Here is a 288,358-nt window from a genome sequence, read left to right as displayed (position 1 = left end):
TGAATCGTTTTGAATTTGTCCGCACCTGTGTTAAATCTGTCAATCATGTCTCAGTGCTAACTGTGTCAATCCTCAGCCTGCTGATTCCAAGGGGGCCAGTTTATAAGCCAACTACTACAAATCGCTCCGAGCAGCACTCGCTCTCATGATCCCTGCATTACTGGTCTGCAGCCGATTACACTAATTAGACCAAGCTCTTAATTGGCGTCTTAGCCCAGTTTGTTGGGGTTGTAGAGGTCAAATAGAAATTGGTGATAGGATGATGTTGAGAGCGTTCAAAGGTTGCCACACTCTTTCCTGACACACAGAATAAATAGGTCACATAATATGCCATATGATACTGTAAATCAATGTGCTCATCCATTACTTTTTACGTTCTGTCTTTATAATGATCTTAATTTAATTATATTTTATATTTACAGTGAACACACTGTTAATGCTTGCACCAAACTGTACTGATGTTAAAGTAGATTGCATAATATAAATAGTCAACTTACATTTTTTTTAGTTAGATTGTTATTTGTACTGCAACTTATTTGTACAGATGAAGTTGATATTATCCTTTATTTTAAGAATGTGTGTGTTTGTTTCCTCCTCCAGTCTTCTTCTGTAAGGTCGGACGCTGCGTTGGCGAGTCCTAGTCCAGTGACCCCGTCCAGGAAGTCAGCTGCTCCTTTTTACCCTTTCACTGCAGCCAATCCTAGAAGACGTCCTATACAAGATCCTCCGCCCGTCGGTCAGTGCCATCAATGATTTTTTTTTTAATTAATCAGAATCCAACTGAATACTCCTCGTTGGTGACACAGTTTCACTCCAGTCTTAAACCTAAACTAAAGTATGAAAGGTATGATTATTTTAGATATTAATGAAAAAGGTATAACAATATGTTTGCAGTTATATGTTAGCAAGTAGACAATCTTTCTATTGTCTTTTTACCAAGTGCCACTCTGGATTGAGTTTATACTGTGGCATTTACAATTGATATCTGAAGTTGTAATTTTCTTTTTAAAGGTTCAATGTGTAAGATATGCCAGAATTTAAACTTAAAACAGTAAAACAATGAACTAACATTATCAACAGAATGTGACGAGGTAACAGTGTTGACGTTATGTCAAAGACGTCTATGTGTTGTGTTGCAGAGATATCTACTAATATTAGCACGCTAACTGACAGCGCCGCTCCGTCCAGTCTGTAATACCACTTTATTCCTCTGGAGGTGATAGTGAGTCACTGTAGCTCCAGTCTGCCCTCAGTACAGAGGGAGAAGAAGTACAGCTGCCAGACTTGTAAATATTACAGCCATGTCTGTTTTATAGTTTGTTTATTGGATTACATTCAAAGTGGCAGAAACTAGAAAAAACCACCCGCACCACCTCGCTTCGTCCTCACAGCTTCCATGAGGCTGTTTTGCCGAGTGTTTAGCTGTCGGCAGCACCGGGAAACAGCGTAGCTTCAGTTAGCAGTTAGCTCGAGTTCAGCCACAGCACCGGGCAACTCCCTGTTGCTGTCGTTACACAGGCAGCCCGTTGTTGCTGCCGACGCTGGGGATCGTTCTGGCTGAGCTCAAGTCTCTTCGGCTGCTGACTGGGGCTCCGTCTGACGTAGGCGGCTGACGAGTGCCGGCTCGGCCGACCTCCCTCCTCCCCGCAGCGGGCTGCTCTCCTGGCTGTCACACAAATAGGTTTTCTAGTTTCTGCCACTTTGGATTTAGTCCAATAAACAAACTAACATAACGTTACACGGACTACAGCCCCGGTTAGCATTAGTGCCCCAGTAAACACAGATGGATCAGCCCCACGTGAAGATTATAAAACAGCACAGTTTTCTGACCGGCTCTCAGAGTTTAAGCAGCTTATTCTTGGAGTTAAAAAATAAAGAATGAATTAGAATACAATAAATATGCCAAACTACTACAACTAAAATATAAAAATCAAATATTGAATAGACCCAGTTTAGAGGTGAAATACTGCCCCCTATTTCTTTGGAGCAGGTAGATCGGAATTACATATTGAACCTTTAAAGGTTTATGGGAAATCACGATTTAATCAGAAATAAGTATCTGTATTGTTATAGAGCACAATACCAAAGTAGATTTTTTGATAGAAAACTATGGCTTCATGGTGGCCTTTTTATTTTGCCTGCAAATGACTAGATGTGCTTTCATCTCTCCACAGATCCTCAACAAACAAAAAAGGTTCGGAAGGTCCCTCCTGGCCTGCCTTCATCTGTGAGTGGAAGATCATCTACCTCTCATATAAATAGATTTCACAGTGAGCTTACTTAAGCACACACACACACACACACACACACACACACACACACACACACACACACACACACACACACACACACACACACACACACACACACACACACACTCTGTGCTACTCACACACCCTCCCTCTCAACACTTGCGCTCTTGACATCACAACCACACTTCATGGATGGGAGTTGTTTTTGTGGCTCAGCAGTGACACCAGTGGTGCCTGTTCATTTAAGTTCTGACTCTTCATGTTTGTTGTTTACATGCTTGTTGTTAAATATTAGTATGTACACGTCTCTGTAGGGAACATCTTTCTGTACCTTTTGTGTGTGTGTGTGTGTGTGTGTGTGTGTGTGTGTGTGTGTGTGTGTGTGTGTGCGTGTGTGCATACACACGTGCGCCTCGAGGTGATTGATTTTCAGTGCTGCCCTGTCACAGTCTAGCCTCCTCACAGCCTCTCCTGGGAGAAAGAGAGGCTGTCAGTGTGGATCCCCAGCTCTGCTCTTTTGATGTTTAATTAGTCATTACGTAGCCGAACAGGAGGACAGACAGAGATTAATAGCACAGAATATCTGAAATTTCTATTGGTAATGATCCCGGTGGAGCAGAAACCATTAGGATGCAGAGAAGTGTGGAGCTCAGCTTGCGTTCGCTTAGACAGGGGGTGTTGAAGTTCATTAATATGCATAAATCAGTAAGTCAGATGTTCATTGTTAAAACCCTGGTGGATTTGCAAAGGTTTTATTAAGCCTTGCTTTAAATTCCTAGTACTGGTATAAGACAATTATTTTTTCTTTTCTTTTTAATAAGAAGCAACTGGTTTACTGAAATCCCCCCTATTCTTTCCTTAAACAATGAAAGGGTTTTCTTTTCTTAGTTTTTTTTTGGTGAGGGAGTCTGAGACTGGATTTGCCTTTCTGAGCTTTGATAATCGTCACCTCTGCTGCTGTTACTCTGAAATCAAATATGGAACAGGCCGTGCAACATAAAAGGCTGGCATGTGTTTTGTTTCTGGATTTGTATTTGAAAAGAAGTTTGTCAGAGCGTAAGGGAGAGAAGCAGCTTCTGACAGCAGCAGGAACGTGTGCTGCCTTCCTCTTAAGTAAGTGATATATTTGTGGTCTTGTCAGACGGAGGGAGGGAGCCAAAGAATGGTTGCCTCGCGGGTTACATCTCTTTGTTGTGTAAATGGACGCTGGGCTTTTATTTGTTAGTACTTAAAACATAGGGCGCAGGTGCGTTCTGTGACTCATAAGAGTACAATCAAACAGTACAATGCTAGATGGGGAAAACAGTGACATAGCATGGGATAAAATACAGCTTCTTCTTGTCACTCAGTGCTGCTCAGAAGGTAAAGCCTGCAGCTCGGAGGAATTATCCCAGTTAGTCTTTGATCCCATTTGAAAGAATAAAGATGGGAGTGTTGAATAAAGGGCTATAGGTCTCTTTTAACCTGCTGACAGAGATATAGGTGATATATGTGGAAAATATTTGAGTGGGAGGTTGTCTGGCAGCTTTTAGGAGGTGTAAGGATATTGGTATTGGAGGCATAGGTGAACTATGGTGGCCTCAATTAGTTGATGGTGTAAAGAGCTACATGTGGTTCTTCAAAATGTATAAAGTGATTGTTGCAGATTGCTGTATGTCTAAAGATGGTTATCAACCAAGACCCATGTTTGTGTCGCTGGCGCCAACACTGGAAGCACTGAGGGCGGTGTTGAAGAAGTGCAGAGGGGAAGGCGCACCTGGAGTCAGAGCTGCTCTGCCAGAGGCAGCTGTGTGAAGAGCCTGCAGCGTACCTGTAAAGCATGAATGCAGCTGCAGATGCCCCTGAAAGCTTTTGCTTGTGTAAGCAAGCATGAGATCCTCACCAGAGACCTGAATAGCTGCTTGATTTATAAAAAATAAAAAATATCAACACAGTGCTTCCTATCATTATGTCTACTGCTGGGAATTTTCTTATTTATTTATTTAATTCTCAAATCCCCTTTTTCCTCCAGCTTGAATTCTCGCTTCTCAGTCTAAAAATACATTTCGGAGTTTTGAATCAGATATGCAATGTAAGTTGCAAGCCCGTGGTGTGTGCGTGTGTGCGTGTGCGTGTGTGTATGTGTGTGTGTGTGTGTGTGTGTGTGTGTGTGTGTGTGTATACACTACATGATGGAGCTGAATCAAAATATTTACGGGAGCACATCCTCTGTGCATTTAGGCTTTGACACTGCAGTGCACCAGGATGTGAAGGCTATCTAGACAGGCCAGCTGGCTGATTGCAAACATTTAAATGTTTCTTCGTCTTATATACAGACACTCTACTCCCTTTAGCCACACGCATACTTTCCTCTGTGGTCTGCTAGATGTGTGCTTGCAGCCATAGGATACTGCAGATGTGGTTGTAATTGTGTGATGCATTTGCCTAACAAATCCTTCATTATCCTCCATTATTCTAACGATAGTTTTTTCAGCCTTGCCATACATGGAATTGGAGTTTCGGGCTTCCGGTGGAATCGCAATGCATGCTGGGGTGGCGAGCCTAGAAAAGTGAGCACCAACTCTACAAGGGCCGCCATATTGGATTTCTTCTCTACGTGTTTACATTGTATTTAGCTTAGCTTTAGCTTAGCTCAAGCGTGTTTTTACTTTTGGGGTTTGATTTGTAAACAAACCTACTACTCTACAATAAGTTCTGAGTTTCTTATGATGAGGTTCAGATGTGGAAAGTCGAAGCTTTGAAAGTATTTTGCGGCAAGCGGAATTTAAAGGTTTCAGGAACAAAACTGGAGCTTATTGCCAGGGTGTTTGCTGCATCAGAGACGGGCATTGAGGAGCAACCAACAGCTAACGAAAGACTTTCAATCACAGAAAAAGAAAAGACTAAGCTTTTGGTTATGCCGAGTGGCGTTTCAGTGCCTGATCCCTTGACATTGCAGGATGGCTGGGTCAATGAAAACAACAGCATGACTTATTGGCTGCTGATATACCTCAGCGATATAACATTATTTTTAATGTCTGACCACCCAGGGAACCATGTCGAACGAATACAAAGAAGGCAAAGCATTTAGACTGTTTGACTCTGGCTGGTTGAAACAAATATCTTTCAATCCTCTCGCAGATTCTGAGTATTGCTTTTTGAAAGCAAAATGTACTCATTCAATGAAAACTTCCCATACGCCACATTGGGCATGGATCTTCGCAGTCAAGAAAACTGGCGATATCATAAGTGCTTATTGCAGTTGTGTTGCAGGGTAAGCTATTATAAATATATACCTAACTTGTGTTTGTTAATTATTATAAAACTCAATATATAGAAAGTACATTTGTCAATATATAAATCAAGTAGATAGACTACATACCCCAGGTCGAGGGGTCTTGCAGGCCCATTTATTTATTTGAACATCCTTTCACCACACAATTTCGGTGTCCAAATCCCATAACTAGAAGAGCGATGATTACACACTAAAAACTAGCCAAATACAATGTAAACACGCTTGAAGAATAAGCTAAATACAATGTAAACACGCAGAGAAGAAATCCAATATGGCGGCCCTTGTAGAGTTGGTGCTCACTTTTCTAGGCTCGCCACACCAGCATGCATTGCGATTCCACCGGAAGCCCAAAACTCCGATTCCATGTATATGCAGGAATGTTTGTTTGTTTATTTACACATATGAGAAAATTGAAAAGATACAATATATAATTTGCAAGGCAATGTACAGGAGAATTGTCTAAAATAAAAAATGTCCAGGGACTTGACAAGTGTCATTCTCCAGGCAGCATCTCACAGGAAATAGTTACACTAATGTAAAAAACACAATTTGCACATCTATTAATAATTTTAGACATAGTTAAAACAGATACATAGTGTAAGGTACTTGATAACAATGCATCCCATAAACACCAAGTACACACACACACACACACACACACACACACACACACACACACACACACACACACACACACACACACACACAGAAGAAAACTTCATAATACATGCAAGCATACACAGACGCTATCATTTACAGACTAAGAGCATGCACTCATGTGATATGGCTTTTCATAAGACAAGGAAGATAAATAAACAGAAAAAGGGAACATCATTTATTTTACCGACTTGTGTGACAGATAAAAATCTTTAAAGTGCTCAAGCATTAAAGCTTCCCCTTTTTTATTTGTGTTACAGTAGACACCTTGGCTATAATTGGCTCCCTGCATTATTTGACTGTATAAACTGAGCGCTGAGGACGGAACATGTTGTCATTGGACAGACAGGCTGCTACGCTGAGGGATGCTGATGGGCAGCTGCGTGGGCACCTGTCTGACAGGAGGACTGAAGATGGGGAGAGCGGGAGGGAGAGGGAGAGAGAGAGAGGGTTTTGTGGCTCGTGGGGGAAAGTTGCATCTTGTAGGATATTTATAGGAAGCTGCAAGGGCATGGTATGTATGTGTGTGTGTGTGTCAGTTTGTTTGTGTAAATAGTGTTCCCCCCTCCCTACAAACACTTGTCAGAGGCACAGCGGCTTGATGTGACACTTCCTCCCTGGCTTTGGTGACGATATAGCTGCAGGATAAGGGAAAGAAAGTGGTGGGCTGAGATTCAGCTTCCCCTCAGGGACTTTTGCAAGCGAGAACCCTGAGTGTGGATGACAAAATAGATTGACATTTGCTTTTGACAGATCACTCAGACACCCTTGTTTCTGAGAGATTTGTACTGTGTGAGCTGTAAGAAAAGTAGTATACTCTAGGCTCTAAATCTTAAGACCCAGAGATGTTCCTTGCAGTGCTGTCTGGTGCGTGACATTCAAAAGATATATCCATCCGTCTTGAACAGCTCAAAGACAAGAGATCATAATATTGTACTACAACAGTAGCCTAATGTTCCTGTTGCTGAGAAAGTAGCGCCTTTTTGTTACTCTCCTTTGAACCAGAGCAGGTCAGGGCTTGGTGAATACACTGTGGATGAAATGCATTAGTGAAACCACATGTAAACAGGCAGCATCACCCCCAGGCCTACATAAGTCTCTAGGCAAAATGGCAGAATAGTGTAAAGCTGCACAGGCACAACAAATGCATTTAACACAGATGCTGGGAGGTTTAAAGAATAGAAATAAATGTCCATGCATTCATTTTCCATTACATCCTGGAAAGTCCCCCTGATTTTCCAAAAAAGTGGATTTATATTAGCTAATGAGACACTAGGCAGAGCCATTGCTCCAGTCCAGTGTCATTCTTTCATGATGAAGCAAAGCAAGTTATGAGAGGAAAACAAAACAATGCAGTGTTTGTGACTTCAAGGAAGTCAAACTTTCCAAACTGTTTTGAACCAGCAGTGTATGTTCAGTTCTGCATGTCATTAGTCGAGCCAGAAGAATGATTGTTCAGTTTTTATGCTTGTTAAAACTTACTTAAAAAATACTTTGGTTATATATCATCATAAGCGCCTGGAAAATGATCATTTATGATTTTATATCAGTGTCTTTTTGATAATAAAATAACATTATGTGTCAGTGTTTTAACATACTTTTGGTAAACGTTGAACAAATGTCCAAAAATGACAACGATTGTTGCAGCACAGTTTCTAACCAGCCAAAGTTAGTTATTAAAAAAAACACATTTTTGTGCATTCATTTGAGAAATACATTTAAATAAATTTAGTTTAGGCAAATCAGTTTATCTACGCTGTTACAATTTTCCACAAATGTAAACTGGTATTTTCTAGCAAATTAATCTGAATTAATTTCCCCAAAATATATTTTCTAGATATGCACACTTGTTTTTATTATCAATACAAGTGCAGAGGACTCATTAGTGTACATCATTAGGATTCATTAGTACTTAATTTGATCTAAACATATAGAGAAATCTGCAAATCAGTTAAATGAAACTTAAACATTGAGAATGAGACGAATGCTCTTTGTACAAATGATATTTGGACATGTTGTGTAGTTTGCCTGCTAATATCAGTGCCAAAGTAACCAGATATTAACATTGAAACTAAAGTACTGTGAACGGGCTGCTCATGCTGCTTAACCTACTGAAAGTCTCTGCAGCTCTAAGCAGCTTTCACCTGCATTTGAATAAAGGTTTTGGTTCTCTGGTCCACACATACACTGTATGGTTGAGTCTCGCTACTCTCATTGAGCCCACCTATATAAAACCATAGGCAGAGAACAAGCTCAGACAAGCCACGTACGTATACGCGACCTGCAGTACAAGAAGTCACACTAGACCTTTATGGTAAGTGAATGCTGTGCTGTCTGTCATCAGGTGGAAACTTCACTGGGATACCCGTCTTTGTGTTTTTTCTTCTGTATGTGTAAGTAGGCAGGAAGACCTCAGATAATGTACGTAAGCTTCCACATAGTTCAGCGCTTGTACACGGTGGCTGTTGTGCAGACCAAGTGAGTCAATTTGCTTTTTTATTGAAACTTTACCTTCTGCAATGATGCTTTTCATGATTTGGAATTTCTTTTAGGTGCATGTTGAACTTCAGAGACGTGTTGGCTGATCTATATACAGTTTACAGAATAAATAGGTTATTTATTCTAAATGTAATCTTCTACGTGGGTTATTTATGCAGTAGAAACTTGATTTAATGGGACTTCAATGTGTACTACAAAGTGTATAATGTATATAATGTGTATTCTACATGTATTTTACATGTTAGGCAGGGACAGTATTTCAGGCTCCGACCCGACCCCAGTCAGTGAGCTCCCCAGAGATGGCCTCATCAGATGGCTGATTAGATAGACACCCTTGGTTTGACAGGGATGATGCTGAACAGTCGGCCACCTCTGGGACCCTGGCTTTGTGTTTATCTTTATTTGCGTTGCTGAAATTTACCACTGACATTAGAGGGAGCAGATAATGGAACAGGCAAACAAGCCAGAGGCCTGACCCCTTTCATCTGTGAAAAGAACGAGGAGTTAAAAGGACAAAGAGCACGAAAATAATGCACAGATTAAAGTCATTACTCACATTCTGGCCTGTTGTAAATTATTCGTGTGGGGCTTGCGTGAGTTTACAGCATTAATGCAATCCTTGATTTCAGATCGCTGGCAGGCTCAAGAACACAGCATGTCAACAATCGGGAGAGTGTTTGTTGTTTAGAGACCATCTGAGCCAGGCTGCTCTGACCTGGAGAGTACATTATTGAACCACATGAGGCGCTGGTTCTTAACTCCAGGAAGGGTGTGTGTGTGTGTGTGTGTGGGTGTGTGTGTGGGTGTGGGTGTGTGTGTGCGTGTGCGTGTGTGTGTGTGTGTGTGAGGGTAAATCACACTAGTCCAATGTATTGGCCTCATCAGATAAAGCATTTAGAGCATTATCTTGCAGTTCACGTCTTAATAGTTTCTTAACAGTGTTTCTGATTTAACTATTCATAATTCGCAAATAAATGACGCAGACATTTTTACAATATAACGAGGTGTACATTTACATTTTTGTCCCACTGTGCTTGTAATTACAGTACATGTACAGACAAGCCTAACAAGAGTACTTGTTGTCTAAAAGAGGTTGTTACCGTTTTGTAAAGGCCATGGAAGTGATGAAGGAAGAGGTTTAATTCACTTCAACCGCTTGAGAGACTTCAGATATTTGTTTTAGAGAATACTGGAGCACACGGATTTAAGGCAACAAACCTTATTAGAGGAGATAAGTTTCCACACCAGGTGCGTCTTCATCAGAGTCAAACAGTACAGAGACTCACATTCTCTTGATATCCTCCCTTAATATAAAAAAATGATATAGTCCTGTCCTTTCTGGAGTAACCATCCTTTTTCTGCCAAACATAACAATCACTGAAATCATCTTGAATTAATACAACTCACTCTCCCACCACTGAATCTCTCTCTTTACATCTCTCTCATGCACTTCTGATTATTAGTGTTACATTTATTCTACAATGTGAAGCAATAATAACCTGTTTGTGTTAACGTGAGAATATAAATAAAGTGAGCTGTTTGTCAGGAAAACTAATGTTTTCAGTTCTCAGGGTTTTTGGCTTTTCCAACAAATGGTTTCGGACAGATGTCCAACAAATGTAGTGAGTTTTATTTCTGCTATCTTAGGGAATGGATATAGTTACTAACATTTACTGCCGTCAGACTTTTAGAGCAGGTTTAAATAGCCGTTTGTTTGAAGGCTGCTGTGCCCAATTATTAATCTGTGTATCGCCTTCATGCAGCCTTGTAAGCATGATTGAAAACAGAAATGCATGCAATGTACACACCAAAGCAAAAGTTATAATGGGCAGGAATGGTAAAACTTTGCTGCTTAATGAATACCACCATCTGTACTATAATTAGATTTCTAGGACTTTATTTTCCACAGCGTGGACATTTTGTACCAAAGCTTGTCCACTGTGTTTTAAAACTACAATTCTCAAAACAAGCTACGTCGCAAAACTCATAAAAAATAAAACACATGCACATATGTATGTGTTTCTTGTTTAAAGATTAAAGTTACTGCTGAATGATTAAAATACAATCATGTAAAACAAATGAAGTGCCTGGAAATTGGTTAGATTGATTGGTTAAATCTGTCTAGAACATTCAGTTTTATCTTTCTCCTTCCGCCTGTTATTAAGTTTACTATGTAAATTCAAACATTGGCCATACATCCCAGAATATTCCTGTTTTTCTGCGGGGCATAACTGTGGGGGGATAAACTGATGGGCTGGGTCTGCAGTGGAATTTAAAGAGGATGTTGTGTTTAACAGCTGACAGTCTCAGAATCTCAAGAAGGTGGCAGTCAGTAGAGTTCAGTAACATGTCAGGTTTATTAAAGTTTATAATGTCTTTTCACTTATTGTATGTGGATCCAAACAGCCTCAGCATTCTCCTTCAGGAGCTTCTATTACAGGGGAAGAGGTTTTCCACCTTTCAGGGAACTCGTCCACAACCACCGTCAAGAGTTTAGTAGCAACGACTTTAATGTTTACAGCTGGGACACAACTCGTCCCTGTTGTAATACAGTGTTGAGGCCAGTCTGGTGTAGCTAAGGGGTTCATGGTTTGCATCTCTCTTCTGTGTTTCCGCTCAATTTCCGTCTGAAATAATGACTTAAAAATACTTTTTTGTGTAAAATAAACGAGGCCAGTCGGCTCAGTTCAGCTCTCATTGCTTGACATTTGCAGCAGCAAACAAATGAAACTCTTTCTTTCTTTCTTTTTTACTCTGAAGATTAGGTTTCATGTGTAAAATGCTTGTTGTCATTAACCGCTCTCACACATAATTGTGACTCGGCTGCATCAATCCTGAACCTTTCCACGGATTATTGACTCTTATTGATTTGTGTTAACAATGTGAGGCACATTTGAACATTGTTTAGGGTTTATAAAAAAAAAACATTTCATCATTATTTTTAAAATCTTATTGTTGTAAAAGGATGAGGAACTGAGTTATCCAGGCTCACTGTGCTTACAGTAAGGAGTTGAACAACACTGCCAGCTCACTGTCTGGTTCGATACATGACACCGCGGCTTGCAGTTCAATATACTCACAATATTTCTAACAAAGCTGGAATGGGAAACAATCTGTAAAAAGCGTCTTCGAGCATAAAGTATACAAAGACTGATTTCAGGGGTTTAGAATTATCGCTTTTTAAAATAGTCGTATAGGTTTTCGTTAAATGTGCAAAAAGAGAAATACAAAAATGCAATTATTATTTAGCACTTTACATATGTTTATGACATTTATGAAATCCTTATTAACTGATTAAACAACCTACATATTGCAAGACTTAAATGAACATTAACTTTTAATTGGTTAATCCATATATGTATTTTCAGCTTCTTTTTTAAGCTTACTGAAAAAAGGTGATTTAATAATAATATTTCTATGCTACATCGTTACCACACTTTTCCATCATACTTTTACACTTTGACAGTGAAAGCAGTATTAAATTGAACTCTATTTGATATTAAGAAAGTCTTACATTTAACTTGATCCCTGCAAAACCCCTGAATTATTATTGTCTTGAAATCATACATTCATGATACAGTCAGGAGTTTGTGAGGGTGGGGGTTTGAATACCCTGTGTAGCCCCCCCCCCCCCCCCCCCCCCCCCCCACTCTCTGAGTCAGCCTTCTCTAATTAGAACCAGAGCTTCTTACAGGAAACAATCTTCCTGTCTGATGACATCATTGCTAAATCCATGCGTGAGATGGGGGTGACCTCAGCCTATGGATTTACTCTGTGTTTTTCAACACCCAAACAAATCCCAAGAAAAGCATCTTGCGATGACTCGAGTGTCTTTAGAGAGAGCAGTGAGGGTGGTGTCAACAGGCGGGCGGAGCTGAGCCTTCATCTCAGGGACAAGGGGTTTTTAAACCTTGAGGCAACTGTGTTTGAATAAGCTGTTAGCAGTACCTGTTTGGACCCATGGATGTCCGGACAACTATCACTGGATTACTTTGATACTGAATAAAATAATTCTTAGCAGTTCTGGAGTTATTAGTTTGCTTTTCCCGTAGGATTTCTAAGTGGATTATTGTATTTGTGATTGACTTCAGAGATATTGATATCCTCGAAAAGTTAAAGTCATAAAAATGTGTGTATCATGTCTGTGTGTTCAGATTTGAGATATGACTCTCAGAACTAGTGTACATTTTGGTTTTAAAACACTGCTTCTCTGAGCTGTGTGTCCCAGCTTCAACTGCTGCCCGTGTTGGTAAACAGGACAAATCAGTGGACCAAACTACAATAACTCACTTCCTGTTTTTACAAACGCGGCATGCGCCTGTGCCTTTAACCTCACGCACTATCTTTGCCTCACTTCTCTCCCTCCACGCCTCCCTTTAACTCTTGTCTGAAAAAAAAAAAATGTTTCCTGTAATATCAAGTCTGTGACCTGTGTTGTGATGTTTGTTTGATTAAATAAAACATTACTGCTACTTGACATGCATAGACTTTCTCACCGTGATCCTGCAGAGTGAAAGAAGTGAGCTGAGTCCTGAGCCAGTGCTGATATAATATGTGTGCCTCATTTCCCAAATGAATGCCCAGCTCCTCTTGCTTTCATGTGTCTTCTTCACAAAACACTGTGCTGCGTGTCTGGACTTGTTTTAAACCCCTTCAAACACTTCTATCGTGACCATTTCCCTTAAAACATCAATTTGAAACAGCGCCAGATATAAAGCAGTAACCGCATGTAGAGCCAGTGTTTTGGATGAGTTTAAAAGAGGCCTAAAGAAGAAAGGGGGATAAATAATAACAGTACTAAAAGGAAAAAGCATAATAAAGGCCTAGTTTTCATAGGGAAGTGGACGCTTTCATCTCTCTATAACAATAATGTTCTCAATGAGTCTACAGGCCTATGTTTAGTCCAGGAAGCTTCGAGTGGCAGACATGAAAGGCTCCAGTGAGGCCAGGCTCTCACTGGAAAAGGGTATCTATCCTCTCCTCCTCTCCTTTCTTCTCCTCTCCTTTGCTCTCCCCTCCTCCCACATGATAAAGGTAACGGGGAGCAATGTGGCTTGCAGTGACAGTAAATCATGGTAAAATGGCTGTCGATGTTCTTTCTGCCCCTCGGTGCTCCCCCCCCCCCCCCCCCCCCCATTAAGGCCCCCAGGGTTTAGGAAATGAAACATTATTTTCATGTTCCGACGTCACGAGCCAGTCTCCTTTGCAGCTGTTGCATGCTTTACAACTGTGTGTTTACGGGCACTTCACAGCTAAAGGTCTCACTCTGCCAACACCAACACTGGCATATTTCACATTTCATAAATACATTCTTGTTTTCTCATTACCTGGATTTTCATTCATGTATTCCTTTTGCCTTAAACATAGAGCCTTCACTTTCTCTCACTAATGACTTCTGTTTTTGTGTGTGAGCCATGTGTGGGAAAAGGTCAAATGTGTTGCCAGATGCTTGCGTTCTTACAAAAAGACATATTTAACCTCCCTGCCTGCAGACTTTGTAATCATCACTAAAACAAAAAGACTCTGGATTAAAATGTGTCAAAAAAAGTAGATAACACTTATTCGTGCACTCATCTGGACACCTTTTAATTCCACATATTAGTCAAATCCTGCTTAGAATTAAATTATTGTAGTTCCAGTTTGATGGGGTTCCCCTGCAAAAATCTACATTTTTTTATGCTTGGAATTAATTCCCCCCCCACCCCCCCTGTTCTTCATTCTAAATCTGCTCACACATTTGTTTTCCGTCCCGCCCAGTTCGCTTTATCTTTTCTACACCCACCTCCCTATCGCCTTCCCTCCCCCTCGCCCTTTTCCTCTTTGCCTCAGCACTCAGAGGCTTAAGAGAGGGATGTACCACATGAGCCACTCCCTTCTGACAGCCACCCCTTCCCACAGTGTGGAATGGCACAATCCTGCTTTGCATAAGTTTCCTCTGAGTGGGCCGTGTGTGGAGGCCAGTACTGGGAGAATTATCAGACCCTTTTGAACGGCTTGGATGTATGTCCAGAGAGAGAGAGCTAGTGTGCTGCTGTAGTTTATCTGTATCACTTAAACTGTTAAAGCTAAAATGTATTGCGCCTACCCTGTCCCAGGAATGGGCAGTAACTCTCTAATGTATTACTACAACGGGAAATCGGTGAGTAGTCTCTTTGGGGAATATGTGTGTATTAGACAGAGAAGAGCTGCAAGAAGTGTGTGTGAGTGTGACTGTCGGTCTCAGTCTGCATCTGACTGTCCTTGTGTCTAACATAAAAGCACTGTGTTCCTGTGTGTGTGTGTGTGTGTGTGTGTGTGTGTGTGTGTGTGTGTGTGTGTGTGTGTGTGTGCGTGTGTGTGTGTGTGAATGCATACGCCTGAGGCTCCTCTCTCTGATTTTCCATTACATCAGTTAAAGCTGTGTGACAGTACAATTTATTAATTCAAGTGTCTTAACCTTGTTTTAGCACACTTTTTATGCTGCTTCATACCCCAGCTGTTTACAAGCAAGTTCATATTTTAGGCAATACATAAAAAGAAAGTTATGCCATTTAAAAAACTTTTTCTACACAAAAAATGAAACATTTTGGCAAGAAAAAGTTTTTTTGCAGCCTTGAATTTATTTTTACTGGCTGGTTGTTTGAGCTCCGAGACTGGGTTGAAATAATAACAAGTGGGAGTCTGGGAATGATTAAGGGAAAGAGTCTGCCTGTTGAGGTTAGACTTTCCTGTTTGCAGATTGAGCACTAAGCACCACTGTTGCTGTTATTCCATCTGTTTTTAATCACATTGGCATTCTTGACGCCACACGGAGCCTAATGTGATTTCTAAACTTCTCTGTAATGACCTCTTTGATTTTTGTTAGTCTGAAAATGGTTTCTAGGTGAAAATCCTTGTTTGTGTGTGTGTGTGTGTGTGTGTGTGTGTGTGTGTGTGTGTGTGTGTGTGTGTGTCGCTGCACTTGATGGAACTTTCAATGAAACTTAAGTTATTGATATAACGATAGGTTATTTGTGTTATGCAGTACGAAATAAATCCTCCTGTTTTTTATGGGAAATGTAATTTGTAAAAAACAATCCAGTGGGCTTATGAATCTGCTCAAGGACACAGTTCTGACAATGGCTGAATGAGCTCTGTAGTGAATTTCAGTAATCCTTAAGTGATGATCCTGTCATAAGCAAATTACACAGGCAGATTTCCACCTGTCATTGCCTGTGCTATTTTTGCTATTACATAAAGGGCACATGAAGGAAAAATAAAGAGGATTTTTTTTTTACGATATTGTTTTGAAAGGTCATCTTACTCATGCTTGTGTTTCCAATTTTTCCTTATAACCTGTTGCAGCATTTCCTCTTTGTTCCCACTGCACAAAAGATGGCTTTGATCTTTTTCATATTAAGTATTAACAGGCTTGTGTTATAGTTGGTGATGCGGAGAAAATTGATAGCATGTGGACAGAACGGGCAAACTTTATGATCAAAAGCACTTCTTAAATAACTCTTTTTTTTTATGTTTTCCCTGCAAGGAAAAAAGAAAGGTGGTGCTCATTCTTTGCATCAATTTGATCCACATTAATTTGTTATAATGCAGAGTTGCATAGCAGGCTCACCATCTGGAGCACTGGGAGAATTCACAGTGGGCCATTGGCTTGTGAGCTAGTGGCACAAAACCAATACAGATGGAGGAGCTCACTGATCTTTTTTTCCATTGCCCATTAGTGAAAAAGGAAAAATTGAAATGAAAGCCCTGCAGTGATTGTTAGAGCCTCCCCCCCCCCCCCCTTTAAACAGGAGGCTTCCCCTGCACAAGGGTAATGTCATAAAATGAGATCCAAAAATAATTAAAAACTGAAAAGAGACAACATGTGTTTTTTAAGGTGCCTGTTGTTTTGTAGTGCAACAGGTTAGACCATGCTTTGTGAAGAGCGAATCCTTACATGTGTTGCACATGCATTGAAGCATGCACGCTTTTGTGCACGTGCAACAGAAAAAACACAGTGGGGGTTGTGTGTGTGTGTGTGTGTGTGTGTATGGTTGTGGGTGTGTGTGCGTGTGCGTGTGTGTGTGTTGGTCACACTCTATACTGTATGTACACGTCACACACGTTGTGAGTAGTTAATGAGGTTGCATTGATGCCAAAACCTTTTGTTTGTTTTGTGTTATTAGGACTGTACGGGGTTATTCGGCAGTATGGTTGCTCTATTTTTAGAGAACCTGCGGCAGCAGACTGCTGTCATATTTTACTGCTTTGCTAAAAAAAGAAGAAAACCAAACATGCTGGATCTTCAATTCCTCTGCTTGAATTATAAGACCCGTAAAGTTGTACATCCAAATGCATATTTATGTGCTTTGACTGGTTAGTAAGATTTATTATATATCTTTATATAGTTTTCTATAATATATGATTCTATTCTGTTCTAGTTATGGGATGTTTTACCCCTGTAGTTGAATGTTTAATTGTGTGTTTAGAACTCTAAAGTATTCAGTGTTCATTTAAATGTGAAAGCATATTTTTATATTCTAGTTCCATGTAAGTAAATTAAACTAAATTAAAGTCTTTTGAAATTTAAAATAATTGTAATTTCAAGAGCTCTATAGGATTATGTAAAGTATTACCTTTCCCTACATATTTCCCTGACAAGATTTTTTTAAAAGGGTTTTTAAAACTCAAATGAATAAGTGTGAAATGTTCCTGTCGAGTTCATACTGTAGAATTGGCAACGTCTACATCTCGCTAAACACATTTCTGATGTCAAACTAACTTCTATCAACACGTCTCACCAGTGAAAGTTGCTCTTTCTCGAGACTTTAGTTTTAATGTGACAGTTTTAGGCATGAAAATGCTGAGACTGTTATTTTCCAAAAAGTGTTGGCAAGTATCACGCACAAATGTTGAATGACGCCCTTCCAGGCAGGCTGAGCGGAGCAGTTGTTTGAGGAGGCATTGTGTCTGTCGTGCATACTAAGCCTTGTAAGTGTGTTAGATTTGGACTTGAAACAAAATGCCCCAGAGGTATGGTTAATTTCCAAATAAAGACATCCAGAAAAAAAACAGGACACGTGTTTGAACTTCTTCTCTTTGAGCCATTGGCCTGATTTTTTCCTTTTTTTTTTTATTGTTTCAATATTTTATTTTCCCCTTTATTACTATTATAGTTAGTTATACATAGCTGTCAGTTTATTACTTTTTGTGTGGATGCATAAATAGAAGCTAAAGTAATGCATCTTTGGTGTCTGATGTTTTTGTTGTGCATCTGGAGTTGTGTAATACGAGGACTCTTTTAATGCTCAGTTTAAGATATGTGACAGAAAGGGTACAGAAGGGAATTTATTTTGTAATAAAAAAATACCCGCTGATGCTCAAACAACTGGTGTAGGCCTGTGTTGGTGTGCTGATCTCTGTGAGTGACGGCTTTTAATTATTGGCCTTGTAAAAGGAAACCCAGGTGGGCCCTCTCTTCCATAGGCCGGCGGAATGAGGCACCCAGTGTTTGGGGATGGTTTATTAATGCCTTTGACTGGTTAGCCCAGGGTAAAAAGGACAATTAGCATTATCCGCTGCCATATGCTTCCCATTGAGACAAAAGCTCCTGAATGAGGCTAACCTGAGATCTCCATGGAACTACGATCCACCCTGGGCCCATGTGTAAACCAGAAGACCCATGAGGGCTTCACCCCTCCCAGAGCACTTTAATTACACAGCCAGACAACAACACACTGCTCACTCAGCAAACCCCAACAGCGCCGCCTCTCACTTCAGCTGTACTCTCTATTGATATTATATTCACATGTGTGCTGTGTGTGCGAGCGAGTGATTGAATTTCTATACTTTGGTTTGTGTGGCATATATCCCATCGGCGCTCGTTGTGTCATTAAGCGAGTAAACAACCTCTGTGGCCGTCATCACATCCGCAGGCATTAGAAACCAACCTTTGAGCATCGGCTGCCAACATCTGTGTGCGACGTAAGGCCATTAAAGGAGGGATTCATCTTGCAGAGTTTGGGACACAGGCTGAAAATGTGCAGGTGGAATCGAGCTGGCAGGTCTGACTCTGATTAGTGTTACACCATGGTGGGGTCATCCAGTCCTGTCTGTGGGAGGGATAATTTGTTCAAACCTTTTCCCTCACCCTCTCTCCATCCATCTGGAGTGGATGAAGTCAGGGACCACATCACTGGTGTTTGGCCTCCAGTCTCTTTGATCCTCCCACCTAGCTTGGCACACACACAGCTGTACAACAGCACACCCATTGTGCCTCTCCTTTCACTGTACCGCCACCAGCTTGCAGGTACACATATAAAGAAACCCACATATTTCTCACAGAGTTCTGCCTCTCCTGGAATGCTGTAATTTGCCAGGCCTTTAGTCTACACATGTAAGCCGGAATCATTATACTTCCATTACAAGTTGAGTTGATCTGAAATGCAAATACCCCTGATAACACACTCCCCCCCCCCCCTCACAAGCTTGATTACTTGCTAGTCATTAAAGTGTGTTTGTGGTTTTAGGGTCATATCTGCAGTGCATCTGTATTAAATCGTGCGGTGTGACATCACATGTATGTACCCAAAATTGAATTGGGATACTTCAGAAGAGTTGAGATTTGAAAGCTGACATTTTTTATAGGTTTCAGCGTCAGCATACTTGACAGCACTATGTGTTACAGTATGGTATTACTGTGTGGTGGGATGTAGGCTTTCTTACTAATAACATTTATTTTCTCTTGGCAGGTGTACGCACCATCTCCAAACTCAGAAGACTACAACAGAGATTCCCCTTCTTACTCTTCTCCTAAACCCTCCAGCAGTATGTTTCCAAGCACTTTCTATGGTAAGTTCAAAAGAGAGTTCCCATAGTTACACTGCAGAATCGGATTATCGGAGATACATCTATCCGACTCTGACACCACACGTTTCTGTTTGGTATTTAGTAAAATTAGGCCTGTGTTCAGTATTTATTGCTGCGTGACAGAAGAGCAGACTTGTTCGTCGGTTGTTTATCTTTGTGTTGTTTCAGCTGTGTTCAGGACGAGGATAATGTTTCAGTTCGAAGAGCAAAAGGACCCTGAGTTTTAAGAGTAGGGTCGTAGGTTAGCCGCTGTCTGGCACTGTGTCAAAACTAAAGTGTTCTAAATTGTATGCAATAATATACTGAAATTATTCATGTATTATCTTTAGATGGTACCCACAGTTCGTCTGACCCTTGGAATTCGTCCAATGGGATCAGCCAGCCCAGCTATGGGGGAATGTTGGCTGGAACTTCATCTCACATGCCACAGTCTGGAAACTACATCAACCTGCACGCACATGACCGTTTGGTAAGCGGCACCTCTCAGCTGGCGATACCTTATAACCTATATATACCTTTTATATCATATCAGAAAGCCAAACCCTAGGGCCAATCAAAAGTGTGGAAGGTAAAATTAACACATGAAACACATGATGCAAAGAGAGAGAAGACAAATGATGATCAAAGATAAAACATTTTTAAATGTCAATAACATAAATACAGAGTGCTAACTTTATTTTGCATCACGCTTACATAAGAGATCCAACGTGTATTGTAAAGGGACATACAGCACGTAAATCATTTTGCAGCCCTCCACCCGCTCACAGTTAGAGTGGGTGTGTGCGTCTTAAGTTGTTGTCTGGTTATTATCAGTGAAGACACTGCTGACCCTTTTTGTCAATGTTTGATCTCTGCCTGCCTGCCTCAGCTGGCAGTGCATCACAGGGAGCCTGCAGATGCTGCCAGCCCTCTCTTTATCTCTGTTCCTCCCCCCAGTAACGTTTGCTTCATCGCAGCCAGGGATATGTCAAGTATAATATAGAATTCAGAGAATAAATAAGTTATTTCTTTCTCACATACACATTTGTGACTGAAAACTAAGCGTTTCTGTTTTTTCTTTTTATCTTACAGAATTACCCTGCACACTCAGTCTCTCCAGACATCAATGCCAGTCTTCCTCCCATGTCCAGCTTCCACCGAAGCAACAACAGCACTTCACCATTCGTCACCGCAGCGCATACCCCGTCCGTCAACACAGCCGATGGGGTCATGGGTACGTTCTCCCGTTAACAGTTCAGCTACCTGCTCAGAATGACTAATTCAATGGCCCCGATGTAATCATCACTGAACATCCTTTCTGTTAAAGTAGTGAGTCAAGCCATTGGACAGCTGCTTTGTATACCGTGACGGCTCGTCATTGGTCTGAGTTTGCTGTTACAAAGCCTCCCTCTGTGTTTTCTTTAGCTGTTGCAAATCGGGGGAACACCACTGGAGGCACACAGACTGGAGATGCGTTGGGCAAGGCTTTAGCCTCGGTGAGTTACAGCCCCACATTTAACTTGGACTTAATTTTACCTTTCATTCGTAGCATCAATAAGTGTGTTTCCAAGCGCTCTAGTATCCTGGTTTTGGATCTTTCTTGTGGTTTGGGATGTGAGAAACATGAGAAACATGAGAAACCTGGTCATTCATATCCCTGTGGACATGACTCCTCACAGTATCACAGTTTCTGATAATCTGTGTGCAGATGTTTCTGGATTTCTCACCTTTTCAGTCAACATGCACCAACAACGAGCGTTCAGAAACCTGGAAAAGGTGTTTACACGTCACAGTGTCCTGGATTCTTTTGTAGTAGCATATTCAGGTTTCTGAAACCAGGATATTGGGTTAAAATGTGCAACACTTAACCATACTCCCAAAACCTGATCATAATCAGGAGACCTGTCACCATTTGCTATGAACCACACAGAAGTCTCTGTCTGACCTCATCTCAGGGTGTGAAGCTCACGTCTATCATCCATGCACCCGTACGCTCAAATCATTTTTGATTTCTCTGCTAAATTAAATAATGCTCCTTCTATGTTTCTAAGAAGGTGACCTTAGTAATCATGCAGGGAATTAAGTGAAATACTGACTGCTGATTAAAAAAAGCCCAGAGGACATGTTTGTGCTTGTTTTTTGGCCTAAGCCTGGATAATTGTGGGCTTAAACTAAGAGCATTCAAGAAAGGGAATTGTACATTGAACATACTCCTAAAGCCAGTGGATTACACTTCACTTTGGGAAACCAACCCTGGATATCTGTGACATTCTGTAATGTATCATAGTGAGTGTTTAATTTGCTGGAGCTCACATAATGGATGGAAATACGTCTTGCATACAGTTGGACACACATCAGGTGATGGATAGTTTTTAGCGCCCTAAAGCGCCCTAAAGCGCCCTAAAGCGCCCTAAAGCGCCCTAAAGCGCCCTAAAGCGCCCTAAAGCGCCCTAAAGCGCCATCATATCATAGATGCAGCATAAGAGAAACTATAACAATAAACTTGTTTTAAAGTATGATTGGAAAGAGCTTCACTTTGTCTTTTCGATTTTCGCCAAGAAGAACATTTGCCCATTAAATGGAAAAGGAAGTTTAAGAGAAACCATCAACTGGTTTAACATTTAACCTTGAACCTAAACATGTAGTGAACGAGCAGATGTGCTGAAGATATAAAGAGCAAGGATTAACTCTTTGAACCCAACAACATAACAATGTCTTGAATTGTATAGAAATGTAGAAAGTATCCTTAATTCAAAGTTAAACTTCTTCTCTGGAATTTGTAAATAGAGGTTTTAATTGTGAATTTCTTTTTTTCTTTTCTTTTATACCATGAGCGGAACAAATAATGAAAATGAAGTTAGCATAACATAAAGGGCATTACTCATCTTATCCCAGTTGTTCCCTTCACAGGTCCTCAAACTGTCTAATTCAAATAATATTTTTCATCTGGATTGTATAAGTATTTCTTCCTTTCCGTATACCAGATTGGGAGTTTGTTTTAAATTCTTTCTAAATCTAAACATTTAAATTTCACCAAAATGTTGCATAGAACATTTTAATTTCACACTCCCTAGCACAAGCTGTATGTTCACGAAGAATATTTCTCACTAGTGTGAAGACAAAATACGAGAGTTAAGGGATGGTAATAACAAATTAAGTCCTTTATATTTGCAGACTCAATTCTATTAGCATGACAAAGCTGGAGTGAAATGGACACGGTTGGACTGGGGTGGGGGTGGGTGGATGAAGCAGGGGGCACAGGGGAGTTTATAACTGCTGTGGCTCAACTCCACGGGCCGCCCTTTGTAGAGCTTTTGTTCTCCGCCCTTCTAAATTGGCCGTGCTTATTGGCCCCATGCCGCCTGCGGGAGCGTGACTGATGATGAGGCGGAGCTTTCATTTATTCCAGTAAAATGAGCCATGTTTCACTTTGAATGCAGCGTTAGTAGCCAGTGAGTGAAAATAATAGAAAGTCATATATTGTCGGGTCAGACGTCACGCTTATAAACCGTTTGCTTTTCAGAAACTGAGAAATATTTGGATATATTCGTGCGCTCAGAGAGTAGAAAAGCATCTCTCCTCCCTTTAGACAACAGTCCAAACCTCCATCCTGATTCTCCAAGTTGATTGAAAAACTAAAGCCCAGAGATCAAGATTGAATAAGGAGATTATTAATAATGAGTGCATTCTATCATCCCCGCACAAGTCAAACGGTTTCCTGCAAGCTCAATTTGATCCTAACTTGGAGGAGAAATCTCTGTGGATCTGCTGGGTTTTTTCTCTGCTAATTAGTGAGGATCCACCCGTAATACCCTGAGTTCTCTGAGACATGTTCCATTACGGCACAATATCCTCTTATTGCTGGAGGAAAAGTCAGGGAAGTGTTTGTGCTTTAATCCAACATTTGTCTACACAAATGAAATCTCTGTGGAAGTTCTGAAGACGTAATCTCTTCGTTCCCTTGTGATTGACATGTCATCCTCAAACTCAGTGACCTCGGTGTGACTTAGCAGAGAATGCATCGACACAATGAGGTTACTGTGAATTGTCTGTTGGAGACATACAACTGAAGCTACTTTTACTTGTGGCAAAAAACAAACATTTGCTCCAGTTGTCCTCTTCATAGAGTAGAAACAAGCAAAAATAAACAACATGTGAATCATACTAGATTTAGTTTTATGGTTCCCAATACAATATCTGGTGCAGGCTGAAATGCATCCCTTTGAGATTTGCTGTTGTTGGCTTAACGGGGTTTCCAGGTTAGGCGTCTGCACTTTTTGAAGCCACAGTGGAATAATAACCGGAGTGAAATATCTATACAAGGGAAAAACAAACTTTTTAACTAACTAATAGGATATGAGTCATTGCATTTCAAGAACAGAAAACACACTTTTTACTCCAGAGCCAGTTCAACATGACTTCTTCACTACAGCAGTGTGATGTTAACCCCCCCTGTTACACTGCATGTTAACCATTAAGTCCAGTTCTTAAAACGTTTAGATTCAAATTCCCTCATCCAGCAACATTAATTCAAATACTTAAATGTGCTATTAAGATATACAGTATTTGTCTCTTGGTGTTGATCGTCACCCACAATTGACTGACTTACAGAAGTGGATACAGAAGCAAGACGAAAGATATCAAAGAGTTTTGTGTGCGGTTTATATTGTTAAGGCCGTGCTCTGAGCACAGATGACTGTTAACGGCTCACATGGATGCACTTAGCATTTTTATGACATCCCTGGCAGTAAAATCTCCATAATTGATTATACATTTTTGGCTTGAAGGTGGTAACAGCTGTTAAAGATATGAAGAAACCGCGACCAGCGACAGAGATGCTGGTATCGTTTTCCCCTTGTGAGTCTGTGTGTGTATCATCATGGCAAAATGTGGTCAAGGAGGCACCTACTTTAGCCGGAACTACCACAAAAGAGGTTTTGAGTCCTTTGCAAGGTGTTTATAAGTCTGTCTGTCTGGATATGGACAGATTTCTTCACCACAATTGCAACTGTGGAAGATGCAGTGACGAAACTTTACAAACATGTGGTTGAGATCAAAATGAAGTACGATGTGCAGAAACCCCCATGAATTCTGATATGACCGTTCTCACAGCGGTTGCATGGCAAGGGATTGGATATGTATTGGATTCAGGACCACATATGAAAGCAGATCTGATTGAAAAAATGGTCTGTTTCCTCATATTAAATCAGATCTGTGTCACATGAGAGCAAAAAGAAAAAATCAGATGTAGGCGACTTTTGCTTGTTGGTGTTTTTTGTCGGGCTGCTGATGGTGCATTAATGATTGATGCTACTTTTCTCTCTTCATCTCCCACAGATTTACTCACCTGACCACACTAGCAGTAGTTTTCCATCCAACCCGTCGACACCTGTGGGTTCTCCTTCACCTATGACAGTCACAGCGGGTGCTGCCTCAGCAGGTACCGTGGTGACTGCTGCCGGCACCCCGTCTGGAAGGCCAGGTAGAGCACCAATGTTGGATTTTAATCTCATACACACATATTGCACCTACACCAGACGTTAACAGTAAAATAGAACATGCACTTCTCTGAAACTACTTTATACGTTTCAGTGACAGACACATCACATTCTGTTAGAATTAGGCCTCGACCTGGAAAAGCCAAACTAATTAAGAGGACTTTACAAATAGGACTTTTCCTATGGAGTGCAATAGTTTGATTAATTAAAGCCTGAGCAGAGTGAAGTATGAAGTTTCTCTAAAACTTAATGTAATACTCCTAGTCTAGCAAGTATTTAAATTCATACACTTTTTAAAAATAATGTTTATTAATGTATTTTTCTGGGACCATGTACAACACACATTAATCTCCAGCAAAGAGAAGCTTTCTACCAGATTTAGCTACTATAGCTGATTTCTCACTGCAGTCCCTGAGCTCGCAAAGTATTGGGAATTGTACAAAAAAGCATGCAATCAGTGTTACACCTGCACCTTAAAACAGTACCTGACTTGCTGGTCCAGAATCCACAACATGGGCTTTATTTATCATGGCTGAGAGCTGCTCCACATAGACTCCCGGTGACATCACAGACCGGTTTTGGCTCATGACATTTTACGAGGGTCTTTATTCATGTTCATAAATTTAGATCTAACTGACAAGTGCTTTTGGAATAACATTTAAGATTTGACTTAGACAGGACTTTGTTTTTAGATGATGGAAAAACATGTTTTTAATGACAAGCCCTGGAATGACACTGTAAATGAAAAAGACTGGGGCTGTGGCTTTTAGGATGCTTAAGGACATGAACATCTTGTAATGAAAAGTTGGTTACCAAAATTACTTTTTGGAAAAAGCTTTTCATATTTAATTCTTTTTATTGAACTGTTATCCAAGTTTTTATGCCTTATAATTGTGGTTCATGGCACTCGCCCTACTGCGTAATAATACACAATATTTGGAAGTTGTTATCGTTACATAATCCTGTTTTTCCACACAAGGGCTTGGCAGTTTGTGTTTTCATGTATTTTTGGGGATGGACAGACAAGCCTCCGTCTGAATTGTATCTATATTGTGCAACAAAGGCGAGAGAGCAAAAAATAAAAAGTAGCAGTGCATGGCCCGTCTTCCAACCCATACAGTTAGAGTATGTTTGTAATATACTGGGAGAAGAAGAAGAATTGTCAGACGTGTTGACAGAGGTGAGAGTGTAATGGAAATTGAAAGAAGGGGAGGCAGTAAGGGAAAGCCCAGTGTGTTGTTTTAGTGGACAGTTGTGTCATGTGCAGTAATGGAGAGGCGACAGCTGTCTCTACGTATGCCCCCCTCATCCTCAGCTGTTGCCCTGCCCCATGGACAGCTGTTCCCCCCAACACACGCACACGCACGCACACACACGCACACACGCACACACGCACACACGCGCACGCCGCACGCACTCACGCACGCACTCACGCACGCACACACACTCAGACCAGGCTGCAAAAGGCTTTGTTTATCTGCCAGCGGCTGTGACTCAGCTGATGATGAGGACTATGATGACTTCACGTACATAGATCTTCCCCCTAGACCTATTTACAGTACAGCAAGACACACCTGGCTGCATAACAATTTATAGTCTAGTTTATTATGTGATATGTTCAGAAATTTGAAGAGATGCTATCCTAGTATGCCAGCATGTGATGTTACTAGATGAATCAGTGTTTCTTATCTTATCAGTGTTTATGGTTTTTATTCAATGTAAGTTTATAGGTTTGTTGTTTTGATAGATAAATAGAAAGATAGGTTGATTTCCCAATTTGGGAAATTATAGTGTTACAGCAGCAAATACATCGTAAACATGAATATCAACACTACAATATAACGAATAGACTATACATATACTACTAAAATGTAAAAATACTATACACAATAGACAAGTGTGCACATTTTTTTTAAATAAGTGCAATGAGGTAGATTAGGGGTATAAAGATGTGCAAATTTGACATGTGCAAGGTTATTATAAGAGCAAAACAGAGTCGATAATGATTGAGACAGAAACTATAAAGCAGACAGTTCTCTGTTAGACAGACGTGAGGTGTTGTTTAATGTTATTAAATGAATTTATATATAAGTAACTAAACAAATGCATCTGGGGTTGTAGGAAATGGAAATCGTTTTGCTAATTATTCGCTCTCATTGCGCGTCTGGGGTTAGAATACACTTTGAAATTGGCACAAATATTTGGCTTGCTGCTGAAAGTCCATTCATCATTAAGATTACACCAATATACAGCACATTACTCAGGACTGGTTTGTTGAATTAGCCCTCTCTGGTGCACGTGGGAAGCAGAACCCCGGGTTAATTTTTCACAGTCGCCAGCCAGCAGAGGCTCATGTGGAGCTCCTGTCTCACTCACCTGGGAGAAAGTTAGGGCAGAACAGAGGGTTTTTCCATTTCCTCTTCCAAAGTCACTTTTAATAGTCTGTTAATTAAAGTCTCATTTATCCAAGGCTGCGAGAATAAAGAAACATAAAATAAAAACTCCAGCACAGAAGTTTAGTGATGCATTTCATTGGGAGGATTTAATGGAAAAACATTTGAAAGAGTTTCCTGAACCTAAGGGAGGTGGGATTTTTCTAGGGTTTGTGAAAAACATACATTAGGTGCTTACTCTTTTTCTCCGTCAGTGTCATTGCGCTTGAAAACCATGGGGTTAAGTTCAGTGGTTTATTGAGTGTTTGTTCACACCACATAGATATTAGCTTGTAAAAACACACAGTGAACAATTAGGAGGTAAAATATTGCATCAGTCTACTCACCCATGGGACTCAGAATGCCATTCTCCTCTTTGTCGCTTTTTAATTACTATTTCAATTAAGAAAGAATAAAAGTGATCCCAGTCAGCATTCCCCAGTTCCCTCTGTTATAGCTGCTTCCTCTCATCCCGGTCTGCATGTTTCATTGCCTTGATATTATAATAAGAATTAGTTTTTAGATTTACCCGACCCGATATATAACTAAAGAAAGTATCCATCTCTAAAGTTTGCTACAGTGGACTCCATTTACCATGATGTAGGCTGGGTTTGGACTCCCTCCACCATAATAGATGATAATATTTACCAGAAGAGCTCTGAGCTGGAGAGGCCCACAGACCAATCCTGTGAATAACCTGGAAAGTTTCATTATTGTCAAAGTCCATTAAGCTTATTTGATTGTATAATGCATAGCCTCCTGTTGCAGATGGCAGACAGGTTACCTAAAGGATTGTGCTTTAGAAAAAGAGAGAGAAAGGAACGTAGAACTGGAAATGTGATGAGCAGATGTGGATTCCTTTTCCTTTGCACTAATTTACACCAGATCAAATCAGCTTGATTTCCTGTACTGGCCCGTAGATTTACTTTTTGGCTTGGATACATGTACAAAATCCAATGTGAACTTCTTCTAGCCAAATGTATATTGTAATATGTAGTGCAGAGTATCTTAAGTTTCTCCATATTTAGATTACATGATTAAAATGCATGCTTTTTCATTTGGAATAAAAAGAAGAAAAGTAGATTTGACTTTATGGAGCTCAGATGTTTCCAGATGTGTATGCTATAAAATACATGAACACACACTGACTGTACTACCACTACATCACCAGTCAGATGTTTGACTGACATAAAACTAAAGAGAAAGAAATGAACTGGAAGAATTGGAAGATTATGAACTTGATTGAACTCAGATGCTTGGCATATTTCCATGAGCTGAAACACTATTCAACCACAATGCATTTTTTTAAATCACTCTAATGTGTTTTCAAGTTTCCAGGAAAGAGGGAAGTGTGAATGAAAACGAGTATTTAAAATCAAATCTCTCATATTGTGCTCTCGCCTCATGGCTTTGCTTATTCATGTGCTGATGCAGCGTGCATTCTCAGGGTGGAAGTGGGTATTAGACGTGGCTCGTCTGTCAGGATGCAGTCCAGCCATCAGGAAGTGATGCAAAAACACTGAGCCATAAAAGATCAAAAATATCCCACATAGAACAACAAAAAAACAGAAAATCAGGATGTCAGTGTGTTATGACTGCGTGTTATTGTGTGTGGCGCTTAGCTTTTGTATCGGTGCACCCAGTGGAGCAGGAAACAGCTATCAGCCATGTTGATAGGAAACGCTAACCTCGGCTACATCTCTTTCTCTCTTCATCAGGTACCAACCAGTGGCCTCGCGATGGTGGACAGACCCCCTCCTCTCCAAATTATGAGCACTCCCTTCACTCACTGGTAAGCTCCCTCTGTCTACCTCCATCTTTTATGATTAATGCTCACTTTGGATAAGTTACCCGGGAAGGACTGAGCTAGCATTACAGGGAGATTCCTGTCTGACAAATGTTTTGCTGAGGAAGGTGGGGGCAGATGGATAACCAAACTGAACAATACCTGTCCCTTGGGCTTGCCATCTGTCCCCTACTCCGTGGGCCAGGACGGGGATGACAGTTGGGGGATGGGTTTAGTTCAGGGGGCTGGTGAGGGGGTGTCAGCTGTTTGCTAAAAAACTTCTCTAGAAATTCCTTCGCTGTCGTGCGACCAGAGCTACAGATCACCTTTCATCCAGCCTACTACCGAATGCAAATGTCTTGCATTTACATTTTCCGCAGGGTTTATTATAGGTGAAAGTATTCAATTATAGAGAAGATGTAAAAACAGCTTTTCACAATAAATAGAAATGTGGCAATAAAGTATTGTATTCATAATATATTATGTAAAATATAAATTTCTCTTTACAATGAATTCTTTCATTTACCTCTAAGATCACATTAAACTTATTTTTTTATTTTGACATGGCTCAAATACTATAGACTTATAGACCTTATAGACTTTAAAACACTTTTTTTTATCCAATCAATTAAAAATACTTTTCAAAGATGTGCAGCTGCATACTTCAAATGTTAAACACATTTATTGTTTGCCTCAAAATACAGAATACAAATGTAAAGGTCAAAATCTATCATCTTATCACATAGTCCCATTCAAACAGCCAATTGGATGTGAAGAGGATTTTGAACATCACCATGTGGATGTTTCCTCCCACTCGGCCTCCTGCATTGTTTCGTCTCTTCATGGCCACCAAAGATAAGTGAGAGGACACAAGTGAAGCAACCTGAAAATGTGCTGCCGATAAAAGTAATGTGGGAACAAAATTCAATCCAAGTCCTGTTTGACATGATGTGTAACATAAACGCAGCACTGCAGTAAGGTGGCTTTTATTTATTTAATGGTGTATATTGGTGTAAACATATCTATGTTTTACTAAAAATACGTCAAAATTGGATTTAAAAATATGTATGTATATATATATATATATATATATATATATATATATATATATATAATAGTATACTGAGCAGTATATTGCTTGTTGCAAGAAGGTCCCATTCATGAAATGAACACTGTGGTGAGCATCGTTTTATTGCTGGTGGAAAACTAACGACTTTTGGATGTGTGTGGCCGTAAAAGCTGTGTGAAAATCACTTTATATTTTTCAAGTCTAAGCTGTAAAATTTTAAACTTTGAGCCTTAAGAAAGCTTAATCTTTTGCCCAATGACTCCAGAGCCATTTAGGCTCGTACGTGGTTAAATAGTGGCGATAAAAGCATTGATCACGGTTCGTTGGTAGTTGAGTCAAACACTACTTGTGAATCTGGAAAGCCCCATTAGTTCTGGGAAACAGTGATGAGCAACTGTTTAAACATGCAAGTTGAGGATTTAGATTACAGTTAAAGTTACTTAACATGTAAATTATTATGTTTTTATTAAGTTACGACTTAATAAATCTATATTAATTTCTTTAAAATACCCAGCTTTGATAATCCACTAAATATTCCAGTGGCCTGTAGCTTCATATCACTAAGTATAGTGAAAGGCTGGATGTGAAGTCATATCATGTGTTATAATTGTGTCACTCCAGGGGTGATACTGGACAGAAGGAAGCTTTTCCCTAAGATGACATTTATTTCAAGAGAAAAAAATAATCAGCAACAGTGTAAAGAAACTTTTGTGTTATGTTTTTAATAAAATGTGGAGGATGTGAACTTTGTGTAACATCCCTAACAAACCCAAAGAAAAGGAGAAAAGACCGATACTGTAGAAGGGGTTATTAAATGTGCAAACATCCTCACAAAATGAATGGTCAGCATCTGTGTGCTTCTTTCCAAATCCTGCTCTTCTTGTCTGTGTGTCTTTACAAAAACAATCTCTATCCACAGTGTGTTTCTAGTATTTATAGATACTGATCTTTTTTCATAATCCTGTCTTATTCTTATTTGACTTTGCCAGAAAAACAGAGTTCATCAGCAGTTACATGAGCATCTCCAGGATGCCATGTCTTTCTTAAAGGATGTCTGCGAGGTACTGCGAGTCTTTACTCATTACGTGTTCCATACGTCTTTGCATTGCTCTTTTTTTATTACTTGCAGTACACATACCTCACAGTGAAATGCAGTTTCATTTTTATTGCCTTTGTTGCCATATTGTCACGTTATGTGTTTGTCGTTCCAGCTTGCAGTAATCAGTTTAGGTTATGCTTAAATGTTCAATTCTAAATTAATTGTTCAAGCAATCCTGATGTGCATCTGTCCATTTTAACTGAAGGCCTTTGTTGACTTTTACAACTCAAGCTGAAACGGCTCAATTGAGCTTGCATTTGAATTGCCTTCTTTATCTTGTGTTTCAGATGTTTCTTTTCTTTTCAAGTCCACACCATGCAATCAGTGTTTTCAATTTTAGTCCTAATGTGCTTATACTAAGCTGCGCTGTCCTTCTTTTCCTCTCTTCTCCCTCTCCCTAACCCTTCACTCTTCAATCCCTGCGGTCCTCCCAGTCTCGAATGGAGGATCGTCTGGACAGACTGGATGATGCAATCCTAGTTCTGAGGAACCATGCAGTGGGCTCCACCGCCAGTCTGCCCGGCGACCTACATAGTCTGCTGGGACAGGCACAAAATGGGCCAATGGCAGCCCTTGCTGCAAACTTCCCTGCCTCTGCATTGGTGCCAAGTCGGACAGCAGCGATGGTATGAGAACTTCACATAAGTGTTTAGATCTTTCATTTGATATGTATTCGGGATACTGCATAAAGAGCGAGAAAATATTGGTGTATTCCTACATGTCAAACTTCACAACGCTGCCAAAACAACTGGACATTTTCCACACATGCACAGTTGATCCGGACATATTTTCCTTAAGCGTAATGGCTGGCCTAAGGCTCACCTTCCTCTCGAGAGCGGCTGTATACACACAGGTGAGAGAGAAATGAGAAAAACAGGCGCTATGGAGGGAAGTTGTGCTTTGGTGTAGGAAGTGTTTGTGTGTTGCAATAAGCCTCTTGAGAAACAGGAGAATGCAGTTCTCAGTATGAATCATGACGTGTTCACCCATCCTCCATCCAAAGTATTTCATTCTAAAGAGCCAAGAGATTTGTGCACATCTGCAATGGAAATTAAAATGTGGTGGCTCAACTGTAATCCAAAAGTGATTCGAAATAATAGTTTTCACAGACAATAAAAAAACAAAACGAATCTGAATGAGTTCTATAGAGTTCAGATTACTTATCTGGAAAGATATTGGATTCAAATAATGGAAGAAAAAGTCATAGAAAACACATTTCTTTATTTCACTCATGTCTGATGAAAATGATATACTCCCATGATTAACATTAAATGAGGTACTACCTAAACATTATATTAGTTTTGTTTTCATTATCAATTAATCACTTAGTTTGTAAAATCAGAAATGAGTGAAAAACTGCCTGAAATCATGTATTTAATATTTCTTGTTTTGTCCAACCAACCCCAAAATATTCAGTTCACTATCACATGAGTCAAAGAAAGGCAACACGTCCTCACAACTGGGAAACTGGAACTACAGAATATTTGCCTTTTTCACTTGTAAAGTGACTTAAAAGATTATTAAATTATCAATGTTTCCTGTTAACCCAGCCCCAGGCATTCAGCTGACATGAAATACATATTAAATACAAATATCTTCTTCTGATTCCCATTTTAAATTTAGTGCAACAATAACAAAGAGTTTTTTTTTCACCAAAAAGATTTCCCTTGTGTTGTGTTGGCATGATCATCAAAGCTGCAGTGTATTTTGGTCCAACTTCTAATCAGGATTTATATATTTACCTCTCTGGTCTCTCACATCTCCTTTGTCCACATTCATTTTATTTAAATACAGTTAAAGGGTGTTGTTTTCTGTCACTGGGTGTTTTCACTCTGAAGTTGTTGGATCTTTCAGAAGAGAACAAGAATTTTCCTGTGGTTGTCAGAAGAGCTCGGTTTGATGTATTTGTTACAGAGAGCTGTGTTGTGGCAGTGATGTTGACCGTCTGTGACTGAGACAGAACTTTCTGTGTCTGCACTAACACAGCACTTCCTGTGTGGGAAGAGGTCCCCTCAGACAGAGCTCACCAGCCTCGGCACGGCACGGCACAGCCACAGGCTTTTTACTCCAACTCACACCCCGCCCTCTACCCCCTTCCACTCCTTTTCATCACTTCTTTTTAACAACCCAGGATATCTGAATCGTTGGAAACGTGTGTCTGAACCCGCGGCCTCCACCCAAATAGAGGTCCTCAGCTGTATGGTAATCAGGCCCAGCAATGAAAATGGCAGCGTTCTTTTCTTGCCAGAGCCCCGGCCTCCCGCCTCCTCCTCCTCTAGACAAAGAGTTGTTTGGACACCTGTTGAGAGCACAGCAAAGATTAGCGTAGTGCTGAGGAAGGGGAGGGTCTGGGGGTGGCGGGGTTAACAGAGGCCAACAGTGACTGGGGATCACATTCCTTTAAGAAAAGGAGGAGACACCCTCCTCCCTCAGTGACGATTTCCCCGCCTTTCTCTGGTTCTCAGAGGGGAAATGAAATAGCTCAAGAACATGTGGTGAACCTCAGGAAGAAGTGATGGTGGGACCATTTTTATGTTATGAAATAAGAAGGATGTTCTGACTGTTGGGTGGGTTGAGCTTGACATCTTTTGTAACTGAACACAGAATGATTTGTCTCATTTTAGAGAAGCAGACGTGGTCGTAGTTGTGGTTACAGAGAGCTAAGTCTGAGAATGTCACAGCAGAAAATAAATGGGTCTTTTTTTAAGTATTGTTACAAAGTGGCTTTTATTTTGTGTTTTTCACCCTTTGTTATGCTTTCTAAAACATACTACTGTGAAGTAAACCAAAGCATCGTGTTGGGACTGACACGCGCCAATTAATTATTGGACCCTGTGAGACGCTTTCTTTGCAAAGCAAATTGCTTTTCACATGAATAGTTAAATATTTCAATATATACAGACTGACAAATGCAATCCAATTTAAATTTAAAAAACTATTAGTTCACAATATCAGATTTTCACTACACGGTTATCGGGGCCAAAGAATTCCCGATAACGATTTTATAACAATATTATTAAATGATACTAATAATGCTATCAGTCAAAATCATCTTTAGCCTTTTTATTTTCTCTTTTTCATGGAAAATGAAATACATTCATTTGTGTGTGGTGAGTTGGGGGAGGGGGACACAGCGTGAGTGGAAAGAGACAGACATTATTTAAGAGGCGCTGTATTATTTATACATATTAATGTATTATCATATGTGTATTATTACCATGATATCAATATTTAATTTCTTTAATATCACTTCAATACCGGCACCCCTACCATGCATTGTTAAAACTTTACTGTTGATTATACTATTTTATTTTATAAACATTTTATTACTTTCAACATTATAATGTTTGACAATCATTTAAAAGGTGCTATATAAATAAAATTTGATTGATTGATGTGAAAATGTAACATGTGAAAAGACCTTATTTAAAATTCTTATCCTGTGTGGATTTACCATAATACAGAAAGTTCATTCCTCCATCTTCCATTTAAAGCTCTTATGAATCGCTCTTCTCGCATCGTCTCCAGAGAATGTCTGCTTCCTTTCTTGACAATGTCCTTCCTGTCTGTGATGCAACAGGGTGGTGCCCACGCTGACGATGCTGCCAGCCTCAACAACAGCCACGGAGGCCTGCTCAGCGCCAGCTCCACATCCAGCACAGAACTCAACCACCAATTGGAAACTTTCAGAGGTCCGATTTCGTCCCTCCCCACCCCCAGTCTTATCAACTCATTATATGGCCGACACAACACGATACGGGCATGTCTCAGTTTGTGTGTAATGTCTTACCTTTTATGTTTACATTGCCTGCTGCAGGTCTTGCTTCAGCCCTGGCTGGCCAGTTGCCTGCCGCCCTGGGGCTGAAGTTGGAGAAGCTGGACAAGGACATGAACGATAACCTCTCCATCGATGACAAGTCAGATGATGAGAGCGACAGAAGAGATATGATGACACCCAGAGGAGGCACACGCACGAGGTAAGAACATGTTGATACACTAACTGATGTTTAGGTAGGTGTGAGAAACGGAAAACTGTTTAAATGAGCCCAAATCTTGAGGATGGATTCTGTGTTTTTTTGTTCAGCAATGTACTTGCTTGATGTCTTCTAAGATGTCTCACACAATGAGAGTGTAAGGCAGTAGCCTGTATATTGTCTACAATCAATGACATTGTTACATAGTTCTGAATAAAGGTAAAGTTACAATGGATCACTTTTTTTAAATGTAGATATATTCTATTCTATTTCTACTTCTATTCTTTTAGTCTCAACTATTGTTTGCTTTGTTGTTGTGTGACTTTAACTGTAAAACAGTTCTTTCTCCCACAGCATCACTGAGGACGAGGACCTGAATCCGGAGCAGAAGGCCGAGCGTGAGCGCGAGAGGAGGATGGCTAACAACGCCCGCGAACGCCTAAGGGTGCGGGACATCAACGAGGCCTTTAAAGAGCTGGGTCACATGGTCCAGGTGCACCTGAAAAGTGAGAAGCCCCAGACTAAACTGCTCATCCTCCATCAGGCTGTGGCTGTCATACTTAACCTGGAGCAGCAAGTCAGAGGTCAGTGTCCAACAGCCAGCTGCAAGGCCAAGTAGACTGTCACTAGCTTTTTAATGCACCTTTTCACTCATGCTCTTATTTATTTATGTAATTGTTTGTGTTTTAATGTAATTGTATGTGATTATGTTCATGTTGTTTGTGAGCCCCTTAAATCATTATGTGAGGGACAATAACCATTTTTTAGCTTTGGATCTTGACATCACATATAATCAATATTATTCTTTAAAATGCTTCACATAATATTTCTGCAGGCGGTAAGTGTCACATCCAAAGAGGGAACTGTAATATAGAGTTATAGGAAGGAGAACTGCAGTAAACAGGGCTAATTTATTAAGGATAAGATATTGCACTGACAGAGCTGCCAAATACAGATTAATTAAAGTAGGTAAGTCAAAAATGTTATCCCAATAATGCTTCATTCACTGAAATGCTGGATCTTCATAATCTTTTTGCACTCATGATGTGGTATGTTAAAAAGAAAAGGAACAGATCAAAGCTATCATTATTTGTGTGCAAAGGAATGAGAACGAATCAGCATTAAAAGTTTGACTCCTGTCTCTCTGAACCCACAGAGCGGAATTTGAACCCCAAAGCAGCCTGCCTTAAGAGAAGGGAGGAGGAGAAAGCGTCTGGGGGCTCCGGTGACGCCCACATGGGGCACCATCCCGGCCTGGCTGACACATCTAACCCCATGGGCCACCTCTGAGCAGCAGACAGGTACTCTCACCTCCAGGGCATCTTAGGATCTCAGCAAAGTCATTTTTACCTTATGGCGTTCTCTTAACCGATGGAATTGTTTTTAATTATTTTGTGTTTAATTTTTTTTAATGTTTTTTATGTTTAGGATTTGTTTTACTTTTAAAATGGTAAAAAAAAAAAAAAAATTAATTGGTTGTTGTTTTTTTCAATCAACAGTCAAAAACCCAAAGATATTCTGTTTACAATTACACAAATCATTAAAAGCAACAAGCTAGAGATACGTACGTTTGGCACTGTTGCACGATAAATGACTTCATTTATCGATACAATTAATTGACTAGTTGTTTCATAAATATGTGAAACAGTAGCACTATAAAATCAACCTTTTGTCATAATCTTGAACCTAAAATATATATTTTACCTTGTGTGATTATTGATCAGCGTATTTCCCCCTTCCTCTCTCCAGATCAAAGTGATCCACATCATTTCTGTCCCGTTTGAGTCGTGACCTTGCTTCTCAGTGACTGACAGGACTCACAGTTTGGGACATCAATCGAAGGAGACAGACCACTTGAAGCGAAACTACGAGACTAACACAATCCAATCCTCAAAGATTGAAGAAGATCCAAGCGAAGCGTCCAGCTCCCTGTGACCAGTTTCCATCTGCAAATTTCTCCCCACAAAGAAAAAATCTTCAGCACATATCACTGTCTGCAAGAAGTGTTGTTGCTTCTGAACAATCAGAGACTTCGCAATCTCCTCCAACCGTACGTGGAAATTGCCTTGTGCCTAAACTGAATAGACAAATGCATTGTAACAGCAAATCTTTTTTCGTTTGTCTGTTTCTTTTTTTTTCTTCTATTTATTATGTTACTGAGCTATAAAGTGTATGTCTAAAGGGAAAGTTGAGCAAATTCAAAGAGAAGTATGCAGCTTTTCAGTTGATCTATAGTTTGCCAGTGTCACCATTAAAACTGAGCTAAATCTTTGGCGAGTCCGAGATGAAGGGAAAATATTTGGGCACAGAGAAGATTAATTTATTGGCCAGTTTAGAGCGATATTTATACCCAACTGAAAATGATCATTTGCTGTTAGAAATGAAGACGCACCCGTCCCATTTAAAAAAATAATTAAAAAAGAGGATATATTATTTATATTTATATTTAATTCATACTGCCACTGACCACACGTGTAACCAAAACTACCTATGTTTGTTTCTGTGTAGTTTAGATCGGTTCCTGTGCCGCTGACCTCTGGAATAATCGGCTCGACTATGTCAGCATAAGCAATATTTTCTACAAAGGTGGCAGACGAATGGCAAACTCTAGGTTTACTGAAAGCTCAAATGTAGTTGTGTTTTTTTTTTCCTCGGTAAGGAGCAGTGAAAATACAGAGAGCAAAATATTTGCAAACCTTAGCATTCCCTGCATATTTTTAGTGTCTTAACTAAAAGAAAGGGGACTTCATTGCCCTTCCCTTTGCCATATAGTGTTAAATGTAAGCAGTGATATATTTTTGCAGATTCTTTGTCTTTGTTTAGCCTCCTGACACTTACGTGCTCCTGACGTCAGCAGAGAAGTGACTTTTCTTTGTGTCATTTCCCCGCCAGCAGCTTCTCAGAGATTGCTTGATTAATAAAAAGACGACGACCACACTTTCTCCTGGCCTGACGAACACATCCCTTCATTTTTTTAATATCTCATTTTCAAAAGCAGTTATATTTGACTAAAACATGTATGCTTATTTGTGTTGTAACAAGTCATTTCTGTAGCCTTCCAGCATTATCATGTCCAGTTTCAGTCGGCGGAGAGAACTTCTAAGTTATTTTTCAGTTCTGTTTTCATCCAATATACAATAAGCCAGACGAGATATTTCATGCATTTTGTTGAATATCATAGAACTGTAGCACAATAATGAACAACAACTCTTACCAGGATTATTTTTCTTTTATGTTTTAAGACATTATTCATGGCTTCTATTTGTTTTTCCTATCAGTGTGCATGATTTACGTTTGTCTTTTGGTCTTAAGACTTGCTTTATATTCCATTTATGTCTTTGTATCTGTTCTTCTATCATTATCTACACCTTAAACAAGACTGCCACATTCAGAATGACTAGACTGTACAAAATATAAACTAGAATAAAAGAAGCCACACTAAGAGTTTACATTAAAGATTTATGATTTAAAAACGTTGATTTTGTTAAGAAAAAACACCTATATTTTGTGTATTCTCTGCCTAAATGTGGCCCTGTTCTTCCTTTCAGTATTTATGTCGGCAGACTTTGATTGAGGGTATTACGTATGTCACTTCCAGCTCTTTTCTTTTTTAAATTTCATGTTCTTCCTATATTTGTTTGCCAAGTTAGACTTCCCAGATGCTTTCCCTTGTATAATATATGAGAAAAAAATGAAAATCAAAAAGAAAAAAAAAACATTTGGCTTATTTTTCACTGTAGTTTAGTCTTTTATACAATAATACTGTAAGAATATTTCTTGAATTCTAAATATTACTCTTTCTAGATTTTTGAAAGCAAAGGTTTTGAGTAAAAAGTTTCTTACTTTATTTTACTATATTAGATAGTAAAACGTACGGTTATTTACAATAGCCTGTCCATGATTACGATTCAAATTTACAAATGGCATCTCAAGAATGTAGTTGAATTGTTGCTCGTAGTTTAGAACTTCAAAAGGCTTCGTACGAGCTTCAGATTCCTAAAAGTGCGACCTTAATTGTCCAGTCTCTCGTGGTTGATTGATTAAAGATTTGTTCTTGTTTTAAATGAAAAGGTATTGTTGATACACATAAAAAAAAAACTGCGGCAACAAGAATTTGAATTTTCTGTCTTTTTCCACAGAAAAACACAATGTATATAACATTTATGTTGCAATAAATGTGCCATCCTTTTTTAAACTCAATTGTATGTGCATTTATTTCTCTCACTGTGCAAACACTTTTCCTTCTGTTCCCGCTCCATAATTGCATTGCCCCTCCATAAAGTTTTATTTTATGAAAAGGCACAGGAAGGAAGAAGTAAGATGAGCTCAGAAACATGGGGTTAGTTTGAAATTCTTTTTTTTTTTTTTTTTAAAGACATTTCTACAGTGGATTTAGGCCAAATGAGTGTTTTATAGTATGTAACTGATTTTTGAAAATAATGCCAGTGGACCATTGTAGTCTGTATGAAAAGTACTATGTATATATGTTTCTATTTTTAATAAAGTGTGATAGCAGCTTACTGTACATGTGCTGTAGTCCTACTTCTTTACATTTAGATTTAGGCTGGATGAAGAGATAGAGACAAGTCCTGTATGTAATCTACTCCAGCCAAAAGGGAATGCATGAACATTTATTAACTGAGGGAAATAAATGAATATTTAGAAGACACATATTTTATCTTTAGCAACTCTGGTAACATTTATTTTAATGAGTGTCAGTGTTTTGACATGCATGTGAATGCAGAAGCAAAGAAATAGATAAACTGAAACAGTGTTTTGGTGGAAGCGGCTATCAATCGACTGCAGTTTTAAATGTGCTACTTGTGCTGTGACTGAAGTTAATGAATCCCAAACGTGTTGTTCATATGCTGCTCTAAACCTGGAGGACTGTTGTGCTGTAAATCTCAGACCCCCGTACATCTGCACAGAACTATCCTCGTGCAGAGCGATGAGAGCGCTCATCACGAGGTCTGATTCCAGTTCAGCTGTCTGAAACACTTGAAAACTGCTGACTGCTGTTCTGCCTGTGGTGAGCTCAGTGATGCAACGTTAATCACGACATGTCACTTTTTAATTTTCTGTAGGGAGAAACAGAACGTGCGAGTGTGCTGGTGGGTGTGCATGTTTTCTGTAGGAGCGGGACCACCAAGTCTGAAGGCTGACATCCTGTCATGGCTGCTGGGCCAGCTGACAGAGAGTCCTTGGCTCACATCCTTGAAGCCCAACCAAAGAGCCTGCTGCTCCTGCTGCTCCCAACAGTGAGATCATCCGCCTCTCTGCTACTTTCAGGATGCAAGCTGCATTAAACATGCTTATTGTCTTCTCTCCACTGAATTAATTAATAATTTAAAATTAAACATTTCATTGGTTTAAAAAGATTTCTTCTTTGAAGGACAATCCTATTTTCCCAACAATTAGTCCAAATTACAAAGTTCTTTCCAGGGAACTTCTTGAAAGTTGTGACGTAAGTACGAGTTTGTGTGCAACTTTGGAACCAACAACAGCACCTGAGTTCTGGTTCAGCTGCAAAATGTCACTGAAACAGGCACAAAAAGACGCATCTCTTTCAGTCTGGATGTGTTGAGATAGAGGTGCCGTCTACATGTCTGTGCCCAGGGGCCCGTTGACTCATATTCTGTCCATGAAACAATTACAATGGATTTTGGACGAGAATAATAACAGCACATTGATCATTTTGGACGAAAAACGACCTCTGGGTATGTGCTGTTGCTGAACCTTTTAAAATAAAGGAGGAAGTTTGAATAATTCTCCAGACTTTTCCTTTCATGTGCTGAGGTGTTCATGCAACCTGTCCTAAAAAGAAAAAAAAACACAATCATTTTTTGTTCTCCACCTGTTGAATTTCCTGACCATTGGTGGCTTAATTCATGGAGGTCCACGACTACTTTTGTTGTTTTGGAAACATTCAGCTCCAAGTTGTTTGCTGCATGCCAGTCCACCAGGAAGAAGATTCATTTCTGTAAGCTGCCTCATTGTTAGAAATCAGACCTACTAATGCAGTATCATCACGCTATCTTGTTTAACTTAACAGACTGGGAGTGGGAAATACTATAATTTCACCACCTTGTCTTGAGTAGTAGCTTTTGCCACACATTGAAGCAGAGCCAGTTATATTCACATGAACTTACAACATTTTCTTATGTCATAAATCAACAATGTAAAAGATCAAATCGAATGAGCTAGATATGGGCCTATGTTACATCTCTGGTGCATGTCAGTGAGCTTGATTTGCTGCTGGAAAGCCTGCAGTCCTTCTTTTAATCAGGATAAGACTGAGCTGTGTACTGAGCTTGCCCAGAGGTCCCAGCTGTGACACCTTAGCGGAGAACAGAGCTTTCATTGTGTGCTGCTGTAAACCAGCACGGAGCTCAGATTAAAGGCTGCGGTGCTGCACGGTGTCTCTGCGAACACAAATATAAACAGTGGGCCACTACCACAGCACAGGGGCAACTGGGCCTCCAGTTTAATGTAGTTTATGCTTTTGTGCAAGGTTCATTAAAATAACTTTGGGTTTATAATTTCTTCAAAATCTCAGTCAGAATTAATTTTACAAATGTTGTTAGTCTGTCATTGTCAATGCTGAAAAGTACATTTACTAGTATTACATTTGTAAAGGTGCTTTACTTGAGTATTTTCATTTTATGCTACTTAGACATTTTATTCTATACTTCACTAAATTTCAGAGGGAAAAAGTGTAATTTGTACTGCACTACATTTATTTAATAATAATATAGTTACCAGTTACTTTGATGAGTTTTCATACAAAACATATGATCAACTTACTGTTTAAAATAAAATGCATCATTGCAGGTTAAACTTCCCAACAGTGTGTAAAATAGTTCAAATCTGCTCAACCAGCTACAACATTCAGATGTAGGGGTCTGTTTGAGTACATAATCACTTTTACTTTTGTTATTTCATATATATTTTGTTTGCTAATACTACTTCTGTGCTTTTACTTTGGTAAGATCTTTTAACAGCTGCTTGTAACAATGTATTTTTATTTATCTATATCTGTATTACTACAGTTTAACTGTAAATAATCTGAGTACATATCATTTGATATTATACACAAACATGGAGTCCAGAAGGTTCAGCCTGAGATTGTGAAAGGAAGCATGAAATATTATATGTGAAGTTAAAGGTACTTGTGTTGGGTCATTGTATCCAGTGTAACGTAACATTCACTGAATGAACAGAACAATTAAAAACATGTTGTTGCCAAAACGATATGAGCAGGGCTGGGTACCAGCAGCCATGCAAGAACTTACAAGAACAAGTTTACAAAAGTATTGAAATTCAATACTCTGACAGGTGTTTCTAACATTTTGTCCACCTCATATTTATACATTGAAGAGACAAAATATTAGAAACACCTTACAATGTCATGCAATTCAATTCAACACCACAATGTACAGCCTCCAAAATGACTATGGAGTTAAATCAACACCTTTCTAACAGTGTCACCTATAATAAAATGTTTTACAATATATATTAAAGGACTGCTGGATGTACATATGTTTTACAGGTTGTATTGCTTTTCTGGTAACTCAGTGTATAACTTTATTATTTATCCTTATTATTGTGACTTTTGAGATGTTGTGAAAAACTGAATGTCATCAGATATTGTTGTTATTGTTCTATGAAGATATTCATATGCAGTATACAATATATACATCTCTCTGTGCACTTACAGTATCACTGAAGGTGACTGTAATCCTACTCCTGCTACTACCTACTTATTTCCCAGGCATTATTTATCACTGCTCAGTGTTGTTTGCTTAGTCCTGCACTTCCTCTTAAAGTACACATACACTGCAGACATTTTATTTCTAAAATAATACTCTCTCTCTCTAGTATACCAAGACATTTCTTCAACATTTCTTCATCCCACTCAGCATAATACCTGCCTCCCACCATTGCAAGATGCTCACTCTGGGTATATCTAATGTCTGTATGCGTTGCATAAATGCACCAGTACCACCAGCAGCACAGGTTCTCATTAACTAACGCATTCAGGTCAGCTCACTATCCACTAGATGACGCTCTCGGTTTTTAAAGACCTGCAGCTGCAAATTGCATTTATGCAGAGTGCAGATAATTAAAACTGACATCGAGTTGAGGGGAGCACATACGTGTATAATTCTCCGAGGGCATTAAGCAAGTCGTTAACTATAGTCTGCGGGCTACATGACATTAATATCCATTTATGAACTTTAAGTGTGAAACTTATCATTGTAATCTCCCAATATTTCTGAAATATTTTAGAAGTGTGTGTTTTGCTTATTTCTCCAAAAGATATATTATATCTATGAGCCCAGCCATCTTGCCTGCTTTTTTTTTTTACATAGCAAAATAGTGATTTAAAGGCTACATTAAAACTTTTATTTGCGATATCGTTTTTATAATAATTTGTATTACTATTTCTATGTTGGCCCAGATTCTTCCACACACAAGCAAATACACTTTAATTACTTTTTCCGTCGGTATAATGGTTAATATTTAGTTTATTCAGTTTTTTTAAAAGAACATCTTTTATAATAAGTTTAAATGGAAGATAATTAACAGAGTGAGTGTCAGGGCTCAACTAAAACGTGCGGTTTTGGAAACTCTCGAGACCCCGCTGGGCTGAACCGAGCTGAGCTTGGCCGGTCCAAACTGAACCGGGCCTGAGAGAAGTCCTGGACGGCTTTACGGGGGATTGGAGATGTGAAAGCTGTTCCTGGACCAGCCGGTTAGATTTTGGGTGGGGAGGCGGGTTTGTGCGCTTGTTTCAGGAGGCGGGGCAGCCCGGAGGGTCGGACGTCATTGTGAAACTGTCCTCTCTCTCTCTCTCTCTCTCCCAGAAAACAACACATAACTAAATAAGTTAGCAAGCAGATAACTTTGCTTAACCAGTTTATCTTTTTAAAACTCATTTTAAACTAACGTTTACAGTCTGCGATAACTGGACGAGGGAGAAACCCGACGCTGGTGAGTAACTAACAGTATTCATTGTAACGTTACAAGTTGAGCCGTGAAACTTAACGACAGGCACAACAACTGGACATTGAACAGCAACAATTAAAATGAACTTGCTACAAACTTGACTTAATTGAGTGACTGAAGGACAATAAGTTTTAAAGTAAATCTCTGGCTGGTGGTGTGATTCATGCCACCTGTTGCACTCAGCAGCGATGTAACATGTCTAAAAACTGCGTCAACTCAAACTGCCGCTGTTTCTTCACTTCTTCAGTCAACTATCAAAGTCTTTACTCTAAATCTCTGTTTGTCATTTACACATACGGGGTATTCTTTTAAATGTATTTTCAGTTGCTCCTGTCCGCTCACGTTACATTTACCTGACGCTCCAGATTAGTGAACTCCCATTCATGTTACGTAATTTAATAATATTTTCCCACTGTGTTAATCCTCACTGTTTAAAGTGACTTGGTTCGCCTTTTACATTCACTCTCTCAAGGTCGGCCCTCTGCTTTAACTGATGTGTTTTCTCCATGCAGTCATGTGAGTCTCTGGAGCTACAGACTCACTGTCTGCACTCTCTGTGACACAGAAAACTAATCAGTTCACATGAGGAGATACAAATCTGCTTTGTTAAATCTTTGCAGAGTCTCCCCTCTGCACTGATCAAAGCCAGGGCCTTGACATCCAACCTGTGCTGCTGTGCTGACCTCTCTGCTCTGCAGCACAGGGGTCAGTGAAGGCAGCACTGCCTCCATGAAGGACAGCTCAGTGAGGGTCTTTCCTTCTTTTGCAGTGAAAAATACAATGGGAGGAAGACAGTTGCACACTTGTTGGAGCATACATGTGACACTAAGGATGAAAGAGTCTATTGTGTGTTGTCTTTAGCTTTAATCTCAACGGCAATCTTCCTCTTGGACAGGACACTTTACGTTGGCCTCCTTCTTCCCTCCTGTATAGAATGAAGAGTGGAAAACTGTCTGACTAATTACGCACCAGGATGGAATTTATGTAGATAAAATAAATTTCTTGTAGCGTTTAAGGCAGGCCACTTCATCTGAAACAACGACAGCCTCTGCTAACATTATATAAAATTAGAAGAATACACTTTAATGTAATAAAATGTTACCCATGAGGGGAAAACAGCAGAGGTACCATTTCATGCAGCAAATGCCATACAGTATATTTAACAAGACGTGTCAGGTGGCTTCCAGTTTTCCTGGAGAAGCCCTGAAATCTTCTATCAGAATGTCATTTTGTATAACTTGTTGCAAGAGTGTAGCATGGGCCAAGGAAGAACCCTCTACATTTGGGAGCGGATCCGAATCGAATCACAGGGCAGATACACAAATTATTTTTCAGTTTCGTTAACATTTCGAGATGGGGCATTTGGCCTGGGTGGAGGTCAGCGCTCTCAGAGTGCCTTTCTAGGTACTAAATAGGCTCAGTAGGTATCAGTTGTCCATAGATCCGTGTTCACCCATTTCATGCTAATGTGATATATCCTGCTTGAGCTTTGTTGCCAGTCTTATCTCTGTCCTTCTTCCAGGCACATCTCAGTCCGTCTTTGTATTGTAGCATCAGGTAGAATGGGATGCTATCAGCAAGTCAAACAGGAACCTGTTAAAGGCCCATTGTCCAGTAAAACACGTGTTGGCTGCTGATGGCTTTGTCTTCACTGGCTTCCCAGGCATAAATGTGTCTGAAGAACATTAAGCAGCTTACTTTAATATTTGTACACAGTTTGATATTTATTGCCATTTGTGTTCTCACGATTGTGCTACAAATCTGTCAACCCCAGACAACCCCACAATTATTATAAATGTGACAAAAGTGAGCTTTTGTTGCTCTATGTTTTTGGCATATCCCATGAGTGTGGGCTGCAAATTACAATGTCATTTACAAGGATCAATTACACTGTATACACACACACACACACACACACACACACACACGTACACACTAAAGTTGTGTGGAGATGATAGAGCTCTCACATTTCTCTCAGGTCTGACCGAGTCATGTCGTGTTATTAATCCGTCAATACTTTTCTTCTAACCTGTTTAACCTATATTCTTTGTCATGCACAGCAAACAGTCATTTTGTTAAACCATACCTGTTAGTCACAAACCGTAAGGCTTTTCTAAACAGAAAAGAATGTGGCTGATGTTGACTCATATTTTCAGAGATATTATGAGTTCTGAGATGTTATAGGCAACACAGGGAGCGTATTGTCTCATTCTTCGTTTGGTCGGAGCACATTACCCTGAGCAGTTTGACAGAATAGATCTCCATGGAGAGAAAACAGAACAATAAGGCTCATGCAAAATGGAACTGCAACGATTAGGTGATCGCCAACTATCTTGATAATCGATAAATCGTTAAAGTAATTTTTCATGCAAAAATGGCTGAAGATGCTGTTTTCAGCCTCTCAGATAAGGAGATGTCCTGCTTTTCTCATATTAAACCTAATATCTTTGGGTTTTGAGTTGACAAAATAAGACATTTAAGGACATCACCTTGGACATTTAATAGACCAAATGATGAATCAATTGATATAGAAAATAATCTGCCGATTTATTCGTTAGTTGCAACCCCTAATGCAAAACAAGAAAATCAAATGAAAGCGGACTTAATTAAATGCAGCCAGGCTTTAATGTTTCATTTAATGTACTGGTGTGGAACTGGGAAACAGTTGGTGATATTACTGAATTACTCTCATCAGTCTTAGTGTCTCCTCTCTAATTTAGTGTGAATCCTTGCTTGCAGACGTGGACCACCTGATCCAGGGAGAGGGGGTTATTTTCCTTCTGCATTCCTGATGGAGTCGTACAGAGTGACTGGCATTCCTAACAGCGGACCACAGCGGGGCCACACTCAGCTGTCCCGCCCCTCCAGGCCCCACAGTAATGGAGCTGGTACATACGGTCTCAGCATCCGTGTCCAGGGTATAGATGGACACCCCTACGTAGTTCTCAACAACCAGGACAGGGGTCCTCAATCCTTTATCGACCCTAACAGTAATGGGTACATCGACACTGAGGGTTCTTTTATTGAGAACTACCAGGAGTATGATTTCAGGGGAGGAAAGGAGCCTGAACCCAACAGCCCCTTCATGGAGTACAGGTCTCAGAAGATGAATCATTACACTGGTCCTCAAAATGGCATTGCAGATTCACAAGAAAAGAATCCATCCTCCCTTCTGAACTTTCAGAAGCACCCTGAGATACTACAGCCGTATGATCCAGAGAACAACTCCCTGAACCTTGACACCTTCCACAGTCTGCCTTCAAGGCCTCTGCCTCTGGCTGAGACTGGGAACCAACAGCAGATTTCTTCCTCCAAATCTGCTGTACATGCACCGCCCAACGGCAAGTCATCAAGCCTGGATCGGCATAAAGCTCTTGCGCAGCAAGAGAAAAGACAACTTCCATCCCAGAGCCTGAGTAAGACAACCCTTCCTCAGCCAAAGTCACAGCCCCAGTCTTTCCCTCCAACCCAGCTTGCTCAGCCTCAGGCCATGCCACAATCACAAGTAGCTCAGCCGCAGTCCAAACCTCGTCTCGCCAACCTGAATCCACCTCAGTCAAAGCCAGGCTCTAAAGCTCGGCAGCAGCCAGTTCCTCCCGCCCAGCCTCAACCCTCCACCGTGTCTAGTCCCACAAGTGAGCACAGCAAGACATCATGCAGATCTCCCACTTCTATGAGCAGCGCCAACTCCAGCCTCGAGCTTTCCCACCGTGAGCCTGATGTCCTTCCTCTACGCAGGACTGACTCTAGTGGTCCAGTTCTTCAGTCCTCATCCCGCTCCCGCCACTCCTCCTCATCTTCCACCTCTAAGGCTCCGGTGGAGGACCAGATGGACGCCCTCTACGCAGACACCATCAACCGCCACGAGAACCGCCGCTACATCCCTTTCCTCCCAGGTTCAGGCAGAGACATAGACACAGGCTCCATTCCTGCTGTCGATGAGCTCATTGAGAAGTTTGATGGCAACGATGGAGGCCATCAGCGCAGGGGCCGGACAGGACGCAGGAACAGGATCAATCCAGACGATAGGAAGCGCTCACGCAGTGTGGATAGTGCCTTTGGCCTGCGAGATGGCTCTAGCTACGTGGACGGGATTAGCAGCCAGCAAGGCACATCAATGGAGCATGTCCTGCGGCCCTCACAGCTACGGCAGAAAACAGCCGGCAGTCAGGACTCCTGGATCATGGCTGTAGATGGTAAGGGCGATTCCAGGGCTTCATCTCGTGTCACCAGCGCGCCCGGCTCGCCCCAGAGCACCATCTCTAAAGGTGTCTACGCCATACAGGGTTACAAACAGCCACGGACTCGCACCTCTTCATTATCATTCAAGAGTAAGGAGAGCGAGGACAGTGTTTCCTTAGCTGGAAAGGTTACAACAACATCGCTGTCAACATCGCTATCGAAACCTTCGACCACTTTAGACAAAAAGCCCAGCATAGAGGCAGATGTTCAGGTAAAAAGGGATCTGTAGCGTTATGATTGAATAAGACATTTGGAATCTGAAATGTCTGTTTAAACTTTTGTCTTATTTCACTTCAAATATAAGTATATTATCCAACATATGGCCATCTGTTCTGTGTTATCCAAATAAGGAACACATTTGTTTGCTTTGTTAAGATCTCTCTTATTTCATTAAGATCTCCCTCTCATTTCCTGCCATTTCCAGGCGACACCTGATCTTCTGAAAGGTCAACAAGAGCTTTCACAACAAACGCATGAAGAGACAGCAAAACAAATTTTGTTCAATTACCTTAAGGACGGGTGAGTTATCTTGACTTTTCTGTTCTTATTAATGTACTTTTTGGTTTTATTTGCTCGTATTGATAAAAAAAAGTGAAATGTTCTGGTCTTAATCCTTGGCTGTTCGTTGAATCATGAACTGAACATGTTGTTTACTCAGAATCCAACTTGTTGCTCCATAAGGCAATGCATCATGAAGGAAGAGACTGTTCTGTGTTTTTTTTTATCATAGTTTGACTGTTTGTGATGAAAGTTAAGGAATGTGCTTATTCTTACCCTCCCATCCAGGCTGTGAGAGATCCAGCTGTCTGGAGTTTGTTTTCTTGCAGAATCCCACTTTCTCTCGCTGCTCTCTCTTTGCTGCAGTGTGATCAGACACTTACTGGCTGTCAAGAAAAATGTTTAAAAGTCTGAACTGCTTTTCAGTTTTTGAGGAGCCAAATATGATGGCTTATGCATTCTTTACAGTCTTTTTTAACTTATAGAATGAAGTCCATAATTATTTTTAGAGAACGTTGAAAGTGAAACAGAAATACCAGTTAAACTGTATTCTGCAGCATTTGTGTTGGTTGTGTGTGATTTTACAGTTGTTACATGTGCTACAGATTTGTGATAGTGTAGAAAGAGAGCAGGAAACTGCTTGGGTGTGTCGGGCCACAGGTCAGGAGTCACAGGACAAAGGAAAGGAAACACAGATGGAAGTGCTGGGGCTGAAACTGAGCTACATTCCCAAAGTCTTAAAAGACAAACATTCACCAACAGGGGTTATAAAGGTTTAATGAAAATCATCTGTATGAGGAGAAGGGAGTTCTGGGGGTTTGGCTGTCTGTGTCAGCCATATTATTTATTGAAATAATATATTACTGCTGTCACGTGAAAGTGGTGTTACTCCAGTTTAGTTCATTCTCATGTTTTCACTTTAATGGAAGGATTAATAGTTATTCCGTGGATCGAGAAAATCCCCTATCTTTGGGATTTCAAACGTCTGGCGATAAACTCAGAAATGCTTGGCGTTTAATGCTTAAGACAAAGCTGCTTTTCTTAGCTCCGGATAAGTTGTTGTTAAGGTTTAGGAAGGTTTTTACTGATCAGAACAATACTGTAAATGGTTGCCACTTTAATATATTGTAAATATAGGACATACACTATGTTGCCATCAGAGAGAATGAGCCCGAGTTAGAACTTTAGTTTTTGTTTGTCACAATTAATAATATGAACAAAACCACTACTTGAATGTAAATGTTTACTATCTCATTTATATTATATTATTTGAAAGCATTATAAATGGTGATTTGTCTTAACCCCTGAATGATTGCTGACACTTCTCTGGTTCCTACTAATTCACCAGAGATGAAATGAGACAATCTAGAAATTCCCTTATACTGCCCATGCGTTTGATTCTTCTGCTCATGTGCTTCATAGTTTATTAGACGGGTGTAATGAAGCTGTTTGTGCTGTGAGGTGACACATCAAAGCAGCTTGATCCTTCTTGACCCTTTCTAAGCTGGGAATAACTTGCTCTGTTCCCAGAACAGTTTGGAATTAATTCTTGATCCACACCCAAACACTGAGTGTGTTGACATACAGTGTGGTTGTTTGTGTTTGTGTCTGCAGAAGCGTGGATAATGATGAAACGACGAAGAGAAAGGTCAACCTCGTCTTTGAGAAGATACAGACGCTGAAGTCTCGGGCCACGGCGAGCGCACAAGGCGACAACAAAGTGAGACATTGTTATATCGTTGAAGTGCATCACTAACAGTTGAAGAACCCATAAAAAGTTTTCTCTGCATTCTTTACATACCGGTATTTTTATAGTGGAATCATAAACTTGGGGTTGTAAAAGTGCAGTTTTATGTTCATGCTTTAGCTATCTACCAGTAAATGGGAGTTTGGGGTTCAGCTTCCCAAGATGAAGCCAAACTTGTTGATAAGTCGATGCATGCAAACAAACTTATTTGTGCTAATGTGGATTTCCAATGTCAATTATTCCATAACATCCTGTTTGATTCAAACCGCTGAATACAACTGTGATCTCAAAGGGATTTCATAGGACCTTTTTTTAAACTGTGTATTATCTCTCTAAAGCCTTAGCATACAGGATGTTTACTTTGCATAGCATACAGGATGTTTACTTTAAACGGTTATTGAATATCAACCCTTTATTAAATAACTGAGTGCTAATACTAATGAGTCCAAATGTTCAGTTTGTATTTCTATCCATAATGGATCAATAAGAAATAAACAACTCTAAAACGTCTGTCTTCTTCTGTCAGTCTCTGGATTTTGCCGCACAGACGAAAGCTCTGCAGGTGCAAAATAATGAACTGGGGAAGGAAATGGCCGAACTGAAGAGACAACTCGAGGACCAAACCACGGTAACAACACTCTGACTGACACAGTGCCTCTGACACCAGCATGTTTAAGTTGGCGTGTCGGTTTATTGCTGAACTTGTTGTATGAGAATATTGTTTAATCAAGGGTTTGGTTGTAAAGTAGGTTTAAGGGATTACTGTTGTTTAATTTAAAGAGATATTTTGCGACCGCTGTTTGGATGTAGACTTGGCTAAGTTTAACACAAAGGCACTTTTAGAATAAAGAGCCGATCTTGAAAACTTGTAATTCTGTAGTAAGTGGGAATTCAAAACACTTACTGAATTAGTTTAAGTTAAATAATTGGAACTGTTGAGAATGCATTTACTTTTTAGGTAATTGTTTTACAACATGCACATCTTAAATGCTATTTTTCTATATAGTTTGAATCCTTTTTTGCAATATTTGAAACGGATCCTGATAAAAAATGACCATGTCTTTGTGTTTTTATCAAATGTTATTGACACGATGAGATCAATTCAATCCAAAGGCTGAAAGCTTGGTGCAGACAAAGACTATTTGTTTGTATCTATACTAAACTGAAATGTCAACATTAATATTTGTGTGTTTCACCAACAGAAGAATCAGGCTGACAAGAGGACAGTAGCAGGTTTGAAGGAGCTGCAGCGGGAGCTGGAGCGGAGTGTAGAGGAGTGTAAGCGTCTGAAGGAAAAACTAGCCAAAACAGAGTTCGAGCTCCAGAACACAGTGGAAGAGTAAGTGGCAATTTTGGACAATGATGAGGTCAATACAGCGATCAGCGTCGATGAATTATAGCTATATTTAGCATTTACAGAATGTTGTGTCGACAGTTTGTCAATCCCAGTATATTGTTTTACTTGGCTAGAAGTGGGTTGCAAAAAAACACAAGTTCAACTCCCTTCACTGGTATCGCCATCTTGGTAGATCTCCAGTAAACAAAACTGGTAGTGTTGGGAAGCTGGTGAGGGATCATGGTCTTGTCATTGACATGTCCATGTACTGTCACAGTGAGAGCAGTGTAGGGTGTCTGTTGATGAAACCACCAGACAGTTACTGGAGTGGTTACCATGTCGGTTCCTCCGTCTTATTAAACAGCCCTATATGTCTCCTCTGGTTTGTTAGCTTTATCTTTCACCCTCTATATTAATGATTGCTTGGTGACTGATTTACTATTCATTCTGACAACTGTGCAGCTCCCTTTACATATTATACAACTGTTATTTGACTACTCAGTCTGATGTCCAGAGTGTTGCCACTATTCACAGCCTGCAGCTTTTGTTTGCTGTTCTCAATGTTGTAGATGGAAATAGTAAAATTGCTATTATATTTCTACTGTTGGGCTCTTATTTAAATTTTTCCTCTTCAAATCCAGGATCTTTCACTTAGTTTTGTTTCTCAGTTGATTATCATCTGTAGTTTCTTTCTCATGACGAATGGTCCAATTCCTACCCTCTATGTTTTACAGCAGGAATGGATGCTCTGCTTCAGTCGGCGATTTTGTTTGAGGTGCCTCGCATCACTTATCACCCTCCCCCTCGGTGTTGTCGTGTAGAGGCAGTTTAGACATTATTGGTTTGGCATCATTCAGGCATTCAATTTAACCCCTGTGCTCTGCAGGCCTCACATTAAGACCCAGCACAGGTGCAGCCATTTGTATGTGCGAATTAAGGTGCAGGTGTGCCGGTGTGTATGTGCATATACTTCACAGTATGTAGAGGGCCTGAACTGTGTTATGACATGTCGTGTGGTTTGTCAGGCTGTTCCAGGTGAAGATGGAGCGGGAGCAACACCAGACAGAGATCAGAGACCTGCAGGACCAGCTGTCAGAAATGCACGACGAGCTCGACTCAGCCAAGAAGTCAGCCGCAGATGGAGAGAAAGAGCTCATTATGGCGGTAATGCTGTGTTCATTGTTCTAGAGAAGGAGAGTTTTTTTTGTTGTTGCTCTAAGCTTGTGGAACATGCGGCTGATGGTATCTACCTCTCTCAAAAACCACCATGAAAGTTAAAAGTTTTTCACTCTGCTGCTTGAATAATAAAACCATATACATAAACCAGATTGTATAATGTAGCTTTGGAGTGAGCTAACATCAGTGTGTTTGTCACACTGAAATAACACAGAAGGCATTTTAGTTTGCTGAAAACATTTTTGTTAAACCATAGCAACTCCAAATGGAGACGGCTTTATCTGAAAGATTTCTCTCTGGAGGCGCTACAGAATAAACTAACTCAATGGGAACACAGCTGAATACAATTCTGGAACTGAATATCTAAAATGACTACATTGCTGTTATTGATTATGTCCTGTCTTAAGATCTATATTTGTAATCTATAAGCGGTTAAGTAACCAAAGGTAAGAGCAAGCTTAGGTGTCACAGTCAAACTCGTCAGCTTGATTCTGCAAATTCTGTAGTGATTCAAAAGTAACCAAACTGTCTTAATTTTCCACAGGACATGATGCAACTGAAAGTGGAGATGCAGGATATTCTCCTGGCCAAGGAAGAGCAGGAGGAAGTGCTGAGGAGGCGAGAGAGGGAGCTGACAGCTCTGAAAGGAGCCCTGAAGGAGGAAGTGGCCGCTCATGATCAGGAGGTGGACAAGATGAGGGAGCAGTATGAGAAGGAAATAGGCAGGCTGCAGACGTCTTTGGTGGAGGCCAAGCAGGTAATCAGCCTAACGTTTGTTTCCCCTCCCTCTCCTATCCTCCACTTTGACTCCCCGTGTTCCCTCCTCCTCATTTCCTTCTGCTCTCGCCCTCCCCCACTCCACAAACACACCCTGTCACAGAGGATTGTGGAGATAAGCAGCGCATCAGGGGAGCTGTAACTGTGTGTGTGTGTTTTGCATAGCAAGTTATGCCATATGTTCATCATCAGAGGTTGAGGCGCTGCTTTGACGTGACAATATTTACACCATCTATGGCACTGAGTGTCAAAATACTGAGACACTGGTTTTAAAACAGGCAGGATTGACTGTATCCGGAATAAGCTTGGAACTTTAGATTAGTGTAATCACTGTATTTCTGTGGAAAGGATTGGCAAAAAGAAGAAAGGCAGTCAAAGATCCCTTGTCTCATTGTCTCCATTGCAGTTTAAAACATTTTTGAATTCAAAATGTCAAAATACAATTTATTGTACCAGGCAAAGAAAAGGCCGGAGTAACATAATAATGTTTAATATGAAAAAACAAAGCATTTGAATTATTATCATCCAGTAACATAATTTCACAGATATTCGGTGAATAATAGTTTCTCAAGTAGCACCTCATGTCCATGCGGAAAGACAAGTTTTCAGTTAACTTTATACATTTTTATCGAGTTCCTCCCACATTTCTCTAAACCCTGTAAATTCCAGTTGTACTTGTACATGCATAGATCTCATAATGTGATAGGCAGATGTTTTTGTGCATTTCTGCTGTGTTAGTCATACATCAGTGATTCCATGATATGTTTTTGCCGGCTTGCAGTGAAACGCTGATAAAGAGCTTAAACATCCCATTTATGCAGTGAACTCTCACTGCATAAACAAAGTAGTTTCAACACACGGATCAGCATAGCATAGCATATCCACCTACAGCAGTGGGGGAGCTGTACCTTTTCTCAAATGACGCAAGTGGAAATTAAGCTCAGCATACTTAAACTGCGTCAACAGAGCAAACTGATAATAAAAAAAACGAAATATTCTGTACCTGTTAAATGTAGCCCGTCATCATTTTTCATGGGAAGTCTTTCTCGCCAGTCAAGTGTGGAGGTTTTTTTCTCATCACAGCTTGTTCTTTTAGGGAGGAACCGTTATCTGTATATGACATATTTAGGAGTTGCCTTACTGGCAAGGTCACTATTGAAGCTTAGTAGCAAGTCTAAATTAAATACGCTGATATACTCTGAAACAGATTCGCTCACACTTCTGTTTTTACTACATTGACAAGAAATACACTTCTGAAAACCTGCGTATCATATTTTATAAACCTCCCTGAAACAGCCATTATTTAAAAGAGAAGCACATTTTCTTTAGAGCAGAGAGGGTTTGTCAACTGTTGAGATGAGCAGCAGTGCATGTCAGAAGACTGAAAAGACTGACGACACATTGTTTTCAGTTGGTCGCTGTGTGACTCACGTGTGTCCTGTTTGTCTCAAAGAGTGGAAATTGTCCTTGTTCTTGGCTTCCTGCAGGACTGGTGGGGGTCCACAGCAGCGCTCTGCAGCAACAGTATATGAGAACATTTCCTTTTGTCGATCAGAGGTACTGCTCCCCTGAGGGAGTATGTCATCAGGGGTTTACCCTCAGTGCTTTGTAAACACTTGGCAAGATGAAGCGATTGTTTTGTTTCTCTTTTAAGGTATGAATGAGTTCTCACTTGTTGGAGACTTTGAATTTTGTCCTTGAATTTATTGTTTGTCCTCAGATTAGACTTTGTGAGCCAGTTATAGAGTAGCCTGTTAATTATTATGTAAAAACGTTAAATCAAATTCATCTATACAGTGGCACATTTATTATTTTCTTTATATATGCTGTTTATGGCGGCCAATGTGCAAACAGATGATAAGATCATTGTATAGTCATATCTCCAATATTAGCGTATATACAATACAGAATACACGGTTATAGGCTCAAATACCAAAACAGATCTTGCAAAATGGTACACTAAGCATATTCATGAAACCCAAAGCCTTTTTGAAGTTCAAATGCTCACAGCATGTGGCCAGTAGTCTGAGTAGTATGAGAAAGCTTGACATTAAAAGGGAAAACTGTATTATCTCATGTACGCTTCTGCTTTGTATGAGGGTGTCAGACAGAGGGAAAAGAGAGACAGCGTGAACTTTGCATCTTTTTTTAATTTCCATGCCCCGTCTCTAACCAAAGTGCTGCTCTGAGTGGTTCTGACGTTTGGGTCGAACAGAGCGGCCCATGCGAAGAAGAATGCTGGAAACTGGAGCACCGAGTTTGTCTGTATAGTTAATTGCGGTGGCAAGGCATCACTAATCTAATGAGCTGCCGTTCCTGGGTTGCGTCGTGTCCCCTCTTCTTTCTGTGCCCTGAAAGAGTGGGGGTAATTGCGGACCTCAGTCGATGATGAATGATGAGTTTGTTTCACACAATAATAGCAGCGGGGGTTGGGACATGCTGAATAAGTGGGTCAGTGTGCTGTAGAAAAGGGGATGCGTGGCTGACCCCCTGAAAGGAGCAGGAGGCCTGTTTTGTGTCTTAAATCGAAAGCTGCATTGTGTTTTCAATGCGCTGAAATCTGTGGAATTCCATCAAGAATGAAACATATTGGTCATACTTTCTGGAGAAGATATGAATTTGCTTATGTTAAGTATTGCCTACCTTCTTAATGCCTTGTAACAGAAGAAGTCTGCACATTTAGAAGAGGATTTGATCTTTCGTGTCTGCATGTGCTGGTATGCAAGCAATTTGGAAAGATGAGGTGCAGTGAGTAGAGAGAAGGGTCTGTTTCCAGGAATGTTGGGGTCAAAGTGGAGAATGTACACCCTCCAGACCTCCTTCTTCACTCAGCTCCAGATCTGTTACAGTGCACCCGCTCCGACCTGCCCCAGACGCTTGGATCTTTTCATTTATGCCTCTTCAGGGTGCTGCAGTTGCATCTCCATCTCGCTCCGGATTCTCAGAGTCAGAAGCTTTAATAGGTCTCAGCTGTACTTTCTCTTCCTAACTGTAAAGACAGAGCCTTGTGCTTATCGCACCATTTTCAGCTCTTGTTATGTTTCACCTACAGCCCCAAGCCACAGTGTGTAACACGGCCACATTGTTATCACGCTCTCATCTGTACCCTCAATCCCACATTTCATATCTTTTCATTTCCTAGCTCCACAGATTCCACACAAGACTCCGCAGTGATCTCCCGCTCACCTAAACGCGGTTCATTTTCCCGCCCGTATCTCAGCCTGCCTCTCGACTAATCTCTCCCAGTGTGTGAACTGAAGTCTCACTGTCTGATCATCAAACTTACGTTCCCCGAGAAGAGTTCCCCCTCAGGCTTGTTTTGAAAGTAAAGACTCCCGCATGAGTCTGTGTGTTTGATGATAGCACTATATTTCCCAGCGTAGCTTTAGGAGCTGATTTAGCAGGCGACTGGAAAGACGAGGAAGGAGACGCAGGGCAGCGAGTAAGGAAGGAAATGATGGAGAGAGTTTCTGGATCTTGACAGACTGCAAGAAATTAGCCATTTATCCTTGTTGGTCTTCAAATTGCTTTAATGATAACTTTATGGACATTAAACATTCCAAAAAAATGGAGGTGTGGTTCAGAAAATGTTGCTGCAGGGCCACATGAGGGTCACGTCCGTGTGAAACAGGCACTGGCTGGATTTTAGTGTTTGTTGTTTATTACCTCGCTGCCTGCCTGTGAGCGCTGATGTGTTGGGAGCCTAATCTGCCAAAACAACTTGCAGGAGTCAAGTTAAATACACATTTCCTATAGAGATGACCAAGAACATTTCAGACTAAGGTTTAACACACATTAAAGGCGGGTGTGTTTTCTTGTGAAGTTGTAGGCAATTGTCCATTTTTTTGTTTTGTTTATGTTTCGATGTTCTTCCTCTATGTAATCCACATGGCCATGAAATAATGAATGATAATCTGGCAGTCTGTTGGCATTTTAAATTACATTTTGGTGTTGTATTTGTAACCAGTCCAGCAGACCAGTTCAGAACATGAATTCAACCACTGTAAATATGTTAAGCGTGGGCTGAGATCTCCATGTTTGAGTTGTTAGTCTCCACACTTGAACTGCTGTGTGGGATGTGGATTTTGGGCGTTTCTTTTCTTGCTCACAAGTTTATTCAAACCTTGTCTTTTTTGGCCTTTGGCCTGGAAAACTGGAACAGGAGTTTTCTTCCCTCTTTGTTTTCCTGCTGAGACTTTACTAAGCATTTGATTGAGTTTTAGCCTGGATGGTGATATGTGATTTAATTGGCACTGTAAAACTTGAAAGTCAAACTCTTGAGTCGCACTCGACTAACATTTGTAATGTGGATGTTCCACCCAATATGTTCTGCCTCCACATCGCATGATCTAGTCTTACTTTGGAGAAATTAATGGATTTACAGACATTTGCTGAATATTTTACAGAAATAAAAGGTTATAAATTAGATGATCCTAAAGTTTTTAAATCCAGAGACCCCAAAGTGGTGTGAATAACATCACAGACCCCAGTTTGATTAAATCTAGTCCCTACAGGAAGAGTTCCTACAGATTCTGAGAGGCAATGAGTGGCTGTACTGTTTGATGGACAGGGAGTGAAAAACTAGTAACAATGATGTGAATATGTTTTTCTGGGCAGCCCTGAGATCATGCAGAACCTCAGCGCCACAATACTTCAGAATGTGTGTTCACCTTTTTCTGATGAATTAGTTGTTTATATCTTGCAAGCGAGATGCACTGTGATGAAGGCACATCAAAACACTTCCATGCCTTACAGCCATGCTTGTTTGTATGATCATTGTAGTTGTCAGTATATATGGTGACAAACATCCGAAGCTCAAAGAGTCAAATGTGACACGAAACATCATCGTCTCTTGGAGCATCTGCATGGTCACAATTTCACTATAATAGCCTGTTCTATCCAAGCTCCGCTGCAAGCTTGCAGTTTGGCTTCGCACAGAGACTCTTTTAAAAGCCGGTTTCTGTTTCCATTTCTCTGAGGACAAGACAAGATTTGATTACCGTCTTCCTTTGACCAAAGACATGCCAATGCTTCTCAGCTGTCGCGTTTTAATTTCTACTTCAATCCTTCCTTTCAGTCCATGACAGGCCTTCTGTTCCAGTTAACCTCAGGCTGGGTACCTTCTGTAATGAGGAATGCTGTTGTATAACACACACTTTGTTCTGGCAAATCAAATCAAGACTTCCACACTGCCAAATAAGTTTTATTTGTGTTGTTTAAATCTGTTCCTAATATAAATTAAGATAATGTGATACCATACAAGACATGACCTGTACTCCGAAAGTCCTTGAATAGTTTTAATCTATCAAGTCATATTTGAATTTGTCACCGCTCTCCGTCAAAGACAACAAACCCAGGCTTTTTTTCTTTGACTACATCACTTCAGCTGTCAAAAAGCTCAAACCCACGGTTAGGAAAAACAGGATTGGTGACATTTTATCTCCAGTCACCAAAACGGTAAGCAGCTGGCCATTAAACATAAACTACAACACTCACAGGTTAAAAGGCCAAGGTTAAATATAGCCTGTCACGCATATTTTTACTCTAATGTCTTTGACTGAAGTTGTGACTTAACTACATGTATTTCAATGAGAAGACACAAAAAGGTTTTGGTGATTACTCAAGTCCACTCCTTTTTTAAAACATTAATGCGTAACATTTTCATAGCAGGCTCATGAATGTAAGATTTATGATTCTTTTGGATTCCATTGAAGTTTGTGGTAGTGCAGAGACAGCAGGTGGATGTTAAAGCTTCCTATGTTAACTCAGCAGTGCAATCTGCAGGTGATGGCGCTGAAGTGGAGGTTATGGTTTTACAACGATTGGTCTAAAACAAGAGAGAATCTTACGGTTTGTAGTTCACGGAAGTAAAAGGAACAGATATCGCTTTGAAGGAACAGAAATGAAGAAATGAGGGAATTCACCAGCAGTAAATAATACAATATCAGGAGGATTTGTCCCCTACTGACCCAAAGGCGACACAGGTTCTGCTCCGGTCTCTTGTCATCTTACGCCTTGACTACTGCATCGCCCTCTTGGCTGGACTACCTTCATGTGCCATCCGACCTCTACAGCTCATCCAGAATGCAGCAGCCCGACTGGTCTTTAACCTGCCCAGTTTATCGTCTGCGTCCTTCAAACGATCACGTGACTTATGCCTATAAATACGGCGCCAATCTCACAGAAACATCATTCCCCAAGCCGTCCCCAACCTTCCAGACTGAAAACCCATCTGTTGCGACTGCACCTTGGCCAATAATACAAAAAAAATAATAAAAATAATAAAAATTGTATTTACGTATGTAGCACTAGCACTAGCATTGGTTTGGCTTGTTTGAAGCTAATGTACTAAATGAAATGTAATGTAATCTTCCTCCTAAAACTTTTGCAGAAGCTTAATTTGGTATAAACCAAACAATTCATCAGTGTTGCTGTGGGTCCCTTTATGTAAATGAATTCACAGTTAGTGTGTTTTTGCAGCTGCTTTGAAACTTATTATTGCACTGCATGTTATATTGTGCGCCATTCTGTAGGGTTCTGTGGAACAAATGTTTTCACAGTTTGCCAGATGTTGGACTAGGGGAAAACATACGGAAACATGTTTGGTCTTCAAAAAAGAAAACAAAGCACAGACAAAGCAACATCAGGAATGGGGAGGGGAGAGAAATGTCAACATGTTAGCAGCTGGCTTTATGGAAACTATCTGTGTTTTACAGTAATTCTGAAGGATTTTTACCTTTTTACCTGCTCATAGTTGGTCTTTCAGAGTTGCATTTGAGCTTGGTTAATTGTAGCTCAAATGGTTTCTATGAACGTGTACGTGCAGTTTTGTGAGGTTTACCTTTATACCTCATGATAAAGAAATTAATCTGGCTGACATTTATAGAAAATACAGTTCAAAATGAACAAGTGCAGGAAAAGGATCTACACTCTGTAGATTTCTGTTGCAGGTTTCTTGCAGCTGTGTTTATCTATAAACTATCTTTTGTTATTCTGGAAGCTTATTTGGTGAGAGAATAACTGAGAGAGCCAAGATTTCACCACAGCACACGACCTGGGACAAATACTTCACTTCAGCATTCGTGGCGTGCTTCAAAGACTGCACAAAGTTAGTTAATGTGCAACTTTACGCAAACAGTTTGAGTACACACAAGAAACCAAGTCAAACTTTGAGTTAAGGTAGAGGGGTGAAAAAGAGGACTAGGAATGACATAACAACATATTCTCCTATGATCTTGTACTAATACAGTAAAGTCAGCTTGTGATCTCAGTCTCTTTGTTAAATCTGTATTTAAAGAGGTGATAAAGAGTGGCATTAAATGGACAAATTAAACAAGTCATTGTCTAATAGCTGATAAGGTTATTGTTTTGTTAGTATAAAGCCTACAGTGCTTGTTGGATAATCTTTAATACCTCTTTTAATGATTGATTAACTTTTTGTAGTATTGTACAAGAGAATAATCAAGTTAGTGAAACCGCTTAAGAAATGTAATGTATAAGATCTAAGTTGGCTAATAGGCAATATTACTTTATTGTTATATTAGAGGTGACATTTGTGACTTTGTCTCACAATTCAAGAAAAGTTTATCCGTCCACAAGCTGATATTCTGTCATAAATATATCAGATCATGATGCAGGTCTGTTACAATAACTCCAAATAAATGAGATTATTATTATTATTATTATTATTATTATTATTATTATTATTATTATTAAGGGAAATTCTATTAAAGAAGAGGCTAACATTACTGCATCCCCTCTCGCTTCCTCTCACAGGCAGCAGCAGGTTCTCCCTCTTTCTGTCTGGCTGCCTTTGCCCATGTTTTGAACTGGTATGACCCAGTGTGGGAAGTGGGACAGGCAGAGAAGTTTGAAGGCTGAGTTTGTTGTGTATGTTGTTAAAATGGAGCACTGACACACACTGTCAATGCTTTATTATTATAGGGAAAGCTGCTTTAGTCCCACATCCCGCCCAACCACTCTGGCAATCAACACTTAGATATGTGAGTTTTCAAAGCAACATGAAAAAGCTGCTGTGAGCCAACATAACACAAGAGACCCGATTGTCTCGGTGCAAACTACAGATGCATAAGTCCAGAAAACTGCACTTTTACCGCATTATACTGAGAGGTTGTTTCTAATATTTCTAATAGCTCAATAGCTCAAAATGTGTTCAGCGTGTGTATCAGCAACATCAGCGTGTTGCTGATATTTTGTATACGCCATATTTTTGTATACGTTATGCATTTGTTGGGTATTCGTCTGATACATTTTGTATAAGTAAGTGATACTCTATCAACAGGTTAGACATGCGTATCTGTATATGTTCACTTTTCCGATCCGATGAAAAGTTGGACGTATTTGGACTCTGACAAATTTTCATATGCGCCAGCACACGGTTCTGTCATACGGAGGTGTGTGACAGGGCCTTGACATTAATTCTCATTTGTTTGGCAGAGAGGTGAACCAGCTTCATCTCTGTATATTTGGCAGTATTGAGTCTGTACAGGACGCCTCGCTCCTTTGATCTAACTAATTGACCCAGTCAGGCAGCGTCTCTTTGGAGATGGGGGGAAACAGGTCTGACTGGCCTGCTACCACTGAAGCACGGAGGCACCCGTCACCTGTCTGGTACAGGAAGTGCCTATATTCATACTAGATGATAACAAGACGAGCTGATCAACAAGTGCCTTTCACCTTAGGGCATTAAAGGGTGAAGAGTAGAAGACTTTGGATTCCAGCAGGAACTCCCTTTACAGCCTTCAGAACCTCCCTCAAATGCCCAGTGACGCTAACTACAGTGCTCACAGAACTATACACTATTTCCTGCCGAAATTAAAATCTAGTGACATTTAAAATCTTCTTTTTAAAAGTTTTTTTCCTGATATTTCAATGTCAAAGGAACACATATTTTATGGTTTCCTCTTCCTGCTGATTGTGATGTAACTAAGCAGGACAGTGTGTGCTGTACTGAACTACAAACCGGTATTTCTCGAGAATAAACCAGTTTTTAGTTCCACTGTTTTGTTTGCACAGAAAAATGCATCAATACAGTGTGACACCAGCCGGATTACAACTCTGTCAGTTGGTTCTTCACGACAGAGGGGTGTGTGTGTGTTTGTCATACCTTTGTGCACACACACACACGTGCTGTGACGAACTTGGAAGTCAGAGTAACCTGCCTGTACAGAAAGACAGACAAATTGTTTCACTTCAATATTCCAGCTCTGTTGTGAAGTGAAACGGTAACTATAGATTTCTCTGCTGTAGTGCCGAAATACCTCACTGTACTTTTAAAGAAAATTGCTATATCAATCGTTCCAAACTGTTCCCAAAAAAATGTTTTACAAAGAAATTGTTGTTTGCCGACGCTGTTGCTCACTGGAAGGGTGTCGTCGCAACTGAAACCTGTTATATGTCGTACTGATTGAGTCGTGTGGCTGCTGTCACTTTTCTTTGTCTCCTGTCTCCTGTCGAACAGACATGTATTTCCATCTGTCTCCCGCTCTTTCTCTCCTGCACAACACTCCACCTTGAAATGTCAAAGACAAACCACACTCTTCATTCATACATTTTGGCTCACAGAACTCCCCATTAACTCTGTCTCTGCCGCTTCAGGCGCTGGTCTCAAGTCTCGTCTAAAAAGCCACCTCACAGCTGTATATCAGGTGGAAATAGTTAATGAAAATATCAGAATCTAGTGACACAGGAGACAGATCTGCCTTGCTTGCCTGCTGAATCTGTGTGGCCCTCAATCAACAGAGGCTAATGAGAGCTCAGATTTAGTTGCCTTCATTTGTGAGAATTACAGAAGGACATTGTTATTCTGTCTCCAGAGCAACCAAGGTTTTTGTGAGAAACCGAGCACTTCAGATGGCTTTTTGCAGCATGAGGCGTTTGAGAGAGTCTCAAATGTTCCATCATGCATCGTTGTTCCACTTTCTGTTGAGTGTCACAGACTCCTGCTTCCTTTTGTACTAAAGCCTTGTGCCTCGTTCTGATCTACAGAGCAGCGCAGCAGTGGTCCGTGAGAAGGCTGAAGTGGAGGCAGCCAAGGGTGCAGTGGAGGGCCAAGCAGGACGGCTGAACCAAGAGGCCGATCGGCTGCGCAGACGGGCACAGGAGCTGGAAAATGAGGTTGCCAAACTCAACCGCATCATCGATGAGACCAAGCTACAGGAGAGCAGGCAGGGGGATAGAGCTAGCCGGCTGGAGGTGAGGGGTCAAGATGCATAAAGAGGGAGTTGGTCACAGAACTGCTGCTAGCTTTATTATTTTGCTGATTTAGTTATACACTGTAGCATACTGTACTATATGTAATAGGGCTGCATGTTACATGATTTATGCAGGTTGATGGGTTATATAGTAGGGCTGCAGTGGGATTTTTTTTTTTTTTACACATTCAAAGCTTCTATTGAGGTTTTTCGAGTGAAGCTTTGAATGTTATCACCCTTAACAAAAATGGGGGGAAAATTAGTGCAATGTTCGCAGTCTTTTGAAATACGTTTAACGCGCAAGTTGACATCATGATGACAATAATAAAAAATGACAAATAATATATTGTGCAGTCCTAATATGAAAGTATTCTGTGCCTCAATGACTGATTAACAGAGAGAGAGAAAGCAATTGGACGAATCTTTGGCTGAAATTACGGAGCAAGAAGAGGAGATGTCGCGTGCCAATCGAGCGTTGACCATTCGGTTGGAGGACGTGCAGGTGAGAGCAGCAACACTGCGCTACTGTACAATGCATGTACAGTCACGAGGACAGTTTGACATCTTTTGATATCGTGTCCTTCTACAGAGGAACTTTTCCAAACTGAGCACTGAACACAAGGAGTTGGAGGAGATGTTACAAGAAGAGAGGACTCAGAAGGAGCAGTTCAAGCACATGAAGAACGACATGGAGGATGAGAGGAGGCTGTTGGACCTCACAGTGGAGAAACTTCAGAAGGAGGTGAGTGTACTTGAGTTTATACAGTGTAACATTCATTCCAGTGAAGCAGGCAACATGAGTCGAGGTGGTCTCAGTCCGTTGGCAGGTTGTTAAAATGTGTTCATTCATTAATCTTTGAGTCTTAATGAAAAGAGTTGAGTTGAGTAGGTCTTACATAATGAGTTATTTAAACAATGCAGAGGCCAAGTGCTCCTTCAGTTTCACATGCAGTCAGTCCAGGGAACCTTTTTTCGCTCTTGAAGAAAAATAAAACTGGCACTGGGCAGAGCTACTGTTGGAGAAAGGGTAGATTAAAAGTTTAATTTAGTCAGGCATGTTGGTTTTGACTTCAGAGTTTTCATCTCGGCAGAAGTAGTAAGAGAAAAGTCTCAATGAAGTATTTAACTTTAGTTTTTTTTTTATTAATGTTGGATTGAATGTTTTTTTTTCCTTTGTGTCCCGTGCCCTGTGCTCCACCTCTCCGTTTCTGCAGATGAATGATATTGTGGACGCGTCCCAGTCGTCCACTCTAGAGCTGCAGGAGCAGATTGATATTTATAAAGAGAACAACCGTCGGGAGCTGACGGATCTGCAGAAGCTTCTGAAGGAGCGAGGACAGGAGCTGGAAAAGTGCCTACTGGCAACCAAAACCCTGCAAGAAGAGGTACAGTGAGCTACGTCAGCCTCGTCTAACGTAATGGACACTCAGGGAGGAGTCACAGATTTAGATGCTGACGCTGCTGTCATGGTCAAAGTGGCCAAATAAAGGCCATCATTAGTCAGCCAAACCAAGCCCTCCCATGCAGAACAGCAGATGATGAACCATTGTTTTCACTCAACCAGTTTGACCCCTCCCACCAACATGATCCTCTCCTCTCAGAGAGCGATGTCATCACTTAGGTATTTCTGCTCCCTGCTGTCCTCTCAAACCCAAAACATAGTATTAAAATGAAGTAGTTGAGCCGAGTGAAGCTGTAGAAAATCTCTGTTCTTTATTAAAATTATTGTTTACACTCAAACACACAATTCCTTTATAATCCTTTTGATGTGTGGCCACAAACATAATGGTGAAACTTAACAACCTGCGACCACTCTGCATTGTTTGCAATCAAGCAATTTATCTTTGTCAGCACTTATGTCAGAAAAGAAATGTTGTTGAACAGATTAATGTGAATAATTTACATTAGTAAAAGGGTGGCCTATGTTTTATGTATTTATCAAACATTTATTTAACTAGGCAGGGCAGATTGTATTTACGGTGACCACATGGAAACAGTGTTGAAGTTCAGGGAAAGCAGAATTGCATCAGGACATTTTGAGCTATAATGTAGTTTAGAGAGAAAAGGGCCATAAAGATGGACTGGTCTCATGCACGTTAAAGGGTCTGTGAATAAGATAAAATGATTGTCACACTTCTGTGTCAGTTTGTTTTTCAGACCCAGAGGCAGTAAATGCAAAGGAAGAATTTTCTTAGGAGGTGCTTTTCTGTAAATGTGATGAACTGATGTTATGCTGTGAAGTAATGTTACATTACAGTGCGGGCAACAGTAATGTAATAAAGTCCTGTTGATTGCACAGTTGCTAGAGGTCATGTGCTCCAATAGGAAGCAATGTGCTAATAAAGGAAGGTTACTGTAAACAAGTCATTGTAAAAAAAAAAAGGAAGGTAGGAACTGCATCAAGCCTTAAGGCTACACACAATGTGCCCTAACTCTAACCGTGTAAACAAAGCTGTGTCTGTTTATAATGAAAACTCTGCTGGGTACCTTTTTTTTAATAGAAGTTTTGGCAGGCTATGCCCTGATTTTAAGCTCAAGGTGCTTCCTATGTAGCAAAGAAAAAAGAAGAGCATTGTCATTTGTTCTGAGAGGAACTATCCACTGGAAACTGTCATTACGTTCAGTCATACCATGCTGCTTCTCAATTTACTGATCTAGATGTTCCCGATATGGGCTTTCAGCTGTATATGTGCTTGTGAGTAAAGTGCATATGTAAGGACATGGTCAGCATCCTTTTTTTCCTGTCTACATCCATGCTGATGCATCTTTGTCCAGCTGGTGCACAGGAAGAGGAGGATGTCAGTGATGTGATATCATTGTTGTGAAAGCTGCACTGGCAGGATTCACATCCTCCTCTGGCTCTCCTGAGAAACCGATTCTGCTCTGGACTGGGCCTAGTGAGTCCACTTTTCCAGCTGCTCTCAAATGCCCCGTCCGTCCACTCCCATGTGAACTTGGCAGACTATCACTAAAAAAGGACAAGTGTAGGCCGCATTTGTGTTTCTTCTTTAAAAGTCTTTCATTTCAAGAGATAACTGTCCAAGAAAGCAGCATAATAACAGCAGGAAGTCATTGCAGGTTTCACTCCCTAGATCTTTATTTATTCATTATAACAGTAATTTATTCATTTCTTAACTTGCTTATTGCTATTCAGGGTCTGAGAGAGGATGCACGATTATCCCATTACACTTACCACTAAGTATTTGTTTGCTCAGCTTCAGCTCCATGGCTTAAATGAGGTCTTACTTAAGTATTTATATGAAGAATAATTCTGCACTAATGGCCAAATATTTGTTCTGGTTGAGACATAAAGGCAAATGATGAATTATCATTGTCTTAGCATTAAGCAATGGGGGCAATTTTCCAGCTGTGGGGGGCACTGCTGCTGAATGAATGCAGGGGAAACTAGCTGCACTGGATTCATTAGTCACTCAGGGGAACCATGTAATAATTTCCCTAAGCAGCAACTAAATTGTCGATCATCGCTGCAGCGGTGATACTTAAGATACTCGGGCTACTTAAGATGAGAAGCAAGATGAGATATTGAACATGGAGTTGGACTTTGAAGAAGTATTTATTACCATGCTGAGGGTCATTTAGTGAGACACTGAAACCCCTATTAGACCAGTTTCCCTGACCTTCAAAAAGATGTTGTCTAGATATTTATATGGTGGTGGCTCAGTCCCTATGGACTTGGCTTGGGAACCGGAGGGTCAAGTCGAACGGACTAAGTACGGAACATGAACTGGAGAGATGCCAGTTCGCCTCCTGGGCACTGCCGAGGTGCCCTTGAGCAAGAAACCGCCCCCCCACACTGCTCCCTGGACGCTGTATAGTAGCTGCCCACTGCTCCTATTACTAGGATGGGTTAAATGCAGAGTCTAAATCTCACTGTCTGTGCTGTGCTCTGTTCATGTGTGATTTTAAAATTTAAATCCTCTATTTCCATTTCTACAGGATAATAACATCTGTTGGCAATAGGCAGGTTTCAGTAGTGCTGTATAAATGTAAAGTAAAGCTTTATTTATACAGCACTTTTTAAAACATACAGTTACAAAGTGCGTCATACACAAAAGATATAAATGAATTAAGTAAAAATAAATTACATTATGAAGTATTTTTGATGCATTTTGTTTTAGTTGTCACACCGGGAGGAGGACCTTCGGCAGTGTCGGAGAGAACGAGACGAGTCCGTGCTCAAGGAGACGACGCTGGAGAAAAAGGTTCATGATCTGGAGCTGGAGACCGAGACAAAGACCCACGCTAAAGACGATAAAGCTCGACAAATCAAACTCATGGAGGTACATAACAAAAGCCACTGATAAAGGTTTTGTCATTAGTGGAGATGATGACGTCAAATCATTGCAAAAGGCTTCATGACAATCATTTAGGATACTCGAACCCCTGTGTAAAACGGATTCAGATAGCAACTCACTGACCGTACGGATGCAACGCCTTCATTTTGCAGGACAGGATCGTTCAGCTGGAGTTGGATTTGAGTGAGGAGCGTCAGAGTGGAGACCAGCTGATGGACAGGATAGACCGTGGAAGAGAGCAGGTACAACACACACACACACACACACACACACACAACATATTCTCATTATCAGTAGCTCACCTGTGTCGCTGACCTGCTCTCCATGTTCACTTTAGTTCACACAGACGTGTCTCTGTTCCATCTCAACCTGTAAATGATATCCAGATGCTTTGTCTTCCACCTCTAACATCATGAATCACTAAACTCTGAACAAAACTAACGTGTGATCTCCACATAACAATTTCACTTCTCAAATATATTCCTAGTATATTCACATGATTTATGCAGGTTGATTGGTTATACAGTAAAGCGGGGCTGTAGCAAACGTCTTTAAAAAAAATGTTTTTAATGTTCAAAGCTTCTGTTGAGGTTTTTCAAATAAAGCTTTGAATGTCTGTTGGGACATTTATGACGTGAATTTAGATTTTTTTTTTTGTTATTGTGGTTATATAAATGTTAATAATGGTGCTGTTAGATTAGATGTACAGGTGCATGCCTCCTTTTGTGTGAAGAGGAAGAGCGGGTTTTTTAAACGCAGTGAGATGTTGTTGTTGAAAAGCTAAACGTCAACAAATATGGATTAAAGCTGAACATTTTGTGAATTTTGGAAATTATTATAACATCTCGCTTTGTCTTTTGGACTTTTGACTTTTAGAAATGTTGAATAGACGTGCAAAAAAAAAAGCGTTGAACTATTCGGTACAGCCCTGTGGTTAAATCAGTGCGTTGGTGCATGTGCTCACTCTCAGGTGTCTTTACATGTAACATCCACACTGCAAAGTTCCCAGTTTATTTCTGGATAAAGTGGACGCCGGGTTATTGCTTTGCTTTGTAAGATGATCTTGCATAATCATGCAGGTTGGCGGCCTGCCCGCGTGGTCTAAGAGCGTCTATCCAATTTTCATGCATCAGTCACAAAAGACCCCTCTTAATGCGCCGCTCGAGCCAAAATATGCACGCTGCCAAATGTCTCAAGTTTTGAAGGTTGTGGAGTTCACGCTCAGTAACTTTATCTTGAACAAATCCAGTTCTTGTGCTTGAAGTCTGTTTTTATATCCTCGCAAAGCAAATGCTCCAGTTTTCATTCCTCCCTGATAAAGCTGCTGACGGAGGCACTGTGAAGTAAGATTTAGATAAACTACATACATGTGCTCTTACGATTGTTGTTTGCTCGTGGCTTACTAATCAGAGGGAGGATGTTGGTTCTGGAGTTTTTGAAATAACACTGCTTTATTGCAACCCTACTGGTTTAATGTGAATTTGTAAAAAAAAAAAAAGATCCAAACACAGGCCTGTAAGGCTCGGCTACAGGTTCCTCTCAGTCTGGAACTGACACGGATTCAGAGGTTGTTACCAAAATGTAAATGAACGTGCGTCGCGACATCAAAACAGGCTTAGTGTGGTTTAGTAGGGTATTTAAAATCTCCTTAAATGTTTACCCTTTTAAAAAATTCCTGGCCGGGAGAAAAATAGTGGCGTTGTGACAAAGTGGCATTGGTTCAGCATGAGTCTGAGGTCGGTTGTCAAGGCAACACTCGAGCTTTGTGCCGTCAGAGTGGAGTAGGTTGAGTGTTTGCAGTGTTTGTTTGTCGGTGCACACACACACACAGACGCACGTGCATGTGGGTATGTGCTCTAATGTCTGTGGGGAGGAGATGGGGGATGTATGGCTATGGGATGGAGGGGTGGTGGGGTTGCAGCGGAGGCAGCAGGAAGAACACCTGCGTCTCTCCTGGCACCAGGTGCTCCTCTCCTGTCTAAATGAGAGTAATCTCCCCTCTCCTCTCCTGCCGTCTTTCTCAAAGCAGATTAGTTTCGCTGTATGTTCCAGTCTGCTGATTCAGCTCCCCCAAGCACTGTGCTGGGTGCACCAGTTATAGGGGCCATCGTTCATCAGAGCAGCACACTGTCACACACTAATTGGCATAAAATATCACCAATTCTAAGCTCCTCTCACAAAGAAAGAACCATCACCGCTGCATCGATTTTCTTTTCATCCTCCCTGCGTTTGAACCAGGCTATCACTGAGCAGTCATGTTCATGCAGTAAGGCCTCTCTGAGTTGATTTTGTGTTCAGTGAGTTGATATATGATGACACCAGATTAGTATTAAAGGAATAGTTTGACATTATGTGAAATAATCTTATTCTCTCTTGCTGAGAGTTAGATGAGAAGATCTCTTCCACTAATGTTTGTCTGTTATAGGCATCTTAGCTTAGCATAAAGTCTGGATACAGCTAGCCTGATACCACAATCTTTTTATAGTCACATAACCCCACGTAAATCTACAACCTTTACTTTTGTTTTACACTTAATATGTAACGTGTTGATTAGTGAGCTTTGGAGGTGCTGGTAGGGGGATTTTGTTACCTTTGGACAGAGCCAGGCTAGTTGTTTCCCCCGGTTTCCTGTCTTTTCCACTCTAGCTAAACTAAGCTAACCAGCTGCTGTTGGTGGCTTTGTATTTTCCGTACAGACACGGGTTTAAATCTTAACTCTTGGCAAGAAATCGCATAACCTTATTGACAAAAAATATTATCTTAATGCTGTATAATCACACGTCAAGTTCATAAACTAAACATTTTGGAGCGTCTTTGTAGCCGAGTGGTTACAGTGCATGCCACATTACTGCAACGTCCCGGGTCCGATTCCAGCCTTGTGTCATGTGATACCCCTCTCTCACTCTCCCCCCCCTTTTTAGTCTCTGTCCATACACTATCAAATAAAGGCAAAATGGCAACAAAAAAAATATTTAAAAAAATGTATATATATATATTTTATATGTATATATTCTTTACAGAAAATATGGTCACTTCTTGCTACTACAACCCTGTTACTGAGTAACATGAAGATTTCAACTAAACGTGGAATGCAGCCAAACAAGAAACTGCAGCTCACCAATTAACTGACCTTTTTAGCATTAACTCTTCTATTGTTCAGCATTATGAGTCACTGAGCGCTACAGTGGTTTCTGTTGTGAGTGAGTCTCAGACAGTGTCGGATAATAATTGTCATCAGACTGTGTGGGACCGTAGAGATGACAGTGTCTGGACTCGGCTTGACAGGTGGAGCAGATGAGGAATGAACTCCTGCAGGAGAGGGCTAGCAGACAGGACCTGGAATGTGACAAGATGGCTCTGGAGAGACAGGTACACACTCTCCTGTCTGGAGGAAAACAACTACACACAGTGTTACTCTACAAACTCAGAACAAAGCACCAACTCATTTCATTCATATGTCTTTTCATCATTTTCATTTGATTGTATCCATTCTCACATCAATTTCCAATTCATATTTTTTAAAACACTGATATTATGGTATAAACGTACATTTAAAGTGCTTTTGCTGCCAAGTTATGCGCCTCACTACTTGTCTCTTCATGACCCCTCTAGACCAAAGACCTGAAGGGCAGAGTGGCTCATTTTGAGGGCTCCCAAAAGTCCAACAAAGAGGGCCTGGTAGCCCAGCTGGAGGATCGCGTACAGGAGCTGGAGGGGAGGCTGGAGGGGGAGGAAAGGTGAGATGTAGGCTCCAGGTGGGGAATAGACATGACGTGTGCGTAGGTCAAGAGGAAGGAAGAGCGAAAACCGACCGAAAAGTAGAGAGGTTCATTAGGTTTGATATGACAGCCAGTAGGCTTCAGATGAAGTTAGTTATACTAAGACACTACAGCGTTGGAGCTTATATAGGAGAACTAGAATATTGATTAGAGGTCTTCAAAGTGTGAGGCGTTCCTCCCCAGGGGGCTCCTAACAAGTTCAGGGGAAGCTCCGTGAATTGAGGTGAAAACTTACATTAAATGACATTAGTTATCAAAACAAGATTACATAGAAAGCCTAAATGTGTGCGATTGTGTTACAGAGATAGTTCAGAGATACAGTAGTTTCAGAGACTTTATTGTTTGTTACAGACCTATTTTTTTTAATGTATTTAGTGTAATCTGAAGTTATGTTAAACGGCAATATTAGGCTCAATTGTTGTGTCTATGGGATCAAATAACATAATCAGGATCACACAGGCATCCAGGAATTGAGTGAAACTAAGCAAATAACTAAGGGGGGGGGGTGAGCAAGAGCCTTTTTCCAAGCTTTGTCTGAAGGGAGACCCACACTCCTGATGTAGATCAATTAACATTGGGAGAACCTGACCAGCTCTTAATTCTTTCAGTTCAAAGATGGATACAGTTAGAGATGAAAGAGATCTAAGAGATACTTTATTGTCAGTATACATGATGCTGTATGTGTTTCAGGGAACGTGCCAACCTGCAGCTGGTGAACCGCAGGCTGGAGAGGAAAGTAAAAGAGATGATGATGCAAGGTGAAGAAGAACATCACTCAATGCTAGATCAAAAGGACCAAGTACGTAACACACACTCTCATTAAACTCAATGTACTACAGACCTTGAAGTAAATGAACGGCCATATAGTGAAAATACTTGTTGATCTTTTGTTGAACCGTTTTAATCTTGTGCGTGTTGGTTCTTCTTAAAGTTGAATCTGCGTCTAAAGGCCTTAAAACGGCAGATGGACGAGGCTGAAGAGGAGATCGACCGTCTGGAGCACAGCAAGAAGAAGCAGCAGAGAGACCTGGATGATCAACAGGAAGTCAACGAGCAGCTCCAGAGCCAGCTCAAAGCTCTGCGAAGTGAGATCAGGTAAACGCATAAAAACAATATCCGATTTCCCAACTTGTCATCCATAACGGACCGAAATAAGAAAAGGTTTAAAACACAATACACAGACAGGCTCTTTAGTTATAATGTTGTTCCATCTCATCCAGGCGTAAGAGCAACTCTGCCCCGCTGCTCAACACTCTGGACGACGACGACGATGACGACACCAGCACCGACGGGGAGACGTACTTCAGCTCATCGTTGGGGTACAAGCGCTCCTCAAGTCAGGACAACATCTTATCCACCTACACTTTGTAAACAAAACCCTGAGGTGGAGGATAAAGCTGCTTTATATGCGTCAATGTTGGACCAAACAGCTGGAGATCGATGTGCTTTCTGAAAACAAAAACTGTAAATATTACACCGAAACATCTGTGCCATTTAATTCTGGGTCCAATCTCGATGTCCATAAATACACTCAGTATTATTTGAGCAGCTCTAAGATTAATGGATGAAATCATAAAGGTTTTAATGTTTTAATCTGTCCCGTAGAAGTTAAATGTATATACTGTTTAATTTGATCATTTTACATTCCCATAGTAAGTTTTATGAATATTTTTAATTTCTATGTTGAGTTGTTTTTCTTTGTTAACAAATGGATTACACATGATTATCCTAGCATTAGTAAACTTGAAAACGCACTCTTTAATGCACTGTAAAACAGCGCAACCAGTACTGCCTTTGTGAACTATATGAGGTTATTAATCCTCACTTTTTTATGCCTATCAAATATTTTAAATTTACATACAGTATCTGAATATACATTTTTGTATCTTTCAGTTAAATAAAATATATTTGCTTTTTTTTTTTTTATGAATGAAGATACAATCCGAGTATAAGAAGTGAGGAGTGCCAGGATGTTTTTTTTAATTTATTCGTGGTTGAATACACACAATCCTGGCTCAGTGAGGGTTTGAGGGAACAGTAAATGAGGGACTTTGTACACCTCCATTTTTATACAGTTTTATATGGTTTGATACGAATGATAGATTCATGAAATTATTAACAGGCATTTATTGTAATTTTATCACAAAGGTTACTTCAAATATTAGTGACACCACAGTATTGCTTTTACATCTACTGGAAAAGCCTGCTTCATGCAATCATGTGAAAATACCTTAATTCACTTTCTTTTTATATTTTCTGTGACTTTGATGCTGAATAAAACTTCTAGCATTTGCAGCACTGAACAAAGCCACGCATATCAAAACCATTTAATCTCTGAGGACTTTTAAACTGGAAAAACTTCGATCTCTGGCGATTTCTCTCCTGAATGGTGCAGTGTTGATACTGAACGTGATTTTAAGTCTTTGTTTAACCTCATGCATGTGTGTTTTAAATGGAGCCACTGTGCATCTAAAGCCTTGCAATGCCTTGTACATGTCCTCTAATTTTCCTTGAACTGAATGAGGTAATTTCTTCCGATGAGATAAACTGACATTTTGTATTTTGCTACACTGTGATGATTTGCACTCTCTGTTGGCTCTGCGCTGAATATGTCTGACGCCTGTGCAGGGAGAGTGGAATGAGACAACTGCTGCTTCTACCTCTCTGTACACATTTGTTTGTTCATAAATCCTGCTGAGACGAAAATAAAGTTACTTCCAGTTACCCTCACATGCTTTTTCCTTGTTGAATTATTCCTTGCAACTGATTTGAACATTTAAAGATCCCCTCAAGACATGTTTTAAGATGCTTTGATTAATAATAGGTTTCTGTTATGGTTTTGCCACAAAAAAGTTCAAATACCGAGTTAACAATTATTAAAATGACATGAATCCTTATTTCTCATTGAAAAATCAATATATTTATGAAGAATATAATATTCATCAATTAAAACATTTAGATATTATTAGTTTTGGCCAGAGGTGGAGGAAGTATTTCATCCTTTACTTAAGTAAAAGCTTCAATAACACTGAAAATACTCCATTACACGTAAAAGTCCTGCATTTTAATTTTTCTCAAGCAAAAGTAGTTTTAGTTAAATGTAATAAAGTACTTCTTATAAGAACGGCCCCTTTCAGCGCGTTTTAATATATAATGATATTTAATTTCTATAATATATGTATTAACATGTATGCAGCATTTTACCTGTTCAAGATGGAGCTACTTTTAACTATTTGACAATCATATTTTGTTTAAATCTTAAAATAAGTGAATGTAATCTGCCAGTCCAATTTCAATCTTTACACTAAGCAAAATGTGAATCATACAAAGTAACTCAAGCAGTCAGGGGGGAGTAGAAGTGATCGTTGTACACTGTCTTCATTCATCCTCTGATAAAATCTCTGTGGGGTCAAAGCAGCTGTGTCAACAGTGACTCTTTATCTTTAATTTTGTGCTCAGAGGGTCAATATTTTTCCTGCTGGAACATATGAAGCATGTGAATCCTGTGTTTGGGCCTTATCACCTTTCAGTGCAGAGCGTTGACCTCCTTCAGTCTCTGGGGTAAAAAACAACAACTCCTGGTGTAGAGCTGCAGCACACGCTTAAAAATATATGTATTGTGTGGATTTGGGTCACATTGTAGAGATCTGTTTTTACTTTTATATTAAACAATCTTTTAAAGCCACATTCATCTTTGATTTCATGCTTTAAAATAATAAAACTGGGGGGTGCAGACTTCCCAGTGTGAAAACCTTCTTCACATTCGCATCTACAGCTGACTACAGCAGAACAAGGAGGAGAATAGACTGGGCTTTCTTATGCGCACAGGCTGACTGGCTATTGTTGGCAGGGCACGACCTTCATTTGCTGCTATTCTGTGAGGAACAAACAAATCAACCTTTCGAGTGCCACAGTATTATCTCTCTCTCTCTTTTGTGTCAAGCCAAGCAGTAAACTTATAGGGGCTGCAGGCTGGATGGCTTAAGAGGGGAAAGTTGTGTATGCTTAACAAGGTGATCATTCTTGGGATTCCTTTATGTGCTTGAGTGACTTTAACCAGAGTGACTGCTGAGAAATCTAGAGGTAGACAGCTGAGAGAGAGTTGTCTCGGAGGGAACTAGTGGAAGTCTTCTAATGTACAAGGTTTGAAAAGCTTTTACACACGGAGCTCTCTATTTCACACTTCTAAATAGAAAACATACATGTTTAACAAGTCTTACAAGGATATAGAAACACTCTGGCAGTTAAGTGAAGGTGGACAGAAAAAACAAAAACAGCTTGTGATCATTTCTGTTCAAATGTCACAGTGCAATGCTGCCCCCTAGCGGTAGTAATGTAACCAGGTTTCACAGTTCAGAGGAGAAGATTTCCCAACATGTAAGCGGCAATTGAAGATCAGAAATTAACAGAAACATGTATATTAATAATATAAAAATCTGAATATTAGTTTTTCGGTAAACCGAGGTGAATTTGTACATTTGTTTTGTTGTTAATTGAGTGCAAAATAGTGGTCACTATCAATGGAACAGCAAGCCTTTGTCTGTGTACATTTCTGCAGGTATGAGCATTGATAAAGTGGTGAAAAGTAAATGGTTTGTAAGTGGGAGTGGAGGCTCGTTGCTTATCAGCAGTCCGACCTCTGCAGACCCAGAGGGACACAAAGGGGGAAGTCTCCCACTCACACAACCTACGCAACTCCCAAATACTTCCATCTTGATGATGAATAGCTCTCCAGTAGACTTTTGTGAGTGATGTTTTATGATATTGCTGGCTGGTTTACTGAATGTAGTGCATAGATGAAAGGTAGACTACCTTTTTATAACTTTAACAACCTTTACATGCTGTGGTCTGACCTGTTCTCTGAATTTAGACGTCATATCTTATATTTAGACCAACGCCCACAATGTTTTATAGAGTTTTTGTGTTAGAGTAATACTAGTAACTGCTCAGGTAACCACCAAGGTAAACATCCGCTTGACAGGAACAGCAGGACAAACCTGATTTCAGGGCTTGCGTGTTTGGAGTCACTGTCATGTCACACTTTTAATATTTGACTCATATGTGTTTGACACCATTTCTACAAAGTAACAAGGAAGCGTCTGCGCAGAAAAGCAATCAATTATGTGAACGATTCATTTTCAGGTTATTCTTCCAGACAAGCAAATTGATCCACATAATCTGATTAAATAACCTGACGGATTATCAGATTAGTGTTTATTTTAGATTTATTTTTTCATTGCTATGACTATATTTTTATTGCAATGTTGAACACAACATTGTCACAGTTTCAATCATCATAGGCCTGAGCTATACCTTAGATAACAGGAAAAATAATGAATCCCTTAAAAAGTAGGATTTTAAAAAGGGCACTAATACTATTGTGTACAAATCCACTTGTGATATGTATTAAACATTTAATGTCAACAGCCAGAAATTCCAACGGCCCCTCCCTTTTTGGATTAGGTCACTTATCACTGAACCAATGATTTTTTAGAGGCTATTGAGCCATAAAAGTGGTGAAAGGTCGCCACTTTTATGGCTCAATAGCCTCTAAAAAATCCTTTATGTTTTGGTATTGAGCCTTTCCATCAGAAAAAATAATCTACATTAGTTGCTCTAAACTATTGTGTTACAGTGGAAGGCTTTTCAAGGATGGATTTATATTTGTTCAAGTCTAATTTAATACTTTAATCCATAGTCCTCATTTTGTTCAAACACAGTTCCAGCCAAAGATAATGAGGCTTCAGCAGTTACACAACTCAAGTAAGGATAATATAATTTATTGTGTTTTCTATTACCAACTTTCCTCTTTTTGTGTTACTACCCCTGCTCAGCAAGAACACTCTGTGTGTGTGTGGATATACACAAATAGAGAAAGACAGTCATTTTGGCTGATGCTTCATATTAGCTTCAGCTGAACTTTAGAAGTCATTTTCACACAGAATGAGGACTGTGATGTTTCCCCTCACTTACATGATACATTACTTTAAGAGGGAATCTCCCTCTTAATGGACAAGAGAACCAATAAAACTTTCAATTTACATATTGGACTTGTAAGTATTGTTTTAAGACAGATTAAAAACATGTGTTTGTACAGCAGTGAGTAAAAAATACTCTGTTACTACTGTAATAATCTCTCTAGCTATAGCGTGCATGTTTTTAAACAACGCTCAGATCAATCCAAATAGGTTCGAACTGTCAGTTGTTTTTTAAGATTTCCACACATTTCTGAAAATTGTGAAGTTGCATTATTTCATCAGACACATTTGTCTGTCAAGCAATCGCTAAAACACAGGTTAACCTGAATTCCACAGCTGCAGGGATGCTTAACAGACAACAGCTTTTGTTTTTGGTTTCAACAGCGAAAACCTACACACGCATCTGCTAGCACACAGGAGAGAAGGTCAAACCTCTACTGTAACCCACATGCAGCAACAAACAATACATGCAACTCGGCTACTGATTATCACAATCCTCCGGTGGTGGAGGAAGTACTCAGATACTTACTTGAATATAGTATTCATAACTATATTTTCATTCGTGTATAATCACCTAAAACTAAGTATTGGGGTTTTGTAACTTTAGAATGAGCCCTTCATATCTGCACATGTCCTCTCCATAGGTCCACTTCATGTTGCAACGCCATGTTTCTACAGCGGCTCAGAGCGGTGAAACCAAACACTGGCTCCAACACGCTTGGAAAGGGATGGGTGAGCGGAGGGTATTCTATTGGTTATAATCTGCACCCTCACCACTAGATGCCACGAAAGGCTCGTACGTACTCGCCTCGGTTCCACGTCCGCTGACGGCTGTGGTCGAGGATCTACACTCCATGTGTTTTGTTTGCATTGTTTGCCAGAAGTTCAACGCCAATGTCTGTCGTTGTATGCCTTTAAAGAAGAATTATATTCATGTTGGTAACTCTCTTCAAAACAACTCTTCAGTTGGTTATCTTTTTCTTCTAAGCAAACCAGCTAGAGGTGCATACCTCACCTACTGGACTTCATCATTTCCACGTCCACACAGAAAGTGTGAATTGGCCTTAAATCCTACACACTGGACCTTTAGGTACACAGTCAAAATAATTACAAGTAAAAGTCATACATTGAAAATGTTACTTGAGTAAAAGTACTTTATAAGCTAAATGTACTTAAAGTACGTCAAATGTTCCCTGTGAGCCTTTTTTTTCTATTATGACATCATTAGACTTCCAGTACTGATGCATTAATGTGTTAGCAGTAATGATGTAGTTGGTCAAGGTAGAACTAACTTTTAAATATTCGATATAGGGCTGCAACAATTATTAAAATAGTGAGCAATGCACTTCATGATTGTCCACAGCCCAAAGTGACAAATACGAAAAAACGCCCAAATTACTCAGTTTCCTACGTCACAATTAGGAAGCGGGAACCATGATTAATCAACTAATTGTTTCAGCTATATTTAGATCTAATGGTCAGTTTTTAAGAAAGCATCATCTTTTATAATCTCATCATAACAGTAACTAGTAACTACAGCTGGCAAATAATGGTAGTGGAGTAAAAAGTACAATATTCCCCTGAATGAAATGGAAATACTCCAATTTGTACTCAAGTACAGTACTTTTAATTACATTTAATATAATACCTTCCATAACTGTTTACATGTTTCTTATCTGCCTTTTGCCATGCATTAAGTCAACATACAATTGTGAATCATGAATCAAGATCTGATCACAAAACAGTGAGAGCACAATCACAGGAAGTAAATATGAAATGTTTATAGGAGAGGACTCCGACATGGATTTGCACACGACATTGGACTTGGACGGCGGCCGGGCCGAGTGACCGGCTCACTGATTGCAGAAGTAAAGAAACACCATTTGTTTGATGTCTGGTTACTGATTAACCACTCAGACCTGTAGAAATCGCACTTGTGTTGTTCTGGACATTTTTCTTTTCATATTTACTGACATGTTGACATCAGATAACAGGAAATCTTTGTTGTAAAATAATGTATGGCTGAACAAGCACTCAGCCAACTTCTTTCCTCTGTGACTCTGAGTGTCTCTAGTTTCTATTAAAAGGGAGTGACTGCAGGCCATTCATAGGAGGAATGTGATCTGGCTGTCAGGATGATTGTCTCTCTGTTCCTTAAAGATGAGTAAGTATAAATAGATGAGCATGTTTTTTTTGCGTAAACCCGAGTGAAGGTTTAGCCGAAGGTAATAATAACATTAAAAAGTAATGATTGCCGTGTTGTCTTCGTTTTCATCAATAATTAATTGGCTGAAGCAACTTCTCTACTACATATTACCTCCTGTACCTTTAGTATAAACCAGTCTCTGACTGTTTAATTGGAAGAAGAAATGTTCATCCTCACAGCGGCAGTGCTGGAGGAAGTATTCAAATAATTTACTTAAGTAAAAGTAGCAATACCACACTAAACAAATATATGTGAAAGGTTTGCATTCAAACGTTTACTTAGGTAAAAGAAGTGTTAGCAACAACATGCATTTAAAGTATCAAAAGAAAAAGCCCTCGTGATACAGAACGACCCCTGAAGTATCCATCTAATATTATTTGTTTATTAATATGTAAGCAGTCATTTAAGCTCATTTAACTACTACAGTTTAACCTGTTATAATACATTATATGTTAGAAGATTATCATGTGTGTGCACAATTCTTATCTGAAAAATGACCAGTATCTATTAAATACATTTAGTGGAGTTTCCTCTGAAGTATAATGAATACTCATGTAAAGTAGAAGTACTTAAAACGTGTACTTAAATACTTGAGTGTGTGTTTCTATAAACCAAAAACAAATAGACCAATATCATGAAGTAGACATATATTTTGCAGTTATTGGAGCAATGTTAAGACTAACAAAACTGTGCATGTATATCAGGAGGATATTGTAAACTCCTTTACGGTGAAGTACCAAATGACAGCTCCTCCTATAAGCCACTCCTGTTGATAAGAAGGGCTCCACCTGTCCCAGCCCGAGTAAGAGGACCCGCCCTGTGAAAGCCCTGCTCTCACATGGCAGGAGTCACAGACCAGGCAGGCAGCTGAAATGTGGCCCGACAGGTCTGATGGGAATGCAGAGACGCACAGAGGAAGAGACAGAGAGAGATAAAGAGAGAGAGAGGCCGGGAGGTTGCTGAGTGACTGACAAGCCTGTCAACCAGGTGGACATAGGAGCAGTCTGACTAGAATAAGAACACTGACATAGTTGTGTTTGTGTTGCTGAGTGTGGAATTGTAATTGCACCTGATTATTTCACTCACATAGAGGAAAGTTCAGGGCCCTGTGGACTCCCACCACCACCACCAGACTTTGCAGAGTGGAATTTCCGTCCTCTTCTCTGGCTGGAGCCGGGGGCAGATGGTCGCTCTGAGAGTCTGAGCCGAACTCAGGAAGGAGCAGCGAGAGGAAGGGTGGGAAAGGGGGCCGGAGAGGGAGAGGAAGAGAAACAAGGAGTGGACAGAAGAGGAGACATGCTTCGCTACGGTGCAGGACGAAATGTTTCCACCTCCACAACAACAACAGAGGACTCTTCAGAGTTTTCAGAGGTAAGAAGTCTCAGAGAAGTCAGGACACTGAAGCTCTCCCTCTGTCTGCCTCTTTTCTATCTCCCTTCTCCTCTGTGTTTTGCAAAAACAGTTGTGTTTTTTTCCCCTCCCTCTTCTGTCCTCTGTTGCTTTTTACTATGTAGCCACTTGTTTCTTGTCTATACACAGTGAGATGACAAGCTAACATTTTCTTTCCCCTGATCATCTGAAAGTTAATGTTTGTGATAGGATGTGTTCACTTTCAGGAGCATGTAATGGGAGCTGAGTTTGCAGGAGGCGGGACTGTCATGTTTATTTGAACAGCTCTCTGATACAACCGGTCTTTGTACTAAACCGGCCTTTAAACTTATTCCCATTGTTTTCTAGTGAAGAAAGAAACTCTTCTAAGTTATTAAACTGAGTATGATATGGGTTCATTACTGAGGTAATGATTTCATTTATTTAATAATGTCTGAAAATAAAATCTTTCTAAAAATATCTAGATGTTCAAATGTTGTTATTAGATAACAACCAAACAAAGCACTCACTGTGGGGTAAATGTTACAATGTATCAGTAAGCACAGTTGAATTTGCATAAACTTTGTTTGCTGCTCTGTTGCCATTGACTATAAATAAACCCACTGTAGTGGACTGTTGAGATCCATGAAATGTGATAACCATTGGATGCATCAGTTTCAGTGTGAACTCTTTATATGTTCTCATGACATGATGCAAACATTCATTTCCGTACAGCACATCACTTATTTGCTTTTTGTCTGTTTGTTTTTCTCAGAGGAGGATCAGGCGCCTCAGGTTAACTCTACACGCGGCAGATAATGAAAACAAGGAGTCAAAAACCTCAAACTCAGATACAGTAAGTCGTATACATGTCCCTTATTGAAATTCTACAATTAACCACGCTATATCCTGCTTATAAGTCTCGCTTGACAGCCCTATTTAGATAGGTAATGCTTCATGAATAGAGTTAAATCAAGCCACACACAACAAAGCACTCTCTACAATAGTGATGTGGGCGAATGATAAGTACTGAAAATAAAACATTAATAATACAAATAAAAGAAAGATGTTGGAGCCACTGATATTTATTTGTGTTTTATCATCTGGACCAGTTCCTCAATCATGACAGGAGGGTGTGTGTTAGTGTGATAATGCACACGCAGCTGTTTCACATTTACTTCAAAGCTCAACTCCTCGACTTGTGTTGTAAATCTATTCCATACATTGGAAAATATTTAAAATACTTGCCGAATAGACAAAACCTTTGATATCACATTTTGAAACAGTATGAACTCAAACACTGGTAACTAAACAATCATGGCATGCAAACTTACATTTGCTTACTGAAGTGCATAATTACACAGTCTCCATGTCTGCTAGTGCACATTGTGACCGTGGATATATTCTGCAGGCTGTGTTGGTGTTTGCTGTAGGTGGCTCTGCCTCTGCCTTTGTTTGTGTTCAGGATCTAGTCCTGAGGCAGATGCCAACGTTTGACAATGAGAGTGTGAGAACTGATTGTGATACTCGTTGGCACTGAGAAGGTTTTTGGTCCTTAAAGAGTGGAATAATTACAGAAACATGGTGGTATGTTGTATGAACCTTGGCCCGGCAGGCAGTATGGTGTTCGTCCAGTTACCACACCTTCACAGTCTCCGCTGATACCACGCTGCCGCAATCTCAGAATGTGCTTCCTAATGGGAGGGTGTGACCAGGACTATTGGAACTGATGTGAGAGGACAGTCTGGTCAAGAGTGAAGACAAAGTGGAGAGTAACAGACATGTGCTCGGTGATGACGTGTATTTCAGTGTGTGTTTAGTGAGGGCGCAAACTCTGCACCCCTGCAACTGTGCAGCTCATTCTGCCTGAACAGGCATCAGAAGCTCTGACAGCAGAGCGGCTGTTTTTACACACAATCCACTAAGGCCTGAGGTGCAATAATACTGGTGGGAGGAAATGTAGAGAGTAAAAACACAATAGTAAGAAATGAGCTTTGAAGAATGATAACATTATGGGAAATTCACTTTCTTTAGCACAAAGACTGGAAACAGGGGGAAACAGCTAGCCTTGTTTCTGTCCAAAGGGAACAATATCTGCTTACCAGCGCCTAATGTGTTTTATCGTGTTTGTCCAATAGAAATACTTGTAAAAATGGCAATTTGTTGTTTTGTAGCAGGTGGTTATGTTTAGTTAATAAGCCTTTGAGGTGCTCGAAGGCAAATATTGTTTACGTTGGACAGAGCCTGGTTTGCTGTTTACTCCTATTTTTAGACTTTTTGCTAAGCTAAGATATCCAGCTGCAAGCGGTAGCTTCATATTCATCTTAGAAACATTTACATTTGAGAGTGGTATCAATAACCCTCAGCAAGAAAGTGAATAAGTGTATTTCCCAAAATGTTAAACTATTGCTAAAAGATACCAAAGTGCAAGATGGAAAATTACATTTTAACGCAATTATACTGTTAGATAATGTCAATTCACTGAAGTGCTTAAACAAGCTTATATATAATTTGCATGTGAAACTGTAGTACAGTGTGAAAAAACATAACTTTAGAAGCCACTTCAGGGGAAATTGAAGGGGAATATGAGGGTTCAAGAGGTTAAAAACTCTCCTGTCTGAGTCCTCTTCATGTGCTCATTATGTATGCAGCGCTGAGTTCAGGGCTCTGTGCAGGTGCTGCTGTAATTGCTGTGACACGTAACTCTGTAAGTTCAAATACCAGCAGAGCGTTACAAGTGACAAAGTGTTGAGCAGGCTTGATTGGAACAGTCCAATTTTTTATTTTGTTTTTCTAGAGTGTCCATATCCTTTGTGCTTATATACATTTCCACTGAAGTTGCTCAATCTTTTTATTTTATTTTAGATGTACTCTGCAGGGAAGTTCAAATGTAGGTCAGTTGTATCGTTTTTGTAACTTTGTGGGAAAAAAAGGAAAAAGGGAAGATGTGAAGTTAATCGAGGAGGAAGGAAATGACGGAAACATCCTCTGTTAGAGATGTTTCAATAGGAACGCTGGTTAAAGTGGTTATTCACCATAAAATTAGAAAGGGTGTATCCTGCAACCTGACACATCATGGATACACTCCAACCTGTGACTATGGCCTAGATGAGATGTAATACTTCTGCACCATGAAACACACACACAGAGACACAGTTGCTACATATAGAAGTTTCTACATCAACAACATTGGATTCCATCTACACAATGAGATACATGAGAGGGAAACAAAGAGCTAATCCAATCAGTCGAGTCCTTCACAATGCAGTTATATGTTAAACAGGAAGTTAACTTTGAAATATTTGACAACGTATCGACATGTATTATTTGCGAAGGGCCGTCGTTAAGTAGTTTTTACATGATACTGAGGAGGTCATGCTCCCTCAGGTGACAAAACAAAAGAAACCTGTGTGTTCCTTCCACTAAAATTACACGCCTGCAGTATCAGCTACAAGCAGGTAAACATTGCCCACCAGTGTGGTCAAATATTGGCATTGTAAAATGCAAAGCGGACGCACAGCACATTGTTATTCTGAGCTCTGTCTCAGAGAAGCAGGCTGCAGTGTTGTTAAAACATAAAGATGGCTGTTCTTCCCTCCCATCTGCTGGATTTCGCATCCGCCTATTAGCAGGCCTTCACCATTTCTCAACAGCACGTCCTCTGTAGATGAAGTGGTGGAGAAATGTGAGGCTCGGCTCTGTCCATGAGACAACACTGGCTCCTTTGTTCAAGTTCCTCCTCACTCTTATCTCTGAGAGATGTGGAGACTGACGCCTCTTTCTCTGGGTAACAAGTCTGTCTATCTATCGAAAGCTAAAATTATTAATTTTAAAACAGGTTCATACATACAATTACAAAACTATGCAACATAATCAAATTACAGTAAGACAGAATGAGGGCCCGTATACAATGACATTATGTGGAATGTTTGCACACAATAAGAACATTTTTGAACTTGCCAGGTCTCAACCTGGAAGGAAGGGAATTGTCCACAACAGCAATCTTGAATATTTTGTTTTTGTTTGTTTCTGTAGGCTGAGAAAGAGAAGGACGTCAATGTGGCAAGGAAGAAAAAGAATGGGTTGATCCAAAGAGAGAGGCCAGCTGGCAGAGAGTCACCTCAGCGGGTAGACAGCCACATCCAACACATGAATAATAGGCATGACACTGCCACTGCTTCAGCATGTGTGTCACTGACATCCTTCTGTAAAAACACGCTTCTGTGCATGCACCATCAGGCTGTCATTAATAATGTATTAATGGATATTCAACATGAACAGATGCTTGTAGATGACTGTAACAAATTTGATGTCTCAAGTCTATCTATAGCTATATATACAGATAATTCTGTTTAACGCACAAACAAAACCATCGTCTCTTGCGCTACAGTACTGAAATATTTATAGAAATCTCTAACCTTCAGTTCTGTAATTTATCTGTGGCCATGACTATAACTGTCATTTGTTATTTAGTAATTGCATTGTTTAAAAAGCTGAACTTCTCCTCGATTGGTTTGCATCTGTTTTCATCGGTCGCCCGGCTGCTGGGGGTACAATAGGCAGACACGGCAGCAGCTCATGTACTGGGTTGCAGAAACATGACACCTTCAATACACCCTGCACTTTTTTTTTGCTGTTCATTCCCATCCTCCTGTTTCCATTGCTCAGCAGCATTAGTGCTAGAAATACTCGATCAAGTAAACATATGCAGGCATGTGCATCGACACACAGAAACAGAAAACAGGTGATGCACTTGAAAGTGTGCATGCATGCACATAAGCGAGCACACCATTACACAAACACAATGACAGCAGAAGTCAGCCTCAGTGGAGGGTGTCCACAGAAACCTGACCGGTGCGATCCTGTCTCCCTCAGCAGCTCGGAGACATGACCAATGGGGCGCCAGAGACCTCACTGCAGAATCATGGGCCCAAAGTGTACGGCGTAGTGCAGAGGACGGGTTCGGACAGACAGCAGGAGGTGATGGCGCGCGAGTGGACGGCCAATCACCTTCAGGGTGAGATGAAGTACATCAAGGAGGTGAGTGGAAACTAACACAACAAGCATCCGGGCCTTCCGATCAACTATCATCTGTGCAAGGCTCCGTGGGATATAATATGTGTGTATAATATCTGCATGTTCTGCGTGCAGGTGAGAGATTCTTTGGAGAAGGTGAGAGAGCGGATGTACGGGCAGTTCGGAGGCATGCAGCAATCAATGCAGAAACTTTCACAGGAAATCAGGGTAATGAATTATGTAACACCGTGTGACTGCTCCGAACTCCCCAATCAAACTCAAGTCTGTGAATCTTTGAATAAATCTAAAAATGCAGTGTGCCATGTGTGTCTGCAGGCTGCCAATTCACATCGCAGGAGTCTGGAGTCAGAGGTGAGGGTCCGGACAACAGCCATGGAGAGCTTCGATCAGATGAACAGCTCCCTTATATCTGCTAACATCGGCCTGCAGGTAACAATTCAACATCATTGAGTCTGTGAAGACGTGCTCCATGAAAGCTGCATGACTTCACAGAAAGGGCTGGCTTGATAAGTAAAAGAAGTTTCCTTTGCAGAAATCCCTTCTGGACAACTGTCAGAGAAGAGTGGACTCGAGAGACGAGGTGAAGAGTTTGCGCAGCACCTGTGATAAAACACAAGAACAACTCAGAGACAAGGAGAAGGAGCTGGCGGACATGCAGGTTGAAAACCAGACTTTAAAACTGCAGGTAATCAAAAGTCTCTCGTCATTGAGATACTGGTCACCCAGCTGGTGTGACAAGTGGGCTGTTTCGAAATAGTCTGATGAGTTAATAACTCTGTAGAGGGAACCAACCCCAATGTCATAGAATTACTACGTATGAGAAACATCAGATAAAGCAGTAGAAGAGAACAGATCATCTCACTGCAGCACACTAACACATCAGCTGCATCTTTCATTCCTGAGTCAATATGGAATAATCAGCATGATTTTTGCTGTGCTGTGAATTGTCCAGCTGGAGTCTGCACAGGAGGGCAACAATCAGGTGCTGCAGGAGCTTTCAGCAAAACTACAGGAGGAGTACAAGGAGAAGCTGCAGACGGAACAACAGAAACACAGGGAGGAGATTGAAAACCTACAGGTCGGCATTCTTTACTCTTTAGTCATTAACTCTTCACACACAGTTTCAGTGAGAATATAAACGTGTCGTACGAACAGGCGTTGATCTCAAATGTTTTTGGTTTGAACACATTTTACAAAAATGATGACGCAGTGAAAATTGTTCTCTAAAGCAAATTCAATCTAACTTACAACCAAAAGTGTAAATGCTACTTTCTTGAACATTATTCGGTCCAACATCTAAACAAAGATGTATTTCTGCTCACACAGGCCCAACTCGACGAGTACATCAGGCGACTGGAGGAAGCAGAGAGAAACATCCGGATTGCAGAGGCCAAGATTGCCGAGAGGGACCAGAGGATCATTGAAGTTGAGCGACTACTGGACTGTATGGGACAGGTAAGGCCAATTTTTTCTTCAAATAAAAAATGTATTTACACTTCATGCAGATAATAAAACTTAGAATGATAAATGTTTTTTTTTACAGGAAAAGAGTCAACTCTACAATAAACTGCAGGAATGTGAACAGCGTCTCCGCTTGATGGAGCTGGCAGACAAAACTGATGCAACTGTCAACAAAAGGTACAAAAACAGTCTAAAAACTAACGCCAGTATGATAAAGATATCCTATTTTTCTGAGCATTTAAATGCATCACACAGTCTTCATAAGGAGTTGGAGTACTAGGTTGTCATTTAGTTGAATCTGAAGATGTTTAAGTTCTATGTCAGCTGAGAACTCTGATGTAGAAAGCTTCAGAAAAGCTAATAGGAGAACTTTAAGTTGGTCAACAATAAACTTTCATGCTTAAAAAAATATTCATGTTGCTTTGGTGGAAGTGCCGTACATACACTACAGTACAATACACCACAGTAGTGCAGAAGCATTTGTACTATTACAGTAAAGGCTGCAGATCAATCATACATTTGTTATCCGTGACCTGAGAAGCACCTGACCTGACCACACATTTCAGCAGCATAATGGATTTATATGTGGGTTTAACTGTTTGTGGTCCTGTGTAGGTCCAAAGAGCTGCAATCTGAATCTGTGGACCTACGTGAGAGAATCAAACACTTGAACGACATGGTGTTCTGCCAGCAGAGGAAAGTCAAAGGAATGATCGAGGAGGTGAGGAGAGTTTATTCATCTGTGTGTGAATACCGTTCGGTTCTTGTCTCCTACTTGTGTTTTGATAATGGCTGTGGAGGAGATACATACTGTATATCAGCTGAAGCAGCAGAAGTGTGTTTACCAACCAGCGTATGGTTGACTTCAATGTATACAACTTAATCTGACCCAGAGTCAATGAAGTGTTGGGCGTCATGCTGGCTTAGTGATGCATTTTCTCATTCAGCAATTAGCAATCCATATACAGTAAGGTCACACATTAGGATTGAATAAACTGAGCTGACTGTAACACAAAATAATTGTTTTCAATCTTAAATGTGTGAAGGTTGGATCACTGCGAGTTCAAGTGGCTAAGAAGGATATGTTCATATCAGAGCTGCTGGACAGAATTGCGATAGTGGAGTGTGAGGTAAGACAAATACTGTTTACTGCGTGCTTTAAATTTGGTGTGGCGTGGTAATCTACTGCATGGCTACAGTACGGATGATTGTTTGGGCTGCTGAGCACTCAATATCCTGAACTTTCAGCAATGTCTGTGTGGTTTACTCGTGTCACTGCACCTATCCAGTCACTTTCACATGTAAAGTGACTGCAGGCTTTTGCATGTACCTGACCTGATAATGTTGTTTCCTGTTTTCCTTTTTTTCCTTTTCCCAGAATAATGAATTAGAAGACAAGCTGAAGTATTTTATGTCCATACAGAATAGGCCAAGAGAGGTTTTGGAAACCAAGGAGATAGGAGTAGGGTGCGATCTGCTCCCCAGGTAAGAAGCAAAGATAGAGAAAAATACATTTAGTAGAATCGGGATATATTTGGTGCTTCATTTGGAGGTGATTTCTCACTCTTATGTCTGAATGTCCATCTGCAGACGTGAAGCAAAAAGGCATGATTTTGAGCTTCCTGTTCACTATGAAGAAACTAATCTCCATCCCATACAACATCCACCACCTGTTCAACATCCACCACCAATGAAAACTCCATCTCCCACTCTACCTCCGTTCCCCACTCAACCTCCAGCCCTGATGCAACCTCCATCCCCCACTCTACCTTCGTTCCCCACACAACCTCAACCCCCTATACAACCTCCATCACCCACTCTACCACCACCCCCGATACAACCTTCTTCCCCCACACAACCTCCATCCTCCATGCAACCTTCCTCCCCTACATCTCCCATTCAAAATCCATTCTACAACCTAACAAAGCCCACACAACCAAGGACGTTCACGTCTAATAACCCTCCACCCAGCAGGCTGGACTCCAGTTTACTGAGGTACACTCCTGTCCAGTACAGCCGTTACCTGCAGTCCAACCCCTCGAGTGCGATGTTACCCTACAGCCGCACGTTTGAATCTGAGCCGCCTGTGAGTCCAGTCCAGTTCGGTAGAGATGAGGTGGACGCAGAAACTAACACAGACACAGGATCAAGTCCCAAAGAATCCTCTCCTTCCCCGTCTTCTTCTCGACCAAGATCAAGAGCACCTCAAGTTTATACACCGTTCATGAAACTTATGGAAATAACAGCAAAGATAAACATAGAGTGATCTTTAGGTAATAGTTGTTGCTTTTTTTGCAGAGAGTTAAATGAGAAGATTATATAAATATAAAGACTGAAAACAGAGAGAAAAAGCTGCACTGCAGGCTTTGTCCAAAAGTAACAAACTCTATATTATATTATTATACATTTAAAAAAGCCCTTGTAGGCAACAAGGGCTTTTTTATGATATATATATATATATATATATAAATAATTCAAAATGCACAGTTGCGTTATACACCGTAGCTGGCTAAATGACCAAGACAAATAAAGATTTGTGGACATTGTAAAAAGCAACTGCAAGTGGCAGTTGAGGCACCAGAAATGAGTGGAGCAACTTCTACGATACAACCTCGTGTGACTGCTTACCTCTCACCACACATCTTTAGGACACTCACCAGAAGCTCGAAAAGGACACCATCAATAAGATTTACATGCGATGCAATGCAGCCCATTGGAGTTCCAAGTCTTACCACAATTTCAAGACACATAATGGGAAAGCATTGCACTTTATATATATATATATATATATATATAATATAGATATATATATATATATATATATATATATAGATATATATATAATTATTTGTATACAATTATAACCTTTTTTTGTGAAATTGACAATCTGTCATTTTACGAGGGTTGTGTGATTTCCCCCTGTTTCCAGTCTTTATGCTAAGCTATGCTATGTGTAGCTTCAGTTACTTGACAGTTATATGTTGTTGCGGAGGTAAAAGCTAAGCTAGCTGCAGTTACATATGTATTGTACAGTCTGTGGTATTGATCCTCTCTTCTGACTCTCTGCGAGAAATCAAATAAGCATCATTTTCCTAAAATGTAGAACAATTCCTTTAAAACTCGACTGTGTTCTTGGTTATTTCCCCCCTGCTGGTTATCTTTTGAAAATAACCATGAATGACACAGATGCTTATTAGTCCTTTTGCAAATGTTGGAGAACATGAATCTGGTTGATGAAGTAAAAAGTTATTATGTAGGTTTTCACGTAGGAATATTAAAGATAATATCATGTTGGTTGCTGTAGGGTGTAAATAATCTGATAGACTGTAAAGATATTTTTGTAAATAGTGTACTAAGGATTATATTTGTTTTGTCTACACTGAATGTAGTCTACTTATGTTGCTCACAGAGCTATGAGTATTCAGTCCTATATGAAGGTTGTTAAGATTATTGCGTGTATATCCCAATTATTTTATATTGACTCTGTACAAATTAAATGAATATTATTTTGTTATTGTCACATTATGTACAAAATATTTATTAACATGCTTCGTGCCTTTGTGAACAGCCTACTGTCTGATACTCGTGGTTGGAATGAATCTCTTTAAATTGGCAGCAGGATAAAATAGTGTATAATATACAGTAAATATCTGTGCTACTGATAAGACTGTTTAATGAATTTAAAGATATTTACCTTGTTGAGGTGACTGCCATTCCTGAGCCACAGGCACAAGTATTACCCAGCTGTTGTCTGCACTGCCACAACTGTGTTTGAAAAAGCTTTATGATGTGCCTTCTCCTTAACGATACATATCATACTGCGACTAATGATAAGAGGCTATCGTATGTTTGGATAATAAAGACTTTACTGTATAAGTACAACCTGATTGTGTCAGCACTCACAAACTGTGCAACCCCATACATGTTCTATGTATGACTACTCCATTGTTCATTGATGTGGATTACTCTGAATGTTTCATAGCTGGTAAGAAACACAAAAAGGGCTTTAAAATGGTTTGTATTACTTCTATTTCTAATGATTCAATTTCACACTTAATGTCATGCACACACACTGAACTCTCGATCAATTTATACAAAAGCTCAGTGACTATATTTTAGGAACTGTCTTCTGTACAGTAGTGTAGTTATATTCATGGAGATTGGTAAAACAAGCTTTCCAACATCTCCAAAACTGTAGTATATTAAATCAAAGAGGCAAAAATAGACATTTGGCAGGATTAGGATTAGGGTTAGAAAAATACAAAAACTAAAACAAATGTGTGCAGTTAGTGATATTATCAATAAAGTTCATCCAATCCTTTGCTTCAGATCGCACTACAATGAAGTACACATAATACAAGTGGTTCTATTAGTTTGTGGGATTTTGATTAGAACATGTGGAGAAATTAAAGAGATAAAGTCGATTAAGATTGTATTCCAACTGTGCAGCTGCAGCCAAACGTTAAACTGACTTTGAACTTTGAGAGGGGATAGAAAGGACACAGCTGTAACCTCTTGGTTAATGATGGGTCATTGTATTTTGGGCTGAATGAGAAAAGGATTGGCACAGTGTTTGGGAAACATCCGGACTGACAAATGGAGCTATGGAAAATCTGAGACTCTGAACTGATGACAGAAAAAAAAGAAATATCTTGTATAAAAAGACCTGTGTCTTTAATTAGGTCAAATATCTTGGACATTTTATTACAGATCAAATGACAGATGATAAAAATATTTATAGGCAGTGCCATATGATGTGCAAAAGCAAACTTTCTCTTGCGCAACTTTAGTGTGTGTACAGATGGAGTGAAGATGTCTCTTTCCAGAGCATATTACGCCAGTCTGTAACGCACACTTGTGGTCAAACTACAGAAATGCAATTTTACAGACACTAGCTTACAATGATGCTACGAGAATATTACTTAAGAGACCTAGTTGGTGTAGTGCAAGTGAATGTTTGTGGCTGCACAAGTTAATACTTTACAAACTGTCCTAAGGAATCTCATGCATAAATATATTTGCTGGCTAAATGAAATACATTTGGGATACGACGCACTACCAATCCCAGCTATTGAGACATTGGTATAGTCACTTTATCGGACACTGATTTATATTCTTTTTAAAACCATGAATTATTTTGCTTTTGTGTCTTTTATCAAAATTTCAATTTCAAGTCTTTGAAATCAAAATGTGGCGTTGATGACTATATTTGACCAGCAGAGGGGAGCAAATCACCTCCACTGGCTGTGACATGAAGAAGAGGTGCATTACTCTGTCCTGTACAGTGGGGGGCGCTAGAGCTACAATTACATGAATGATTTCCGCACACGAAGAAGAAGAAGAAGAAGATTTCCCTCTTTGAAATGTTGTTGTATCATGTGTTGAAGAAGTGAACTTGCCGCCTTTAGAGGTTTATAAATCTCACAACGTATTAAAGTGTCCGTCAACAGGAGGAGTTTTGAGCTGGTTAACGTCAGAGTCGATATGCTGCGTGTTAAACTGAGACGTTAGCTCACGCTGTTTGTGGCTAGCTAATGCTAGCTGTCAGTAGCTAACAGTGATGTCCTTTTCGTGGACAGAGCGCCAGGGACGTGTGGGAGACATGGGACAACAGAGCAAAGAGGAGCTCCAAGAAATGCTCCTGCGACAGGAAAAGATGCTCTCTAACATGTGAGTCTCACTATTAGCCCCAGTTTGTGCCTCCCGTGTATATATGTTATACCTGAGAGTGCTAAAACTAGAGCTAAGTTTGTGACTTAGTGTGATATTGTAATAACAGTATGAGTAGAAGAGACATGGTGACTTAAACACACAAATAAGTTAGATTAGTTGTAATGAGAGCTACCCCGCTGTAAATGAGCTTCACCACACTGTTGTTGACCCCCATTAGTTTAGTACAGGATGTCTGCTTTCCCCTACACAACATGTGTTTACGTAGCATAGATCTACAAATTAACAAATCATCTCTATGTTCAATATGACCAAAAACAGTGTTGTAAATAAGCATAAGGCTCTGTCGTATATATAAGTGCATATACCCAGTTTATTTGATGAAAAATAAAAAATAGTGTTGATGATGCAGAGCCTTTACTACCATGCTGCAAAATGAATGCACACATAGATCCATAGATAGCATCCAAGCCAGTTTCAAATGTGACAAATGTCAAGTATGACAAGGCACAACTATTATTGTTTTACAGCAATCAGATTGTAATAGAATATACACTACTATGATTAAAGAACAATTTCAATGTTGGATGTGACGTGATGTTATTTAAGACAAACTACAGATGGGTGAAAGAAATGGGGGAAAAAATAATGGATAACAAATGCAAATCATTGTATACAGGGTCAGACAATGGTTTCATGAATAAGAAAATTATGTGAGTTTGTTCATTGTCCGTCCGTCCATGTACTAAAATATTTAGGTTTGTTTGTTTGTCTCTGATCTATATCTTGAATGATTGTTTTGAATATAGCATCACACTCTGCATTTGTGTTGTTCGTAGGAGGTTCTTACAGAGTCTTCCTGACAAAGGGAAGAAGATAAAAGAATTTGCAGAGAAAGTGCGCCTTGCCATTGAACACCGCGATGAAGAGGAGACGAAACGGAGCTTGGGGTTTGCGGCCAGGAAAGAGTTACAATCCAAGTACCAGCAGGCTTTCACTATGCAACAACGTGCTATCCCTAACACACCTGCAGGCGATGCGGTACCGGAGAGGAGGACCTCACCCGTCTCAGCTCATGCGCAGGAAAACAACACTTTGGACGATCAACAGGACCAGTTTGTCTCCAGAGCGGCTGCTGGTGAAACCATGGAGACGGCTGCTGCTGGGGCCTCTTCGAACTCTGAGACAAAAGAGGGGGACCTTGTTGAGGCCTTGGAAAGGGTCAGACTGTCTGAAACTAGTACTGGTTTCAGTAGCAAGTCGAAAGACCCAATAAACCTGCACTCCAAGAGACAATTACTTTCTCAGAAAGCAAATGCCAAAAAAGCCTCACTATATAACTGTTCTGGAAAAAACGGAGAACACTTCAGATCTCAAGAAGCAAAAATTCAAACCAAATCAGTGAGTTGTTTCATGATGTGACTTTTGTAAACATTTATACCAGAAATACTAATATAATTATGTTCATTTCATTCACTAACACTGTGTGTTGTTTTACTTTCTTTCATAATCTTATTGTAATACGGTTTTCTCAACTGTGTTTCCAGTCTGCTCCACAGAAGTGACACCTCTCCATCAGGATCCTTGTCACCCAGCAGGTCTTCTGAAGGACTCATCACCGCTTTCTGCACAGGCCAGGAAGGAGCAGGACAGAAAGCACCTGGATGACATCACTTCTGCCAAACTCCCTCCTCTCCACCACAGTCCGGCGCAGCTTCTGTCTCTGGACGAGTCGGCCACCCTCCAGCAGGATCAAATGAAAAAGCAGCAGGTTAGCGCAGCCGTGTCTTCCACACACTTATCCTCTACATCCAGTATTTGTGTAGGCACACTGACGGGCTCAGAAATTTCCACTTGCCAAAATCTAAATTTTGTCCTAAATGGTTCCTCACTATGCTGGTGGTAACATGTTACGGTTACAGTATTTTAATGCGTTTTGCCAGACCAAAAACAGCCCTGTGTTTAAAAAAAGTCATACAATTACAATCCAGGAAATCCAGTTTGAGTATTTGAGTATATGAGTACAGATAAAAATGTTTTAGGGCTTATCATTACATTACAGGTCATTTAGCAGACGGTCTTATCCAGAGCGACTTACAGTGAACTAACTACAGGCACAGTCTCCCTGGAGCAGCTCAGGGTTAAGTGCCTTGCTCAGGGGCACAATGATGGCAGCCCTGGTGTTGTATTAGGAAGCCGTACCACTAGGCCATCACCACCACACATCAGACTGAAACACAGAAAACATTTTATATTATGAGAAAGTATGTTACTATTCTGTTACTCACTGTGGTTTCATCAGCATCGTTTTAAATGTCTAATGATCACGATGTATGTCAGTATGTAATGCGTTGTTTGCATTACAAAGTAATTACCAGACATGTGTGCGTGCGCGTATTTGTCAGATGACATTGAGGTGATAATAGGTAGTTGGTTGCGTTGGTGCATGGACAAGAAACATAATTATAGAATAGAAAAAAAATACACACAAAACATTGTTTTGTTTAAAATAATTGAAAAATAAAATAATTTAAAGGAGAGCTGGGCAGGTTTGTACAAACATTTATTTTATAAAACGTATAATTGAAATGTATGAATTTATTGGCGGTCGTGAGTTTGATGTTGAAATTTTACCTGGATTCAAAATCTCAAACAAATTGAGTTTATACAGCAGTGACTTGGGAAATGTTTTCATCTAAATAAAATGTGGAATTAGTTATTAATCATGAATCCAAACATGAAATCCATTAAAGTCCACATCAGATCCCTCCATCAACTCTAGAGGGCAGTGTTCAGGCAGTGTTCAGGCAGTGTTCAGGCAGTGTTCAGGCAGTGTTCAGGTAGTGTTCAGGCAGTGTAGGCGCTGTGTATCACTTCACATCCAGCGTAATGACTTAAGAGCCAAACGTCAAACAGTTTGCTGTTGACAACTAACAGAGGCCTGTTAAGCTTATTATCAGTCCTACTTTTGTTGAGGGATTAATAGCTATGGCTGTGCTGCTTTATAATAATGTGCTTGTTTTCTGTTTATCCAGCCTATTCATGTCAACGTTTTCTCTGTGTTTAATTTCAGGAGTTGCAGGCCAAGCAGGCCGCCCAGAAACTGTCTGAGGTATTGAAGACCTCTGTGGGGAGCTACACTCCTGACAGTGGCCCCATGGCTGCCTACAGAGAGGTTCACGATGAAGGAGCCTCAGAGGAGGACTGATCCTGGAAGGCCGGAGCTGGGGAAACCAGTCTGACCTTGGCCCTGAGGGAATACAGGCTTTGGACCTTGCAATCAGAACCCATCAAACAGGATTTTCACTCGAAGGACAAGTATTCTTAAGAGAGGAAAAGCACCGTGTGAAGGCATAGTTTGTATCCCAGACTCGGCTCAGGAAATGTAATGGCGGGTTGAGAAACTAGCTTACTTAATTGTCATTCAGTTCGTATTGGGTTCAGTTGCTTCAGTGTCCTGCAGGAATACATAATACCTGATGTTGACTAGGAGTCTTAAATGCTACATTTAAAGCATGTATCATCATGAGGGAAGTGTTTCTTGTCAGTATACTGAAACGGATGATGTCAGGGCTCACTGGACCTGAGAGGGTTGTACGTTGACATTTCTATTTAAGTGTGTTCATAATTATATGCACTTAAAGCTCATCAGCAGGTGGAACAGAGTGTTTTGGCACAATGGTGACTGTTTACAGATTTGTCTGTCTAGACATGAGCCTGTAGATAGCTGTGTCAGATTTAAGTATTACAGAATGTGCAACAGAATTCAATAAATGCATTTGATTTCCCAAATGGTTGTGTTTGTGTAAAGTCAGGTGACACTCCTTGTTTCCCTCCCGAATTACAGAAACTGTAAAGGGCCTCATCAGCTCTTTCACTGCAGAGGGAAACGTATCTAAAAGAGATGTTCTTTTATTTCTCTTTGTTAGATTGGATCTGCTTACTGATGAGATCAACATTATTGTGTTGTCTGATTGTTTAATTGACTTGACATTCTAGTTTCCTTGGTACAACGTTGAAAGTTGATGTTATACTACTGCCTTTGTGGTCGCTGTCACCGGCAAGACTTTCTGTCGAAGCCTCAGGTCACTGTATCATCAAGAAAAAAACTTGCTCTGCTCCCGAGTATGAGGGCTAATCCAAACTAACCGGGCCAAAAATATAAATCATATAGTACAGAATCTATTGTGTGTATATATAAGAAATGCTAAAAATGGCAAAATCCCTAAACAGCACATCTTTATCTGTCAGTCTTTATATTAATGAATCAATTTTCCACCATCTACTGTATACGCTAGTTTCGATAAGAAGAGAAACAAATTATTATACTGTGTATTATTTCATGAGATTAACAGATCTCTGAGTGTCAAGTCTAAAAACATGACAAAAGTACGAGTTATGCACTTTCTTAGTCTCCACATCTGAATAAGGAAATATCAAGTAATTTGACATGTAAAGTGCTCGTCATACATGATCTTCTTTCTCTAAACTGAACATAGTACGTATCTGTACGTTCAGATAAATAAACACAGTTTCCCCTCTGCAGATTATAATTTTTTAAAATAGATGCAAACTATTTGATTGTTAGACTTCCATCTTATTTAGTACATTTATGGTGATATCAGTGTCTGATGAAGCTGTGGTCACCTGCAGGCAATGATTGTCTAAAATCCTGTGAGATGTTATCAAGCAGGGATCTGTGACACACTTGATAAGATTAATGCAGGGGTAGTGAAATATTGACGCTTGATGGCGGAGACATCTGGACTGCATTTGGATCATGTTGTTGCTGGGAATGGCAGGCGATGACGGGACGGCAGCAGGCTAATGCAACAAGGCAAATACCATTTCTCAACTTTGCTAATATGTGGTAGATAAGAAGTGCCAGCTACGTTCAGCATCTTTCCAAACTGCCTTTCCCATCATCTCTATTCCAACTCTCGCTGAAGACTGCAGGCCATCTTGATTTAAGCAGCCGGGGATCGTAATGAGGAAGAAATAAGGCACTGAGGCAAGTTTTAGGGGAAATGAGGGTGGGGTCATGTAGGTCAGAGTCTGGTGGTAGATGCCCCTTGATAACCTTTGGTAATTTTTGCTGAGGCATTGGTGGGAGATGTTTTAGCGGGGGGAAAAACATCTGATTGCTGTGTATTTAGACACTATCTGATGGGCTCCAGAGTGGCCCTGTGGTGACGTCCAATAACAAATACATGAGTACGCTCCGCAGAAGATCCTCATTGTGCTGGGATTAATTACAGCCTACCTTGCTTACATAAATTCAGAGACTGTTACCAATTATGGGGCACATTTTTGCTGTAGCTTTTCTCTGTGGTATCTGGCGTCAAACCTAACTGTGAACGTATGTTGATGTTGTTGAGGTGGAACCAAGCACACTCAGTTGAAGCTTTTTTTTTTACTTTGTCCATTGATGATGAGGTTGTTTATACTTCAGCTTGAATTCCAGACCCCTTGTCTCAGATTAATAAACTCCTCGTGAAGTAGTCTGCAAGTGATTTGCTCTAACTCTGAGTCCGAAATCACACGTCTCGCGGGAGTAGAAATAATTTGCTGTTTGGGAGGGGAAACTGGAATGTGATTTCAAAACGGCCTCTTCAAAGACCAGTCAGCTCGGCCTTAAATTAGATATACAGTATGATGTATAGACTGGCGTTAAACATGAGTTAGGCCCTCAGCAGAATGATTGGATTATATCTGACAGGTTACAACGTCTGAGGTCATGCTTTTTCCATTCTCTGATGTTTTTGTCATTTCTTTTAGGGCACACGAGGAGATGAAATAATGCAGCACACAGCAGCTTTCTGCAGATAAGGTTACAGGCTATCTCCTCATCCCAATTAGAACCAGCTCTCCTTCCTCTTACTGCACTGGAACCAGTGGTGAACTACTATGATCCTTTACTGAAGTAAAGTATTAATACCACAATGTAGAACAATACTGTTACATGTTTAAGTATTACATTCAAAGTCCAAATTAAGAACAAAAGTACTATCTTCTAAATGTGCTTAAAATATCAAAAGTACATAATAAATATCCCCGTTACAGTATAATTATATCTGACATTAATAGATTGTTTATACTGATGCAATAATGTGGAAGGACCATTTAACTGCTGTAGCTGGTTAAGGTGGAGCTAGTTTTAACTATTTTATAGCCTACAGTTAAATAGTTTAGTCAAGTGGTTCCCAACCTAGGGGTCAAGCCCTGTAAAGGGTCACAAGATAAATCTGAGATGATTAATGGCAGAGGAAAAAGAAAAAAACAAAGTTCTGCAGCACATGCTTTTATTCATTTTTGGGAATTTTCTCTTATTTTTTTGTATAATGTTGGAAACCTCTTAATAAATAACTCAATAAGTTATTTAGGAAATCCATCTGAGAAGGAAAAATGTCAGTTTGCGTAACTGCTCACAACTCATACATCTGAAACGTGACGATGAGACCCAGCTGGACTCCAGTTTTACATAAAGGCTCACACGCCCAAAAGGTTGGAAACCAATGCTTTGTATTTAAAAAGATTATCAAGTGTTTTAAAGTGTAAAATCTAATCTAAAAAGTAACTAATAAACAACTGTAGTGGAATAAAAAGTGCAATATCTTCCTCTGAAATGCCGTGGAGTAGAAGTATGAAGTACGTCTGTACACCTGAAAACTGTCATCAGTACAGTACTTGAATAAATGTAATGTCAAATTCAACTTGTTTTTTAAACATTTCATTCACTGATATTTTGAAATGTGTTTTACTAATCTTAACATGTGGAAGACAAACCTCACAGCAGGTCGGAGAAAAACACTGCGGCTCCTTTGTGTTTCTCTCAAGTGTGAAAGTTGAACAAATGTTTTATATGCAAATGCGACGAGCTGTGAATGAAAAACAAACTGTTGCACGTGTGTGACTTCAGTGTGTGTGTGTGTGTGTGTGTGTGTGTGTGTGTGTGTGTGTGTGTGTGTGTGTGAGCTCTCTTGACGCAGCAACGAGGAAAGTAAATACTTTCCTGGCAGGACAGTACTGAGGTCTCCACTTATCTCACCGTGAAACGTGTGTGAGAGGAAGCTCGCACATAGTTCATGTCATGACTGTTGACTGTCAGAGGAAGCATGATATGTGGCTGCAACATTCATGAGAGTCCTGCAGCTGTCTCACCAGCAACGCCGATAGGAAAATATTCCCTGACTGGTGGGTAAATCTGTTGAAGAAAAAAAAAAAAAAGACAGCGGTGCCTTGAACTGAGTGCCAGCCGGTTGTAAAACATAGTCAGGGGAATGATTTATTGCATTTTTACATTTTTACATTCTTCAGATTAAGTTTTCTTATTCATTTTGTTTTAAATTCACCAGACCTGGCTAGTTTATTGCATATGAACGTGGTCAGAGCTTGTGTTTGTCTGTTAAATACTGCACTCAGACACCGGCGTTACAGTATATTAGAATCAGACCATGTTCTGTTCATTGATTCCTGAACTGCACCAGGTGTTTTACGGAGATTTGGTACATGTTGATTAGTGGATGTTTACCACAATTTCATCAGATTTGCAGATGGTGGATCTTTTTTCTACATATCTTTAATATAGACTCTATGCGTGTGAAATATTGACCTTATGGATGCCTACATTATCTATCTTGCTGGTCTTTCTCCTCAAAGATGTCCCTGTGGAAGATTTTCTACAGAAACTTGCTAAATTGTGAATGGACTTCCAACAGCAGAGTTAATATTCACTACAACATCCTGTTGCATGCGAATACCTCTTGTTATCTCCTTGTTGCAAACTCTTACTGCAGAATGGTAATTATGACCAATTACTACATAGTCGTGATTAGGGGTGTAAGAAAATAACGATGCAGTATCCTATCGCAAATTGTGTTTTTTGATTCTGTATCGATCCTCAAAAAACAATGCAAAGATTATCTCACTAAATACTTTACTTCATTTGCAAAGATATGCTCCCTCTCAGTGTATGTGCTCTCTCAAAAATAGTGCTGGTATTGGATGTTACAGGGAATGTGATAAATGCAAATGCACATCCCACTGTTCTGATTGCATAAAAAGTAAAAATGAACTCAGATTTGAAGCATATGGTGTTGTGTGCTTTATACTGTGACTATGTTTTCCTTAAATCGCAATATATCACCTTACTTACAATATCGCATTATATTTAATCGTAACCCCTGTATCATGCTACACAGCCCTAGTTACAAAGTGTGCAGCAGTTACCACAGAATTGTGCTCCAGTTGCACTGAAATAAATGTCATTTATTATATTTCACATCTGGAAACATTGCACATGTCAAATGTATGCATCATCTGTGATCTATTGTAAACTAAATCATTCCTATGAACTAAAATATGCATACAGTTAATAGTTTTCTGTTACCCTAGTCCCTTGTGGTTCCTACGCATACGTATAAGATTCATTACACAAAGTCATAGTTTTCAAACATCAACTATCTGTGAACACATTGACAGTGTGTGTGGTCACTGGCAGCCGTATCCAATGTGTGTTTTTGTTTTTACACATGGTAAACTGTTGAGTGTGAAAATCTCAGCAGCCCTGCTTTATTTCACACGTTAAAATGTTGTTTAGAGAAAACACCCATTTCTCCATCCCTAATAACGGCAGCACATGTCTCACATCCTTCTCCAAAGAGCCCCCTTCATCTCCATCCACTTTTAATGAATTGAATTTAATAGGTTATCAATAAGGAATTACAGCTTTAAGTGGATTTTCTTTCTGTTTCAGAAAGAACATATGCTTCTAATAATCTGAAAAGCACAATACAACGCACACACACTGTTATGTTATTGTACACACTGCTGTTCTGATTATAAGACAGAGTTTGATCCTTATTGTTCCGCCAACACATTTTCTTTAATCCAATAGTTAAGTGACTACAAGGTTATATATAAACACAGTAAAGCAGCCTTTGGAGTTTCAGTGAGATAAGAATGTCACAACACAAGCGTTATGTGTTTCCTTTTCCTTGGAACAATGTTTACAGTTCAAAAGCCATAAAACTGACCACAAATGGAAAAGACATGGTATAGCCGTAATGAGTTATCCTTGTGTAGTCACGTTTCGGAGCAGATGGACTGCATGTTTATTTGAACTCTCTGCAAGTAGTACTCATAGTGTAACACAGGATGGCAGTAGTGTATCGTTGTTTTTGTCTGGGCTTTTATTCTCATGTCAAGTTTTCATGCTAAATCTTTTTAAAAAATAAAGTTTTACTGACATAATACTCATCATCGAGACTGTTACTTTCTACTTAGGATGTTCTTTTTAATTTGTCCTTGTGCATATCATCAATAACCATGCAACCATGAGGAACTAGTGTTAACCAAATGATTGTTATGGATTATAAAGCCAGTCACCATCTCTGAGGGAATCTGAAGGATCAACAGCTGTCAGCAGTTATTTGCGACAAAGAGCTAAAATTACTGTTTGATTCCAGATAGTGCTTCTCATGTTTCAATGGTGTGGTACCACAGTTGCACCTGGCTGCTCAGCCACAGATAACAGCAGCTCTCGGCCCGGACACTACATCCCCCGCCATGACTAGAGATTGAACAAATATGATTTGGATACATCTGTGCTTGAAAAGAACTCCCACATATCTGTTTGGGAAGCTTTGCATAACAATCCTGAGGCACTAGAAAGAAAGGGCGGAGAGAGAGAGAGAGAGAGAGAGAGAGAGAGAGAGAGAGAGAGAGAGAGAGAGAGAGAGAGAGAGAGAGAGAGAGAAGAGAGAGAGAGAGAGAGAGAGAGAGAGAGGGAGGGGAGGAAAACTAGGGGTAAAAATGGTTTGAGGCCCGTGATGCATGGTGTGGGCCAAGAAGCTGCCAGCATCCCAGCCGCTCCATGTCTGGCCTGGCACAGCATTAAGCAGGCTGTTTTGGGGCCTGTCAAAAGCTCATCACGGCAAGGAAGCCGTCTCTGTGGGGATGCTGCGGGGGAGCCAGGGCACGGCAGGGGGGAGAAACCAGAGACCCTGCCCGGCAGCTTGGTCATAATGAGGAGGAAAATTCTTATTCTTGCATCCCCATTAATGTTACAACAACAATGCACTTTTGTCCAACTTTATTTTTTTCTCCTAAAGCATTTTTTTTACTACACATTTTCTTTGTTTACGCCCCTCATCTTGCATTTAGCATTACATTTGAACCCTGAATCATTTTGTACAGTTTAATTATGTTATAAGCTTCCACATTGTGGTAAAGGTACCTCTTGTATTAACTAATTATATCTTGATACATAAATCTGCTTGTTCTCAGTGACGTCTAATAAACGTCTGTGCCATCCCTTCACATTAATCTGATGCACATTTATTGGAAAACACTGTTGATTATCTCAGTTGTATTGTATTCAGTAATCGCCTGTTCAAAGAATTATAAAACTCTGGGTTATGTCAGTTTCGGCAATCAAGCAGAGTACCAGTGTATTAAGGTATAATTTCTTGGCCAGTGTTGTTTGTGACATCAATCTAAAGCTGTCCAGAAACAAGGGCGGACCACAACAACACAATATTGTTTTTCATTACTGCTTGAGTGAAATCATGCCCTTGATTTGAGAACATCACAACTAACAAGCACCAGAAGTGTAAATTCAGCCTTTCTAAGTCCTGCCAAGTCTTACAAATTTCAGGAAAATATAACAATTTTAAAAAACTGTTAATGCCAAATCGTTTTTTTTGTGTGCTGCAGGTGTGAAACGGATATGTGTGGGTGTTGGAAACCACTCAAAGCTGAAGGACAATCCACTTTATTTCCCATGCCAGGCAGAGTCTCACAGCTCTGGTGAGTCAGCGTAGTACTGCTCTCTGGGTAATCCCTATTTGTTTGTAAAATGATGTTCCTAAAGTCTGTATTGGAGGGTTAAGTTTGGCCCTGGGTCCTGTGTCTTACAACAATAGTAAAACCGTGCAGTAGAAAAAAAAGCAGAAATCCTCTTCAGTCCAACAATTATGGGGCCTCTATATGGAGTAGTTGGCTCGTTTATATGCTGTAATGTTGTGACCATTCCAAGCCCAGAGGCCAGGTGTTTTTGATTGCAGCACGTTGGAGCGCAGACTCTGCAGCACGGCGCTGGCCCCACAGGATGGTTGGATACGAGTATGATAAACCAGAGGAGACTGAGTGGGAGTGGGAGGCCCAGACTGTTTTCCTTATTTGTTCATTAATGTTTTGTTTTCTCTGAGAGAAGCTGTCAGACGGACAGGCAGCTACACCCTCCTAATAGATGACTTCCTTCACTGTGTAAATATATTCCAGCTGAGAAGTAACATTTCAGTGTGCAAAGAGTGATGAGCACAACAGTAGATGTTATAGCACAAACATGCACAAATCTGTTTCAGGGGCAAAAACATGACAGACTTGACACAGCAATGACTTATTTTTCACTCTATTAAAAACAATATGTACGTTTTCTCTGCATGTTCTAGTTTAGATACTTGGGGTGCATACCAACAACTTTGATTTCCCTCCCAATGGATGCCAAACATTCTTCCTTCTTGCCCTCTCCTGGTTGTTGTTTTCTGTAAACATCTCAGATGTCACTGCAATTGTTGTATTTCTAATGTGGCGACACAGACAACCGTCTGCCATCAAAATCCTCCTCAAAATATACAAAAGTAAAAAGATCCAGTGAATGGTTAGGAGTTAGTGTTAGCTGTGGGGAAGCAGTGTCGATAGTGTCGCCCTCTGGTGGATGCATTTCTACCTCAGGGAGAGGTGCTTTAAACACCTCCATGTCATTTTATTTAGAGAAATAGATCTTATGCAACATTTGAATATTAAGGATTGAGAAACCTGTCTCGTCTTCACAGTTCCAGCCATTATTCCTTAAGATTATATTAATATTTCAATACCAAGTTTTGCACAGTTGTAGGGCTGCATTCCCACAGATAGAGTAGAGCTAAATAACAGAAACGGTCTGACAAGCATGCAGGCTTCCATTTCAAAAACCGAAACCTTTAGACGGAAAATCAAAAGTCCACACATCTCAAATATTTATCATAATCCTTCCATGCATTGACAAACTATAAAAATACAAAGTTCAGCCACAAATAAATTGGCAAAAGAGCTTTAAGACTGAACCATACAGTAAATGCGTAGCCATTAAACCAAAACAATCAGCTAAAAGAGACTAAAAAGCTGCGGCTGGTTTTCGGTTGATGCATCATTACAAGTGACACCTTTATAAAAAGTGTGTTAATTAGATTTATTGGTAAAATAAGAAATATCAATGAACGGAGCTTTAACACCAGAGATTAAAGGCCATTTGCTGCCAAGCTACAAGCTTCTGGTAACATGCATTTTTACCACTTTTAATCATTTTAAAATTAAGTTAAGTTTTCATGTGCTGTTCTTTGGTTGTTTGACGTGATAGAGACGGTTCAGACCACTGGTTCTGGACATTAGAAATGACCAACAAAATTATTCACTTTTTCAATTTTATCATTATAGTTTTTTTGCTAATCAAAATATATTTAAACTTGTCCAATTTTCTTTTGACCATCTGCACTAGGTAAAGGCAGGATGCATTTAAGGTCTGTATTTCTCAATCTCTTCATCTTTTACAGCTAAACTTGAATCAAAACTGAATCACTTTGATGTCAGTGATACTTTCATTGCACATCCTACGTATGACTGTGTAGAGCAAAGTTTGTGTATTTGTGATCTTTGAATGGAAAAACATAAAATGATCTTTACATTACAAATGTCCCACCAAGTTACCAATCAAATACTAAAATTCAAAATTACTAGACTCCATTTACATTTCTTCTGACATAACAACGATAACATCTGTGTGGTAGCGGGCAGAAGATTATTAGTTTTCTGTTTCATCTATGCAGTCATTTAACTGAATTCATAAAGGCTGTTTGTCTTCCTGTTGGTCTTTCCTCTCTGTCAGCATAAAACATAACAACATTACAAAGAGGGCCATGACCAATGAAGAATGTATCACACTCTGGCAAACATTTACAGGCTGCAGATGGTCCTGGTTGACTTGTGTATACATCCCTGTCTCAGTCCCTACAGGTGCCACGGCACCGGGTAATAAAAAGCAGGAGAGAACAAGGCTGTGCTTCCCTGTGACATGTTTTACATGCTGCATGGCGTGCTTCTTCACACAGGTGCTGGTAAATTGTAGATATAACATCCATGCACTCTTAGAGCTCTTCTTAAAGTTTAATAATGCTGAGGACATAAGGATTTGGAATACACTCTATCACACAAAACATTTTTTTAATTCTAATACTCAGACTAATTGTATATAAGTGTGAATATCCTGCTGAACCTAATATGTCCCTGACGTTATGACTGCTAATCAAATGTGATTTCTTTGCATTGTATTGTATTTGTTGTATTGTATTGCATTACAGGTGTACCCAACAAAGTGGCCACTGAGTGTATTTATACAAATCTTATTTATCACGTGGGGTGATCTTTAATAACTCAGGTTTTGTGCAAAGTTTACTGCTCATGGTTTTTTTTTTTGTCCTATGTTGGATACACAACGTTTTTCAGCCATAAATACCGGGTCATGACAAACTGCTTTAATCAGGTCTGTTAAAAAAGCATTAAGTCTAAATCATGGTAATTTTGAAGGCCTTCGTTTTTACGAGCTTCATCTCACAACAGGTGCTCTGCTGTTTCAGAGCAGTTTGTCTGTGTTTTTAAACATGTAGGTCCAGAGGTGATGACTGTCAGGTCGGACACATGCTGGGAATAGACAGTGGATGTAACATGACTCAGCTGTGTAATCACCTTTGCAATTTTGATGTCCCCGCTTCAAAGCCCTATTTCATGTGGTTTTTTCATTATTTTGTTCATACCTTATATCTCTCACACTGAGCTGGTCATAAAAATATCCTGGGAGTCATTTCTCCAAACTGGGGAAGTTAAGTCTCTTAACAGACCGTATTGTAAAAGATGCCTTCCTTCATTCAAATAGCTTGAAGAGTGAATATCGTCTTTTCCTAAAACAAAGTGGTGCAACAAAGCAAACAGGAAAATCACGGGCAGTGTTTGAAAATGACTCCCTGTGGAGATGTTTCATCAAGAGCCCCACGACAACATACCTTCAGGTTTAAAGGTGCAATGTGTAAGATATTGAACTAACATTAGTTAGTTAGAGTTGACTTTATGTTAAAGACATGTTGTCTTGCAGAGAAATGAGCATGCTAAACAGCCAGCCCTGGCCTGTCTTGTTTTATAATACCACTTGTACCTCGAGAGATGATAATGAGTCACTGTAGAGTCCAATCTGCCCCTTTGTCCAACATGAGAGGACGATGAAATAGATCTACCCCCAGTAGCTTGTCAATCACGTTAAAGGCACAGGATCCGTGTATGTTTTGATAGTTAAATTTGGTGCGGCAGAAACGAGGAAACGATGTGCTTTATTAGATGGACAGTAATGACCGCTGTAAACTTGAAATGTCAGATCTGTTCCATCAACCCTGTTTCTATGTGGAAAGCATTATCTGCTAGAAATGGCTGCCTATAGTTTTATAATGATGAGAACTGTGAGAGTCAACGATACAGTCTGTTTGGACCAAAAAACTAAACAATTAACTAAACGAGGATAAAACTAGTGCAGAGCTGCAGAGTATGGTGTTCATTCTCAGTTGGTTAGACAGCACAAGAGAGTAAATATGTATTGTATTAACAAAAAAAGATGGACACTTAAATAAATAAAGAACATTTTGTCCAGAAAGCACCCATTGCAAGGAATGTATACTGAAGGAAACCACAGGCTCACCCGTTCTAATCCCATGGGGTATACAGTTTCCCTTTGGCCTTGCAGGAGTGGTGCTCATCACTGCTCGAAAGCCTCATATAATCCCGTATAGTGCTTTTGGACTCAAGGTGCAAGGTAATCGTAATTACAACTATGTTGCCCAAGTGTGATAACACTAGGGCTCCAAACACTCATTTTGTTTCAAACTTGCATCTGTAGTGCAGCGAGTACGTGCTTGGAACAGTTCCACACTATATACAAGTGGTCCAACAAACTGCACTCAGCAGCCTGATCTGCACAGTCTCATTTCACTGGCACACCTACATACTAATCCAAACTCCCTCAACATATTATTATATTTCCTCCCTGCTTTGGTGTCAGTGAGGTTTTGAAGGAAACATCCCTTCAAGTTTCAATGATTGAGAGTGATTTTGTTTACTCTATAGTCTTTAGAGATCTCATAATGTAATCAAAATTAATTCTATGTTTTGACAGGTAAATGGCATTAAAGATTACACTGTGTGATATTATAAATGATGTAGTCCACACTATGTATGAAAATAAACTCACTAATCTTTTTTGAAGTCAAAGTCAAAGCTGCTGTGAGAGAGATGTGATCATTTCCAGTTTGAGCTGCATGTGCGCTGTTGTGTCAGGTAGAATTACCTTCATAATGAACCTAGATTATGTGTTTCCATAAATTCGAGTCCCATATGATCATAATAGTTTATTTCTCATTTGGTTTGAGAAAATAATAGACACATTTAGAAGTTGTTCTGTAGCTGACAGCAATCCAAAAAAAATTAAAAACAAAGGAAATAAAGCAGTTTATTACAACTTGGATTTATTTTCCAGAGCTCCAGCCAACGGTTCTATCGGTACACACTTTAAATACTGTAATCACTGCTTTTTATTACCCATGGATCATATGACGACATATACATGAAATGTACTGGTTCCCTCTCAGTGTTCCCATCAGCTTTGTTTTAGGTCACAACAATCAGCTGTTTTTATTTATTTTTTAAAACCCTCTAAAAACCGACCAGGCTACCAGCAGACGGACACAGTTAGCAACTACTTGGTGAAAATAGTGAAACATTCAGCAGCTCAACTATTTATTTGGTGATACAATGATATCATAACTAACTGAACTGATGGCCAGAGCTATGAAAATAAAACCCAAGTTGTAATAAACCATAGTTTTCTTTTAAGAAATGGGCATTCAAATAAACAATTGAGCTTTTTTCGCTGTCATTGATGTCACCAAGAGAAGAGAGATTCTTAGGGGAGACATTATGATACATTATGGTTCATTCATGCCATGGGGCACTATAATCACATTAAGACCACAATGATTCATTTGCTTTGTGCTGAGAAGTGACATGTATTTATTGGTTCCAGAAACACTGGCACAGGGCAAAGCTGGTTCTCAGAAAAAATAAAGTTACATACTGTACACCGACAGGAGGCAGTTATGCTAAACACCCTGGGATGGTTGGATGCTTTTTTTTTTATTATTATTAGTCTAAGCCTTTAAGGACTGTATACGTCAGAGCAGTTATGGCAAAGCTCCATGTACTGTGGTCTCAACCCTCTGGAGGTCAGCCATTCGTCCATCCCAGCACTGATACTACAAGACCATCACACTAAACACAAAACAAATGGCAATAAAGGACCTGGCAAAAGGAGAGAAGCAGCTGTAACTGTGTCTGTGGTCCAACATCCTTTGAGAGTATTCTTTAATCCTGACACCTGCAAGCCATTTCATCATGATTTACAGTGGGGGAAATGCAGGCTGGGGGCAGGGAGGCCACCAGAGGGACTGTTTTCACAACAAATGATGAGGGACACACTGTTTTTTTCTTGCAGTTCCTGGCATTTGTAGTTTGTTGTTCACAAACATATGGATGGCTTAATCTAACAATGAAAAAAAAAGAGAGAGAGAGAAAGAGAGATCAAGAGAGAGATCGAGAGAGAGAAATATAGAGAGAGAGATCGAGAGAGAAAAGAGAGAGAGAAAGAGAGAGAGAAAGATGCGAGAGAGAAAGAGAGAGAGAAGAGAGAGAGAAATGAGATAGAGGAGAGGAGAGAGATAGAGAGAGAGAGAGAGAGAGAGAGAGAGAGAGAGATCGAAGAGAAGAGAGGCTAAAGATATGAGAGATATCGAGAGATAAATCATAGAGATAGAGATAATCAGATCGAAATAGATAGAGAGAGATAGAGATGAGAGAGAGAGAGATAGATCTAGAGAGATCGCTAGAGCTATAAGCGCTACTCTACGCTAGAGGAGCTCTCGAGCTCCCTCCTAAGAAGCGTCTCTGCCGCCCCTCGCTCTATCTCCTCCTCGCTCTCTCGACTATACATCTCTCGTCTCTATCAATCGCTATCTCTCTCGCTCTCGCTTACTTCTCTCTCCTCTCTCTATCTCTCCTCTCTCTCTATCTCTCTCTCTCTCTCGTGCTCTCTCTCTCTCTCTCTCTCGCTCTCTCCCTCTCTCTCTCTCTCGCTCTCGCTCTCTCTCTCTCTCTCTCTCTCTCTCTCTCTCTCGCTCTCTCTCTCCTCTCTCTCTCCTCTCTCTCTCTCTCTCTCTCTCTCTCTCTCTCTCTCTCTCTCTCTCTCTCTCTCTCTCTCTCTCTCTCTCTCTCTCTCGCTAGAGAGAGAGAGAGAGAGAGTCAAAGATAAATAGGCTGGAGGTTTTGGGACAGGATATGGAGTTCACATGAATGATCATTAGCAGGATCTCTGCAGGCCAGAGCAGCACCGTTTAGTGGCTGAAAAGTAGCCCAGCTGCTTGCCCATAATGTCTTGATATTACGGTATTGTTTACATCCATTGACTTTCTCATGTCATTACTTCGGTGTGTGAGTTTGCCACATGCTGAATTACTTTAGGTTTGGACATACTGAATGTGTTGCATTGTGTAATGTAGCTGCAGTAATTATCTGTGACAAACAATGTTCACATGTGGTGAAAGGATCTAGCTGAGTTGTCCTATCTAAACACATTTTGGAGTTTGTGTCGACACATTACAAACACAATTAACAAAACAAGACTGCAAGGATTTATAAGTGAAGAAAATCCAGTTTGTGAAATGTATTTTTTGTGTAACTGAGCTGCCATCAACATACCGTACATGACTCCTGTTAATAATCGAGGTAGAAATACTTGTTTTTAGCTGTAGGCCTGTTAAAAATATGATGAAACAATTACTATGTTATTTATTTTTCAGTGTACGCTTTAGTCATATTTTTCATATTAATATTTTTTTGACCTGGTTTCAGCCTCTCTGCCCTTTAAATCTGAAAGATCTCAACAATAAGGCAAACAAAAACACTAAGAAACTGAATTAAGAGCTTCCCTCTCATTTAATAGTAATCCCTAACCGTTACATTGACCCCTCCAAGACTGCCCAGAAAACACATCATGTGCAGAATCTTTTATTTGCCACTCAGCAAACTTGAACCAGGGAGGTGTGGAGGAGCGAAGAGCTGAAAGTGAGATCCTCGGGCTCCAGTGGCATCGCTACCTGTGCAGTGTGTCCTACATCCTGCCAGCTCCTTCAAAAACTTCCCCCAAAACTTCTAACCTTCTGAGAAGTGTACTTTTTGAGCACCGCAAGTTAAACTTAGTTAACCTCCATTGGCATGGTACGAAAAACCTCAAAGATAGACAAATAAATACTTACCAAACCCAAATGTTCTGGCTTCAAACCATAACGAGGGAGCTTGGGTAAAAAAGAGAGTAATTGTTTGCCTTAAGCAAGGATGCAGTGGATCCACTGTGTTGATTGGTTTTTAAATGAAGCCTGGAGCAGCCTCTGCAGTAGCTCATAACAGAAGACAAGTGTGGCATCAATGTCAGTTTTGAAGGACAAGTATGCTGTATGCAGATGATGTACTTCTGTACATGCCTGATGCAGCATGCTCATATAAAACATCTTTCCGTTTGTAAAGTCGATCAAATTTAATATTGAAAATACATGTCATGTAAAGCCACTTAGATAAGCTGTAAAACCATGTAGCTTTCACAAAGGGCTGTAAATATTTTATACACCTAATTTAACATTTTACTTTTGTGCACATTGCACACAGCATCTCAGCAGTGAGACAGATAAGAATATGTTTGATTCAAATTCATAATTATTGTGCTGCCAACCAAACACCCGGACATTTGTTGTTCTAGACATTGGCAAATTGATTTCAAGTAATTGTTCAATCCAGAGGTGCCACTATATTGTCGGTAGGTGAGAAAAGTATTTATTTATGGAGAAGCATTGAGTCTAAAGTATTTTGGAAATGAACTGTTTTGTACAATGTGTTGTTTTGCTAAAGCAGAAGTATTCCAGCTGTTCTGAATGGCTTAACGAAGGCAGTGTAAACAGGCCTGGTGTAGTAGAGGGGCAGGACGCAATGAACTGTGCAAATGGGAATAAAGGGGGAAACTTTTCGACTGTTTCTCCTCAAATGCAATCATAGTGTTTTGGGTGTATGCTGGCAGTTTTGGAAAGTCACAAAATGTTTCGGATGCAGTCCGAATTGGGGGGCTATTTTCAGTAATAGCCCTTACAAGGTTTCTTAAAGATGTGCCGACACAGAGTATGCCTTGTTTATTACTCTGACCAGTACAGTTGAGGAGCCAACCTGTCATACACTCCATCCTTGTAAAATCCTGTTTCATCTCTGATAGGAAAATCTTTCTCCTTTATCTGACAAAGATAAACTGTGACAAAAAACAATCTTTGTTTTATAAAACATTAATTTGCTGTATGGTAGTGTCCAATGACACTTAACTTAAATCAAATCATTAAACAAAAACATTTCCCCAAGGTTTTACATGAAGCAAATATCAAACAAAATATGTAATGTTTAAGATATTTGAAATATCGTTGATTTGTTAGTACTGTAATTGCATGACTGCAAACAAATGTTCAACTAATCCGATATCAGAAAGCTAAACGAGGACTGGTAATAACCTAAGTGTCATGTGTATGAGTCTACAGACTTACGGTACCTCAGCTGTATTAATGAGAGAAAAGCTTTACAACCCAACACTGAAGCTCAGATGACAACATGCCCTGCAGATCGTTTGTTTCCACCACTCTTTATCTTTCTATGCTATAATGTAATGTTGTGTGAATCACACAAGTGGGCTGGTATCAATCAGCAACCCAAAAATGGTTCCCTAACACAAAACACGTTCAGGACATTGGATATCTATCTCAATGACCTGGAGATCTTTATCTCGCAAATTACAAATGAGCCTGATGGCAGTGAAGGTTATTTAATATCCATCAACTGACAAATAAATCAACCAGAAACAACCACGAAGGACCACAAAATACACTGGAATCCCTCCAAAAACACAAAATTGCAAAAGTGTGCAACAGAGCTCCAGAAATGTGACATATTACATGACAGTTTTGGCTCATATCTCTGTAATCACTTTGTTTTTTGAGACAATTTGTGATTATAAATCTGTTGCAATATGATTTAAGCGATTTGTCTTCATTGTTCTTTGGCTTAAATTTCTTAGTAACAGTTTTCGGCATTTACTTGTTCATATCTTTATCGGTGTATCATAATGTTTTTATTACCTTTCTTTGTTTTTGATTTTCCTTGTGTGTTTTGGACACTGGTTTATTGTGCAGATAAACATAACAGGCAACAATATTGACCAATTATGACCATATCTGGTTATAAGCTGATTTATTTGTATCAGTTAAACGGTTAAAAAGAACCTTACATCTCACTAAACTTACCTCAGGTTCTGCTTTTCTTTATTGCTTTTCTTCACACACTTTTTCTTTGCTCTGTTTCCCCTTTCTCTAATCTGCACTCCCTTCCCAGAGATGACACTGTCATATTTTGAAACATCTCTCTCTCTTGGTTGGCACTGCTGTGCTTCCCTCTGTCTCTCTGTTTCTCTTTTGTTAAGGACCACACAGAGGGATGACATGTTGGAGGCACATCCAGGCTGGGTGGCCCGGCTGCAGGAAAGATGTGGGTGACAGGATCAGCCTTCAACAGACTATGGGAGTAATGCGTGTAGACAGTGTAAAACCAGTCTTTTGGAGACCTGTAGAAAGAGCAACGCTGGCAATTCTGAATAAATGCACTTTGAAAAAAAGAAGAAGAAAAAAGTTCTTTGGGAGCCTTGTTTTAGCTGCAGCCTCATGCACTGCACTCCCATGCACTACTAATGTCTTTAAACATCTAAGGAAATACGAAATGTTCAATTCCCACCAGTTTATTGAAAGATTCATCCTGTGAAAACTTGGCTTCAGGGGTAAAAATGAAAGAGGTAGAGGATAAAGCTTGGATAAATAATTAATGCCTTTTCTATTAAATGTTTTAAAGTTAGCTAGTATTGTTAAACACTGACATTTGTTGAATGAATGCAGTTTTCAGGAAGGTACATCATTTCTAAAGTTACATTTCTAGCATCCGGAGAGAAAAATCCACTGCTGCTGGACTTTGTCAAGGCTGAGAGGCTGCAGAGAAAGTAGATCAGCAGTGTCATCACTAACAGGCCCCTGGATATCAGCGGTCCGACAGCTTCTACATTCTTGCTCCAGATGAAGAATGGTGAGACTGGTGATTGTTTATTTTGTTTCTCTATCTTGTCTTAGCAACCCCTTTTTAATGAGAATGAGAAACGTTAAGCTCTGATCTCCCTTCCTTTCTTGTTAACTACTTTTGAGAGAAATATAAACATAGAAAAGACTCTTTGGCTTTTGTATCAGCACAGCTGTGAGAATGTGGGAAGCTGGGAATATCACACAATAAAATACAAAAACATTCAAATCCACCTTCCTTCCTTATACAGTCCAAAAGTCTCGACTTTGCACATTAATTTGAAAATCAGTTTTAATGTTTTAACTGCAGAGATAACATGAGTCATGAATATCCCAAGTGTAAACAAATCAACATGAAACACCTACACCCACAGGCCTCACATGTGACATATATTATGAACAGACAAAACATTTACAGATTATAAAAACATGTCAGATGAGGTGGATAGTGCAGACTTCATAATGTACAACAGTTTTAACATTTCAACAACAAGACTGAGAAGAAAGTCTGTACTTTAGTGTTTGAAATAATCCTCTGAGCGAGTAGCAGCCCATTACATATTATAGTGTATGCAGTTTGGTATGTCAAAGTAGAATAAAGCATGTTCACTCACTCCATAGGAGGGGGAGGAGAAATAAAGACACTTTCAAACAAATCTGCTGTCACTAAACAGATAAAGACACAATCGTGTGTGTGTGTGTGTGTGTGTGTGTGTGTGTGTGTGTGTGTGTGTGTGTGTGTTCTTCGGGCACCAGTAGGCGGTCAGGTGGTCCTCTGGGCTCTCTAGTCAAGCGCCCCACCACCCCTCCAACCACCCCGATGCCATTGTGCAACGCAGAAGCTGCATGACTGATGCGACAAAAGAGGAGACATTGATCTTCCAAGACAAGCTCTGCTCTCAGCACACTGTGTTGTGTGGTAAGGGAAATGAGCTGATCCTCTCGAGCAGACCGCAACTAAGCTTTGCCTTCTTCTTTTTTTAACTGTAGTAGCACTTAATCCACAGCTCCAGAAGGAGGGAAACTCAGGAACAAAATGAATTTGTGTAACAGATCTTGTAAGATCCAAGTAAACTGTGGTAATAATCTTTAATAAAGACTAACAAGGAAATCCCAAGCGTTTACAAACTTTCAGGAAAATTCAGGAAACTGATATATGAATCTCAAAGGCCAAATTTTGTGTTTTGTTAGAGTATTTCGTTTGATTTGAGGAGAAAGTTTTCATAACTCATAGCCAAACCTACCCAGACAGCACTGACAGGTGTGGCATTTCTAGTGTACCCTTGAGCATGGTACTTCAGCTCACTTATCACAGCTTAATTCAATTGCTCCAATAAAACAATCCAGCTGCATAAACATGTTACAGAATGTGTGAAATCTAAAACAGAGTGCATCTTTAACGCTCCCTGGATAACCCTGTCTGCAACAGGGGCCCATAAATCATTTCACTCTGTAATGTAATGATTTAAGAGCTCACTATTTGTCACATTGTGGCACCATGCTGGGCCAAGGTGTCGCTTTCTTAAGTGTCCATTACTGTGAAAGTCCACTCTCCCAAATGGCAGAATAGGAGGCCCCATTTGGGGTGGCTGGTTGAAGCTGTGACAGCATGAATCTGCTAAAGGCCCAGGATGTTACACCTGTGTGTGACACAGGGGAAGTTCAGCAGTGAGTGGGAGAGCCGGCCAGCTGTGCTCTCTTGTGGTAGCTCCAGGGATAGCCTGGAAAACGTCAAATGTAAAATCCCTATTCTGTAAGCCACTAAAGTGACTCTATCTGTTTATAATTCTCTAAACTGATATAAAAAACACTTTACAACTTCTGAAACACACATGTTGTGACTCAGTGGTCCTGATTTAGCTGCTTTTGGGCTTTTCTTTAAAAAAAATGTGACTGCAGATATACGATCAGTTTTGAGCGCTCGCACTTAAAATGCAAAACTTAACTTCTTGAGATGAAGTCACAAGATGAACCCTCTAGCCAGTACTTTTTTTTTGGGTGGGGTGGGGGGGCTCAGTGTTTCGCTCAGTACTGTGAGATGTAATTGCTCACTAAATAACCATCTCTCAGGGGTGGCCAGCCTGCCATTCAGCACAGGTCTGCACAGTGTCCTCTCCCGCTCTGAGGCCAGTCCAACACGTACAGTGGCTTTCCTCTGTCTCACAGGACAGCCCCACCAGCCGCTTCATCAAGGCTGATTGCTGGAGACATTCCTCTTCCAGCGATATATTCACCTGATGGGAAGCAGGCCTGTGTCCTGAACACTTACTGAGGCAGGGAAACAAGAGGAGTCTCCCTGCTGTGGAAACTGGAGGGTCCAATTTGGAAAAACACCATTGAGAAAGAGAACAACTGATAACTACACCCTTGCACCCACAATTGCACACTATGAACTTAAATATAAACAGAAGCATGGTGGCAGACAAGTCTTGTGGGCTAATCCTCAGCTTTGTCTCTGTGAAGTGCTACAAGCTCCCCTGCCAGCCTAGCTACTCTTCAGGCAGACACAACACTCTTGGTTCTTAAGAATACAACTTGACCCCAGAAAGAGGCCTTTTCTTGTTTACCAAACACTTTAAGTTGTGTTATTCATACAGAAATCATTTCATCAGAGGAAAAAAATAAATCTTTATTTATGACCCCCACAATGACACAAGAATAGGTTCAAGCCCTCCTCCATCTGTTTGCAATCCCAGTGTAATGCTATCATCACCTGTTTCCATGGTCCCGGTCACATCTGGCTTGCATTACAGGAAAGAAATAAAAAAAATCACACAAGGTGCATTTTTTTCTTCCCTCTTTCTGTGTGCTTTACTTTAGTATTTGGCTTATATTTCTGAAATAGGCTACAACAACAAATTAAGATCTGAGACATGGAGAAAAAAACACTTATATCGAGCAGCAATTTGCTTTAAATTTCAGAACCAGACTCCCTGGGGGTCTGAACATATTAAACGCAGCAGTTTAAGCGCTCTGTAAGGTTTATTGCAATGTAAAGCTAGTTTACTAAGATAACAAAAGGGTTCAGTTCTCAAAACTGGCAAGGAATGACTCCACTTTGTTTGTAATTAAATAAATTTACTTGTAAATAAGGTAGAATCGCTTCCAATGTGTATCTAATGTAAAGGTAGAGCTGTATTTCAAATAGTCCCCCTATATCTATTTAGGGAAGCAAAATGCATTGTTTGCATTATGGGAATGCTATACATATACTACATCATGCACACATTCTTATTTAGGTGCATGGTTTAAGAGGGTGTAACATTTGCCATATGATACCATAATCGTAAAGATACACACTGCAGGGTAGTGTACTGTCGGAGACATCTTGCCCAAGGAAATGTATTTCCCTGCCTCATAACAGTCTGGAATTTGTGTATCCGTTTTTGTCTCTCCCATGGACACCAGCTGTGCAGCTGGTGCTCGCTGGAAACTGCAGTGAGCCTGTATTCGAGAGGGATTTTTTTAACACAATTCTCCCATGTGCATTCAAGGAAGCAGTAATGTCATGCAATCGGGGCCATGTTATCATTGTGTGAATCCTGGAGAGTGATGTCAGAGGAAAAAGGAAACTAGCTAACTCCCAAACCAAAAGAGCAAAGGTTAGAGGCAGGTTGGCAGAGACCCAAATTGGCTTAAAGACTTTCCTTATTCTCTTTCCCTTTTGCTTTCCTTAAAAGCATAATCACTTCGTCCAAATGGCTTTCATGGACAGGATGCTGCTTCCTTTGGCATATCTGGTTATGAGCTGTGATTTATCATAATGGAGTAATAGTTGTCATTTTGGGGTTAAAGATAACAGCTTTTTTAAATGGAACATCCTGTGAGATGGATCTGCATTGATGGAATACACTGTTGGAAATGGATGAAACCGAGACGAATGGATGGCTGGACAAACTAATCCATTCGCTACATTAACGCAAGCTTTTCATCATCTGTAATGAAAAATCAACACCAGCTAATCTATTATGTGAAGGATCGTTTTGTGTCCATTGGCCGTTCACATTGTATCACTCTCCTAGAGGGAATGATCAAAGCAGGATTTTTTTTAAGACATTCAAATCTCAGTCTTGTGGAGTTCGCTACAATAAAATGTGTCACATGTCCCAGTGCAGTTTACAACAGCAACTCTTTGATCGCTGGAAAAACCAGGCATGATGTGTCAAACTATGCATTTGTGCTTAATTAGTTGCTATATTGTGGCTGTATGATGACTCAGCTCTGCTCCTCACACCGACAGATAACCGTTTATGTTGGAATACTTTTTTGGCACATCTGCATTGTACCAAGTTCACACTAGCACTTATTATGGGAATATGAAGTAATGACTCTTACGAGAAGAGACATTTAAGTGATTCCATGAGTGTGAGAGTATGTAGGAAGGATGATGGAGTATGATGTCCAGACAGCAGCGTCCAGTCTTGCATCGCATATCATAATCCACATTTCCCTCTCTTGAGGTTTACCAAATATCCACTAAAGTACATTGATACTGTGATAACAAAACTAAAACACAGAAAACGATCAATGCTTTGGCTTCAGTTTCACAGTTTATTTGTAATGCCGTTGATTTTCATCAGAGCACTTTGAGAGTTGTATTCTCCTCCTTTTATTGAGAATAAGTAATCATCGCCAGGTGTGAAGAGGATGTACTAACTTCTGTTACCATAACAAACAATAATATATAATAGAAAAACATATCCTACATAAAGACAGATATGTTTGTTTGTGGAAATGTGTCAGCTTGAGAAATAAAATGCTAAATGGAGACCAAAAAGAAAAGAAAAAATGAATGTCTGGCAGGTGATAAGTTGTTGTGATTGTAGAGAATTCATTCAGAGGCAGTACACTTGTATACTATTGGCTGTACACAGATATTTTTAATACCAAGACTGGCTTATTGATGGTTCCAGATGGCCCCAGTTTGGGTCACTTGATTAAATGTTCATTTGTTTGGAAAATGCAATATCAACTGTAACAATAGGAGCCCTCCGGCAGTAATATTCTGGCAGAGGGGGAATGTTTGGTTTCTGGCGACCTGCAGGCAGAATATGCTGTAATTTGGGAATGTGCTTATCTGAGTCTTGTACCATAAAAGCCTCAGATGTCTTGCAAATTAGTTCTGATTAAGTACATGCACAGCGTCCAGAGTAGTGGAGAGCAGCAGTGGTGGGGAGGAAGGAGTAATGGGAGCTCTGTAGCAGAAATTATTTTAGGGCCTGCAGAGACTTGATACCATGTATTTTAACAACTTCCTGCAACAATCAATGTTGTTAACTTATGTCATTAAAAGGACATTTTAATAAAGAAAGTTTTGTGTGAAACCTGCTGCTTTGTTTTGCTGCTTTCAAAGGTAAGCAGATAATTTTGATGGATGTCTCCTTAGCAGCTAACTGGACTTCCCGTATTTGGTTTTGATGGCTTGCAGCTTGTGCTGTCCCGTCTGCAAAGGGAGAGAGGACGTAAAGAAAACTGTTTATTGTGCTGTTATATTGAACTGTATTTAACACCAAGACTGCTGTTGGACAATATCTTACAGAATTCAACTTTATATTTGTTTCTTTACTGAGCAGAGAGTCCATCACCAAACCAAAAAACAATAATCTCCAACTGAATTTAAAAGACGATTTAGCAGATCTTTTATAACTTTAGTTTAAAATTAATATTTTGGTCACAAACCTGACCTGGAAATCACGAATACAAAAGGAACAGATACTGAACTAAAACTGAAAGATGGACTGTATTAATGTACGTTTAAAAAACACTGGTGCACGTTACCTTCACTTCTTCTGGGAATAAACGATGTTTTTCAAACCAACATCAGTTGAAGCTCTCAATGGATTCTGTTATTCTATTTATAAAACCATTCCTGGTTCTATAATACACTCCAGTAGCGCTGCATTATGTTGACGAACTGGAGATCAGCTCCTACAGGCCGCCTGTTGCAACATCCAAACATGTAAACAACACTAATTTGTTGTAAACATTTAGAAGTTTCTGTAGTAGTTCAATAGTTGTACACTTTGGTTTGCGGAGTTATTCTTTAGGTTTACGGGAAAGATTTATTTCTTTTCACGTTCTTGGGTGTTTGAAAACAGCCGTAAACATTTTCTTCTACAGTTTTTATAATGTTGCACCACATCTCGGGGACGGTTTCCAGAAAAATTATGACGGTCGAGAAAGTATTCATAAAACAGATTTGATTAGCTGACGGAGACTAAAGGATATATAAACAGCCTTTGTTTGAGAATGACACAGGACTGACACTGCTGTACTTGACAATTAGAAGTGTATGCATTATACAGTACATGTGGTGGGAAGCTTTGGACATCATTTTCTGCTTACATTGGTAATAAACATGACATGATGATATATTGGCAACATCTTTGAAAACACTGAAAAGACCAGACGTAGAGGGTTTGTAACGCTAAATGCTTTCTGAGAGTGGTCAACATCTTTGTACAATGAGAACAATGAGAGCAATGCTTTAAATTACAGTGAAGTGTTTAATACATTTGGGGTACAGATACTTAATTATTACAGGATACATTGAAATTAGTAGACTGTCAGACAGACAAAAGGGTAAAACCGGGTGTCAGCGCTGATGTTGCACTGAAATTAGTCATGGTGTCTCTGCATTTACTTTGGGAAATTAGATTGTATAAAATTAAAAAATATAGTGCACTTATAAATATATATAATACACATTAGTACTGTACTCAGTGTGGGACATTTCTGCCTGCTCTGTCCAAAGATAGGGGCATTTACAGAATTTTGGAGGCACTTTAGAAGAATAGCTATAAGTGCATACAATTAAATACATTTAATGAGGCCGATAGTAGCATTAGAATAGTGGGCTAAGCTGGTATATACTGTATATAAATCTTTTTGCCCCTCGATCAACGTTTTTAGGGGCATTCTGAGATTTCTTGGAGCATCTTTGCCCTTTGCCCCCCTTTATTTCTGACACTGACTATACTACTGTACCCTCAGATACTGTAGGTACCAATAAAACCTTTACAGTGTAATTTGCAGGCTGTAATTGAAAGCATTACACAGAGAGAAAGAAAAGATGAGTAGATTACATCACATCCATACGTCCTTCTTTGACTCATACTTGATCGTATAGACAGATGGAAACAATTTCAACATCATTAGTGACTGTGAGCATTACGATCATTACACTGACATCACTCTGGACGCTGCCTCGCAGTTATTTTTGGATATCCTTTGTGAACAAATTGACACCCCTCCCAACTTTCAGAAGTAGTTCCTGATGATGTATATTATTACCAATTGGAGAATTTGTTATATTTCCAAGCCAACTAAGCCTACTAGAGCCTGAGTAGGAGAGCATTGAAACCTCTCTTTGGGTCAGTCTCATCTTCTACCTCTCTGCCACCATTGTGTGAAAGAAAGTACTTCTCACAGTTGGCCATAGACATGTCAAGAACAAATGTTATGATGACATTCAAAGCCGCAATGTCACCATCTCATTTAAGTCCTTAAAGTACAAATGAGTCATTTCATTAGTCCCAGAATGAATTTGGCACACCATGGAAAACCAATAGATCACTTCAGTAATTCTATTCTGAAGGAAGTTATATCTCAGTCGTTGAATCTAAGAAACTGTGCTGCAAAATTGAACCTGTGAGGCTATTGAGCAGATGAAGAGATTAGCATGCAAATGGCTCTCATAGATCATCTTTCTGAGCATAGGGTAATAGCTGGTGAATGATACTTATCAAGCTCCATAAGTGCTCCTTCCAATAAATACACAGTCCAGGTCATTTGTATTGGGATTCAAGTGTTGATGGATATGGGATTACCACTTAACCTTGGAGTAATTCCAAGGCACCGTTTAAATCATCCAATACATTATCCATCCCATAACGACTTGACCAGTCTTTAAGGATATCACTTCTTAATGCAAAATATGTTTTATGTGATAAATTAAACTGGAGGTGTTAGTGACCTATTAATCACATACATGTATATGTGACAGAGCATCACTATCCTTTTATTTTCAATAGGTTGTTACTGTATGTATCTTTTATGTATAACAATGGTCCTGTGATTATTATTATTTTAACCTTTGGTTCTTTACAGCATTGCACACAGGATATGAGACAATATGGAAACTATATGTTCTGTTCAGGAAGCACAATGAATTTAATAATACACAAAACCAGCTTCTCAAACATGTTTAATCTTCCTCGGGTTAAGCGGCTTTGACTCTGCCTCCTAACAAAGCAGGACACTGATATATGAAAGTTGATTATTGTCATGTGCTTCTTGTCGGAGACCCGGCTCCCATTTCCCAACCAACACTTGACCCTGACCCTGCCTGCCACAATTATATTTGAAGGGTTTCGTTCCAAAACACTGTATAAAAAAAGTTTGCCGCACACATGATCCCTCAGAAACGTATTTGCTTTTTATGTGAACAGTAGTTACTCAGAATTGACTTATGGTCTTCTTCTTCTTCTTCTTCTTCTTCTTCTTCTTCTTCTTCTTCTTCTTCTTCTTCTTCTTCTTCTTCTTCTTCTTCTTCTTCTTCTCTTGTACATTGTGAGAATTAATGGTCTCTGTAATCATTCCTCCGGTCCACACTCGCCTTGAAGAGATCCATAGTGTGAATCTGGTGTTAGAGAGGGGAGAAGAAATCCAAACGTTGTTTTGTGCAAAAATTCATCTTTTTGGTACTAAATGTCCTCTCTGTGTTATTACATCCCTCCATCTCTGTATCTTTACACTGGAGCTCAGTAAGGACACACTGTCCATGAAAACACAAACAGGGAATTTTGTACAAACAAGACAAGACTAAGAGTCTACAGTCATGCCAGCAGCTATGTGAGGCTGTAGCCTACTTATGCACAGCAGTGTGTTTAGCAAAAATGCCAACATCAGCATGCTGACATGCTCACAGTGACAATGCTAACTGATGTTTAACAGGTATCATATTTACCATGGTTGCATGGTCGTATAGCATGTTAGCCTGCTAATATTTGCTAATTAGCACTAAAAGAAATATAGAAATGTTATTATTTCTGCAGGTAAGTGTTGGACAAATAAAAATGTTGATGGATCACCAAAGCTGTTACAATTCATCCCCTGTCTTAATATTTAAGGAAAGCCCACACATATGGACCTCATGGTAGCATTATTAAAGGAAAAGATATGACAATCTGTGGGATGAATCCATATTAACATCCATAGAGCCATATTGTCAGTGGTATGTCAGTGGTTAAAAAGACTGAAACTTTGGAGGTAGCACTTATTAGCTTTGGCTGAATTCTTTGCACAGATTGAGGATTTTGGATTATTCTCTCAATCCTTTACACAGGATTTGCACTCAAAAAAGGGCTCTGCATTCCCTTATTTAGAAAGCGGACACACCCACAAACTACAGCACGTAACAGTAACGTTAAACAGTCTTGTCATCTTCCCTCTCGTGCAGACATTAGGTTGTCAAAGCATCACTGTGTGGAGGAGTCTCTGCTCTCCAGATCTGTTCACTCAGTGCTTCCTGACTCACGCTACACTGGAATGAGAGGCATGTACAGAGACGCTTGCACAACATTTCAGTGAGAAGAATCAGACACACACACACACGCACGCACGCACACACAATGCAATGGCTGTCTGTAAAATGTCTCTGAAAACAAACAAAAACAAAACCGCAAATACCATTTGAATGACAAATGAAGAGGACCAGACATCACACGTGGTCAACCGGACACAGAGAGACGTGTCTGTTTGGTCGGTTTACTCATGTGAAAAAATATTCTGGACAAAACAGATAATAGGAACAGAAGCACTATGTTGCTGAAATATTAACTGAAGCTATAAACATGGATTTTGATGGATAAGGGTCCATCTGGTAAAAATGTGCATGTCCCTGTCAGTGTGTGGTCTGTTTCCAAGCTAATGTCCTTCACTGCAGGGTTATTCTGGTGCACACTAAGAAAATAAGGTTTTCTAAAAGAGTTCTCACCAAAGAGATGTGGACTTGATTCCATCGATATTTCTCAACATGCTTGCATGCAAAAGTTTTTTTCTTTTAGAAGATTTCGACAGCACTTTTCCTCTCAGTGCTGAAAAATGTATCCAAGAAGGTTCACTAATACGTTTTGACAATCTATTCTTAAATGTGTCTTTTACATATTATCCCAATTGTTCTAAATCATTTCTAATCTGTAATGTTGCAGTCTCTATGATATACTTATCATAAATGACTCTTTTCTTGTGTGTGCCCCATTGATTATTTCTCACATAAATACACAAAGACACATAAAGGTTCATGGCTGCACTTTTAATTTGAGAGTGTGTGTTCATAGTCTTCGCTCACATTCCCTGTTGCGTTAACAGAGTGCTGCAATAAGGAGATCACTTTTTCATCTTCTCTTTGGAAAGAATGCAGATACCAACTGAGAAGGGGAAGTGTGGGAAAATGTACCCTGATCATTTAAAAGCTGATTGCTAAAGACAGGCTCCAGTGCTGTGTCTTTATGTCTGTTCATGTCCAACAAGAACACCAACACCAACCAGACTCACATTTCTGTTGTTTTAGCCCCTCTCAATGGGCACATGTCCACACTCTCTCTCTTTACATCAAAGATGGCAGTGGTTAATGTAAGTGTGTGTGTGTGTGTGTGTGTGTGTGTGTGTGTGTGTGTGTGTGTGTGTGTGTGTGTGTGTGTGTGTGTGTGTGTGTGTGTGTGTGTGTGTGTGTGCTAACATTCATGTGGAGGAGAAAATGTATTTTGAAAGTGATTTGACCTTTATATGATGTTTGTTTGTTGCCTCTGTAGTATCCATACTTGCATTGTTTACATTTGAAATCAACTTGTATTAGACACAAGAAAATGGTAAAATACTATTTCTTCTTCTTACAACTTTTTCAAAAACAACATTTTGACACAGTAGGAAAAACACAGGTGTCAATAATAAAATGAATGATGGCTGAATTCCATTTTGCTGCTTCAGTTTTAGCGTCCAGGTCTTGTCCACGATGGCTCCGTGTCACACTGTCTTGATTTACGGGCACAGTTGAATACAACATCATTGATGTTTTAGCTAGCACCTGTGCTTTTCCAACAATGACAAAACAAAATGATGTCTGCTGTGAAAAAGACCTATAAAGTTGACAGCCCTGAATCAAATATTTGGATAGTTAGTTTGTTTTGCCTTTCAATTATGTAAAACAGAGAAGGAGAAGAACACAATTCTGTATTTATTCCTCTGATCAATGTTCACGTTACCTATTCTCCCACGATTTCATTTCACAATATTTTTTGTGTCTCTTGCAAAGTCTTTAAGGTTTAAGGTCAAGCATGTAAATGTCAGAAGTTGGTATTAAGCAACTCCTGGTTGTGAAAGTTGCTCGTCCCACCCTCCGCCCCCTCTGTTGGTCATGACCTTCCACAACACGACATTTTGATGAGCTGTCTGCAGTAACCCATAGACATGAAGACAAATGTCCATGCTTCTGAAAGTATCCTGACTGCTGTATGTTCAGCTTTGTATTTGTTTGATATGGATCACCCATATGTATTTGTATTTGTGGTACCTCTCTGCAGTTGTAATGTATGTACTGTAGCAGTGTTTGTGGTGTTCCTAAAGAAATTAACAACACCAGGACCCTGAACCCAAAGCAGCTAAATTAATTTAGCGACCACTCATTTAGTTATTTACATCTGCATTTTTCCTACTGATACATGTGTCATGAGTCTGTTAGATTCAGTGCTTCAGCTGCTTTATGATTTGTCTGTTTCTGCACACATCATTGCAGTTTGAATGAGAAAGTTGGTTTGTCGAATGAAACACTGGTACATTTTTCTTTATACGGCCATATGACACAAAACTGCCTCCTTATTTATGTTCTCTACTGACTCCTAAACTATCAGTAGCTGCAACCATTGGTCATTCGGACAACTTTTGTACATCATTCCTCAAACCTGCTCTGTCACCTTATACTAGATTATTCTATTGGCATGGAAGACTAAGGACTATTTGACCACTGGATGGACATATCCTGTTACTGAACACTGGTAATTCATGGTTTGATGTGTTTTTCCGTTTGTTTTAAGTCTGTTGCTAGTTTCTTTTATGTGAAACTTTTTAACGCTACTGTCTTTGCAAAGACTTCCCTGTAAAATATATTTTGAATCTCAATGGGAATATTCTTGATACAATTAAAATAAAATAAAAAGGTCTACCTGCCCAGTAGGTGGAGCTGAACCCTGTCTGAGAACCAGTCACTTTATAACCACTTATCTATTTAAATTGGTATTTCATTACTATTTCAGCATTTAAAATACAACATGTGCTCAATGTGGACAAATAGCTCATTTAAATCATTTCTTTAGGCTAGTTTATTTCCAAATGGGATTCATCAATGCAAGCATTTTCAAATACAACTAATGCAATGTGTTTGACCCAGGTGTGTGAGGTTTAGTGGCAGACTTATGATTAATGATTAATGTAATATGTGTACAATAAGATCTCGCCCTTTCGAGCAGCAGAGGAAGCTGGGATGTGACTGTGAAGTCCAAATAATGTAGTGGAAAAGAAAACTATGGTCATTTTATAATTTTATAGCATATGATTGTATAAACATAAACATAGATGGACATCAATGAAAATCAGTTACATAATGTTTAAAATACATCTACTCCTCTTTTAGCAGGTGAGAGTAAAATGCTTTCAAGAGGTTAAAATCTTCACGTTTACAGTGAAAGGTTGACATACAGTGTTAAGTCATACAAGCTAAAATATAAACAAAGACAATTAGAAATCCATTTTAATTATGAATTAACATTTCATCTATTCATATCTGAGGCTGACAACATCAGTGCCCCTGAATGAGCTGACATGCTTGCATAAATTCTACCGAGAAAATGACACATGAGTTTTTTTGACGATCATACCGCACAGTACAAAGAAAAACTTCCTCCCAACACATGACAAGTTGCTAGTAAAGGGTTGATTGCAAGTGCGGCGACTGAGTCTCTGAACATCCAGCATCTGGGGGGGGAGGGGGGTCGGGTGTAGCGGCTAGGAGGGGGTGTTGTTATTGGGGTTTGCAGTCAGAACAGTCACCCCCATCGTTTCTGTGAGTGCTTTAGTGGAGTTAGTGGAGGAGGTATACATTATGGGGGAATAGTTCAGTGGTTGTCAGTTAGACTGGAGACAGTCCACAAACTCAAGGCGGGTGGAGATAGCTTGACAGGGATTGGCTGACTGTCCGTGGCGAGCGATGCAGAGTTGATGAAGGAACTGGGAGGACAGCGAGTGGTCACAGCCTGAAGTTACCGTGGAGATAACTAGTTTTGATGGTTAATGTGGTTTGCCACCGTGGACGGACCGACAAGAGGCAGGTTATGAGATGAGGAAGTCGCTACCTCCTCCCGAGAAAAGTGTGGCAGCCTTAAGAGTTCTTGGCGACCATCTTCATCGTGATGGTCTTCACTTCTGAGTACTCCTTCAAGCCGCTTTCTCCCCTGAAAACAGGAAACAGGAAATAGTGACAATACTGCTCATTTTGTTTAATGTAGTGTATACACTGCTGGTAGCAGACATATTGCAACATCCTCCAATTAAGATTTATGGGATGTTAAGCAATTGTGAAAAGTAGGTTCTCAAAACACAAAGTCAGTTTTAGTAATATTGTGGTTCATTTGTGTCTATTCAGTGGGCAGGGAGTTAAGTCATACTCACAATTCACGTCCATTGCCAGACATTTTATATCCTCCAAATGGACACTGTGTGCTCAGAGCGTTGAAGCAGTTTATCCTGGGAAATATACAAAACATTGATCACTCTTGTGCGTTTGACTCCTGTGGTTTGATATTGTAAAATGGTGCATAATTTTGTTCCAAAGTATTAAAGTTGCATTCAGTAAGACTTAAGATTTATTGTCATCCTCGTTGCTATTCTTGAAACCTTCTGGATTTAACAACATAATTAAATTATTGTTTAGCAAACACAGCTGAAGGTTGTCAGGTTGTATATTTGTGAATTTATTAGCTGCAGCAGCACGGGAAGGCAAGAGTGAATGGATGAAGAGAAGATTAAAGCTGAGGTCGAGTAGAAGTGGCAAAACGTTGGATTGTGGGAGTTGTGGAAAGCTACAGCCTGTAGACAAAGAGTTTTCAGTCTGAGAAAACAAAGACAAAGATGCAAACTGAGTAAAAAGTAGCTATTTGAGGCCAGTTTATGGAGGAGAGATGGCATGGGAAAAAATTGCTACTTCAACCTCTCTGGATTAAAGGAATCGTTAGATGAGAAGATTGATACCACAGTCAGTTAGCTTAGCCTAGCACAAAGACTAAGAGGGAAAACCGCTAGACTAGCTCCGTCCAAAGGCAACAAAATCACCAACATCTCTAAAGCTCACTAATTAAGACATTATACCTTATTTATTTAATAAATAAATAAAAAACTGAATTGTAAAAACAGCATGTTGCAGTGTTACGTGGTGTTAGACCTGTAGCGTCCTGGAGTCTTGTTTTGCCGACAACGGACAATGCAAAAATCCTATCTAGAAGATCAGGAGAATGACTCCAGGTTGTCTGCGGTCAATGCCACATTATTACATTATACGTTATACATTATAAGAAGCGGTCACTGTGGTCGGTATCAGAAGTGAGGTAATATTGTTTAGAATAGGTAGGATTTGTCAAAGAAGAAAAGATGTGTGTTCCTTCTCAACAGAGGAAGAGAAGTAGGGTGGTGATTGGGCAGAATTAAGAATGAAGGACAAGGTAGAGAAATGTTTCCTCAGCTATCAGACGATTGCAGTCAAGTATGACAAGTGGTGAAAAACTCTTGGCAGATGCCGTATGTTGGCTATAACTCTACCCCTACTCACATCCATCTGCAGGTAATTACAAAATAAACTAAACAGGTTTAGGTGAATTCAAAAACTAACAATTTAAGACCATTTCATTTATACAAATTATAAAATTAGGGGTGTCAGTTTACATTTACAATTTACATCTCACATTGTTGTCTTGCCCTGGCAAGTTGCCTTTGGTATTTTCATATCTCAAATGTCTGAGCCGAGGGAAAGAAGTGGAAAAAGGGAAGGAAAACATTTCTTTGTGGCTTGTGTAATGATAGTGAAGTGGCACGTCGCCATTTACAGTTTCTGGATGCCAAAATCTGAAATGGTTGATACTTACCACATGAAAAATATTACTGATTGCAGCTAAAGAAACACAGCAGATGAAACTTACCAGACAGTGCCAGCCTGCATGGCCGTGGATATGGTCATGGCTTTGTTGATGTTGTTGGTGAATACAGCTGCAACCAAACCGTAATCTGTGTTGTTGGCTCTTTCTATCACTTCCTCGATTGTTTTGAACTTCATGATCGGCTGGACTGGACCAAAAATCTGTAAATACATAAGAATATGGTTAATTTATTTACCTTATATGTATATATTATACTCATATATTACTGGTCACATATAAATAGTGCTTTTGATACTTTACGAATATTTTGCTGATAAAACTTACTAGTAATTTGACTTATGTAAAGTTTTAAATGCAGGACATTGGCTTGAAGGGAGTATGTTATATTGTGGTATTACTATTTTTACTTGAGCAAAAAATCAGATTACTTCTTACACCAATGCTTTTTACACAGGTACACATGCATTAGTTATGCTGGCATTATCTAAATCCCTGCTCTTTGTCCTCGTACCTCCTCTCTGGCGATGCGCATGTCGTCCTTCACATTAGAGAAAACAGTGGGCTCAATGAAGAACCCTTTCAGGCCCATAGCTTTGCCGCCACACTCCATCTTGGCTCCTTCACTGATGCCGCTCTGGATAAACTCCAACACACGATTCTGTTGCTCCCGACTGATCTGTTGAGGCGGAGGACAGACAACATTATATGAGAGAGCAGGACGGAGAAGACTAATAAAAAAGATAGAGAAAGTGAAAGTGAAGGAAAAGGAGATACAGCTATAGATCTGTTGAGCTCACCTGTGGACCCTGCTCAGTGGTGGGATCAAAGGGGCTGCCGACTATCCTCCTCTTAGCTCTCTCCACGCTCCTCCGAACAAATTCATCATATATGGGCTCCTCCACAAAGATGCGAGAGCCTGCCGTGCAGCACTGGCCTGCGTTGAAAAACACACCCTGGTGGGCCTGTTCTACAGCCAAGTCCACTGGGGGAAAGGGGATTTTAGTTAATAAATAGCTAGATAAAACAGCGTGTTCGTTAAAAAAGATAATAAACCATGGGAACAGTTTTTTTTTACAGGTTAATCATTAATTAAGAGTTATTAAGTCTTTCTTGAAATGGAAAGAAGTCAGAATTCGATGTTAACAGAAACTATCATCACCACATACAAAAACGTCATTTGGCAAAAAGAAAAAGTATTGTGTTCGTATATCGTTACAAAATGTTCCCCAATATTTATTGGAGCTATCCTGTGCAAATCTGATACCTGACACCTGAGAGACAGGACCCTGCTGTTGTGCACGAAGGGTTAACGGACCCCCGTGATTTATGGGTCTCGGCTGTAGCACCCGACTGAGTCAGGGTCCATTCTCCTGATTTACAGGCCTTAGGGAGCCCCTCTCACGGCTGCTGAAAGCATTTGAAAGCCTCGGCACCCCCAGTTTGGTGAGCCACTTAGAATTCATATGAAACCCATCCATCCACAGGTTTTCATAGCACTACAAAGATTCTGAGCATTTGAAGAATCTCAGTCCATGTGTGTTTATCCACAGACTGGAGGTTCTGAGAATGGGACACATGACTTAAAACAAAACAGTGATAGGGACAGACCACCGAGTGAGGGTGACGGGTAAATGGAGCACTGAATAAAACATTACTTATAAACTTACAATCAGCATCTGCAAAGATGATGTTGGGGTTCTTTCCTCCCAGCTCCAGCGTCACTCTCTTCAGGTTACTCTTCCCAGCTGCTTCTTGGATCAGTTTGCCGACCTAGCGAAGGAAACAGATCTGGGGTTTACTCACAGAAATGCAGGCCTGTGGCCAGATCAGTAAATCAGCTGGAGTCATTAAATAGCTTAAAGAGGTTGGTTAGTTCCAAACAGGGAATGCACCGGTAGGCCAGCTGAAACATGAGCTCTGCAAACACACAGAATGAATATCTATTACAGGTTTTTGGAGACAGCAACAGGAAAATAAAATGCTGTTTCAGCCGCGAACAGCATCTGATGTCTAATGAAGGGCAGGAGGAAGCAGCCACAAGGTGTGTGGGTGAGTGTAACTATCTGAGGGTGGTATGAAACGGGTCTGGTGTGTCAATATGAAAGACCACAAGGAATTTGCTGTGGTTTTTCTTTATCTTCCTATCATCTCTATTTCTACTTAATATGACTTCAAAAATGAAGAATAAATAATACATTTAAGAACAGCATAAGGTGACTAAAGGGAACCACATGTATAACTCATCTTAAGGGGCCATACCAGTGGTTCTTCTAAGTTTTAACTCCTAAACTGTAAATGATATATACTTTATATTTTTGCTGACCATGATATTAAGTTTTAGACTTTTCATGTGTTTTTTCTTCTGTTCCCAGCAGCCATTGATTTTCATTATTTTTGTTGTGGTATGAAAATAAATTAGCGGACTATCAAAACGTGTTTATATTGAGTGATCAATTAATGTATACTTATCATCACAATGAGGCAGTTTAAGAGAAGAAAAGTCAAGTTTACACTATAATATATAGTATATACACTATAATGAATGCAGACGTGAGGTGAACTATGATTCTCACATTGTATTACAGAGAGTTAGATGAGAAGATCTTCTCATCTAACGCTCTGTAATACAATACCAGTGGTTTCACATGTTGTATAATAATACCAATGCTCTCTAGAAGAAAGCAAGTAAACATATTTCCCAAAATGTCGAACTATTCCTTTAAGGTTGATAGAATAATGTATTCATGGTAATGATGTGGTCCTTATCAGTCCACCTTCGTACAACATATATGGAGTTTTCCATACTTTTTTGTCAGAAACATGTGATTTACTACAATCCAGATATTGTCTCTGGTGTCAAAAATGTTCCCATGAGTTTCATGAGTCGAACGAATCAGGTGAAAATGATGTTGTGAAATATTGTATCAACTCAAAAGATAACAAGCCTGAGAAACCTAACACACCTCCCTCACAAACCCTAAACAAGTATTCATCTTCCTGTTACTCATACAGCCTGTTTTATTTTCCGAGAAAATTGACAAGATAAAGCGGAAAAATCCCCTCTCAGTGTTTAACCGAAACCCCACCTTCAGCATGGAAAAGACTCATCTCCTCTCACTATCGTACAGTATCTTGTGTCAGCTTTAAGAAACTAAGATATAGAAAACAACAGACTAAATATTAATCAAATACTGTGCTGTGGCTGGTACCGAAACTGTATAAAAACAACACAATAATTGGCTTGGCTTTATTGTTTCTGATGTGTTTCGTCTGTCTTTGATAGGAAACACAAAGCAGCTGACTAAGGGGAGGTTAACGTGTGTTTACTCAGGGGTAAAAGAAACACACTGGGCTGCGAGGCTCCTCCATGTTACAGCCTCATTTGAGTCAGTACCAGGATGAGTTGTGGTCCTATAATCCACCTGTAGCTTCACCACCAACCACCCTGTGAGGAGATGCTGTGGTGGCGAGTATCCCCCCCCCCCCCCCCCCCTGCTACTACAGCGCGGTGACTCACTGTCTGGGCATCAGAAGTCTCTTACAGCTCTGGCTCATTCTCTCAGTAATTGAATCCAGATCACATGAAACAACAGGAAAACTAGTAAAGAATCTAAAAAGAAAACTGAGCCACTCACAAAGGAAATGTTCAATCAAGACGAGATGATAAAACAAAGAAGATGTTTGTGTTAGAAGGTGCATTTATGTCAGCTCGCGTGCACACACTGATTGGGTGTGTCTGTGTGTGAGAGATAGGAATAGGAAAATGTATGTTTTATGTTATACTGTGCTGGAAAATCATAAAGACACAATGTTAGAGACATTCATACACGCGATGATTATATTTTACTCATGCTTTCCTTACTGTGTCTGTTTGGCTGATCAGGGACTGTAATCTATGATGCCTATAGCTGTGTGGGCTTACCGGAGGTTCCTCACAACATATACACACTGCCTCTCCAACATACTCATCTGAACACTACATACCTGGCTCATTTACCAAAGATACGTATGAAATACAGGCTCACATGAAAACATATATTCTACATTGGGACTGCAGTAAACAGTTTTACCAGAGGGGCTAGCTTGCAGTTAGAAATAACAGATGTTTATAAATGATCTGCAGTTAAAGAATCTGCTGTCCCTCTGGCCTGAGGAATGTGTTCAGACCGCAAGATCTCAACACCTAACATGGTACGTCCTTGATGATTTAGCTTTCCATTAACTGCTCCCCTGTTCTGCAAAGGGTTTATCCTGATAGTAAGTTTAATGGCAGGCGCTGTGGAGGTGCGTTAATACAGCAGAGACAGCAGAGGGAAAACAGAAGAGAGGCAGTGTTTTCACAGAGATGTGTTTGTATACTCTTGACAGCGCAAATATGTGCATGTGTGCCAGATAAAATCAGAGCCCCCTGTTATGAGTAGTAATGACAGGGCACACAGCTTATGTAAGACCCCCATTTGTTTGTCATTTAGACTTCAATACAGGCACACAACGTCCCCTAATAACCCAGCCTGCTCTTATGTTCTGCACATGTTGATCACTGTGTCACTTGTGTTAGCTGACAAAAGAAAGCAGTAGGCAGCTGTTGATCTGAGCCACGTTATTAGAGTAAAAGTACCTCAGTTGATCCTGTGAAAGCCACTTTGTCAATGCCCATGTGCGAAGCAATCGCAGCTCCTGCCGTTGGCCCGAATCCTGGCAAAATATTGATGACTCCCGGTGGAAACCCGGCCTGTCAAAACAATATGAGAGGAAACAAGCTTTAGCGGAGATGACAGCAGAGCCAAGCAAAACCACAGGCAGTGTGGGGGAATCCGGACCCAACCCAGCCTCCCGACCAGCTGAGAACGGAGAGAACATCAAAAAGAAGACGGCGACAGACCAGAGAGGGCAGGGAGAAGACAGGGAGGATGTGGACACTGAGATTTCTACAGCGTGAGTACGTTTTCAAATGCATTATTTCCAATTATTTCGTTTGGTTCAGTTGATTCACTGGCTAAGTAACATGTTCAAGCCAGCAAAATAATAATAATAATAATAATAATAATAATAATAATAATAATAATAATAATAATAATAATAAATTGTATTTATAGGCGCACGTTTCATTTGAGTAAACAAAACTCAAAGTGCTACAGAATAAAAAAGGTGAAGCAGAATATACATTATTATTTTAAACATTTGGTAGACAGACAAGACTACATACCATTACGAGGAAGTGATAACATTTGTTTTCTTTGTGATTTCGGTGAATTGACCCTTTAACTATAACAAACGTATTGTCCTGTCAATCTCAGGGGGGAAATTAGGATTACAGACTCTGAAAAGATGTGCCAGATAGACAAGTGACACTTTGTTAGACATCTGTTCTTTATCGCCTTGTGGTTATGTTAATAACGGATTATCCAAATAAAGTGTTGGCCTGATTCATAGTGAACACTGTGTTCTTGGAAAACTGAAGCCTTTAAGTGATTCACATTCAGTTATTAGGAGTATTAACATTGGACTGCCCAAAATAAAATGTTGGCTAACTGCCTCGTGAACACATGTGTGGTTGGCAAAGGGATTCTGTCATTTACCTCCTTGACGAGAGCTGCTATGTAGAGGCAGGTGAGCGGAGTCTGCTCAGCAGGTTTGAGGACAACAGTGTTTCCACATGCGATTGCTGGACCCAGCTTCCATGCTGTCATCATCAGAGGGAAGTTCCACTGTGTATGACACACACACACACAAACACACACACACACACACACACACGCACGCACACACACACACATGCCGGAAAAATACATTATGCATCTGACTGACACACTGGGTGGTCACAAGTCAAGCTCAATAACTCATCACTCTTTAGTCACTTACTCTCATTTTCACTCTGTCTAAACATAGTCAAGTGAGAAAATGTTCTCGGCACTTGTACAGTATTTTCTCTTCCCACAGTATTCTGAGAAAGCCGGGAAATTGCAACACATGTGCAATAGACCCATATCACTGTACGAAACACAGGCCTGTGTTGTTTCTGCTTTACACAGGAGCCCATGGGGCTCAACGCAGAACCACACGCTTTCTGCACTCTTGCACAATCAACAATGTCTCTTTCTCCTTGATCTTTTCTCTCTCCCCTCTCACCATGCTCTTCTCCTCAAACACACTATGCTTAATCCCTCGCTCTTCTGCTTCTCACTTCTCGTTCTCTATTAGTCAAACTCACTGGCACCGTCATTTTTGGGGCTTACCAGCAGGATTTGCACGCATACACAGTGAATGCAGAATGAAATTCAACAAATAGGCAAGACTAACAACCAACGACATGTCTTTTAAACTTCTATTGTTATATTTTTTTTCTCTCCAAGCTTTCACGTCCATTTGTCTCCATCATGCATGTCACTTGTAGGAAGGGTTATACTCACAGGGATAATTTGTCCACAAACTCCAATGGGCTCATATCTGGTAAATGTCATAAAGTCTCCATCTATGGAAGAACACACATGCAGCACACACACACACACACACACACACACACACACACACACACACACACACACACACACACACACACAACACACTACACACACAATTACACACAAACAAAGAGAAAGCAGGGTTATTCATTTCTAGCTTTAGGAGTTTAAAGCTTGTAAAAGCCTGAAAGACATGAAAAATGTCACCACCTGATACCCCCAGTGTTGTTGACTTAACATGTTAATTTGTAAATGAATCCTCACGCAACATTCCTGGTTGCTTTATCCCGGTGAGAGATTACATTTCATTTGGAGCCTCCTACAGCACAGGCATGTGTGTAACTGTTTTAGGTCATGGAGATGGGTGTTATACTGGAAATGTTTGCTCATTCCTCTTGCATTACTAAAGTACAAGGAGGTACTTACTGAGGGTGGGCCATGGTTGTTCATTCTCCACAAAAACAATTGAGAAATGTGTGTATAAATCTGCTAGAATAGTCGATGAAACATTGCCTCATGTTGCATTTGGACTGGAATGACCGATGGTAGATGACAAGCCAGATAATCTTTTCAATGAGATGCAGTGGAAGTATGACAATGGACACAAAACTGCAGCACAGATTCCCATGTGACAACCTTTTTCCGTAATAGTGGATGTTGGGTCTTTCAATACGGTTATTGTTTGGAGAATGAAACTATAAACCTATTAGACATGAGGTTTTCAGGAGGAGTTCAAGTATCTGCCAGGTATGTTTGAAAGTATGACTCCTGCAAGATGACTTATATTTCAATTTGGAACAAGCAATGTAAACTATACCAAACTGTGTAGCCAAAAGGTGCTCCACATAATGGCACTCCCCATTTGTTTTACACTGTCTGTATTACAAATCCAACACAATAATCTCAGCAAGACAAATAGATGCTGAAGGGTTGTTAGGATGATAAAAAAAATCCTGCACTTCATCCTGACAGTTGAACAAACACGACAACTGACAGCCTTACATCATACAGGCTGCAAGAATAGCCTTGTTTATTTCCTCTGAAAGTCTACCAGAGCAACAAAGCTTAGACCAAAGCCCTGGCAAAATGCTCACCGCGGTTGGTCTGGCAGCAGTGTCCAAGAGAAGCTTTGAGAGGCACAATACGGCGGTATCAGGAGGTTTCCCATGTCCTCTTTCTTACTCTATTTTCCTTTTTTGTACTTCCTGTTGAAACAGACAGCCAACTTTTCCCTCTTCCAACCCCCAAATTCAACTGAGGCGACACAAGTTGCAGCCTCAACAGGACAATAAATGTTAGTGTTTGCGTTGATCCCCACTTTGATACCTTACTTTGCTGAGTATACGTGGGCTTTTTCAACCAAACCATTTGTTTTTACATTAAACCAAATATATATATATGTATATATAAATATTCTAGTAATAGCTACAACAATTAGTCGAGTAATCAATTAGACGATCAAAAGAAAAATATTCAGCAACTATTTTTATAATTATAAAATAATTATTTATGCGATTTTAAATCTCAAATGTGGAGATTTTGTGCTTTTTCTGTTTTATATAATATTAAAGTAAACATCTCTGTGTTATGAACTAAAAAAACAAGACATCACCGTGGACTTTGGGATATTGGGATTGACATTTTTCACTATTTTCTGACATATTATAGACCAAACAAATACAAATACATACTAATCAGCAGATTAATCGATAATGAAGATAATCATTGATTGCAGCCCTACTACTAATAAAAAGCAATGCCTAAACAACAACTTTGTTCATATCACAAATGTCTCCAGAACATTACTTTACCTATAATCTCCCACCTCCACACTTCCTCATCAACAATCTACCTTGTTTTTTGTCCATTCACTAAAACTCTGCTGTCGTACTCAAAGAGGGATCTTACCCATTGGAATGGAAGTGCCGTGGATCTTGTCTGCATATCCAGCAAAGTATCTCAGTGTCTTTATGGTTCCTTGGAGGTCCACAAACAGGGTGGGCAGGAAAGGCTTCCCACTGTTCAGTGACTCAACAGTCTGAAGAGAGACGGGGGAGACGTTTGAGAAATATGTGATATAACCTTGTGATCCTCACATAATTCCATACTGTTCTAGTCTTTACACTCTCCCATGGGTGAAATGTGACACTAAGATAACACTTACCTACAAATACAGCCCCTAAGTTACAGTTATATGTTCTCTTAAAGGCATAGCAAGTTTATTAGTATTTTCAAACACAGTGGCAGCTCAAAGTGCTTTGGAGAAGGTATAAAAGGAAATAAACAGACAAAGGAGTAATTGTTATACTACGTTTTCAAAGCAGTTACAGTGCTTTTATAAATAATGAAATAAATAGGGTAACAATCAAGTGAATAATATGGACTTTTTGTTATTATACCCATGTAGGAAATAACTTAGCCTCTGTAAACTGAAAATATGTTATTTACATAAAGGGATTCAGGGACATGCCAATATAACTTACAGCCAGATAGACACTGTCTCTCTCCACCAGATCAGCCAGTTTGAACAGCAGACGCCCCCTCTCAGATGCGTCCATCCTTCGCCATACGGAGCCCAAAGTAAAGGCAAGGCGAGCCGCCTGCACCGCTTTATCAACATCAGCCTATAAGACAACAAAATGATCCAACCGGATCCAGTAAACAGGTGTCTTTTGCAAGTCATGCAAGTAGCATATATGAATATTTTCTGTGACCTCATATTGAACTTCCGCAATATGGAAGGAACTAGTTTATAAATGTATAAAGAACTGAAAGCAAAGGTTTTTTTAGGCTATCGTAAGAAGAAAAACTAATCATTGCCAACTATCCAGCTGTAGAATAGAAATATTGTGACAGTGATAATTCTGCATTACTTTCGATACTTACATTTAAGTACATTGTGTTGCTAATACATTGAAATGCAGGACTTATCCCTGGAGTATTTATGTAGAATTGATACTTTGCAATGAAAAAGAAGTATTTACCTTCTCTGCTTCCTGGACCTCACAGATCTGCTCTCCAGTAGCCGGGTTGTAGGCAGGAAAAACCTTCCCACTAACAGAGTTGTGCCACTCATTGTTGATGAAAATCTGCAGGAAAAAAATGCAGTTTTTGTATTTTAGTAAAGAGATGCAATAAAGGATTTGAATGTAAAGTCATGCAATTTGTCATTTCCTTTTTTTTAATTAAATGCAAAATGCATAAATTGATTATTAAAACCATATTAAAACATACTTAATTTGACTAAAGACACAATTGGTGAACAAGCTTGAGCGAGGCACAATTTAAATATTTAATGATTAAGTAATCATTTCATCACATGTTGTAGTCGAGGCTGTGAACAGTCCCCGCTCTTTCAGGCCATTGTATAAGGGATATGGGAGAATCTCTGGAAATCTGGACAGAGATTCCTGCCTGTCCAGCATTGCTCTCTGGGGAGTGCTCCACCATCCAGACAAAAGGGTGTGTGGGGGGGGGGGTGCAGATAAATCCCTATCAGACACCAGACCCCCACCCAACAACCCACCCCCAATCACACAGACACACGTTTCACAACATCGCTGCTCGTTTATGAGATCATAAAACACGTGCCGCGCTTGGTCTTCCGTTAAACAACCGCCTGGGATTCCAAACAGAACATGTTTGACATCTATTAAGACCAAAAGAAGAATAAATGTTTACAGAGTCACAAAGCTGAGAAGTACATCACGAAGAAATACAAGAATACGCTGATGAAAAGTTTAACAAAATGCAAGGTGTGATTTAAAACGTGCATATATATCTTACACAAGTTAACTCATGAGAAAAAGGCTGACATGTTTAGATCTATTAGGCAGACTACTCACACATTGTTTTTAATGGCTGTCGGTCTGTCTGATAGATAGAGTGCAGGGAGAACATCTGCTGGCACAAATCCCTCTGTGTATACATATGCTCTTACCGTCCTTCTACTTTAGAGGAGTTCAGATGCACTGAGAGCAAACCTGAGAGCAGGGTTCAAGTATCCCACTGGCCTAAGCCTCCCTAAACTCTCCAACATGTTTACCTCCATAAACGCTGGGCTTTAAGCACTATTTAATTGGCTGTAAACTGTTACCCGTGTTTACTTTCGGGTTGGTATAAAATGCCAGGGAGTCTGAAAACTGTTGCAGTCGCAGCAAACATATCACTCTGCCTCCCTCCTCCTCTTCATTCCCACGGCTCACAGGCTCATAATGTGCTCTCTGCGTATGAATAACTCACATGCAGACGTTTAAGGTGTTCAGTATCTGTGTGTACCACCCCACAGAACCATACGTTACAGACTCATTCCTCTACGTTTCCTTTGTACTGGTCACACACACCATCCCCCACACACTTTAACACACACACACACACACACACACACACACACACACACACACACACGTAGAGATAGACAAGGCCGGAGTGGCTTCTCTCTACCCGCCCAGTGTTCTCAGGCGCCTCCATCAGAGGCCACCTTTAATCTGACGCTCATTAAGAGCACTTCATAAAATTGTCAGTAACGATAAGGAGCAGAGGGCCAGCTACAAAAACAGAAAGTCCTGTAGAGCAGTGAATTAGTTTTTAAATTTATAGGGGCCACTGAAGTGGGGCGCCCTAAATCAGAGAAGCCCCCTGACAGCCTCAACAGTACGAGCAAGAATGCAGACCATGGGTAGCTTTATGCATGGCGTAACCCCTCTCACAAGACGCTGCTAAAGGAGAACGGATGAAGCACGAGAACAGTGGAGCAGGCCGCCACCTAAATCACGGCCAGAAAAGGACAACTGTCAGCCGCCGTTTGGCTCGGCCCTCTCTCTGGGCTCGGACTGGTGTTACACTTTTGTCTCGTTCTATTGAGAGACTTGATTAAGATGACAGGGCCGAGTCTTAAATCAACTCTCGAGGTTTCTTAAAATTGCTTTTAGGATCATTTGGACGAGGGGCAAAGAACACAAGAATGAAAAAGCAAGTGCAAGAGTGCACATTTTCAAATGACAAATCGTGTTTCCCATTCCCTGCGGGGTCATTACTATCCCTTCACATGATGGTTTCATGTTTATAAAAAAACAATGAATGCTAAGAATTAACTTGGTGTCCAGAGACTGCAGATGATGACAATATTTTCAAAATAAACTCTTTTCTGTTTTTCTTTGAGGCCATTTAAAGTACAACTTTTAAATTATGTAGTTTTTAACATGTTGTGTTGCTGCATTAATTAAAAACGCATTAACCCGGACAAAAAGCTGTGATCTGTGATGCCTGACGCATAATGAGGAGGCCTGATGTGGATTAGAGCTAAGCAGTAAGCATATAGGTCAGGACTTTCTCCATGGGCCACAGGGCAGCTGCAAACATTTAGCAACTCCCAGGCTTTTTCTGCAAAACCTGTCAATCACATCATCCAGAGAGAGCCTGGCCGTGGGGATAATGAAAAGATAAGACATGATGTACACAAACACGTTTCAGCGTTTTTTGTGTTCGTTAAATTGGCCATTTTGCAGGTGTCTTAATCATCGTCGTCCGATACAAAAACTTTTATACCTCTGTAAAATAAGAAATCAAGATTTGTTCACCTTGCACCCAGTTACATGTTAATGTCCTTCATTGTTTCATGTTAACAAAACTTTGCTTGATTTTTTGTGTTAATAATTCATTTTTTAGGAGTGAAGGAAGTAAGAAATGCCAAAATACTTTCTGCAGCCAACAAAACATCTGTTTGGCTCTTTGCTCCTTCTCACAGCTCAGATGCTAACGACTAAAGGAATATGTAATGCTACTCAGTTCTTGTCTCTTTTTTTTTCAAAGAAGGGGGGATAGGGGGAGGGGGAGGACGAGAGGTGGGGGGAGTTGGTATGAGAGGGGTTTTATATATATGTGTGTTTATACACAACACGCCAAGATTCCAGTGAGACGCACCCGACCCGGGCACCTGCAACACTCGTCTGTGCAGGAAGTTTCATATCCTCCCCTATCACAGGACATCTATTTCCTCTCTGGATGCTTTTCAAAAGTCTTAGAATTACTACTGTTACAAGTGATTGGAGAGCATGTGAAAGTGGAGACCAGCTGGTGTTTCTTTCTCCTACTCGTCTCCACATGTGTGACACCATGGAGCCTTCATGTTTTTCATTCACACACCCACAGACAATGCCACCCTGCGCTCCTGGATTTGGCGAGGGCGACCTGGCTGTCACTGACTGGCAAACGTCTTTGTCTCGCCGGTGTGTGTAGGCAAGGGGTTAAAGTTGTTCATTCGGACTCAGAAGTTATGTGAGAAACACTAATTTGACATAAGGCTGTAATTACAAACAACTTCTTATTCACTGTTTTCTGTTGATTCACCCATAAAATGCACTTCTTCCAGTAGTTAGAGACTGTGCATGTCACTGGAGTATCAGACAGTTTAGATTAAAGCGTGAGAGCACAGACCTCCGTCAAGGCCATGCCCTATCTCCCAATGTTAACGACAGTGAAAAATAATCTGTGTATCTGTTCCGTGATTCAGATCCGCTCCCAAATGTAATGGGTTCTCGTTGGCCATGCTACACCCTTCAACCAAGTTTCATGAAAATCTTGGCAGGATTTTTTCTGTAATCATGCTGACAGACAAACAAACGAACCAAACCGAAAACATAACCTTGGAGGGATAATAAATGCCTATTTCAAGTCAGTAGTCAGTCATTAACTTATCCAATCGGCAGCCATGAGCCTCAAAACCTCCACTTTCATATATCTGAGTGAAGTAAATGCCAGTAAACTTGTTATCACTCAACACAAATATATCACCTTTCAGACTTAATAGAAATATAATTTACTACGCAAAACATATCAGAACTTAATCTCCATCTTGATAAAGTGTTCAAATTGCTAAAAGACAAACAATAAAATTGACCTCTCCTCTCACTACTGGTGTTATTTCTCTCCTTGGAACATCTGAGGTTTGATGGGTTTCCTGTGTACTTAACCGTTCTCTGAATCTCAGGTCAAGGAAATGTTTGAAGAACAGTAGTTTTACTCTTGGGATCAGTGGGCAAAGAGGAAGTCATTTTTAAAGAAATGTGTCGCTTTTCCACGGACGAATAAACTCATACAAAAAACACTTCTGTCTCTGCTGTGTCTCGTGTTTGCTGGTGAAACAGTCTGTAGTCCAACAGATTTATGAAGCCAAATGTTTTCCATTATGACACCGTAAGGATTTACAAGAGGGCCGCACCCTGAAGGTATGGGAAGTTAACAGGGTAACCTCGCTGTCACTGCTCTTCCTTAAACAGTGATTAAGAGACAGGGGACATGATGTTGACGTGTCTGCTAAGATGATAATTTACACTCGCTGCACAAGTGGGCATTTCACACCAATGGACATATTAATGGCGGTGCACACTTACCCTGTCACAATCAAAGAGATGTGTTTTAGAGAGTATGTGGCCATGTGTGTGCGAACAGGGAGATTGTGTAAGCAAAGGCAGGAGGAGGAGGGGGGAGAGTTCTCGCTGTGCTCGTTGTGATAAATCATTTAGTTGCACAGTATCCCCTAACTTAGGCTCTGTTTGATCTTGATCGCAGTAAGATGGTGGTTTTGAAGTGAAAAACTCCAGAGCTGCAGGTCAGGCTCTGGCGAGGCAGGGCCACTAACCCACACAGTGAGACAGGGTCATAATTTACACCCCGGTGGACAGCACCAAGCATCGGGGAGCCCCAAGCCTCCATCTGTGCTATCTCAATCAGTGACAGATTGATGGAGCCTCTTATTCATCCAAACTGAGTGGATGTCTCTGCATAGACTGCTTTACAAATACTCGGGTCTTCAGCAGACAGGTTCTGTAAAGGTTCCTATGGTGAAAGTGCACTAATGCCACCATGAGCAAAGCAACAAAGACAATTTATAACTGTTGATTAGTTTAAGAGATCTGTAACTCAGACAATGAACAAGGCCACTGAATAGGATCCCTCAATGTAGTCTTTATATTTGTGGCACTATTTCCTATGTTATTACCCTATTAAATAATTAAAACCACCTGGAACTACAAACCATTTTAAAATAGCAGATTTTTTCTATATACATTCTCATCAGTTCGGCTAAAGTGCCATCATTGTCACTTAACACTGACTTTTGAGGAGGGCAAAACAGTGTGTTGACTTTTCAATACACAAAGAAAAAAACGTTTTACAGACTGCTCCTTCAAAGTAAAAGTAGCAGAGTTATTTGCATTCCTGTAAAATGTGTCCTACTAAGTGTCTGGTTTAACAACACATCATCACTGAACAGTGTGAAAAACCACAAAGGCCAGAAGCATCACCCTCTAAAAAGAGCAGGAAAAGTTTCTCTGTTTGCTTTAATTATTCATAAAAAGTCTCTCTTCTCCACTTCTACCACAAATGGAAAACATCAATAAATAGCTATCATGTCTCTCTTATTTATGACTTCCTCCGTGGTCCTATCAACCTTTAAACTGTTTCTGTCTTGTAACCCAGCTGTTGGAGCCTTCCAGCGATAGAAATGTGGGGGTAGGGGACAGGACGACCGAGAGACAGCTTTCCTCCTTAAGCTTTTAGCTACAACAGAGAGGGTGTAAGAAAACTACAAATGATGCGAAAGTGGATATGAATAGACAAATAACAGAACTCCAATCTTTAATAGATGTACACAAGAGAGAAGATAGCTTTACTGATATTATCTACGTGTCGTTAGCAATAAGAAGTTCATGACTCGGTGAAAAGGACAAGGGGCAAACCTTGACTGCAATAACCCTTTTTTATCACATGCTCATGTTATAGAAGCAAACCTGTTCAGTAATGATAATGTATCAGCCATATCTCTGTCTCCAGGGTCGCTCACATGTAATATTTGCATTGTAAAACAAAGATTATTTTTTTATTGTGTTTTTATTTAAGTTAGAAAAAAGCTTAATACTGTCTTTATTTTTGCAGAAAAGTTAAATATATCAGTGTAATAAAGAGTATCTGAGGTAAAAATAATAATAAGTCTGCCTGGAAGCTTGCAGCTCCATCCACACGCCCTAAAGGCCAGTGAACAGCGCTGGTTGTTTCCCTTGGAGTCAGTGGGGTGGAGAACAGGAACAGGGTGTGAGGAGAGCCCACGCCAGGGGTTCCCATAAATCAGGGCCCTTCTGCCCCCTATGTCCACCAAACCAACAGGGACTGGATGATCCAAATTCCTGGGGGTTAATTCACCAAGTCGCTCCCTAAATTTTCTTCCTGTACACCGTTGAGTGCGACCCTTTAACTAACACTCTGCACTGTGAGGGAATGGGAAGCTTACAAGACATGAGTCTATACAACATGTACTGTCCTCTTTACGGTGAAGCAGCAGCGTGCCCTTTGCACTTAAAACACAGAGGCATGTGTTAACACAGAGCAATTATAGCACTGACTGAACTTACATTATGCTATCACGGATCTGACCTTTAATCTCGGTAATTATAAAAACACTTGTTCTACAGTTAGAAGACCCTTTCAGTAGCAACAAAACTGCAGCAGACTACATCATGGCTGCTCAGGCTGGTGACCTCAAAGCAAAAAGAAATCACAGTTCACATTACAAGAATCTCAGAGGATCTTTAACTAATGACTTCAAAGTGTACCAATGTGAGCATAGTAGAACAAAAATGATCAAGGCATTGCAGAGATGTTATCAGACATATGAGAGCTATTTCAACATGTGTGTGACTGGCTCAAGACTTGTGGTGGGTCAAGACTCACATGCAAAGCACAAAGGCTCAGCTAACTTTATTGAAGAAAATAAGAGAATGGGATTTAACGATTAATGATTTCTTCAATTATGCAATAGCACATTTACTGCTATGTTTGTATTATGGTGACACAATGTTGAAGCACTTAACTAGGAATAAAGGACTAACATGTAGTATAATCGCCAGATGTTTTAAACAAAATCTATCTGAAAGCATATTTTTTTTAGTCGTATCTGCAACATGATTTGTTCCATGACTCGAGTAAAGTTCTTTGTTTGACTCAAGCGCCTTTCTCCAGCTGTTTCTGCATCCTTTTACTCCCACCCACACACTTCTGACTGTAAGACGATCCAAAAAATGCTCTGATAACACATTTGTTCTTTGGCAATGTGTATTTTAAATTAAACCATTTATTCACCAAACAAACTTACAGTCATTTAATATTGAGACAAGACCTTATATTGCTGCCCGTTCTTTGGACTTGACTAAAGTGTGTTTGGTGCCATTGAAATAAAAGACTTCAAGATCAGGCAGAAAGAATTTCAGCCTTTGCCACTGATACCTAAAAACATTCTTAGCAATTAAGGATGCATTGAATTAACTTTACCACTAATTGAATAAAACACAAAACAAGAAACACCAGTGAAGAAATCGTAATGGAAAAATTGAAAGAAAAATTTGGTTCCAATCTTGCAATATTGCATTGTATCCCTGTAATTACTTACTTTGTTTCCCTTTATTAGGCGACTTCAAATGAAAAACACATTTTAATAATTAGCTTCCCATGCAGTACCCTGAAAGGAAGTTGGTCTATGTATTCAGGTGCAATGTGTAATAACTATAAATATATAGTAATAGTAAAATAAAAATTTACACGTGACACTTTCACAAACAAGATCAAACTATGACACGCCCTTATTAATATGTCATTGCGTCTACTAAACAAATACGATTGTAGCAATTATAACTGGCTCAGATGATATGCAAAATCTATTATCAGCCTTTATCATATAATCCCAGGTTCATACAAAGACTGATTTGAAAATGTATCCTAAATATATATATTTTCTAAATAATCAAGCATTAAAACGTCTTTTGTTTTTTTAATCACGGATCTTGATGAAATGTCCGTTATTTACTTCTTTAGTTGAAACTATTGCAACCAGGGGTTACTGATTATTTAATTCAGAGCTACACTGAGCACGTGGACGCAGAAGAGACTCATCGGGACTTTAAAACGTCGGACTCGTCAGTTTATCAGAAGTTAGAAAATTTAGTCCGCATAAGTTTGTCAGCTCCAGCTCTGAGTGAGCTACACGGTCTGACACTGAAACTTCAGCTGCTGACACACGAAAAGTTTAGTTTAAAAAAAAAAAAAGTTTGGGTTCAAGATACTAAACATGATCAGACATCTACGAGCAGAAGAAGCGGAGTCGTAACTCGCAAAGCGAGTCGGTCGGCGGCGGAGAGTGCAGAGAAACAGACCTTAGTGTACTTGATCTCCGGGTTGGGCACCGGTGAGGGCATCAGCTGGAGGGATGCCATGAGAGCTGCGGGGTCGCTCTTCACCTCTCCGGGGATCTCGATCTTACTGGAAGTCATCGCGGCCGTCTCTCTACTCGTCTGCCTGCTGCGCCTCTCGGGGGTTTTTTCAACAGATTTCTGATTAGGACTTTGGGTTTCTTCCTGGGTTTATAGCCAGGTGTCAGCCGCGGTTCCTTTTCATTGGGCGAGGAAAAGGGCTGTCCTTTTGAAAATTAAATTCATGCATTTACATAAACGACCTCAGCCATGCGTGTTAAGGAGGAGAAACACATCCACCCCACCCACCTCACACTCCCGGTACACTCAGTTTCCACTGCTTTCACCCAACAGCAGCCGCTTTTCTACAGTTATTCATAGTTTTACAACAACTAAAAACACACGTTGCCATGAATTATTAAAAGAGTTTGGATTTGATCATTATGTTAATCAGAGGTTTAATGTTATCTGAACTCAACAATAAGGCTGTAAGTTTTAAATGAAACTGTAATCTATGTTTTTAAGGGTTTGTAAATGGGCCACCCTTGGGTGAAACAGACTGTAGACTTACTGCAACATAATACTCAAATTAAGCTTTTTATTTTTCTGGCAAACACAATGTCATCACAAGGTCCATTTAGTGTGGTCTGGACTTTTGATGGCATCATACGATCTTCATCATTTGTCATGCGATTGTAGATGTTCAATTTTCTATTTTTCTGAGCATTTTAAGTATTTCTTTCATGTTGGCTCAAGAGTTGTGATTGAAAGTTAATTCTCGAACTTATATTTAACAAGCAAGTTCACCACAAATACATATAAAGACATTTTTATTATTTGCTGAAAATATAAAGTCACATTCTTACATCATCATTAGCCATTTCCTAAGTGACATAAAGGTGTCAAACCACTTTCCTGGGCTCACTATCACCCTGTGGTCTTTATTTGCCTAACACAACATCCCCAAGGTCTAAGATGTTATGTAAATGCGGACTAGAGGGATTGCTGCTACTTGCTGGGGTGTTGTTGGCAGAGATTTGTCCCGCAGGTGATAATTCCTTCCAGCGCCTCCTTTAAACCTCCCAATAAACATCCACCAATTAGCTGTGAGCGAGCCTGTCTCAGAAAACTAAAGGAATTAAAGCAAATCCACGCATGTATTAACACATCCACAACAACTGCCTTTCCTCACACATTCATGAAGCCACAGTGGTGGAGGGAATATCAGAAGTTAGTTTGTGGTTTCGACTGTGGATTCAAAATGTGTATCTGAAGTGGAACACACTATTTCGTTTTAAAACTCAGCATTATTGATATCGTCAAAGAGTAATGTTCTCAATCAGCTGAAGGGCCTTTACATTTTAGATTTCATAATCTGAGCCTCTTGACAGGACAAAGGAGTGTGGAGACAGATGCAGGCCCATCATTTGCAAATCCCCGGAGGATGCTGTTTCTCCATCAGCACATCACCCTTTTTTCACAGCATGGGCGACACTCTCAACGTGTCTGTTTCACATCAAAGAGGACGTGCCTGAAACGGTGACATTGATTAATGCATTGAAAACATCCCAACCTCAGCCTGTCGCCTCACCTTTTCACAAAGCACAGTGAACAGGAGATAAGACAAACCGGGGGAGACGGCGTGACAAACTTTAGAGCCGGCAGTTCAAATGTATTCATGGGGCTCCCTCTGTTGGATGGACTCGGCCTCGGACAGTCACACTCACATATTGAAAGTTTTAACAGTATATACAAAAGAGCGGTTTGATAAGCTAAATGGGATGGTAATTGTAACAACAAGGAGGGAGCAAGGCGAGATAAATGGAAATATGAGTGATAAGTGGAACCACATAGCTGCATGAAGAAAGGTGAGTAGGAAAACTTTGCAAACTATCTGATATGACAAAAAGAAAAAGTGGCACAAATGCAACGAGCCCTGGAAAGTTGTTTCCCGACAAGTTAAAATTATAATATAATAGAAAATAGAAAAAGAATTAGAGGATTAATTTAATTTGGAGTAAAACTGTAATTATCTACTTTGTTTTCAATTAACTACAATTATAAATAAACTGAATATCTAAACAACAGAGCCAAAATACACAGCTAGGATGAAATGTTAAGGACGTCTTGTAAAGTGGCCTACAGCTCAATTGTTTTCTGTCAGATTTCTCACATATACGCTACTTGGTTATGTGTTGTAAGCTAAACATATGATAGGTCATTATGTATAAGACTCGACGGGTGGATGAACGCAAACAAAGCGTGTGAAAACTGACACTCGCTCTAAAATATAAATATACTTTTTATTTATTAACCTGGCAAATTAGTTTTTCTTTTGGCATTAAGCAATACATTCTACCATCATTAGGCTATTTAAACATTAACGTGGGACCTTTAAACAGAGTCATACATGATTTATACAGACGAATTGGTAGTTAAAAAAAAAAACCTTATTAATTTCCCCAAAGACAATTTTAAAAGTGTTTGTTTATTTGAATGTTTTAAATACCAAAATGAGGCAAATCTATTTATAATTTCAAATGAATAGGTTACATGTGTTATCAGATAAAACTATCAAGTAAAGTTATCACCTGCATTTCGACAATTATAGCCTATTTGTTTAGTGAAAAAAGTATAGGGGTTAATCCTCTGTGATCCATTAAATTAAATATGATCCACATTTAGTTCTGTTAGAAATATACAGACTGTTGTTCTAAAAATAAACTCGAAATAAACGACAGAAAGAAGATAATATAATTGTTGGTGATAATGTGTGGAGCCATCATTCGTAAGTGAGAGTTGTTTTTTTCTTATCTTTCATTTATTCACATTTCATATTCGACATCAGTGATCATGGTTGTGAATTCCACAAAAAATATCCTTTGGGATGAACATGTTATATTTTATGGTTGTATTATTTAAAGATTTTCCAATTCATTGTGCATTAGTGGCGTTTTAAAATCTTAAAATATATTTTTGCAGTGTGTAACTGTTACTTTGTATGTATGTATATATATATATATATATATATATATATATATATATATATATATATATATACATAAATGTTCTATGGATGCAAACAAAATCCAAACAAATCCTTTCGGCAAATGATGCTCTGGGTGTCTGGGGGTGTTTATTATTTCTAATAAAAAGTAGACCCCTTGTGGTTATAAAGGGAAATAAATGCAGAAAGCTTAACGTGCCTGTCAGCCTGCACAGCCCGAGCGCACCGAGTGGGAGGCGGCAACCTGCACTGACAATCACACTGAGACTGCCTCATAGTTGTTAGCTGTTTGTTCTGGTCGGAGGAAGACATCAAGGAGACGCAGGACGAAAAAAAAATGGAAAATGATAGCAAGAGGAAGATGAAGGAGAGATTTGGCCTGAGGCAGGACATCTTTAAGGAATTCCTGGCGGAATTTCTGGGAATATTTGTCCTGATAGTGAGTACCTCCCTCTGCACCTGTCATCCAGCTTAAACAGCCGCTTTAAAGCTTTGAACCAGTATGCTAATAAGGTGTCAAACTGAGTCTCCAGAGACTCTGGCTGCTGTCTCTCATATGTATCTATTAACAGATAGTATATTCTGGGAAAAACAGACTTTCTCTTTGATGTGCTGCAGCTGTAATTTGCTCCTGACAATCATAACAAGATGTGACTCATGTGGGACTGTTTGTCTTCCTCACAACTCCTCCAGAAGTGCAATGTAACATAAAAGATGAATCACTATAACTGCAATAAGTCATTGTCTTACTAATAAGGACGTTTTGGAAAACAAATAAACATGGGATTCAATTAATTAGAGCGAATAATCAGCTCACTTTGCAGAGAAGTGTAATTGTTGTTATTTTAACTGATTAACATTATTATGACATATGACAGAAGAGTTGCCTGCTTTTCCGATATGCATAGTCATATGTCATAATAATGTTAATATGTTCTTAGTCTGGGCTGTCCTCACCTCCACCTGTCTCCTCCCTGAGTCAACTTAATTGCCTGTGATGCCACATCAGAGGAGTAATACAGTTTCCACTACACTGCTCTCCTCCCAACACTTGTATTTGGTCTGAATTACTTCTGCCTTTTATCTAATAAGTGGGGGATTCATTATTTTTTTTCTAGGGCTCCAAGTAGGACAAATTGTCCGTGGCAGTCGGAGGCTGGTGGACAAGAGGGCTAGTGTTAATGCCGAGTATAATTGGAATAATTAAAAACAATGAGTCTTTCTACCTCCACCCTTTGTGTTTTTGTTCTTGTCTGTGTCCCAGCTCTTTGGATGTGGTTCAGTGGCCCAGACGGTGCTGAGTAAAGGGGCTCTCGGGGAGCCCTTAACCATCCACATCGGTTTCACTCTGGGCGTCATGATGGCCGTCTACATGGCAGGGGGAGTGTCAGGTAAAAGTTTCCCACACCTTTTTGAAGATGCTTTATTGTCACTACCATAACATACACTTAGCATACATAGAAGCAAAATGTTGTTGTCCACACAACATACAATTGACACAATACATCATTTAAAGAAGTCGCTAAAAGAGACAGATATTGGTCATCAAGTGTCAGTAATCACAGATAATAAATAAATCAATTCAATAAACAGATAGATGTAATAAATGGCATGTTTTTATAGACACATGCACAGCTCACAGTCATGATTCATGATTATTCTGTAGAATAATTGATTAATCATTCACTAAAATTGTGAAAAATTGTGGAAAATGGCATTAGCACTTTGAGTTTTGTTTACGCAAATGAAAATTCCGCTTATAAATAAAATGTATTATTATTATTATTACCATCAAGCCCAAGTTGACATTTATAAATCATGTTCAACGATATTCGACAGTTATATAAAAGAGAGCAAAGCACACATTCTCACAATTGCGAAGCATCAATGGGATGTTTTCTGAATATTGATTAATTGTTTGAATGACTAATTGTTTCAGATTTACCTGCAAACATTTTGACATTAATGCCAAAAATGCTTTGTCATTAGTTGAGTAATTTTCTCAGATCTCTGGGATTGAAAGAGTGAAAGAAAAACATAATTATTTGACATTTTGTAAAGAGCTACAAATACAGGCTGGTAACAAAGGTCGTCACTCAGTGTTTGTCTGTGGCGGAGATGCGATCTTTGGTCGTGGATGTCAGGCCGTCTCTTTGCGCTTACAGCACAACAATGATTGATATCATTGCTTACTGATCTAGATAAAGTGATGGCCAGTGTAGACCTTGTTATGGACTTGCAGCGTTACATAATGGAGAGCATTCAACATATAGTTACCTCTTTTCTGGTCTAGAAAGTAATGGATACTAATGGAGTGTATTTTCAAACTAGGTTGTAATTTCAGTCTCCAATGGACGGATTTTCAGTGTAAGAGCAAATCAGTGTGCTTAAATTCTGGAGAGTTTGTGTCCTGATGTGCAAATGGAACTTTTTTTGGGTACATTCCTCCAGGATTACAGCAAGAGGAGCCCTCTATGCGTTGCCAGCAATGATAGGGACAGGAAGGAATAGGTAAATGTCACAGTGCTTCTCATGGGCTTGCTGAGCCAAAATGGTGAGTGTCCATTAATGAGCTATCAAGGGATACATTATGTCGAAGTTTGCATTTTGTGCAGGATTCATGGACTGTTGTGTGGTCATTTCCATCACTGCTGGTTAAAAATCATCAACAAAAGAGAATAATATAGTTTGACGTTTGGAAAATACACTTATTATCTCATGTCTGAAGCCAGCAGACATTTGTTTAGCTTAGCATAAAGACTGAATGAAGAGGAACAGCTGCACCTACCAGGACCTCTAAAGCTCATTAATTAACACGATGTGTCTTGTTTGTTTCATCCGTACAAAAGACCAAGTGTTAACACAACAATTCATTTTACAAGGGTTATGTGTTGGACTATTTCTTGGCTTGTCAGGCAACCAGCGGAGACTCCAGGAAGTTACTGATCCCGGCCAGGAAATATTGCATGTAATAATTTGTACACTTTGGTTTTGTACCGGTTAAACAAACACGATATAACATTTGAATTAGTGGGAGGTGGATTGTGTTAACTTTGGACAGAGCTTATTTTAGCCACAGTGCTAAGCTAAGCTAACCAGCTGCTGGCTCCAGATACATTTTCACCATACAGATATTAGAGAGTGGTATCTATTTTCTTATCTTACGCTCTGAGAGAAAGCGAGTTAGCGTACTTCCCAAACAGTCAAACAGTCCCAAACTGTCTCACGATGACACAAATTCTCCTGTGTCACGTCTTTTTAAATCCAGTAGTGATTTTGGGGAACCAATATATATTTTGTGTGAGAAATGTAACTTTGAAAGAGAATGGAAAACGTGGAGTGAAACAGGATTTCCATCACTATCTTGTTTATGATGGCTGTTGTTGGTCGCTCTGACTAGTGTTACTTGTGCTACATGTTTAATGAGAAGAGTTGTAAAGCTTCAGAGGAATAGCAGCAAAGCCAGAGGACACGGAGGTTAATATATGGAGAGCTTTTGCTGCATGACTGGGCCATTCAGCCCCGGGGTCCACAGCCCAGTGGGAAGCTTCTGTCCAACGACATCTCTGAAGATGATCATAGGTATTGGACTAATGAGCTTTACTGGGGCATGGGTCTCTGGAGAGGAGGAGGGTCAGGTGTGACAAGCCTGGCTTACTAGGCTTCCCTGGCAGGGAGGCCCCATAAGAGAAGAAAACACAATTGTTTTCACTTTGTAGTCTCAGATTTTAGATGACAGTGTACCGTAAGTGTGACACATCATGGTCACTCTAATGACCTGCAGTCTACGTGTGCCTTAAGCAGATTCGGGCAGATTATGTCAGATGCAATTCAGACAGGCCGGTCTGGCTGGTTGTCGTGGTCAGTGTTTGTGAACAGGATGGGGAGATTAACAATGGGCGCATGGCTGATACCCCCAGTGGTGTTACCACAGCGAGGTCAAAGCCAAGATCCCAGCGTGTTAAATAAATGACCCTCCACTGTCATCACAGCCCAGTAACATTTGGCTGGAATGTGTTCTTAAGGACAATGTAGAATATAGGAAAACAGGCCGACTTTGACGGCACACAAACCCAGTGCTCTTTGTCTGACAATATCCTGAAAGTTTTGAATGAATGAGCTCTAGAGGATTTGACCGCAGGCGCTAAATGATCAGACAGCCTTTGTTTTAATCTACTGAACTCAGCTTACTTTACCTCGTAAGAAAAGACACAAGAGACAAATGCTTGGCTAAGTCAGCCTTCTCAGCTTGGTCACAGATGTTTGACATTTGATTTAGAATTGAAAGGAAAACATAGCTATAATTTAGAGGAGAACTCCATAGATTGTACACATCAAAGGTCTTGTGGAATATTATTGCTTATGTGAAAATAAATTACTTAAATTGTGGGAAATCTCATTAATTGCCTCAATCGATGTCACATGAGTCAGCGTCGTTGGAGCTGAAGACTACAAGTTTGAAAATGAAATGTGTTTCGGGTGTGGAGTTAGTAAGAAATAAGGTTACCAGCTTGAAGCTACATTAGCCTCTACTAGCATATACCCAAATCTCACACCAAACTGTTGCCAGCTGAGTTTTGGCAAAGAAGATAAATGCGTGACAATATCTCTGGTTCTGCTGATGTAGATTTGTCATTGTTAGTCCGACAGTAGTCCAATAATAGCATCATTGGAGTACTCCTTTCAGTCATTTCTCAAGCAAAAATATGAAACATTTCCTCGTTCCAACTTCTCAAATGTGAATATGTTCTGCTTTTGTTTGTCTGAAGGGATAATAAACTGAATGGCTTTGAGGTTTGAACTGTTAGTCAGACAAGGCTTTAAGAATTTGTGATGAGCATTTCTCTGACATGTTATAGATAAAAAGATTCATTTAGAAAATAATTGGCAGATAAATTGATAATGAAAATAATAGCCCTAAATAGATTTTGCTGTTGAGTGAAAAAAATGACTTTTTGCCAATTTTTCGCTCATCTTTTTTGTTGCATTGTTGCAGGAGCCCACGTGAACCCTGCAGTCTCTCTGGCCATGGTGATCCTGGGGAAGCTTCCTCTGAAGAAGTTCCCTGTGTATGTGTTGGCACAATTCCTGGGGGCTTTTGCTGGATCCTGTGCTGTATATGGGTTGTATTATGGTGAGAGGAAATGTATAAATGTCATCACTACCAGAGAACTCTCTGCAAGAACCCCATCAAGTCTGAAACATTGACTGAAGAAAAGTTATCTGCATAACTCAGTTTTCCTGCTTCACAACAGCACCCTGTATTTGATAAAAGAATGGAGACAAAAAGCTCCTGAAAAGAGTTTCCCCTATTTTATCTAGATACTGTTTTATGTCTGAAATATTAGCTTGTTAGTAATAATCGCATACACAGTTGTTTATCATTCATTTGTTTCCTTTCCCACAGATGCTTTGATGGAATATACCAATGGAGAATTTGCTGTTACCGGTGCAAATGCCACGGCCAACATATTTGCATCTTATCCTGCAAAACATCTCTCAGTCCTAAATGGGTTTGTTGATCAGGTGGGGCTTAAGACTAACTTGCAATTTATAAGTAATTTCCCCTGAAAATACACTATATACACATGGATTATAATGCATTGACCGGTTGATACAAACTGCCTGATAGCATGAAAAAGATGTTTCTGAATCTTCTTAGCTTTGGAGGACTTTTACTCTTTTATTTTACATGGAATTATTGATGTCAATGTGATTTTCGAACATGATTCTGTGTATATGGAGCCACTAGAGCATACATAGATGCATGTGAGCGCGCCTTTAGTGCAGTCATGGATGATAGTAAGCGTAAATGGACATGAGAGTTGTTTGCTGATGTATGAACAATTCTGCTCTGATGCTAAGAATAACTACCATCTGTGCTGGATGTGTATAATCACATTCATAAGAGGTTGTGTTTTTCAGAATAGAACACGCTTCTTAACTGATTATATTTCAAGATAAAGCCACGATTTACAGCAACATTAACAAGTATTACTGAAGGAAACAATGAAGCTTCACCGTCAGAAACATTAAGAATTCAATTTCAGCTGTTATTTATAGTTATGACCACTATTCATTTGACTGTAAGAACAAGTGCATGGTGATATTAGGTAATGGGCTTTTGGATCACATACTGTGTGTCAAATTAGAACAAAACAAAATGTTTTAGATCAAATGTTTATACGTAAGACGTACTGCCATATGGGGCTGTATAGTAAAGCTGCCTTATATGGACTGAAACCAGGGGATAGGGGAAGCCCCATAATAAGCTTAGACAAAATAGCATAGGGCAGAGGTCACCAGAGCAGATGAAGTCATTTAAAACCAACAACAACAACAACAAAGAGAGATTTGTTATGTTCTTTTCATTTTATGTTTTAGGATTGCTCTCTTCATTTAGAACTGTATGTTTTGCTGTAATCTTGAATTTTGTGAATGAGATTATGCTCATTGCCTGATGCTTTTGTTTTCAAGGTAATTGCAACTGCTGCGCTGATCCTATGCATCCTGGCCATCACTGACAGGAAGAATATGGGTGCTCCAAAAGGCATGGAGCCTCTGTGCATCGGCCTGATCATCATGGCCATCGGGGTGTCCATGGGTCTGAACTGCGGCTATCCAATCAACCCGGCACGAGACCTCGGCCCGCGGTTCTTCACGGCTGTGGCCGGGTGGGGGATGGATGTATTCAGGTAAATAAAAAAGAAGCTGCCTGTCATATGAAAGAGAAAGTTTCATATTTGTTTCTAATATCCAGGGCTGTGTTGGGAGTATTGTCAGAGAGAGAGAAGACTTTTTTGAAGCCTTTCTGAGAGAATGAGAACATTATTTACTGCTGCTCTCCCTCCCCAGTGCCAGAGACGTGTTATGTAAGAAACTCTGAGTTTAACCAAGTGGCTGTTCTTTTCTATCCCACATGAAGAGCAGCATTTGTAGCACCATCTCTGATCTCTTGGCAATCTGAATTAATATTTCATTGAACATTCATTTTTTTCCCTCCCTTTTGAAAAAAGGCTCTGGGATTTAAGTGAACAGAGAGATATTCCATGCATATAAATATAAAATATTCAAGGCTTTATTACTGAAGTGGTACAATTTATGTTCCTCAGTCTCTCTTTCTTCCTTTTATTCTCTCTTTATTGTGCATACTTACTGATTTAAATTCATTTAACCAGAGGCATTCGTTAGGATTCCTCCTTTGTTTTATTGTCGACGATAACTTCAACCACTTCAAAGTGAGACCCCAAACTAATAAAACAATAAGGATAACATCACACAGAGAAGGTGCCACTCTAATTTCACAAAGTTGTACATTTAAGCTTCTGTCTGCACATTGTGAACAGGAGAGGGGACAAGGTGCATCCCTACCTAACTTTCACTTTGGACTTTGTCAAGAATGCAAACAAAGCTTCATGTATACAAACTGAATGGCTCACAACAGCAGACTTTGTATACTCTGCTCCTACAGTAAACCTCCTGGAACATTTCCAAAATCTACAAACACATATGGATTAGCAAAGTGGTATGACCTCTTGATTGTCTGTTCTGTAATGTGGACATACGTTCTTTCTGAAGTCAAGTCCTCTTTTCAGTATCTTGATTTAAGCTTTAATTACCACTGAGGCAAAGTATGTAATTCATCCAAAAGTTGGAACGTATTCCTAGGATGACAACGTTTGTTGGTTGGTGACTCATTTGCCAGTGTTAACTGTTGCACCCTAAAATATCCAAAGCTGGTAGCATTTCAGGATTTGATCTCATTCACCCCTGGCACCTTTCCACCGAGGAGCTTTCTCATTAACCAATTAACTCTGCCAATGAGAAGATGGGCGGTTTACCAGAATGTCTTTGAGGGGCTCAAAAGATGTTCTCTATCACCCCTGGAAACTCTTGGGCTTTTACGTGTAACTTCAGAAATTGCAACCTCTTTGGCTTGATGATGGGTCTCTGAAGGCTTTATTACTTCACTGCCATAGTTAACCTTTTTAACTAGCAAAACCAAAGCTTTTCTGCCCTCAGTGCCCTGTTTGTCCCTCGCCCTGCCCTTGTCCTTTCCTTTTAACCCCTGACCTCAAAAGTGTCTGTGCATGCAACTGCTGACATGCAATAACAGTGGAGAATATGTGACCGTCAAGTACAAAAAACAGCTTGGATAAATATGCCGTTTTTATAAAGGAAACATAAAAGCAGACCTGAGTTTTTCAAAACAACTAAGTGTTTTTTTATGATAGCAAAATAAAGTGAATGAATGCAGTCTTAATGCTATGGGACAGATACGGTTTCTCTCTGGCTTCATGTCACAGTTATAACTATCACCAGATGGCTTATATAACTTTGTAGATATAAAACAAGATTGCTTTAATGCACATATACTGTAAACCCTTGGTACTATCAGGTTTATGTCATGCATAAAATGTGTGCTAAATCTGACATAATCTTTTACATGTATGATATAAATACACTGCTTCAAATGCACGCAGATCCATTGGAGGGCGGCACTTGGCTCCATATAATGTTCACATGGCGTCAATGTGACCTCCTGGCCTGATCATTTTAGCTGTGGCCATAGATTAAAGTCTGTAATCCAGCCGCTTCCCTTCTCTAGTCTACTTTCCCGAATGCCTACAGAACAGAAAGATGACCCTTTTTAGTTTCGGGCCCGTTTATCAGCTCTGCTAACTGAAGCCCTTTCACCTGCAGTAAAGGCTCCTAACAGCCACATTCACCAGCAGGACTCTAATCTCCCTCCGACTCTGTCTGAGGTCGGCCTGAGTGAGAACGAGGACACATGCAGTCAGTCTAACACACAGAGCTACTTAAGACTTTACTGTAATCTGGGATAACTCGCCTCTGGTAGGATGATACTAACATAAACATACAGATTGGAGAGGCAGTGTACATTGTTTCATTTAAAAGAGTACCTCAGTATTAGTTTCATAAAATCGGCGGATTTGCGAGAGACAGATTTCAAAGAAATGATTAAAAGTAAAGCAGAGTTCAAGGTCTCCAGACTTTTAGTGTCTGGTATGGGTCAAGCTGGATCCTACACTTCCCATAATGCAACGCAACAGCCTCTTTCATTATGTCATATCAGAGTAACCTACATTTTACGTGCAAGTAATAATTATGATGGAAAACTTTTGTCAAAGCTCCGATACATCTGACTTGGTGCTTAATAATATTGTGTCAGAACAAGTGTCTGAAAACCAAACCAACATGGATGCCTCATGTCAGCCAAACTCTACCATTCAAGATATTTAAAAGAATACCAAAATAATTCTTGCCGAGAGTATGATCAGAGTATGAGTCTCATGCCAACATGGTAAATATAAAGCTATGGGCAGCAGCCTGTTAGCTTAGCTTAGCTTAGCACAAAGAGCAGTGACTCCAGCGGAGACTCCAGGAAGTTACTATAATGAGCCTAAAAGTAGTCCGCCACAAAACCAACTGTAAACGTGTCATTTTTACAGTGCTAAGATAAGATAACCAGCTGCTGGCTGTAGCCTTATGTTTACCATACAGACATGAGAGTGTTAGTCTGACTCGCCACAAGAAAGTGGAAAAAAAAACATTTACCCAAAATGTCCAACTATTCCTTTTAACCTAAATTAAAAAAGATATAGTGTTTGATTGGCAATGCATAGTATTGAGAAAAAAGAAAAGAAACTGTTCTTTGTATGTTGCACTTACATTGGTTTGGCTTATTTGTAGCTAATAGTTGAATTCGTATTCTATTGTTTCTGTATGTTGCACTTTTGTTTGGCTTATTTGAAGCTAATGTACTTGCAAGATTCTTGCTGTATCCTCCTGATTAATGTGTACGGGTCGTCTTTGCAGAGCTGGAGGTTGCTGGTGGTGGATCCCAGTGGCAGGGCCCATGGTGGGCGGAGCAGTAGGAGCGGGTGTTTACTTCCTGTTTATTGAGTTGCACCACCCCGAGCCTGAAAAACAGGATGACAACAACGTCCAGGACAAATATGAAATTATAACTATGAGTTAAAATTTAGAACAAGGGTTGCAGAGCAACAACGCAACTGATTTTCACCCTCAGAAGGCAAAAATGTTTATCTAGATGGAACGGTTTTATACATTTGTACCATAAACAGTCTGAGTTTTTACAATAAATTCACAGTTAATGGTTTAATACAAAACACGCATCTGACTACGCAATTTCATAGTCATTTATAAAATATGCATTCATGTTTTATGAAGCCTTTAAAGTCTCCTTTTGTAGAAAATCTGGCCTGAAATAACAACCTACTATTGAGAGTTTCAAATATTTGCCAAGTTTCTGTACAGCATTTTTATTTTTAATACTGTCTACCTAACAAAAAGGGGCATTAAATATATGTAGCACTTAGGAACCAGTTGATTTAAAGTGGAAACGTAGTAATTTATATTTCTATATATTTATGTCTTACAGTAATGATGTGTTTGATGGAGTGACTTGCTTATTCTGTTTCACTTTATCCTATGTTTAAAACAAAAAAGTGTGATCGATTGTTTTATCTTGCTTACAGCGTTGTGGTTTTCATAACACGTTTATGTAGAAAATCCAGCCTTAAATGATTCTATTGGCGTTGCTTTCTTTTTCACTTATCTCCATAATTTTGCGACACACAAACTTTCGTTATTTTGCTGGATGACAGATTTACAGACTCCCTTGATATTGAAAAGCCATAACTTAACATGAGACATGTAAATGTTTATTCTGTCTCCAGGAGAAGCTTTTGAAAATGTCACTGGAACCCTTTATGGATGGTGTCAGGTCACATGCTTTATCAGGGGCAATATGCAAACACTGACTGTAACTGTTTACATTAAAAACTCATCTGAGCTGAGGTTAAAGCTCAGAAGACAACAAAGTAATGCAAAAGGATGCTGCTCGGACATGTAAAATGGACTTTATTAATTGTGTTTTTATGATTCATGATGCTTTGTATCCTGTGAGCACAGACATGTGGATTTGCAAAGACAAACCCAATGTTGACAGGCCATGTTTTAAAATAATACTAACCCAGACTGGAAGACAACAGGATGCTGTGTGGAAATATGAGTTGAACATGCGTTTGTACATACACTAATTGTGAACTCAATTGTACTGCACTGAATGTCCTTTTACAACACAAGACACTTGTTTGGCAGCGTGACAATCACTTAAATTTCATTTGTTTGTTTTAATTTTGTGAGACAGAAAAAATGTGAAGAAAGTCAGAGACAAACATCAAAGAGTGATTTTTCTGTGAGGTGGATTAAATCATTTAGTCCTGCTTTCACCTGAACCATTAACACTCATGAAGGTGCCCATTATACTTCAAACCCTGTATGTGGCCTATGTTTGAATCAGAATAATTACAGTATGCATGTTTGAAAAGCTGTTGAAGGTGTTTGTTTCGCTGAATCTATTCAGCTGTGCAGTGAAATTGAGCATATGTTTCTCTCCCTGTCGCACACTTTGATGTCAGTGCTTCAACAATTTAATCTTTTAATCTGTTTTGTTGTTGTTGTTGCTTCTAAGCTTTTTCTAAGGTAGTTTCGTAAAATCTAAACTACCTTAGGCTAAATCAGCTGTTTTTTCTTATTCAGTGTATCTTGATGTTGAATAAAGTTTATTGAAATTATTAGTTTGTTCATACTATTTATGTAGATTTTCTAATTATATATTTTTTTATTATTATATATTCATATATATTATGCTATGTTGCCTCACAAAGGGTAGGCTACCTGTTGTTTTAATTAATAAAACATTAAAAGTTCGAGAGTCAAACATAATTATAACCACTACTATTGCAAACATTCACACACACACACACACACACACACACACACACACACACACACACACACACACACACACACACACACACACACACACACACACAATCATCAATACGAGTAGAAAATACAGTAGAAAAACGTTAAAGTGTAAAATAAAGCGGCTGGAAAAGCTTATATAACTTCATGTAGAATGGATGAAGAGTGTTATTTTTGTGTGGTTCAGTGGTTTCAGAGCTCTTCCCCAAAGTGCATCCTCTCTTTGACTTGAATATTAACAGCTTGACATAATAATGGACCGCACTAGCTACACTACAGCAGTGAAGTATTCCTTCAGTTTTTTGTGCCTAATCTGAAGAGTCGTTGTATCTTTATGGCAGAATTGATTATTTCTTATTCTTTATAATAGTATTAGTATTAGTATTGTATTTATTGTACTTATATTTTTTGTCTGAACTGGCTAAATTGTTGTATTTGTGTATATTCATTCATAGAGGCAGTGATTCGCTGCTAAAACGGCGTGTAGAGACACAGAAGCAAACGCACGCACACACACACACACACACACACACACACACACACACACACACGCACACACTCACACACACACACTCACACACACACACACACACACACACACACACACACACACACACACACACACAGTATTTGGAAAAGCAAAGGTTCTTCTTGTTTGCTCTTCCAAACTGTTGCTCTGCAGATGTGACATCACACATTAGACCAATTGTGACGTTAACTCTTCTGCTGCCGGTGTGAAATGAGGCTTTTAAAAACATGTTCACGGTTTGAAAACAGGCCACTCACTGAAGCCTGAACAATATAAACTGTGTGTGTGTGTGTGTGTGTGTGTGTGTGTGTGTGTGTGTGTGTGTGTGTGTGTGTGTGTGTGTGTGTGTGAATACTGACCTGATGTGGGACAGTTCTTTACTGACATATTCCATAAATACAATTTATAATGTCATTCAATGGCCTCTATGATTAAAAAATGTTTTTGGTGTAAATACATTTAAAGCTGTTGGATAGTTAATATTAATAGAATATTAATTTCAATAGAAGCTGATATAAGATCACATAAAGCCAAATAACTCTTTGACAAACCGACTTAAACAGCATCAGTTATGAATCTATTACTTTGATGTTAGTGTCAATTTTAAATTAACCGACATTTTCTTGCTTTAGTTTATTTCTGACCATTAACGTGCAGAAAATCATCAAAACCAGCGGACAGATGCACAGACACCAAAATATATTAGATTTATAATGACATTTTGGGAAATAAATGCATACTTAAACATTGTTGAGTTGAGTCTCTTTTACCACCTTTCCATTCAAATAATTTGATTCAGTGTTATTAAAATATAATAATATAAAAGATATTGATTCATACAAGTTTGAACTGTTTGAACCCAGCACTGAGGCAACTTAGTATCAGTGTATTCATCTGGACTGACAGAATATTGAAGATGTTTTTCATATTTGTTTTTGGCCAAGTGTTAAAAAAGAAAAGAACATTTGTGTAAATTCCAGATTTGCATCAATATCTTTTTAAACGTCTTGTTTTACCAGTCCAAAACCCAAAGATATTCAATAATTGATTTAGTTGGATCATTAAATATAACAAAAGATAAACTTTGAATACTATCTCTTGTTAGACTGAGTGCACTGGGTACATGAAGTGCTCCTTTTCACCTGTTCAAACATGTATTGCGGCAATGCGAGACAATTCTCCATTTCATTTTTGGACGTCTTTAGTCGCTCATGTTTTACCCTTGGACTACATTTTTGCATGAAACTGATAACTCTGCAAAAACTACACAAAGAAGGACATTTTTTACACTTATCAGTTGGTCATGGAGACGGTTTGAATGGAGAATCTGAGATCAGCTCTTTCAGTCACTATCAGTGCATTTTCCCAGATCCCCTCCCTGTTCATAACTTTGCTATTTCACAATGTGTTCGACCTCCACGGCCCGCTCCCAGCCAATCAGGATAGAACAAAATGTCCTTATACATAAACCATTACTCCTGGTGACCTCTCTCTTTCTCTACAGTACAATGTGTTTCACACTCTGACAGCAATGAGGCTTCTTTAAAAGAGCTTCTACAAAGGATCTCACCACCAGACTCTACTTTACCTGCATTTCCCCCACGAAAGCTTTTAAGCATCACCTTTGGGAGAAGTGTTGCTTCAAAGGAATTACCAAAGTGTCCGTGCAACACCATGTCCGTGGTCAAAATCCTGTGCTGTTTGCTGTTAACCTATCACCTCAATGATGGAAAGAAAATCAAAGGAAACAAAGCAGGTGAGTGTTTTGTTTAAATGATGCCAAAGACTAAAAGACATGTGTTGCATTGGTTCAACTGCTTTTAATAATGGACACCCAAAATATAGTTGTACAACTACTACTCAGCCATGTCATACTGTCAGTTCCCATATTCGTAGCAAGAAATGATTTAATCAATATCAAGCTTCTGGTGATAGTTTTCAAACAGGAGGCACCAAATTACAGTTTAGAAGTTGGGCCTTTATACACTTGAACTGGATTTTATTCCTCCCAAATTTCCTACACAATGCTGAGTGAAGTATTTACACGAAGACACCTGTGTTTTACAGCCTAACAATGATCTCAGGTGTATTGTGAATTATATTACACACATTTTCCCTTAAGGTATCGTTGGAAATGTTGTGATCTTCTCTCCTCCTCCAACCTTTCCTCTAATGATTTGTTGCAGTGCATACAAACAAACAAACACTGCTGTGTGTTTTATCCTTCAACATTATTGCAGAAACCGTATTAAAGTAATTACAGTCTGAGATTTGTAAAGTACACTCTTGTGCTCTCTCACTAGTGAGTCAGTTTGTAATTGCTCTCCATGTTCTTATGGATAAACAGTCATAAAATGGAAGAGACACACCAAGGAAAATGTGGGATTTAACGAGCAGAGGGGTGGATGATGGATGGATAATTAATCTTCATTACTTTCACTGTGGAAATGTTTTTGTCATATCAGCAACCGGAGCTCATCGGCTGGAAACTGTAAAACCGGTCATTGGGGCGCCTGGGTTTCTGGCTTTATCAACATTAAAAAGTTAGAATAACAAATGTGCTGGACAAGAATCAACGACGAACCTTAAAGGAAATGTTATGATAGATAACTTTGGAGAAGGATCTATGAAGTGTGTGAGTGACTGTGGGCTGTGGTTCTAAACATGTTAAGGGAGGAGGAGTTTATATAAGAAATTACGAGAAGAGTCTGGCAGGGATTCACTTGATGGGACTTTTTGTGAAGTGTTATGTGTGTGCATCTGCCAAAGAGAAACACAGCAAGATGCTTCTGAAAGGGCGTTAGTCAGGCTGGTGTCCAAATGGGCCTCAACAGGAAGTGTCTCCCCGTTTACTCTAAGATAATTGTATCAATACTTACAAATCTTCTGCTCTTGAGTGGACAGATAAGATGAATTTCCATGCGTTATTTTCATGTTTCTTGCGTAATCATTCACCTGAAAGTTAACACATCCAGTACCTCAGCACGTTCTGATATGCAGAGTAACCACGGAGAACAAACCGATGACTCTGCTGCTGTTTGATTTCCGAGGTGCAGTGGACTCAAAGCAGAGGGAAGTCCTGAGGCTGAAAGAGTCGTACGTCAGCAGTTCAATCTTCAGGATGTTTTTAGAAGGTGAGGACAACTGCAAACTGGACCCTCGGCAGCTGCACACTCTCACCTCCTGTGGCTTCAACAGCAGTAATCCCCTCATCATCATCACTCACGGGTGGTCGGTAAGGTCAACCTTTCTTCCACTTCACTGACTTGAGCCACTGCATACAAAACATGGAACTCGGGCCAGTACGGAGCAATTGCTGCTGGCATAGTTCTTTTTTAATGTTGCATGTAAATCCCTGAGATATACTGAAATAACGAAACATGAAGGAAACATGCAGAGACTCTCTGAAACACCTGCAGAGACTCATTTAAAACTGAGGTCAATTAAGTTACGCATCAATATTTTAACTTTCTTTCGCATCAATGGGTGCAGTTAGTTAAACTGGATAAAGTTTAGACCATTATAATTAGGAGTTATACTGTGTCTTGTTTTTCTTAAGCTGGATGGTATGATGGAGAGCTGGGTGCTCAGGTTGGCCACAACCCTGAAGACAAATCTAATAGACATCAACGTGGTGATTACCGACTGGCTGTCGCTGGCTCACCAGAACTACCCCACAGCTGCACAGAGCACACGCACTGTTGGAAAAGACATAACTCACCTGCTGCACTCACTTCAGGTCAGGGGAAATCTCTCAACTGAAGGCACTTTATTTTCAAAGTAAATATCACGTAATGAAGAAAAATCTGATTAATTGGTGCATTTTTATACTGAAGAGGAAGCTGAAAGGAATACTTCACCTACAAAATGATCATTTCTTTATTTCCCACCAACTGTTACCTTGAATTCTTGAAGAAAACTTTGTTTTTCTCGCATGCCTTCACAGTGAAGGAAGTATCAAAAAGTGGAGAAAAGTCTTGATGCATTGAAGTAAATGGGGGCCGCGTTTCACAACAACATTCATTTACAAAGTCTCACACAACTATAATCCAAGTCTCATTTAACCAGTCATATGCTCACTACTTCCCAAACACATGCAATTTCCCCTAAAGCCTTACTATTTAAAACAGCGTGAGATTGTTTATTCAGTAGTGATTTAAATAGTACTGCATGTGTGAGCTGATATAGTTTTGCTGTTGTTAAACGTGGCACCCTTTCACTTGAATTCATCAACACCTTTCTCCATTTTCTATTCTTCGTTCACCGTCGAGGCATGCGAGAAAAACAAAGTTGAAGTAAAACAGCATGTAGGTATCAGATTTAAGTTGTTGTAAATTAGTCTTCCTTAAATGATTTTCCTGTCATAAACCTCAACAGGTACACTACCAGTACCCGGTTAGAAAGGTTCATTTGATCGGCTACAGCCTTGGCGCTCACATCTCTGGATTTGCAGGAAGCTATTTAGACGGTTCGGAGAAGATTGGAAGAATTACTGGTGAGTTTTTCTTCTCAGTTAGGGTAATACATTTGCTTCATAAATCCACTGGCCAAAACAAATATAAATAGCAAAAGTACATTTCCAATATATTCTGTAAAATGGTTCTTGATTGAGTGTTGTATCTGTCCAGGTCTGGATCCAGCGGGGCCACTGTTTGAAGGCATGTCTCCCACAGACAGACTGTCCCCTGATGATGCTGAGTTTGTTGATGCCATCCACACCTTCACACAGGAACATTTGGGCCTCAGCGTTGGCATCAAGCAAGCCGTGGCACATTATGACTTTTACCCCAACGGAGGAGACTTCCAACCAGGATGTGACCTGCATAGCATTTACGAGCACATAAGCCAGTACGGGCTCCTCGGTACGATAAAAACACACTACAACACCTTAGAAAATGAATATATGTAAGAAAATGCTATAAAAAAGTAATTGTTTCACTTGAAAAGTTAGCAAAATCTTTAGTACAAAGCTGACTGTTTGATTTAAGGATGGTAACAGGAGAAAGCTTACACAATTTCATGAGGAAATGTCATGTCATTCTGACCAGTGGTTTGTCATATTTCTAGTTTAAAGTGACATTAGAAGTTTCCACAGGTGTGGGGAAACATCCGGATGCAACCTCTGGGAACCATGAAGTAGATGTCATGATTGACAAGTCTATATTGTATGCCACTGTTACAGTTGGGATTTTAGAAAAAGTCAGCTAGAACAGGAGTGCAATATTTGAAGATGTAGATACCTTCATTAAGGCATTTAGGTTTCAGTATGTTCAGCATGCCACCTTAAAAAGAACAGAATGATACGACTAAACCTGAAGATGTTTTTACGTGTTTACTTCTTTTCTGAAACAAATCCAGACCAAAGACTGTGACAGTTGGTTCTCAGGGACGACATTTTGTGTATTTTATGGTCTGGGTGATTGTTTGTGAGATATAAGGGTGCTCGGGTTTAGACCTGAACAGACATTCAGCTTTCTGGTACTCCTGTACCTTTGGGCCATTTACAACCTGGCATCTTTGGCGAAAATGCCAAAATGTGTTCTGCTGCTTAACTGCTTATTGGTTTGCCTCTTCCTCTGCTGTATCATAACATATTGTTTTTGTTAATTGGTCCGGCCACCGTCAAAACACTGGTTCAGAAGGAATATCTTGGGGACCAATTCATCTTTTGCTTGTTGACAGTTTCTCGTTCTGTGTTCAGGCAGATGCGTTTAATTCCCTCCAGTCTAACACAAGTGGCTCAGGGTATTATGGTGCTTCTAGATCCAAAACACATCCGCATAATATGACAGTGGGAGCCACATTAAAGCATCTGTCATCCTCAGGAGTTAATTAGCAACATGTGCCTGCCTCCGGTCTGTCCATCCCTCTGAGCTGAGCTGCCTCCAGGCTACACGAGTCTACTCAGAGAAAAGGCCCTCAGAGCAGACCCCTGTCAGACATAATGAGACACTTTTAAGAGATGTGACAGAAGGACAGTCTGATAGATGTCAGGCTTTGGTGATAATGAAGTCAATCCACAAATAATGGTCAGACACTATGATTAAGGTACTCAATCCACAGGAGAATATGTTGTGTGGAAATGATCTGAAGCAATTCACATCTAGCTTGTTCTAAGAAATCAATAATAAATGCCCATCATATTTTTATTTCCTCACATAGGTTTCGAGCAGACAGTGAAATGTGCTCATGAGCGGTCCGTCCATCTATTCATGGACTCTGTCATGAATAAAGACAAGCAGAGCATGGCCTACAGGTGCAGTGACAAAAGTGCTTTTGAAAAAGGAATCTGTCTGGACTGCCGGAAGAATCGCTGCAACACGCTGGGCTACAACATCAGGAAGGTTCGCAGTGGCACCAGCAAGAGGCTCTACCTGAACACACGCTCTCAGATGCCTTACAAACGTACGTGGTCGTCCTCTTTATTTCAACCAATCAGCCTTAAGACACATACTTATGTCTCTAGTCATTATATACTCAGTTTATAGACCAACAGCGCTGCGTCTCTTTAATAATTCTACAATATACATACTGTATAGATTATATGAGTGAACTATTAACACTAGTATATAAGTCTGATGTTCTATATTCTTCTTCTTCTTCTTCTTCTTCTTCTTCTTCTTCTTCTTCTTCATAGTCTACCATTACCAGTTCAGGATCAAGTTTGTCAACCAGATGGAGGGGATCGAGCCCTCTCTCACCATCTCCCTCACTGGAACAAAGGAGGAGAGTGGAGACCTCCCCATCACCGTGTGAGTACTGGACCACCTCCCATCAGGCTTACGTTACATCACATCTACGCTCGGTGTACTCTGCCTTTGACACATGCAATATGCAGCTGTGTTCTCAGCTCTATAAAAAAGAAGGCAAAAGAGCAGCTGACACACATGGAAACAACTGGATCTGTCGCATGAAAGAGAACTATAAAGGGGGATGATGGAGTGAATAATTTAATCAAGACACTATTCCCTAACTGTGTTATCCTTCATGTTCTGTGTATCAAAGAGCCTTAGGCAAACCAGATAAGAAGATGAAATCTCATGTGCTGCCCTGCTTTAGTTGCAGACTATCACTTTGTTTTGTAATAAAGAAATATGACAGCCTGTTGCAAGATGTTCCCTGTAATAATCTGTGTGTATTGTTTTTGTGTCTTCCTTTTTAAACTCCAACAGCACTGAAAATATTTTGGCCAATAAGACCTACACCTTCTTGATCACCCTGGACAGAGACTTAGGGGATCTGATGTTGCTCAAATTGCACTGGGAGGGATCGGCTCTGTGGAAGAACATGTGGAACCGGGTGCAGAACTTCATTCCCTGGGGCGGCCGGGAGGGTAATCCACTGCTGACTGTGGGCAGCATCAGCGTCAAAGCAGGCGAGACGCAGGAGAGGTACAGCTCTGCCATTTTAAAGTAGCAGCACTCCAACATAACTCAGTATATAAAACAGTTGTACAGGTTCAGAAGTATTATCAGCAGTGGAATGTAACTAAGTACTGTCAGGTATTTATACTTTACTTGAGTATTTCCATTTCCTGCTACTTTTTACTTCTACTCCACTACATTTTAGAGGAAGGTACTTCTCCACTACATTTGTCTGACAGCTATAGTTACTAGGAACTTTGCAGATTTAGATGAGTAATACAAAATATAAATCAATTCTGAAATGATAGATGGAGCTGCCCAGCAGCAGCCTAAACAAAGTAATTACAATTAGCTCCTCCTTTACTAATGATGCACACATTATTGCATCAGTAATTATAACCCAGTGATACAATATATATGAATCTGAAATGGCAATTGTGCATAATAAGTACTATATATATTTAATACTAATACTTCTGTACTTTTACTTAAGTAAGATTTTGAGTGCAGGACTTTTACTTGAGACAGTGTGTTGACACTGCTTATTGTTACTTTTACTTAATTCAAATTTCTGAACACATCTTCCACCTCTCAGTATTAACAACAAAAAAGTATAAAAAAATTATCATTAATGCAGAATGGTCCCTTTTGGATTTACAGTTTTTTTTATACATTTTTCATTAGTGAAAATAGTAAATTAGTGGATTGTTAGTGCTTGAGTATTGCTATTAAATGCATGTATTTAAGCTAACTGTCATGTACTATTTGAGTAAATTGTGCCAACGTATAAATCCTACAAATTACATAAAATACACACTCGATAAAATGATAAATGTCACATAACACATTGCAGTGTCCCACTCATGACAGCAGAAAAACCTTCTAGATGTACATTACCAGACTTTTAATGCCACCTAGTGGATTGTTTCGCACACACAGAATTGAATAATATATCATGACAGCCTGAGCGCTCTCTGCTACACTTCACACACCTTCTGTTTAACGACACCAACTACATTGTTTCTGTTTTGTAGGACATCTTTCTGTGCCATGACAAACGATGGGCAGCATCTTGAAGTTTCGCAAGATAAAGTGTTTGTGCGTTGTAAAGAAGACACGCCAAAGCAGCACCGGAGAAAGCACAATAAAAGACTTGCGTTGGTTCCTTAATCTGCTCAGACTGAAGATCCGTAAACTCTAACTCTAATAGAAAATGATGAATTGCCAAAAAGATGTGACACTGAACAAATAGTGTTGACGTTTAAAATAAGTATTCTGGGAAACTGAGGCTAGAAAACAACCGGGAACTATTGTTAACTGTGTTTACCATTTACAAAAACATGTGATCAAATTATTAAGATAAGTATTGCACAGTGCAGTTTTAAGAAGCAGCCCATATGTACATTTGTGTTTACATTCAAATGTCTTTCAGGAGTATGAAAAGTCAAAGGTTGGCCATTTCAAATATTTACCAGACAGTGAACACAGTCGAACGTTCAATGACCTTTTGATGACGTTCATTTCCAAAGGATGTAAATGTAAAATGATCAATCATCAAAAACCTTAGTTAGTCTTGCCAAAAACATCATATAAATACATTTGTTATTCAAACTTAAAAATATACACCCTTTCTTTTCTAATCTGTTTTGTGTTGGTTTCACTTTTTACGTCCGTAAACTCAGAAGCAGGATTAATCACAGAGTAAACACAACCTCATGCCAAACCATCGTGTCCTGTCGAGCAGCTCCAAAGTCTGACACGTCACTGAACGTCTAACTTTTATGTTGTAAAGATGTCATCAATGCCATGTCATTGTAACAAGCACTCAAACCTGTTGAACAACCATAATACGACCTTTTTTGCTATTACGCACAGTAAAAACAAACATTTGATCAACTCTGGTTTATTAATGCATTTCAAGTAGTTCAAAAGAAATGATATTTTTACACAATAACTTTGGAAATTTCGTAAAACTTTCAAAGGAAGCAGAATGAGAAACGGAACAAAACAAAAAGTTAACAAAAAGACCATTAATTAAAGACACTGTATAAAACACAGGAGACATTAAAATCAGACAGTAGTACTGAATCCAAATCATTCTTGATTCTCTGTTTACATCACTTACACTTCAGTGCACATTTTCTCAACATCATAGCAACACATAGACAGAAACACTTCCCAGAGAGTATTATCCCCCCCAACACCCAGTATTGTCCACATCTTACCATATTAACAACAAAAGATAAGGATGATTCCGCAAAATAGATCACACACACAAAAAGCTTAAAAAATTTGCCAGAAATAATGGAAATTATACTTTCAGGTCTGACCCAAGAAAAAGCACTAACAGTAGCACCAGAAAGAAAAACAAAATGAGTAAAAGAAGCAACATAGGATTGCATTTTTGTCTTCGATGCAGTACATATACGCGAGTGAAGATTTTGTTATGAAATCACAATAGAATATTCCAAGGACCCATTTAGGAGAAAACATTGAAGGCATTTCTCTGTGAAGAGGCTAACTTGTTCGCTGTTGAGCCCTGCGATACTCTGCATAGAATCTATCTGAACGTTAACGCAACATCCTTACACCTTGCACAGAAAACAATGCTGAGCTGTAACGGTGCTCCATACAACTCTTCTGCAAAGATAAGAAAAATTCCACCACGTTTTTCGCTCCTAAAATAATTTTAAGAAACTATACATATATATTTTTTTATATTCTGCCAGTAACTCAACTGAGTATTCTGCACTCTCATCCATACATCAGTGAAGTTGACTCAAGTTCTTGTTGGAGACGACCGGAAAATATTAGATTATAATTAGTGTTTACTTATTGTTTAATATTCTGTTAGAAAATCTGAAACAAATTCTGGATTATAATATGAAAACTTGTGTTTGTAATATTTGATTTTCATGCTGATATATAACAATTATCATTTAGATTTCCTCCTACGATTATCATAAATTGGCAAGCCCTAAACCGCATCATTTCCAAATCATATCTTCTTTCGACTTCAGCAGTCCAGGCTGAAGACAGCGCTTGGATAAACTGCCAGCTCATGCATGGTTTCAGCCTTGGTAAAGATCACTGACACAAGTACACTAACTTCAGTCACACTGCTCTGAGTAGGCACATTTTTAATGCAATTACACAAACCAAGAGTGTGTAACAAGGGTAACAAAGTTCCTTGAGAAAATCCCAATCAGTAGGAAAAAAAAGGACAGACCAGCGGTGGATGGCTGACACACAGTGATTGTTCGCTCTGGTAAATGTCTGTTAACAGTAGCAACAAAGCAACAATATAATTAAAAGCTCTAGTTTTCCTCAATTTATTAAATTCCAACTGCAAGTAAAATGAATAAAAGCTAAAATCACATTTAAACCAGAAAGGCTCCTCATCTGGCTACAGAGGCCGAGAGGATCCAACTGCTGTTGAGTGGTTTTAACAGATTTGGTCATTTCTTAAACAACTACCAGTGTGTGAAATTCAAAAGTTAAAAAGGTGGGTAGGACGATCACAATGAGACACTTTTTTTCTGTAATAACTTCTTATATATACGCAATCCTCTTTGTCCCAAGAGTTAAGTTTGAACACATTCTCCTTTTTGCTGTAAAGACTCACTTCGTAGCACAAAGTGGTTGTTTTACAAGTGTGTGACAAAGCAACGAATCGGGGGGGAAGCTATGACAGAAAAAAAGTGTGATACAATCAGGTTGATAAAAAGCTATTCTCTCACCATATATTTCATCCCCAGACTACATCTTTATGTAAACTCAGCTGCGAAGCCACATGAACAAGAGTATACATATCCAGATAATCAATCTCCCCTCCATCTGATAACAGATGACACCATAATCTTGTTAAAGTCATTTATCTACATTCTTTTCATACAACCTGTCCTCTAAATCCCACGGCAGCTAGCGTGAACCCTTCTGTACAGGCTTCAGCAAGGAGGGGGCTTTACCCTGAAATACACATGCAGCCATCTTTTCCACTAAATACACTTGTTTGCGGTTGTTGTTTTAATAATCCTGAGAAAGTGAAATAAAACAGTAAATAATCATAAAGAAAATCCATTCAATTTGAAACACAGAAAAAAATAAAAAACCTACCACCAATGCTGAACAGTTTCACACTGAAAGAACATGTACGCTTTCGAAATAAAAAACCTTTTCATGGTGTTTTGATTTTAAACAATCTAATAACATTGGCAAAAAAAAAACAAATGAACTTCTCATTGCTGTTTTCAATGGCAGTAAATACCTATGTGACTTGCAGTCCTGCCATCGTGCTGATGATGGCAGCACTTCAGAGTGGAAGAACAGGAAAAGAAAAGGGATGACGGACAGAGGAGGGCGACTAACACAAAGCTGCTTCTCTCTCCTCAATTCTGTTTTTTTTTTCCTTTTTTTTTTTTTTTAAACATTCAAAAGATTAAGACCACATAACACAGATCAGTGAATTTCTCCTCCTCTCTTTCCTTGGAAAAGTTATTTATTTACTATAAAAGCTGTGTGAACCAATGCTAATCTGGCTCTCAGAGCAGAGGTGCTGAGCCAGTTTGTTAGGCCCAAAAATAAAAACACTCTGGGCTTTGTCCAGTGAAATCGATCCATTTGCAAGATCTTGCAATAGGTGGTAAAGGTAACTCTTTGGAGTGAAGTGCTCCCATTGTAGGCACTAGCAAGAACCAAAGCAAAGAGCAGACCAGAGTCTCAGCGTCTCATCTGTCCCATTTGATAGTTCTCTCTGGGCTGGCGGTAGTGGCGCTGGCCCTGGCCCTGAGCCTGTGCCTGTTGGTTTGCTTGCTGCTGCCGTCTCCTTTTCAGTGTACCTGCAGGGACATCAACATCTCGGTGAGGGTCAAAAAAAGAACAATGAACACTAGAAACTAATGCTGCTCCTTTTCCACGCCATCAGAAAGGTGCCCACAGCAGAAGATGAGGCAATAACATCTTTAACAGAGTCACATTTAAAGAGCCCCAACACAAACAACAGCAAAGTCTATCAACATGTAACATGTCTCTCCCTAAAAAGGAATATTCACCCACAGACTGACCACCTTAAAATTCTTAAAAGAAAACCTTTCCCCAGTTCTTTTCCCCCCAAACACTTGCATTTTCGCTAAAACTTAACTATTAAAAACATGCATGTGTTGGGCGCCGGCACAAACGGGAGACTGTTTATGCCAAAGTGTTTTGAATAGTAAGGTTATAGAGACAATGCATGTGTTTAGGAAGTAGTGAGCATACAACTGGATGAATGAAAATTGGATTATACTGCGTTGTGTGAAAGTTTTGTAGTTTAAATATAGTTTTGTTGTTGTTGAACACGGCCCCCATTTACTTCAATTCATCAGAGGGGGTGAGTAACGGATATACAAATGGTCCTTTTGTGGTTGAAGTATTCCTTTAAGCTGCACTCTACGAACTATCTAAAGTGGGAGCATGTGAACATACATTTAAATATAAACACATATGATGTACTGTACCTGGCAGTGGCTTCGGTGGCGGCAGTTTGGGGTTGCTGCTGGGGGTGTGGACGCTGCAGATCTTGATGAAGCCAGCCATTAGCATAATAAGAGCGATGCCCATCAACAGCACTGCCCACCAGTGAGCCTGGATAACAGAAGATATATGAAGGTCTAAATACAGGCGAGAAACATCACAGTGGACAGATCGTTGCCGTCTTTACACTGGGACACTCACCACTATCCACTCTGCAATATTCTCATAGAGTTCTGGATTGAAGATGGCTTTCTTCAGCCTTGCCAGAGGCCCGTCGGCGTCTACCAGACGACACCTCATGAACACATCACAGTAGCCCTTAAAGTCATTGCAGGGGGAGCCGGGCTGCAGCGTTGTGATCTTCTTGTTGAAGAATTGGGCCCATTTCTCCGAGCCTGTGCTGCTGCAGGTGCTGGGCTTCACTGAGGGCAGAGGGAGAGGGAGTGACCTTTGAGATACTGACTCACACATATAGTCAGTATATAACTCACACATTATATAATTATATATATACGTTATATATTATTATTGTTTGTTTGTTTGTTTGTTTGTTTATTTGTTTGTTTGTTTATATATATATATATATATATATATATATATATATATATTATTATTATTATTATTATTATATATATATTATTATATATATATATTATTATATATATATATATATTATTATTATTATTATTATATATTATTATTATTATATATATAACAATATCATAATAACTAATAACAGTCATTGATGTCAAAACATACATTACAGTGATTGTGTATTTTGATCCATGAACAGTTTTGAAGCCTGTCACTCACTTTTCTCCATGCAGCACACGTGGCACAACTCAAGTGCCTCATCCTTGCTGTCTTCGCTGGCACAGGTGCAGACCTCCATACCGTACTTCTCACAAATGGAACCAGAGCACACCTGGTCCAAATAAGTGGGCAGCAGAAAGAAATTGTTTAAAAACCAACACAAAGCTCACAAACTGCACACACGAGAAACGAAACAGCAAGAGGGCAACTTAAACCAACATACCCCATTGAGGCAGACTTGTGTTTCGGAGTGGCAAGAGGTGAAGTTTGCCTTTGGTTCTGACGCAGGACACAGAGGAGTAGCTCCATTGCACGAGCCCTGTTCGGCGCACTCAGAATCCTTTCTGCACTCCACATTTGAGCCCATGAAAGCACACTCTGGTGTGCAACATGGACCTTGGCTGGGACTGCGGGATAAGAATTACAAATATGCAGTCAAAAGTCAAACAAATGCTATGCTATTAACCCTGACCAAAGCCATACTTGTGCTAAATAATTATTTCACCAAATAGAGCACTAAACAAAAGGCAATGCTTTTCACAACTGACCTGCAGATTTTGCCAGGTTGGAGTTTGCACTTTCTGCCCTCCACTTCATTGGCATTATAGCAGCAGGGGTCTTTACACTGATCACTGTAGCCGCAGTCACACTCTTCTCCTTCTTCCACTAGTCCATTACCGCAGATAGGCTGGCCAGACTCTGTACACACAGACACAACAGCATGACGACATAATCTCTCTCACACACACAGACTGAAACAATGTTCGTAAGAGAGAATTTACCAACAAAACAGTCATCTCTCTTCTTTGTTAGAACAGCGGTTATATTGCGGATGCTGCAGATGGAGAACTTGTTATTGTTGAGCTTGTCCCCTGATGTGGCTCTGGCGTACATGATGTAGTTGCCCTGCTCCTTTTTGTCCTGCAACTTGGACTCTCCGGGGGTGCATTCGATCCCAGAGTCATGCTGTAAAACAGTAGGCAAGTAAAGGACACAGGGCAGAGAGACTTGAGAGAGATGCTTCTATTATATTGCACAGCTTGACAAGAGAAAGAAGAAGTGTACTGGCAAAGGGCAGCGTTTTAAATCATAGTACTTACAGGAGAGCCAAAGTTGTGCCCAACCTCATGAGCAAAGGTAATGTGTGACACCTTGGGAGGGACGTGGGAGGCGTAGTTCTGCACAGTGATGATACCAGTGTTCAGAGACTTCCTCTTCCCGTCAGAGTACATCTTGCTCTTCTCACAGATGCCACCAGAGCTTCCTGTGGTGGGAGAACACAAATATATACAAGAGCAGAATGAATTATCATACAATTTAAATACAAGACAAGATTTCACAGAGAATGTTATTTGTATTTCAACACTGGGTTAATTCACTGTTGCAGATTGAAGTTAAACAATGGCTTCACAATAGGTTCAATCGGCTTCAAAAGCATGTTTGTTCCTGTCGTGCACGGTGTTAAGAGTCAGGTGAAGTGGTCATTTGAGTCCTGCAGCTGAGTACTCAGCAGGTACCTGCACACACACACACACGCACGCACGCACGCACAATTATGTTACTAAAATAATCTCTTTTTTAAAATGTGAGCCATTTACCAGAGTTATAAAGTAGCCAAAAAACATGCATCCGCAGAACAATATGAACAATATGCAACAGAGAATATAGATTCTTAATTGGCTCTAATGACAATGTTAGCATTTTGTTTTTGTTTTTCTGTGGTCCTAATTTCCTAGTTTTGGTCATCATTTTTAAAAGTTCATCGACATATTTCATGTAGAGATTTTGAATAACTAGACACAACTCCATCACTGAGGATCTTGCACCCCACTTAGGTTTAACAAGTGAAACATAACCACTGACGTAAAGGTGACACACCTACAAGTCTGTATGGTCACATATACAAACTACCAAAAAGTAAAGTAAACAAGTGAAACATTACCAAAGTAAATAAACCATAGACCGAATATATAATAAACCAATAATTTGAAAAGTGGAAAGTAAAAGTTACAACCTGACCTGCCTGTTATAACGGCTCAATGCATTGCCTCATCATGTCTTGCTTCAGTACTTCACACACAGTTTGTAGTGATAGTTTACTACAAACACAAAGGTGTACCATATACCACTGTAAACATAACTGGCTAACATGGCTATATAAAGACGCATATTGTAATAACCACCAAACTATTATCTTAAATGGGACTCATTTACTGCTTTTTCTGTACTTTGAATGATCTAAAATAAAGAAGATCAAATTGAAAAAAAACACTGGAAACCACTTGCAGTCACAGTCAACAATAAGCATGCCTGCAGTGCTGCAGTTTTCCTAATAATCCATAAACCCAGTCATAAGGAGGCAACTTCAGCTTCTAGCCGCACAGCAACAAAGCCAGGAGACCAAAGCACTTAAAGCAATAAAGAATGTGTCCATTATGTGCAAGTGTGTGTGTGTGTGTGTGTGTGTGTGTGTGTGCGTGTGTGTGTGTGTGTGATAGTGACCTGATGTGGGACAGTTCTTTACTGACATATTCCATAAATACAATTTATAATGTCATTCAATGGCCTCTATGATTAAAAAAATGAATTAAAAAGTGTGTGTGTGTGTGTGTGTGTTCTCCACTGAAGCAACAAAACAGCTGGTCACATTGAATATGATACACATTAGTTGTGCTCGACCGGTATCCCTGATAGCTGTTCGTTCTAGCCTCCCTTTGTTCAGATAATCAGCCCCACAGCTCACTGCGGCCCATTCTCCTCTCCATCTCTTATACTCAATCGATTCTTTCCGCTTACAGCATTGCCAATTTGCCCGTATTGATTGTCTGTGTTTGTTGCTGTATTCTTCATATTGAGAAGGCGGTGTGTGAACTTATTCAAAGGTATAGAAAGGAGAACCATAACTATCGTTCATACAGGTTGAACCAAGACTTTTGTTGGAAGAGCGTGTATGAATCCTAACAGAGGAGGCGGCATTCCCTCTAGCATACATTTCCAGATAAAAATATTATATTTATCTAATATTATACTATTTCTTAGTGTCATTCAAGATACAACGCATCAGAATAGGTTTCAGTTAAACCTGCATACTAACCAGTTAACACATTATAAACTTCAGGGTAGAGCATGTTACTAATGCCCATGCCCCATTTCCACCTTCCACCTCACATTTGAGCCATTTTCAGGCACTTAAGTTAAGTATTGCAGCAGCACATGGGCAGTCCTGGCTGTATTTTGTTCAGAGGCCATTAAAGCTCACTTTCTATCCCTGCACCCAAGTCTGAACAAATGAGCAGGTTGTTAATGACTAAAACATAAATGAAATCTAATCAGTGTGACTATTTAACCACTTCTTATTTGTTCCATGACGACATTACCATAATGCTTGTGTTGCTATACAAAATAATCTGCAAGCCTCTTTTGTGAAAGGTTAATTGTTATATTTAGAGTCGTACCTTGGCAACAACAACAAAACACCACTATAAATTGCTCATTTTGGCATCGAGATGAATTATTTATGAATCTCAACGTTCACTTGACGTTTAACTCTTTTCTAAGAAAGGACCTTCTTTGCTCTCAGAATGTATTCAAGTTGGAGCATTTGGTCTTTAATGGAATGACTGAGAAGGTAAAGTTTATTAGGATCTATCAGCAACACAGGAAGTCACTACCAGGGTTGTGTGTGTGTGTGTGTGTGTGTGTGTGTGTGTGTGTGTGTGTGTGGTGTGTGTGTGTGTGTGTGTGTGTGTGTGTGTACCAACCTGAAGGAGCGCCAACCCATGCCAAGCCAAGAACCCCATCGTCAAAGTCCCTGTCCGAGAAGACATAGGCTAGGCAGTAGTCATCGTGGTTCTGCTCAGAGTTTAGCTCCAGAAACTTCTCTACTCCGATGTTGGCAAAGCGAAAAGGATTGGTTCTGTCTTTTTCATCGTCGGTAGTATTTATCTGAATAAAAGGAGAGTTGAAAAATGACACAACACGCGAGAGAGAGAGACCCCTACATTGACAGAGTAGCAGAACAAGCTTATAGACACTGCTAAGCCTTTAAAATGACAAATATTCACACTGGGGAAAGTCTACTCTACAGTGTTCACTGCTAAGCTTCACTCATATTAGCAGCTTGATTCCTTTAAGATCAGTTGTTATATAAACTGATTCTGCAGCACTTAGATTCAACTCACCCTGATCCTTTTAACCATGAAGCTGATATTTCGGATGCCCAGGAAGTCTGTGGCCTGGTAAATGGAGTCAATAGCCTTCACATGGCTGGAGATCTGTAGAGGAAGTCATTGTTTAGATTTGTAGTAAGGCACATGCAGCAGTGGAAAATAATCATATCATCATAGCTAATGTCCGTTATTTACTACTTATAATATAAAATTATATTCATAATAGTGCAATAATCACATTTACTGTAGTGCAATATTACATTGTATTTGATTTATTATCCCACAACCTGAGTCTGTCTACTTTGGGTGTTTGTTTGCAGAACTTGTTTTGTTTTTTTATTCTGTGTCTTTCAAACTGCACTGAGCAGGAGTAGCACTAATAATTCTGTTGTATTCTGTACAGCGACAATAAAGGCTTTCTTTTCTATTTCCACTGCATTGAAGACCCTAACATTTTTCACATTCCCAAGAAGAAGAAAAAAGGATGATTCTCTTTTACATTACATGTCTGCTAATCAGACCTTTTAGTAATTCTTTGATTGAATAGATCTGTGATTGAGTTTATCGGTTAAATGTACACACTGTGTGAGTACCTGGGCAATGACGGCCTCTCTTGTGCCATAGTATTTGAAGAAGAGGTGGTCAGTCTGGATGAAGAGCTGGCAGGTGTTTTTCTCTTTTGCCGTTGCCCTCTTTCTCCTCAGAATAACAGGAACACGGGAGCTCTCCTCCTCCTCCCCCTCCGACACACTGTTCACCCCCTGTACAAGAAACAACCATCAGGATCAGAAGATGGCCTGGGGACACATTTCCGTATTCAAGAAGTTGAGCTTGGCTTAAACATTGCTAATAATAAAAGGTGTTAAGATGGAAAGTGTGTACACCTGTGCTAAAAATACACACATGCTCGTACTGTTAGTGTAAAGTAGGTTGAATACGAGATGCTTTGTCCATCTGTGTGTTTAATTATGAACTAGAAGGATGGAGGAGGGGCTTTTGTTGTGTGATGCTGGCACTTACTTTGACCGGCTCCTTTACCGCAGCGGCTTGGTACTTCCACATCCTCTCATACACAGAGTGGTCAGCGCAGCCGCCCTCTGAGCCATACTTATGAGGATAATCTGTCAGATAGGGAGGAGATAAGGGAATGGTTTGTGAAGGGCTTACACTGCATCATGGATCTCTTTAGAATCATGTGTGGTGGGCTGGAGAAGATGAATCAGGATGAGTCGAGGAGTAAGAGTAGCTGCATTAAATAAAAAGCTTGAGCGATATGGTGCATCTCTCCGAATCCTCTCTCAGCAGCGAAAGGTATTCCCCATGATCTGCCTCTACCAATGATTCTCTATTCAAACCAGACTTTGTCCATTTTACAACTGCTGTGTAACAAAGTTCTGTCCAAGCTAGTACACTCACTGCATTGAATTTGAATGGGAACATGGGATGGGGCTTAAAACCAACGCAGGGGCGAATTCACTGAACGTCGAGGTGAAGGGGCAAATCTTTAAAACTTTAGCCATTTCAACGTGACAAATAAAAAATAAAAGTATTTGTGATTCACAATCCCAGGTTGTTGGTGTTTTCAAACGCAAAAATTTTGACTGTAAAATATAATAATAATAATAATAATAATAATAATAATAATATTTATTTATAGAGCACTTTTTAAGCCATAAGCACAAAGGACTGTCCAGGGTGAGGATGGAAATTCAAAAGCATAAGAAATATCCGGGACAATTGCAAGAGGTGAATTACTTATTAAAAGAAGATGGCATGATTTGAAGCGGTGCACATTCTGGGTGTGGCAGCCCTTCAGTTTCCAACAACTCTCTGAAGAAGGTGAGCGCTGATCTTTGTGTTACATTGAGGCTCATTTGCTTAGAAAGAGTCAAGTAATGCATATTAGCTCATTTAAATACGTGCAATAAGCACAAGAGCACTGAGGCACGTATTTGCTTGGCAGCGCAGTTAGCCGGTGTATTTCGCCTTTTGCGGGTGCTTTGAGAATTACACGGTTTCTTTTTTTTTTTTATCTCATTAGGGAAGGCTTAGTGGCTGCAAAAACCCCACGCAATCCTTTGGTGAATTCGCCCCCATGTGTACAATATGAATACAATTTTTAGTCTTTTGGTTTAATCCTTTCAGATCAACAAATGCCAAAACAACACTACCTTTGTTATAATAATTAACTACTCAGGGAATTCTCACTGTATATTCACAATCACAATCTCCACTGTGTTTATATCTGGACTGCACACAGTGTTACAAAGTGACAGCATTCTTCTGTTTTTTATATAAAGAATACACATTTCAGCAACAACAATCTGCGTCCCACTACACAGCACTGGCCACCTGGCTTCAGCAGCTGTCTTTACTGGATCACAAAAACAAGGTGTGATCAGTCTTACTATACACAATCACCAACTGTGCTGACAGTCACAACACAGTTCACCACTGGCCACACTCACAGGGTAATCCCACATCTAATAAAGTATAGATCAAAGTTTACCGACATCTCTGAAAAAAGCTATTTCAGATAAAGGAGGTATGAACAAACAGACTGATGACGAGGAATATATCATGTTTAATTTGGGTTTATCTAATGTGAGAATATTACAGGGCTGGCTCATGCTTGCCTTGGATCAGCCCCTAGTTATGCTGCTATAGGCTTAGACTGTCGGGGGACACCTCCCTGCACTCCTTCTCTTCCTCTCTCCTCCCCTCCCTCTCTTCTTCTCCCTCTCTATCTGTATGCATTTATGTAAATGTATGTTACTAACTCATCATCCGGGGCATCATCCCCGGAGTGTCTGTCTCTCATGTGGCAGGTTGCCACTGACAAAGTTTACGTCAGGATCATGAATCGTGACAGCGCCTGCTGCCCTGGTCCTGCTGGACACCGGGAAGCCTTATTGACATTTTCCTGGATTCATCCATACTTTCTCTTTTTCCAACACAACATAATTTCTGTCAAATGTTGTATTTGTACTATGTTGTTTATTCTGTACACACGACATCTATTGCACGTCTGTCCGTCCTGGGAGAGGGATCCCTCCTCAGTTGCTCTCCCTGAGGTTTCTTACATTTTCCCCCTTTAATTATGGGGTTTCTTTTAGGAAGTTTTTCCTTGTACGATGCGAGGGTCTAAGGACAGAGGGTGTCGTATCCTGTACAGTCTGTAAAGCACAAATGTATAATTTGTGATATTGGGCTATATAAATAAATTTGATTTGATTTTACATACTGACCAAGTCAAAAGAGCATTATAGTACGAGTTGTTTCAGTTAAGCAGCCGGTGCAAACTGCTGCAATAAAATTATATAGTTGACGTCAAGTTGTTGCTCATAACCAAAGTAAAAAGCAAATTGTCATGCAGTATGATGTCTTTTAAAGCCTAATGAGGGTCCGCTAGCCAAGACACCAAAATGGCTTGAACAATAATGAACTATAATGAACTATATCATTTGAAAGCACAGATACGCAAATAGGGAAATCAGATTTTAGGATGAAATACTTTTTAGCTAAATCCATGTGCTCTGATGAGATTGTTTTCATTAAAACTAATGGGTCACTTTCCTCTGAGCAGCTTGTATTTGCCAAACTTATGATCCCATCAATAGTAGTGCAGGACATCTGCCTGAATGTCTCGCAACTATTGTTCAGTAAAGAGAACAATCCGGTGCTGGTTACTGAACTGACTGGACACACACTGAAACAGCGCTTTCAACCTCTGACAATGTGTTTACAACTTTTTTCAGAGAACGCTCTCTTTGTCCCTACAGTGAATGGCTTCTAAGTCAACTGCTTATCAAAAGGCCCTTGCAATTTAAACAGAAGACATGCTGGTATTTACTGATACCAGCATCTAAAACCACAGGAAGACTTCTATCAACGCAACATTTCCCAGCTGGTCCGAGATATTACTAATGGCAGACAGACATGAGCCAAATCTTAAAAAGTAGTTTTATTCTGTGAGGACTATTTAGGTACCGCTCACACTGCCCATACAGTGAGCAAGATTTACAAGCATTGTGTCGTCTTAAAAGTCAATTAAATATCTTTAAATAGTCACCATCCTGACTATTCTTTAAAGAAGTGGCTTAGAGAATACAGTAGGTCTTTACGGTAATGAATGCATCTTTGCAGCTATTGTTTCCTGTTCATTTCACTGTGCATTAAGGTGCATGTGGTATTTTAGGAAAATGTGTTCATTACAGACTAAAAAGCTGTTGTACACTTTCAAACACATCCACACAAGTGTGTAAGGTTGCACCACACTCTACCCCCTCCTGAGATAAGCAGATATGTCCTCATGTAAAAGTGCAAAAATATTTGCTTAAATTTCCTTCAGCAGATCCAAAAAGTCTCTATGTCTATGTTTGAAAGTATGTGCGTGTGCGTGTGTGAGTGTTTGTGCGTGTGTGTGTGTGTGTGTTCCAGATAAGTAATCAGCAGGATAGAGTGCAGTGAATCAGCCAGCCTGAAGCCAGGGCGGGGTTCATATCAGACTCACTGCCTGTCTGTTAAATGCAGTTCTTTGGGCAGGAATTAGAATTCTTAAATCCCTGGATTGTGCTTCTTGGCAATACGAGTCATACATTTTGCTGCGTTATGCTCCAATACTGCTTCCAGTATAAATACTGACCAGCTTGTCTGCGGCCCAGGACCCCCCCAGAGCCAAATCCTGCTGCTAGCAGTCCGACAATCGTAACCTTGTCTCCAAGATTGTCAGGCTCATCATCCCCTTTACGTGACCACACTTGCCACACCAACACATCGCTGTTTTATTCCTCACAGGGCAAAAGCAATGTTTTGCTCAATATTAACATTCCCAAATATTAATCATCTTCCTTGGTGGCTTTTATCATATTATCTCAATTTTTTTTAACAACTCAGAAAAACTCAGGTAAAACATTCCTACAGGTTAAAGTATGTGTACTACAAAAAACAAGCCACATGTTTGCGGCATATCTAAAAAGGCAAGGAAGTCACAACTTTCCCTACAGTTGCATATTAGGTGAACATGAACTACCTCTAGATTACACAGTGTCTTTCAGTAGAGCAGGTGCAATGGTAGATACTTACGGATGTCATCCTCATGATAGATGACGGAGTGGAAGGGCACATCCTTGTTCTTTAGGTACCTCTCCGAGGGTTCGACGTAGTATGTTCCTTGGTGGGATTTAATGAAGCCCTCAAAGCGTCCATCAACCACAGAGCCATGGGTCAGTGTGCCCTTTTCACCTGAAGCATAAAGAGGACGAGGATGAGCAGAGGCAGACTAAACATATTCTGTCAACACAGCAAGCAACACAATGACGCACATCTGATCTAAACCCGATCTGTTCAATATGCACAATTTGAGTTGTTTTTGCATGAGTGTGACAAATGTTGTATTGTTTGCATTTTTAAAGAATGGTTATGGTTTAATACTTAATTATTTAAATTACACAAGTTTTGTGATAATTAAAGAGAATGATGCAGACTAATCCAAACTACTGTCACACAGACAAGAAGTACAGTGATCAGGTTTGAATAAATATACTGTAGCAAGGTGACATTTTGCCTAGTGCGCAACATGACCACATCTTAAATTTGTCAGGTTAATGACAAATTCTTGCTAAATTCAAACTAAAATCTGTAGCGTTCCCAAATATTAGGAATTTGGTCAATTAAAAGTATACAAAGCAGGAGGATACAGCTCAAACATTATGATTATAAGCATTTGTAAAATGTCTCCTTTGAAGTCACAATGTTTGGACTTGGACTTGAATTTATCATATGCAATTTGTTTAAGGTTCAAAACATCTGTGTGAATTTCCACAGCTTTATTTTTTAAACTCAAAATATTTCTTTTATCATTTCTGAGCTGATTGGACGATACTTATTGTAAGGCACCTTGCTCAATAAGATAAATATAAATATCTCTGTTGCTAGGTCCCCTTTCTCTTTGTTTCACAAACACTGATCACAACAGAACAAACAGACTTGGTTTTTTTTCTCTTGTTCATTTGAACTCAGCTGGAGATGGGAAGCAGAAAGACGTCCAGGAAGGGATTAAATACTGAAGGAAAACTGGATGAAGGGTAAAAGTACAACCTGTGTGTGTTCGTCTGTGATGTGACAAATACTGGACACATACAATATTGCATAATGCTGCAGATGAAAGCATTGTCCCTCAGTTGAAATGTTTGAAAAATCACTCAAGAGATGATATACGGGATGATACAATGAGACTTTACATTTCCTTTGAAGAACCTGCACTTCCGCCCAGGATTTATAGTATGGAAACAGCTGGACTTACCAAAGATTTCTCCACTGTAAATATGTGATGTATCAATGGATGTATCCTCTCCTGATACTTCAATGATGAGATCTGGGGAAAATAGAGTTGTATCTCTCTTCATCCGCAAGTTAAAATGTCTAAAGAGAAGAATAGGAGAAAATGTGTAATTAGCATAAGCATTTGACACCAAACTTTGTCACACTGACATGTTGTGGGTAACACACCCTCAACTGTGGAAATGTTCATGTCATGCTCTCACCATAGAGTTTTAGTATAAAGAATGACTCACGCTGGAAAGCTGCAACATTTTAGCAACTAAAAAAATCAGAATCATTCACACATTTTTCCTGCAGCTTCACAATGCTGCTGATCTTGTTGTTGTTCAGTACTGCTGTGCTCAGTGACTGGAAAAGCACATGAACATTTGTGCACAGCCATAGTACTTTTTTTATAATCCTCTCATTAACATAGCCATGTCAAAGGAAAAAGAAAGAAAAAAGCAAGCATCACATGAGGTGCACATGAGCCACTGGTTTACCAGAAACCTGAGGGAAGGGAGTATTTCAGAAGAATACACTCTTTACTAATCACATGGTTTGGTCTCAAAGTGTGAGCTTCCTCCAGAAAGGACTCAAATGATGTTCACATGTTCCTCACCCTGAGCCCTTTATGGATTGCACCATTTTTGTTTTCTTACATTGGTGCAACTCACAAAATGGCAAAAAAAGAATTCAGATTAACTGTGGGTTGATTTTTTTTTTTTTTTTTAAATCACCTGTCATTTCATAGGCAGGTCTTAGCCTCATAACCCAAGATTATGAATTTTCAGGAAGGTAACATTTTTTAGGAAGCATGCAAGGGTACTCACTGCCTCTGTGTTTAATCATTTATGTATTAATAATAATAATAATAATAATAATAATAATAATAATTTATATAGCGCTTTTCAAGACCTCAAAGCCGCTTTACAATAGTAGGGGAAGTGGGGGGAGGTATTGCTTTTAGTCCATAGTGTGGGTCAAGCTACAAAAACACTGGATCCTACATTTCCCAGAACCAATAATACATCATTTTGCCTCCATGCCTGGCAACTGCCCACGTCATTTAAACTCCTCCAGGATATCTGGAGTCTTCAGTATTTAGTCTTCAGTCCCAAGATCAGATAATGTCATCAACTATTTTTTCAGACTTTAGAAAGCATCATATGACTGTTTCCACATGCTGAGTAGCACTTCCCACAAATGGCCTTTATGTATAAAACCAGTGGAGTGGCCCTTTAAGGTCTTTGCGGGAGACAGACCAAAAGTAGAGGGTTATGTCCCTCTGAGCAGCTCAGGGACATGGCACACGATTAACAACTACTTAAGTCACAGAGGTTTTGCAGAAGCATGGATGTTCATGAGGAGAAAAAGGGCTGAGGATGTAAAGGCAGACTTACTATACTGCAGGAATGAATAAATGAAAACATAAATAGAGCAAAACCAAGAGAAAATGAGCACAAGAGACAGATAGCATCAGTGTGGAACATAAAATATTTGAGAGCGAGCTAGCAGATAAAGCTGGAAAGGTCAGACACAGTCCAGGATATCCCAGGATGACTCATCGACTTGCACCAACATTCAGTTTTTCCTTCATTACTTTGTTCTCATTTTAAACAAACACCTTTTGTTAAACTTATGATATCTTCCATTCAGTGGTTACCTTCTGTTTTCGGTTTCTGGAACTAAGAAAATTACTACTCTGTTGCCTTCGAAATCTGTATTTTAACTGGGAATCTGTCAGAAGATCATTTCAAATGGAGCCAAGAGAAGGGTAACAGAGAGGGGGGGGGGGGGAGAAAGGATTTTGAACAAAAAAGAGAGAAAACTGCTAAACATGTGGAACAAAGACTGTAATATGATCTACTCTTTGAAGTCTGGAAATAGATTTTGTATAAATTCCTCTGCTTGTTATTCATTCTGGCACACTCATTACAGTTCTTGGCCTCATCCGACCTTATTCATGGCCAGTACCGCAATCAATATGACCTCATGACTTCATCTATTCCCCATCAAAAGCTCAGTCAACCCATGACAACACCAGGACATGCTGGTCACAGACATATATAAATCCATAAATAGATTATTCCGTTGGAAATGTAATCCGCATAATCAGGGATCTGCTTTAATATGGTGTGCATAATGTTGCCTTCAAGTGGCTTATTGATTTATTAAATGATAGAGAACAATTTGTATCCAGTAATGGTTGGATATCTAAAGAAGTTCTACCCTCAGTCATTTGTAAATGTTTTCAAACATGCTTGTTTATGTTTAAATTAATGAATTGCAGGCAAGATCTCTCAGATACATAAAAAATAAATTAAAAAAACAGTAAAAAAAACATTTGCTCACAGTCAACCAGTCAATTCTTTTTTATTGTTTTACATCAAGACATGATTTTTTAAATCAAATTTAGAGGTCCACAGTTATGGAATTCACAGAATATGCCACTGAAATCTTTGTTAGTGGTACATCACTACTTATTCTGTTATGGGATATGTTTTTTCTCTTTTAATGTTGTGTTTATGCTTGCTTGTGAGTTTTGTGTTACAGATATTGTTTTTACTATGAGTTCTTGTATTACGTATATGTATTGTGTATCCTAATAATGTGCAAATAAACTAAACAAAGGCATTTTGAATTCTCATTTTAAGAAGCATTCCATATAAACACACAAATTGAACCTATGTTTTATCACTCACACCCCCCTCCATGGCAACTTCCAAAAAACTGAGGACTAAAAGAAGTCAGCAACAGCTACAAGTGATGCTTATTCTGTGAATTACTATAACACACTTGAGATGTGGGTTGCTCTTTATATAAAAAGCTATAAAGCTTTATTTTAAAAAAAGAAGGTATTTTGACCAAAGGCCCAGAATCCCCATATCATTAGACCATGATTTAAACAGAAACGCCAAGCCTATCTTACACCAAAGCTGCAAGCCTTTGCTAAGAGCCCATTACAAATAGACACCTACAATATGAATACTAAAATCCACTCTCCTGTTTGAGAATGCCCCCAGACAATGTCAAACCCTTTGAACCAAACCACAATAAGTACCCTGCATATCTCCTGACACACAAAGGGTCTGAGGCACAAAGATGGGCTAGCTTATTTATTTAGTGTTTAAGGACATATGATTACCAATGAATAAATATACAATCTCATTATGCATATTCCTCTCAGGAAAAGCACTACATTTCACAAAGGGTCACATATTTTGTTTTCTGAACTACTTTTGTGTTGTATATATACCAAACAAGTAAGAATAAACATGAGTGGATTCAAATTAAGAGAATATTACAAAAGGGAAGGGGAGGAATTGACATGAATACATTTGTGACAATAACTCACTGAGAAGGTAAAAAAACAGAAACCCAAATGGTCAACTGTTTTACAAACTGAAAAAAGATAGAAAGTAAGAAAATGGCTGCATCATGTTCCAGACAAAACATTCAGGAAAATAAACATGGCTTGCACCAGACAGGAAAAGCAGAGTCTGTGGATCAAGTCAGCATCTCACTGAACCAGTTGACAGATCAATTATTTAGACATATCCCAAATGCTGAACATACTGATTCAAGCGTCTGACAGTCACACACCTTACTCAGTAAGCAGGCCAGTTTGAGTGCCCTCAAGCCATGTCTACAGAGATGGTAGGTCTACAAAGAGGCCAATATCTACACATATTATATCTATTAACAATCAATTTATTAACTATATACCTGTGTTGGTTATTTTTGGTCTGCTACCCGTGCCATCGCTGAGCTTTTACCTTTGAAGTAAGAACACAAGTTGACCCTGATTTAAATGAGCTGTGTTTGATTATCAGAGAACTGGACTACGATCACAATTAGAGAGAAGATAATCTGTGTTAATCTTCTTGTGTGTGTGATTGCTCCATGTGTCAGTGATAATTAAACTTCAAAATCTGTAAGAATATTACGAAGCCTGCTACGTGAGCCTTGGGCCTCTGAACACCACTGAGCTCTTCATATTGCAAATCTTTTAATATCTTGATGTATGACAAAGCATCAGTCATTTATTCCTTTTAAGATGGACTCTAAAGTCAAGTATGAATTGTATCTTCCCCCGAGCATTGTATTATAACCAATGCTTGTAAAGAAGCCCGACAGACTGTCTGCCCAGCCTTGTTCTGTCACCTGATCCAGTCACAGTTACTCATGTGAGTGGGCATACACAAGAAAGCGATTGTCTTGTTACAAGAAACCTCTATCGCATGAAGAACATGTCTAGATAATTAAGTAGTTCTTTAACTTTGTGTATCTTGATAGAACGATATGGTCATCTGCCATATCGCACATAAAAACGGAATTTGAATACATTGGAAATATTCGATACATCGATCCCCCGGCCCAATTTCACAAATGCAAGCGAGTGCACAGAGGGGAGTGTGTGCCTGTGTTTGCACCTGCTGTACACACTCATCATCCTAATGAAGAAATAAAAAAGAATAGCTTTATGACCACTGGCTTGGTTCTGTTAATCACTATTATGGAAAACACAAATGCTAATGTCCAATATGATGTCAGTCAACACAACAGGCTGAACACCACCGAGTTTTAATCAAAACTCTCGGACACATTAAAAAAAAAACAATAAAAATGTAATATTGTAAGCATCACAAAGGTGATATTTGTTTCAACACTATGATATTGGCTTGTGCAAGGGTATATGATATTGTGTCCACCCTGGTGATGCTGCAGAGAACAGGACAATTTATAACTAGAGACAATAATGTGAAGCAAAACTTCCTCTCTTCCTTCCTCTACCATGACGTCAACATATGTCAATGAAAATTAAAAACATTTGTTGTAAATGTCATGTTATATCACAGCCAGATTATTACATTATTAAATAACTCGCAATAGTTTGACACTTCCTCATTATTCATCATGTCTTAACTGCTTATAAATCTCTCATTAGCTCCTTTCACACAGCCTGTTCAGGGCAGGAATGTCGGGCCGTTATTTCGCCTCATCGTTCTGTATAAAAAAAAGGTACAAACATGGAATGGGGGACAGAGCATTTTCCCCGTTAAACTGGCAACGGAGGTAGTCACAGAGACAAAACAACCTCTGTGTACAAGGGACAGCCATTATGAAGGGACTACACGCACACACAAACACTATACGCCAATGCTGTTGTGTAACACGTCACTCCTCTTTTGCTCCCGGAATGCTGGCATGCCATCTAAAAATCACACACAGTGGCCGCCGTCGTTTGGTTCAGTGTAAAAAAGCAAAGTCAGCATAATGTCGGATCTTCTTTACGGCAGTATTGACGAACCGCCGTGTAAATGGGGCTATTATGTACTTTTACTGTTCAGTGAACTGGACTTGAGCACACTATATTGAACATATTTGGCCTGCTCCTCTATAGGTTATGGTTGGTGTAGTACTAACACTCTTTCCTGTGCTACTTAAAGCATCCATGAGTCAGTTTACAGTAAATATACTGCAGGTCCATTTGGCCAAGACTCAGCGTCATACTGCAAACCGTCTCCAATTCATCTCCCTCTAAAAATAGTGTTTATGTCCTCTTAGGACACTACAGTGTACTCAGACATCAAACATTATCATATTGTATGACGCTGTGGTTACCTCACCAATACAGGCAGTGCCAGCTGTTTCTCCCAGATCAGCAAAGACAGGAAAGAGCACAAAAACACAGGAAAAGAATCTGTTTGACAGGGCCTTGATAACCCTACAACAGACAAGCTTGGTGAAGAGGAAAGCAGGGAACGCCTGCTAAACAAAACAGTGCTGCTGAGGTAAATCTTTGTTATGCACTTCAACATGGCAAAAAATAAAAAATAGTAAAAGGGAAACGCAGACAGAAAAGTGATCGAGACAGAAAGGGACAAATGGAAAGATGTCTCCCATTGGTAGAAATGGCCCCATTAATAAACTGGGATTACAAGACAGTATAGTAAAATATACTTTAATTGTGTGAGAGTGTGTGTGTATACTAAAGAGCTGATATTCATGTAAAAAAATAAAGTCAAGGCAAACAAACTAGTTTGCATTTTCTATGTTATGTGTTGAGGCATTATGTTCTAAACTGGGGTCTAGTGAGAGAAAGTTGTCGTAGCACTGAAACACCATGAAATAAGTTTTAGCCATGTTATCGGGTCCTTGCATCATCTACACTTTTTGACTCATAAATGTAAAACATTTTATTTTTCTTCTTTATTTGGTAAAAATTAAACCACCAGTCTCACAAAGAATTGCCTCGAGTATAAAATCATCAGCTACGTCACTGTGAACATTTTAATTTCTTTTTCACTATTGTAAGCAATTTTATTTCCAAATGCATTACTCGCATACATTCTGCTGCAGGCAGCCCACTGTCCCTTTAAACCAAGTGACGAGAACTCAGCTGATACTGAGAACATTTAAACAGTGTTACTGCCTAAAATAATCTATTTGCAAAACAGGGGTGGCACCACTGTAAGAAGTGAAAAGAATACCAGGGGACACCACTGTCAGAGCTAAATACAAAAGGGAAGGATTCGATTACAGCTTGCAATAATGTGGTTAGTCTCGTCTTTTCAGAGATTTAAATGACCACAATGTGGCGGTCGGGGCTCTCAGAGAAGCCTGCACCATAGTGCCAGGTATCTTTTTGACCGGGAACTTTCACGCATATAGACTAATGCAGAGACAATAAATAAAGATCCTATCCTGTTTTCAGATAACAAGGCTGTCGAGGAGTCTGAGAGACACCTGGACAGAGGCAGCCAATCAGAAACCTGGATAATAATCATCTATACAGGAAACTGAGTTACCAGGTTACTCTGTGTTCCATGTAAACATCTCATCCTGAATATGATCAAAACTACGATACTAGTGTGCATGCAAATACTCTCATATAGACAGGCAGCTCCTCAACAGTTGTGTTTAAAACAATTACAAGAACAAATGTAAACCTACTATCACTCCCAAGTTAACTGACATGTTTTTAAATACGGAGGCCAACAACAAAATGTGCGCTTTTTTGAGAAGAATTTAATTGTGAGTGTGAGTGTGTGTGTGATTAAACTCACCTCCCATGTGCATGGAAGTTCAGCTGCACAGTCCTGTCTTGAGGAGAGAGTGCCCTCTTGGCTCTCTGGTGACTGTTGTGCAGGGCTTCTGTGTCATATGATAAACCCTCATAATGGCGAATATATTTGTCCAAGGGGTTCCCAAACTGACCTGAAAGAGAGTTCAGTGGCTCATTAACATTTGTCAACAAACATTTTGACAGAACAGATAGATACAAGAACTTGCAAAGTGTCTGTTTCCACAAAACAAGTTCAAAGAGAACATTTAAATAATCACTTCACGTTTTGATCCTTTTGGTGAATCTTGTTTATAACTAATGGACTAACAACTTCTGTTCATCAGAGCATACTGTATATGACAGCAATAAACTTTCTTTTTTTTCTAAAAGAAACATTAGGCAATCAACAGCAAAACAACTGCACCGGTACATAAGCAAGAACATCCACAAGGCATTGCACATCTCTCTGCAGATTGCACAGACATTTTGACTTTAGAAATAATATTAGCACTGGCTCTATTCAAGTGTGCTAAACCATGACAGGGAGCCATCATAAACAATCCCAGGACCCTGAAACTGACGCACCAAAATGGAATTTCAGCCATCATTTATCTTATTCTTTACCTGTGCCTTTCTGAATTGTCAGTGTCTTTCATGAAACAAGGTCAATGGAGGGAGGATGTAAAACAGGGATGAACCTCTACCATAGTGGCCAGCTATCCTACAAACTGTCACTCACTTGACGTGTTTGACAGGCTTATTCAGCTTATAGATGTGACCCCACAGAGGTAATCCTGCCAGCTTTCATACTGACCATTCCTTTGTTATTTTCACAAAAACAAAGAAAGTCAGTTTAAAGCGCAAATGAGGAGCACATGATGCACATCAGGTGACCAAGGTTCTGTTTCAGGGCTACTGTATGGCATTGTGCGAGAACAGTGACTGAATTGGCTGCAGGCTATTTAAATGCTAATCTACATTCCTAAGGCAACACAGAAAGCTACTAACTAAATATCCATCTGAAGTTTTGGGTCATGATAGGAAATGCTCTGTTGTGAGCTACAAAAGCAGCCGTAATAAGTTCATTAGCAAGGGCTCCATTTAAAGTGCTGGGACTGACACTCAGCTCCAAGCTTTTGTAGTGAAAGATATACATTGCTAAGAGACTCACACAAAGCGAAAGGGATAAGATAGGCTCTCCATATTCCCTGTATTTGTACACCATTTTGTTTATTACTGTAGGGCTTCCATGTGGTGGGAGTCACAACTCCCCAAACAGGGAGTGACTGTACAAGGCCAGTAGCAACTTGTCCATGAATGTAGCAAGAACATATTCCAACCATTAACCTTCTTCTTTAGCCCTTCAACAATGAAAATACTGACAGAAAACCAGACTGAACCAACAACCAGCCTGAAAATCAACAAAACTGGCTTTGGGATGAGAGAGCGAGGCCATAATTAGTCAGGGAATATGTTGATATTTTACAAAAACAAGCAATGCCAGCTAAGATTGCCCAGAAGTGCCTTCTCAGTAGGATGTGACAACTCCATTAATATGTAATATTGTGACAGCACATGCTGATTCATGAACAGAGGGTGGCTTGAATAATAACTTCGCAAAAAGTCTAACATTTGTTATATATTAGACCATTTCTGTTCACATCGAAACATAACATTTTTTAAAAAGACAGAATGTAGACTAGCTACATCCTAATGTGTTGTTCTAATAGAGTACTTTTACATGCACAATAGCATCCTGGTTATTATCAGGTCTACTGGAGTAACCTTTTTCCTTGAGCATGTAAACATCCCATCCTGTTTTCAGATACCCAAATAAGCCCTCATCACAGTGACACAGACAGAGAACGAGAAGAATGTCGAGGAGTCCGAAACACACAATCTAGCTATTTCTTTTTCACTATTGTAAGCCATTTATTTCCAAATGCATTACTCGCATACATTCTGCTGCAGGCAGCCCACTGTCCCTTTAATCCAAGTGACGAGAACTCAGTTGATACAAATCTGAGAACATTTAAACAGTGTTACTGCCTAAAATAATCTGTTTGCAAAACAGAGGTGGCACCACTGTACACAGACTGGCCTAGACATAAACTCACCTCGAATTGCATGTCATTTAAAACAGAATCAGAAAGAAGTGAAAAGAATACCAGGGGACACCACTGTCAGAGCTAAATACAAAAGAGAAGGATTCGATTACAGCTTGCAATAATGTGGTTAGTCTCGTCTTTTCAGAGATTTAAATGACCACAATGTGGCGGCCGGTGCTCTCAGAGAAGCCTGCACCATAGTGCCAGGCATCTTTTCGACCAAGTATAAAAACCCACTCAACACAAGATCTATGATGTTCCCTCACATGTCTAGGGTTAATTAAACATTCACATGTGTAGACTAATGCAAAGACAATAAATAAAGATCCTATCCTGTTTTCAGATAACAAGGCTGTCGAGGAGTCTGAGAGACACCTGGACAGAGGCAGCCAATCAGAAACCTGGATAATAATCATCTATACAGGAATCTGAGTTACCAGGTTACTCTGTGTTCCATGTAAACATCTCATCCTGAATATGATCAAAACTACAATACTAGTGTGCATGCAAATACTCTCATATAGACTAGGCAGCTCCTCAACCGTTGTGTTTAAAACAATTACAAGAACAAATGTAAACCTACTATCACTCCCAAGTTAACTGACATGTTTTTAAATACGGAGGCCAACAACAAAATGTGCGCTCTTAACAAGATCATTTCCCTGAGTCAATACTCAGTGATGGTGGCGCTAGGATATTTTTCAAATTCCCAACTGATCATGACTGAATAAAATGAATTTTCAAAAACTACAAATCAAAAATATAAAAGACTTATTGGCTTAAAAACTATCATCTCCATATAGAATGTAGTTCTTTCTATAATAATTGTATTAAGTTCAACGTATCAACTCAAAACTTACCTAAATGGATTCATGAAATTATTTGAGGTATAATTTTATTTGATATTTAAATGCATTCAGTTGACCAATTGTTTCAAACAACGTTAGAAAATGGTGCATTTTATTTTATTTTAAGAATTCTACTTAGTTGTTGTTAAAAGAATCACTAAATACTTTAGAGTTAATTTCTATCACCCCTCTTTCTGAGGCACACACCTTTTAAATTATATACACTGAAAAAAATACACTGAACCTTACTTTATTTGGGCCTAAATAGATTATCTCACTAAGACGCAGTAGCTGAGATGTCTGGACAGACAGCAACAAAAGCTGAGAAGAATCAGGCAGTCAATCTCACTGTTTTAACGCTACGTCATCGTGATTTCAATGCAATCCGTTTCAGCCTCAGTGAAGTGCAATTTTGACAGAGAGGAAACCGCTGACAGGAACAGAGGAGGTGGTAACAGCATGCATCACAACTGATCTGAGCCGAGCACTACCATTCATGTTGGGTGATGGCAGGCCGGCTAACAGGGCACTTCAGACGCCCCATAGCTCAGTGCAAGTCAAGTGTCTCAATGTACTCAACGTGTGTATCAGTAGTGGGAAAATAACAGTAAGAGGGTTGTTTAAACCTGCAAGTATCACGTCTGACCAAGATTGTCCATTACAAAACTCCATGCTACATTACTCAAGAATAGTCTTTGCAACATACAATCACTGTACAAACAGGCCAAGTAACAGCAGCTGTAACAAAAGCGAGATAACCTGGTTTATCTGAAACACTAACTTCTTCAGCAATGTTCACAATCCATATTTAACCACAAATAGCTTTTCCAATGTGCCTGTCATATTGATTATACCTTTTAGGGTTCACTGGAATGAAACCAATTGCTAGGTATTTGTAGCTATCAGGACAGCTTTTGTCCCACTTTCGTATTCCTTGAGAGCATATAAACTGTTTCTCTCGTTTGTGCAAATGGCCCCTTGTTGCAGCTGAAGCATCGATATGTGTCTGTCTGGTCAATGAATGGAAAGATGTAAGGTAAAAGTAGAGAAAGGGAAGGCTTTCTCTCCTAAAGTTCACACTTCAACTCGCACTACTGCAGAAGAACTTGCTGTGGTTGCTAATATGCCAGTCAGAATGCAAAAATGATGTTGCAGCACTCTTCCTAAATCATGTCTTGTACAGTGAAAGTTTTAAAAACACACACTGTTAGTTTGTGTATGAATAGACAAATGTGTAATTAAGCACCATGAAACACATCTGAAACAAGCCATACATTTAGGTTTTGTTAACATTAGTCAAATAATTTAATTATTTGTAGTGAGTGGTGCTCCATCTCACAACATGTGGAGTTTAAGCACAAATGCACCAACAATAAAGTCAAAGTCAACAACATTAACCTGACATCTCAGCAGACTGTTTTTATAAAAAGTGATCAAGCCTACATTCACCAATGCTTAATGAAGACAATGTGGTTGTTCTGGTGGCTTATGAATCTGAGCAGCATCCTTATAAAAACCTCAGTGATGTCAAGGGTTATGAAGGTTATACATTGCTGCATTGAATCACGTTCCTGTGACCATATTGTTTAGATTACTTCCCAATACCAATTTATGCACAGTGCACACAGATTAAACTTGCACTTTCAGTTATTTTTCAATGTGTCTGTTTTGATGTTTTGTCATAGTGATTGTGAAGCTTGGTTGTATAACTATATCTGGAAGTATTGTAAAAAAAAGTCCTCAGCATTAAGTATTTTATTTTAATCGTCTGGGTGGAGAGATACAAATCTTCAGGACAAATCTAATTATTTGTATTTTCATTTAATCAATTACACCACAGTGGACATTTTGCTCTGCTTGTTTGACAAATGGTGACTCACTGAGAACAGGAAACTATGATTGAAACTATAGCTACTGAAATTACAGCAAGCTTTTATCTACATCAAAACAGTCTTCAACGGGACAATATGTGACACTGCTTAGATATTATGATGCATTAGATCAAATGATTGTAAGGTGGTTGAGTTGTAACAAGCACCTTGTAATTTAATAAAAGCAATGTGTTTTTCTCCCCCCAATAACTTTTAGCTTTATACTCATCCCTTGCAATAACAGGAAAAGGAAATCAAGCAGTTTGAACAACGCCCGTGGACCAAATGAACTTTTAAGTTAATTAAAAGCTCAATAGTGGGGGAAAAAAAAAGAGATTTAGTTTACATAGTTGCTTCTGGCAGTTGTAACGTTAATAGCTGTCAAACATTGAGGCAGCGCAGCATATTATATATCTATATATATAGATATATAAGCAAGTCAGCTGCCAGTACTAGCAATTATTTACGTATTTGCCAGGGCAGCTAAACTAAATGACAAGCTAGCCTTAATAGTGGTTTTGAAATGATTAAAACGCTGGTAAACATTTCTGTAACTTCCGAGTGTAACTAACGTTAGCTACATTCCGCCATTCAAATGGTCTGTTTGTAGACGTTAGCGTCAGTTTACCCCCCCCATGAACTGTCAAAAAACAGGCTGTTTTTCTGTGAGAGTATACAACCAGTTTCACCCAAACGTAATGAACTTGATACCTCATCGATACAGGCTGGTAAACACGGGTTAGTAGAAACGCAACACTTCCGTTACCATTAACATTAGCCGGCTAACGTTAGCTAGCAAGTTAGATAGCCAGAGTACAACTGCCTGATCCGATTAGCGCTAGCTCTACTGACGATCACTGAACACTTTCCTTTCCGTGTGAATCAATAGAAAACGTACCTGTAATATCTTGTAGGCAGCAAAACATGAGAATTAGTTTAACAAATATCATATCGAAATTCCCTGTAAACCCAGTAAACTAGCTAAGCAACCCAGCGATGCCGCTGATTGATTCTTGTTTCGTTATCTTTCACTTAAAGGTATAGTCGCCCTCTCTAGTTAGCTAGCTCCCATCACAACACCAGGCTCTGTCTGTCTCCCGCAGGCTGACGTCAGACAGATACACTGTAAGACTGTAAGACAAGCCCTCCTTTCCGGCGTGTGTTTTGTTTTGTCTGTGGATGTTTTAACGCGGACACACCCTTCCTCTGTGATCATAGGAGACTCTAAAACACCAGCTACAAATTACATCTAAACCACCATTCATTTTAACACAAGAACAACACAAATATGTGTGTAAATGCCACGGTTACCAGTCTGAAAACATGCACCAAACTGTTGTTTAGGCAGACAGCCAGTTATTTACTTCCGCAAATCATGACTTCCTGATTTACCAACTGTTTCTCATGGTGGTGAGGTTATATGGAGGACTTTAGTACAATAAAGGTTATATGGACGACAAAATCCTACTTATGAGAAAATAAAAATAATAACATAGAAATGGCAACAGCATTTAGAATATGTGTATTCAATGGTATAACTATTTAAGCTACTTTTATATATCACAGGCACAGACGATACTGTGATAATGTGAACTGCATTTGGCATTGTTTTAGACCCTTAACATCCTCTAAATGTTGAGTTTATTCCATCAGGGTGAAGTCTTAAAATGTATAAATAAAGAGTTATAGCATAAGGACAGTCTGAAAAAACACACCAATGTAATGACATAATGTTGATTTCCTGGTTTGGTTTCCTGTTAACCACAAAGTTACATCAACATACATTACATTTGAACAAAAACAATAATGTTCAGGATGTCTCTGTTATCTTTATGTGCTAAGCTATGACACCGGCTGATAAAGAATGTTTAGATCTCAAAATACACTCTGTAAAACAACTAAATTAACTATACAACTGGCATGAAGTCAACAGTGGTTATGTTTAGGTATGTGGTGAGACATTACTCCAGCACCCACCCCCAGCAGGTCAGGTGCGTTATGTGTGACAGTGCCATGATGGCCTATAAGTAGTGGCCTACTTGGAAGCACATTATGTATTTCAAAACTAAACCAACGATTTAAATGTAGTAAAATAGTTTTGAAAATAATAGTATTAAATCATCACATTCATTGAGAGCTCAAATTAATCATGGCTAACATAAGGGCTTTTTTTCATTGAGGCATTTTTACAGAAGAGACTTCATATAGATATAGCACTGCACCATCTAACAAATATCAGATACATTATTGTCAAGAACATACACTTTGAAAGTGGCAGGAGTCATACCTAACCCTAAAAATAAAATAAATGAAACACGTTTTTCCTTGGCAGCACTTCCTCTAACAACATCTCCACCAATCAAATGCTTTAGGTTAACGATTGTCAGCGTTATGGGTTGGGGTTTTATGCAGTGTAATAGTAAAATCAGCCTATAAAGCTCTGTCAGTGAAAAGCTATGACGCTCCCCTTCTGCTCGAGTAATGCTACCATCTAGCGAATGTAAACAGTTACTGCACGTGGATTGATTAGACCCTGCGTACAAAAGCCTATATAGTTTTTTTTTTTTTTGCCATATATATTGAAGTTTTTATTTATTTTAGAAAATTGGTGATTTAATGGTTGGAAAGGGTGGATATACGATATGCTGAAATAACTTAAAATCAATAAATTAGATTGGTTTAAATTAAGGATGATTGGGTTTTTGCAACCAACTAAAAAAATTGTTTTGTTTTCATGATGTGGTTCAAACTCACTGCCAATGATTGCAGTTTTACATCCATGAATGACTGCCACATATTTTCCAAAGTCTCGTTTAACCTGACCGTAGTACGGAGGTCTGACAACGCGAGATTCTCATGGTCTCATAAATGCGCGAGCACTCGTACGCAAGATGATCACGGCCACGGCAGTTCTGGTCAGTGTATATTCAGGAGTCCTCGTAAAAGTATGTACTTTTTAACGATTTGTAGATACATTCAGGTTCAAAGGTTTGATCCAGGAGAACTGTTTTAAACGTTACGTTTACTTCCTGTTTTTTGGCACCTTGCTGACATAGGGGATGTTATGCACACAATAAACAATCTGAAAAATACTTTTGCATCTGTGAAAAAGTTCCCATTCATTCATTGTCAATTCATTTTGCACACATTGTAACCAAAAACCGTAAAAATAAATGAAATTGCCTAATGTAAACACGGATATATCAAAGATACACAATGTTTGTTTTGAAGCGGAACATATAAATTTGGCTTTTTTAATAACTCGTCAGTGTTTTGAAAATAAGATAAAATGATAACTTTATTGATCCCCATAGGGATTTACAACAGCTCAAGAGTCAAGAAAGCAAAGGGCAAAAAAATGAAAGATAATAAAAAAGACAAATAAGAAAATAGGCTTTTATGACATTTTTCATACATTTATTTATATAGTATTTTGTTATGATTATAATAATGTTAATAATAACTAGAAATGCAATATTGTAGTTATTCGAGATTACTCCTAACTGGATAGTTTTGAAGTACAATCCGTATTTATGGAGTTAGAGCTCAGCCAATCATGCAAGGGTTTCCTTAAGTTCTGAACTATCTCAAGCATAAAACAGGTGCTCTGTGTTGTTTCAACATTTGTGTAGCATAGCTGACAATCTACACCAACTTTATACCTTGTTAATTTGAAAGATGAATCTCGTTTTCGGTTTTAAAATGCATTTCCTAATGTTAAGGAGGAATTGGGAATGTTAGGAAATTAGTCTAAATAACCCATTTTTAATGTGAGAGATAAAGTGAAAAATACGAGCCCACTCAAACGCATCACCCCCTTTGCTCGGCCTGAAAGCAATTCACTCTGATGACGTCACTCGCAGAGTTGTCATGGCGTCTTTGGGACTGAAGCTGCTGCTGCAATTGAGCTAAAAATCTGTCGACAGTCTGTAAATCGAAATGGAGAAAAATGCAAACCTGCATCGAGACACTGACGGGAGCACGCTGTGTGCCACGACTGCAGGAGAGATGGGCGATGTTACGGCTGTCGGTGGAGTGAAAGGAACAGCCGAGAAATGCAAGAATAGTGAGGCTCCTCTCAGTACTTTGGTCAACGTTAGTTGTAATAACAGCACCACAAATGTTAGTGCTCCCAGCACCGTGAATGTCATTTCCAGTGCTGGGAAGTCTGACGTGCTAGAAGTGATCGAAGTCCTCCATGTGCAGGAGGATCAGAAAAAGGACACCAAGACGAGCGGGTCGGGGTCCGGGGATCAGATCAGTAACGGGATGGGGCATGACTCGGTGCTGGCTGCAAGAGATAGCGAGGGTGGTGCCTCAAAGTTAGTAAACAACAAAACCGACGGTGCATCCTCACCTCCTGCTAAGGAGGGCACATATGTGCATGCTGAGGTGTTGGCTTGTGGAAAAAGTGAACCGACAAAACTTGCCAAACCGACTCATCTGTGTCCGGGCAATGCAATCACAGCACACGTCAAATTGGCGCTGTCCGGTGATCACACCTTATCGGAGGGATTGCCGAGTGGGAGTGACCCCGATCACAGCCTCGGTGGAGAGTCCCGAAGCATAGATTCACTCGAGTCCTTCTCCAACCTCAACTCCTGCCCCAGCTCAGACCTGAACAGTGAGGGACTGGAGGACAGAGGACTGGCCCTGGCCCTGCAGGGCGAGTATGGGGCTGATGGGACAAAGACTGCTAAGGACCGGGCCGCCGGGCAGTCTATATACCACATTAAGTGGATCAAGTGGAGGGAGGAGAATACGCCGATCATCACCCAGAACGAGAACGGCCCCTGTCCATTACTGGCAATTATGAATGTCCTTCTGCTTGCATGGAAGGTAAAGAAGACTCTGAGATGAGCATAGATCAGTAGAAACTAGATTCTAACATATTTGATATGCTCTGTCAGTAGTTATTTTATATAATAATTACAATGGTAAATGTGTCGTATTACTATTATACCATTAACATTTGCTAATGGTTAACATACACACCAATCACTAAGTCCTAGTGCCTTTATCCCTCAGTACTTCTATTGGGAAAGTAATTGTATATCAACATGTCAGTGCATGTTGAATACTGACATGGGATATGAGGTGTTTACAAACTGTTGCACATGGGTCCCAACAATAAATAGCTGTGTTCTTCTTTATCAGGTAACTTGTGTTGCAGTGCTTTGCTTGATACATGTGTACTGAATTAATGAACGATGGTAGAGCTGCAATATAAGTCGATCCAAAAAAATGATAATCGATATATTGTTAAAGTGATTTTTCATGCAAAAATGGCAGAAAATGCTGTTTTCAGCCTGTCCAAATATGGATATTTCCTGCTTTTTCTAGGTTTTATATCATATTAAACTGAATATTTTTGGGTTTTGGACTGACAAAACATTTAAAGACACCACCTTGGACTTTGAGGAATATTTTCTGACATTTTATAGACCAAACAGTTCATCTATTTAATCTAGGAAATAATCGTTATCTTACTATAATAAAAAGACAGGTAATCGTTGGTTGCAGCCCTCAGGTGATGGGTGTCTATGTCTCTCTGTTGCAGGTTAAGATGCCACCTATGATGGAAATTATAACTGCTGAGCAACTGATGGAGTATCTTGGTGAGCGTTTGTAGCTATTAAACCTTTTACACATGAGCAAATTGATTCCACATCATTGATCAAAGGAGAACCTTTTTTCACCTGGCTTTACATTTCCAATAATAACATGTTTTGTTACTTGCAGAAGATAACACATTTAAAAAGTAGCTCTCTTCAATACTAATATGTTCGTCTGCTTTTCCGTAGTGTTGCACATGAGTCCACACGCTAACCGTTAAACCCACTGGCACTGAGTTTCAGCAGCCTAGTAAACATTCTTGGGTTTCACGTCCTCTCAAATTTTAGCGGCTGCATACTTAAGTCAGAGATATATATATATATATATATATATATATATATTCCAGTCCACAGTGGAAGAGACCAGAACAGGGGAATCCCCTATGATTAAATCTTCTGCAGTTGCAAAGGAACCAGGCGCTATGTCTTCTCTCTGGCTGTCCCTTCATAACTAAAACAACGCTACACTATCAAAGTGGAGAGTGTCTGATTACAGCAGGGGATCTTTAGAGGTAGAGCCGCTCTTCACTAGTGTCTCGTCTCAGCTCTTGTCAGGGCCTTTAGTATCCACTGCTATCAGTAGACTGAAATAATCCACATCACTGAACTGTATGTGAACTATTTTATGGTAGATGGTCTCCTTACTAGGAATGTGTATTAGCAAGAGTCTGGCAATACGATACGCATCATGATGAAGTACTGACGATTGAATAGATTGTGATTGTGCAAGGCGATGTTTTGCAATAAATAAATGAAAATCTAATTTTAGGAAAACTGTTATAGAATAAAGAACTCACAGCCAGATGCATGAAACCTGAGTAAAAACAATTTTCTTTATGCAATTAGAACAGTGGGATATGCATTTGTATTCATCACAGTCCGTGTACAATCCATCATTATAGCACTACTTTTCATGCATTCTGAGCCACTGTCTGCCACACGTCTTTGCATGTAAACTATTAATGAAAAATCGATAGTGTTTTTGAGAATGGTGTTTAAAGTGGCTGTTGGTCGTTGCTCAACAGTACGCAGTGTAGCATGGCCAGTGATCCAGACGCATAGAGGCCGACAGATGCAGATATTATGGGCCAGAGTTGAGTGAGTCCACAGGTCACTGGAGTACAGAGCAGTGAGGGGTTTTCCCTGTCTTGGACATGCTGTAGTAAAACCACTTAGCTGGCCGGACCCCTGCTGGAAAAAATCTTGACTTCATCTAGGGTGACAGCATTGAAATCAAGTTGGAAGAGTTTAAAAACAAAATAAAAATAGCAACAGGTAGTTTAGCATTTGGCATAGAAACTACCACAAGTGTTTACAGGAAACACGTCACAGAATAAAACGTTAAAATGTTTTCTGGTTATTACCTTGAAACAAAAGTGAATGTTTGGAACATAAAATAGGATTCAGCATTAATAATATTATAATATGGTAACTTTGTGTATTGTTTGCAGGTTACCATATCTTTACCATAGTATTATTATATTATTACTAAATAGTTTTGCCTTATCAGTCTAATATTACCCATATATACCCATTGTTAATACCAAGCTATTTCCTGGTTATTACTTTATTATTACCTATTTATTTTAAACCTATAAGCCCAATATTACCATGTTATTACCGAGTGTGCTACCATTTCTTTAAACTGCAACCAGCAGTTAGTCTGTTGTCCAAACACCTCGTAAAACTTAAGTTCCCATGTTGAAGAACACAGTACAGATAGTCTATGAGCCTGACTGAAGTATGAGCTTGAGTTTAGTTCATAAAGCTTAAGTTTGTGCACTAATTAGGAGACTTAAACACATCTTTACATGGTCACGTTCTCTGTATTTTGTGCTTTGATAGACTAGTTAAGGATCAGACAGTTATTTCTGCACATGAGGAAATCATTGTGCCTTTTTTTGAATAGTCATAACACTTATGAAGCACAAATTACAAGAAAAAAAGCTTAGCAGGCTTTTTTCCCTCTGGAAACACCCCATTCATTATATTCAGCAAAAATACACATGAAAGTGTATTTTCTCCATGTGGAGCTGTTTTCACTTATTGTAGCTGTTGATGACAAGAGTTCGATGGCATTCCTCTGAGTAATACTCAGGAAAAATATGTGTTGACAGTGCAGCATGGTACTCTCGCTAGTTCCTAATAAATTAATGATTCTCTGTGAAGTGTTGTGAGAAACACTTACGTAAGAGTTTTAAAAGTAAGGACTGCAATAAAACTTGAACAGCAATAACAAGAATATATCTGCTCGACTTCCTTAACCATTATATCTGTGAAATGATGAAAATGTTTCTAACAACACAAGGAACAAAAAAAGAACTGTACAAGCAATGGTGCAGATGAATTGCAATTACTTTGACTGATATTGCAATTGTGATATGATTCATGTTATGGAGGGAATTATGATTTTTGCATCATTATCCGCATTTCATTGCTAATTATTTTAAGATTATCATAATGGGATTTTTTTTACGAGGATCTCTATCAAACAAATATCGTTTTTCTCTGCAGCACCACTATACGTGACTCAGAATGGCATTTTGCCTTTTATAAAATATTGCACAAATATTTATGAAATTACAATCAATTGTTCAGCCCTAATGAGCAATAAACTATTCAAGAGAGAGGCAAACTACAACACAAACAAACATGTGGCTCGAGGGTGTCGTGGTCAGATGTGTATATGGCGTGCCTTGAAAAATACCCAGCTACGCCTGATGTAGTGTAAAATCTTAAGTTTGGTTTTCTGTGTTCGTAAGAAAGCAGCCCGTTTGTAGCGCTGAGAGCTGGAGCCAGACAGCTGCCAGGCTGTGTGTTCTCTGCTGCAGAGCCGAGTCGACAGAGCTCTCAGGTGACACCAAGGTGGACAGGGACTCGACTGATGCTGCATGTTTGGCACAGCCTTGTCTTGGGAGAACAGCTTGGCCAGCGCTAAACCCTCCCAATGGCTCTTTTAAAACATCTAAAAACATATGTTTCCTGCTATACTAAAGCTATCAATCCATTGTAATAATCAGCTAAGATAGTGGTTGTTTTGCTCTGTCGATACAGTACAAGTCAACATCTCTTCCCCTCTGTCACACTGCAGGAGACTACATTCTGGAAACCAAGCCTAAAGAGATAACCGAGGCTCAGCGGCTAAACTATGAGCAGGTGAGGCCCGTCTAATCACTGCAGAATATTATTATTAAACAGGCTGTCTGTGTTTTTGCTTGTGTGTGTGCATTTATTAAGCTGCTGACTGTTCATGGTACTTAAGGAGCGCAGGGCTTTTGAGATGAACTCGCTCTCTCCTCCTTTCTGCGTTGAAACCTTAAGCGTGCAAGTTGAACATGAGCTCTCACTTTGTCTCATCGACGCACTCAAAATATCTCCGCTGTTCTCACCGCCATTATTGATGTATTTTCACCGCAGTATACAAAGTGAGGTGCACACGCTGCTCGGATGTGCATCCATTAGTTACATGCTTACACTAAAGCGGGTTTTTCACATTTGCATTGAGGTAGCAGAGAAGATCAGCGGATGTTCCATAATATGGAAATAGAGCTGATGAAAAACCACATGAAACTGCAGCTTAGCTTTTTTCCCATATAGGTTACATAATATGTGTCTCAGAAGGCTCAGGGAACAACGGGGGTCAGGAGTGTCAGATTATGTTGTTTCACATGGCTGTGAATGCTTAGAGAGACGCATGGCTGGGTTCAGCTCCAGGCCATTACTGAGGCTGTGTGTGTGTGTGTGTAGCTCACCATTAGAGGCACTTGGAGATGGAGCTCCAGCGCCCCTGCTTCCTCCCATCTCCACTGCCTGCCTAGTTCGGTGTGTGAGAAGCCCTGCCGCTCCTCCTCTTGCGTGGCAGAGCACCAGAACATCTGTGAATGATCTGAAGCCACACTTGTCCCTCAGTCAAAGAGGAGAAAAAATAATGTGCAGTCTCCTCATAGAAGCTCAAAGAAATGTAAGTTGAGCTGAATAAATAAGTGGCGGCCTCAGCATGCACGGTTAAATTAAGGGAGTGGTAGTTTGTATTGCATAGTTATTATGGCAGTCTAATCCTAGTCACTGGCCTGAGAGCTCTTTTGCAAGTGGGTGTCCTCATGTCCGTGTGCTGTGGTTGACACAGCATGTGGAGACTGCAGGGCTTCCGGATCTAAGAGAGCAACTCTAAAATGTGTTTATGTGCATGTCAAACAAAAGGTGTCCTATGGAGAGATGAGCTTTTATTGCTTATTGTATTAGAAAATACAACTGAAGCCACTCTGACTTTGAAAAGAGCAGTAGGAGTTCATAACAGAAGTAGTTCTATTTATAAATTCAGCTTAAAAAACATCATCTGCTACAGGAGCATATGAGGATTAAAATAGCAGTTGCACGGCTGCTCTTTAGCTATTGTTAAATATTTACTCGTAGGAGCTGTGGAAGTGCGAGTGTAGCTTCGCTCAACAGCACTCCTCTACAAGGGCAATTTGTCCATGATGACTGTTGGAGGGAATGGGTTATCGTGTTTTGTAATGTGCTGTCTTTCACAGTAATGTGCCTTGTTCACAAATGTTTCTTAAACCTTTTCTTTTGTTCCGAGTACAAAGCACATCACACCCCAACGTGGGATTCACAAAGCATTACTGTTGGATCTTGCGTATGTCCTTAACCCCGGCTTATTTGATGATGTATGAATGCAAATGTTTCATACAAATCTGTTTGGTAGTCTTTCCCGGTAATCCAATTATCGGCCTTCTGAATAGGAATCTATCTCCAATTGAGTAAGCAAAGAGATATTGTGTGATGAAAACATGATGAGGTGATGTCAGAGACAATGAAAGAATCATAAAAGCAGTACGGGAGAAAAGGGAGAGGCTGTGCTATCAGTTCTACAGGTTGTGATGTTGGACGCTGATTTAATTCAAGCAGGATTGATCGAATTATAAGATCAGAGATTAAGCTATGCCCAGGGTTATCAGTCTGTTAGCAACACGTGTACAATTAAATGCAATCTACTACAACAGCTCCAAAGCACTTTCTTGAAATGAAATGTATAATCACTTTATGCTGATAACAGTCTATGGTTGAGAATGGTTATGTCCTCCTTTTATACGTGGAAACGGGGGCTGACAAACGTTAGAAACTTTAGATTAGCTCGATTATACATTCAACAGAAATGTAGAGCAGTGACAGCTGCTGATGTGTGCCAGGATTCACAAAAGTATGACCCACATTGTGGGAAAGCCTAGCTAACCGTTCATTATTTACAGCCCCCACTGATGGGGCATGGCGTTATGTAATGGTTCACTTTTGTCCTCCAGTAATTGATATGTTGTTGTTTTTTAGGTTCATAGATCTGCTGTGTATATTTACATACATTCAGAGACCCATGTAGTCTGCATCAATATATGACATTTTCATTCCCTAAAAAAAGGAGTTTGTATTGAATTTGTAATTCAGTCAACCTTTGTCTTTATTTCTCAACCGAAAACTGTTGCTCAATTGTGTTGCTTGGAAGAAAAGTTTTGGTTTTAAACCAAAAAAAAATAATGAGGAAAACAGCTCATTCTCCACTATTCTTTTTTTATCATTTGTTATAGTTTGATGTTTAGGCTGCATGTTTTAACAGCCACACGTCCATTATCAACTGGGATGTTAAGAAAGGAAAGCTTTGTAGGAACCAGCTCCCTCATCTTGGCACTGTAATGCCATAAACTGTCAACTACCTGTTAATTACATCTACTCAGAGAGGCCTTCCCTTAAACACCTTAGGCTGAAGAGTGACAGTAAAAATACAAAAAAGGCCTCGGCAGTGCTAATGTTATACTGTGGAAGTGCATCCAACACAAGCGCAGACGAATGCTGGCGATGCTTTGCTAATCATCTCCAAGCATTCGTCTGCTGTTGGATCCCTCTGCCCTAAAGTGAAGAGAAGTGGTCCATTACACAGCCCTGCTAATCCTGCCTTCACTGCTGCTCACAAACGCCCTAATCCACACACTCCGATGGTCCATCTGAAGGTTTCTGCACCTCATCTCTCCGCATCAAAACTGCAGTACCCTCACTATTGTTCACTTTATTTTAAGATTTGACGCACGTTATACTTCTCTCTGAGGGAGGTTAAAAATGTTTCATTGAGAAGCCTTTGAAACAGTTCACATGAACATTTTTGGATGTGACTTTTCATAATACGTACACTGTAAAAGGATTGCAATACGTCCTGGAAAACTGAGATTCACATTCAAAATAAGGATTTTGGTTTTTACACTTCAATACTGTGATAAAATAATATAATATTCAGAAAAAAAAAAAAAAATATATATATATATATATATATATATATATATATATATATATATATAAATATATATAAATATATATATAAAAATATATATATATATATATATAAAAAAAATATATATATATAATATATATATATATCATATATAAAAAAATATATCTATATATATAATATATATATATATATATATATATATATATATATATATATATATAAATAAAGTATCTGCTTTTGGGTTCTTTTTCTTGAAAGAGTAAGAGGAAATCACTCACAACTACACAATCATAACAGAGTTGTAGAGCTCGGCTGCAAGGTTTATCTTGATCCCAGACTTAATTGGCAGCAGAGGTTCAGAGCCAGCTGGGAAACATTGCTCTGAGGCTTAATGCAAGAATTAGTCTTGTTTCATTGGGTTCTCAGGTGTGTGGATGCAGACGTGTGAGTCACATATATGGCATACATATGATGTGATGTGTATATAAAGTCTGTGTGTCTGCTGATAACCTCCTCACTCATAATTAAAGCATGAATGGTAGTCATAGTGGAAACAGGTCATTCTCTTTAATCGTTCAGTCACTGAAATAAAGGAATTTCTTTCTGCATATTTGGCAGCCTTTAAAACCTTTTTCTTCTACTACCAGAGATTAGAAGAGAAAAAATGAATTTAAAAGTCAAACAAGAGTTCTGATTTTCTACTTCACAAAACAAAGCTCTGATGTTTTCTTATCAGTTTTAAAAGTAAAAAGCAGCGTAGAGAGGTATTTTTCTCAACTCTGTTTGAGCCACATGAATATCGGAGAAGACAAATCCAATTAAAACCCACAAGAACTGACATTTATTTTAATGAAACTTGTGAACACTCTGCAATTAGTGATTCTACTTCTCGAGGGCTTAAAAGATGCGTTAAAAAAGACATGTTTTAGGGAAATCAAATATGCGTCAGCATCTGCCATTGTGCATTCGCCTGGGTAACGTGTATATAAAACACTGGTGAGGTGGTGAAAAGATGTTATGGAATTGGCTGCAGAGATTTAGAAAGAACTCAAGCAGAAGTTCATACAGACTGAAGGCCAAAGAGAAGTCAAGCAAGGCGAAGCAATACTTTCTCAGGGTCTGTGTAACTTTGACAAAGCAAGCACACCGTATCATTCGAAGCAGTCAACTATTTGGACCAGGCTGCTGCTTTAAAGTAGGTCCAGTGGTTTGAGTTTTCCAGGAGGGTTTTGCTGTATTAAACCCAGAACAGCTCTTTTTGTTTTCTGGGTTTTTACTCAGTGAATGTGTCTGGAGAGCACCGTACACCCGCCTCAAGCATCTTCATGCCTTCAGGCTTAGTTTTGTGTAATGTTACTTTCCTGGTGGTGTGATGCTGCCTACTGTATGTACATCAGCTTGATTCCCATCTACATTTCAATGTCCACAGACCGTTCACTCTCTCGTGCACGGCATGGGGCATTGCTTTTTCCAAGACTTGTGTGTCTGTTCATAATGAGGGGGGGGGGGCTGGTATCATGTGAAATACTGACGTCAATGCATACCTTCTGCTACAGTGAGTCATCGCTCATCATCTGGAGAAAAAAAGACTTTAGTTCAATTTCTTTTTAAAATTCCATTTTACCTGAATTTTATAATTGTTTTGTTGAAAAGGTTCACTGACCTTATTGTCATTTTATCTTATTTTATCTTTATATGATGATTAAGGCTTTTTATTTCGAGCTGAGCCATTCTCTTGTCCAATAAATGATATTGTACTGTTGACCCTATATTAACCTGATAAAGTAGAACTGAAACTAATTATGGTCCACACTAGAGGTGTCTGTGAGATCTAAGCCGCAGGATGAACTCTGTAGTGGTTTATTACAATGTGGATTCAATCTATAACTTCATGTTTGAAAAAGGAGGTGCAGATTTCTGAGGAACAACTTACAATGTAGTACAATCTAATCAACCTGGTGGGCTAGGGGTTTAGGTTGTTCATCATGTAGTCGAATCGTCCCCTTTAGGCTTCTTCAGACATTAAATATGTAACTTGTCTACCTTCATCTATCTAGAGAGAGAGAGCAGTGAGATAAAAAGAAATCACTGATGGATTCTAAAACGTATTTTGCTGCGAAAGCCTTTATTTCTGATCATTGTGTTGCATGTCATCCCTCCTCTCTCTCTTCCCTCATTTCCTGTCATGTCTCTACTGTCCGCTATCAGAAGATAAAGTCAAAAATGCCCCAAAGATCAAACAACGGTTGTTTTTATTGCAGGGTTAATGGATTGTATTGTCAAGTGTTCCTGATATTTTGTCCAGCCCCTGGTAATATTATCAAAGGAGGAAATGTCTCACAATGATGAGCCTGAGAGCGCACTCAGAAATGGTTTCCTGGCAGAAGTTTCCATTTCTTCCTGTGGTTGTAGGATGATTAACAGTAAGCAGAGCAAAAATCAATAAGTGCAGTGAATATGAAAACACTCAACTTAGTCTCAGTGAGGTAACTATGAAGCTGAAACCAAATTCAGGTGTGTGGAAGGTGTTTGTTTTGTATTCTACAGAAATAAATGTTTGCTAATGGCTTCTTGTAAAGGTAGAAAGATCAATGCCTGATCGCTCCAGCTATGCTGACTGTGTGCAGACACCCAGGAATAACGTAAGAGATAAAGACATGAAAACAGCTTCGTAAGAGATTTGTTTACACATCGTTTAATCCCTCTGTTGCATTGTTATGCCACATTTCTTAACAAAACTCAACTGTTGTTATCCTTGTTTCCTAGAACATGAGTGATGCCATGGCAGTGTTGCACAAGCTGCAGACGGGTCTGGATGTGAACGTGAAGTTCACAGGTGTGCAAGTCTTCGAGTACACCCCAGAATGCATCGTGTTTGATCTGCTTGACATCCCTCTGTACCACGGCTGGCTGGTTGACCCCCAGGTGAGATGGACCTTACTCATCACTGCTATTTCTCTTGACCTCCCAGAAATCACTGCGAGTAATACAAAATAAAAATATTCTACCTGTCTGAGGTTGTATGAACACTAACTAAACTCTTTCTCAGGAAATCTTTAGTGGTCCCGATTCACCTGTGCTACATGAACCCACAGGACTGCGCTTTAATGTGCCTTATTTATCTTTTCTAGTGTCACAAAGAGCCCAGAGATAAAGACAGAAAGCAGGACAACAACCTGACATCTTGCATCATATAGTGTGGATGCAGAAGTTGCTGTAGAAATGTGACCTTTACATTTTGCTCACTTAACTGCCATTGGTTACTAAATTATTTTGGATAATTATACAGGAAATCCCTTCCCGGACAGTTCCCACATTTAAAAACAGTTTAGCTATGGAATCTATATTAATGTCCTTTTTAAGGTGCTCTGTGTGCAGTCAAGTTCAAACTAAAGCTTTTGCACCACCCTAAATAAAGATAGTTAAAGGGTGAATGAGTTCAGTTGAGCTGTGCTAAAGAGGGATCAGGTTTACACAGTACGCAGTAGTTTTAGTATGAACCGCTTGTTCTTTCGGATATACATTTTGTATAAATCTACCATGGCTTTAAGTGAAACAAGCATCAAAGCTTGGTGAATGTTCTTTCCCACAGTTTTTGTTGTTTTTGTTTGCAGATGCAGGACATTGTGAAGGCAGTGGGAAACTGCAGCTACAACCAGCTGGTAGAGAAGATAATATCCTGCAAACAGTCAGACAACAGCGAGCTGGCAGGGGAAGGTGAGTGCCTTCTCTTCCCTCCCTCTGCTGTCTGACCTGCCTGACTCTCTTCCTGTCTCCCTTCATCTTTCCCCCCTGTGTACTTGGAGGTGGAGAAAAAATAACAAAGTCTTGCATTTTGGGGGAACATTTTTAAAAAGAAAAATGAGCTTCTGAGCAAAAATACTATTTAATAAATCCTCTTTCTTTCAATTTTGACTATATTTGTGTCGTCGCGTCTAGCATCACAAGTACAACTTCAGCGTGTGAAGCAGCATAACATTTGTTCAGTGGCACATTCATTACATGAGGAGTGTTTACTGGTATGTTTACAGTGCAAACACATTCTGCACAAAACCAAAGACCAAGCTCAAATGAAACCAGGACATGCATGCGGCCACTCATCAAATGACCTACTTCAACAGCTCACACTTACCAGCTGTCAGTAACTTCTCCACTGAACATTTCTGCTCATTCAACACTGAGCTTCCTGAGTGGTTGTTAGCTGGTCTGCTGCCAAGTCAACCCTTCAGAGCCTTTAGTCGAGGCTGATATTGTAAGGGCAGATTCACTCCTTTCTATTGTATTGCTGCATTTGTAGCTGAGCAATTCGACACTGATGCCTCCCTTCACTGCTTTTAATAGATGCATTTTCAACCACTTAAAATGAATACTTCACTCACAAAATGACCTTTTTGTATGTCAATTACTCACCCAGTGTTACCTTGAATTCTCCACTGTGAAGAAAAATCCCAAAATGGAGAAAGGTCTTGATGAATTAAAGTAAATGGTGATCAGCATACGACCGGATAAACGGGGCTTTATTTTACTGCACGAGTTGTGTGAAAGTTTGTAAGCGGATGTTTTGATAGTGTTTGTGTTGCTGCTAAAACGTTTCGATCCTTCGCTCACCGTAGAGGCATGCGATGACAAATGATCACTCTGTGGGTGAAGTATTCCTTTCAATGCACTGATACAACGCTCAGAAAACTAAACATCTCCGACTTGTGTTGTGCTTAAATATTTAATAGTATTCAGTAAGTTTTTTTTCCCCACCACTCTTTAAAAGTTAAATACATTTAATTGATATAGCTCCTTTCTGGATACACAAAGACGCTTTACAATTTAGAAACATTCCGTACAAGTATAAAAACAGACATATATACAAATTCGTACACACAAGATGCAAACAAATAAACAAAACGAAACCAGAACAGAGAGCAGTTGAACTGGCGCAGTCACCAGATGGAGGAAGGAGTTCAGCAAGGGAATCGAGTTGTGTCTCGTTCTCAGGTAGACTGTCGGTTTGACTGACGGATTTCCAGGGTTTTGCTCCAAATTGAATGCCGCTCTCTCTCTTACAGATCACTCACCATCTGCCTCTCAGACTATATTGAGTTCACTATAGCAACCGTGACCACTTCCAGCAGAAAAGAGTCTAAATGTTCAAATGGCTCCCTACAGACTTTACAGCAGGGTTTCCAACATGCTTTCCAAATAGTGATCTATGAATGAGTAAGGATAGCTTGATTGTAATGCGGATGACTCATCCAGTAGTCTGTGGTACATACAAGTAACACATGGTTACAGTTTTGCAACTTTATAGACTAAATAATTGATTATAACAGGTGAAATGTTTCAAAATAAAAGCATCAAAATGAACATGGATGTAATATCACTCAATTTCAAGTAAATGTTCAACCTGTCTGTACATTCTGCAGAAATACACAGACTAAAAACAAAGATACGATGAAGTAAGACTCAGCGTGGGTCCATGTTTCTGCATTTGCTCATCAATCAGCAAATTCAATCTCTACTTCTTTGTTTTCCTGTATGTTTCCTTCACTTCGCCCCAGGCATCGTGGCAGAGCAGTTCCTGAGCAGCACAGCTACTCAGCTTACGTACCACGGCTTATGTGAGCTCACATCCACCGTACAGGAGGGAGAGCTCTGCGTCTTCTTCAGGAATAACCACTTCAGCACCATGATCAAATTCAAGGTAAACACTGAAAAGTACTGACTACAGCTTCACCACACAAGGGTTGCCATTATTTACATGAGTCAGATTGAGAATCACGTGTGGGGCTCACTTTTAGAAATTGCGGCAACTTAAAGTAGGTCAGGACGTGTTATGAACTGTCCCTCAGGTCAGTGACAAGGGCCTTGCAGTATTTTACTATTACAGGACAATTACTGTGTTTTCTATGTTTGAATGGGTATTTTTGACAGAATCCTCCACCTCATGGAGGTAGAGTTCTTTCTGTTTCATTGCTCATGTTCATACAGATGTCAGCAAAACTACCTTTTGTAATGTTAAACAGACTGCCCTGTATTGTGTCTGTTGCTTTAATTAAATGCTTCTCTGCAGGCTATTGAGTACATTTGTAATTATTATTTGCAGTTAATTAAGAAAAATAATGTAACTGTTTCTCTTCCCGTTCCGCTAAAGCTCCTCTGTAATTCCCTTGTTGTGTTCACCGCACTGACCTGCTATAACATATTCTTCAAACTGATGAAAGCCACATATTTATGTGTAACAGATATGCAATATTAGACCAATCATAAACAACCCTTTTTTAAAAGGTCTGCATCCCATCTCAATAACAGCAGCCTGCCCACAGCTGGCTTGCCATATCGCTGCAGCTCGGAAAGACCTTTCCTGTTATCTGCAGGAGGGGAAGTGAAGCCTGCCTGCTCTTGATTAGAATAGTACTCTATCGTCGCCAATGTAAGCAAAGCTGTGTGCATCACCTATGACCCACAGACGAAGCATCCTAAGTGGCAGCCTAAGTTCTCCTGCAATCACTCATCTGCATTTTTACATGTACACATACATCCAATGACACATGAGAAACAGTCATATACAGATTGTGTGGGTGTGTACTCGTACGCGTCCATGTCAGAAATCCTGGAAAACAGTTGACCAATTTTCCAGGCATAAAAAACACAAGGAAAATGAGACAAAAAGTAAAATGACCTGGAAAAGTATTTTAATATTCTCCTATTTTTATTGCTGGGAATTAACTGAAGAATTGGCTATCTAATAATAATAATAATAATAATAATAATAATAATAATAATAAAATTGGTTTGCTGGTATGTGCTTGTTTCCAGGGCCAGCTGTACCTCCTGGTTACAGACCAAGGTTTCCTGACGGAGGAGAAGGTCGTCTGGGAGAGTCTGCACAACGTCGACGGAGACGGCAACTTCTGCGACTCCGAGTTCCGGTTGCGACCTCCGTCCGATCCAGAGACTGTGTACCGCGGCCAGCAGGATCAGATAGACCAGGTCTGAGCAGGCAAGACTAGCAGAACCAGCAATTATCCACTCCAAAGCCATGATTGTTGCCTAATCATGATGTGGTTCTCACACCTTAAGTGTACCACAAAGGCCGAGACAGAATACAAGACCAGTAAGGTCACTGTACTACTTTACAGAAGTTTTGAGAAACACTAGAGGTAAGGAGAGACAAAAAGAAAACATCTCAGGAAACCAGTTAATACAAGCTAATACAAAAAAAGAAAAGTTCTTCAATAATAGATGTGTTATAGCTCCCCCACACCACAGACAACAGCCTGGAAAGTATATTTCAGGGTTGCATGGCGCCCACCTCCGTTCTCATCCCTGCTTTGCTGTAGCACACGGTCTCCAAATCGGCCCATAATGCATTGGGTTTATGTCTCCCTGCTGGTTTCACAGCGGTCTGCTCATTGGTCGGCCGGAGCGGTCCAAACGCTGACAAATTCTCTGTCTTTGCTCCCACACACACACAGACTAGACAAGAGCATGGGGGCTATTACTTTTTATTCTCCTTGCTTACTCAGGCCCTCCTTATCTCCGAGATGAGGTTGGTGAGAAAAATCCTTTCGGGCAATGTTCTGCACACATAATCAATTCCGTTAGATTGGAGAAAATGTGTAATATCAGTGGGGAAATTGGGTCTTTGTCAGTGACAACGTACATGACATAATATAAGATACCGAATATAATACAATGGATAACAGCAGCATAAAGGACATTTTCTAAACTGCACCGCAACTAATTGCTACAAAAAGCATAATGAAGAAAGTGCAGGAAATTAAAATGCATGAAGACGGACACAAATGGCTCGGCTAATAAGTCAGGTACTGTGGTTGTGGATTGGTCTGTTTGCATTATAGGCTGAGGAAGTTCAGCTTGTGCATAATCAGAGCACAGCATAAGCATCACATTGACAGCTTTGCTCATAAATCATCGAGTCTTTCTCTCTCTTTGTGCATGTTCATGTGTGTCAGGACTATCTGATGGCGCTGTCGCTGCAGCAGGAGCAGCAAAGCCAGGATCTACAGTGGGACCAGCTCCCCGAGGGAATCAGTGACCTAGAGCTGGCAAAAAAGCTTCAGGAGGAGGAGGACCGACGAGCCTCCCAGTACTACCAGGAGCAAGAGCAGGAGCAGGCGGCGGCAGCAGAAGCAGCAGCAGCAGCAGCTGCACAGCCACAGGTGGGGAGGGAGGAGAAGGAGGACTTTGAACAAATGTGGGCCGTTTAATGTAGCCTAGAGGGAAGATGTTGCCTGTTGGAGACAGATGGATGTCTGCATCATAGAGTTGAGCTATAAAGGAGGAATTGCAGATTAAAAGAGAAAGTGGTATTCTTTTTTTCCTGTAACGCATCCTCGTTTCACTGTGAGGTCAAGACACAGGCTTTGTCCCTGGAGCTGCTTAGACACATAGGAAAGTACTTACACCTCCATGTTGCAGATATGTGAGATATGCAGTATATTGATTATATTATATCATTATTTCTATAAATGTCATGATTATAACCAATGTAGCATTGCCCTTTTTAAGAAGCTGAAATATCTCTCTCTTCAGTCCTGCTTTTTTTTTTAAGATTTAATAATTTTGTAACAAATATGCATGCCCTTTTCCATCATATATTTTTGAACAGCATATAGAAATCAGAATATGAAAACAAAAAACCCTTTCCTTCCCGTTCTTCTTACCTCTTTTTCACCTAAATAATTGTCATTGACATACAAAATCCCCCCCAAAAAATGAAAGTGAAATTAAATAATAAAATGTCACTCCTTATAAGGTTATGTTATATCTACCTCATTTATAAGGAGATTCCCAAAATCACTGCGTCTTAAATACATGTTTAAACATTAATATTTGGCACCATCACTTTATTAAGTAGCTATGCTGTAATGATGTAATATACAAATATCTATGAATTTATACTCTTTGGTCCTATTTGCACAGCAGGGCCAGCAGGAGCCTGCCGAGGGAGACGATGCGGACAGAGGAGGTGCAGGAGCGGGCGGAGCAGCATCCGGCGCTGGGACGGCAGCAGCAGCTGGAGCCACGCCCAGCCAGGGAAAGCAGTCCTCTAGCGTGGAGCGCAAAGCCAAGAAAGAATCGAAGGATAAAGACAAATGTGTTATTTTGTAACATACAGTGTGTCTGTGTGAGTATGTTGTGCATTTGCTTATCTGTGAGAAAGGGGACCGCATTTGTTTCTCCATGGACTGGACACACAACGCGCAGCCCCGGCTTGACGACAAACAAGGGAAGGAGACGTTTTGAGGAGAGATGCGTCAAGACTAACGGAGGATTTGCTGTTCCCAAACCACTGGTGCCTGCTATCCTCTATCTTCAGTGGAACCTGGACATCGGAGGGAGGGACACTACAACGACAACTACCCCTTATCTTTCATACAGTTGGCCAAACTTTGTTACAAGTCGCACAGTGCACTATATTTGTGATGTGGGATCGAGTTTATTCGGGGTGGTATATTTTATAGCAAAAGACATAATCTGAAGAGACAAAACGTCACCCTCTCACCGTGTTCTTTTCCCAAAACAAACCCATTAATTTCATTCATGTGTCATTACTGCAGCTTATAAGCTTTTTTTGTACGTATCGACATTTACAAAACGTGTATAGACAGACCCACGTTTTTTAAGTTGAAACGAAGATTCACATTTTATTTATGTATCTGTGTAAGAGGACGTTTTTGGGAGAGGTTTTATTTTTTTTTCTGTAAACTGAGAAGGATTTGCTCATAATATTGCCTGTTGGAAATCGGTGTAACACTATTTGTGTCCCCTCCGAAACACTATGTACCTAAGGGTTAGTTAATGCCAGATAGCTGCCAGATAATGTAGCTGCGGAACAATACTCATCACAGCTTGCCCTGTTCAGATTTGCCTTACCAGAGTATGGCAGTGTTGTATTCTGCTCTGTTTGAATGTGAGAGTGTTTGTTTTCATTCGTATTGTATGTACAGTTCACGTGTGGTATACACATTTACTGAGCATCGCTGATGTAACAACTTTCAATTTGGTTAATAGACAAATCTTTTGAGTTCTTGTCTTTTTATGTTGTGATTTTTATTTCACAACACTCAGTCAAACTGAGAAGAACTTTGCTGATTTTTAACTGAGGAATTTGGTCTGAATCTGAAGTTGTTTCCGTGTCAGACATGACTATCTTTGGGCAGATTAGACTCATTTTAGATCGCACCCAGTTTAGAGTATATGGTAGTTCTGAAAGTCTCTCATTGTAGCTTCCTGAAGAGCTGGTGTGTGTGTGTGTGTGTGTGTGTGTGTGTGTGTGTGTGTGTGTGTGTGTGTGTGTGTGTGTGTGTGTGTGTGTGTGTGTGTGTGTGTGTGTGTGTGTGTGTGTGTGTGTGTGTGTGTGTGTGTGTGTGTGTGTGTGTGTGTGTGTGTGTGTGTGTGTGTGTGTGTGTGCTATCATGATCTCCTCTGTTTGGTTCTGGATGTAGAAGTTTCACTGCAGCCAGGTTTGAAGGAGAAATACTGCAGAATTCATGTACATGTAATCTTAACTAGGAAAGTTCAATTGTTATTTGTGAACCTGAATCCAAACCCGAAACATCTGTGACACCGAGATGTGCAACACAAGTTCCATCTCCAGGTACAATGTTGGGAACCTGGACTTGTGTCATGTCGCAGGTGTGTCGTGAAGACATTTTCTTCCTCCGTTCTCCACAATTTTTTCTAGCCCCCTTCTGAGTAGAAAATCACAAATGTAAAATTCAGAGACGGACAAATTAATTTCTTATTTGTGGAAAAATAAGGCCTATTAAATAAAGTTCACAAACAACTGTCCTGGGGGCTTAGGATATACAATCTGAATTATGCCGTATCACCTTTTAACTTGCGTGCATTACACTGCAGCATGCAAACACGTGATGTACATATTTACCTAATGCATTCTTATAATCGCTTTAGCTAGTGGTTTGTGCCATTATTGTACCATGGGACTGCCTCCTGAGAAACTTTTCTATCTATACATTCCAAGTGGATGCCTTGACTCAAGCCTTCTGTTACAGACTGAGGGAGACGGCTGTCAGAGGAGGTCTTTGCAGTGCTTGTAAAGTAGTCTCCGTTATTTAGTTCAGTGAGAACGAGTTCACTGTCGGGACAGGATAATTACACGGAGGCAGCAGGCTACCTACTGTGTGGGAAAGCCTTTCTCATGGGCTTCACGTAATGGCTGGAGTTTGAGCTCTATGTTTGTTTGGCCCTGACAAGGCTGTGTTTTTGTGTATGTATGTGTGTGTGTGTGTGTGTGTGTGTGTATATATATATATATATATATACACACACACACACATTTCAACACATTTTGTAGGACAAAAGGAAGCGGGCATATTTAGGAGAACGAGACAATCCATGCATTTCTTTTCACATGAACATCAGAAATACTCTCAGGCCTTTTGTGAAGGGACAAATCCTCCAGTGTCTTTTATGTATCGGCACAGTTCCTTGGCCTGTAGTCACTTTCTAAGTCGCAACTTTAAGTATCTGCTCATGTATACACACGAGAACTATTTTGACACTTTGAAGGACACTTTATTATTTAAGACCCTCATTGTTAAACGTCACTCTTTAAAAAAAATGAATTAAGCTGCTCTTGTGTTAACTTGGACTACCTGAGAGAAAATAAAAACCTTAGACGGGGTTAAAAAACATTTGTTGGTTATGTACATTTTTTATTGACTCCTTAGCCGTATTTTTTTCCATGCAACTTAAATAAATAACACGTATAATAATGATAAGGTGAACGCAAGAAGGCAGAGGGGAAACGTTTGACAATATTGTGCTTTTTTTTTTTGTCTCTCTTTTCTGAGTTTCACCTCATTTATAACTCATCAAGTGAAGATACTGATTAAACGTTCCAGAGGAATATTTAAGAAATGTAACTTCACTTCGGACAGTTTGAATTGAGAATTGTTGAGTTTCTATGAGTGAAAAGAGCGCGGAGCGACACATGCTACACATTTTTATTATTATTTCATATTTACTCCTGTGCATTAGCTTGCTATCCCTCATCATTACTACCAGAATTTGATATTTTGTTGTAATGTGTTTGTTTCGCCCTAGATCCTAAGACGAATTGATCAGAAGGATATTGTGTGTTCAATGTCTCAAAGTGGTTTTTAATTGTATGCCTTGTAAAAGTGACGGTGGGGTAAATGCTGTAAAATTAGTGTTTTGACAAGATGGTCGTTGAACAAATAGTCGTTGTAATTGGTTTTGCACTGTTACATTGATATGCACTAACAGAAGAGAAACATACCTCATTTTATACAAAACATAAATTGTGCAAGAGTGCTATTGTCCTTTGGGTACCTTTTAAAAACAGAAAAATGGCCAAAATAATTATCTTAACATGGTAGCGGTTTCTTAAACCAGCTGATAATATTAATTTATAAAAATAGATATATTTAAAAGGGCTGTTACTTTTTTTTTTTGGCTAAAAATGAAGGTACATTTGTCAAAGAAAATAGTACCACTTCAATGGAACTTGCTGCAATTTGATATATTCAGGTTAGTGGTACACCTATACCAGACAAAAGGCCTGAGTACCAGCACACAGCTCATAGATGACGAGGAAGATGTGAATTACAACGACAGGTAGATGGATTTCATTCGAATGGTCCAACAGAAGCAGTTTTTCTACAAAGTACGGAAGAAAATATGTAAACAACACTGGTACTCAACTCAATCAGCAAAAAAATGGTGTAGGTGCACCCCTAATTCAGGTCATTATTTTTCCAGTCCAGAGTCCATCTTTCACAATTATGCTCAAACTTTGACAAACAAAAAAGGGGAAAAGGCTGATTTCTAAAGGCTTCAGTGTTGTCATCCATGTAGCAAAAGGAGGGAAATGTTTATTCTTGTTGTATGAGACACACAGAGTGCTGAACCATCTAAAGGGAGACGTTTTCTTTAATGTAATAGCTCCCAGATTGTACTTTGTGGACTGAAACGTTAGGCAGAGTAAAATGTTATTAACTACCCCAAAAATATGATTTCCATTGTACGGCCCACTGTTTATATTTCACATAAAACATACAAGCAGAAGGAAGTTGTTTGTGAATTTAGGAGGTGACTCATTTGTGCGGATTTCAATGTTCATCTGTTTACATAAATGAACAAATAATGTATGTAGCCTTTCACATCAGTCACATATATATATGTATATGTGTATATGTATATGTATATATGTAGATATATATATGTATATATAATATATATGTATATGTGGTATAGACAATATATATGTATCTGTGTATATGTACACATACATATATTATTATAGATAGATATAGATAGATTAGATATAGATATATAATACTATATAGATAATATATACATATATATTATATATATATAATATATATATATATAAGAGATTATATATATATATATATATACAATAACATATATATAATATATATATATATATATATAATGTATATATATATTATATTATAATATGTAATATATATAATATGATAATGTATATATATATATATAGTAATATATATATTGATATATGATCATATATATATCTATATATGTATATTATATATATCTCATCTGTCTCATCTCTTATGTACTAAAATCAATCTCTGCTCTATCTCTCTATCTCCTCTCTCTCTCTCTCTCTCTCCTCTCTTCTCTCTCATCTCTCCTCTCTCTCTCTCTCTCTCTCTCTCTCTGTCTCTCTGTCCTCCTCTCTCTCTCTATCTCTTCTCTCTCTCTCTCTCTCTCTAGTCTCTCTTCTCTCTGTCTACTCTCTCCTCCCTCTGTCTCTCTCTATCTCTCTCTCTCCCCTCTTCCATCTCTCCCTCTCTCTCTCATCTCCCCTCTCTCCCTCTCTCTCTCTCATATCTCCCCTATCCCTCTCTATATCTCTCTCTCCTATACATATATGTGTATATTATATATGTATAATGTTTATTATTATCTATCTTGTCTCTTTGTGTATTCTCTTTTGTGTTACACTCTCTGACTTTTTTTTCTTTCTCTCTGTCTCTCTGTGTCTCTTCTCTCTCTCTCTCTTGTCTTCTCCTCTCATCTGTCTCTCTGTGTCTCTCTCTCTCTCTCTGTCTCTCTGTGTCTCTCTCTCTCTCTGTCTCTCTGTGTCTCTCTCTCTCTCTGTGTCTCTCTGTCTGTCTCTCTCTCTCTCTCTCTCTCGTGTCTCCTCTCTCGTCTCTCTGTGTCTCTCCGTTCTCTCCTCTTCTCTCTGTGTCTCTCATTCGCTCTGTCTCTTCTGTGTTCTCTCTCTCTCTCTCCTGTCTCTCTCTCTGTCTCTCTCTCTCTCTCTCCTCGTCTCTCTGTGTCTCTCTCTCTCTCTGTCTCTCTGTGTGTCTCTCTCTTCTGTCTCTCTCGTTGTCTCTTCTCTCTCTCTCGTCCTCTCTGTGTGTCTCTCTCTCCTCTGCTGTTCTCTCTGTGTCTCTCTCTTCCTCTCTCTGTGTCTCTCTCTCTCTCTCTCTTGTCTCTCTCTCTGCTCTCGTGTCTCTCTCTCTGTCGCTCTCTCTGCTCCGTGTCTCTCTCTTGTCTCTTTGTCTCTCTTTCTCTCTCTCTCTTGTCTCGTCTCTTGTCTCTCTCCCTCTCTCTCTCGTGTCTTTCTCTCTCTCTCCTGCTCCTTCGCTCTTCTTTCTCTTTCTCTCCTCTTTCTCTCTCTCCATCTCTCTCCTCTCCCTCCCCTCCTTCTCTGCCTCCCTCTCTCTCCCTCCACCTCCCTCATTCTCTAATTGTCTCTGTCTATCTCTACTGTCATGTTATCTCTCCTACTATCATATCCTTATATACATATCTATCTCATCCTCTCCACCCTTACCCCCCTAATCCCCCTCTCTCTCTCTCCTCTGTTCTCTCTCTCCAGCCTCTCTCTCGTGTCTCCTCCTCTCTCCTGTGTCTCTCTTCCTCCCTCTCTCTCTCTGTACTCTCTCTGCTCTCCTACCCTCGCTCTCTCTCTCTCCTTCTTCTCTCTCTCTCTTCTCCTCTCCTCTCTCTTGTCCTACTGTCTCTCTCTCTCTCTCTCTAACTTCTCTCTTCCTCCTGTATGTATATATATGTATATACATTACATATATATATACATATACATAAATATATATACACACATACATATACATACATATATATATGCACACATACATATACATATGTATATACATATACATATATATATACATATACATATATACATACATATACATATATATATACATATACGTATATACATATATATACATACATATATATACATACATATATAATGTATATATGTAATACATATATGTATACATATATGTATACATATGTATACATATATACATATATGTATACATATATATGTATATATACATATATATATGTATATATATATATATATATACATATGTACACATACATATATATCAAATGCATATGTATATCAAAATGCCTTATAGACGAGACATTCAACCTGATTAGAATTACCAGGATAATAAAAGACTAAGATCAATAATTACCTTGTTGCCTTTCGTATTGAGCCCTAATCACAATCAATCAGATGAATTTACCAAGAAATCTATTAAAGGACAGTTCAGCCCAAATGAATAAATATATGTCCTCTTACCTGTAGTGCTATTTATCAATGTGGATTGTTTTGGTGAGAGTTGCAACAACCCCATTGCTTGATTGATTGATAAGAGTATCGGTGGTAGAGATGCCCGTTTTCTCTTGAATATGATGGAATGGAAAGTGACATTGCTGTTGAGTTTTTTTTCATGTTTTTTCTAGGCGCTTTGAGGACCACAAGCCAACTGCCATCTAGTTCCATTATATATGAGAGAAGTCAGACCTCTCTACAGCAGACACTCCCCAACACTCAGCAACTCACACCAAAATAATCTCGACTGATAAATAGCACCTTAAGAGGATAAGTATTTTGGGGTGAACTATCCCTGTACTACATTTCAGTGTCAACAGTTGTGTTTGTGTGTGGCGGGGTTTACCCCGGGTTAATCTGGATATGACTGGAAAGGAGACAATGACACCACGACATTCAGGCCAAGTCGTTCCGCTTATCAGTTTAATGAAGTTTCAACCACATCTGACATTAGGTAAAGAGTGACAGTAAGCAAATGCAGTGCAGATCTGGATGTGTTGATCCAACTATAAAAACAATAGAGGATAGACCCCTTAATTCACAGTTCTTAATTAAATGAAGAGAAAAATGACTGAATAAGCCATATGGAGGTTTATGGTCTTGGGTTAATCACAGCAGAGTTTCCTTCTGTTAAGTGTCAACCTTTTGTAGTTTTCATAAGTGAGCAGATTTAATGCTGCGAGCTGCATTGTTCAGACTAACCTTCTGCAAGCTGCCACCGAAGTACACAGAATGTCCAAATATCATGTCCTTTACAAAATGATATCTTCTTTAAAATTCAGTATACAGGCTGAGTTTTCTGCAAACCCGAAAATGCAAGAATTATGTTCAAAATGGTGAGCCAATAGACAAAGTTATGTTCGTCATGGTCTTTCCTGACACCATTGAAAGCTCTGCAGTAACAGATTTGAAAGTCACATTTTATTTCAGACACACGCGCGCCTGTATGTTATTCATCTCGAGGCCTATGGGAGGCATTTTGCTACAATGCAGGCTAGTTTACAGATCAACATTGTTTTGTGTACTACTCTTTACAAAACAGGACATCTTCACCAAGTATGACTTTTCAAAAAAACTATACAAAATAAACTCCTACGTCATCCGTTTCCTCACAGAGAAACATCCAAATGAGTGACGACAGACACTTATTGAGCTCTATAATACACTAAAATAACACATATTACAGAAGAAAACTGAGTGTGACACTAGGCTATTGAAAATATACATACAACACTCAGTTAGGGGAGACGTTGGTATTATCACTCGAAAACGTGTTACAAATACTTAGGGCTGTACAATATCTTCCTAAATATAAGTAAAACATATGCACAGGGTTGTTAAATGGTAACAGCAGAACAAAGGTAAACACTTGTCTATACAAAATAAAATAGTGTCATCAACCTCGTGGCTACAAATGTGCCACCTAAAACAGTTGATATTCTAAAAATTTAAAGAGTTCAGAAAAGTCTTCAGATTTTCAGGTGCTTTAAATTGGCAGAATTTGGTTGCAGTTAGAAGGGCCGCGGCGTTCCTTTGAAGGGCTTGAACCCTCCCACGTTGCCACCACTGGGAATGGAGTTGTTGGTAATCTGTACAATTCGGTTCATTCCTGACGAAGAGTGACTGCACAAAGAGAAACCAAACCAAGGGTGAGACGGCTGAGGAAAGGGATCATACTATTCAGTTTTGTCATCACTTGTTTTTGAGTTTGGTGTACCTGGAGGGGGCCATCATGCTGCCCCGGCTGTCTCCCATTCTGCGATTATCAGGGTAGCCGCCGCCCTGGGAGCTTGATCCACCGTGCCACTCCTTCCTCAGTCCCTGATCCCTGCTGTGACGCTCCACCACAACCTGGCGACCAGAGCTAAACGGCTGTAGAGACAGAAGAGTTGTTTTAATTTTGTCTTCCATTAATAGTTTAATGTACGTGTGAGCTACAGATCAGTACTGAAACCTTGTTGTTGGAAAAACTCCAGGCATCGAAAAATATGACTGAAATGACCAGTTAAAAATGAGGATTTATTTAGCTTTTAATTCAGTAAAGAAAGAAACGTTCATTTAATTTCCTCAGCTGATAGCTATAACTTCAAACTGCTTGTTTTGTCTCAGTTCAACCCCAAAATGTATTCAATTAAAAATGACAAAAAGCAGAAAAGCAGCAAATCTTAACATTTGATCCTAATCACTGAATGTTTGCAATTTGTGTTTGATAAATGACATAATTACTAAAAGAGCAACATTTGTTTATTCCATTTACGTAGAATGATAAAATCATCAACTCATTCCAGCAATAGTTGACTTTCTAAAATAATTTTAAGACATAGAAAGAGACATTATAATACTTTTGTGCATGACCCAACATGTCCTGTACCATTAGTAAAGGGGACCTAAGAAATGCACTCAAACTCAGAATGTAAATTGACCTGATCATTCATCCCCATTGGCCTCCCTCCATCTCGATCATTGAAGCTGCTCCTTCCCCGGCTGGCCGACGAGCCTCCTCTGAGTACGGGGCCTGGACCATCTCTGCCTGGTCGCTCTGCACGCATGCGCATAGGTCCTCTGTTCAACCCAGCATTACTGCAGGCGAGAGATTTAAAAAAAGAAATGAGCTCGATTGTGGGAGGAAAACAGTCGACTGATGATGCTTCTCCTCATTATTTTTTTTACCGTATATCTCCCTTGTTGGAGTTTATGCCACCATCATTCTTCCACCCATGGCCTCCATCCCTGGGTGATCGGTTGTGCGACATGCCAGGCATTGCAGCTCTGGCTCCCATAGGGCGATCATGCATGGGCACAGGCCGCCTCTCATCTCTGTCCCGGCGGTCAGTGTCTCGGAGTTCAGTGCGTGGAGGAGGTGGCTCGGCTCTGCGGACTGTTTCAAAGCTCTTTGGGTAGCGCTCAAAGCCAGAGCTCTCTCTGTGAGGAGCAGGACGACTCTTCTTTGCCTCTGGCTCACCGTCAAACCGGTTACGTCTTGCAACAAAACAAAGATGTGAAAAGTGAAATTTGGAAAAAGCGGTATATAACTGAAACCCTGTTCGGCCAGGAGCTCAGAGCCTTAAGAATAAAAGCAATAGTACAAACACACCACTCAACCCGGAGAATTGAAGCCGCTAAATGGAATTCAGTCCCCATTATTGTTGTCTTCCTGACCACATGTCAAAATGAAGTCTATGAAAAGGCCTTTTGAATAATAATGTTGCCACATTTTAATTTATTTTTATAAATTGAATGAGTAAGGGTGTTAATACTCCTAGAAGTAAATGTTACTTCAAATACCTTCAAAACAAAGAGTTTGTACTAGATGTTTTAACTACAATTCCAATACTTTTAACACTTGTACCTGTCATACGTGTTGGGCTGCTCAGTTGCAGCCTCTGGAAAGCGCCCCCTCTCTCGGGGAGTGAAGTTTGAAAAGCGGTTCTGCTGCCGGTTGTAGTTGGAGCCCTGGTTCAGACGGACATCGGACTCAGACTGCATCTTCTTGTTGCCATTCCAATACGAATCGTCTCTCCGGCTGAAATATTAAAACACAAACATACTTCATGAGTAATGAGCTTGGATAGTTAAAGGTGTATTCAATACTGTGGTATCATTTATGTACATTGGGCCTCATACAGGAAGCGATAAACAAACATTTCCTCAAATCTGTGCACGTATTCACAACTTATTGATTTCTGGGACTTACTTTTTTTTTTCTCTTATAGAACATTTTACACTTACCAAGATAAGAAAAAAGTTTTACAGTCCACAAATTGTTTGTTCAGCACAAGGAATAATTTGTTTTACATTTAAGAAAAAAAATTAATATCATATAATCAAATTTAGATTATTATGTGTAACAGCAATTATAATGATTGGATTATTACATTTGTGGGCTAAAGAAATAATATTAGTCTAAAGTAAGACTATCACAATTCAGCTGAATGTCTTACATACTGCTCTTTGATGCCTTTCTATTTTCCTAGTTCTTCCTACAGTCTTTTTGGTGGTAACTCTGTGCCAGAGTATTTGCACACAGCACCTGTACTGTAGTGTTTAGGGGGCGTTACCCATGCGTTACTAAAACCTATTTTCAGCCACACATCCCTAGCTACATTTCTATCTAGTTGGATTCATTATTCAGCACACCTTGGTAAGAGCAGATTTGGATAGTTAAGAACATTTGGTGCATCTGGATTTGACTTTAAATGTAAAAAACGCATTATGTTTGCTTAAGGAGGGTTAAGCGTTGATGTTAATTTCACCAGGTTAAACCTCAGGCTGCACCGAATGGGAAGAACAACCATTTCTAGGCAACAGAGCAAATGCTAAAATATCTTTTGATCTTCTAATTATTTTGTTGAACCACTGCCGTACGAGTCCCCGCTAAAGTCCAACCACTTTGGTCATAATCACACCACCATGAAAACCGCTGAGGGATAATAAATAATGCATTTACCCATGCTCCACTTCACGGCCCCTTTTCAGGTTGTTTCTCTTTTCTTGCTCATAACGGAGATGCTCCTGCTGCCGGCGCAGCTCCTCGCGTTCCCGTGCCATGCGCTCTGCCTCTTTACGTCGTTCCTGAAATAGGTGATATTAAAAAGCACTTAGTAAAAATGTATCACAGAGAGATGTGGATATTTTTGCTCAAATACAAGCAGTGTGAGTGGCTTTAACAACTTTCTAAAAAAACAACATGGAAGCATTTAAAAAACAAGCGGCACATTACAAGACAACTAATCAACCTTTCAGAGCAGCCTGGCGGTGACTGTGTTCATGCTCACTGTACCTGCTCTATGCGGATTCTCTCTCGCTCAAGCCTCTCCCTCTCCAGGCGTTCTCTTTCCAGTTTCTGTCTTTCCATCTCAAGTCTCTGGCGCTCTCGGAGCAGGTTCTCCCGTTCTTCACGCTCCCGCAGCAGGCGGACTCGCTCTCGCTCCCGACGTTCTTGTTCGGCAATTTCACGCCGCCTTAGAACAAAAAGACATCTCGTCTTAGAACGTTAAGACAACAAACAAATAATTCTAATGATTCTTTTGGTATATATTACATTTGTATTATGATCGCGGACTACCTGCGCAACTCTACGGCTCTACAGACACGGTCCAGACGAGCCACCCGCTCACGCATCCTCTGCTCCTTCATCTTCTCAAAAGGCAGGATGTCTTTTACTTCCCCCTTGTTAATAAAGGGACGCGGTTTTTCTCTCATCATCTCTAACTGGACGGGGAAAATAGAATATAGAAAGTTTTTAAAAACTCAAAAAAGGGAAATCATGTTAAAAAGCTAAATACTAAACTTCATGTCCATCAAGAGTTGTTTACCTCTTCGGGAGGAATCAACCATTTTGGCCGCCTTTGAACATTCATGTTGACAAAAGGCTGAAAGAAAGAATCAAACAGAATATCATTTAACATCCTCTGATGACAAATTTAAGAAATGGTTTACAAATATAATTAAATTCAATCAATACAAATAAAGCTCTTACTCTATCAAAATACCGTCCCCTTCTGAAAGGTCTCATTCTGTTGAAATTAGAATCTCTGGGATGATGCATCATCGCCATCTTGCCTGGGCTCTTTGCCCCTAGAGAAAGAAAAAGACAAATAATCAGAAAGGACAGACCTATACTTATAGAATACATCAAGATCTAATTCTCTAAATTAGAGATGAAGAGGAATAAAACGTACGCCCATGCTTTCGGTCATCTTTCTTTGAAGAATCCTGCCCCATGTTGGATGAAACGGAGTCAGATTTTCCACTTCTGCCATCCATTTTCTTGGATAAATCTTTATCTTTTTCTGATTGTTTATCCAATTTCTTGTCCTCTTTTTTGTAAGGTGGCTGTACTCTACACGCAAGTGGAACAACAAAAAAGGTTAAATGTGCTTTCCATCAACAAAAGGATTAACTTTTCAACTTTTACTGTCACCCACTTGTTAGGCAGCTTTATCCCCATGGAACTGCGCTTGTCACTTGATTTGCTGGAACTTGCTTTGTCCTCCGCTTCCTTCTTTGAGCCCTCTTTTTTGAACGGATCATTTTTGGCCTGAAAAACCACAGAAGAGAAATATAAACGATACAGGCCCAGTATTCCCATAAATGCATAAAGTGACCAATCATGGTCTCGGAAAGAATGGTGACTACACCTGCTGCCAAACGTACCCTTTCAACATATATCTGCTGTCCATGGAGCTCTGTACAGTCAAGGTGGGAGACGCACCGCGCCACCTCTGTACTGGAAGACATCGTCACCAAGCCGTAACACTTTGAACCGGGACTGCGAGCATTTGTAACCACCTTGGCGCTTAAAACCTGTTGGCAACAAATTTAATTTGAACATTTCTCTGGACATTGAACATAAAGTTACAGTTATAGTTTTGGATATAGAAAAACTGCACACGTTATTTACCTTCCCGTATTTGCCAAACAGGTTTTTTAGATCGGCTGCTTTGGTGTTTGACGACAGGCCGCTCACCCATAAGTTACGAGAAGAGCTGCTGTTGCTGCTGACGAGTCCTGATAAAAGATATTTTCAAAAACACATTTGGGAGACATTAGGTATGAAAAATATTGAATGAGATTAGAAAAGTGTTTTCCCCTGGGATTCGACATTTGATAATAATTCTTACCCTTTTCATCTTTTGCAGCTTTTCCATCCCTGTCTCTTGAAGAGCTACAAAGCAAATGTTGCAACAACAAGCAGAGGAAATGAGCGACCGTATAAAAAAAATAAAAATAATAAAGAAAAAGAACAGTGTTAAGTGATAGGCATACAGCTAGTGGAATAAAACACCATGTTTTGTACTTTTCAAGAAAGAAAACAAATCCTGCGTGCAAGGCGTGGATCTGAACCAATGTCTCAAAGGCTTCATTGCTTTTCCAGTGGTGAGATGGGTCAGGTTGACAGCCAATTTATTCCCTGGACCAATGAAATCTTCGGAGGTTTGTTCAACTTCACAGCGAATCATTTGACCAAAAAGAAAAAAACTCTGCCATCACGGGGACTAACGCTCTTTTACAATGCCTTGTGTAGAAACTGGAAATGGCTTTAAAACGGCTGGAAAGGTCAAAGTAACAAAACAAGAGGGGTTTTTCTCAGCTCCTGGTTAATGTAAAAATGTAACCAACTTCAGAAAACCAAATCAAAGTAGTACATGGCAGGATTAGGTACATCAGTGAACATTTCCCTTATGGCAGAAAAAGAATCTTGAGGCTACCCACAATGTTGCGTTCTTAGTGAGCTGGGTTTGGTAGTAGTATCAAAGAACTGACATAGAAAGACAAACCTCTTTGCTTGACCTGATGCCCCAGTAGTGGAGGGGCCTTTCTTCCCAGAATCCTTTTCTTTGTCTCCCGTTTCAGCTTTCTTCAGGGCCTCTCTGCCGTCTTTCTTCGTGGGCTGACCCCTGGATCCATCATCTTTCTTACCATCTTTGTGGCCCTCGGTCTCTTCCACTTTCATGTCATCATCTCGGCCCGTCTCAGCAGAGGCCTCTGGCTCATCAGTGCCCTTCTCGGCCTCTGGATCTGGAAGTTTCACATGTTTACCTGTTTCCAGGAGATCATCACCATCAACATCTAGGGTGATGGCATCGTCATTTGGGATTGAGACGGATAGGTGATCGTCCTCAGCTTCTTTGGAGGAATTCATGGCTTCAGCATCCATCTCAGCCAGGTCGTTCTCCATCTCTGGTTCCGTCTCTACCTCTGGTTCAGCCTCCTCATCCATCTCTGGGTCGGCGTCCTCATCCATCTCTGGCTCTGCATCCACATCGACCTCTGGCTCAGGCTCAGAATCCGCCTCAGCCTCCACAGCTTCTGACTCTGGTTCAGCCTCGGGCTGAGAGAGGCTGTCCTCGCAGGGTGCAGGCTTAGAATGTTCACGAGTACCATCATCTGTATCAGTTACATCTGAGGGATTTAACAAGGATAAACATGGCAAAACACAACTTTAACATTGACATGTCGCATGTTGCGTGACCTAAAAGTAGAATAGAAAGCACATTTAGTGTTAATGGTCATCGAGGGCGTAGACACCACAGGAAGACACAAAACACACACTCTTCACTGCTAACGGGGGAGGGGGTGATCAGTGCTCTTCATTTCTTCACACATGTAAAGCACTCGAGTCATAATTCATACTGAACGTGCAAATCCAGATGCTTCGTACAATCTGTGGCAGTTCTCCAGGTGGGAATCTTGTGACAATTGAGAGGAACAACTCGTCAGTTCATCCTTGAAAAATGCATCCCTAGCTGGTCAGTCCATGGAAAGTCAGCCGAGTTTTAGGAAATCTTAAAATATCTTCCAATATTTCTTCAATAATCAATGTCATCGCCGCCTCATCAGCAGATTTAGGAGCACTGATTATCTTCCGTTCGTCAAATCCAACCCGGCTGTAATGTGTCCAGTCAACAGTAAACGACTGTGTATGAAAAGTGTCCCCCTTTGGTCACAACAATCTGTCCTTTCAGTTTGCGCTGTATGTCAGATCTCTTCACTGCACACATCAGGCTGGGGATGCAGTCAGCTGGCAGGAATAAGTGCAATTTTGATGGATGTTGCCTACAATGTACGACGTCTCTTGATCTTTCAGTTGCCTCCTTACTCGAAGACTCTGCATCTTTACAAAGTTTTTTGAGCGGTCCTTGAGCGACACAAATCCCCAGCTTCATTCAGAGGCCATCTCACCTGACAAACCCTGCAATAAGGTGTCCGATTCCTGAGGTAAAGGGAGCGAAATATTTGCATCTGCCCACTGCATTTGCGTGTCCACCAATGTTGTTCATCAAAATGTCAACAGGAAAGTGCAATGATCCTCCAGTTCTACAAGTTGTTGCTTCTTTCAATTCATTTGACATAAAATGTCAGCTTGTTTGTGAACATTCAATCTTTGCTTCTCTGGGGGAACCTCATGTGGGAAGTTGAATGCCAGAAGCAATGGAAATCCACAGTAGCAAACAGAACTTTTCTTTAAAAGAGTTGGTCTTCAGAAATGTCTTCATTACGCATGTCCTTTGTGGTTCTTAGCACATTGAGACGTAGAAAGAGCAGTAGCTAGCAGAAGCGAGAAATACCACTTAATGTAGGTTATGCATTCGACCAGGAGTTTGTCACTATACATGTTAGCTGTAAAGAAGAACCAACCTAATGTTAGCATTGTGTCAGGATACCTACCTTTTTCTGATTCGTACTCTTCAGTTTCCTGAAAAAGAAAACACAGAGGTGAGCTGACAAATACTTCAATGCAATAGGTGCAGCAACAAAACGGTTGTTATAACCACGTGTAATTAATTGCAGTACTTTAGTGGTTTTCCTATATAGAAGTACATCCTTCCATTTTATGAATCCATGAAGCATTAATCAAATATCAAAATATATAACACTTTCTGACTTTCCAAAGGTTCTAATTTCAATCCGAAAACTACAATATGTAGCTTTAAACTTAGTGCTGAGAAAAGAATTGGCCATGTTGCTTCAAAGCAATTTTACAGAATCGTATGGAAGTTTCAGACCGTGTGAATTAGGAAGAAATGTCTAAAATAGCATGTGTGAGAACTTTGTAAACGATATTTCTAAGCATGGTCAAGTGGTAGAAGTGCAGCGTAGTTACACCATGGAAAAGGCTCTCATTGTGGTGATCATGCTCAGACTTAAATCAAAACATTGTTACAAAACAATTGCCATCTGTTTACACACAAGAATCTCTACAAAGATGGCCTAAGATACCATTTTAACGATCAGCACTGTGAGAAATTCTTATATTATTAATATCTAGGTATTTTAGCAAGAGAGGGAAAACACAAAAAAAGCTACATGGGGAAAACATTAGAGAAATAGTCACCTTGGATAACACATCTTCTTCCCCCGTGGTGTCCGCATCCGAATCCACTTTTTTCCCTGAAGGGTGTAATGCATTAAATATTTAAAATCAAATAAATAAATATGTTTATATAATTTTTTAAAAAGCAACCCTGTCTTCCTAAAGGTAAAGCAGGATTACCTTTAACTTCCCCACCTTTCCGAGTTGATGAGTCAGTTGAAAGCTGGATTTGAATGTTTTCTGTGTCACCATCTTCATCCTCAAGAGCCTTAAAAAAAGATTGAATAAAAAACAGTTTAAAATCTTTTCTCCCAACACACAATATCCTTGTTCATGTTGGTTCATGCTTCCACAATTGTCTGGTCAACTGCAAACTCATCTGCCTAGTTAGACACAATAAACTGAGCTGGATATATGATAAAAGAGTAAAAGTGCAAGGTATTAAATACGTCCCACTTCATTTCAACAGCTGAAGTCTATCACGTGCAGGTACAGAAAGCCTACAGGCCTTTCATGCCGGTTGTGCCCTCCATGATATACCTCTATCGATACATCATAAATAGTGCGTGTACAAGTATAATTTTCTCAGTCTATGTATTCGTTCAAGCTCGAGTAGCTAACATTTCACTTATTTCCGACAGGTGTATGTCGTTTGCCCAGGGTGTCGTTACGTAGCCCAAACTAAACAGAGCCAAGGAGCTGGTCAACGGTTTAACTACAGACCTAACGCTAGCATGAAATCGGTCACAGTGCTAACGTTAGCCTTAGCAACTCTGCATCGCATTCCCCAACTTGGTCACCCAACCTTACACAAATTAGCTTTTTTTTTTAACTACCTCTCTCAATCTTGCAAGAAGAACACTCTTTATGCCAGACGTATCCAAATTCCTTCGTTTGAGCTCTGATTTAAGATCAACAACTCTTAAATCGGATATTTTCTTGGACTCCGTGGAAATGGCACCCGTCGCCATTTTACCTCAAGATTGCTGAATCGTGTCGTGCGCGTGCGCAGACCGTTTTTCATCAGCTTCTTCTCAGTTGTTTTTAGTTTGTGGTCATTAAATGGCGCAACGCCACCTACTGTGGTGGGGGAGCCAGTTAATGAATACATGAAAGACGAATCAGTGTCCCTTAACATATTTCAGAAACAAAATCATTTAAATGCAATCAATTCTAACACAGAATACATTTTTAAAAGCTTGTCATGCGATAGGGCCTATAGGCTTAGAAATAACTATTTAAAGAAGTCTTGTTAAGTGTTACACTTGTAATATATGTAGGCCTACATGGTATGGGCACCTGGGAACTAAGAACAAAATGAAGCTATCCAGAATTACAAACATGGCAAGGTAAAGTATTAGGAAAAGGGCAGAAACAACTGGGAAGTCATGTGGGCCTATATATTAAATGCAGATCAAACAAAAAGTTCCTCCTTTTACAAAATGTAATAATAATTCATAAAACTGACCTTGGGAAGACCCTATAAAGCCACTGCAGAAACTAAAAACATTTACAAAATGTCTTTCATACCAAATGCAATAATTGCTAAATCCGTAAACACTATGGAACTATGTCCATTATTGTTGTTGAGCTGTACACTGTGCTATTTAATGTATGTATTGTAATTTACTATGATGTGTTTTAACCAACCTGTGCAGCCGAAAGCAAATTTCCCCATTTGTTGACAAATATTTTTTTTAGATTGTTATTTCATTCCCTAATTTATAGGAAAATAAAAGCAGAGGAAACTGTATTCGTGGAGTGTTAACTTCAGCACCTTGTATCCAACAAAGTTGTGCCTCATTTCACAACCAGGCAGTTAAAGCCTTTCCACTACAATGGGCTGAGTTTTTAATTAAATTTGAGTGATTTTCAGAAGAAGCCAAGAAACTTGCTTAATTGTCAACAAAAAATTACCCGTGCCAAAAAAGCAGTTAGGCAGATCTTGTTAATTACAATGTGGAATAATTACTAAAAAAATGTACCGTTCAAAGTAACCTGCAGCAGTTTCTTCTTTCTTTAGCCCATATCTTCGTGAACTCATGTGCCCAGCTGTTGATCTACGTCCTCATTTGTGTGTGTACTTTTTTTATTAGTTAAACTTACACACACAACAAAATTGCTTCCCTCTTTCTCTCTGTCATTGTTTTTCAACAGAACATCAGCAGTTTACTTCCCCTTAGATCTTCTTCAGCTCCATTTTAATGAGTATTAGAGTAATTAAATGTCATTACTCTCTGGATAATATAATCCTTAATGCAACAGAAATGCCCCAATTATTCCTTATCATTAATAGTCATAATCATATAATAGTGACGATGGCTGACAACACTGAAAGATCCTCCTGTCACGGTAAAGACCTGCCAGAGACACAAATCCTTTTCATTCCATAATTTAACACTCACACATTAACTGCGACTCCAATAAAGACATCAAACACAGTAATCTAGCACCCTAAATCTTGACATCTCGCTGAAACATAATCATACCGAAACATCCTTTATATTTTACAAAAATAAGCACATCTGCATGTTCTTTCAGGTTTATCTCTTTTAATGTTCATGTGCCCATTGAATGTCATCTTTCTCTACATTTCAATTCTAGCTTGTGAAAGTCAGCACACGTATACAATGTTGGTCACAAGATGATTACTGGGATAAGAAATGTATTCAAATACAAAACTTCTTTTTACTAAACTCTGTGTGTTTATCATGTTTATCAATGTTTAGGTTGTACATACACTTGTAAGTCGCTTTGGATAAAAAGGGTCAGCTAAATAAATGTAATGTAATAATGTAATGTTTCATTTGTCAGGCATATTTAATTATATATTATATGATTTCTGCCTTTCTTTTTCCGTATCACAATAAAAAATCAGAATCAGATTTATTACCAAGGTTTTCACTTACAAGGAAAATGCCTTTGTGTTTGGTGCATTCAATAAACACATTAATAGGACATAAGGAACAAGTCAAGAACACAAATATAGAATAGAAAAATTACAATCAAATTTGAAAAAGATTATATAACATACTAACACGCCCTCTATGATAGAGGCAGAGCTGGAAGCAGATGGGGGATCATCGTCAATTTCCCTGATGGAAGTCACTGAGGTAGTCAAACAACTCCACAGTGGCAAAGCCGCAGGGGATGATGAGATCTGTCCAGAAATGCTGAAGGCTTTGGGTGTTGAGGGGCTGTCTTGGTTGACACGCCTCGTCAACATTGCGTGGAAGTCTGGGACAGTGCCTAGAGGTTGGCAGACCGGGGTGGTGGTTCCCCTATTTAAAAAGGGGGACCAGAGAGTGTGTGCCAACTACAGGGGTATCACACTTCTCAGCCTCCCTGGTAAAGTCTACTCCAAGGTACTGGAAAGGAGGGTTCGGCCGGTAGTCGAACCTCTGATTGAAGAGGAACAATGCGGATTCCGTCCTGGTCGTGGAACAACAGACCAACTCTTTACTCTTGCAAGGATCCTGGAGGGGGCCTGGGAGTACGCCCATCCGGTCTACATGTGTTTTGTGGATCTGGAGAAGGCGTATGACCGGGTCCCCCGGATGATACTGTGGGAGGTGCTGCGGGAGTATGGGGTGAGGGGGTCACTTTTGAGGGCCATCCAATCCCTGTACGCCCGAAGCGAGAGTTGTGTCCGGATACTCGGCAGTAAAGTCGGACTCGTTTCCAGTGAATGTTGGCCTCCGCCAGGGCTGCGCTTTATCACCAATCCTGTTTGTGATTTTCATGGATAGGATATCGAGGTGTAGTCGTGGAGGAGAGGGGTTGCAGTTCGGTGACCTGAGGATCTCATCGCTGCTCTTTGCAGATGATGTGGTCCTTATGGCATCATCGGTCTGTGACCTTCAGTAGTCACTGGATCGGTTCGCAGCCGAGTGTGCAGCGGTTGGGATGAGGATCAGCACCTCTAAATCTGAGGCCATGGCTCTCAGCAGGAAACCGGTGGATTGCCTACTCCGGGTAGGGAATGAGCCATTACCCCAAGTGAAGGAGTTCAAGTACCTCGGGGTCTTGTTCGCGAGTGAGGGGACAATAGAGCGAGAGATTGGCCGGAGAATCGGAGCAGCGGGGGCGGTATTACAGTCACTTTACCGCACCGTTGTGACGAAAAGAGAGCTGAGCCAGAAGGCAAAGCTCTCAATATACCGGTCGATCTTCGTTCCTACCCTCACCTATGGTCATGAAGGCTGGGTCATGACCGAAAGAACGAGATCACGGGTACAAGCGGCCGAAATGGGTTTTCTCAGACGGGTGGCTGGCGTCTCCCTTAGAGATAGGGTGAGAAGCTCAGCCATCCGTGAGAGACTCGGAGTAGAGCCGCTGCTCCTTTACGTTGAAAGGAGCCAGTTGAGGTGGTTCGGGCATCTAGTAAGGATGCCACCTGGGCGCCTCCTAGGGAGGTGTTCCAGGCACGTCCAGCTGGGAGGAGACCCCGGGGAAGACCCAGGACTCGGTGGAGAGATTATATCTCCTCACTGGCCTGGGAACGCCTCAGGATCCCCCAGTCGGAGCTGGAGGATGTGGCCCGGAGAAGGGAAGATTGGGGTTCCTTACTGGAGCTGCTGCCCCCGCGACCCGATCCCGGATAAGCGGTAGACGATGGATGGATGGATGGATGGATGGATGGATGGATAATATAACTAATATGTATAACTGTTTTAGAATTAGAGTTGCCCTCAGATTGTAAGTATGAGTGCACTGGATTAAACCAGCATGTATATGACATTAATGTGCAGTGGTAGAATGTAACTAAGTGCATTTACTCCTACTGTAAATAAGTACAATTTTGAGTTTACTTTACAGATCCAATGAATAATACCAAATATAAATACATTATTAAATTATTATATATTAAGATACCTAGCAGTATATTAGGTCATAAAACATATAACCACCTTTACCATCCGCAACATTAAAGGGATGCACACATAAACATATCACCAATTAAAATCTGTACTTTAAGTATACTAATAGACTACTTTTGAACTTTTACTTAAGTAAGATTTTGAATGCAGTACTGTTACTTGTAACCAAGTATCTTTACAGTGTGGTATTCCTACTTTTACTTAAATGTAAAAGTAAAATATCTGAGTAATTCTTCCACCACTTTTAGTTTGTGCAATTAAATATTCGTGATATTCTTGTAGTCCACACTTTCAACCTATATCCGCTAGTAGGCGCCCCAGTATTTGGAATCAAGGATTTAGGAAGATGATACATGCAAAACAATGATGCATGAACTTATATTACCTTCTGTACATAGCGGGCGTACACATAGCGTGCACATAGCGTGCATGTCTATAATTACACAGAGCTTCTCAAGCTCTTGTGTCTTACACGAAACGGGACGAGGAGAGAGTGTATTTTTATCTACACGTTCAGCTTTGAAAAGTAAAAGGGATTTAGTCAAGCTGTTGCAAAGTGTCGTAAAGTAGCTGACGGCTGGTCGCGATCTGGCGCCCTCGTGCGGCAGCGCGCGCATCGACTGTGTTGTATTTAGCCAGCGAACAGACGACCTGCTGGGTAAACAAGAGTGGATGCATCGAAAGGCAGGAATGGCAACTTCGTCGAGGGCTAATAGTGAGACTTTTCTATCTTGTCAAATAGAAACACAATAGGGAGGTCGTACTATCTTTTAAGAATCGATAGGATTCCTTTGCGAGTCAAAATGGCTGAGTATAATCGGGTATTTGCTGAGTGAAGTGGAACTAGCCTTTACGTTAGCTTAGCTCGTAGCCATCCAGGGCCCATTGCCTTCGATGTTGCTTCTCGGCTCAGCTCGGGACTGTGTTGTCAGTTTCACAATCCCAGCCACTAACCTCCTCGGATCGCCATTTCTATGTAGGCCTGCCTAGTTGCAGTTAGGGTTAACATTGAGATAAATGCTCATTTTCAACGCTTGTCATTATTTCCCACAGGATTTCACCTTACATGTTACAAAAAGGACGGTGACACATTTTGAAAAAAAGGACTTAGACCCAGGTACGTGCTGTCTTTGTTGTCTTCTGTCTGGAGTAACTAATATGTGTCAGGCTAGGTGGCTAGCTGTCCTCTTTGGTTTCTCTCGATTCTTTAGCGTAATAATCTCAACATAAGTTATTAACACTGGATATTCATATTTAAATGCTTCTCCATTAACACGAGTTTATCTGGCCCTATAGGCACCCCAGCAGCGTTTGTAGGATACAGACAGACAGCAGCCGAGCTTATTGTAATTGTTAAGCGTTGTAGAAACTATGCTTAGCCTCAGTTTCAGCTTCAAAACTGTCAAGCTAAATAAATATATATATATATATATATAGCTCTGTTTTTTTGCTTGCTGTGGTTGTTGGTAGTCGTTTCACAGACAGAAAGCACAGTGAATATCGTTAGCAGCAGCTCAGCAGTCCTGTCTCAGTCGTACATCTTGAATTGGTTTACTGTTGCCATTTCTGTTACACCCTATGTTTTATGCTATAAGTAGCTGCGTCTGATTCACTTGATAGTGTCTGCAGTATCTGGTACTTATCGTTATTTGGGCCTCTTTATGAGAAATGTGCATTATTCAGCCTTGGTGCAGGGGGATTTTTTCCCTTCAGGGCTGTCCTCTGAGGCCCCTGAATTCATGCATGTCATTGCGCAGCTTTCTCTGTGGCATCTGAAGGACTCTCACTTATAAAGTGAGTTGTATATTAAAGCTGCAAGCGTTGTAGCTTATGTTAAGCATCATCAATCTCATCAGCCCTATTCCACAAAAGTTGCAGCTTCAGGTCAAGTGACAGCCAGCATGTTATTAAGAAATGAGTTGTGAATGAATAATGAAATTACATTGCTTCGTACTTTTTCAGTCTATACCAGAATATCTAATGCAGTGCAACACACAGGAACACCTCTTCAATCTAATGCAGTACTATACAAATACCCTGCAGCAAACACTATCAGGAATGTTGTTGTGTTACTTGTTTTACTGTGCCAGAGAGATTGAAAGTGAACTCTACAGACGTTTTTGTAGCTGTGTCCTCTTAAAAAGTCTATATGAGTCTTGACTTTGCTCACAACTGCTCCACAATGGATTACACTGTCTTACAATGTCTTTAATGCAGTAGTTGGTTGCTTTTCGGCTACATTTCTACCAGGTTTGTCCAGCTTTGTTTGTAAGAAGTTTGATTTTGATGATTGATTATGTAAGGATGTTGACAGATGCAAGACATCCACATTTCCAAATGTTGTGAATAGTGTAGTCTCAGCAAACTCTGTGGAAGAGACTAGCAAAGCATTGGTTTTATTTTCTTGAGTTTTGTTACATCAGTTGTTCCTCCAGATGGCCAAATAGACAGGGTCAGTACAATATGTTCCTAAATACCTTGCTAAAAACAATAGTAGCTTCATGATTTTGTTTCTGATTACATCATATCAAGAAGTGTGGTTGGCTTGTTACTGTGGGCGATAACACCATGTGCGTATAGTGCACGTTAAGCCTGCAATTTTCGTCACAAGTCTTCTACTTTACATCCAAATATCTGTGTAACGGATGAGGATTTGCCCCTAAAATTTAACAGCTTTCTTAAAAGCATCAATCAGGAATATACAAAATGTATTAAATTAAACATTAAACATTAAAATGAGCCTTCAGGTTTCTTGCCAGCTGAGGACACAGAGACTCTTTTCTTTCTTGCCAATTTGGAAATGCCCGTTCCTCAGTATTGTAATCCTTGTCAATGCTAACACCACTGTTGGCTGGCAGAGGGTGTAGTAAGCCATGTACCATCTGAAAACACATGGCGTTTTGACAGAGACACAAACGTTTTGTTGTATTTACGATGTAGCCTACATTTCAGCAATACTGGAATTTGACGTTGATCTGGGAGACCTTACACCGCTGTGACGATTCTTCCAGTGCAACATGCCTAAAGAGTCCCTTTCTCTTGGGAGTTATTTTTTTTTGGTGTACAGAAATTTAGACCAAACCTTGCCCAAAGTCATGAAATAAACCCAAGAATCAATTTCATGGTGGATATCCCCTTTAAGATCACATTTACATTTAGTCTGATTTAATGTGTGAACTAACAATAAAGCAAACGCATCAAACGACTCCGCCATTACATTGGCCTCGGCCTGTGGGTATTTATTTTCTATCTTTAATCGGCAGCGTTGGGGCACGTTCCCTTAATTTGCACTAACAAACGGAATGATTGTTAGTGAAAGTATTACATTGGACACCATGAAGTATTATTATTATTGTATAGTTGTTAAATCTGTGTGCTGTTGATTGATCAGTGAAATGCTAGAAAACAATCTGAATGACATTTGAGTTAAAAGCAAGTCTGATGGGCTCTGCTTTTGTTTTTTTTAAAGGGCTGATGTTCCGTGTATATTCAGATATATGGATCTGGACAAACATTTAAAGATGGTTGACACATTAATCTTTCTGTTTATCATCTATTAGCCAAACTGATTTTTGTCTTATTTATTACCTAACGTTCGAGGTTGCTTTTCTATTTCAATTCCCTTGCAACCTTTTAAGTGTTTCTTGTAATTGGTACACGTATGGACAGGTGTTATTATTTATAATCCTTTAAATATTTTGTCCTTTTTGTTATCAATCGCAAGTTATTGCCTTGGACAGGCTTTTGTTAAAAAATGCTTGTCAGTTACATTTAATAAAGGTCATTTAAACGTTGTTTATAACGATCTGATGGATGGAGAACATAACATTTAGTTATATCTTTTATAACATATTGAAGCAGCAACAATTGTTGCAACTTAAGTCTTAATTTTCCAGAATCCTTGAAAGGTCTTAGTCACTGACATAATGACCTGACCACAGCGGCTTGTGCACCTGTAACTCTTTTAATTTCCTTTCCTTTTCTTCAGGTTTCGTGAGATGCAGCGGATAGATGCCTAGGAACTGATGAGAGTGCCCTTGCAGTTTGCCCTTTGAGGACATATCCGCCACCATGAAGAGTGAGGTGCCATCTGAGGCCCCCAGCAGACAGGAGCATCTGAAGGAGCCACTGGTGAACCCAGAGCCCATGGAGGCAGCCAAGAGCTTTCCTAACAACATGGAGGTGATTGGAAAGGCAGGCAGTGAATTTGAAACCCTGTGTGAGTCCAGGCATCGGCCCCTGAGGGACACAGGGACACACAGAGACTCAGAAAGGACCCTCCCTGGGCGCAGAAAAAGAAAAGGCCAACAGGCAGGGCCATCAGACTGCTCGCTTAAGGAGGGCCACATCAGTGAGAGTTCACTGGCCCCTCAGCGTCCCAGGGTAGAACTTTTACAGCACCCCAGTGAGGATGAACATAATCACGAGTCCTCTTTTAGTGACTGTGCTTCCTCCCCTTCCTCTAGTCTGCGATTCGGGGACTCGGACACTCTCAGTTCAGAGGAGGAGGGGGAAGCTGGAGCAACAGGGGGGCAACACAAGGCTACTGCCCTGACAACAGGAGGAGCTGCTGGAGTTGGCCTGCGCCCTGTTCTGGGTCGAACTCGGGGGAATCGCTCTCATAAGTGGTTGCGGTCTGAAGCTGAGCCAGTGCTTCTGAAGCGGCCGTGTCTGAGCAGCCGGCGGCCTCTACATAGGAAGCGCTTTTTGAAAACAGCTCCTGGAGGGGGTCAGCGGACTCAGAAGCAAAAGGAACGACTACTACTGCAGAGAAAGAAACGCGAAGTTATTGCACGTAGGAAGTATGCTTTACTCCATAGCACCAGTAGTTCCAGCGAGGAGCTGAGTAGTAACTCTTCCTCCCCCTCGTCTACCGAAGCAGAAGATGAGCTCTATGTGGATGTGAGCAGCACCAGCAGCCAGCCCAACAGTGCTACTGTAGCCACAGGTAATTACAAACCACAACTCTATCACAGTTGTGTCTTTGTGTTGCATTTTAATCTCTATATTGTATCTAACGCATCTTGTTTTCCAGCATGAGGTATGTTTACGTAGGCTGTATCATCAAACCAACAGGGAAGGCTTACGTAGCATAATACTGTGTGAGCGCAGGGTGATCTCTATAACACTGAGGACTACAGAGTGACTATGCAATCTGGATCAGTATTTATACGTTTTGTATTTTTAAGGCGATCAAAGTTTGTGTTGGAGTAGTTAAATGTATTTATTTATCTTTTTTTCTATTAATAAAGTCAATAAAATAAGGTTTAGATGGCTTAGACAGTATATCAGGGAACCTTTAATATCTGTTATTAGACAACATAGGTTGAATAAATACCAAGAGTTGTAACAGTATAATGGAAATGATGTCTCCTAAAGCTCTCAGGCACCGGGATCTCTAACGTTGCAGAAAACCCCCCACAATCCAGCATGAATTAACATTATAATTAAAGTACATTTATGCATTGTGCATTAACATTATGCACTGAAAAGCAGAACAGAAAAACAGAAATGGCTGTTGCTGCAGAAGAGGTCAACATGTGTTATCCAACAGCTGGCCTCACAAAAAAAGCTTGTTAGTACATTGTCAGAACATATTGAACTTTTACACCATAGACTTCCAGTTCCCTTCACTGTGCAATCGGAAAAGAATTGTTTATAGCAGAAGTGTGATGATAGTGAGTGATCTCTGATGTCTGTTCGCTGAAGCAGGATCAAGGGTCTGCACCAGGTGATGTCATCCTGGCTTTCAATCCGAGAAGGGGAATTAAACAGTCAAACACCTTGCATAGTGTTTGACTGTAGTGAAAACATAGGCACACATGGCTCTTCACATGGCAGCCTATTGCTGCTCTAGTGTGTCCCAAGTCTACGTTGACTTTAGTTTCCCATAAACATGATACATGTTGCAACATATATAATAATATTGTCTGTATGGCTTGGGCACAGCTGATGAATGAATAGCCCACCCCATCTGCTTTGCATGGCCCCACACCTGGCAGGCTGTAATGGAAACTGCAGCCCTCTGCACCTGGTTATATGGTATGGTTTATACGGCTCCTCAATCTCTCTCTATAGCTTTCTGATCTCATTCTCAGCAAAATGGCAAAGCCCAGTGTGCATATGAAAGGCACGTTGTATTTTCTGATCCTAAATGTTCCAGCATTTACAACAGAAGTCAGTATCCTTTTTAAAAATCCCCACCTTTTTTATGTTGGTTCATTTTCCTCATGCAGCCGATTTAGCCTCAGCAATATTTCTGCTGCTGCGACCCTAGGGGAGAATGGAAAGGTAGTTGTTGTGCCTCTATGGTGGAAGGCAAGTGGGAGGAAACTCGGGCACTGTTTAGTGACAGCCTTTGCATAGAAACAGCAGGTCTCGCAGGGAAAACCAGGTATTTGTTTACAGCAGTGGAAAGTGGAGGCAAGTGATAAATGTCCACAGTTGGAGCGGGTGTGTGACGTAGCCAGGAAACAGTTTAATGCGGACTCTAACCCGAGGTCATCAGAAGATATTAAATGTGAATAAACAATATCTTTGTCGCATCTGGATTGTTGTTTTTTTAGATCAAATAAAAGCCTGCAAATCCCCTTATGCATACATCTTATGATTTGTCAGACTAAATATTTTGCATCATCAATAGCAGTTTACAAAGGATGATTGTAGTCTCAAGCACACTGCATGTCCTGTTACTACAAACAGTTTGTTATATAGTCATGTTGGGTCTTTTAGTAGTAGTAGGTGTTTTTCCCCTAACCAAACCCTTCACACATTGCACTTCTCTACAAGTTGTAAGTAAAGTAAGGTGGTGTTGTTTGTGTAACCATGTGAAGGCTTCACCAGAGTGCCAGGCAGCTAGCCTTGCAGAGGGTGCTAAGCAGCCGTTCTCTGGAGACGGTTTGAATAGAAATCACACTGGAGAATTATGGCAAGGCACTTAGTGTTGTGCATGAAAGCACAGTATACATTTCTGCAGCATAGAATTGTGTTACTTTGTTGATCACTCACACGAGTAATGTAGCAATTACCTTTTTAAAAAAAGGCTTCGGTGCATTTAATAGTTAATCTGAACAGACACATTTTAATGTTCTGTCCTTATATTGGTTGGACAAAATAAATGAATATATTAATATTAAACAATATAGATGACATCTACTATCTGCCATAAAAGGTTGGCTGAAGATTTACATTGAAAGTGGGAGTGAATTTGTAATTTTGACTCATACACCACCAGATGCATGAGTCAGTATCTCTCACTTACACTGAGAAAATGGAAATGTACGCTCGAATAAACCTGTAATGTCTGCTACTATATATTGTATATGATCTTCATCACTGGTGGGGACTAAAATAATAGATTTATGCCTGGGCTTAAACGCTAAATACGAGCCTGTAGATTAAGCTGTGTATTCAGCTATAAAAAACAAAACACAGAATCTATTTGCGAAAGCAATGCCCCTACTGCCCTCACATGGTCTTGGCAGTGGCTCCATCAAGAAGGCTGAAGAGAATGATGCATTTGTCTCATATTAGTTTGCCGTGACTTTAACTTGTTTGAGCAGAGCCTCCTTCTGTGCTCATTTTATGAAAATTGTAATAATGTCAAACTAAAGTAGTCTTTAACTTTTGTCATTGAGACAACTACCTACCCTCAACTCTCTTCTTTCTGAACTCAACCATCTGCTGTGAGTGAACACACCTGAGGGGGCTCTCATGATATTTAGTTCAGGCAGAGATGAAAAGTGAGATCTAGTGAACAGGGAACTAATCATAGGGCAGATTTGGGAACGGTGATGGGGGAAAAAAGCCAATACCAATGCAAACAGTTGAGCACTGATGACCTACATTTCTGCCGTTAAACTGTTAAGCCTGATGATACTGCTGTTAGCATGATGAAACAGGAGAAATACTATATGGCCACTTACACAACTTGCTTGGTTTTAGATGAAGCCATTAAAAAAAGAATGGGAGAACCGGCTTTTCGAAAAATGAAAGCTGGAAAAGTGAAGCCGTTTACACATCTGCGAGAGGAGATGCAAGAGGAGATGCATATAACAGCAAGCAAAAACCTAACTGTTTGGTTGTACCCGACTTTAATGTGAACAATTCCTGATTTAATAGATGTAAAGTACTCCGGATACAAATGATCATTTCAAGTATGTATTTTCTGTCAATGTTCTTGTCAGATTGTATGATGTATGTCTGTGCTGTACTTAATTCAACTGGTGTGCTCAGGTGCCCTGGATGAGGATGTGGTTGTGATTGAGGCAACTCCAGCTCCAGCTCCAGCTGTCCCTGCAAGCGAGGAGATCAACGTCACCTCAACAGACAGTGAGGTGGAGATTGTCACTGTCGGAGAAGGTTTCAGGTAGGCACCTCAGCTATTCCAGCAGCCATTGAAATAATGTGTTTATATAGTTTTTTTATATTAGCTCGACTGCCCCAGCGGTGCAGACAGTAAAGCCAAATACACACACACATCATATCGTCTCTGTAAAAGCGTCTTCAGCGTGAGAGGAGACCTAAAGCTCACAATTTGTAACACTTGCAAGTCCAAAGTAAGTGGTAATATTGTAATTCATTTCCAAGAATGCCTCTTCTGCCAGCGTGGGGTCCCTCCCTTTTGTTAGTAGGTGTGAGGCAGGCAGGAGGACACCACTCACGGCAGGTGTGTGAGTTAATATAAAATAATACACGCACCTTTTACGCTCTTGTAAAAAGATACTGATTCATAAATAGTTTTGTATAAATACATAGTTTGTAGATGAATAATACATAGTAGACTCTATATAATAGACCATCATACACAGTATAGAATAATGTTTTCTCTTTTAATGGAAATTGAATAACAAAATGTTTGTTTATGCTGACAATTATAGTTTGTGCAAAGAAAATCACAATCGGCCAGAATCGTAAAGTCAGATTAAAAAAATAAAAAATATAAAACCACTAGGCTGTAATGTCAGATTTGTGACTTAAAAACGTTTTACAGACAAAAAGGTTTAGAACGTAATATTGAACCCTGAGGTTCACTACAATTATTCTTGCCAAATGAGGAAGTAGTTTCTGAAATGTTATTGTTATTGTTATTGAGCATTTTTCTCTCGTAATCAGGTCTGTTGGAGCCTGGGGCTGAGGACAGGCTTCTCAGTATCTTTTGCATGACTGGTCATGTGGTGGTGTTCCCCTTTCTTAGAGCATGAGGGCCCCATTTCCCAGTGCTGCTAAGCTGTTCTAGTTATGCTATTTATGTGTTGTTTACTATGATAGTCGTTGCTTTTTTAATAACAATAAGATGTAATGCTTTATTACTAATGTCTGCTGTGGTGGGCTTCTGTATGTGAACTTGGATGTTAGTCAATAGTATCATCCTATAACGGAGCACCGGTGTTTGGGATTAGCGTGTTTATGAGCGTGTGTCACACTTGTGATTGTGCTTATGAAGCAACAAACAGAAGTAGTTAAAGTAGCAATAATCTGGCAAACCAATGAGTTTGGAAGAAACGGTGCAGTCGGATGGACAGTGGAGAAGTGGACGTGCTGCTTTCGATTTATGTTTTCACTATGTAACCTCTCTTGATTTGAATATATTGTATTAATTATTAATTCAAGACGACCATAAAAAACGGCCTTTGAAGCCTATATTGTGTAGATCTTTCATACCAAAAATATAGTGCTACAGTGTAGTATAACTTTATAAACACATAACTTTAATTACTTAAATAATAACTACGTTTTATTCCAAGATTATAAGAAAATCATCTGAGGCACCAGTTTATTGCAATATTGAAGTGAGCGTTGTGTGTTGACGTTGAGACACTAATGGAGGATTGCAGGTTCTTTGTGATTCGTGTTTATTTATAGCCTCATGGACGCTCGATTGTAAGTTAAATGCTCGCGTACATACCTTTTTAACTTGATTAAGCCAACAGTATGTGTTAGTTTTTGCATGTATAGCAGAAGGAGTAAATGCAGTTCTCTTATTGCTAATGTTTTAAAGATCTGTATGGTTCTTAGGATGAAAGAGCAGAGGGTGGGTGCAATGCACTCCAGTGCTTTGTGCATAGATTCCATAGCTTGCATTGCCCTGACAAAGTAGGCGGCATGCCTTGTTGTTTATAGCAACAAAACCACATCACGCTAAAGGGCCCTGCTCAGTGCCCATGTTATTTAACTCCATGTAGAAACGGCACATATAAAGCGAACTGCTTCTGTGGGTAAAGGTTGGTAATAACCCGGTGTAATGGGTGGACAGCTCGAGAGGTAAAGGAAAAGAAATGTCACTTTGAGCAGACTGAAGTATCATTTAGTTTATTTGCCACTTGAACGATATACTTGAATGGTTTTTAATTCATTTCTATAATGTGTGGAAATGTGTTGGTAGAGACTTGAAACTAGCGTGAAGTAGATAATCCTCTTCAGTAAACGTTGTCAAAAAATCTCAACTACGATCTTAAATAGACACACACAGTGGAGTGAGTTTTCTAACCGGTGATGACCGTGATGTATGCACAGATAATTCCATGATGACGAGAGGTTGAAGAGGAAAATGTCTGACAAGCTACTTGCTCTCTGTGATATCTCTGGCACACGATTAGTACAGAGCCAATGTCAATCAATCACTACCAGTGAGTAACTTAAAATACATTCTACACCAGAGCAAACTGTAAAACCTATACATCCATATTGTGGCGCCCTAACTACTCTGGTCCTTTTCAAAGGACTTGGTTAGATAGGGTAGTTGATTTAGGAAATATTCAAAGTATTAATAAGTGGAATTGGAACGTGGCGGTTTGTTTCTGAGAGAACTGCTTATTATTTACAGTGTGAGAGCAATGCATTAGATGGATAGCTCCCGGTGTCATTCGCTGCAGCCCACTCCATTTTCCTCACCCCATTGAGAATCTTATTTCCACATTTTTATAATATAACTTCCTGTCTCAATACTCCCTAATAATACTCCTCTGATTCCTCATGTAGGCATTCATGCAGCTCAATTTGCAAACCTCTGCCTCTGTGTTACCCTCTATCCGTGTTCCCAACACGGTATCGTTCCTTCTTCCTTACTCTCTTGTTATTGCGTCAATAATAACTGAAAATAGTTCCCAGAAGTGATTTCAACAAGCTTGGAATGCTATGGCTTGTCTAATCTTCCTGTTTTCCGACTGTTAAAGATGTCCTGGCTCGCTAGAGAATGCTGGGATGAGCTTCCCTGAAGGGGGGGGATGGGCAGCAGGGGAGCAGGAGGGCGGGGAACCAAAGGCCAACAGAATGAGCAATGAAAGCTTTGTTGACACCGCCAGTGGTCCCGTTTGTGAACGTGTTTGTGTGCAGTTCAGTTCAATATAAGCCCAGCACACATAATGTTTCATGGCCGTTGCTTTGTTTGTAGTTTAATACTGTGTTGAGATTAACTCAATGATTTTATTTTTTTTATGTTTGGTTGGTTGATTTCCTCTGATTGTCTATGTGGAGTCTAATATGATATTTACTGACCTTCATGAGGGTCGTAATGTTGAGAGAGGTTCAACTTAATGGTCATACAATACAGGTCGACTACCTCAAACTACATTATCATAGTTGAATCAACACAGTTTCAACAAAAACTGAACATTATACACTTCATGGATTTATTAGTTAGGAGCACGTCATAAACTGTGAGTACATTATATAATGTAACTGCACGATGCACACATAGCCGCAAGTAGGCCTACATTGATCTAGAACATTCTCTTCTTTCCTTTGGAGTTTTGTATAGAGTCTAGTAGTGTTGTCTGTCATGTCAGTGGACAGAGAAGAGTCTGTCTCTAATGTGTTGTTGATGGGATTTGGACAGTCTCCTCTCTTCATCCCCGGCTCGTACAAAATGTGGAAGTTCAAATAGAGTTTTCAACCAGCAGCAGCACGTTGGGTACACGGTGCAAGACGTTCCTGAAGTTGGGGGGGGGAAAAGCAACACTTTTCTTTATATCCAAACCTGCTCTCCTCACATTACTCAGTGACATGCTGTCAGTATCGATGTGTTCAGTTTGAACTGCTGGCTGTTACTCTATTTGTTTGTGTCGCTCCACAGTTTGCTCATTTGGGAAGCAGTGCATTAGGGGAACATTCCAGTTTTTTTGTAACAGTGCACTGTGGGGGCTTGTTTGGCAGCAGTTTTACCCAGAGCAAAGCGAGTTACAATAAACAAGGATTATGTAGCTGATATTGGATAACCTACAATACTAACCAATCCCTCTCAAACTGAAGATTAAACCGACGATCAATTTGAAGCTTAAAGTCTACTTGCCCAAGTTTTTTTTTTTAACTTAAAACGTATGACAGCGGTCTTAACTGTAAAGAAAACGTTGTACTAGAATACTCTCACATTTAATTTGTGAGACCGTTTTAAAATTGTTGATGAAAGAAATGGTTTGTATGATCGAGTTATTTTGTAAGTATATTTCTTCTCGTGTTTGTACATTGATAAGGATGGGCTTAAGCTAAATCTAAACGGTTTGCAATGCTGCTCTGTAATTATGATATATTTTCTTTATTTTAGATAAGCATCTGTTAGTACTCATTATATCCACCAGTTCTCACTTGCCGAGAGTTAGAACGTGACGTCATTGTATCCTTAAATGTGAAGACGAACTATACTTATACTTTCATTATTGCAAAGCATGATTCCTCAAATAGTTTACCACTCTTTTACAATGTTGAATCATGCCTTGTATGATCTCATTCCTTTTTACTCCCAAAGCAGTAGTTTACTCTATATTACTGCAGCGCTCAGTCCCCAGCCCTCCTCTGATCCCTGGGGCATGTGCTCACATCACCTTGGCTTGGCTCAACCTCAGCTTTGCCAACACACCCATTCCCATAGTGTTCATGTTTACAATGAACTGTTTTCCTCTCACACCCGCAACCCCCTCCCCTCCCTACCCCCAGGAGATCATAGTGGTAAACAGATATTTACAAAATAATCCCAGGTCTACTTAATTAGGAACATCTCCCTAGTGAAAGTCCTGCTCCCTTGGATCAACCCAGAGCTCAGGAGCCTGGCCAATTATACACCAACACAACCACCATGTGCCCCTCTCTGCATACCACCCTCTTTACTGTGTGTTTTGTTGGTACTCCCTGACGCTGTGTGTGTGTGTGTGTGTGTGTGTGTGTGTGTGTGTGTGTGTGTGTGTGTGTGTGTATGCGTGCGTACGTACGGGCACAAGTTTGCTTTAGCGATTTGTGAGATATGAAAGTTAATAAGCTTTTTTTCGTCTATTCCACTCGCATTGTGCTCCATGTCTCACAGGAAATTGAATTGGAAGCAGACCGTATGAGCTGATGGGAATCCCCCTTATCACAAACCGCAGTGAGGAAGGCATTTCCTGCGTTAAAACACATCTGAGGAATGTGATCAAAGCCAAACTCTTTCAGCATATAGAGGAATAGATCAATAATTTAACCAGTCCATAATACGGCACACTAAAAAAAAATTGTGTAAATGCATAAATAATAAATACAATCTTTGACATTTGATTATAAACAACTAAGACTTGTTGTTCCGTAATTCCAGTTATTGAAATGCAAAATCATAAAAACACAAAGTTTTGCTAATAACTTATCTTCATGAGGGCAGGACAAAACATTGTTGTATTGAGACAATTCATGTTTTCAATTGTTTTCTTTAATTGCACATTTTTATCAAGTGCATCTAGTCTTTGTCCTGTTTACATTGATATGTAGCTTGTATATATTGAGGGGGGGGGGGGTCATTACATATACATTGACACCAAGGGCCAGTTTAAAGCTTCCAATCCACCGGACCTGTCTGCATTTGGTTTGTGGAAAAACCCATTGAAACACAGGCAATAACGATTTATTTAATCGATTGATCATTTCTTATGCGTCTCTGATTTAATCAATGAGTATCATCAAGCTAGTCTATGGTTGAGTTTTAACACACCTAAACCTCCGTCGCTGCGATGACGTTGAGGTTAACGGGGCAATGCTTCTGGCCCTCAATACACATCCTTTACCCCCTGCTCCTGTGCATTTCTTTTAAAGCATTCTCAGGGAACAGTAGTGAAATCCCCTAGCCACAAAGCTCCATGGTATCAGGCTTTACGGCACTCCCATATAGCCTCTAGTCCCTCGGGCTCATCCCTCCTCCCTCTGCTTACCCGGGCTTTACGGCACTGTGGGGGGAAATGCGGCTATTCCCTGGCCTTTTCCTCCAGTCTCAGAGAGCAAGGGGTAGAGAGAGAGAGAGAGAGAGAGAGAGAGAGAGAGAGCATTCAAGCGAGATATAGGAAAAAGCAAGGTGGGTGGAAAGAATGGTGAGATTTATATGGAAGTGGTGGTGGTGGGGTGGTTGTTGATGCCGAGCTCCAAGATGGCGGTCCAGAGAGAACAAGCTATCTGTAGTTACCTTGCATCTAAACATTTATAGTGTATGTGTGCTTATGTGCTAATGCTTTTGAGTCAACTTGTGTACTAGGTCCACAGAGTCCTACCAGCCAGACTGATTCTTATTCTCACTTCTGAATAATCCGTTGGGACCACAAACACTGTTACACATGTACATACCTTATTAAGGAAGTAAGACGTAAGCGTTACACTGAAAGTGCCAGCTCTGTTGCACACAAACGTTTAGACCCATCAAACACACATAACAACATTACTAAAGGCTGCATTCCGGATATGTTGGCCAGAGCCAGGACCCTGGAATTATACTAGACAATATTCACACTAAGCTGTTTACATGACTCATGAAAATGTATATTCCTGTTTATATACAGCCATAAAAACTGGATTATTCAACTTCAACCATCTTCTTGAAAAGGTTGGCGCTGTGATATTTGCTCATATCCAACAACCTGTTTATATCCTAGTCTTTATAATGTTTAAAAGTAGGTGTGTTTCTTCTTCTGACCAGAAATGTGGGCTTTTCTTTTGGGCATGCGTCTCTACTCAAGCCTTGCAAACTGTTGGGTATTCGGTTTGTGTACGACACAAAGAGCTGGACGTAAACAGGCAAAAGGCCGCGTGTCGCCAACTGCGGTTAAAAACCCCATTTGAGATCCATATTCCAAATGCGCTGTATACATGTCGAAAGAATGCTCCTGAAACACCAATGAATTCGGCAGATCCCACATGTCTTAATCGGACTTAACTTTTCCTGGTTCCTGTACTACGGGTTGGCTGTAATAGGTTTTGTATGTCTGTATGTCTACAGGTCACGCTCAGTGGGAGGTCTTAGCAGGATTTGGTCTAATAGTTGCTCCCAGAATCGTCTCCAGGAGCCACGAGGACGTCACAGACTCTCCACCGTCATCCAACCACTGCGTCAGAATGCCGGGGAGGTGGTGGACCTCACTGTCGATGAAGATGGTAAGAATACACGGAGTGAAAAGTCTTTTTCCTTTTTCTGCCATGTCTTCTGCTGCATATACGTGAAGGTCATGGACGCCATTCTTTCGTAACTTCTTAAGTTAAATCATTAGTGACGAGGTGTAGAAATGCATCTTAACAACCTTAATGTCACAAAGGTTGAGATGGAGCTATCTTTTTGGATATTTAGTTGAGAGATTTTCCATAAATTGATTTTGGATTCATATTGTAAAAATAAATCCTAATTTAGACATGAGATAGGTGCTTTACGTCTGAATTTAAAATGACCCCAACTGTTTACTACAAGAATAACATGTATTCAATTACTAGTTGTTATTGTGCTCAACTCAAATGTGCATGAATAATCACTCACTGACAAACACACAGTGTGTCACTTTTACTTACTGTAAAAAGGGGGCTGCTTCATAACCTCAAACATTTGCGCCTCTTTATTAGCCCACGCCCATGATGGAGAGTAAAATGAGCTCTTGAGTATTGGAGCATTTGCATTTCTTATGAGAAAGAAGGGAACTTAATATGTGAATATGAAAAGCAGATGTAGTGCGCACACTGGGATGCTAAAAGGGTCGGCTCTTCTCCTCGACTGCGAAGCCTCTGCAGACGAGTACAAGGGTCAAGTTACATCTACATGTTGTCATTAAATTCAGAAGGCTTGAACTATTATTGTATATTTATTTGAAAACTAACGTAGCATAAAATTAATTTCCCAAATAGGACGATACAGTAACTCTCATTATTGTTAGTGACTCCAGAGAGGAGTTGTGTGCTCTTTTATTCCTCTTCTTTATTTATATAAATGCATCGACTCTGGTAAAGTGACCTTTACTAACAATTGTAATCAATAGTAATTTTCTCAATGGTCTCTCCACAGATCTCTCCGTTGTGCCAACAACCTCTGGCAGCATTCACCCTCAAACAGTCAGGTCGTCCTCTTCATCATCTTCCCATCATGCCTCTACCTCAGAGCTCAATGATGCCCCAGGCCCTTCCACTAGCTGCCCAGGCTCAATACCTGAAAGTATGCACACACAGAGGCCAAGTGGCTCCACTCGCACAGCCACAGAGGGTAAGACGGGACATGGCATGTTGACACCCGTTGCTGTAGACCATTTTAGTTTTGACTCTTTTGCTCTGCGGCAGTTTAGGTCCAAAATAACTTCCTTTCAGCTGCTCGTAATACTTAAATACACATACTTGCATATCTTTCCTCTTACCTGCAGTGCTATTTATCAATCTACTTTGTTTTGGTGTGAGTTGTCAAGTGTTGGAGATATCGGGTGTAGAGATGTCGGCCTTCTCTCCAATTTAATGGAACTAGATGGCACAAAGAAATAATTTAAGAAACTCGACAGCAATGTGTCTTTCCAGAAATTATCACCCGATTACTCGAGATAATCCACAGACCTTGTTGTGAACAGTTTCACGTAGGAACTACTTTCTTTCTACCTTTATCATTGTGCAGAAGGAAGTGTGCTTCTTCTCACGGACAAGAGGACTACATGAGCTCACCCGAGCTAGCTAACGTTACAGCTCAGCCGAGGAGGACGGCATTAATGTTTTTATCTTGCGCCGTCACGAGCACGAGCCTCTCGTCCGTGAGAACATGCACGCTTCATTCTGCACCTTGATACTGTTGCCGGGTTTAGTTTGGTAGAAAGAAAATAGTTCCTACAATAAACTGCTCATACTCGTGCAACAAGAGTCCTTAACGTAGCAGCCCGGGTTCAAATTAGACCCCTTAGCTGCGTGTCATCCCCTCTCTGCTCTGCTTTCAAGCCGAGTGTCATCTCGTTCCATTATATTCCAGAGAAGGCCGACATCTCTATGGCGGATACCTCTAACACTCTGCAACTCACTCCAAAAACATTCTAGATCGATACAGGCACTACAGGCAAGTAGTAGTGCGAGAGGAAAAATATGAATTTTAATTTTTTGGGGGGGGGGGGGGAACTGTCCTTTTGTAAACTGTTTATACATTAAAGGAGACGTATGTTTGTATATCTGTGTCTTGGCGGCTCTTTTTAATGCACATTTTCTGAATACGATCTGTGTGCATGTGTCCATGGATTGAGCTTTCCGATTCCTTTCGCACTATTTATACAGTTAGACCTGCTTTATAATTAAACAGTATTGTGTAGTCACATGTCGCCATAGGTCACCTTTTATTTTTCTTATTTTTGGCCCCTTTTTAAAATGCTAACCTGCTGTCTCATCCTATATTTTTCCTAATCATACTGTATATCTTACGCTCATCAGATGACAGCAGAGCAGGAGAAAACGCAGGCACAGCCATGCCCAGGCTCCCATCCTGCTGTCAGCAGCACTCCCCGTGCGGAGGGCCCTCCCCCATTCACTTGTCCTTGAGCCACTCCAATTCAAGCTCATTGCAGGCGTCGTCCTCTCAGCAGACCGGTGGCTCTCAGCACGGCCACGTTCACAACCACAGCAACGCTCACCACTTCATCCACCATGTGCATCACCCAGCTCCACAGCCCCCGGGCACCCTGCCCTTTCAAGAGCCGAGCTGCCCCGTGGAGCGACCCAGTGCTCTGCCCGCTTCCTGTGCTGGAGTCAGCAGCAGCAGCAACAGTAGTAGTAGCAGCAACCCAGCCCACTACCATGACCAGGTAGGCTCGTGCTGCATTCAGTAACAAAATACTGTAGTTGTTTCATAGTATTTGAATTATTGCTGTTAGGATCGTGATGTCATTTGATCCTGTAGACACTCCACAATTGAGCAAATAGCCTTATATTGCTGTTTAACTTAACTTCAGACCACATACATCAGGACTACATAAAAAGTCTGACCTAAGGCATTTATTAGTTTCTGACTCTTAAGAAACTAATAAATTCCCCAAAACTACTTTATATCTGAACTATCTCTTTAACTAAAGACTGTAGGGACAAATGTTGCTGGGGAAATCATGACCTTAACCCCCCAACTGCTCCAGCGGAGCGGCTCAGCTCAGGCTGTGTAGTACTGGGCAGCTTCCAGATGTAAATGTGTGTTACTGTGAGTATGATCAGGGCATTCCTGAGAAAAAGATATTCCTCTCGGTGAAGCCTTCGGCCCTGCGGTCAGTGACCACCGCCGATTAGACTCGTTGAATCGACGGTGGAGCATGTCGGCAAAAGAAATCGCTCTCGATTGGCTGTTCAGTTTAAGCGAATGATTCGCAGAGAAGCGGGACGGACATGAGGAAACAAACAAACGGGCACACGCAGGCTCTTTTATATTTTGGCACTGACCGCCACAGCACAAAACACAAAATGTTGAAACCGAGTTAACGTTGGATAAATGCAGCCCGACGTCACGCTGCGGTGGCCAATCACGCTTCGCAAAAATGGGCCATTATTTAAGCCGCCGCACAAACCTGCGCCAATCTCCGTACCTGGCATTCTGGATTCGGTTCTTACTTGGAACTGAGTTTCCGTTCCCGACACTAAACGAAATATGCGTTTATAGGTTCCTCCAATATATCATTTATTTTGTGAAAAGACGATTTCATTGTACATGTTATACGACTTGAAATGCGTGCGACTCATTTAGCATTCCAGAGGTGAAGTTTGTCCCACATCTTCGTACTACATCTGCGCCCTTCTTCCACACAGCAAACTCTGCCAGTGGACCTGAGCAACAGCAGTGTTCGGAGCGGTGGAAACAACGGTGCTAGTTTCCATGGCAGCACCTCTGCCTTTGACCCGTGCTGCCCAGGCTCCACCTCACGGCCTCCTGCTTTCGTTTCTCAGGCCACCCCTGGGCCCAGCCAGCCAGCTGTGGTGGACTCGTTCAGCTCCTCCATGGTGGCTCAGCCCCAGCCACAGACGCAACCCCAGCCCTGCAGACATTACATGCACCCCTCCTGTGAGTATACCACCTTCATGCAGTACAGGAAACCAGACATTCACCACGGGTTAAACTGAAATCTCATTTAGTCATCCCTTAGGATCACACCTCAGGATGTTTCCAGTTTATCCATACAATTAAACAGCAACGGCGGATGTTATTAAGGGCCGATTGGTGCTTCGCTTTAAATGTTCCTGCCGCAAGAAACTGTGCGACGGCATTATCTCCTCTCCTTTGGTTAAAGATGGTCCAGTGTACACTATGCTAAAGGAGATAAGAAAGGAAGCACCTTTCCTTAGAATTGACAGAGAATTGTCTCCACTTAGATACTTCTGGGGCTTTACACTCAGTCAGGAACCTTCCCAAGCAAAAAAAGACTATTCGACCGCAGCCTAGATCTCTCTCTGTGTCGAATTAATGCAAAACCAGGATGCGCCATCATGGAATAAAAATATATAAATATAAATTTCTCCCTTTTTGGTTTCTGATTTCCTTTCCTTCAAAGGAGAACGCAGAACCAGGGATTTACAGGGCCGATGTGTGTGTGATGTAGCAGATAGACAAAATGCAATTTGATTTCAGTTAGACTTTTAAGTGTCAGCTACTGCATTTGGAAAATTAACTCATTTGTAGTGTCATAGTACTTGTGGAAATTGGCAGACAGCTGCACTTCTAAAGCCTAATTCTAATAGTAATTAACTGAGCCTGGTGGTTAATGTGCCAAGTGCTGTGGGAACTGTACCAGGCAGAAGTAGTTAATTGCTCATTCTACTCAGAATAGCTCAATATGGGAAGTGAAGCAGTGTGAAAAGGCTCTCTGGTGGGGATGTAGTAAGAGAGTTAGTTGCTGCTGCTGCTGCTGCTGCCCACGCTCACCTCTCTCATGCCTTCCCTTTCTCCCTCATCGTACTGCTGCTCAAACAAGTAGTGAAGGAAGTCCACACCAAGAAGAACTAAACACAAAAGAATAAATGAATATTTATTAAGTGGATGATTCACTGGTGAACTCGGATCATTTTGTCTTTGCCAGAGAACAGAGATTTGTTTTAACGACAACATAAAATGATACAAAGGCATCATCTTCAACATGATGAGTCTGGTGACATTCTATATTAATGATGACAAATCACACAAAATTACCAACACCAAAAAACTAATTGATCCTATAAATATTTCCTTTTGTAGCCAAATAGTGACGTAGCTTAAGTCCTCTGTACTGTAGCGCTCTATCGCTGTCCAAGAAATGAACCGAAAGACGATTGTTATTTAGTTATTCTACATTTGAGGTTTGACTGGCGCTCATTTAATTACATCATCTTCTTGTGCCCTCTTTTTCTGCAATGGTGTAATGTTGTTCCGACTGGAGGATTGGCACAGCCTACTGCTTATCTTGATGAACCAACTCCTATAAATCTCATAATGGTAGTGGATGGAAACAAGCAATCATTTGCATTTTAAATGTGGTTAAAGTTTGTGATGCATTTGGATGGAAAACGAGCGCATTGTTTGATTTGGTTATTAAATAATTAATATTTAATATTATATATTTTTATTATTCACGGTGTTTTACGTCAGTTTTTCCTTTTTCTCTTTCCTCAAACCCAGATGCCTCTCTCGCACGCTCACTGCATCATCAGCCCTCCTCCGCCTGTCCTCATTCCCATGGGAACCCCCAACTCGCACCTCAGCCGTCTCCACAAGGCGAATATGTCATTCCCCACACTGTCACCTTTCATCCGCCGCTGCCATCCCACCCTTCAGGCCACGCCGTGCCCCCGGCCCCTCCCCCTCCTCTGTCTACCCACCACCTCTCTAGTTCAAGTGCCCCACTGGCCCAGCATCTGCCTACGGACCACCAGACCCTGCCGCACCATATGCCGGCGCTGGGGGCCTCGGTGCAGAGGCTCCATCAACACGAGATGCTGCAGAGGATGGAGGTCCAGAGGCGCAGGATGATGCAGCACCCCACGTGAGTACTGCCATTATTCAGCTGGTATTTCTTCATCCTGATTATTCATATTAGTGTAAAAGACAAAACTCGAGGCGTAAACCTGTATTTTTCTTTCCCTGCAGACGAGCACACGAGCGGCCCCCTCCACACCCTCACAGGATGCACCCCAACTACGGCCATGGACACCACATCCATGTACCACAAACTATGTCTTCCCACCCTCGCCAGCCTGAGCAGAGAACAGCATGGTCAGTGGTTTTAGGTTAATGTCAGCTAATCAAATATGACGCATATTTAACGCCACTCTTTGGTTTCATGGTTTCTTTTTTTCTTTTCTTTTTGAATGAAAATGAGTTTCTTATTTTCGAGAGCATAGCTGGAATACGAACAAACAAATAAGGAAACATAAATGGACCTGGGTAATAACGATATGTTCTATATTACACGTGTATATACATAGTATTCAGATTTTAAAGGAATAAACGGAAGTCATTAGTCTTTACCCCGAAAACATTTCAGAGGGCTTATCGAACACACCTCCTCTATCTTCATTATAAAATGTCAGTCTCTCCAGAGGTGCCATTTACAGAGTCCTCTTTCCATACTCGCAAGATGAACTATTATTTTTTACTTTGTCATACTTATTCAGATTTGTCTTTTCGATGTAACGATGACTGATGGCTTGTTATGCGTTTGTCGACAGGGAGCTTGGCATCGAGGCTGGAGTGACTGTGGCACCGTACCCTTCAGGGCACCTGCACTCCCACCTGCCCCACTATCACCCTCCCCCCAGACTGCACCACTTCCCCATCCCCTTCATGGTGAGAGAGACACCCTCAGCACACATGCATACATTAGCATAAATGAGAAAGAATCACTTTTATATGAAGTCTGGCTTAGATTAATGGTGTTGGCCCCTTATTTATAACATCAGTTATTTCAAGGATGGTTTGGTGAACCACATGAATAATGCATTAGCAATTAATAGTAGCTCATCAGGCATTTCAAGTGCACACTCAACAAATCCACAAGCCTTGAGACGGATCCTGCGCAAATGTAGTCGACAGTTTCCTGTTTCTTTTTTCACTTGGTCATCGTCAAACATCCGAACATTAGATGTCTTCCGCAATCAGTTCTCCTCTGCAGCATCGACGCAAGTGCACATAAAGTGAGGTTGCGGTTTTCCAACAGCTTTGAGCATATCTACAGTAACCACAGCATGCACGCTCAGAATCAGGGGGTGGAGAAGTAGAACCAAAGGATATGCAAGTGAACAGTTTCTGCAGAGTTCATTAGTTTTAATTTGTATACATCTATAACCTTCATCATTACATATTTGCCAATGTGAACAGATCTTGTTAAAACTCTACTTACATTTTAGAACTGCTATTACCACTTACAGCTTAGACAGGAAGGGTATAGTTAAAGTTAAAGCGGTTTTGATCTATATTTATAATAACAATGTGTCTAATTGCAATGCGAGAGGGGTCGTTCATTATGATGAACCTACAAAGAGTTAGCATTCATGTCTGCAGCGCTCATATTCGGACCACAACTTCACTTTAACCGCTCTCATAGTTTCACTGTACACGACCTGCTCAGAACCAAAAGGCCGACGGACACAGAGAGCGACCAGCTGGTGAACATAGTGGAGCATTCAGCAGCGAAAGACCCAGATATTTCCACTCAGAAGAGTTAAAAGGAGAGTATGAATGAACGCTAATGTTGCTCGCTAACACTAACGCCATACCAACCTGAAATCGATCCTATATCGATGTTGTTTTGTTTTTATTACAGGTTTAATGATCTTCTCTGAGAAAATGCCAGTTTCCCAAATCCATACAATGGCATGCTTTCTATTGAACACTCACGAGAAGCTTAAGACTCCTTCAAATAAAAATAACTTCTGTGAAATTATGAATGGAAACATGTACAGGAAGATTAAGTGCATTAATTTACAAAAGAAACGTGCTAAGATTATTCTGAGAGAATTTAAACAAACAAAATGAGCTGTGCATGTTTTTCTTTTGTCCCTGGCAGCACACTGGCATATCTGAAGTGACCTACCCGCACATTCGGTACATCTCATCTAGAATGACTGGCTTTGGAAGAACCTATGAGGTGAGGACTGTTTTTAATTCACAGTTGCTCTTGTTCTTTTCTTTCTTTTATCAGTCCCAACAAAACGACAACAAAAACAATTAAGAGTAAATTCTCCGTTTCAGTCATCATCAATATTAACTGGCTCATCGCCGCAACACTAATATTTTCATACTGTTTTAATGAAGACACATTATAACCGTAATAACAGTTTACACGTAAGAGTTTATTCGTATTAAAAATACACAATTCAAAGCTGTAAAAGGGAACGCAGGATGTAATGCTGTCGTGGAAGGGCATACGAAGAAAACCTTTTAATGTCTTGAGAAAAAAGAAAAATCTCAAGGTTCACTTACTAGTTTACATTTCCAGTCTTCATCATTTGCTGAAGTTTACTCAGTTTAATGTCGTTTACCGCGAGGCAGGTGCAACTCGCAGTCGGCGGAGCAGATCGGCCATTGATCATAACGTTAGTGGTGCGATCCCCGCGTTGAATGTCTCCCTGAGCAGGACACTGAACTCCAAACAAAGTCTAACTCAGAGTCAAAGGGTTCGACCACTCAGTGAAGGGATTAGTGAATGAAAAGCCAAGCTTTAGCCAGAGGGGGAAAAAAAAGCACAAATGCAGAAACCAATATGGCCAGGTGTACGGCCGCTTTGTGCACAGTAAGAGACATTTTATCCGTTACGGCGCCAAAAAATGCATCGGTTCATCATTCTCATAACGGATTGTTTATAATGCATCCTTTCAGGACCTGCTGCATTTAGAGGAAAGATTGGGGACTGTGAACCGAGGAGCCTCTCAGGGAACCATAGAGAGGTGCACTTACCCACACAAGTACAAAAAGGTGAGGACTTCCGAGAGTGTGTGTAGCTATGTATATATCGTTTACTGGATTTCTGCAGACACTGTATATCGTTGTGCATGTCTGTTACAGTTTATTCTGGGACAGAGTGCGCAGTGGTCTTTTGTGCTCATTTCAACGTCTGATGTTTTAGAACAAAATACTGTAGTGTGTTTTTTAGATTGCAGCTGTGAAGACATTGTTGAGGAAAAGTTTCCTTAGAGGTTTCCAAATGTATCTAAACGAGCAATCTAACACCCTGCCACCCAATACAGAAGGTGTTGGAGAGAGACATTGACCAAGAGTTAACCCCTGAAGCTTGGGCATCTATTGGGAAAAATATGCTCGCAACCCCAGAATCGGTGAGAAATAATGAACAAATCAATTTGGAAACATGTCTCTGCTCACATGTACAGTAGATGTTAGTTGTACTGTAGTCTTGGGGGCCAGGGAATTCGGCTCTAGAATAACTTTGATTTGGATAATTGTTATTTGTTTAGCATGGCGACAACAGATAGAAGGTTTTTCTGTTTTCAGGACAAAATGACCATTGTCTCTGTCCCCAAAGTAAATTTTATTTATTTGTTCGTTGAAATGTTTATTCTAAACAGTTTACAATTTTTTTTTATATATATTTTTATCCAAACGTAATATGTACTTGTAATGCTACCACAGTGTTTAAGTTGAGCAGTTAAATGTGTTAAACAGAGAACGGATTAATAGCATTATTATTTTATTACATGTAATGAGCCTGCTGAGGCTCCAAAAGTCATGTTTCCAAATGTTTTCCACAAACAGAGAAAGCTGCATATTAAGCAAGACGAAGATGAAGGGGCAGATGAAGACACAGAAGAAAAATGCACCATCTGTCTCTCAATACTGGAGGAGGGGGAGGACGTCAGGTAAATAGCTCCCCTCCTGGGTCTCTGTGCTCACAGTTTTGAGTGTGTTTAATTACGCTTTAGGGGCGTGACATGTGGGAAGGCAGGTGTAGTTGTTCCATTTTGCCACCGTCTCTCGAGATATGTATTCTGTTAAACCCAAAGGTATAGTAATCAACAGAAAACCCTAGAGTGCCTTAAAATTAACGGCCTCATGGAACGGCTTTTTGGCACTTACTCAGGTTTTTTCAAGAGGATTGTCTGCCCTCTGTTGGTAATAAAGGAAGTGATGAGTGTCACATTGTTTTATAATTTTTGTTTGTGTTTTATGTTTTTTAAACAAACATCATTTCCAAACAATAACATTTGATTTTTCATCATTCGGGTAAAACGCAGACAAAAAAAAATATAATTTGGTTTTAGATTTGTTGGTTGATTCATTAATTTGATGCCAAAATTTTTTTAATACACATTTCTGATATAATTCTTACCTCTTGTTTGAAGTATTGATGTTTTCCTAATCGCTATACTTTGCTAGCTAGTAAGGTTTCACTTGTTTGATCTTTATTCCGTCTTTGCACTTTTAATTAGGTATAAATGATAGAGGGCAGCAGACTCTGAAGAATAAACATATTTAAGTTTTATATGAAGATCTCAGATATTTGAAGGCTCTTCAAGACATTTTGAAATCATAATATATATAAATATATATATATATATATATATTTTTATATATTTTTATATATATATATATATATATATATATATATATATATATATATATATATATATATATATATATATAATAGCTTCATGATAGATATTTTAGATTTGATAGACTATACAAACTCCACGAAAAGACAGAATCCAAAATGTGTCAGTACTTTTGGTTCACCCCACACTTGCACTCTGCCCCAAACTCATTTGTTCTAATAAAAGATGAACAAATCTTAAAAATTGGGACTCAAATATATAGTTTTTGGTATAAGTTTGTAACAAATGTTGCTCATTTGTATTTATTGGGACCTACTTTCAGCCGTGGATTTGGTGCTCTAATGTGTATTTGCAGCAGCAGCAGCACAGAGTATGTGATATTGATCAAAGTGCCCATCATCATGATAAGGAACACGTCGCCCTGTGTGATGGCGGGGGCTCACTGATGCGTTTGTGCAGTAGAGCTCCATTGTTGTCCAGAAACTATTACGGAGGAATAAGCTCAGACAATACTTGTTATTAGGATTGTTGGTTTTAATGTTTGCCTCTGTTTCCCCTCCAGACGCCTACCATGTATGCACCTCTTCCATCAGCTGTGTGTGGATCAGTGGCTCCTCACCAATAAGAAGTGCCCCATCTGCAGAGTGGACATTGAGGCGCAGCTGTCTGCTGAGAGTTGATGCTGTTTTTTTTTCTAACAACACCTTTTGTTGAAAATCATATTAATTTTTCTCTTCAGTACTGCAGTCAACCAAAGATGGCATGAATTACCTGCGCAGCTCTAATAAAAAACACCTGACAAAAAAGCATTGAGCCTAGAGTGCCAGCTATCACATATTACTACAACAGCTAGAATTCTCCATTAAGGGTTTAAGATTTTATTGTATTTATAAAGCTTTTATGTAGCTTTTGATTGTTTCCTCAAGTGTCATTTTTTTGTTTTGTTTCTCTGCATGTTTCCTTGCAATGCATTTCTTTGCACATATAACGTGGGCTTAACACGGCCTAACAACTCGCAGGTGAGGATAGCTGCTCTAGTAAAGATGCATTTCTGTAAACCTAATGCCTTGCTTTACTAGAATAGAATGTCACCATCCAGTTTAAAAAAACATTGCAGGATTCATTTTACCAATCATTGTATTGATTAGTTTATGTTTAGAAGATGTGGATTGTTAGTGAAAGATGTTTTTTAAGTAAATCAAGACATTCCTAACTAGGGAAATATGTTAACAGATCAGCTGCTGTATTAGTGCACACCCAGTATTTCTAGAGTGGAAATAAACTCCAATGTTCACCTCACCTCCCAGAATATGCACATGCTTTGCTACGATGACACCTCCCTCCAGCACCTTCATTTGACTAAAAACACCGTTCTCACCGTCATCTGATGTATTTTAGAGAACAAGAAAAAGAATGTCACATCCCTCTCTTGACTGTTCTTTCTAAACTGAACGATTGTTGGGACCGGCTTTGAATTTGTTCTTCATTTTTGTTGGATGGGGCCCGTGACGGTTGACTAGGTTTCTGTAAGATGATCTCAGGTCTACATGTGTGTAAGACGTTTCACATGAGCCTGCAACCTGGGATCATTTTGTCAATTTCATACCGGCAGTGGCGTTGACTATTTAAGTTCCCGTGTGTGTTTTGTTCAGAGGGAAATACACAGCTCAATTTGGGATAAATATTTACTGTTTGTTCTCACACTTCAAACCATTTTATCCACCCTCCCTTTTGTCTCTCTGTAGTTGAGCAGCGGCGCCCATTTTGGCTGTTGCAGACAGAAAAACACTAATACTGTTGACTAACTCACTTGCATAGACTTGCACAAGAGAGAAAAAGCTAGGAGAATAGTAGTGAATATGACAGTGCACTGAGGCCATGTATTTCCACTCTGATGAATATTAAAAAAGCAAAAGAAGAAAAAAAAAGATATTTTGAATGGAGTGTTGAAATGCAGTACTTAAAGCAGGTATCCATGCATTCTACTTAAAGGCACCAGATCATATTCTGTGGGATTTATATTAGTTTTAAAAAATAATATTAATAAACTTGGATAACTCTTAATTGGGTCTTTTCCTTGGTGTCCTCTTTGAAAACCAGATGTTTGAGTGAATGTTGGCTTCTTGATGAAACGGCTATTTTATGAACATTGTATGTCTAAAAGATAATAAATCCGAAATAATTCAAATACAGAAAACAGTTTAAAGGTAGTCAAAAAATACTTACTGTGAATGATCAGATGCATATCGAATGCAATAACAGTTTCATGAGTTACCCTGGGTAGAAAAAGGTTGTTTACATAGAAAAATATAATTTTGTGAGATATATTTTCTTTTTGTATTTTCTAGATTACACAATTTTTTTGCTTTGGTTTTAAATAATTATTAATTTTGCAGCAAGACTTCACGTGTAAATGCAGTTGGCACAAAAACAATCCAGATATACTGTTTGTTAAATTCCTCTTTTAGTGCATCACCACAGTCGATCCTTTTTTGTTATTAGTTTGCTAATTCAAAAAAGAAAGTGTAAATATTTGGTATAAATTATATTGTATGTAAATTGGTATGTATTTCAGGGAATATCATCAGCATCCATGCCTTAGATCAGTGGTTCCCAACCTCCTTAGCTTGTGACCACTAAAACTGAAGCAATGTCTACATGCAACCCTTCAGCACAGGTTGCCTGCATCCGACCGTTCAGTTTGCTTTCCTTGTGTTCTTTACACCTGAAGAAGAAAACATATTCAACACTTTACTAGTTAAAAAAAAAAAAAAAAGGTTAGAAGAATAACTGTATTAGAAATGTTTGTTTGTTTTATACTCTCCTTTTGTGTTGATTATCTTGTAACCCCTTACATTTATCTCGGGGGGGCCCTTTGTGCGGTCCCGCCCTACAGGTTGTGAACCACTGCCTGTGTCATCCTTCTGGCATTTCCAAATTTAGTAAAAAAAAAATATATTTTCTGTTTTCCCCATTAAAAATGTCAACAACATGAGTAAAGTGACTTATAAATATAAACTTAATGCCATGTTAGATTTTCTTTTTAATAGTGCCTCTATTGACCTTTTGATTGGTTTCTCTCTAATTAATAAATAAAGCACCTTGTAAAATATCTGAAGATTTGTGTATAAAGAAAGCCTGGATTATGAACCGGGTGTAAAGCACGACCCTATATAAATTATTCAATATTAAATCATTGTAATCCTTTTATCTTCAAGGCATTAAAAACACTCCTGTAAACGACATACTGAGATATTTGGAGAGAAGAGGTTCACCTCCTGTGCTTTAGAATAGTATGGCTGATAAAATACATTATGGAGCTACAACAAAGCTGAGTGATGGCCTGAAATATTGTTAAATGAAATGAAAACGGTTCAAATGTTTAATTTAATCTGTCGTAAATCTAATGATTGGACATGGGAGACTAATAGATTTAAGGATTGGATCATATGGTCATTTTTGTTTTGTTTTATTAGATGAAATTTGTTTTTTTTACACATCCACAGTCCAGATCTGATGTTTAAAGAAAACACATTGAAGTAGTTTAAGAGTTAGCCTGATTGAGGAATTCAAACGAAATCAAAAGTTTAAAGCGTCAAAGTGACAACACCAGATTAAGTGCAGTACCTGCTGCAGCCACAAGGTGGACATATTACATTTCATTTAATATACCACCATGAAAGTCTCAGTGGGGCACAAAAGATACTTTGAGAAGTAAGACTAGAGGAGCTGTACTGCCGGCAAGTCAAGAGACAATTTGTGACATTAACTAAAATAGAAACACAGTTTATACAAACACAGTCTGACGAGTCAACCTTAAGACCACATCGTGTACTTACAAAGTTACATGTAAACAAAACCAAATGTCAACTTTCTGGTAACTGATATCGAACATGAACAATAATTTATGATGTTGAATTCATGAGATAGAAACTAATGTATGGACTGAACACAATGAAAAGAGTAGCTCAGGTCTGGGTAGAGGAGATGTTAGAGACTGCAGGTCTATGTGTTATAACCCCATTAATGATTTTGGATTATTAATCTTGGGTGAGTACCTGTAGAGAAACCTTAGTTTGACTTGTCATATCAAGAAAAGCAGGTGTTACTAATAACATTAACGACGGCTCTGCGAGGCAGGTAAAAACAAAGTTAGATAAAAATGTGTTCATTCATGATTTTGTTTTGATTATCATGCCCTGTGTATTTGTTTTTGTTTTGTTTTGTTTACCACATATGCAGTTTACATCATACATACAATACATACATGCAATCACAATTTATATTTCCTGTTATTTAATTTGTTAAAAACCATTTTAGTCCAAAAAAATGACGAAATCAGAAAAAACAAAACAATTCAGTACTTTCAGTGATTTTCTCACCAGCACTTTATTCCTGACAGAAAAAAGGGTTTCAGACCAATCAGGTAGGGAAACTTTGTGGCACTGCTATTAAATAAACAATTTCAAAAAATAGATTTTAACAGTGAAATTAATTTATTAAATGTGTTAATAGTTTAGCACAAAACAACTGGTTATAGCCATAAGTCCTGATGGCACGAGAATATGGTAATAAACATAAACATCCGATTGATCATTGGTCATTTAATGTGTTCTCCGATAATAAAACAACAAAGCAGTTAAATATACAATATTACATGCTTTATTAAAAGACTCATCTACTGTTTTGTATTGTACAAGGATGTTTTCAACAATCCAAGATCGAACTACATTTGCATAATATCTATAACAGATGTCCCAGCTGTTTTCTTTCTTATTGACTAAAGCATAATGTGGTTATTTGATATTTTTTTCTTTTTCTTTTTTAAATACTAAGGAATGTGTAAGTAATGCAACAGCAGTGCAAAAGATGTGCAGAAACAGTCGAGCAGAGCAAAAAAAAAATAAACTCCTTGTAGTGCCACGGAAAAATGTCAACAAATTTCTTTCACCTAAAACAACTTTTGGACAAACGAAAATCCATTCACCCTAATCTGTGATAACCATTATTATCTATGTGGAGCTGAGCTGGAGAGAAAAGCAGCCCTGTGAGTATCAAAAAGCAGAGAAAATTCAGAATACTAAAGATCCTTCAGAGAAAAATATAAAAAAAATTAATTTAATTTCTAACCAACAACAGACGAACTCCTAAAATATGAACACATATACAGAATCAGAATGCCTGTTTTATCATTTCATGTAAACAAATGATTCCCGTCAGTAACTGAGCTTATTGCTCGCTCTGCAACCTGTCCTTCATAGACTCGACTTACCGGCTGTGGCATAAACAAGTGAAGATGTCTGTGTCCAAGGTAGTACCTTTACCAATAAAGTGCTAATACACCACAGACAGCATGCTCAGGTTACAGTATACATGGCTTCTACTCTGTGTTTAAAATATACTGGTGTGATAGAAAAACATAAACAACAAACAATAAAGATGAAGCTGGTTCTCCAGGTGATACACCACTTGACCGCATTGCCTTCTAAATTTTATACATGTGGAACAAACCCATTAAAATTGTTATTGCTTTGGTATTTAAAATCATTAAAAAATCACAGTGTGATGATTTTCTGAAAAGCATTTCCCTGTAAGTAGTTACAGTTTTGCTGCAAAAATAAATATTCCTAGTAAAGCAGCAGTAGCTTCAGTTTTGCCACTGAGATGATCACCTCTGATTCAGCAATCAAACCTTCATCTGAGAATAAAAATCACAGCCTGGTCCCACAGATTAAGCATACTTCATTCCAACGCTTCAAAAAAGTTTGAGCTCAAATCCTCAGCAAGATATAAATGACAGTAAGGAGAACACAGAAAGCTATAAATACAATAAATAGTTTTGTTCAGTACTCAAAAAAGGGACTGTGGAGGAAAAGAGACCCCAGGGTCAAACAGTCTTCTTGTCTTTAAAGCAGAGCCTCATTTCAAGCCTGGCGGTCTTCTGGTCTGGTGGTGTAACCGAGAGTTACATTCATTTACAACAAGGCAGCAGAGGTGGAAGTGCCAGTTTCTCTCCTCAAGGAGTCTCGCAGCGCTTCTCTCTCCGACTGTAAGCTCCGTCCCGTCCTCTGAGAGGGTCAGCGGGGACGCAGCAGGCTCTCCTCCTCAAGCTGTAAACCGGCAGCTCTTAGACCTTTGTAACATAGTTGTTGGGGAAAAGTCCCTGCTTTCCACGAAGTCGTCCTATCCACCACCCGGATGCATCTAACCAACAAACATGAATAAATTAGTTTCCCATTTAAAGCTGGCATTTGACTGATTTCTTCAAAAATATTTAAGTAAATTACTAAAATTATTGTTTTTTTTTTTTTTTAACGCAAGCCATCTTACCCTCTTTGATGATGTCGATAAGGTCGTCAGCATTGAAGCTGAGTTCGTCTGTGTCCTGAGCGTCGTAGGCGTACAAAGCTTTGCACTGGGGCACCTGGGGCTTGGGTTTGGGTGCAGGTTTTGGTCGGCCCCCTCCCGGCGCAGGCCTGCTGGCTGATGGTCTGTGGGCTCTGAGACATCATAAGAAAAAAGAAAAGAGGGAAACCACACGAATGTCAACATCAGCAGGAGGGTGCTAGAGTGCGTTAAACGCTCAGTTCACTGTGCTGCAGTTGGCTGTGAAGTTAAGTCGGAAGAAGCTGTTTTTCAATGAGGTGTTTTTATGGGATATTTCACTTTAACAAAGTACATCTGAAAAATACTACATGTGTGCATAATCACCATCTTATGTAAAAACCTTTTTTGACTCCAAATAGATTTCCCCCACAGCCGTCACAACCATTGTGATCAAGCTGTTTTGTATCTTCACCCGACAGTGACCGTAAATCCTCCAGGATAATACACGTCAGTGTGGATAATGCTTCCTGCTTCATTTTACCGAGCTGTTGCTGTTCACAAATGAGCCACAAGATGGTGATTGAGTACACGCTTTATCTTTCACAATGAACCGGGACTAAAAAAGTATATACATTTCAGGAAGCCTTTCAGAGCAGAGAGTGTTGATCCAAAGTCAGAGGTCCCTTTAACATCTCCGTTTATGATTCGCTTGGAAAACTTTGTATGTTTTAGCGTATATTCTCTTTTCAAATGAGTTTTTAGCACAATGTCAAATGTAATACTTAATAATGAGAGTGAACAATTGAACTCAACTGTTCAGCTAACTGTGGATCAAATCCTTCAGAATAGCTGAAGTGGCAATAAGGAGTTTATACATCTGCAATGTATGCATTTATTGAGTAAAAGTATTTAGGCCCAGTACACGAAAGCAACTTTCATCCTCAATGTTCATCTCTTCGATAAAAACATATCCTCGATTTTAATGTGGCATCAGAAGAGGTGCACAGCAGGGATTCTTCCATTACAAAAACTCTTTCAAGGATCTTTCATTACACAGATGAAAGATCGATCATGTTAAGATGAATTGTAAAAGAATTCCCATTTGATATCAAAGAAATTGAGCAGCAGCAGAGAAATGAAATATTAGTTGCGGACTACAGTCGGAGTTTGAACTATGTCGTCTTTGCGGTTAAAAAAAAACAAAATGTACAAGAGGAGAAGCATCAACATGTCCCGCTGCTGAAAGCTGTTCTAGTCCTGAACCACCACCCAAAACACTGCAAACACTCCAACTCACATTCCTCCATTTGAAGTTGGTCGTCTGTCTCCATTGCTACAAAAGAATAAATTATCCATAATTATGCCAAATTACAGAAACAGAAGTGTGTGTATGAGTGTGTGTCTATGGTACCTTTTGGGCATCAACAAATAGGTGTGTACCATACTGCCTAAAAACCTTATCACATCCAGCAGTTATAAACATATTGTAGAAAAGAAAAATCTAATATTAATGATCAAATGTGTGTTAATAAATGTATTTATTAAGAGTAGACACAGGAATGTAAGTACCTTATGGGAGAGGGCTTTAGATGTGAACTAAATGCTACAAAGTTGAGCCGTATTAGGCTGAATAATAATAATTAGCAGCATGCGTCAGCTATTAAAGTGGTCTCAGTACTTAAATGTGAGTCATACTTGTCAAAATCCCAGTAATGGAAATAGAAAAGACAGTCTGGCCCTTTTGGGAACATGACAATCAACACTTTTCAGGATCAACACACCACAAACGAACTAACAAACTCAGTTCTCATGCAGAAAAACTGCATTTTATCACTCAAATCGTACACTTTTACTTTTATGTGGTTGTGTGACTGAGCTTTTATTTTTCTAGGCAGTAGGGTGTCAACAAAGACACCAACATGCGATTCTGGTGTGTGAAATATGAAGAGTTTTTAAAGAAGATAAACAGCTCCAAAGAGGCCAATTCACCTGCACAAGGATTATAAGAAAACTGCAAAACGTTTTTAATATGGCAAATGTAGAAATCACGTCAACAATCTGTACACCAAACAGAGACAATTGGGAAGAGTCATCACAGGCGGAAACTAACAGGGTGAACCTATACAATATGAAGGGGACGGATATTGATAGCATTCAGTTCAATATGATGCACTTTTGTACAGCAGCAGGAAAGTCCTTTTTCCTGACATGTCATCTGCACGTGTGTGTGTGTGTGTGTGTGTGTGTGTGTGTGTGTGTGTGTGTGTGTTATTTTGTCTATTCCTGTATGTACTATGTGGTTTGTGTGTTTTCATTGACTGTGTTTGTGTGAGTTCTCACCCTGCAGCTCCTTGATCAGGGACTTTCAGGCAGTCCAGGTTGGGCTGCTGCCGGCTGCCGCCTCGCTCCTTCAGCTGGTTGCCGTTGCTGGGCAGGAAGGGGTGTGTTGCGTTGGCGGGCGAGGGATGCTTCTGGCTGTGATGCTGCGAGTTCCTCTGATTGGCTGCATGGTTAGGGTTTTTAGGGCCACCATTCTGGTGAGCAACTGCAAAAAAAAAAAAAAAAAAAAGAGAGATTGTTTTAGACAGTCCACATGGATCTAAGAGAAGCCTGTTCAAATCCTGGGACATGGTCGATGTGAACGCTGTACCTGGAGGTCCCGGTGCAGCCCTCGAGGGGATGTTCTGGTGAGTTCTGGGCGCATTGGAGCGGACCTGAGAGAAGCTCTTCCTGGTGGGGCCTGAGGATGAAAGAAATGAAGTAATGTAATATATAAATGTGTTAGGCCGTATTGTAAATGTAAAGTGTCAAGTAAAAGTCCTGACATTGAAGTAAGTAATTGTACAAATTAGATTAGATTAGATGTATTAATATTGGCCTTCACAGAGCATATGTTAGGGTCCAGTGCATCAACGTCTCTGCTGTCTTTGAATATGCTGACGAAACAAACTGCTTTCAAGTCTTTCAAGTCATGAGGCTCAAATACGAGTGATGATTCATTACAGTTAAAACTTCTGTAAAGATCTTTGCTGACGTAGTCAAATTGGTGACTCCACTTCATTGCGTGACTTGAGTCCACACCTCCGTTATCACAGCTCATGTCTGTGCTTTGGGTTTGTTAATACTCACGAGTGTTCTTCGGAAGCCCAGGGCCGACGCTGACCTGCAGAGATTTGCTCAAAGGCTTCAGTACAGGCATGTCTCCCTGACCCCCAACGAACAAGACCTGCCGGGAGCCGCCCCCACTCAAGAAGCCCCAGTTCTCCTTCTTCAACTTCAGCTCCAGTCTGAGGGACAAAAGAAACACAATTTTGTAAAGCTCAAGCCTTAAATGACATTCTCTTTAAATGGTCTCTGAGTTCACGAGGACATTCTTTTGAGGAGTCTGCTGGTTTATTAACAAGGAAGGTTCAGCACCCGTCTGATGTGAAGTCTAATTAATAAAGTTAAACTCGCACTTCAGAGGTGTCAATGAACACAATGCTTGTGTTTACTTACGTGTTACTAAACTTGAGTGGTAGCTTCCTCTGGGTTTTCTCCTCAAACCTGCGGGCCAGTAAGCTGATGAACTCCGTCTTAAAGACACACTCCAGCAGACTGTCGTACTCCTGCTCGTGCAGGATCATGAAATCATCCTGCATCGTACTGAAAAACACGAACAGAAAACTTATTGAGATACAGAACTTAAAATCAGCTGTGACATGAAACAATTCTAAGTCAGGAAAAAATGTATTCACAAGATTGTTTTTTGTTTCTCTCTCTCCGCAAGGCATGAGCCTGGGGGAGATCATGTGTTCGGTTGTGTGAGTGGATGTCTGTCTGTACGCAGCTAATCTCACATACTACTGCACCCATCAGCCTAATGTTTTTTGTGTTCATTTATGACTGTACGCTCAAGGACCCCTTGTGGTTGCAGTGATTCACAATTTTTGAAAAACCTATTTTATTGACTGCGGCTTCCTTTTAACTGACTGGTATTATCTGCAAGTGATTAAAAATAAAATACATAAATAGAAAAGTGTGGTCTCATTTTGAACCTGAGCATCTACGGATTAATGCCACACTCGACATGTATGGATCCACTAAACACAGGAACGATCTGAGATAATAAATACACGTTTTTGTTCTCTTTGTTGCCATCTGTAAGGGAGAAGGGAGGGACAATTGAGTGACTCTTCTTTGTTTGGGAGCGGAGAGGGAGACACACCTGGCGGAGATCTGCACTCTACTGACTGCACTTTTATAGCTTTTTGATGGTTTGAAGTCACTCTGCACCTTAACCGTTCTGCTTTGATGGAAGTTAAGATGGAGACTCAGAATCGTCTTTCACATTTGCATGGTAACAATAGGGGGCTCACGGAGCGGCTCACATCTGAAGAGGGAAGACAGCTTGTGCCCGTAACCCACACAAGAATACTTTGTTGATCCCAGCGAGGTGGAGTTTTTCCTCTGATGAGCTTTTTACAACTCCTGTTTTCTCTCATTGCACCACCTGGTCCATATTATCCCACTGACTCAAAAGCCACATGCACGCACCAACAGCTCTGTGATTTCTACCGCTAACACAAGTTATACAGCATTCCCATCAACAACAAAGGCCCCACAAGTCTCTCAGTTCCTTTTATTATTTTTTCTTTTCCTTGTAGTAAACTATTTGACATTCTTTGATGAGAATGTTTGTGACTGCATATTATTTCAGTAACATTTCTGAGCGGTGGACTGTCAGCCAGGCCTGCACACACACACACACACACACACACACACACACACACTCACAAAGGGACAGACACACAGACATGTATACAAGAGGCAGGTTTATATACTCCACATGTTTTCAATGTCCCTTGTGTGACATTTACAGGAACATGGGAACTTGTGTGATTGGAAATCCAGACTGTGGCTTTGAAGTAGATTCAAACTTCTCCCCCCCCCCCTCGCATGAAGAGCAGCCATTGTCTTGTTTTGGAAACAACTAATTACCTACTGGTATCTTCTAGTGCTCATATAAATAGGCTTTTTTTTTTTTTTCTTTACATGCTCACAACAAACCTGTGTATGTAGTAAAAACATGGAAGAGGTTTAAAATTCAATGACAGCGTGATCTTTACCAAGAAACAACATGTTGTAGCTCAGTAACAAAAAATCTTAAGACAAACACATCAGGTAAAGTATCAATAAAACAATTACACCAGAGTATATTTCCATGTAATGCAAGTCTTGGTATGCAGTCACTGTTTTGTTTTTTTATTGTTTTTTTTATATACATATTTAATATTGTTTTCCTTTTATATGCTCTTTCATTCACCTTATCAAGGTTTCAACAATTTGTTGCAAACAATATGCATTCGAGTAGAATCTGTGTAAGCTCGAGAAAGATTGTCCAACCCCCAAATTAATAGCTGAACACATCAAAATAAACATACTTACTGAAATAAACCTAAATGTAAATGAAACAGGAGTAAAGTTGCTGTTGTAGGATGCAGTGCTTAAAGTTAGCTTAAGTAGATAGAATGAGCACTATATCTGCAGGTATGGACACGTTTTGTTTGGATCATAAATGCATAAACCGTATGGGGAACATGTGAGTAAAAACAATTCTTTGGTGCCTGCTTGAACTAAAGTGAGCTTAATTTCAAACCACCTCAAGGAATAGAATACTTGAGCTTAATTCACTTAATAAAGTGAAAAGCTAGAAGACCCTGTATATTCCAACTGTAGCCAGGGAGTTGATATCTTATACTGATATCGTATTATTTGAAACATCACACCCCAGTTTGTCACAGATTTGAGGGGAATGTACCTGAGAGACACTGCCAAGATCTTCTCCACATCAATCCGCCTCTTCAGCACCTCTGTCACCTGCCCTTTCTCCGGTCCCTGTTTCACTTTTTCCCTTCCAATCAGGGACACAGACTTTGGGGTCAGGATCAAGTCCCTCTTAATGCCCTAAACACAGCAGAAACAGAGAATCTCCATGAATGCTTTGTCGGTTGTTTAGAAACAGGAACAAGCTGCAGACTGAAGGAGACCAACCTTGAAGCGGCGGTCATATTTTGTGACTTTGTCTGCAAAGTCGATCTTTTCTCTCTTGCCCAGGAACTGCCGGAGCTCGGGCCTGTCATCCATACCCAGGTAGTCACCTACGAAGTTTCTGTTGAGGCTGTGTCGCCGCCTCTCCTTCCGGTTCAACAGCAAGTCAGAAGCTAGATGAACCCAGAGAAAGAGAGTGAGAGATGGAGACAGAGGAACATGGAGAGACAAATAAAGCTGCAAGATAATACTCCACTCACCTTCTTCCCTCATCTGGACATACTTCTTGCGGGCCATGTATTTCCTCCAGGCTCTTTGGATGGTCCTGGCGTAGCCGTCAAACTTGCGCTCCCTCGTCTCCTCCAGCAGAAAGAGCTGTGAACGCAAACAAAGAAAAAGGGCACGACATACAGTAAGAGACAGGCATACCTGCAAAAATAATAATTATGATAATAATAATAATAATAATAATAATAATAATAATAATAATAATAATAATGTAGGAGCCAATTAGTGCTCTCTTGCATCCTTTTATTTGTCCTTGTTTGTGAAGCACTGATTAAATTAAGTTATTATTATTATTATTATTATTATTATTATTATTATTATTATTTGTAGGAGCCAATTAGTGCTCCAGCTATAAGTAGGAACCAATGTTTGTTGACGGTGGTGTTCCGCTGGAAGGTAAACCACATACATACACAGGTTGGCTGAGGTAGCGTTTGCTCCACCAGGCTAAGTTATTGTGTGTCTAAATGTCATGTTATGCTTGTTTACTTATGGGAATTAGATATGAACTGACTGCATGTTAAATTGCAAACGTTTATTTTGGAATCTTAATTCAGTGGACGCGACAACAAGTGCGCCAATTAGTGCAACAAAGCGGAACCTCAATTAAGTCAAAAACTTTGCCTCGTTTTGGAAGTGGCAATATTCATTTTAGAGACTAAGCCAACGAAGATAAAATGCTATAATACTTTTAGCCAAATGCTAAAAGTGAGTCTTGAGAGATGATTTAAAAGTTTTGTTTAAGTTCCTCAGCTAAGCTATCCTAAAAGGATTGGAGTCCTAACGGCAAACCTAAACACAGACACACCTACACACGCTGAATGGAAGGGATGACGGTACAAACATACTGAACATGCACAGCTGCACAAAGCCAAACATCTGCGGTCACTGATAACGTTTAGTTGTTAATGGCTTTTCAATGTCAGAAAGAAGGTTTTACTCCTAACTACAGTACAGGTAGTGTCACGATCTGACAGCAGAAGCAGAAGTTTGGTTGGACTGTTAGCAAGGATCAAATCGCTGCTCTGCTGAGCTGAAGAGCAACAATGTATAAACCAGTCAGTGTAAAAATAATAATAATAATATATATATCTTTCTATAATCACCCAACAATGTCACGAGGCCTTTTTGGTCAGCTTTCTTCAGTACTGTCAACGAAGCTACAGCGTTGATTCTGTGTTTTTGATTCCTGTCTGTAAGTTTTATATGATACGGTTATAATACTTGGTTACTAACAGAGACAAAACTAAACAACTATTTCAAACCAAGGGTTAGGCCAACACTACTTGTTTAGTATGATTAATACAACTTACACATTTGGCTGTTAAGTCATTTCACCACTTCGTGCACAAGGAGCTGACTCTGTGCCAACACACCACCAGTCTACGTCATTTCCTGATGGACATCTAGACGCACAATCTCCCTCTCTGCCCTCTCTGCCCTCTCTGCCTTCTCCCTCCCAGACTAAACATCCTGCCCACTGCTGTAACACGCCTGGCATCCACACTGACGGTCACAGGACGGGACAGGAACAAACTACAAACAACAAAATGCTCTTATTGATTGAGACAGTGACACTAAGTTATCACTGAGGCTTCAATGTTTTTCACCAGACGAAACTTCCAGGTGACAAATCCAACAACAAACAGCTGGTGGGGATTTTGTTCTATGTTACTCGGTGATGAATTTAGCTTAAGGGGATCATTATTCGGTATGCGACTAACGATTATTTTTTATTAGAAATGAATTATAATAATAATGTGATTAATTGTTAATTCAGTGAGTCAACAACACTTTACTTTAAGGCCCCTATTTAGCATTTAATACAAGGCTATCATGTAGTTGTGAGCCTGTGGGCACCCATAGGTTGATATTATTGTATAAATAGACTATGAATGACAATATAGTAAAACACAGGTGTAATAATATAAAATATGTTTTCATCACAGTGGTTATAATTGTTTACAAATACTGTATATTTATAACATTTTGTCAAAATTGTGACAAACATGTAGAAAACATCAAATAAGTTACCTCTGAGTTGTAAATGGCAAAATAGATTATAATAATTGACTTAATTAATTCCTAACACAGCACTTGTAAGACCTCTAACAGTGAGCCACCGCTCATCCATCGACACTTTGAAGGACAAACTCTTCAACAGCTGGCGAGGCGTCAAACTAACTTTACTTATTACTCTTCAGTCATACAACTAATTAGCTGGTGTCAGTGTCTTATCAGACAGAGAGGCTTGTTTTGAGAAGCCTGGCAGCTCATTTCAGCGGTCCGCCTAGTGTGATATTTGCGTTTCACATGCACACCTCAATGACTTGGACTCTGTCTGGCGGTGTGGGGGATGGGGAGCTCTTGGCATGCACGGCTGCAATGAATAAGTAAAGGCATTCAGGATCAGCTGTAAGGCCTGAATTAAAACTAAGATGTCTGTGTATTAGCTCCTAAACATACATCAGTGTGTGTGTGTGTGTGTGTGTGTGTGTGTGTGTGTGTGTGTGTGTGTGTGTGTGTGTGTGTGTGTGTGTGTGTGTGCATGCTCCTTCGTGCACAATGTGTACAAAAGTGAGAGCACGGACTTTGCACAAGTGCTGCTTTCATAGGATTCATGAAAAAAGTAGCTATGGTGGAAAAGGACAAGCCTTTACGATGTCCCCCCCAAACTCTGCAACCACAGCCTGTACTTGTGTTTTAGTTTCGGAGCGGTGTTGACTCAGTGCTGACGTGGTACAAGGGTCGGGTTCAATCTCCTCCCCTACATCAGGGATTCGAGCATGATTTGTGACACTGGTGCCCTTTTATGGTGTTTAGTATAAAAATGGTGAGTTCAGTTTTTTCCCTGCGAACAAAAAGGCTTTTTGCATGCGAGCAGACATTCTGACATGTGATTTGAGTTCTGCGTCTATACAACAATAACTCATGAAGAGTTTTTGCTTTGTGGTGCATTTTCCTCGAGACGTGGTATCAAAAGAACAGAATGTGGCAGTGACTGGGGAAGTCAAACGTACCGACTCGGGGGCTTTAATGAAGATCTTGGTGCGACCGAGCTGGAACTGATCCTGGTCCATGTTGACAGACCGTAAGAGATGAAGGACGCCCTGTTTCTCGTCTCCTCGCCACGTTGGCCAGGACTCTTTGGTGAGGATGGCGTACCTGAGGACCAGGAAGGGTAGCAGATAAAGCATTTTACATTTGCGGTTGTGTGGAGGGTCATTTACATAATATAACACCGGTTCCAAGCTTGACAAACTTTAGTGTTGATGTTGTACCAACATTTTCTCTCCAGAATCCCTAAATTCAGGGTATTTATCAATCAGATACAAGAGCTCTCTAATTATCTGTGTACCTCACTGTGTGGAAGGTAACATGAGGCCAGAGATGGCACTACAACCATGACTGAATGAATGTAAAGGGAAGTTGAAACACTGAATTAATCATTAATTGGTGCCCAATCTGCTTACCTAAATCAGTATCGGGGTAGACACCTATCAGGCACACCCCTTTATTTAAAAACCGAACCTCTGTGAAAAATAGGTATGACCTCATTATGAGTCTGAGACGTGTTACCTGTTGAGGAACTTCTTGAATACTCTACGGTAGGCGTAGCCAGCACGCCTCACCCTGATGTTTTCCTTCAGACCCAGGTACTCCACTTGGTGCTTTACTCTTAAGACAAAAAACAAGGCTCAACATTAGGATACAATTAACACACTTCTTTCTGTTCTTTAATTAATCAATTATCAAAATTGCTGCCAATTAATTTCAAATCGAGCTTTAATTTAGAGTAAACACAATATATGTTCAAACGGGCTGACCGCTGAGCCATCTAAATGGTATTGTATCAAACGTCTTCCCTGCCTCCCACTATTGACATTGTGATATTTTTGATGAAGCAGTTGAAGCTGGAGTGCTTAACATATAAATGAATGCCCGTTGCATTCGAACAAAAAAGTTAACACAATGCTGATTACTCCCATCGGCACCAGGGAAAGCGCTCTGTATTTCGCAGGACACAAGAGTTGTGGTGTTTGTGGCGACTTTCCCGCGGAGGTGCACCGGACGTGATGCGATTTACGCCAACAAGCCATAGCTAAAGGGGGAAGCAAGCATGAGAAGCATGAGAAGCATGAGAAGCATGAGAAGCATGAGAAGCGTAGAAGAAACATTTCTGGAGTAGATGCTCCAGATGAAAAAGAAACTGCGTTCAATATTTTTGTTTTTAAAGAAAGCGATCGACAGTGAGATGACAAAGTTCACTGGGGGATGTGCAGGCATACGTTTTTAAGTGTTATTGTTATTCCTCTAACTGCCAGAGGGGGGAGACAAAGGTTCTGGACATTTAAGTCCAGGAACAAAAAGATTAAAGAATAAATAAAAACATCCTAAAGTACTTCAAAATGTTGATTTATAACAACCCCTAGCTTGCATTTTAGATAGAGCTAGTGGTCGGAGGCACCAGCCATCAACTTTAACTCAAACGTCTTTTACCAAGTCTACGGCGCATGAAGCTCCCGCTCCACTAGCGGAAGGGATAATCACAGGTCATTGTATGCAAAACAGCTGCGTTTTGCTAACTTCTCCCTAAAACAAAGACCTTCAGCACTTCTTAGTCCACTCAGACTTCCTGTGAAAATAGCAGTTCCGGGGCTAATTAACGAGCCACCCTGCACACGACTCACAACAGGAAGGTCATAAGCTCTGAACAATACAACAGCACTCTGCATCTGAACATGCAGTGCCCAAAGCCTGTGAGCAAGGAAGAAGAGAGGGGGGGGGAAACTGAAACAAAGGGATAAGGAGGGGAGGAATGTCTTAAACACGTGTCACATGACTTGGTCTTCAGACAGACAGAAAACATCTCAAAAAAATAAAACAGGTGGTAGGCAGAGCGGATCAAAGTGATCCAGTGTTTACCTTTTTTAGACTAGTTAGTAACACGGGTCTGCGTTTATCAAACTGTCAAAAGTGACATTTCTGGCTTAAGTTAAAGAGAGATTGTACAAAACATAATCGGTGTTTTCCAGGGGGCCATAAGAAGAATAAAAGTGCCACTGATTTTGTTTGTAATCAGTTTCCCTGCATATTTATTGTCTGCCATTGATCTAGTTCCTCTTCAAGTAGCAGAATGTATTTCCTGCGCCATTTCAGGTCAATTTTCTATTACCTCACCTTTATTATAGATCATAAATGTATTAGATTGCCGTCATGTGTTCATGTCTTTATTGTTACTGGAGACTTTAACTTAACTGTAGGCAGGAGTAAGTCTTACACTTAACTGTAGGCGGAAGTAAGTCTTACACTTAACTGTAGGCGGAAGTAAGTCTTACACTTAACTGTAGGCGGAAGTAAGTCTTACACTTAACTGTAGGCAGGAGTAAGTCTTACACTTAACTGTAGGCAGGAGTAAGTCTTACACTTAACTGTAGGCAGGAGTAAGTCTTACACTTAACTGTAGGCAGGAAGTAAGTCTTACACTTAAACTGTAGGCAGGAGTAAGTCTTACACTTAACTGTAGGCGGAGTAAGTCTTACACTTAACTGTAGGCAGGAGTAAGTCTTACACTTAACTGTAGGCAGGAGTAAGTCTTACACTTAACTGTAGGCGGAAGTAAGTCTTACACTTAACTGTAGGCAGGAAGTAAGTCTTACACTTAACTGTAGGTAGGAGTAAGTCTTACACTTAACTGTAGGCGGAAGTAAGTCTTACACTTAACTGTAGGCAGGAGTAAGTCTTACACTTAACTGTAGGCAGGAGTAAGTCTTACACTTAACTGTAGGTAGGAGTAAGTCTTACACTTAACTGTAGGTAGGAGTAAGTCTTACACTTAACTGTAGGCAGGAGTAAGTCTTACACTTAACTGTAGGTAGGAGTAAGTCTTACACTTAACTGTAGGCAGGAGTAAGTCTTACACTTAACTGTAGGCAGGAGTAAGTCTTACACTTAACTGTAGGCAGGAGTAAGTCTTACACTTAACTGTAGGCAGGAGTAAGTCTTACACTTAACTGTAGGCAGGAGTAAGTCTTACACTTAACTGTAGGCAGGAGTAAGTCTTACACTTAACTGTAGGCAGGAGTAAGTCTTACACTTAACTGTAGGCAGGAGTAAGTCTTACACTTAACTGTAGGTAGGAGTAAGTCTTACACTTAACTGTAGGCAGGAGTAAGTCTTACACTTAACTGTAGGCGGAAGTAAGTCTTATACTTAACTGTAGGCAGGAGTAAGTCTTACACTTAACTGTAGGCAGGAGTAAGTCTTACACTTAACTGTAGGCAGGAGTAAGTCAACTGTATGTAAGAGTACCGGTAAGTCACTTGAAGTAAGTCACTTTTACTCCTGATTTGGCTCTTTTTTCTTAAGTGTTTGGTAAACGCATGCTCTGGATGGTTAGAGCCGTACGAGACAGAGGGCGACAGGGGGCACAGCGAGTTGTCACTTACCGGCTCTCTTCCCAGTCTCTGGGCTTCTTGGTTTCGTTAGGTTTGATGCAGCGGATGTAGTGAGGAGTACATTTCATCAGTGTGCTCACCAAATCATTGGCTTGTTTCTAAAAGGTGGAGTAAGAGCAAAGATCAAGACAGGTAATGAGGATCATAATGATGTCAAACTCATGAAAATCCAAAATGCTGCGAATTACTGACTGCGGAAGGACACTTCACTTCCCAGCAAACACACACATTACCTTTTTATAAAGACCTTTTCCCACAGTGACCACAATTTAGAAGAGGGACAGGTACATATTGCACACTTTGCTGAACACACACCTTTATTTTGCTGCCTGCTGTTGTGGGTCGACCCTTCTTTTCAGTGTTGAGGCTTTCTTGAAACAGTGCTCTGATGAAGGCGCTGTTAGAGGACAAAGGTCAGGAGTTAGGACTGACACAGGAAGGCTTGTATCATCCTTGAATCAACAAAAACAAAGTGTTGTAGAGATGGCAATACTGTTGAGTTTCCTGGCAGCCAAAAACAAAAAATGCAGTTAATGATTAAGTGGCCAAGAACCTTTGACTAAGTTCACTAGTTTAAATTCCTGAACCACTTGGGAAGGTCTGAGGGGGAGGGTGGGAAAACAAGCAATATGTGTGTGTGTGTGTGTGTGTGTGTGTGTGCACACTGTGTTGTATTTGTACAAACACCTCTCTGTGGAGCGGATCTCACCAAGGACACTTGTATGCTATTTTCTGACGCTTGGTGAAATTAAATAATTGATTACTTCTGATTAAAATTGGCCTTTATTGTTTCCTGAGAGATTTCTGGGTCCCAGCTCATTTGAATTTCAATGAATAAGATTTTGTTTGGTCTTATTCTAAATGTACACTTTATACTTTATAGGTGTTTTGTAACATCGTGACGTGTTGCTGCTGGTCAGAATGTAGCAGATATTTGTGAAGTTTCCATATCCTCAGCTTGCTCTAAACTGAAGACAAGGTCATTTGTTTATTTTTTCATAGAACTTGATATATAGCGCTAAAAGAGAGGAAAGTGTTTTGTTTTTTAATTATGACAAAGGTACATTTAAAGCCATCTGCAGCTATTGACTGAGACACACTAAAGATGATTCAGCATCTCATCCGTTTTGACTCAAAGTCTCACATGCTTGTGTATCAGCAAGTTCCTGTACTATGGAAAAGTGCTACTCCCACTTTTCTCCCTTGAGATTGAATGACACCAACGTTTTACTCAGATGTTACAACGACGATGTCTTGTAGTTTTTTTTAGCAGCTAGGCTGTAAAATCAACACTTCTTAAAGACGTATGTACAGTAAAGGCTACACATTCAAAATGCTTGCCTAGATTATCTGAATGAAAAGAAAGATTATGTTAAACTTTGATCTTCCAGACTGCTCTTTTTGTGATCAGCACATCTGTCATTCAGGCACTGAATATTTGTCTCCTTTTGAACTGT

At 39.9% G+C, this 288,358-nt stretch overlaps 12 protein-coding genes across 33 annotated transcripts in view; 8 read left to right on the top strand and 4 right to left on the bottom strand.

Moving 5' to 3' along the window:
- The window catches only part of tcf12 (transcription factor 12), a 79,345-nt gene extending 39,799 nt beyond the window's left edge, over positions 1-39,546 (top strand). For 2 of the 4 annotated variants that reach the window (XM_029458385.1, XM_029458392.1), the window contains exons 7-21: positions 601-736; positions 2,175-2,227; positions 19,392-19,491; positions 19,839-19,978; positions 20,581-20,722; positions 20,914-20,984; positions 24,826-24,970; positions 29,137-29,210; positions 31,263-31,334; positions 31,807-31,998; positions 34,953-35,064; positions 35,190-35,349; positions 35,686-35,930; positions 36,503-36,647; positions 37,096-39,546. In XM_029458385.1, the coding sequence (XP_029314245.1) occupies positions 601-736; positions 2,175-2,227; positions 19,392-19,491; positions 19,839-19,978; positions 20,581-20,722; positions 20,914-20,984; positions 24,826-24,970; positions 29,137-29,210; positions 31,263-31,334; positions 31,807-31,998; positions 34,953-35,064; positions 35,190-35,349; positions 35,686-35,930; positions 36,503-36,636 (1,776 nt within the window). In that variant the 3' untranslated portion in view covers positions 36,637-36,647; positions 37,096-39,546. The remainder of the gene's footprint in view (positions 1-600; positions 737-2,174; positions 2,228-19,391; positions 19,492-19,838; positions 19,979-20,580; positions 20,723-20,913; positions 20,985-24,825; positions 24,971-29,136; positions 29,211-31,262; positions 31,335-31,806; positions 31,999-34,952; positions 35,065-35,189; positions 35,350-35,685; positions 35,931-36,502; positions 36,648-37,095) is intronic. The other 2 variants (XM_029458400.1, XM_029458409.1) reach the window with 2 other exon arrangements.
- A 4,600-nt stretch (positions 39,547-44,146) lies between these two features.
- cgnl1 (cingulin-like 1) lies at positions 44,147-75,170 on the top strand. Of its 2 annotated transcripts, XM_029460746.1 has the most exons (19): positions 44,148-44,340; positions 47,095-48,808; positions 49,022-49,116; positions 50,710-50,815; positions 51,369-51,470; positions 52,045-52,181; positions 53,204-53,342; positions 53,899-54,111; positions 64,140-64,346; positions 64,743-64,847; positions 64,935-65,087; positions 65,560-65,730; positions 68,485-68,646; positions 68,814-68,903; positions 71,947-72,030; positions 72,274-72,398; positions 73,131-73,239; positions 73,372-73,535; positions 73,661-75,170. In XM_029460746.1, exons 2-19 carry the CDS (start codon positions 47,147-47,149, stop codon positions 73,809-73,811), a joined length of 3,975 nt encoding a protein of 1,324 aa, XP_029316606.1. In that variant the 5' UTR covers positions 44,148-44,340; positions 47,095-47,146; the 3' UTR covers positions 73,812-75,170. The 2 variants fall into 2 exon arrangements, with proteins under 2 accessions (XP_029316615.1, XP_029316606.1); XM_029460755.1 differs by lacking the exon at positions 71,947-72,030 and having other exon boundaries at positions 44,147-44,340.
- Positions 75,171-81,496: 6,326 nt separating this feature from the next.
- myzap (myocardial zonula adherens protein) lies at positions 81,497-90,898 on the top strand. 5 transcript variants are annotated; one of them, XM_029428589.1, is made up of 14 exons: positions 81,497-81,995; positions 82,768-82,848; positions 86,028-86,120; positions 86,871-87,032; positions 87,144-87,236; positions 87,345-87,458; positions 87,550-87,714; positions 87,982-88,107; positions 88,356-88,484; positions 88,573-88,667; positions 89,106-89,211; positions 89,537-89,620; positions 89,869-89,975; positions 90,081-90,898. In XM_029428589.1, the coding sequence occupies exons 1-14, from the start codon at positions 81,921-81,923 to the stop codon at positions 90,754-90,756; spliced, it is 2,106 nt and encodes a 701-aa protein (XP_029284449.1). In that variant the 5' UTR covers positions 81,497-81,920; the 3' UTR covers positions 90,757-90,898. The 5 variants fall into 5 exon arrangements, with proteins under 5 accessions (XP_029284449.1, XP_029284450.1, XP_029284452.1 ...); XM_029428590.1 differs by having other exon boundaries at positions 86,868-87,032; positions 87,562-87,714; XM_029428592.1 differs by having other exon boundaries at positions 86,868-87,032; positions 90,462-90,898.
- A 2,874-nt stretch (positions 90,899-93,772) lies between these two features.
- Positions 93,773-97,952, top strand: polr2m (RNA polymerase II subunit M). The gene is given in 6 exon segments (XM_029428594.1): positions 93,773-94,160; positions 95,000-95,447; positions 95,449-95,561; positions 95,708-95,773; positions 95,775-95,931; positions 97,234-97,952. Coding segments are annotated over 6 exon segments (1,029 nt in total). The 5' UTR covers positions 93,773-94,050; the 3' UTR covers positions 97,369-97,952.
- A 30,119-nt stretch (positions 97,953-128,071) lies between these two features.
- aldh1a2 (aldehyde dehydrogenase 1 family, member A2) lies at positions 128,072-148,564 on the bottom strand. Its single transcript, XM_029457123.1, has 13 exons — positions 148,355-148,564; positions 140,138-140,242; positions 139,637-139,777; positions 139,062-139,191; positions 137,103-137,164; positions 136,272-136,400; positions 135,311-135,424; positions 132,360-132,462; positions 131,490-131,674; positions 131,204-131,368; positions 130,735-130,892; positions 129,215-129,289; positions 128,072-128,997 (listed from the first exon to the last, which is right to left on the bottom strand). The coding sequence occupies exons 1-13, from the start codon at positions 148,469-148,471 to the stop codon at positions 128,925-128,927; spliced, it is 1,557 nt and encodes a 518-aa protein (XP_029312983.1). The 5' UTR covers positions 148,472-148,564; the 3' UTR covers positions 128,072-128,924.
- A 3,170-nt stretch (positions 148,565-151,734) lies between these two features.
- aqp9b (aquaporin 9b) lies at positions 151,735-163,012 on the top strand. The gene is made up of 6 exons (XM_029457134.1): positions 151,735-151,836; positions 152,662-152,788; positions 156,394-156,531; positions 156,805-156,923; positions 157,875-158,092; positions 161,238-163,012. Exons 1-6 carry the CDS (start codon positions 151,735-151,737, stop codon positions 161,398-161,400), a joined length of 867 nt encoding a protein of 288 aa, XP_029312994.1. The 3' UTR covers positions 161,401-163,012.
- A 2,405-nt stretch (positions 163,013-165,417) lies between these two features.
- lipca (lipase, hepatic a) lies at positions 165,418-172,277 on the top strand. The gene is made up of 9 exons (XM_029425847.1): positions 165,418-165,499; positions 166,800-166,978; positions 167,303-167,482; positions 168,121-168,238; positions 168,372-168,605; positions 169,906-170,148; positions 170,381-170,495; positions 170,916-171,134; positions 172,142-172,277. Exons 1-9 carry the CDS (start codon positions 165,418-165,420, stop codon positions 172,275-172,277), a joined length of 1,506 nt encoding a protein of 501 aa, XP_029281707.1.
- Positions 172,278-172,994: 717 nt separating this feature from the next.
- On the bottom strand, positions 172,995-200,967 carry adam10a (ADAM metallopeptidase domain 10a). The gene is made up of 16 exons (XM_029457429.1): positions 200,719-200,967; positions 194,995-195,145; positions 187,905-188,023; positions 186,686-186,844; positions 182,621-182,721; positions 182,194-182,361; positions 181,613-181,705; positions 181,193-181,376; positions 178,532-178,695; positions 178,214-178,397; positions 177,980-178,130; positions 177,655-177,838; positions 177,432-177,543; positions 176,820-177,040; positions 176,603-176,729; positions 172,995-175,945 (listed from the first exon to the last, which is right to left on the bottom strand). Exons 1-16 carry the CDS (start codon positions 200,768-200,770, stop codon positions 175,827-175,829), a joined length of 2,289 nt encoding a protein of 762 aa, XP_029313289.1. The 5' UTR covers positions 200,771-200,967; the 3' UTR covers positions 172,995-175,826.
- Positions 200,968-203,635: 2,668 nt separating this feature from the next.
- mindy2 (MINDY lysine 48 deubiquitinase 2) lies at positions 203,636-224,786 on the top strand. 8 transcript variants are annotated; one of them, XR_003834322.1, is made up of 10 exons: positions 203,638-204,659; positions 205,381-205,438; positions 208,527-208,591; positions 214,479-214,637; positions 215,327-215,429; positions 217,265-217,407; positions 218,016-218,136; positions 218,523-218,696; positions 219,683-219,889; positions 220,656-220,790. XR_003834322.1 is itself a non-coding variant. In XM_029459718.1 (9 exons), the coding sequence occupies exons 1-9, from the start codon at positions 203,760-203,762 to the stop codon at positions 219,690-219,692; spliced, it is 1,743 nt and encodes a 580-aa protein (XP_029315578.1). In that variant the 5' UTR covers positions 203,637-203,759; the 3' UTR covers positions 219,693-219,825. The 8 variants fall into 8 exon arrangements, 4 of the variants coding, with proteins under 4 accessions (XP_029315578.1, XP_029315586.1, XP_029315559.1 ...); XR_003834320.1 differs by having other exon boundaries at positions 220,653-220,778; XR_003834323.1 differs by lacking the exon at positions 220,656-220,790 and having other exon boundaries at positions 203,636-204,659; positions 218,523-219,532; positions 219,683-219,796.
- A 2,976-nt stretch (positions 224,787-227,762) lies between these two features.
- Positions 227,763-238,187, bottom strand: sltm (SAFB-like, transcription modulator). Of its 2 annotated transcripts, none has more exons than XM_029461250.1 (20): positions 238,021-238,186; positions 237,365-237,452; positions 237,206-237,261; positions 236,539-236,566; positions 234,648-235,272; positions 233,991-234,034; positions 233,771-233,877; positions 233,524-233,673; positions 233,295-233,407; positions 233,049-233,209; positions 232,847-232,944; positions 232,683-232,739; positions 232,433-232,578; positions 232,148-232,328; positions 231,815-231,939; positions 230,717-230,890; positions 230,038-230,346; positions 229,791-229,947; positions 229,085-229,239; positions 227,763-228,990 (listed from the first exon to the last, which is right to left on the bottom strand). In XM_029461250.1, the coding sequence occupies exons 1-20, from the start codon at positions 238,153-238,155 to the stop codon at positions 228,879-228,881; spliced, it is 3,021 nt and encodes a 1,006-aa protein (XP_029317110.1). In that variant the 5' UTR covers positions 238,156-238,186; the 3' UTR covers positions 227,763-228,878. The 2 variants fall into 2 exon arrangements, with proteins under 2 accessions (XP_029317110.1, XP_029317117.1); XM_029461257.1 differs by having other exon boundaries at positions 228,879-228,990; positions 237,380-237,452; positions 238,021-238,187.
- A 4,494-nt stretch (positions 238,188-242,681) lies between these two features.
- On the top strand, positions 242,682-269,862 carry rnf111 (ring finger protein 111). 5 transcript variants are annotated; one of them, XM_029459824.1, is made up of 16 exons: positions 242,683-242,779; positions 243,118-243,181; positions 246,053-247,012; positions 250,300-250,432; positions 257,285-257,439; positions 258,332-258,526; positions 259,717-260,087; positions 261,211-261,325; positions 262,913-263,276; positions 263,381-263,506; positions 263,962-264,079; positions 265,299-265,379; positions 266,111-266,206; positions 266,479-266,565; positions 267,002-267,105; positions 268,361-269,862. In XM_029459824.1, exons 3-16 carry the CDS (start codon positions 246,136-246,138, stop codon positions 268,476-268,478), a joined length of 2,940 nt encoding a protein of 979 aa, XP_029315684.1. In that variant the 5' UTR covers positions 242,683-242,779; positions 243,118-243,181; positions 246,053-246,135; the 3' UTR covers positions 268,479-269,862. The 5 variants fall into 5 exon arrangements, 4 of the variants coding, with proteins under 4 accessions (XP_029315684.1, XP_029315668.1, XP_029315660.1 ...); XM_029459808.1 differs by having other exon boundaries at positions 261,073-261,325; positions 266,482-266,565; XM_029459800.1 differs by having other exon boundaries at positions 261,073-261,325.
- A 2,297-nt stretch (positions 269,863-272,159) lies between these two features.
- Positions 272,160-288,358, bottom strand: part of myo1ea (myosin IEa) — a 46,764-nt gene continuing 30,565 nt past the window's right edge. Inside the window, exons 16-29 of one of the 2 annotated variants that reach the window (XM_029462163.1) lie at positions 287,217-287,298; positions 286,893-286,999; positions 284,023-284,121; positions 283,464-283,608; positions 280,416-280,530; positions 280,159-280,328; positions 279,926-280,071; positions 277,624-277,770; positions 277,255-277,412; positions 276,776-276,865; positions 276,466-276,670; positions 275,423-275,458; positions 274,129-274,298; positions 272,160-274,002 (exon numbers count right to left, since the gene is read on the bottom strand). In XM_029462163.1, the coding sequence (XP_029318023.1) occupies positions 273,926-274,002; positions 274,129-274,298; positions 275,423-275,458; positions 276,466-276,670; positions 276,776-276,865; positions 277,255-277,412; positions 277,624-277,770; positions 279,926-280,071; positions 280,159-280,328; positions 280,416-280,530; positions 283,464-283,608; positions 284,023-284,121; positions 286,893-286,999; positions 287,217-287,298 (1,747 nt within the window). In that variant the 3' untranslated portion in view covers positions 272,160-273,925. The remainder of the gene's footprint in view (positions 274,003-274,128; positions 274,299-275,422; positions 275,459-276,465; positions 276,671-276,775; positions 276,866-277,254; positions 277,413-277,623; positions 277,771-279,925; positions 280,072-280,158; positions 280,329-280,415; positions 280,531-283,463; positions 283,609-284,022; positions 284,122-286,892; positions 287,000-287,216; positions 287,299-288,358) is intronic. The other variant, XM_029462170.1, reaches the window with a different exon arrangement.

This window comes from Cottoperca gobio, chromosome 3, assembly GCF_900634415.1.
Source record: "Cottoperca gobio chromosome 3, fCotGob3.1, whole genome shotgun sequence".
Taxonomy (NCBI): Eukaryota; Metazoa; Chordata; class Actinopteri; order Perciformes; family Bovichtidae; genus Cottoperca; species Cottoperca gobio.
Note: the sequence above shows the minus strand (reverse complement) of the source record. Positions and strands in the feature narration are given on the sequence as shown.

Excerpts from the sequence above, each read along its gene's own strand:
- lipca (XM_029425847.1), top strand. The coding sequence starts at position 165,418 with ATGTCCGTGGTCAAAATCCTGTGCTGTTTGCTGTTAACCTATCACCTC. Across the intron at positions 165,500-166,799 it reads AATCAAAGGAAACAAAGCAG|TGGACTCAAAGCAGAGGGAA; the intron begins GTGAGTGTTTTG and ends TCCGAGGTGCAG. Across the intron at positions 167,483-168,120 it reads ACCTGCTGCACTCACTTCAG|GTACACTACCAGTACCCGGT; the intron begins GTCAGGGGAAAT and ends AAACCTCAACAG.
- aldh1a2 (XM_029457123.1), bottom strand. The coding sequence starts at position 148,471 with ATGACTTCCAGTAAGATCGAGATCCCCGGAGAGGTGAAGAGCGACCCC. Across the intron at positions 131,675-132,359 it reads CATCTTTGCAGATGCTGATT|TGGACTTGGCTGTAGAACAG; the intron begins GTAAGTTTATAA and ends CCTTTCCCCCAG. Across the intron at positions 130,893-131,203 it reads TGCGCATCGCCAGAGAGGAG|ATTTTTGGTCCAGTCCAGCC; the intron begins GTACGAGGACAA and ends ATGTATTTACAG.
- adam10a (XM_029457429.1), bottom strand. The coding sequence starts at position 200,770 with ATGATATTTGTTAAACTAATTCTCATGTTTTGCTGCCTACAAGATATT. Across the intron at positions 182,362-182,620 it reads CGGTAAAGGAGCCGGTCAAA|GGGGTGAACAGTGTGTCGGA; the intron begins GTAAGTGCCAGC and ends TTTCTTGTACAG. Across the intron at positions 181,377-181,612 it reads TCATGGTTAAAAGGATCAGG|ATAAATACTACCGACGATGA; the intron begins GTGAGTTGAATC and ends CCTTTTATTCAG.
- aqp9b (XM_029457134.1), top strand. The coding sequence starts at position 151,735 with ATGGAAAATGATAGCAAGAGGAAGATGAAGGAGAGATTTGGCCTGAGG. Across the intron at positions 151,837-152,661 it reads TGGGAATATTTGTCCTGATA|CTCTTTGGATGTGGTTCAGT; the intron begins GTGAGTACCTCC and ends TCTGTGTCCCAG. Across the intron at positions 158,093-161,237 it reads TGGGGGATGGATGTATTCAG|AGCTGGAGGTTGCTGGTGGT; the intron begins GTAAATAAAAAA and ends TCGTCTTTGCAG.
- myzap (XM_029428588.1), top strand. The coding sequence starts at position 81,921 with ATGCTTCGCTACGGTGCAGGACGAAATGTTTCCACCTCCACAACAACA. Across the intron at positions 81,996-82,767 it reads ACTCTTCAGAGTTTTCAGAG|AGGAGGATCAGGCGCCTCAG; the intron begins GTAAGAAGTCTC and ends TGTTTTTCTCAG. Across the intron at positions 88,108-88,355 it reads AGGAGATTGAAAACCTACAG|GCCCAACTCGACGAGTACAT; the intron begins GTCGGCATTCTT and ends CTGCTCACACAG.
- sltm (XM_029461250.1), bottom strand. The coding sequence starts at position 238,155 with ATGGCGACGGGTGCCATTTCCACGGAGTCCAAGAAAATATCCGATTTA. Across the intron at positions 237,453-238,020 it reads TTCTTGCAAGATTGAGAGAG|GCTCTTGAGGATGAAGATGG; the intron begins GTAGTTAAAAAA and ends TCTTTTTTTAAG. Across the intron at positions 229,948-230,037 it reads TCCAACAAGGGAGATATACG|TAATGCTGGGTTGAACAGAG; the intron begins GTAAAAAAAATA and ends TCTCGCCTGCAG.
- cgnl1 (XM_029460746.1), top strand. The coding sequence starts at position 47,147 with ATGGAGTCGTACAGAGTGACTGGCATTCCTAACAGCGGACCACAGCGG. Across the intron at positions 68,647-68,813 it reads GACAAATCAAACTCATGGAG|GACAGGATCGTTCAGCTGGA; the intron begins GTACATAACAAA and ends TTCATTTTGCAG. Across the intron at positions 72,031-72,273 it reads AGATGGCTCTGGAGAGACAG|ACCAAAGACCTGAAGGGCAG; the intron begins GTACACACTCTC and ends TGACCCCTCTAG.
- rnf111 (XM_029459800.1), top strand. The coding sequence starts at position 246,136 with ATGAAGAGTGAGGTGCCATCTGAGGCCCCCAGCAGACAGGAGCATCTG. Across the intron at positions 263,277-263,380 it reads AGGATGATGCAGCACCCCAC|ACGAGCACACGAGCGGCCCC; the intron begins GTGAGTACTGCC and ends CTTTCCCTGCAG. Across the intron at positions 264,080-265,298 it reads ACTTCCCCATCCCCTTCATG|CACACTGGCATATCTGAAGT; the intron begins GTGAGAGAGACA and ends TGTCCCTGGCAG.
- mindy2 (XM_029459693.1), top strand. The coding sequence starts at position 203,760 with ATGGAGAAAAATGCAAACCTGCATCGAGACACTGACGGGAGCACGCTG. Across the intron at positions 204,660-205,380 it reads TCCTTCTGCTTGCATGGAAG|GTTAAGATGCCACCTATGAT; the intron begins GTAAAGAAGACT and ends TCTCTGTTGCAG. Across the intron at positions 217,408-218,522 it reads GCACCATGATCAAATTCAAG|GGCCAGCTGTACCTCCTGGT; the intron begins GTAAACACTGAA and ends GCTTGTTTCCAG.